The 260,373-nt window shown below is 39.6% G+C and overlaps 6 protein-coding genes across 8 annotated transcripts; 2 read left to right on the forward strand and 4 right to left on the reverse strand.

Annotated features, from left to right (window-relative positions):
- Positions 1 to 14,318: 14,318 nt before the first annotated feature.
- Positions 14,319 to 78,389, forward strand: abcc4 (ATP-binding cassette, sub-family C (CFTR/MRP), member 4). The gene is made up of 31 exons (XM_038295895.1): positions 14,319 to 14,534; positions 16,859 to 16,969; positions 26,182 to 26,302; positions 26,735 to 26,959; positions 27,069 to 27,158; positions 30,134 to 30,297; positions 32,048 to 32,173; positions 38,195 to 38,444; positions 48,738 to 48,845; positions 50,758 to 50,847; positions 51,190 to 51,381; positions 52,474 to 52,568; positions 60,328 to 60,414; positions 60,888 to 60,984; positions 62,190 to 62,393; positions 64,067 to 64,204; positions 64,278 to 64,315; positions 64,393 to 64,499; positions 64,583 to 64,729; positions 64,814 to 64,893; positions 68,572 to 68,722; positions 68,821 to 68,940; positions 69,021 to 69,131; positions 69,231 to 69,331; positions 70,265 to 70,456; positions 70,528 to 70,683; positions 73,503 to 73,592; positions 74,635 to 74,807; positions 76,675 to 76,780; positions 78,010 to 78,144; positions 78,216 to 78,389. The coding sequence occupies exons 1-31, from the start codon at positions 14,461 to 14,463 to the stop codon at positions 78,303 to 78,305; spliced, it is 3,969 nt and encodes a 1,322-aa protein (XP_038151823.1). The 5' UTR covers positions 14,319 to 14,460; the 3' UTR covers positions 78,306 to 78,389.
- Positions 70,191 to 140,930, reverse strand: LOC119790367 (multidrug resistance-associated protein 4-like). 2 transcript variants are annotated; one of them, XM_038295892.1, is made up of 32 exons: positions 140,683 to 140,930; positions 139,096 to 139,206; positions 136,495 to 136,615; positions 133,965 to 134,189; positions 133,774 to 133,863; positions 133,538 to 133,701; positions 133,290 to 133,415; positions 114,234 to 114,483; positions 113,300 to 113,407; positions 113,094 to 113,183; positions 112,813 to 113,004; positions 104,745 to 104,839; positions 104,323 to 104,409; positions 103,860 to 103,956; positions 103,526 to 103,744; positions 103,253 to 103,390; positions 100,394 to 100,431; positions 100,184 to 100,299; positions 99,957 to 100,103; positions 99,788 to 99,867; positions 94,573 to 94,723; positions 93,099 to 93,218; positions 92,851 to 92,961; positions 92,652 to 92,752; positions 91,199 to 91,390; positions 90,136 to 90,291; positions 82,884 to 82,973; positions 82,616 to 82,788; positions 82,182 to 82,287; positions 81,942 to 82,076; positions 81,734 to 81,854; positions 70,191 to 70,653 (listed from the first exon to the last, which is right to left on the reverse strand). In XM_038295892.1, the coding sequence occupies exons 1-31, from the start codon at positions 140,901 to 140,903 to the stop codon at positions 81,828 to 81,830; spliced, it is 4,077 nt and encodes a 1,358-aa protein (XP_038151820.1). In that variant the 5' UTR covers positions 140,904 to 140,930; the 3' UTR covers positions 70,191 to 70,653; positions 81,734 to 81,827. The 2 variants fall into 2 exon arrangements, with proteins under 2 accessions (XP_038151820.1, XP_038151821.1); XM_038295893.1 differs by lacking the exons at positions 139,096 to 139,206; positions 140,683 to 140,930 and adding an exon at positions 134,450 to 134,479.
- A 17,854-nt stretch (positions 140,931 to 158,784) lies between these two features.
- timmdc1 (translocase of inner mitochondrial membrane domain containing 1) lies at positions 158,785 to 171,388 on the reverse strand. Its single transcript, XM_038295874.1, has 8 exons — positions 171,188 to 171,388; positions 168,854 to 169,191; positions 166,983 to 167,148; positions 166,627 to 166,715; positions 161,603 to 161,670; positions 161,263 to 161,341; positions 159,894 to 160,004; positions 158,785 to 159,127 (listed from the first exon to the last, which is right to left on the reverse strand). Exons 2-8 carry the CDS (start codon positions 169,171 to 169,173, stop codon positions 158,980 to 158,982), a joined length of 981 nt encoding a protein of 326 aa, XP_038151802.1. The 5' UTR covers positions 169,174 to 169,191; positions 171,188 to 171,388; the 3' UTR covers positions 158,785 to 158,979.
- Positions 171,389 to 172,672: 1,284 nt separating this feature from the next.
- Positions 172,673 to 179,452, reverse strand: poglut1 (protein O-glucosyltransferase 1). Its single transcript, XM_038295877.1, has 11 exons — positions 179,305 to 179,452; positions 176,764 to 176,854; positions 176,453 to 176,596; positions 176,214 to 176,349; positions 176,013 to 176,134; positions 175,541 to 175,600; positions 175,307 to 175,406; positions 174,246 to 174,304; positions 173,992 to 174,159; positions 173,850 to 173,906; positions 172,673 to 173,768 (listed from the first exon to the last, which is right to left on the reverse strand). The coding sequence occupies exons 1-11, from the start codon at positions 179,366 to 179,368 to the stop codon at positions 173,612 to 173,614; spliced, it is 1,158 nt and encodes a 385-aa protein (XP_038151805.1). The 5' UTR covers positions 179,369 to 179,452; the 3' UTR covers positions 172,673 to 173,611.
- Positions 179,453 to 182,408: 2,956 nt separating this feature from the next.
- LOC119790358 (calsequestrin-2-like) lies at positions 182,409 to 190,068 on the forward strand. The gene is made up of 12 exons (XM_038295882.1): positions 182,409 to 182,491; positions 182,565 to 182,817; positions 183,973 to 184,057; positions 184,924 to 185,024; positions 186,569 to 186,677; positions 187,285 to 187,358; positions 188,386 to 188,516; positions 188,589 to 188,634; positions 188,718 to 188,772; positions 189,229 to 189,329; positions 189,425 to 189,499; positions 189,584 to 190,068. Coding segments are annotated over exons 1-12 (1,233 nt in total). The 5' UTR covers positions 182,409 to 182,489; the 3' UTR covers positions 189,785 to 190,068.
- An 8,134-nt stretch (positions 190,069 to 198,202) lies between these two features.
- On the reverse strand, positions 198,203 to 254,000 carry LOC119790365 (vang-like protein 1). Of its 2 annotated transcripts, none has more exons than XM_038295891.1 (9): positions 253,869 to 254,000; positions 239,376 to 239,638; positions 231,052 to 231,178; positions 215,410 to 215,841; positions 214,898 to 215,073; positions 204,319 to 204,452; positions 200,450 to 200,597; positions 198,878 to 199,112; positions 198,203 to 198,799 (listed from the first exon to the last, which is right to left on the reverse strand). In XM_038295891.1, exons 2-9 carry the CDS (start codon positions 239,444 to 239,446, stop codon positions 198,539 to 198,541), a joined length of 1,584 nt encoding a protein of 527 aa, XP_038151819.1. In that variant the 5' UTR covers positions 239,447 to 239,638; positions 253,869 to 254,000; the 3' UTR covers positions 198,203 to 198,538. The 2 variants fall into 2 exon arrangements, with proteins under 2 accessions (XP_038151819.1, XP_038151818.1); XM_038295890.1 differs by having other exon boundaries at positions 204,292 to 204,452.
- Positions 254,001 to 260,373: the final 6,373 nt, after the last annotated feature.

The following is a 260,373-nucleotide window of genomic DNA, read 5'->3' on the forward strand; positions in this document are numbered from 1 at the left end:
CTAGCCCTTCAGACGACTTTGGACACGTTTGTTCCTTGGACACTATTTGTCTGTAAGTTAATTTCATCTGTTGTCATTCTGGTATTGTGGAATATTTTGTTGGAAAGTTTACGTTTCTCAATTAGTATTTAGAGCTACATCGTTAGCTAGTTGGCTTGAGTTGAGAGTTATTTGTTTGCTGTAGCCTAGTTGTTTTCTGTATCTGTATTTGATGTATACTTTTGTGTCTTGTTATAGTTTTACAAAGAAAAGTAAAGAAAAGAAAACAAACCAGCCAAAGAGTTGCAAAATAAAACAAGAAAACTACTAAGGACTGGATTATTTTCAAGCCAAGTGTTAGCTAACTGTCTAGCTTTGTAAGAGCAACACATCGTGAGGGCAGCATAGTAAAAAGACAATTACGCAGCGGGTTCAAACTCGTCATGAGTCTACGTTCTGGCAAGAAATATACGAAGGACTACGCTAAGGACACCATGGATCGACCAAAATCGACAGAGCAAGAAACAGATGCTAATCTGCAAGCTGAGAGAAAATCACCTCTGCAAGTAAGTGACGTTGCATCGCAGTCATCCAAAAGATCATCTCGTTCTTCACAACGGTCAAGCAGGACGTCAGTATCAACTGCTTCGTCGGCAGTTAAAGCACGGGCCAAAGCTAAAGCTGCTCAGGCTCAACTGGCGTATGCTGAAAAGGAAGCTAGTGTAATTAAACAAAAGGCTGACCTTGAAGCGACTGTGTTGAAGCAGAAAGCGGACCTTGAAGCCAGTCTCCACATTCTTCAAAGCCAGAGAGTTGCTGCCGCTGCTGAGGCTGAAGCTACGGCTTATGAAGAGGAAGAGATTGAAAGCGGGGAGAAGCTAAAAGAATTACACACCACAGAAGAACCTCTCAGTCCTATTGAACAGACTAGCAACTATATCGAGCAACATGCTGAGCTATTTCGTGACACTTTGCCACCGGAACGAGGTCCAGATTCTACCGAAGCAACCATCACACGCCAAAGATACAGATATCCAAAATTAGAAAAAATTGAGTTCAAACGTGAAAAACCAAGCAAGTGGGATCAACCGCTCACACACTTGGACAGAACTCAGCAACCTCATCAATCTGACAGAGGATTTGTGCCAGAGCCACAAGGAGCACATGATCTTGCAAAGTACTTGATGAGACGTGAGTTTGTCAGTTCAGGTCTTTTAAAATTTGACGACCGTCCTGAACACTATTGGTCATGGAAAGCATCCTTTCGTGGCGCCACGCAGGACTTGAACTTGTCACCCAGAGAGGAACTGGACTTGATGGTTAAATGGCTGGGACTAGATTCATCGCAACAAGCAATGAGAATACGTTCTGTGCATGTTCTTAATCCCGCAACAGGCCTCAACATGGTGTGGCAACGTTTAGAGGAATGCTATGGAATGCCAGAGGTTATAGAAAATGCACTGTTTAAGAAATTAGAAAACTTTCCAAAGCTAACAAACAAAGACAACGACAAACTACGAGAACTTGGTGACATTCTACTTGAGCTAGAATGTGCAAAAGTAGAAGGATACTTGCCAGGCCTTACTTATCTAGACACAGCTCGTGGCGTAAATCCCATTGTGGAAAAGTTACCTCACAGCTTACAAGAAAAATGGATAACTCAAGCATCCAAGTACAAAGAGGACTATGAAGTGCCATTTCCTCCATTTTCTTTCTTCTCTCAGTTTGTTAGAAAACAGGCTAAGGTGAGAAATGACCCTAGCTTTGTGCTTACCACCTCAAACAGCTACATGTTCTCAAAGTCAGATAAGAAGACCAGGTTCAACAGCAGTTTTTCAGTGTCAACACACAAAACAGAAATTCCTTCAAAGTCTGCAGATTGCAGTACTCTTTCATCAAAGAAAAAGGTCATAGATCCAGCTCGGGAATGTCCAATTCACAAAAAGCCTCATCCACTCCAAAAGTGCAGAACCTTTAGGAACAAACCCATCGGAGAACGCAGGGCTTATCTTAAAGATAATTATATCTGCTACAGATGTTGCGGATCAACTCAGCACATGGCAAAGGATTGCAAAGCAACCATTAAATGTTTTGAGTGTCAAAGTGAGACACACATAACAGCTTTACATCCAAATACTCCCTCAGCTACAACTGAGACCTGTGGTTCTGACAAAGAGGACAGTGGCGAGCCAGGTGAAAACACACCCATCACATCAAAGTGCACAGAGGTTTGCAATAACTTAGATGGCTCACGTTCATGTGCTAAGATTTGTTTAGTTAAAGCATACCCTGTAGGAAGAGAAGACAAAGCAGTTAAAATGTATGCTGTTCTTGATGAGCAAAGCAATAAATCGCTTGCAAAGACAGAGTTTTTTGACTTGTTTGAAGTTAAAGCCAACACAGCTCCATACACATTAAAAACCTGTTCTGGAACTACAGAGACGTCTGGTAGAAGAGCTGATAACTTTGTTCTAAAGTCTATGGATGGAAAAGTTCAGATACCGCTTCCTACCTTAATTGAATGTCATATGGTGCCAGATGACAGACTGGAAATACCTTCACCCGAAGCAGCACAACATCACTCTCATCTAAAGTCAATCGCCCACAAGATTCCAGCAGTGGACCCAGATGCCCCTATCCTGCTGCTGCTAGGAAGAGATGTCATACGAGTGCATAAGGTGAGAGAACAAATAAATGGACCTCATGATGCTCCATATGCACAGCGACTTGATTTGGGTTGGGTTGTAGTGGGTGATGTTTGTGTGGGAAGTTTCCATGGATCTACAAAGGTCAGTGCCTTTAAGGCAAACGTGCTGCAGAATGGGCGCACATCCTTCCTCAGTCCATGTCCAAACAGCTTCCAAATAAGGGAAAATTATGGCACCCCACAACAACATCAGATCCATCCCCTTGCACGTGGAGACATTCAACCTATGTACTCAGAGAATCAAGAACACTCAGTATTTGAAAGATCCAAGGACGATAACAAATCAGGACTGTCCGTAAACGACAAAGCTTTTCTGAAAATTATGGATAAAGAAGTCTATCAAAATGAGGATCACAGCTGGGTAGCCCCTTTACCATTTTATTCTCCAAGACAGCTTCTTACAAGTAACCGAGAACATGCTATGAAGCGCCTTGGCTCACTCAGAAAAACTCTGGAGAAAAAGCCAGAAATGAAAGAACACTTCAAGGAGTTCATCCAAAAAATGCTTGATAAAGATCAAGCTGAACTAGCGCCGCCTTTAGAAGAAGGTAAAGAACACTGGTATCTTCCAACTTTTGGTGTCTACCACCCAAAAAAACCAGGACAGATCAGGGTGGTGTTTGACTCAAGTGCTGCATATGAAGGAGTGTCTTTGAATGATGTACTTCTGAAGGGGCCAGATTTGAACAACACTCTGATAGGAGTTCTTTTAAGGTTTCGAAGAGAACTGGTAGCTGTCACAGCAGATATACAGCAGATGTTCTACTGTTTTCTTGTCAGAGAGGATCATAGAGATTATCTCCGTTTCCTCTGGTATGAAGACAACAACCTTGACAAAAACATTGCAGAGTACAGAATGAAGGTCCACGTGTTTGGAAACACACCATCACCTGCCGTTGCTATATACTGCATGAGAAGGGCTGCTAAAAAGGGTGAGAATGAACATGGTTCTGATGCAAGACAGTTTGTGGAGAGACAGTTTTATGTTGACGATGGACTAATTTCAGTTACCACAACTGACGAAGCAGTTGACCTCCTGAAAAGAACGAAACAGATGCTTGCAGAATCCAATATAAGGCTGCACAAAGTAGCATCGAACAGCAGGCAGGTAATGGAAGCCTTACCTAAAGAAGATCGAGCAAGTGATCTAAAGGAGTTGGAGCTTGGTGCAGATCCACTCCCTCTCCAGCGCAGCCTCGGACTTTCTTGGAATTTAGAAACTGACAGCTTCACATTCCAGGTTTCAAGTGAAACAAAACCATTCTCCAAGAGAGGCATTCTGTCTACAGTAAATAGTCTCTTTGACCCCTTGGGATTTGTGGCCCCAATTATAATGCAAGGAAATGCACTTCTGCGTGAACTTTCATCACATCAAGATGAGTGGGATTCTCCACTACCTTCTGAGAAAGAAGCAGAATGGAACACATGGAAGAACTCTCTGAAAGCCCTGGAGGATCTTCACATTAGGAGGAGCTATTTCCCCATTTCACCCACATTACTGCTAAGGAAGGAGTTATGCATTTTTTCAGATGCATCTACACTCGCGATAGGAGCTGTAGCCTACATGAGAGCGGTTGACGTTGATGGAACATACCATGTTGGCTTTGTCATGGGTAAGTCCAAGCTGGCTCCAAAGCCTGCACACACTATTCCACGCCTTGAACTTTGTGCTGCTGTGTTGGCTGTACAGATGTACGAAGTCATCCAAGAAGAAATGGACATCAGTGTGGATGCAGTTACATTTTTTACAGACAGCAAGATTGTACTTGGCTACATCCATAATTCTTCAAGAAGATTTTATGTGTATGTGTCCAACAGAGTGGCAAGAATAAGGCAATCTTCTTGTCCAAACCAGTGGCATTATGTTTCCACAAATCAGAACCCTGCAGACCATGCCACCCGGTTTACTGCAGCAGAGTACTTACAACAGACCAACTGGTTTACAGGTCCCGGTTTTTTGAAATCAGATTCTGCAGAAAAGCCCCCCGAAACCAACAACTTCAATCTGGTGGAGCCTGAAACTGATGTTGAAATTAGACCCATTGTGACAGTCCTGACTACTCGCACCTCATCAGGTCAGCTAGGTTCACATCGATTTGAGCGATTCTCAGATTGGACAAGACTCTGTAACACTATTGCCAGACTCATGAGTGTCGCCGTCTCCTTTAAGAAGAATCATGAGGATGCAGAACGTGAAACAGGGAAACGTTTCGCCAAAATTCCCAGTACGGTGGAGCTTAAAAAGGCTGAAATTCTAATCATTCATGACATCCAACAAGAGGCTTTCAAAGAAGAGCTTAAATGTCTTGAGAAAGGAGCGACACTTCCTAAACAAAGCCCACTTCAGAAACTTAACCCTGTGAAAGACAGTAATGATTTGCTGAGAGTTGGAGGTCGTATTTCGTCTGCAGAGATGTCAAACGAAGAGAAACATCCACTGATCATTCCCCGAACATGCCACATTGCCACATTACTTGTGAGATTTTTTCATAAAGAGGTGGCTCACCAAGGTCGCCACATAACAGAGGGAGCTCTTCGAGCTGCTGGTTATTGGATTATTGGAGCCAAGCGTCTGGTGTCTTCTGTAATCCATAAATGTGTTATCTGCCGCAAACTACGTGGACATCTACAAAAACAGAAAATGGCAGATCTGCCCAGAGACAGACTTACACCTGAACCTCCATTCACAAATGTGGGCCTTGATATTTTTGGACCATGGACCATCAGTACACGTCGCACAAGAGGAGGAAGTGCTAATAGTAAACGGTGGGATGTCCTTTTCACCTGTATGTCAACCAGAGCTGTGCACATAGAGCTGGTGGAATCCATGTCAACAGATAGCTTTATCAATGCTCTGAGGAGGTTTTTTGCTATCCGTGGTCCTGCCAAACTTCTCCGATCCGATAGGGGAACCAACTTCGTGGGTGCATGCAGAGAACTGAACATCATCTCTAAGGAGGCAGTGATTGAATCCTATCTCCAAAGCAAAGGATGCACATGGATTTTTAACCCACCACATTCATCACACATGGGTGGTTCATGGGAGAGACTTATCGGTGTAGCCAGACGCATTCTGGATGCCTTGTTACTTCAGACAGGACACACTCATCTCACACACGAGGTTTTGAGCACTCTCATGGCTGAAGTCATGGCGATCATGAATGCCAGACCTCTGGTCCCTGTATCCAATGATCCTGAGATGCCAACAATCCTCACTCCGGCCATGTTGCTTACTCAAAAGTCAAGCACAGTATCAGCTCCTTCTGGTCAATTCAAGATGGGTGATCTCCAAGGTAAACAATGGAAACATGTCCAATGTCTTGCTGATACCTTTTGGAAGAGATGGAAACAGGAATATTTGTCCACTTTACAAGTGCGCAGAAAATGGACTCGGCTAGAGAAAAACATAAAGGTGGGAGATGTTGTCTTGCTTAAAGACAATCAAGCCCACAGGAACGATTGGCCCATTGGAATTATTGTGAAAACTTTACCAAGCAGTGACAAGATTGTACGCAGGGTAGAAGTGAAGACAACAAAAGGAGGACAAGTCAAGGTTTTCCACAGACCTGTCTCAGAAGTTATTGTTCTGCTTTCTGAAGGCCTTTGAAGATGGACTGATTGAATTTTCTGTAACTATGGTGTCAAAATCATATTTTGCCAAGCGGGGAGTGTGCTGACTCTGCCACTATGTTTGTTAAGAATTGCATGGGAAATTGTTGGTTAAAATTTGGAACTTTGCTGACATCTAGTGGACACAGTTTGCATGTGGAATTTTGGGCAGTTAAGCAGAGCTCTTCCAGCTGCACGGTTGCTGTTTTCACTAGCCCTTCAGACGACTTTGGACACGTTTGTTCCTTGGACACTATTTGTCTGTAAGTTAATTTCATCTGTTGTCATTCTGGTATTGTGGAATATTTTGTTGGAAAGTTTACGTTTCTCAATTAGTATTTAGAGCTACATCGTTAGCTAGTTGGCTTGAGTTGAGAGTTATTTGTTTGCTGTAGCCTAGTTGTTTTCTGTATCTGTATTTGATGTATAGTTTTGTGTCTTGTTATAGTTTTACAAAGAAAAGTAAAGAAAAGAAAACAAACCAGCCAAAGAGTTGCAAAATAAAACAAGAAAACTACTAAGGACTGGATTATTTTCAAGCCAAGTGTTAGCTAGCTGTCTAGCTTTGTAAGAGCAACACATCGTGAGGGCAGCATAATGATAAATTGCAACATTTAAGTATTGTGCATTTTACATCGAATGGTGTAATTATTAAGAAACTATATTAAAAAATTATATTTAGATTATATATAAATATAACATTAAATGCAATTTTAATCTTTTTATTTCATGATAAATGTATTTATGAATTGTGCATTTTGGCCCTCCATATATTTTAGGTATCACATCATTGGGGATTACACATTAAACATCCCAATGATCTTACGACCCCTTTACTTGGTGTCACTATGTGGTGTCCCAACCCCTACTTTGGGAACCCCTGGTCTAACAGGTCAGTTAATTCAAAAATGTTGTTTTGACCAAAACCTTTATTTGCTCTATAGACTCATGGTGGATTTTATATTTCAGTTTTTGAACAAAAAGATAGACAGTCTAGTGAGTTAAACATTTATATGATCCATTTTGGTTAAATAAAAGATGCACAAGAATGCAGCCCTGAGGAACCCCACAAATGATTTTTGCTTGAACACGTTTGGTAAAAACAAATGACACAAAGGACCATTGGTGTGCCATTATACAAGCTGAACCAGTTTAGTGCATTACCAGACAGCCCTGTCAAATTTGTTTAGGCTACTAATCAGAATGGGATGATCAACTGTGTCAAATGCAGCCGTGAGAAATACAAAGCCACAATTTCTAAACCCACAACAGTTGAAATTTATTTTGAATAAATGCTGTTTAGTACTGTGCTTTGGAATAAAAAACGTTTCTTTTTTTTCCTATTTCAATTACCTTTACCAGAAAAAGTAGTTTGTATTTCGGTCAGCAGTAACTTCATTTTAATGTATCTTGATCAGTGATGGGACTAACGGCGTTGAAACTAACGCCGTTACCTTGTTTTAGTAACGAGTAATCTAACTAATTACTTTGACTGTAACTATAACGCAGTTACCATTGCAGACACCCCGTTACTGCGCGTTACTCAGGTCGCACAATGAACCTTTTTTCATGATGGGACTCGTGCGCAGCTGCGTGAAGCTGACACCCCACCCACGTCAAAAAACTCTGCAAATAGACTGAATGGTTAGTGCAACGTTAGTGCAGATTTGTGCAGAAAAAAATATTGTTTGTGCTACTTTTGTTTAAGAGATATTAAAGATTATTTTTTAGGTCATCCAGAGGTGCGCGCCTTGTCATGAGAGAGGGGAGGATGAGAATGGCTGATGTATGGTGAGATTCCGTCTGTCAGTTGAATAGGTGGGTGTTTCTGCTGGTGGGTGTTAACGTACAGCACACACAGAGAGATGGAGAGTGAGGATGACTCCAGGAGCAAAACAGCGTTTTCCACATGGAAATACCGGTGTTACGTCACCGCGCAAGCGACAGGAAACGCGCATGCTCGCTAAAGGCGCGCAACAGTCGCCCTGTGCTCGCGCCACAGGAGAACTATGGAGAGCGTGAACGATCAAATGATTAACCTGACAACAGCCAGAAATGATAGCCTGTATGGAGAAAGGGAGAAATCTGGATGGATGGATGGATACTCTGCCTTCTCAACCTACTGTATTTTTTATTTTAAACATTATTTGATGGCCTTTGTGGCAGGGATGGAGATCCATATTTTATGTCACACACAGAGTATACATCTGGATAGATAGATGTTGCAGTATCTATAACAACCCAAACACACAGGATTTCAGAATTAGACATCCCCAGTTATTAATTTCATATACTCACCGGATCTGAATGTCCTGTTATAAAACTTCACATCGCGTTCCCCCCTGATGTCATTTACGTTGAGTTGCAATAAATGCTAAACTGTCTGCAGGTTCTTGTCTTTGTCGTCCACTCTATTCAGCTGGCTTTGGAAACACACGGCGAGAAGGTGGGGGCCGGGTGGTGAGGTTTACGGCGGCGAGAAACGCAAAAGTAACGCAATAGTTACTTTTACTAGTAACTAGTTACTTTTATTGTGGAGTAACTCAGTTAGTAACTCAGTTACTTTTTGGGAGAAGTAACTAGTAACTATAACTAATTACTTTTTCAAAGTAACGTGCCCAACACTGATCTTGATTTCTTTGAAAGACTTCTTTTTTTTACTGAGTTTTTTTTTTTTTTAGAAATAGGGATTTAAAAAAAGCTAATTTGGGATTTTAGGTTCTAAAGCATTTATTACATATGGTTATTCAGTTTGTTAAAATCCTTAGATCCCAAAAATGTGTCTTTGAAAAAATCTGCAAAGTCATTGCAGGGTTTGTTGGGTTAGAGTTCAGGGGAACAGGTGGACTGAGGTTTAACCTGTTAACAAAAGAACATTGATTATTTCCATTTTTGGTTTTTAATCAATAATATCTGGAAATTATGGCAGCCTCCTTCTTTTTTTTTTTTTTTTTTTACTTTTATTTACTGTATGGAGAGTTTCTTTATACAATCTTTAGTCATCCTTGACATTCTGTAGGACAAAGTATAGACTTTTAAAATCTTAAATCCTTTATTAGTGAATAAAGAACCTTTTAGATAAAACAGCAAGATTGCTGTTGAACTCATCTGAGAACCAGAGTTGATCTTCTGGCTGTTATTCTTAGCAGCCTCACTTTAGCTTCTTGAATAATCTCCTACTGTTTTTTCTCCTTTGGCCCCTTTTCCTACTCATTCCTAGCTAAACATCAACAGCAGGAAAAACGTGAGTCATAGAACTATAGCCATTCTGCTCTGTTATCGTTAGACTGTCAGTGTAATAGTTTACCTAAGTTACACGTGATTGGGTGGCCTGAGAAGTTTCTTTGAGTTCTATACTGGTAATAGGAGACTGATGGTATTGGCCTGCTGTGGAGAAAAATACTTTTCCTAATTCAAGTGGCTTTGGCGAGTCAGGGGGCCATCTTTCAAACACAGACTGCTGTTGGTTCAAAGGATATCCTCTCTCTTTGTACAGCACGCCTTGTGTCTTTCAGTAACAAATAACAGGAAAACAAAAGGCAGTTCCTCAACCATGGAAAGTTGAGGGGAAAAACTATTATCTTGATTCACTCCTCTCATATGACTGAGTCATCATGATGAAGACCTTTAGCTAGAAGGCATGACTCTTGTAACTGTAATGGGCGTGACAGAAATAAAGGAACTTGACATTGTGCCGAGTAATAATGACGTGATTAAAGCAAAAGAAATACTTGGAATTAACTTGAACATTGGCGTAATGCAGTTCTGTGGTACAGTAAAAAATTATATATATCTATATATATATCTATATATATATAGATATATATATATATATATATATCTATATATATATAGAGCAGTGCGCTTGTGTTCTGAGAAAGTTGCAAGTACCCGTTTGATCCCCACAACCTCCACTCTGGGTCTCTGAGCAAAGACCTTTAACCCTACACTATTCCCTGGGCGCAATTCCGCAGCCCACTGTTACCCAAGGGTATGGGTTTAAATACGTATATGTGTGTGTGTGTGTATATATATATATATATATATATATATATATATATATATATATATATATATAAAAAAAAAAAACTGTTTTCTCACCCCTCGTGATGTGGTATGTGTCATCCTCAAGCTCGGATCCTCTACCAGAGGCCTGGGAGTTTGAGGGTTCTGCGCAGTATCAATTAGCTGTTCCTAGGACTGCGCTCTTCTGGACAGAGACCTCTGATGTTTTACCTGGGATCTGCTGTAGCCACTCACCCAGTTTGGGGGTCACAGCCCCCAGTGCTCCAATTACCACTGGCACCACTGCTGCTCTTACAGGTGCTGGTCATAAAATTAGAATATCATGAAAAAGTAGATTGATTTCAGTAATTCCATTTAAAAAGTGAAACTTGTATATTATATTCATACATTACATACAAACTCATACACTATATTGCCAAAAGTATTTGCTCACCTGCCTTGACTCACATATGAGCTTAAGTGACATCCCGTTCCTAATCCATAGGGTTCAATATGACGTCGGTCCACCCTTTGCAGCTAGAACAGCTTCAACTCTTCTGGGACGGCTGTCCACAAGGTTTAGGAGTGTGTTTATGGGAATTTTTGACCATTCTTCCAGAAGCGCATTTGTGAGGTTGCACACTGATGTTGGACGAGAAGGCCTGGCTCTCAGTCTCCGCTCTAATTCATCCCAAAGGTGTTCTATCGGGTTGAGGTCAGGACTCTGTGCAGGCCAGTCAAGTTCATCCACACCAGACTCTGTCATCCATGTCTTTATGGACCTTGCTTTGTGCACTGGTGCACAGTCATGTTGGAAGAGGAAGGGGCCAGCTCCAAACTGTTCCCACAAAGTTGGGAGCATGGAATTGTCCAAAATGTCTTGGTATGCTGAAGCATTCAGAGTTCCTTTCACTGGAACTAAGGGGCCAAGCCCAGCTCCTGAAAAACAACCCCACACCATAATCCCCCCTCCACCAAACTTTACACTTGGCACAATGCAGTCAGACAAGTACCGTTCTCCTGGCAACCGCCAAACCCAGACCCGTCCATCAGATTGCCAGATGGAGAAGCGCGATTCGTCACTCCAGAGAACGCGTCTCCACTGCTCTAGAGTCCAGTGGCGGCGTGCTTTACACCACCGCATCCGACGCTTTGCATTGCACTTGGTGATGTATGGCTTGGATGCAGCTGCTCGACCATGGAAACCCATTCCATGAAGCTCTCTGCGCACTGTTCTTGAGCTAATCTGAAGGCCACATGAAGTTTGGAGGTCTGTAGTGATTGACTCTGCAGAAAGTTGGCGACCTCTTCGCACTATGCGCGTCAGCATCCGCTGACCCCGCTCTGTCAGTTTACGTGGCCTACCACTTCGTGGCTGAGTTGCTGTCGTTCCCAAACACTTCCATTTTCTTATAATACAGCTGACAGTTGACTGTGGAATATTTAGGAGCGAGGAAATTTCACGACTGGATTTGTTGCACAGGTGGCATCCTATCACAGTTCCACGCTGGAATTCACTGAGCTCCTGAGAGCGACCCATTCTTTCACAAATGTTTGTAAAAACAGTCTGCATGCCTAGGTGCTTGAATTTATACACCTGTGGCAATGGCAGTGATTGGAACACCTGATTCCAATAATTTGGATGGGTGAGCAAATACTTTTGGCAATATAGTGTATATTTCAGATGTTTATTTTGTTTAATTTTGATGATTACAAATGACAACAAATGAAAATCTCAAATTCATCATATCAGAAAATTAGAATATTACTGAAGACCAATAAAAACAAAGGATTTATAGAAATGTTGGCCAACTGAAAAGTATGAACATGAAAAGTATGAGCATGTACAGCACTCAGTATTTAGTTGGGCCTCCTTTGGCCTGTATTACTGCAGCAATGCGGCGTGGCATGGAGTCGATCAGTCTGTGGCACTGCTCAGGTGTTATGATAGCCCAGGTTGCTCTAATAGTGGCTTTTAGCTCTTCTGAATTGTTGGGTCTGGTGTATTGCATCTTCTTCTTCACAATACCCCATAGATTTTCTATGGGGTTAAGGTCAGGAGAGTTTGCTGGCCAATTAAGAACAGGGATACCTTGGTCCTTCAACCAGGTACTGGTAGCTTTGGCACTGTGTGCAGGTGCCAAGTCCTGTTGGAAAATGAAATCTGCATCTCCAAAAAGTTGGTCAGCTGCAGGAAGCATGAAGTGCTCTAAAACTTCCTGGTATGTGGCTGCGTTGACCCTGGACCTCAGAAAACACAATGGACCAACACCAGCAGATGACATGGCACCCCAAACCATCACTGACTGTGGAAACTTTACACTGGACTTCAAGCAACGTGGATGAAGTGCCTCTCTTCTTTTCCTCCAGACTCTGGGACCTTGATTTCCAAAGGAAATGCAAAATTTACTTTCATCAGAGAACATGACTTTGGACCACTCACCAGCAGTCCAGTCCTGTTTCTCTTTAGCCCAGGCAAGACGCTTCTGACGCTGTCTGTGGTTCAAGAGTGGCTTGACACAAGGAATGCGACAGCAGAAACCCATGTCTTTCATACGTCTGTGTGTGGTGGTTCTTGAAGCACTCACTCCAGCTGCAGTCCACTCTTTGTGAATCTCCCCCACATTTTTGAATGGGTTTTGTTTCACAATCCTCTCCAGGGTGCGGTTATCTCTCTTGCTTGTACACTTTTTTCGACCACATCTTTTCCTTCCCTTCGCCTCTCTATTAATGTGCTTGGACACTGAGCTCTGTGAACAGCCAGCCTCTTTAGCGATGACCTTTTGTGTCTTGCCCTCCTTGTGCAAGGTGTCGATGGTCGTCTTTTGGACAACTGTCAAGTCAGCAGTCTTCCCCATGATTGTGTAGCCTATAGAACTAGACTGAAAGACCATTTAAAGGCTTTTGCAGGTGGTTTGAGTTAATTAGCTGATTAGAGTGTGGCACCAGGGGCCATCAATTTTGAACCTTTTCACAATATTCTAATTTTCTGATATGATGAATTTGAGATTTTCATTTGTTGTCATTTGTAATCATCAAAATTAAACAAAATAAACATCTGAAATATATGAGTTTGTATGTAATGTATGAATATAATATACAAGTTTCACTTTTTAAATGGAATTACTGAAATCAATCTACTTTTTCATGATATCCTAATTTTATGACCAGCACCTGTACTTTCCACATCTTTTCTAGCTCCTCTTTCAGCCCTTGGTATTTCTCAAGCTTCTCGTGTTCTTTCTTCTTGATGTTGCTGTCGCTTGGGATTGCCACATCTATCACTACTGAAGTAAACTTGGTACTGATATATATATAAATAAAACTATTTTCGGGTGGTATGTGTCATCCTCAAGCTGTGTGTATGCATATACATCTTTTGTAAACCTTTAAAATTTAATTTATTATATATATATGTAACATAATTGAACGTTATTGATATGTTACATGAGTATATATATATATATATATATATATATATATATATATATATATATATATATATATATATAAAATAATTTAGCTTTATTGACACGTATATATATATATACACACACATATAAATATGTATGTCTGTGTGTATGTATATACATCTTAAACTTTTTTTAAACCTCTAGACATGTTATAACTACATACTTCATCTTATTATGTTGGGTATTCATTAATATTTTGTCCTCATTACGTAAATTCTGAAGATTTAAAAAGCTTTGTATTAAATTCTATCTATCCAGAATTGTAGCCTATAGTTCCTTCTATGTCCTATCATATAACATACTTATAAAAGTACAGTGATGTTTGTAGTTTTAACGTTAATTTGTATTATATATAATTTCTTAATTGATGTGAGACGTTTTTAATAATGTTACAAATTCATTTTAGTGCTGTTAAAAAAGTTAAAAACCCACCAGACGCTCAGCCAATAGCGTGAAAGCAAAATAATTCCTTACCAATCAGATGCTTTCAAGGCGGGGCTAATGAAGGGTTCTTTCTCTTTCTTTTATTTTTCATTACCTTGTAGGTCCGGACGTACCGGGTTTACGTAACGCACTTTCAGGGGGAGCCTACTCTCATGTAACATGCGTGTCCGACCAAGTTACGACACCTAACTGGGCACTGCAGCTTTTTAAGGAGAGGAGAAGCAGCCTGCCTCCCGGTAAACCATGGAAAAAGTCCGCAAAGATGCCAGGAAGAACCCCGCGGGGACGGCCAACGTCCTATCTAAGATCTTTTTCTGGTGAGTGTCGCCGGCGGGGGACCGGCTTCCAGCTCTGTTCACTTCGCGGGGAGTTTGAAAACGGACTGTTTGGTGGATGTGTGGCTCTGCAATGTCAGTGTGGTCACTTTACGTAAAGTTAGCTTAGGGGTACAAAGTTATGCACGCGCTGAAACAGCGCATGTTCACGTGAGGAAATAACAAATCCACACGTGGCATCAACGTTCTTTATGGTTCCTTGTGGATTCTCACGGCGCAGGTGTTTTAGATAACAGCTGATTACAAGCTGTGCTGTAAGAGGAGGCGTTTCCTATTGGCGGCTTCCTTTGTTCTCGCGTGACCTTTTGAGAAATTAATTTTTTTTTTGTTTACGTAAAACCTATCTACGGAAGAGGATTAGGGCCACTGAAAAAAAAAATGAAAAAAAGTTAACTGCTTTTTTATTCGGATTTTTTTTTTTCCTCAGGAAAAAAGTCAGATTAAAGTCAGAATCCTGAGATTAAAGTCAGAATCCTGAGATTAAAGTCAGAATCCTGAGATTAAAGTCAGAATCCTGAGATTAAAGTCAGAATTCTGAGATTAAAGTCAGAATCCTGAGTTTATAGTCAGAATCCCAAGATTAAAGTCAGAATCCCGAGATTATAGTCACAATCCTTCCTAAGAAAAATGTCAGAATCCTGATGGAAAAAGTCAGAATCCTGATGGAAAAAGTCAGAATCCTGAGAAAAATGTAAAAATTCTGAGATTAAAGTCAGAATCCCGAGTTTATAGTCAGAATCCCGAGATTAAAGTCAGAATCCCGAGATTAAAGTCAGAATCCCGAGATTATAGTTAGAATCCCGAGATTATAGTCAGAATCCTACCTAAGAAAAATGTCAGAATCCTGAGGAAAATGTAAAAATTCTGTGATTAAAATCAGAATACCAGGATTAATTACTTTTTTCACATATCAAATTGAAATAATTTCTGTACCTATCATATCTTTATTTGTCCATTTCAAAATCCATTGTAATATTACATTAATTGGTAATCGACTGATATAGGTTGTTTGTTTAAAGCCAAATGCAAATACTCATTTATTTTAACTAACCAGTGCCCATAATGCACTGCTTATTATTTTGGAGGGTAATTTTTGGAGCAGATATAGCTTTTTCTTTCATGTACATAATATCTATAAAAAAATATATATATATATAAATGTTGCACATGTTTTCATTTAAACACACAAAATGTTTACATTTTTATTTAATCTATTGAAATCTATATAGATTAAGTTTTTTAGTAAATCTTTCAAAACATTAATTTATCAAAACATTAAAAATGGATTGCAACAGAGTGAACTGCAATGAATGCGCTTAATTAGATCTCAATGCAAATCGACAGACGTATCGGCCAATTTCAATACATGAAAATATGTGCCAAAATATTGCATTTCAGTGTTTCTTGTCATCCGTTTTTGTTTTTAAAAGTCTTACCAAGGAGCACGTTGATGTAGGAAGGAAGCAGGGTTCAAACCCATGTCTTCTTAAATGCAAGACTATAAAATTACTCTCAAAGCAACAGTCACCCCTCAGGGCAGTGATCAAAATCATAAAATAAACTTCTTTTAATTTTTTTTTTTCAGAAAAAAGTGATTCGAAAATGTATTTTGTTATTTATGTAAATATTTTTACCACTTTTCTTAATTGGACATTTAATTTGGCCACTTTTTCAATAAGCTGAGTTTACAGGTAATTTAGTTTTGTACCAGATTGTTTCAAAACGTCGGATTAATTCCAGGAAATTTGTCAAAAATAAGGGTGAGGTTCTCCCCTTATTGCTTTCAATCACTTCTACCTGGCTGTATATCGTCTGACTGTTATGGATTTAGAAGTTTCAGAGCTCCAACATTTTTTTTAGTGTTTTCTATGTGGAAATTAGCGCTTCTAAAACCTTTTTTTAATGCTCATAGTTTTTTTTTGTGTGTGTCTTTGATTTGCAAATATCTACTCTAAGCTAAACAGTGAGGCAGGGACTGTGTGTGCTGGTTTATTTGCAGAGAAGCCAGAGATAAAGGGCTGCTTTGTTCATATATGGTCTCTGCTGATAATTTGCTGCATGAAAATCTCATAACTTCCGAATCAAATCCTCTGTAGTACCATGAAAATTTTGCCTCCAGCCAATCAGATTATTTTCCCTTAAATATTCAGTCATAAATCATGGTTTTTAAGTCTAATATATTTTGCATTATTATAAGTCCTTTTTTTTTATTTTTACTAAGGCACTCTGTAAAATAAAATAATCTGCCACTTGTAATCCTGAATTAATCCTCCATACTCTGCTTCTCTACTTCTTTCCACCTTCAGTTGGCTGAACCCTCTGTTCAGCATCGGCTACAAACGCAGGCTGGAGGAAGAAGACATGTACGAAGTGCTCCCTGAGGACAGGTCGGAGGTGCTGGGACAGCAGCTGCAAAGGTACAGAAATTACATCAGGCCCATTTAGATAGCACCACTTCACAACATGATTAAAAAAACGATTTGTATGCAGAATTGTGTATTAAATTGATTTGATCAGACCTTTTATGTATGTTTAAGTTTGATCTCTCTTGTTAAACAACCAGTTCAAGAAGAGTTTTTAAATACAATTGACTTAAAATCCCTCCTTCTACCATATGGACCAGTGGATATGGAGGACAGCTGATGCTTATACCAAGCATATAGTAACAGTGGGAAGGAAAGCTTCTGTAAAGTAAGAAACGATTTCAATTTCTAGCAGCCACCTGCTGTGACCACTGGAGGATTTAAGGCCAATTTATGCTTCTGACGCATAGCCTCTGCAACCGTCAAATCTGTGCGTGACCACGCCCCCGGCGCAGAGATTCTGCCACAGTCATCGCGCACCTCAAAAAAAAACCTGACTATGTCAGTGTAGTTTGCGACCGTCCGACGCAGTCCGTGCAGACCTCAAGCGGAAGTGTGCAGACAAAAAGCAGCTGTGATTGGTCCTTGGTATAACTTTCCAGCTGTCTGTGTGGTCGTCCTTCTCGATTCAGTGCCGGGGTATGCCATTTTTAAAAACCGAGTAACAACTGCGACGAAAGGGTAAATCTGTCTTTATGCCAACTCCATTAACAGAACCCGTTACTCTTCGATGTCTAGCAACTCTAGATCCATCTCTGTGACTTGTGATATCTTGCGTCCCTAGAAATTCCAGACCGACGGTGCAGAAGCATACCAGCAAAACTGGTTCGCGATCAGACCTAAGCAACGTTTGATGTGTGGTGGATGCAGAAGTGTAATCTGCCCTTTAGAGGACAGACGACACACAAGAACAACTAACCCAGGAGTACTTAATTCTAAAATAATGACACCAATAGATCATTAAATGGCTTCCCTTATGCTGTTAAAACAGAGCTTTATATATAAACTAGGGCTGCAACTAACGATTATTTTGCATGTCAGTTAATCTGTTGATTAATCGATTAATAATCGGATAGTTTTGTATAGTTTTCAAATGGTAAATTAACATTTCTACTCCATAAAGTGCAGCAGTGATCAAATGTAAATAGTCTTGGAGGGAAAAAAAGGAAAAAACATGGTGCAAAACCACATTGAAGTTCAGAGCATTAATATACATGGTATACATATGCAGTTTTTTTTTTGGTTTGGTGTCATCAGTGTGATGCAGATTTTGTGAATTAAAGGTTCCTTAAAGAAGATTTTTTTTTTTTTTAATGAAATTAAACCAGGTGAAACTAAAACTTTTCCACTTGAGGTTGTTGTGAATAACTTTTATATTCAATTCCCAGCCAGCCGGGAATTCATATTATGTGGTGATACTTTAAGATGTTTATTACCCTACACCAGGCATCCCCAAACTCGGTCCTCGAGGGCCGCTGTCCTGCAGGTTTTAGATGTTTCTCTGCTCCAGCACAGCTGATTTTAATTGATAGTTGATTAACAGGCTTTTGCTCTACTGCAATCATCATAATCAGCTGTGCTAAAGCAGGGAAACCTCTAAAACCTGCATGACAGCGGCCCTCGAGGACCGAGTTTGGGGATGCCTGCCCTACACGTTGTTTATGAACACACACACCCTACCAGCTGTGTGTTAGAACAATAGGTGAAAGAGTGATTTGAGTTTAAATCATGGTCAAACTGATAATTCTGCACATACATGGAATAAATTCACCACATCTTCTGTTAAAAATATTTTGTTTATTAACAAAAATCATTCAGCCATGTACAAAGAGGAAGGGAAAACATGGTTGAAAACTATACAGTTTTAGATGGATTTTGTTTGAAAATCAAAGTATATGATCAAATTAGCTTTTCACCAAATTAGAGCAATTGGAATGTTTTCAAACCAATTCACAATGCAAATCCATGAGGTGAATAAAACATCATTTGATTTTACGTTATTACATCCTCTTCTACTCACCAATGTTAGTTTTGAGCTGTTATGAAATACGATCACGTAAAATGACTGGCATAAAATCAAATACAAACAGCATAAAAATAAAACAACAAGCCGGGTCCCATCTAGGCGTAATCAGAGACGGTGACAAAGTGTGCTCCTGATGTCCAGTCTGCTCCGTAGCTTTGTTTTGGTCGCTGGAACCACAGAAAATCACTATTCACAAAGATAGGATGTTATAGATAGGATGAGTCTTGAACTGAATTAACCTGTGTCAAGAGGCACAGATGCACCGACTGATGTAACTGGGAGAGAATACCATAATTTTTTACATTTTTCAAAATAAAAAATCACTCAGACTCTGATCGTCGATAAATCATATATATATATATATATATATATATATATATATATATATATATATATATATATAGCAGATTTCTTAACTAAACTTTATTATTTTTTTTTTTTTACCTGGGTACAGTGAGTTTTGACAGCACCATTAACATTTGAACCACATATACACTATATTGCCAAAAGTATTTGCTCACCTGCCTTGACTCACATATGAGCTTAAGTGACATCCCGTTCCTAATCCATAGGGTTCAATATGACGTCGGTCCACCCTTTGCAGCTAGAACAGCTTCAACTCTTCTGGGAAGGCTGTCCACAAGGTTTAGGAGTGTGTTTATGGGAATTTTTGACCATTCTTCCAGAAGCGCATTTGTGAGGTCGCACACTGATGTTGGACGAGAAGGCCTGGCTCTCAGTCTCCGCTCTAATTCATCCCAAAGGTGTTCTATCGGGTTGAGGTCAGGACTCTGTGCAGGCCAGTCAAGTTCATCCACACCAGACTCTGTCATCCATGTCTTTATGGACCTTGCTTTGTGCACTGGTGCACAGTCATGTTGGAAGAGGAAGGGGCCAGCTCCAAACTGTTCCCACAAAGTTGGGAGCATGGAATTGTCCAAAATGTCTTGGTATGCTGAAGCATTCAGAGTTCCTTTCACTGGAACTAAGGGGCCAAGCCCAGCTCCTGAAAAACAACCCCACACCATAATCCCCCCTCCACCAAACTTTACACTTGGCACAATGCAGTCAGACAAGTACCGTTCTCCTGGCAACCGCCAAACCCAGACCCGTCCATCAGATTGCCAGATGGAGAAGCGCGATTCGTCACTCCAGAGAACGCGTCTCCACTGCTCTAGAGTCCAGTGGCGGCGTGCTTTACACCACCGCATCCGACGCTTTGCATTGCACTTGGTGATGTATGGCTTGGATGCAGCTGCTCGACCATGGAAACCCATTCCATGAAGCTCTCTGCGCACTGTTCTTGAGCTAATCTGAAGGCCACATGAAGTTTGGAGGTCTGTAGTGATTGACTCTGCAGAAAGTTGGCGACCTCTTCGCACTATGCGCGTCAGCATCCGCTCCGTCAGTTTACGTGGCCTACCACTTCGTGGCTGAGTTGCTGTCGTTCCCAAACACTTCCATTTTCTTATAATACAGCTGACAGTTGACTGTGGAATATTTAGGAGCGAGGAAATTTCACGACTGGATTTGTTGCACAGGTGGCATCCTATCACAGTTCCACGCTGGAATTCACTGAGCTCCTGAGAGCGACCCATTCTTTCACAAATGTTTGTAAAAACAGTCTGCATGCCTAGGTGCTTGAATTTATACACCTGTGGCCATGGAAGTGATTGGAACACCTGATTCCAATAATTTGGATGGGTGAGCAAATACTTTTGGCAATATAGTGTATATCAGCACCTATATGGTAGCACTCTGGCTTGTATTGTATTTCTATTTCTGGCTGGTTATGGTGATAATTAGTTGCCTCAAGGTTTTTTTTGCAGCAGGGTGGTATAAACCTTTGACTCAAGCTCAGTTTTTAAACCCATCTGTTCTTAAACATGAATAAAGGAGCAGCTCACAGACTCCAAAAAGGGTAAAAATTTAGCATTTTTACAAACTGCGGTTCACCTCTAAAGCGCGTATTAAATTAGCATGAAAATGTTATCTTTCACTCAGTCATTTGTTTTGTGTATCTTTTAAAAAAAAATCACTCCAGGCTGTCTTTGCAGCTCAGGCAAATTAACAGAAAATAGGCACATCATTATAATGTCGCGGATCATTGTGGGAATATCCTCAAAGTTAAACTTTCCGTTTCTCGCCTTAAGCAAATGACCAGCTTTTTTATTAGGGGTAAAATAATTTGTTCAAGGAGCTAAAAGGCAGGACAAAAAGTGATTTAGACTGGTTTAAATGCCACATGGACATTAAATAAAAAACCTTTCAGAAGAATGTATATCAAACTATATGAATGTATAGAACATGGCAGAGTTGAGACTGTCCTTTTGAAGTTTCTTGTGCCACTCAGATGGACGGTTGCATTTTTTACACACTTTGGTGTTTTTTGCTGAAGGAAGAGCGAAGCCAAAAAAACTGAACTCTGAATTTACTGATCTGGCTGCATTACTTCCCTGATTTATTGCCTTGAATTTGGATCTTAACCCCTACAAAAAAACCCCCCCTCAACTTTAGTGATTGGATCATCTATAGGGAGCTTTAAGTAGAGTCACTGCTTCTCTGCATCAGAAGGAATCACATGGGGGGGGTTTCAGACATCTGATCAGTATGCCCCCTTGCCAGCTTGTTGAGGAAGCTTTTACAGGCAGAGAAGAGATGCCCGGAAAGACCCAGAACTCCCTGGAGGCATGTTTTATCATATATGGCCTGAGAACATCTGGATCACCCAGAATGAGCTGGAGGATGTTGCTGGGGAAGGGATGCCTGGGCTTTTCTCCTGAACCGACAGCCAAATCTCTAAGCAGAAGACTATAGATTTAAATGAGAAACTGTTTCAATAAAGCCTCTTTGCCACTGAAATTAGCACATTAACGCATGTTTTTCAAACATGGGTCGACCCCCTAATAATCAACATTTGGCTCCATTCCCACTGGCAAAAAAATCTGGGTCTTACCACTCGCTGACAGCTGCGTGTCTGGTGCCACCATGTGTTAGCATTGATGATGTCACCAGAGTGACTGAAATCAGGAAATGTAAACAATGGAGAGAAACATGTAAGGAAGCCAGTGCATATTAAGTGTGCTTTTTTGTTTGACTATTTTATCTGTCCGATTCCCTCTTACCAGTGTTGCACCATGTTGATGGAATGTAAACTGGGTTGTTCCGTCTCTTTAAATCAGGTGCGGTGTGTTGACGTCCGCATGTTGCGCTCATCCATAACATGTAGGCTAATCACTGTCCCCAAGATATCCGCGGTTATATTTTTTATATTTATGTTTTTTTTTAAACAAAGCGGAGTGTGTATGATGTCATCCGCGCGCCGGACTGGAGTTTTGACAGGCAGCCCGGGCCACAGGCAGCTACGCTCTACCCCTTCTATTCGTTCGGATAGCTAATCTGTATCGTTCAATTCCATTTCGAGAGCGAGATCATCTGTGGTAGCAGCACTAGACATCTTCCAGGCATGAAATCAGGAACGTAAACATTAGAGAGAGACATGTAAGGAAGCCAGTGCAAAAAAATCTGGGTCTTACCACTCGCTGACAGCTGCGTGTCTGGTGCCACCATGTGTTAGCATTGATGATGTCACCAGAGTGACTGAAATCAGGAACGTAAACAATGGAGAGAAACATGTAAGGAAGCCAGTGCATATTAAGTGTGCTTTTTTGTTTGACTATTTTATCTGTCCGATTCCCTCTTACCAGTGTTCCACCATGTTAATGGAATGTAAACTGGGTTGTTTCGGCTCTTTAAATCAGGCGCGGTGTGTTGACGTCCGCATGTTGCGCTCAATGGTATCACGTAATTAAGCGGATCAACTTGGTTCTAATGTTCCCACAAGAATATCCAGGCGATTTTTAACGCAGGTCGCTTACCGATTCGTTTGACCCGGGTAGACAGGCGTCAGTGAGCTGATCCACTGTCACTAAAAGTTGATTGTTCCCAAGTTTAAACAGGTTCTTCAGCCAGTGGGAAAGGGTATAACTAAACAAATGATGCACAGTCATAAAAAGATAAACCGCTTATATCCTCCACAATAAGGTTTGCTTTCAGATCAGTCATCGAAATTTGCTCCAACATTTTGAGGAGCTGATGACTGTGGATGTGTTTAAACTAGGGCTGCAACTAACGATTATTTAAAAAATCGATGAATCGGGCGATTATTTTTTCGGACAAAAAATATTTTTTATATTTTATACTCTTTATTCCAAAATAAACATTTTATTCAGAACAAACAAGCACACAAGTACAGGTTGCTCATTAACTGCACTGGTGCAATATGAAAAATAAATGTTTGTGTTAAAACTACGCAAACTACATCCACAAAATATAGGGTACTTTGTTTCATAAAGTGCAAAAAAATACTTTTTTTTTTTAAAAGCCCCTAAGGGGTTCAAACAATAGGCCCCCCCCATTTCAACAAATGAGGTTTTTTTAGACTAGAAGAGTTCTGCCTTTTAAGACAGGAAAGTATAAAAGTTAAAGTTGCTACTTGAGAAAATACTGAACCATAGAGATAAAAATAGCCCTGTGATTCAAATTATAAATTGTATTTGGAATAAAAATGAGAGAACTAGGGGTGGTAAAAAACACATCCTCCAAAGACAGATATTTACATGGAAATGTGGCATATAATTAATTGACATATTACTGATCTTGCTGGATTTTATTCTGCTTTACTTCCATAAATTGCAGGATCTTTACTTTATTTTTGCCAGAAGATTTAAACTTTAAAAGCCTTGCCCTCATAATTTGCAAGTTAATTTATTTATAAAGTAAATGTAAACGCTGCTTAAGCTAATTCAAATGAAATTAAAAGTAAAATAAGTAGCCAACCTTATCACTGTCTGTAACCTACTAACACGGTAAGGAAAGCATCAGATGAGCTACCTGAGAAACTAACGTTACGTTTCCCCACTTTAAAACCAAACAAACATGGTGGTTCCGTGCCATGTTAATTTCTTTTGACAAAAGTTGCATGTTACGACTTTTTTTTTTTTTTTTAACTTTATTTTTTTATTTTTAATAACACATGAACACAGTTACAATCTTTTGTCTCTACCGACCCATAGCCACTATATTACACGAGACATCGAAAGGTGAGTCAGTGGGTGTTCTGACACATGTAATAATGCATACATGACAGCAGATTGAAATCAACAGGCAGATAACAGTAAAATAAAATAAAATGGTACATAACACTTGAATGACTCCCCTCCTGAGACAAGATAATCCACACATTCATAGTATTTTCCATCGACCCAAAGATATACGCTAATGCAAAAGGGCTATCCTGTAGCTGTGTCACTGAGTTAGTAACGGTATGACAGAGCTGCATCTTGTATTAAAAACTGTTTTTTGAAACCTTAGGGAATATGTTATTCCTTCCATCATGTAAATGTCCCAAACTTTTTGTATCCATATGTTATATGTAGGAGGCTCTGGCTTCAGCCATCTGACGTTACGACTTTTTTCACTGTACAAAGCGCAGGCTATTTTAATTATTGTGATCAATTTGCGCCGTCAATCCCGGTGCATGCGCGCTTCATTTGCAGTCTGGACGCTGAGGGTAAAAATCCTGCTGCTCTGACTGCAGCGCTAAGAGGGACTCCTGCGGGAGCGGGGGGAGGCGCCCCATGGCAGAGTAGGAATGATACATGCTTTCACGTAAGAGTCTCCAAAAGCCGCCAATGACACCGTAAAAAGTCACCAGATTTGTCTAGGGCTGGGTACCGAACTTCGGTACTTTTATGGTACCGACCGAAATGCTTCGGTTCTACAGAGTACCGAAACACGCCTCGTCTTTCGGTACCAAGTTTCGGTGATTGGCTGTAACACTTAACGTGATTGCGTCATCCAGGAAAAATACACAGGTGGTCACGCCTACAGCCAGGGTTCATGTGTATCTGTTGTGAACTGGTTGTGAGCGTCGTGGAACCCCTTTAAAATGCCCCCCAGGTCAAAAGTGCGGCTTCACTTTATTAAGACTGATGCCAATAGTGCGTAATGCAATACATCGTGCACGGAAACAATTTAAGAGCAGAAAGTTGCTCGGTGTTTGACTGCAAGAAGAGCGGACCGCAGCCGGCGCGACCATCCTCCTCTCAGCAGCCCGTGGGCAGAGCAAAGCCAGAGCGGAGTGAATAATGCGAGACACTATTGGAGAATGCTGCTTTCAAACTGGACGCAGCAGGAGCAGCAAAATCACGTCTGCTGCTTCTTTTTTGCTGCTTGTACCGGCTTCTGACGCGCGGCTGAAGAAGCTTTGCTGCTCTGGCTGCGCGGTCGAAAAGTGGCTCTGACGCGCGTTGGGCGGAGATACTCTATCCTTTATTTGCCTTGCAGCTATATTTGCTGTGATCAGTGGGAATAAAGTAGTTTCATTATGTTTTTAAGTGGGAAAATCCACCTGAAAACTTAATCAGTGCAGTCAGTTCATCCGGCCTTCCAATATTTCTGTGGGAGCCGCTCAGACCCCCCATACCAGCGGTGCGCTGTCAGTAGGATCCCATTCAACGGGCTTGTTTGTCAGACATGGTCATTTTTCTAAAGGAAAACTGCTAAGTAAAAAGGTCCTCACAATGTAACAGTGAATATTAGACACTGAATTTTTTTTTTATGTAAGAGGAAAAATGTAAATGGAAAAAACAGAGCTTAAAATAAAACTCAAGATTTGTACTTTTTTATGTTGTGTAATTTTCTTTTTTTTCTCGAATTGATATTATAAAACTGGTATCAAAAAAAGTATCGTTCAGGAACCGGTATCGAAGTGAAGGTATCGGTATTGGTACCGGAACCGAAAATTTTTGAACAATACCCAGCCCTAGATTTGTCGCTAGTCGCTTTTTTGAAAAATAGTCGCTGGAGGGGTCTGAAAAGTCGCTGAGTTGGCAACACCGCACCTGCAGCGCTGACTCGCTCTGCCATATTTTTTCTTCTTCCCCCGCTTCAGTCAAGTGGATGTGATGACGGCGGCGGCGGCGGATGACGCATTAATCGCGCGACACAACTAATCGATGATGAAATTCGTTGCCAGCGCTTTTAAAAGTCGCTTTTTATCGATTTTATCGATTCGTTGTTGCAGCCCTAGTTTAAACCTGCCATTCACATGGTGTAACTTAAGATTCCTTTCTTTTTCAGTAATGTTGGTGCAGACTAGGATGCAAGGCTGAACTTATTTTCATGTAATGACTGATGAGCCCTGATTGGATGAATTCTGGGTTCTTGTCTGTTGCAGCTATTGGGATTGGGAGGTGCAGAGAGCGACCAAAGAGATGCGGACGCCAGGACTAACCAAAGTCATCATACGGTGCTACTGGAAATCCTATGGACTGCTGGGTTTCTTTACACTTTTTGAGGTTAGAGGTCTATTTGTGAAATGTTCTGGGTTCAAAATCCAACTGGGAAATTAGTATAAAACGGTATATTTCCATCCAGTGATCTGTGATTTTTGTCTTTTAACCCATCAAGTACTTTGTCTTTTTTGTGTTTGTTTCTCCAATAAAGTTCTTGGTTTAGCCCTTCTCTTTAAGCAAGATTTCTAGAAACAAAATATCCACTTTTCAGATATTTTGTGAACATTTTATTTCATAGTCTTAAAAGAGAAAGGAGGAAAAAAAGGTCACCGAAAAACATCTCAAATGTTGTTTTTATTTTGCCATGTTTGTTGTTGAAAATCCAGAAATGCTTAGTTCTCTTTCAGAATTATTTTTCAATTGAATCTAATTGAATTTAGAAATCAGAACATACTTCTAGGTTCTCACTAATGTGTTTTCTTCCCTGGAAATTAGGAGACCATAAGAGTGACCCAGCCAGTTTTTCTGGGAAAAGTGATTGAGTACTTTGAGAACTACGATCCAGATAATAAAACGGCTTTATACGAAACTCTGGGCTATGCAGCGGGGCTTTCCATCTGCACCATTGGCCTAGCAGTGATCCATCACCTCTACTTCTACTACGTACAGAGGGCCGGCATGAAGATCAGAGTGGCCATGTGTCACATGATCTATAAAAAGGTGAGGAATAACAAAGTCAGCTGATTTAATCCAATTTGTATCCATGTCTGTCACATAACTACTATTACTTATGAACAGTTTTCATTTTCTCTCTGTTTATTTTTCTAAGGCTCTGTGTCTGAGCAGTTCAGCCATGGGAAAGACCACCACAGGCCAGATAGTCAACCTCTTGTCCAATGACGTTAACAAGTTTGATGAGGTAGGAGGCTTTTTATTTGATGGAGAAACAAAAATAATGAGTGATGCTGTATCTACTGATTCATTGGGTTTTGTAAAATTCTTCATATGACCTAAAATGTTCCACATTTTGCCAGAAATTGTAATGGATTTTATTTATATTGTTTTAAAGCAAAAACAAAATTAGCACTAAGGTTAGCCCGCAGCATAATACTGCCTTGTTATTCCTCCCACAGGAGGAATGTTTACTAAAGTTGGGAACTGTGAAGGCATTTGATGAGGGATGTCTGATTAAAGGGGGCTTTACGAATAAAGCCACAATAAACTAAATCGGTTTTCCACACAAAAAATATTGGCTCTTGAGTATATTTCTAAGAAAATGCATTAGAATTGTTGACTGTAAAATTATTAAATGTTTAAAGTTAAAAATTGCTCAATTATTTTTTGCAACAAACTGCTCTGAAAGATAAGTCTGTATGGAATTGTGTACTGATTAAAAACTGTTGAGGCACAGATGTCAGAATAAAGGAACATACCATATTTTCAGGAGTATAAGCTGCCACTTTTTTTCTACGCTTCGAACCATGCAGCTTATAAGAAGGTGCAGCTTTTCTGTGGATTTTTCCTAATAGCTAGCGGGGGAAGTCAAAGTTGGAAATGAAAACATATAAGGGGCTAATTTTCATTTAGCACAACAACATGCTAGTAGCAGGCAAAACGGATTATTATTTGCTGCATTAAAGCTGCTGAATCAATGAAGAGACTGGGCTCAGCTTCCGCAGAGCTCAAATAAAGAGCTGCTGTGAGCCAACAAACTAACATGAGCTAGTGTTCACCTTCTTTCCTACTCTAGGGGCTACATATAGAGCTCCCCCTACAGGTTTGGTGGGAGACAGTTCAGTAGATATCAGCTGTGTGGCTAGTATATGTATGTTTCCAGTTTTTTTTTTTCATATATAATTTAGTGGGCGCGCTTATAGTGAGGTGTGCTCTATAGTCTGGAAAATACGGTAGTAAAAAATAGATCTATTCAGGTAAATTTGTTAAAAAGTAAAGAAATGTGAATATTATACATTTGATGTTTTTTTTTTTTACCAGTTTTGCTCTGATATCACCGTTCAGATCACCTGCTTTGTTGGGTCTGATGTCTCTTATCCTCCTTTTGGCCGTTCTTCATTGATTCTCTGTGAGGTTCAGGATCCTGATTACTAAAAGAGGACTTCGGGTCACTGGGAAGCAACTTGGTTCTTTTTTTTATTTTTTTTTAAGCCCACATAAAAGCTCCTAGCCTATCGTGAAGGATATTCCTTTAGCTCCAGCCCATTTGTCTGAAGGCTTCAGTTATCGTTTTTCCCTAACAAACTTTTTCCTTCCACTTAATCTTCTATGAATTAGAATGTTGCGATACAACCTTTTTAATTTCCGATACAAAAATGATCTAGAACCTTTATGACCTGACCGATATGACACAATATGATATCGGCATTAATTATACACCCCTTTTAATACCCATCTTGTAGTGGGGAATGATAGAAAAGGTTTGATCAAGTGACTTTAATCAAATACTCAAATATTTTGCAAAAATGGGTATGAAAAACAGCTGGCATAAACCTTAGACAGAAGCTTTTTTTTTTTTTTTCAGCAGACATTTTAGGTGCAGGCTGATATAATCCAATAGTATTTTTTATTTTTTTTTGCCTGATATCGGACTGGGACATCCCTCCTATGAATGTGCTTGGATACAGTCCTCTGAATAGCTAGCATCTTTAACAATGACTTCCTGTACTCTTGGTCCTCAGGTGTGTTTATGCCTTTAGGCTGTAGTGACACCAAAAATTTCAGCTGTAACAAATGTCCTCTTGAAAGTTGACTCTAGGTTTATGCTAGCCTGGGTGCCATTCCGAACTTAGTCCCGCCCACAAAGTTTGAGGTCGGGAAGTTCGGTCTGGCTCTGCTCCATAGTAGCGCGAGTATGATCGCCCACCCTCTGGCGATCCAATCAAATTGTCAGGGCGGGCTTTATTTGATGATGGACAGATGATCAACAGTAACGTAATCAACCACGTGACCAAAGCGCGCTTGGGTGACAACAATAATGGCTGCCGCTGGAGAGTTGGGGTGAGTAGATTCTGCTATTAGGTCTGTTCTAGAAGATATCGACAGCAAATTAATTTTAAAAGAGGAACAGAGAAACGCGATCAGGTCTCATCTTCTTATTCTAGGCGTGCAACTGCACGCTTTGATTTTTGTGGACAACAACTACCGGTATGCCTCGCTTAACATACGTCACGCGCTCCGTTGCTCTTATTGGTTGTAGGTCTATACAATTGAGTGCAGAGGCATTTCCTGGTTCGTTCAAAACACGCCCCATAATCACAGCTCTATGGAGCAGTATCACACTCATATTCTGACTAGAATTGAGTCGGACTACGTCAGGCTAGGTTTATGCTGCCCTTTGTAAGAAACCCAAATGATCACGCTATACAAACGCAGTCTGAGGACTTAACTTTTGGAATGAGTTGCCATTTAAGCAAAGTATCAACATAAAAGGTTTATTGGCTCATAAATGCAAAGTTATGATTTTTTATTTTATCTTTTTTCTGGCTTCCTCTCCTTTTGTCAGAACTGCTGTGGATGTGTTCATCAGAGGCTGTGGTAGGTAATTTTTTTCAGGCAGGATTTACAGATCTAATTACTTTGAACACCAAATCCTGTTTGTCTCTCAGGAATGTTGTTTCGTTTTAATCGGAGGGGCAGAGCACGCTGTGAAAGCCTCGGTTTCTTGAGGGTGTTTGGTTTCTTGGCAGCGGTTGGATAGTAATTACACAGTCTCACGCTTTCATACACGATTAGATCCGGGTCTGTCGGACAGCAGGGATCACTGTTTAATGGCTGAAGGAGACACTTGCCTCGTTGAAAGGCTTTTAAGAACTTTATTGAATGTGTCTGAGTCGTTTCCAATCATTTTTAAGCCAAATGTTTTATCCTTACCTCCAGGTCACCATATTCCTGCACTTCCTGTGGGTGGGCCCCCTTCAGGCAGCTGCAGTTGTGGGTCTGCTGTGGGGTGAAATCGGCCCCTCCTGTTTGGCGGGGATGGTGGTCCTCTTGTTCCTGATGCCCACTCAAACCATGTTTGGTAAACTCTTCTCCAAGTTCAGGTAAATAACACACACAGCAGCCGGATAAGAACCTTCATCCTTAAGGTGTAGCTGTTAAATAGTTCACTTGGTTTAACCAGTTAAAACAAAACACATACTTAAGTTATTGCAACATTATGTTAAGTATTAAAATTCTGCTGTGGGATGACTTAATTATAGCTGTCTTTATTTAATTTAAACATTATGTTTCTTAAAATGTTGCAAACAGTTTTTCTGAAAAACTACCATATCGTGCTACAATCTATTATTTATGTTTTGTTTTACACTAGGGCTGAAAAAAAATGAACTGTATTAATTGTGATTAATCAGTTGTTGACCTATTTGTTGACTAATTTAGCAATGGATTAATTGTTTACTGGAGTATAGAGACCATAAAACAGCATTTAGCTGACAGAGCAACCCATTAAATCTATATCTATTCTGGTATGGAAGGCTGTTTTAACATTTAGTAAAAGCACTCTCCTCTCTGTTCCATCATTAAATAGGATTCTTCCTGGTCAAGATTACACTCCTAGTCTGAACTGTAATGAACTTTGTAATTTAAAGTTTTCCCAGCAGAAACTGAATTTTAAGAATCTAAAAAAAAACAGAATTATACTAGTAAGAATTACTTTTATATACCAAGAAATATTTATACTGTTTAAGTGACATTTATCAGCTTGACTGAATATGTATTTATATTTGAAATGCATTTCTTCAGAGTCAAAATAATACATATTATAACCAGAAACAATAGGGATATGGATATCTGAAATTCTATTTTAGACATCCAGAATTTTTATACTAGATATGAAGAATGAAATTCTGTTTGAAAAGGTTGTTTTGATGGTGAAAACATTTTTTTGTTTAGTCAAACTAGTACAAATGTCCATCCATATCCTGTTGGAACCTCAATAACATTATGGGGAAAGCTAGTCTATTGCTTGAGTGGGAGTGGATCAATTTATTCTATTTAGATTAAATCGCCTGGCAGCAGTATGAAAAGTATGTGAAGTTGGTGATGTATGAAAAGTTTGGTCTAACAGGTAGGACATCATCTCACTGGGTTCCTCCTTAGTTTGATTGTGTCTTCCATCACACAGTAAATACTGAGCGGCTTTTTGCCACTTCAGATGTTGTTGTTGATGTGAAAATGTTTTAGCCTCTGACTTTTTAAAATTTTATTTGATTAAAGTATGTCTAACTTTGATGTATTACCCCTGTTTGCTCTTTTTCTTGATGTTCTGGGGAGGATTCACTAAAACTTAGTTGCTGTAGATCAAGTTATTTAAATAACATCATAGTCTTGACTTTTTCCAGTTTTTTCCCCCACAGGACAACTTTATTATGCACAGTTTGCTCATTTGGCTGGTATGCAATAAAAGCTAAACTAAAGATAAGATAGATTCATCTTGACACACGGATGAAATATGGTGCTGATTGGACTGGACTGTAGGGATGCTTGTTTTCAGGACGAATAGAGTAGATGGAAAAATCCAGCTGAGAACCTCTTGCAAGGAACTAAAGTAACGCTTTAGTTCTTACCTGACAGAGGCCGAACTTTGATGCAAAGAATGGGCAAAAATGTTAATCTGTTAATTTCTTAAAATACCTGCAGCTGTGACTGATTTGTGTTTATAAAAAAACATGTAAAAATCATGTATTGTTTTTATTCTACCTCACATTTATGTTTTTTTTTCTACCACATGATGAAATTCAAATGAATTGGGAAAACCTTTTTAAAGTAACACAGCTTCACCTTTCTTTGTAGGAGTAAGACCGCCATTCTAACAGATAGCCGAATCCGGACGATGAACGAGGTAGTGTCAGGAATGAGGATCATCAAGATGTACGCCTGGGAGAAACCTTTTGCTGCTCTGGTCTCTGAGGTCAGAAGGTAAAAACAAAACCCACCGTCATGGACGGTCAAAGCTGGACATGTTGTTTGTGTCTATGAAGAACCAGAGGTTATGAAAACCTTTGCTGCTACCTGTTAGCCATTTACTGCTTATTTATTTACAGCAGATAATCTGTGATTTAACTCATGTCAATAGAGTTTTAGATTATAATTAATCTAACAGGATCAAGTTTGTCTGTATGACAAAGTTGGACGCTGCTCTTATCAGACAAGTTATGAGTTGAACCTGCTGATGCTGCAGCTTTGTTGGGTTTTAGGGCTTATGCAGTGTGGGAGTGTTTATTGTTTTACTGTTACTTTACGTAGAAATGTTCTTCACGTACAGTTTTTCGTTGTAGTATCCTTCTTGAAAAGTGATGATATTGCGAGTATGTTGTAAATGATTCCTAGTGTGTGAGGAAATCAATACTTTGTGAACTGATTAGATTTTTTTTTTAAACTTAAATCTTTATTTCTCCTCAAGCCTGAATCATATTTCTCTTTTCACGTCTGTCGCCATATCTAGATATCATTGATGCACCGATTGTAGTTTTCTGGCTGATCACCGTTCTTCAAAAAGCCTGAAGTGTTGATTTAGATTTTCACCAATACTGGTTTTATTGTTTTTTTCTCAATACACCAATGTTATTTCATTGAAAAACGTTGAATAATGCTATCAAAATAATATACATTTGTTTTTAACTGCACAAGGTGGTGCTCTCAGTTATAAGTGGAATGTTTAAAGCATTGAGGTTGGACGATTTTTATGACTTTATGGCTTTGTAGAGGAGGATAAGACTGATGGATAAGATTGGTTACACATCTGAGCATCTAATAATCTAGGACTGACACGATTAATGACGATTAATCTGAAATAATCAACTAATTTAGTAATCAATTAATCGTTAACTGGAGAGATTTAAAACATGCCTTCAGCTGACAGAGCTACCCACTTGGAGCAGTAATTTTATTGAAAAAAAAAAAGGTACAAACATTTTGCATTTAAGATAAAAAAAAAAGTTTTCTTCTGTCAATATGCTCTATTAAGACCTCCTAAAGGATACTTTTTAGTTTCACCTGGTTTAATTCTGTAAGAAGTCTTCTTTAAGAAACCTTTGGGTATCCGATTATTAATTGATTAATAAAAAAATACTCTACAGATAAATCAATTTGCAAAATAATCGTTAGTTGCTGCCCTAAACGAATCGCTGCTCACCTAAAATGAAGGGAACACGGGCCAATTCATTGACAACATCCCTACTAGATATAAGGGCTGTCACAATGATAAGATTTCAAACTCAATATTGAAACCCAAGAAGATATTTGATACTCTTTTTAATTTTTGATACCATTAGGATAAAAAAAACCAACAAAATACTCTTCATACCTTTCATTGTGTGCATCAACAGAATCACAGATACTGTTATCTGTGATAAGTCTGCAAATAAATATGTAAAGGTGCAAAAAAAAAAAATCTAAATTAATAGCAAAAATATGCAAAAAGAAAAACTTAAGTATTAGTATTGATAAAGTCAAATTAGTATCTGGATACAGCATATAAATATCTGTACTTTTCATAGAATCAATATTTTTGACAGCCCTCAGATATATACACACTCTGAGTCTAAATCTAAATCAAGCCAATTTATTATACTAGATTATGTGCCAAAGAGTAGATTTAGCCGTTCTGTTCTGGTTTGTTGAACCACGAATGGATTAAACGTTGGACTCCAACTGGTCTTGTGAACTCTGCTGTTTTTGCTCATTTTCAGGTGTTAAAACCTCAGGGTTACATTAGGTTTGAACACTTTGCTCAGAGTTACCACCTGAAGTGGAGAGTGCTGATTGCCTACCAACAGAAAATACAGGTGCTGGTCATAAAATTAGAATATCATGAAAAAGTAGATTGATTTCAGTAATTCCATTTAAAAAGTGAAACTTGTATATTATATTCATACATTACATACAAACTCATATATTTCAGATGTTTATTTTGTTTAATTTTGATGATTACAAATGACAACAAATGAAAATCTCAAATTCATCATATCAGAAAATTAGAATATTACTGAAGACCAATAAAAACAAAGGATTTATAGAAATGTTGGCCAACTGAAAAGTATGAACATGAAAAGTATGAGCATGTACAGCACTCAGTATTTAGTTGGGCCTCCTTTGGCCTGTATTACTGCAGCAATGCGGCGTGGCATGGAGTCGATCAGTCTGTGGCACTGCTCAGGTGTTATGATAGCCCAGGTTGCTCTAATAGTGGCTTTTAGCTCTTCTGAATTGTTGGGTCTGGTGTATTGCATCTTCTTCTTCACAATACCCCATAGATTTTCTATGGGGTTAAGGTCAGGAGAGTTTGCTGGCCAATTAAGAACAGGGATACCATGGTCCTTCAACCAGGTACTGGTAGCTTTGGCACTGTGTGCAGGTGCCAAGTCCTGTTGGAAAATGAAATCTGCATCTCCAAAAAGTTGGTCAGCTGCAGGAAGCATGAAGTGCTCTAAAACTTCCTGGTATGTGGCTGCGTTGACCCTGGACCTCAGAAAACACAATGGACCAACACCAGCAGATGACATGGCACCCCAAACCATCACTGACTGTGGAAACTTTACACTGGACTTCAAGCAACGTGGATGAAGTGCCTCTCTTCTTTTCCTCCAGACTCTGGGACCTTGATTTCCAAAGGAAATGCAAAATTTACTTTCATCAGAGAACATGACTTTGGACCACTCACCAGCAGTCCAGTCCTGTTTCTCTTTAGCCCAGGCAAGACGCTTCTGACGCTGTTTGTGGTTCAAGAGTGGCTTGACACAAGGAATGCGACAGCAGAAACCCATGTCTTTCATACGTCTGTGTGTGGTGGTTCTTGAAGCACTCACTCCAGCTGCAGTCCACTCTTTGTGAATCTCCCCCACATTTTTGAATGGGTTTTGTTTCACAATCCTCTCCAGGGTGCGGTTATCTCTCTTGCTTGTACACTTTTTTCGACCACATCTTTTCCTTCCCTTCGCCTCTCTATTAATGTGCTTGGACACTGAGCTCTGTGAACAGCCAGCCTCTTTAGCGATGACCTTTTGTCTCTTGCCCTCCTTGTGCAAGGTGTCGATGGTCGTCTTTTGGACAACTGTCAAGTCAGCAGTCTTCCCCATGATTGTGTAGCCTATAGAACTAGACTGAAAGACCATTTAAAGGCTTTTGCAGGTGGTTTGAGTTAATTAGCTGATTAGAGTGTGGCACCAGGGGCCATCAATTTTGAACCTTTTCACAATATTCTAATTTTCTGATATGATGAATTTGAGATTTTCATTTGTTGTCATTTGTAATCATCAAAATTAAACAAAATAAACATCTGAAATATATGAGTTTGTATGTAATGTATGAATATAATATACAAGTTTCACTTTTTAAATGGAATTACTGAAATCAATCTACTTTTTCATGATATTCTAATTTTATGACCAGCACCTGTATACGCTGCCCTCTCGGGAGGCAGTCTGCTTTCCTGCCTTGTCACTGATTAAGCTGGAAAACATTTCAATGTTTGTCTTGAACCTTTTATGCTGCCTTGTGCTACGTTCACACCTCATGTGCTTTGAGCAGCGAAAAGCACCTGCTGCTTCATTTTTTTTTTACATTTAACTATTTATTGGTATTTTTCACTTTCTTTACATATACAGTGTACATGAACATCATTATACATTAAACTCAACGTAACATAGAGCTTTTACTTGGGAGCTATTCATCTATTTGGCCTTTGTCCCGTCTAGTTTATTTATTTATTTTTTTAATCTTTGTCGCTGTCTTTTGTCTTGAATCTTGTCCTTTTCCTCCACTTTTCTTCCATTTGAGTTTGTTGAAGTCTTAGACGATGTGTCGGCTTTTCCATAATGTAGATTTCTTCTGTTATTCCAGTCCATTGTTCTTGACAAGGGGGGTCTGCCTGTCCATATTTCCCCGTGATAGCTTTTTTGCTAGCTATCAACAATATCTTAATCAGATACCTGTCTTTTACCTGTACTTTGATATTGTTGAAATTGCAAAGGTATAGCACTGCACTGTTCATAGGAATATCATATTCCAGTATCTTCTTTACAGTTTCATGTACATTTTTCCAAAATTTTACAATTTTAGGACAGTTCCAGAATATGTGAGAATGATCAGCATTCATTGATCCACAATTCCGCCAACACCCCATGTTTGTATCGTTATATTTATTCTTGACTTTAGGCGTGATAAAAAATTGTATAAAATTTTTCCATGTGAACTCCCTCTATATCCATGAATTGGGGGATGTCTGATGTGTTTTCCACATATCTAGCCAATCTTCACCTGAAATTGCTGCTTCATTTTTTATGCTTGTACACAGAGTAGCTGTAGTATATTTGCTGTTTTCAGCTGGTAAAAAGTAGTTTTAGTATGTTTTTAAGTCACTGGGAATCCCCTTCAGCAGCTGTGGGGTTTTTCCTTATTGTTCATGGCGACTGGAAGTAGATGGTAGCATTTTTCTAACCTGACTCCGCCAGATGGATTTGCTGGATTTGCTCCGCATATTCATCTGGAAACCTTCCGTTGAAGTAATTTTGGGAAGGGGCGAAAACACTGGTTAGCTGATTGGCCTATGTTGGTGATAGACGGGCCAAATAAACCAATCAAATCAACGAAGCATATGACGTACTAACAGAGCGACGACAAAAACACAACCACAAGCCAGGCACAAGCCAAGTGATAGATCAAACTCTTGCCAAAACCAGTCGGGAGAAGAGCAAAAACGTCTTTTCCTCTGAGAAAAGCCTCCAGAGCAGTGTTTTGCTCCTTTCAGTGAAGAAATACTCTGTAATTCCGATAAAAGTTGCTCGATAGCCACGCTAACGCTAGTTTCATCGGCTGAAGGCGCCATGTTCTTTAGACTGAACTGTCGCGCTTCTTGTTGCATCACACCTCAACCCGCCTCAAAGCCAACGCTGATTGGACGTTCGTTTGGTGAACGGCTCCAAATTTTCTTTTACGGAGAGTCTCCAGACTGATTTGCGAGTGAAACCTTGAAAGCTTGCGATATCAGGATGGTCTCACGAGGCTAGCGTTTTTCATGTACGTGGTACAAACTGCAGGCACCAGAATAATAAATGCGAACATATTTTGCTGACAGGTTTCATTATTTTATGTTCATTTAGGCGTTAATAAACTGTATTAGAGGAGGGATCATAGTGATCTGCATCAGCAGTGCTGTGTCTGGCTCCCAGATCAGCTTCTCCTATTGGTTGATGGGCGTCAACCATTGACTTTGCATGTAAAGTGGCTGCTTCTGCTGCTTGAAGCAATGCTAATATGCATTGGACGACAACTTTTTCTTGCAAATTAAGCATTGCCGGCACCATCTTTGTTGTTTTGTACACATTCTCGCGTAATTTGAAAAAGCCGCGTGATTTTCCGCTAGATGGCGTGATTCAGCTTTTGGGGAGAGAATTCTGCAGAGCAGCAGCTGGATAATTAATTTAATCTATACTATAATACACGCTAGATTAAAAATGATCAGTCAGGGATTAGGAAGATAAAAATAATAATTGTATGCGCACAGTGTAAATATTTCCATCATATGGCAATCTTCTGTACAGTGGTCATACATTAAAAAATTTTCATAAAATTTTTTTCTCTTAGACATTGGAGTGGTGCATTTAAATGTTATAGAGCTAAACATGTTAAATTAGTGAGTAGTAGTAGTTTTTTTTTAGATTTTTAACATTACAATTTATATTTTTCCAAGCACACAACAGTTTAAAGCAAAGTAAAAATTGTTTCTGGGCAAATGAAATGTGAAAACCACTTGCCCAAAGTGGTAACGTCAACCCCTGCAGGTATACCCGACTCTGAATACCCAGTACTCAATGTATATATTTTTTATTTATTATTCTATTTTCTACAAGCAAATTTGTTTAGTTTATAATCCACGGCATTGCTCTATGATCTTTCTGTCACTTCTGACCGCTGTTGATTATTTGAACTTTGTTGTTCCAGGAAGGAGATCTCCAAGATCATGAAGAGCTCCTACCTGCGAGGTCTCAACATGGCCTCTTTTTTCTGTGCTAGCAAGATCATCGTTTTCGTCACATTCACCCTCTACGTGCTGCTGGGCAACACCATCTCTGCCAGCCGCGTTTTTGTGACCGTGTCGCTGTACTCAGCGGTGCGGCTCACCGTCACGCTCTTCTTCCCCAGTGCCATCGAAAAGCTGTTCGAGAGCCGCGTCAGCATCCGGAGGATTCAGGTATAGTGCTAAAATATGAAGCATTCAAAAATGTATCAGATGATGATGAGGCGACATTGTCTGCTGCATAGATTTTCTCATGGATCGAGATCGTTTGGCTCTTTTTAGCTTAAATGCAGAGCTTGGTGCAAAATACTTATCTTTGGCCAAATCAAATCAAAATTCATATTGTTCACAAGACACGTCATCCAAGGCGTCACCCTGGATGAGCACATAGCAGCAGCAGTACATTGATTACATTGGATCAATCCTTCATTTTAAGAATGATATAGCAACAGTTTGTGTGAACAGCCATCTGCCACTAGGGCTGGGATATAAATCTGATAATCTGATCACTACTAATATAAAATACATCTCATAAAATGTTCAGTAATTCTGTGGAACTCTGATCCAGAACCACATGGTATTCTGGTCGATGTAGGCAGAGGAAAGGATCAATTAGGATTAATCGATTATTGAAATGGTCATCAACTAATTTAGTAATCTATTAATTGTTAAATGGAGTATAGAGACAATAAAAGATGCCTTTAGCGCTCAGAGCAACCCGCTTAGAGCAGTAATTATATAAAAATTGTAAAAAATATATATATTATTTTGCATTTAAGATAAAAATAAAAACATTGTTTTCGTCTGTCAATACGATATATCCAGAACTCCTAAATCAGTATTTATGACTGATCTGAAAGGGTATCGTGATACATTTGCAGCCATTCTGCTCTGTCCTTTTTGCCAAACATTAAAGGAACATAGAAGTACTTTTCACCTGAGAGAAAAGCTAAAAGCTAGCTGCAGTTGGAGCTCTGTTGGTTTCTCCATATGGAAGAGAACGAAAGTTACGACTGTAACTACGGTTCTATGAATCCCGGATGACCGCCAGAGGCGGTGCTTAAAGCACGAATGATCACTCTTGCGCATGCACAGGTCGAGAATCTTATACCAACATAGTCACGTGTGACCCCCGGTGACACCGGTGTGCCTATATAGTCACGTGACAGCGACAGCTCAGTCCCTTAATCTTCTCGCGAACACACAATGATTCCGAGGGACCGAGCGCTCTGGCGGTCATCCGGGATTCATAGAGCCGTAGTTACAGTCGTAACTTTCGTTCTATTTCATCCCTACTGACTGCCAGAGGCGGTGCTTAAAGCACGGATGACGATTACCAACAGAGTCCTGAGGAATCACACACAGAAACAACAACCCAAACATGCCCACCTCACTGGGAAGATGGCGTGCGCTGGGACAGGATCCCCTGCATTGGGTGAGGGGTGGCCAAGTTGACCCTGTAAAACCTAGCAAAGGTATTCGGGGATGACCAAGAGGCTGCTGAGCAAATAGCCTCCAGAGTGAGACCAGTCATAGCGGCCCATGACACACTGACACCCCTGGTGGAATGGCACCGTACACCAGCGGGGGGTTGGAGGCCCCGCTGAATGTACGCCTGTTCCACTACATCCACAATCCAACGCGCAAGGCGCTGTTTAGAAAGGGCCTGCTCCTTGCGGGGCCCCGCGTAGCAGACAAACAGATTATCTGCCTGTCGGAGAGAAGCTGTGAGACTGACATATGTCCTCAGTGCCCGAACAGGGCAGAGAAGCTCATCAGGCCCATCTGTATCAAGGCGAGCAAGCTGGAGGGGCACAGTGTGGCTCGCGGGTGAAGCCACTTTAGGAAGAAACGCCGCATTAGGCCAAAGAGTAACACCCGAACCAGCCGGGTTCCAACGGCAGCAGGACTCGTGAACAGACAGTGCATGTAGTTCACTCACCCGTTTCGCCGAGGCCATGGCGAGGAGAAAAGCTGTCTTCTTCGACACACACTCAAGGCTTGCCCCCGCCAATGGTTCATAGGGAGGAGAGCGCAGGGCAGCGAGGACAATAGAAAGGTCCCACACCGGCACAACAGGGCGTGTGGGAGGGTGCAAACGCCGGGCACCCCTCAAAAACAAGGAAACGTCCTTGTTACGACCCACCGTCTCCCCACTCACCACCGAATGCCAGCAAGAGATGGCAGCCACATAGACTTTTAGAGTGGATGGAGAGCGACCTTGAGAAAGCATTGCTTGAAGGAAGGTTAAAATAACAGAAACAGGACAGTGTACAGGGTCCTCACTTCTTTCCTGACACCAGCGGCTAAAAGCCTTCCACTTATGGGCGTACACCAGACGCGTGGAAGGGGCCCTGGCGTTAGTCATCGTGTGTCCGATGTCCCCGCCATACTCCGAGAAGGAAACGCCGGGCCCTGCAGTGGCCAGACCCAGAGTCGGAGGCGACTGGGATTGGGATGCAGGATCCGACCGTCCAGCTGTGACAGCAGGTCCTTCCTGCAGGGAAGAGGCATCGGAGAGCTGCAACAGAGCCTGTGCAGCATCGGAAACCAAGTCCTCCCTGGCCACCGGGGGGCCACCAGAAGGAGCTGATGTCCCTCCTGAAGGACCCTCAGGAGTGTTGGGCCTATCAGGGGAAGTGGCGGGAAGGCGTAGAGGAGTGCCCTCGGCCAGTCGTGCGACAGCGCGTCCTGACCTAGGGGACTGGCACTGTCCGACAGGGAGAACCACAGCGGGCAATGTGTCGTCTCTCGGGAAGCGAACAAATCTACGGCTGCTCTCCCGAACCTCTCCCAAATAGTTTCCACTACATCCGGGTGGAGCCTCCTCTCCCCGGGTGGTGGACGCCCCCGGGATAGGATGACGGCAGGAACATTCTGCACCCCCGGGATGTGGGTCGCCCTCAGGCTGGCAAAAAGAGGGGCTGCCCAGGTCAGAAGCTCCCGGGTCAGCCTCAGTAGCATCAAAGACCGTGTTCCCCCTTGATGGTTGATGTGAAAAACAACCGACGTGTTGTCCGACCGCACCAGGACATGCCTTCCCCGCAGGACCGGGAGGAAGTGCCGCAGCGCGCGGTGCACAGCCTCCAACTCCAGAGCGTTGATGTGGTGTCGCCTCTCTTGTGGAGACCATGTCCCCCGAGCGATCTGTCGCTGCCACAAGGCCCCCCATCCTGTGGTGGACGCGTCGGTAGAGACAACTTCCCAACGGGATGGCAGCAAACCCAGCGGAACTCCCCTTATCATGAATCCTGCCTCTCGCCACTGAGCCAGCGATACGAGGCATTGAGGGGACACCTGCAATTTCCTGTGACGGTGTGACGCACGAGAAGGATCCAGCCTCAGGCTGTTGAGCCACATCTGCAGTGGTCGCAGAGACAGCAGCCCTAGGGGCACTACAGTAGCGGCAGCTGTCAGCTTCCCCAGCAGACGGAGATAGAGAACAAAGGGGGGCGCCCAACCGGGAAGAAAGGCAGGCAGCATCTGCAGAATGCTCTCGACACGCTGAGGCGATGGGCGAGCAGTCATGGAGAGAGAGTCCATCGTGATACCGAGAAACGTTACCTGCTGAGACGGAATCAGGTTGCTCTTCTGCCAGTTCACACAAAGACCCAATAGGTCCATGTGATCGAGCAAGGTGCGCGTGTCTGCAGCAGCTTGAGCTTCTGTGGGCGCACAGACGAGCCAGTCGTCCAAATAAGGCAGGATCTTCAACCCTCTGGCCTGCAGAGGACACAAGGCCGCGGCCATGCACCGAGTGAACACACGCGGGGACAGAGAGAGGCCGAACGGGAGAACCCTGAACTGAAAATGCCTGCCCTGAAATGCAAAGCGGAGAAAACGCAAATTCTGTGGTGCAATCGGAACATGAAAATATGCGTCCTTCAAATCGACCAAGGTGAACCAGTCGCCTGGGGAAATTGCCTGAAGCACGTCCCTGATGCTCAACATGTGGAAGGGGATGGACTTCATGTAAAGATTCAAACCCCTCAGGTCCAAAATTGGGCGGGGTCCCCCAGTCTTTTTGGGAATTAAAAAATACTTCGAGTAAAAGCCCCCTGGGTCCCGCAGGGGGTTGACGGGCAAAATAGCACCCTTGGCCAGCAAGGTGTCTATTTCTTGGCTCAGAGCCTGAGCTTTTACCTGGTCGCGAATCACCGTCATCCTGACTCGACCAGGGACAGGAGGGCGGCGGCGGAACTGTAGCGTGTAACCCCGGGTAAGTGTACACACCACCCATGGATCGGACACAAGAGCGGCCCAGCAACCGAGCTGCTCCGGGGTAAAGTGTCCCACCGCCGGTCCAGTGACGTCATCTCCGAGCCCCCCTGCCCTTCGGGGGGCGGGAGGGTTGCTGAGTTGCCCGCCCAGGTTGAGGAGCGACATTAGCTCGACCCCTCGGTGGATCGTAGTGGCCATGGGCAGGCCTGGCAGCAGGCCCTGCAGCAAACCGTGGCTGCCCCAAGCAAGGTGTAGTCCGGGGAGGAAAAGCATTTGACAGGGACACAGAGGCACTCCTAGTAGGACGCTGCGCTCGTCTGCGATGCAGACCGGCCAACTGTTGCCTGGTACGCGAGGCCTCGGCCGATCGTTCCAGGGCTGCAAGTGCAGCGGAGCCAAACAACTCCCCAGGAACAACTGGAAGGCCCATCAGGGTCCTTCTACATGCCTCCGTCAGAGGAGACTGAGCCAGCCAGACCTGGCGACGTGCCTGAACAAGGGTAGACAGGACACGTCCAACCTCCCTCGACAGAAGAGCAAATGCATGGAGGGACGCATCCATCAGTCCTTGGGTAGGTGCGTCGATCGCGACGCCCTCCAAGGAAGCCGAGAGACCGAGTAATAAATGCGACAGGGAATTCCCAAGTCGCCCCAAACGAGCCCCAGAGTCATAGGCTCTACAGAGCAGATCGTCAGTGACACGGCACTGAGGACGAGGACACCTGGCATTGGCCCTCAAAGCCTCATCCGGCGCCACAATGAGGGAAGCTATGGCTGGCTCAACCGAAGGCATATGGCCCAAGCCAAGACTGGGCGCATCATGCATGGCCGCCAGTGCCCTGCCGTCAGAGGTCAGCCTCGAGAAGGCCTTAGTGTCTGTCCAACAGGCATGGAGCTCCTTCACATACTCTGCAGACGGGGGAACCATAAAGGACGCCCTAGCAGTAGGACGCCGAAAGAAAGCACTGGAAGCCGCAGGTTGGTCCTGTGGAGCATCCAGATGCAACCGGGCGAGGGCAGTTCTCAGAGCGCCCACTACAGAACCATCCTCCTCTGACTTAGAGCCAGAAGAGATATGTGAACCGGCTTCTGAGAGGAGTGAGCCGGAGTCAAATTGATCCCCAAAATCAGTGCCAGACGCTGCCAGGGAAATGGCATCATCTTCTAAAGCAGAGACTCCCGAACCAACGCTATGTCCTTGGTCAGGGTCTCCAGACATGTCAGCGCCACGCTCGCCCCTAAGGGACTCAAGCAACGCCTTCATCCCTTCTAGTTCAGAAGCGAGCTGGGCCACCTGCCCAGATATGCCCTCCGGAACCCTGGGGCTCCTCTTGCTCCTCTTCCGTGGAGGCCCCATAGCCTCAGAAGACACACGTTTCACAGGCTGGCTGGCGCTTCGAAGGACAGAACAATTAGGGCATGCCGCATCAGTCAAGGCCTCCCCGTTCGCCGTCGATAAGAGAAAAAAACTTACCAGACGAAGAAACCAAGCTGTAAATAATGAAAAGCTTGCGCAGCCTCTGGAGGGCGAGATGAGCCTCGCAGCTCCGACCAAAGTCTCGAGGCTACCAGCGACAAGCAATCAGTGTCGTACCACCTGTTCAACCCGCATGCGAGAAGATGAAAAGGGACTGAGCTGTCGCTGTCACGTGACTATATAGGCACACCGGTGTCACCGGGGGTCACACGTGACTATGTTGGTATAAGATTCTAGACCTGTGCATGCGCAAGAGTGATCATTCGTGCTTTAAGCGCCGCCTCTGGCGGTCAGTAGGGATGAAATAGAAACACGGTTCTGAGCGAGAATTAAAGTTAGAAGGTGAAAGGAAGTACATACAGTTAATCGCAGTAAAAGCTGAGCCAAAATATGCCTGAAAGGGACAGTTTCACTAACAAATGGATCTTCTATATAGCATCAGATCTCTACCATAGCAGCCAAACAGATTTACCCCTCAGAATGGCCAGATATTACTACTATGGAGAGACAAAAAGCAGAGTTTGGGGAGTTTAGGTGTGGTCATGTCAAATATAATTTAAAGAGGTCAAAACGGAGAGATGGAGATGTTTAGGTGACGAACAGATGTGGAGTTCGTTTACTCAGGCGCTCTACTCATTCAAGGTTAATCCAGAGGAAAGAAAGATGAGGAAAGGGGGGAAAAATAGCGTAAATAATAAAGAGAACTAAACTCTTTAGTATTCAGTTCTCAGGTTAAGGTTTGAAACTGCTAAGAGAGCACAAGCCCTGAAAGTCTTTTGTTAAACGGTAATTAAAAATGGAGATATTGTTTAGATGATCTCCACCATCAAAGGATGAGATGGGATCCCTTAAAGAAAACATCAGCAGGAAGTCACATCCTAGTCATGTGTGGCAGGCCTATAGGAGCATAACCATAGAGATAATAAATTCGGATATCGGCTGATCCCAATACTTTTTCAATAGCAGAGCTCTGCTGTGATTTTTATCATCACTGCTGATTTTGTTTCAAGAGGCAGCCATAAACTCCTGTCAGTGGATAAGTGTATGTATGAATGTGCACATGTACATTCATAAATTCTAAAAGGCAACTTGAGATTAATATACGGTCAGAAAAGGCAGTAATTAAAATCAGAAAATTGTTTCCAACTCTAGGGATTAAAATTTACTTCATTTAATATTAAAAAACAAATGCCTATAAAGGACTAAACTTTCCTTCTACCCAAGAGATTTTTAATTTAACTTAAACTTATTGTAGAAGTAGAACGGTACAGATATAACCCTGTGAATTGGGCCCATTTCACTAATACAGATCTAGAATTTCCTTCTACTGAAGAAAATATATTAATTTAAATGAATAATAATATAGTTAGAGATGCACAGATGTGTTACGCTGTATGAAAAATATAAAGCCTAGTCTTAAAAGTGGAAAGAGTGTCTGCTTCATGGACTAAAAGCAGAAGTTAGTTCCACAGGAGAGGAGCCTGATAAAGATCTGCTTCACATTCTGCTTTTAGAATTTCTAGAAACCTGCAGGTCGCAAGCAGAGTGCTCTGTTTAGGACATAAGGAAAACAATCAGATCTCTGAGGTCTCATGTAGCTGGATTATTTAGGGCTTTATATAAAACAAAAACAAGAATGGCTGACTTTGCTGTTCTGCTACAGTTCTGATGTAATCGCTGCTTAGTCACCGTTTCAGGTCTGATGTTCTGCTCTTTAAATGTCTTATCTTCCAGTCCAGATTTCATTGTAGTTTTTATACCCGATAAACTCATGTGGCCTCCTGACTGCTGCAGTAAAACATCCATAAAAACACCTCAGTTGGAGACAAGAGGTTGCTTTACTGTTAAATATCTGAAGTTATTACAGAGTTGGGCTTTTAACTTGGAACCTTGATTGAACATCTTCTAAGGTTCAACCTTGTTTACTTGCAAACTTTGTGGTTGTAGCAATGAATTCATTCAACCTTAGACCAGTTTTTCAAGATAATTTTTAAACGTATTGCTTTACTTTTTGTAACACTATCCCTACAGACTTCAGTGTTTATTTGATGGACAAACAGTGCAGCACATAAGTAAATTTAAAAATAAAAAATGCTGAAGTGTGGCAATCATTTGGCCTTTCCCTCGCCTCTTAACCCTCTCAGGCTCAAATTAAGTTGTAGTTGCAGGAAAAATCAGATATTTGGAGAAAATGATCATATGGGGATAGTAATATACAATTCAGACTTTTTTTTTTTTGAGAGAGACCTTCACATGCAGTGGCCGGGAGTGGTAAATTAACACTGAAGACTGAGTCTGATATGAACGTTAACTTTATTAGAATGTCACAAACAAAAAATTAACAGAACAAAATTCGGGGAAAAAAAATTCTCTCACAAAATTAGAGACATCTTTTTCTCAAACCTTTTCTCCACCAAAATCTGAAAACCTCTTGAGAAGGCTGTTTCTGTTAAATTGTTGCTCAAAATATAGGCAAACTAGTAGAAAAAGCATGTAGAATCCATTGGTACCTGTTTGGGCACACGTTGCGAATCCACAACATTGAAATCAAGATGCCTCTGGTGGAAAACCCAGAGGAGATAAAATCTACTAATTGGCATGTGTCATATCTATACCAGGGCTCGATGTTAACCGTCGCCCGATCGCCCGGGGCAAGTACTTTTTATTGTCGGGAGAGTAAAAATTTCATTGCATTTGCCCGCCGGGCAAGGGCAATGATCGCAAAAAAAAATATTTATCACTCAAAATTACTTTAAAATCACTGACATTCGCTAAAAAAACGACCCAGCTGGCGCCAGTTTTGTTGATTTGTACACATTCTCGCGTGATTTGAAAAAGCCGCGGGATTTTCCGCCAGATGGCGTGATTTTTGTCCACCTAGCGGTAATTTTGATGTAGTTACCAAAACAACAAACAAGCTAAAAGTGCTATCATATGGCAGTCTTCTGTACAGTGATGCAGGTCATACATTAAAAATTTTTCATTTAATTTCTTTTCTCTTAGACAATGTTATAGAGCTAAACATGTTAAATTGGCGACCTGTTATGTTATTATAATTGTCTTGTTGCTGCATTTATTTTGTCAGGGAAAACTAATCCTGAGGCAGTTAAAAGTCAGGAAATTCTGAAATTATGTAAGACTGTGGAAACCCTGTATAAAATAACTATGTATAATGATTCTCTAGAAAAGTCACATTATATTAATAGTATTATCTTGTATAAACATACCGTGACTCTAAAATAAGTTATTCATTTGTGACATTGATTTCTATCTTATAATTAATCTTAAATTTTTAACCTGTCAAGTTTTTTTTTTAGATTTTTATCATTACAATTTGTATTTTTCCAAGCACACAACAGTTTAAAGCAAAGTTTAGTTTGAAAAGAATGTGCAGGAAGGATTGAAAGGCATGTTAACACAGTAATGTAGGTTTGAGTTCATTATCTGACGCATGCAGATACACACCAGGAACCTGGAAACTTACTGAATTACAAAAAACATTTAAAAAAACAAACATGTTTCATTGTACAAAAATGAATATTAGGAACTATATTTATCAAAGATTATACTGGGCAAGTAAAAATTGTTTCTGGGCAAATGAAATGAGGAAGTTGGGCAAGTGGTAAAAATCCTTAACGTCAACCCCTGTATACACATTCATGATTCATCTTATGTAGTATTGATTTCAAAATAATGGAAATTGGCAGTGATACTTGCATGAAATTGGTGCATAGAAAATCTGTTTCAGTGACACCAAGGACTCAGTTTCTCTCCAGCTCACCACATGACACTGCTGACTCACTTTCAACATGGCTGTTTGTTGCAAATGCACAACTAAGTCCTTCTGTTGTACTTCTAAATAACAAAAGCTCTTAAAATATGGATGTGGAGTAATTAGCTAAGTAGCATTTAGCTGTTGCAAATCTGCAACATCTGCCTGGAGAGGGTTAATAACACACTTTATATGCTTAAGAAATGCAAATCGACCCCAGCTTAAACTCTTTTGCCTCCTCAAACAGGTTTTCTTCCAGGTCTGTTTTCCCTTTATAGATCATCTCGCTCGAACTGTAGATCTCTGCAGCTTCTCTTAGGTTCCTCTCAGGCTTCCTTCTGTTTATTCCTCTCCCTAACCTGCATGCAAAATCATTAGTTACCTTATATAAACAGTATCAATGTTAAATTTTGTTCTGTTTTAAAGCAATTTATTTTAGTTTGATTTTAGTTCTGCTTTATAATTCTCAAATTTAAGTTTGAGGCTGTAGAAGAAAATCTAAAGGCTTCTGCTAAATTAAATCAGGCTGCATAAAAGTGCTGAGTAATGTCGAGCTTAGGAGTCAAACACAAGATGCTACATATTGGAGAACGACCTTTAAACCATCTGTTGTTGGTTTTATTTTTAAAGGTTTTTCAGGCGAATCTTGAGAGCTATTATGTTTCATCGGTTCTCAGCTTGCATCAATAATGCACTGCTCTAAAAATAGATCAGTGTTTAACCTTTATCAGTGCTGGGAAAATTCAACCACAGCAGTAAGCTAAGTGAACTGGGGACTGAAACATTTGACATTGATTTTTAATGTTTATTTAAAGATTTTATGTAGAAACTGGATAAAATGTACTCGGTCTAATCCTTCAGATAAGAATTCATGGACATATATTTCTGTTCAATCCTGGTTATTAACTTCCCGTATGCAATGTAAATGTTTAAAGTATTTTTTCTTTGTTTATTTGGGTGAATTTTATCTATAATTCTTCTTTTTTCCTGTTTATAGGAGTTCTTGCTGCTGGATGAGATAAAAAAAACCAGCACTGTTCTGTCAAAGGAGGAGAAGGAGGATACTGGTGTGGAGATTAATGATCTTACCTGCTACTGGGACAAGGTTAGATTCCTAAAACTCTTCCTTGATCTGCTCTCAGTGTAGCTTAAAGCACCATAGTCAGGTAATGTGCCTATATAGGAAAAACTAGATCCCATTTTATCATGAAAAAGTAAAGTTATATACACTAAGGCTTGGTCCTTATAGTGTTTAGTCCTTTTTAATGAAGCAGTGGGTGACAAAAAACAATCACTGCGCCATCTACCTGCAGTACCAAAGAACTATTAAAGAGCCATGTGGCCACTATTAAATAGAACTGGACCGTCCTGCAATGCCTCACTGTAAAAAAACAGCTTGCTGGGGTAAAAGACCAACAGATATGAATGAAATAAGCCGATTTACAGCAGCTGTAAGGTTTAGTGAATCCTTCCCAAAGCCTCATTTAACATCAAGTGGAAAGAAACTTCATCCATCAAACCTAATCTAATTTATCTATTTGTTATAACATTGCTATCGCTTCAGTGTCTGTAAGGAAGGAGTTATTCACATCCATCAACTCTACTCAACACCTCTGAAGCTTTAACTTTCACTTCTTTAACCTCTCTAAGACAACCAGCAACCCAGTGGATGTTAAGTGTGGTAATAACTCAGAATGCAAAAAATTCCACCGGTAATATCTTACCAATATAGACATCTTGGACATCATTGGAAAGCTTAGATTCTCCACAATATAACCACCAACGCACAGATAAAACAGATATAGTAGCTTGCCAAAATGTAAACAAAGCAGCCACAGCTACATACCTTTGAAGGCGTCCATAAACCGTTTTATAAATCCAGTCTTCAATTGTTTATACTCCATTCATCCATAACAGTGCACAGATTAAAAGTAATCCAGCATATTAGTAATAAAAATATTCCATGATGAGAAAATCGTCCCTAACGTCCGGTTGTTGACATCAGAGAAGTTAGCTTGTTCTCAGCATCTTGCAAATATTTACTTTTAATACTTATTTCCTTGGTTGTTAGCCCGCGATATTTGGTATGGTTCTTTACATCGTCTTCTTATCTACAACACAAAAGTGTCTGCATATTTTTATGACGCGATTTCAGCAAGATATAAGTCCCCGAAATCTCAGCCAGTGTTGCGCGATATGACGCGTTATTATTCTCTATTATTGGTTAAAACCACGTAGGGTGTTGGGCTTTGTAGCCAAAAAATAAGCTTTCGAACGAAAGTGTGTAGTTTATTTAAAGGGGTACTGCATTATAGGCTTGTGTTAAAGAGAAAAACAGACAACAGCAGTTGGAGCCATTGTGCGCCGCTCCAAGCTGACACCAAATGTTCAAAACCCCACAGCTCAAGAATGTCTTTATTACCGCTGTTCAAAAAAAGACTTATCATTGCCGAGAATAAAACAACAGCTTTGAGTCATGTTTGAATTGATGCAGCTTGATCTGTGTTCTACTCACCCAATTTTAAACTAGAGGACGTTAGCTTTCAAATAATGTATTGCTCATGTAATTTGGGCTTACAGTTCCTAAGGTATTTGCTTTTCCATTTGGGTATGAAAAGGATTACCCAAAATGAGGTGGATGTTAGGAGGTTAAACACTGACATTCACTCTGTATTCCAGTTTTATCCCTCTTGGAATCAAATAGTATTTAGCATTATTCCCACTGAATCTTGGTCCTAGCTTAGAGTTGCTAACTGGCTAGCCTTACTAATCTGCTTCATTTTTCACCCCTTTGTGAACCTTCATTTAGTAACAAACTGAGCAAAACGAAGGCACATAACACAAAAATAAAAAGAAATACACCAGCAGGACGTTATCTTTCAGAAAAAAAACTTTGTATGCAACCAGAGTGAGCTACTAGGCGTATTTGTGAAAAATAAAGTCACATAAGTAGACTGTGCTGATTAAGATGGACTGGGATGAAGTTAGCCAATATAACAAAGTTGTTTTTCCTCCAGAATTTAGATGCTCCGACTTTGCAGAACATCTCCCTTTCCCTGGACTCTAATCGGTTGTTGGCTGTTATTGGACCAGTTGGAGCTGGAAAGGTGAGTTTTTTTTTTCTCCTTTGATTTTCAGTGCTGTAAGGAAGTATTGGCTTCCTGCTTGTTTGTCGTGGTGTGGCTGTAAATAGGCCTGGGTCAGACTATTGAAACACTATTAATTAATGATTTAAGCAATTAGATTTTCCTGTTGGACCAGGTTTGAAAAGCTTCACCCTAAATTAAAGTTTTTAGATAATCTCAGGTTGTTTTTGTTTAATATTGAATGTTTCAGTTCCTTAAAAAAGAAAGAAGTCTGTTGGTGGGAAAATACTGTCTCCCAGCACTGTAGGTAGTATAGAGTCATCATACGGCTCCTGACATGCTTGCGTTTGTATTTTCTCTCAGTCTTCGCTGTTGAGCTCAATCCTGGGTGAGCTCCCTTCAGAGAAAGGGGACCTGAGAGTCAGAGGTCAGCTGACCTACGCAGCTCAGCAGCCCTGGGTGTTTCCTGGAACCATTCGCAGCAACATCTTGTTCGGAAAAGATCTAGAACCTCAGAAGTATGAAAGAGTCATCAAAGCTTGTGCTCTGAAAAGGGTGAGGTTTATTTTTTCTATTACACTTATTCAATTCAATTCAGTTTATTTCTATAGTGCCGATTCATACCACATGTCATCTCAAGGCCCTTTACAGTTCACCTGATCATCCAGTCAAATTGATTCAAAGTTTTCTATCTAAGGAAAACCAGTTGATATCATCGGCTCTTTGACTCAAATGCAATCCCTGACACTAAGCATGCTTGTAGCGACAGTGGAGAGGAAAAACTCCCTTTTAACAGGAAGAAACCTCCAGCAGAACCAGGCTCAGTGTGAGCGTCCATCTACCGAGTCCGACTGGGTTTCAAGGAAACAGAAGCAGAGATACAAAAACTGAGACTCATTGTTTCAAATCAATGCACTTTTTTGTATATAAATTATTATTAAAGGCTTTATTTCTACTTTTAATATACTTAAAACCTTTTATTTAAATGACTTATTGAGGAGTAAAAGGAAATTATTTTAATAATTTATGTTTGCATAATAAAGTGAAAGCATTTTAATTGTTTCTTTAGAAAGCTGCCAACTTTCCCTGGATGATACATCTGTAGCTATTTGATGTGTCATGTTGTCTTTTTGATTTCGCTCAAGATAATAATATTCTAGATATTTTAGTTTCCTGTTTTTTTTTTTTTTTTTTTTTGAGTCGATTGCTTAAAACCTAAATGGCTTCAGTTTTCTATTTAAAAAAAAAAAAAAAAAAAAAAAAAAGAACGGCATGTTGAAACCAGAGCTGCTCATATGTAAAAATAACTTCATTGCTTTTTAACCTTTTAAAAGTGATACATTTAGCCCCAGACTCTTCCCACTGAAGTCTGTTGGGTTGTTAATGTTTACTATCCTGATTAATGAGTTAGCATGGATAGCCATGAAGGTCCTAAATGAATTGTATAACCTTTGACTTGCTATTTATCTACCTGTCTGTGTTTCATATGAAGGTCAGCCTTTCAGCTGCTGAGTCATTGTGTTGTAATCTGTTTCTAACTGCCAGATTAACCTGTTTACGTTCATCATCTTTACAATTTCAGACAATGTTGACAACAAGTGATATTGAAGTCCTCAGTGGTTTAATATAAGCTGCGTTTATGTGTAGGACCTGGAGCTGCTCCCAGACGGGGATCTGACTGTGATCGGGGACAGAGGGGCCACGCTCAGCGGGGGACAAAAAGCCCGAGTCAACCTGGCCAGGTCAGGCTGCAGCCATGGAAAAAAAAAAAACATTACAACCACAATATAACCGTTAATATTTTCTTGTGATTTTATGTGGTTGATCAACACAAAGTTGTGCATGATTACAGGTTAAAAGAATAGTATTCAAAATTGAAATGTCTTTGTTATGCTGGTGAAGATTCTTAGTCATCCAGGTCATAGTCATTCAAAATAGAGTAAAAAAAAAAATCTGCTGGACTTTGTTTCAAGTTTGAAGATGTTTCGCTTCCCATCCAGGAAGATTTTTCAATTCAAAATGTCAGGAATAGCGTTGAGTTTGCGGTTTTATACGGTAGTTGTACAGTAGTGAGTTGATCCCTTCCCGCTATCATCGCAACGCCAACCCCTGTACAGGAGAGCAGAAGACCTCGCCTGTTCAGCCAGGCCAACAATTCCCTTATCAACCCCCCCTTTCAGAGACTCAGGCAGGAATGGGGCATTGCAGGCTAACAAAAGAAGCCAAACGACCTCCATTCCAAAGGGGACCCGTTCGTCTGTTTCAATTTGCATGTTTTCAAAACAAAAACAAGGTTTTTATGGGCTACTGTATAAAACCTCAAACTCAACGCTATTCCTGACATTTTGAGTTAAAGAAGCTTCCTGGATGGGAATCGAAACGTCTTCAAACTTGGAAACAAAGTCCAGTGGATTGTTTTTTACGCTTTGTGTTCAGCTCCATATTTTCTGAAGAAGACAATCCAGAGCTACGGTTTTTAGAAATCCAGTCGAGTTGTTGAACTTTCGTAAGAGATCTGCACAAGTTTGGCAGATAAACGTCAAAGTCGTGCTAAATGGCGCGAGTTTGTGGCGCAGCTTTCCACTGGATCAGGAATGCGTTCAGGTCGATGTAGTCTCTTTTTATCTTTTCACAAACTTGTCTTGCATGTCATGACGGACATGGTTGTGACGTTCTTCTGGAAACTCAAGGCAAATCTACGACCAATGTCCATTCAGACTTATCCACCTGAGCTTCAGATGCCTGCAGTTCCTCCAGAGATGCTGTGGCCATCTTTACACTCAAGTTTAGTTGAATGATCACATTTGACAGGTTTACTGTAATATTACTGTTGAAATGACGGCTTGAGTCATCCTCTGAGGGATGTTAAAAGCTTTGGATAAGAGCTGCAAAATACAGCATCATAAAGAGTTTATGACAAAATTAAAACGATATGAGGAAGTCATTGAGAAAGTATAAAGTTATTTATTTGCCAAACCGTTCTGCCAAACCGTAAAACGTTCTATTTCATCCCTACTGACCGCCAGAGGGCGGTGCTGAAAGCACTGAATGTTCCCTTCGGGCATGCGCAGTTCGAGTAATTATACCAACAGAGTCACACCTGTGACACCGGATGACCACTCAGAAGCTATATAGCCTGGTGTCATCCTTTGCTCTGCTCCTTTTTTCTTCTCGCAAGCGGTTCGCTAACTTCCCCGTTGTCTGAAGCCCCTGTCTCTTGACCGGAGTTGCGGTTATTCTCCGCCCTCCCAGGGCTGCAACGGGTCGATTCTGAGGATTACGGAAGGTAAGTGAGTTGTTTGCTGGTGATGGTAGCGTCCGCGCCCCCTCTCCCGGCTCACGACTTTAGCTTTTTACCTACAGCTTTGTGCTGTTTTGTTTCGAACTGGTGACGGCAGCGTTTTCGCCCCTACTCCCAGTGTGAATAACTTCACTGCCGAAGTTATATACGGCTAACGTAGTTAGCTTCTTTAGTTTGTTGGTGTTATACCTGGTGACGGCAGCGGTTCTCGCCCCCTCTCCCAGTATCGGCTGCCTTGTGCTCGCAGCCTCTTTCGTTTCTCTGCTGTAATTGGTGACGGCTGCGTTTGCGCCCCCTCTCCCGATTTTCGATAACTTTCTGTTCTTTAAGCCTTGTCGGCCTTCGACATGGATGGCTCTCACAGCTGCATGGATTGTGGGGCTGCCCTGCAGGCAGAGGATGGCCACGACCTGTGCCCTACCTGCCTTGGACATGAGCACCTTTTGGAGGCGCTGTCTGAGAACCCCTGTATGAACTGCAGCTTTATGCCCCATGCAGTGAGGGTGGCCCGGTTGGCCCAGTTGTGCCCCCAGGAGGGCTCGGACCTTCCGCCCTCTGGGCAGGTGGTTCTCCCCAAGCGTTCTAAGCGCCGTGGTGGGACCACAGCATCTGTGCCCCTCCCCCGGAGGAAGCGGGCCAAACCTGACCAGGGCCTGTCCACAAGGGTGGAGCAGTTGTCAGCAGAGCTGGCAGAGATGAAGTCCTTGTTGCAGACACGGCAATCTGATCCCTCGCTCCCAGTGGTTGGGCTCTCTTCCCCACCAATGCCCGAGCTGGTTGTAGAGGATGACGTTATCTCTCTGGCTGCTTCCGCTTCTCATTTTAGAGATGAGGAGGAGGCAGGGTCCTCTCAAGCCTCTGAGGCTGGTTCATTTTCATCTCAGAGTGCGGTTGGAGAGGCCGGTGACGGTTCCATGCGGGAGGTCATGTCTATGGCCCTGAAGCAGCTGCAGCTGGAACTCCCACAAGGAGTGGCATCCAGCTCCGGCAGTGCCTTTTTCAGACGTGGAAGGGCTCCTACTCCTTTTTCTGTACCTCCATCAGAGGAGTACTTGAAGGAGTTACACGCCTGTTGGCGGGAACCGAGAGCGCTGTCGCGCCTCTCCTCGGATGGTCGTGTATTAGCTGCCATTCATGAGTCGGTGAAGGCCGGCCTAGACCGTATGCCAGCAATTGAACCAGCTGTTGCTTCACTGATTGTGTCACCAGATGAAGCCCTGCGTCCTGATGTCCGGTGCCCGCGGACTCGATGTCGGGTTACAGATGACCTCCTCTGTAAGGCGTACAATGCAGGAGCGCGTGCTGGCCCTGGCAATTCTCTGGCGCACCTCATGTTTGCCCTGTCTGCATCTGTTCAGGACACTGGTGGTGCAAGTGCGGCGGTTGGTTATAGTGACGCAGCGCTGCAGGCCTTCGCGCTGATGACCAGAGAGCTTGGACGGGTCATGTCTTTCCTTGTCCAAGCTCGTAGACAGGTCTGGTTGGCACAATCTCCTCTGACTGAAGCATGCCGTAGGACCCTCAGGGGTGTCCCGGTTGTACCAGGGGAGCTGTTTGGATCAGCTGCCTTGGAGGCGCTGGAACGGACTGCTCAGGCACGTCAGACTAGCCAGCAGCTTTCCGGCCTTCGCAGGAGCATACCTGCCTTTCCCCAGCGTTCGGGCCGCCCTGCCACTACCCCCAGCGTTCAGCCACGACCTCAGACTGGTGGCAGACCTGTTGGTTCCTGTCCCCATGATGTGCAGCAGAGACCGAGGAGGGACTTTCGTGAGCCAGTCTGCCGCCCTGTTAGACAGACCCGGGCCTCAAATCCTGGACGCCCTCCCCCCAGGGCCCCCAGGGGCCGTGGGGATAGAAGATGATGCCACCGGGCCAGCCGTCGAACATTCGGGCTGCTCATGCCGTAGATCCATGGGTGGTTGCCACCTTAACCAATGGCTACAGGCTCCAGTTCCGACGGCGGCCCCCCCTCTCACACCGGGTCAAGATGACTGTCATCACAGACCCGGTGAAATCTCAGGCACTAGACCAGGAGCTTTCCGCCCTCCTGGGCAAGGGGGCAATCGAGTCTGTAGATCCTCTGCGGCAACCCAGAGCTACTACTCCACATACTTCCTTGTGGCCAAGAAGACCGGCGGTTTTCGCCCCATTTTAGATCTAAGGGGACTGAATCGGTACCTGAAGGTCCTTCCCTTCCACATGCTCACCATAACAGAGGTCCTTCAGACCATTGTGGCGGGAGATTGGTTTACATCAGTAGATCTGACAGACGCCTACTTTCACGTGCCTATTGCGGCAGAACATCGCCGTTTTCTCAGGTTTGCATATCGGGGGCGCCATTGGCAATTCCGGGTGCTCCCATTCGGGCTCTCCCTTTCCCCGAGGGTGTTTACTCGATGCGTGAAAGCAGCCCTCTCTCCTCTACAGGCCTCCGGAGTCAGGATTCTGCCATACCTGGACGATTGGTTTCTTTGTGCTCCCTCTCAGGTAGCTGCCTCTCGGGATACGTCCCAGCTTCTACTTCATGTGTCACTGTTAGGCCTCAAAGTCAACTTGGCAAAGAGTTGTCTTGTTCCATCTCAGACAACCACCTTTCTTGGGATGCATCTGGACTCTGCTACCATGATGGCCCGTCCATCTGTTCACAGGGTGGACGACATACTCCAGCTTGTCCGTCGATTCAGACTGGGCAGGGAGTTTCCCTACATCATCTTCCTGCGAATGCTGGGCAAACTGACATCAGTCACTCGTGTCGTGCCCTTAGGGCTGCTCCTTCTGCGTCCTTTGCAGCGATGGCTCAACAGCTTTCGCCTAGACGCCAGGCTGCACAGGCATCGCAGGCTAATGGTGACCAGGAGCTGCCTCCATGCCCTAGCTCCTTGGCGAGACGGGACCCTTTTGTCCAGTGGTGTTTTCCTATGGGGCTAGTAGTGTGTCGAAGGGAGGTGGTCACCACGGATGCCAGCCTCATGGGCTTGGGTGCCGTGTGGCAACACAGAGCTGTTCAGGGTCTTTGGGACCCAAGGGAGCGCACCGAACACATAAATGTGCTGGAGCTGCGGGCTGTGCACATGGCCCTCAGGTGCCTTCTGCCCCACCTAGAGGGAAGGCACGTGCTGATTCGGACAGACAACACCTCTGTTGTTTATCATATAAACCACCAAGGTGGCACCAGGTCAGCACGTCTCTTGAAGGTGTCGAGGGATCTCCTGGAATGGGCGTTTCCCCGTCTGTGTACCCTGCGCGCAGCGTATCTGCCAGGACGGCAGAACCAGGTTGCGGACTCTCTATCCCGCCAGGCACCTGCTCCGAGAGAGTGGTCTCTTCACCGCGACGTAGTGCGCATAATCTGGAACCTCTTTGGGCAGGCAGAGGTAGATCTGTTCGCCACAGAGGAGTCGACCCATTGCCCCCTATGGTATTCCCTAACCGGGATGGCGGGCGCACTGGGCCAGGATGCACTGGCTCATCCATGGCCGCAGGTTCTCCTGTATGCCTTTCCACCCCTCTCACTGATTTGGCCGACTCTACGGAGGGTTCTCGAGCAGGGCCACAGAGTGTTGCTGGCAGCTCCGTTCTGGCCAGCGCGGCCGTGGTTCCCGCTGCTTTGGAGTCTGTGTCACGGTACTCCATGGCGTCTTCCAGCAAGGAGGGATCTGCTGTCTCAGTTGGGGGGACAGATATGGCACCCCAACCCTCAACGTCTCCAGCTGTGGGCATGGCCCCTGGGAGGCTGACTGGGTGTTCAGACACCGTGAGACACACCGTATTGAGTGCTAGGGCTTCCTCCACTCGGCTGCAGTATGCTAACAGATGGCGCCTCTTTTCTCAGTGGTGCTCTGCCCACAATGAGAACCCAGTTTCCTGCTCGGTGCCCACTATTTTGGAGTTCCTCCAGTCTCTCCTTGATAAGGGCCGCTCTCCTTCGACCCTTAAAGTGTATGTTGCAGCAATTTCATGTCTTCACCGAACTGTGGACAACCGTACAGTGGGGCGCCATGAACTGGTTTCACTTTTTCTGCGTGGTGCTCGTAGGTTGTGCCAGCAGCCAGCCCCACGAGCCCCAGATTGGGATCTGCCGTTGGTTCTCACAGCTCTGTGCCACCCTCCATTCGACCCTTTGGCACAAGCAGAACTCAAGTGGCTTTCCTGCAAGACTGCTTTCCTGATGGCTATCGTCTCAGCTAAGAGGGTCAGCGAGCTACATGCTCTTTCTGTCAGCCCTAGGTGTATCAGGTGGAATCCAGATGGCTCTGGTGTTACCGTGTGGCCTAATACTGCGTTTGTGCCTAAGGTGTTGTCTCCTTTTCACCGTAACCAGCCATTGCGGCTGGCTCGGTTTCAGCCTCAATCTGGTACAACTGAGAATGAGTCTGAGTTGTTGTGCCCAGTAAGAGCGTTGGAGGCATACATTGCAGCCACCGCCAATCTGAGACGCTCGGACCAGCTTTTCCTATGCTATGGGGGTCCAAGGTTAGGCTGTCCTCTTTCTAAACAGCGTCTGTCCCATTGGATTGTGAGGGTCATCTGCCACGCCTACGCTGCAGGTCACTGCTCCCTGCCAGTCGGTGTGAGAGTACATTCCACCAGGAGCGTCACCGCTTCCTGGGCTGCTTTGAGAGGGGTTCCGCCGGAAGCTATATGTGCTGCTGCTTCATGGGCTTCCCCAACCACCTTCACCAGGTTCTACAGTGTCAATGTGGCTGCCCCTCATCCCCTGGGTCAGGTCCTTTTACAAGGTTCTGCTGGGCCTCCTCTGTGAGGTATGTGCTCAGGATTCCTTGTGACATCGTTGGCATTAGTCATTCAGTGCTTTCAGCACCGCCCTCTGGCGGTCAGTAGGGATGAAATAGAACGAAAGTTACGTATGTAACTACGGTTCTATGAATCCCGGATGACCGCCAGAGCTTCTCTGTCACTCAGAATCCTTGCTTTTGCGAGAAGATTCTGTAGGAGCAGAGCAAAGGATGACACCAGGCTATATAGCTTCTGAGTGGTCATCCGGTGTCACAGGTGTGACTCTGTTGGTATAATTACTCGAACTGCGCATGCCCGAAGGGAACATTCAGTGCTTTCAGCACCGCCCTCTGGCGGTCATCCGGGATTCATAGAACCGTAGTTACATACATAACTTTCGTTTTATGTATCCTCCTGTAGGTTCCAGGATCACCACCTTGAGTTTTTTATATTAACATTATTTATCCATCCAAGACAAATTTTCAGTATTGGTGCATATTTTATAAAACTGCACCGTCCTGTATTGGGTGTTCAGGGCTCGATGTTAACCATCGCCCGATCGCCTGGGGCAAGTAGTTTTTATTGTCGGGAGAGTAAAAATTTCATTGCATTTGCCCGCCGGGCAAGTGCAATGATTGCAAAAAAAAAAAATTATTTGTCACTCAAAATAACTTTAAAATCACCGGCATTCGCTGGAGTGGTGCATTTAAATGTTATAGAGCTAAACACGTTAAATTGTTGAGTAGTAGTAGTGTAAGTTTTTAACCTGTCTAGTTTTTTTTGATTTTTAACATTACAATTTATATTTTTCCAAGCACACAACAGTTTAAAGCAAAGTTTAGTTTGAAAAGAATGTGCAGGAAGGATTGAAAAGCATGTTAACACAGTAATGTAGGCTTGAGTTCATTATCTGATGCATGCATATACACACCAGGAACCTGGAAACTTACTGAATTACAAAAAAAAACATAAAAAAACAAACATGTTTCATTGATATATATACAAAAATGAATATTAGGAAATATATTTATAAAACATTATACTGGGCAAGTAAAAATTGTTTCTGGGCAGATGAAATGTAAAAGCCACTTGCCCTTTCGGCAACTGGTAAAAATCCTTAACGTTAATTCCTGGGTGTTGTTTTATAAACGAACCCTTTATTGAAGTGTGCGTCTTTCTCCCTAAGTGGTTTGCTCCATTTCACGGCCTTCGTCACTGTTTATTCGTTCGTGTTCCAATGAAGCCTTCACAGATTATCTGCTCTTATTCTGAGCATATTTTCCTTGTAGGCTTCTTCTTACTTTGTGCCGCTTCATCACAGAAAAGGTTAATAATGTGAATTTTGCAGCTTCTGAGTGATATAATGTGATTTAATGTTGAAATGTTTCTTGTATTACTGAGACTCATCCTGAAATTAGAGAGGAGTGACATTTCTCCATTCTAAAACTATGTTTTTGTTTCAGGGCTGTATATCAGGATTCAGACATTTACCTCCTGGATGATCCTTTAAGTGCTGTGGACGCCGAGGTTGGCAGACACCTCTTTGAACAGTGAGTCCTATCCAGTCTGTTCAGCTGTTTTCCCTTTAAGCCTCCAATAATCAGGACGATGGATTCGCAGGACAATGAACTTCCCAGACGGGAAAGAGCTAGAGGAAGTCTCTGAACATGATGTAACTGTAGTGTTTGTCTTTTATTGGGTTCTTGAAGGTCTTGGCTATTGTTTAGCTAAAGTACTTAAAGCCTTTTTTATTTTTTTTGCAACTCTGACCAGAAAACAATACTTGAATGCAGCCTGTTCTGGTTAGTGAGTAAAAATATACTTATTTAATCTAAAATCGAAAGAATTTCCCCTTTGAAAGGAGTGGAAAAAAAAGATGACTGGCAAGGATGAATAAATACGTTTCCTATGCTTTAGATTAGTGCTTGAATTAAATGGTAAATATGTTGTTAGTAACCCATAAACCCATTAAGGGTTTAATCCTTTTCTTGTCTAATTATGGCTTCCTGTTTGTGTCTATCAGGTGTATCTGTGGGGCTCTGAAGGGCAAACCTCGTATCCTGGTTACCCACCAGCTGCAGTACCTGAAGGCGGCAGACGAGATTCTAGTCCTCAAAGAGGTTCGTTTGGATTTTGTTTCTTTTTTGCATATTTGCTCTCTGCATGAAACCTGTCCTGTTTGACTCCTGTTCATCTGCACCAGTTATTTGACTCTGGATTGACAGAGGAATAGATTTAAAAGCCTGGATCTGTGATGTAAAAAGAAAAGCATCTGTAAAATAAGGCTTAGGATCTGTGAGGTGATCAGGGCTTGAAGGGAAGCTTAGCAGTTTTGGAAAATAAGGTTGACATGTTTTGTTGAGAGTTTCAAAGCAGCTTTTAAATGTGAACCTTATTGACGGCTGAGATGTTTGCAAACATCTAACCTGGTTGGTAGATTTATCTGAGCTCAAACCGACCCCTGACCTTTTCCTCCCGTCTGTGGGTCAGATTTGTTTGCATGTTTTAAACTGAAAGCTTTTGAACCCACAGCCTCATTACCTCATTAAGGCCGCCTGCTGGTTAATGTTGATTATTCCTCCACTTTCCTCTTAAACCCAGCTGTGGGTGGACGGCGTCCAATAAATAGAGAAGCTTGTTTTTGGTGGTTTATCCTTAGCCTGATGTCTGGAAAAGACGCGCCTGTATCGATTACAGTTGGAGTTACAGGGCCAGGATAATATTTCATACTCTTTGTAGATTTTTCAGATTTCCATTAAAATGAATCAGTTGCCATGAAGCTATTTGCCTTCAGCAGCTGCCTGTTAGTTTATAGAGTCCATGTGGGTGTTGTTTATGCTCCATATAAATTCAGCTGGTTTTGGAGGCCTTGGCTCTCTGCTGAACTATAGTGACCCACAGAAACTATATACCAAGGAACATGGCAGACAGATAAGGATAAAAGTTGTGGATTTTAGTGCAGTAAAACACAGCCAGTAAAACACAGTGTTGGCAGCAGCATGCTGTGGTATAAAAGGAAACCCTGTCTGTCTAAAAGAGCATTTAAACAGGACCAAGGTTCCGCTTCTAGCTGGATAACAGCTAGAACCAAAGTCCCCATCAAAGTCCAGACCGAGGTTTACTTAGAATCTGTTGCAAAATATGGAAAAAGTTGTTCACAGAAGCAGATCAGCTAACATTTCTGACCCTGGATGTTTAAAGATTACAAATTCCAAAGGATCTAAAGCTTTTTTGCACCAACTTTCCTACCTGCTTTGTTTCTCATCTCCTAGATGGTTAAAGAAAAGCGTTAACATGCTGATATGTTTCCACTGTGTTTTATCAGGGTCACTTGGTGGCGAAAGGACCCTACAACGAGCTGCAGCGCTCTGGGGTGGACTTCACTTCCCTGCTAAAGAAGGAAGAGGAAGAAGATCAGCAGCAAATACCTCCTCAAGATGTTCCTGCTAGGATCAGAACTCTGTCCCAGAACTCGACTCTCTCCCATACCTCCTCGGTTCATTCGGTCAAAGATGGAGACCATTTACCGGTTTGTGGTTATAAATGTCCAGAACAAAAGGGAGAGCTGTGAGCAGCTTGTCCACATTAGCTATTGTTTAGTTACACAGAGTCCTCTAATGACTTTGGTTTCGTTTCACCATAAAACAGACTTTAAGCTTAAATGTGAGTTAGAACACAGGTTTTATGCAAATCTTAATTGGATAGAGAATTTAATCCTTTGACCTCAACTAATGTTGAGAGATAAATGTTAATTATCTGGGAGGGCGTTGTTTTCAACATGGCAGCCTCTAATTCAAAAATATATATCTTTAATTTCAGATCCTCTTTTCGTTTGGTCAGATGGTTTGAGTCATTTCTGCATGTCTCATGTTATCCACGAGACTTCCTCTAAATTTGCTCATTGAACTCTTGCTTATTTAACTTTTTTCTTTCCCTTTTTTATAATCTAAACTTTATTTTACTAGTAAGGTACAATTAAGATTAAAAAATGTATCTTTAAACAGAGTCGAGATGGATCAAATAACATCACAATTTCATTAAACTAATCAAGATACATCATCAAAACAACATTCAGTAACTATCCTGCACAAGGACGTGAGGCACGTTGAACAGGTCGCTAGTCTGTTGCAAGGCAACATGGAGACATACAACCATGCACACGCTCTGACCTAATTATTTAGCCTAACAGTCATGTTTTTGAACCGAGAGAGGAAGCCAGAGTACGGGGGGGAACCCATTCATGCACAGAGAGAACATGCAAACTACATGCTGAGAGAACCTGAAACGTTGTTGCTGCAAGGCATGATTTTTCTTTCATGTAGGGCCAATCAAACCGTACACATCGTTATTTCACTTTTTTTCCCACTCTGTTAAATATAGATTGATGATTAGTAAATAAAAATGATTAATAGTGTTCTCAATAATCGTTGGAATAACTCTTTTTGCGTCACACCGGTCAAATTTTTCTTTTAACCACCAACCAGCTTTTCTGCTCGTTTCTACAGATTTGGACGGTGGTGCTGTCATTAGCACTGCCTTCTTACAGAACGAAAGTCTGATCCTGTCTTTGGGTCTTTCTGCATGGACTTTGCCTGTTCTCATTCAGGTCTGGGTTTATCAACAGGTACTGGGGCTAGAATAAAGCATAAAAAAGTTTGAGACATCGTGGTGATGGGAAAGGAGAGAAATGTGGAAAATGAGCAGATGATTCAGACATTGCTGTATTCGTTTAGAGTGGTGTGCTGTTTTTGGGTGTGCAGCCATGTTAAGAGCAACTCCAAACATCAAAAAACAATCTACTGCACTTTGTTTCAAAAATTGAAAAGTTTCGCTTCCCATCCAGGAAGATTTTCAGTTCAGAATGTCAAGAATAGCGTTGAAACGACGCCTTGTTTTGGCTTTGAAACGTGCAAATTGAACCGGACGAACAGGTCCGCCCCTTAGGAATGGGTCGTCCTTTGGCTCCTTTGTTATCCTGCAATATATACCTGTCTATGTCTCTGAAAGGGGGGTCGTTAGAGGGAATTGCTGGCCTGGCTGAATAGGTGAGGTGTTCTGTACTCCTTTATGGGGGTGGGGGTTGCAATGAAAGCAGGAACCCTACTAGAGTTTTCATATATTATGCAGTTGACAAGTTGAGGATGGTGTAGCTGCAAAACACTGATTTTTATTTTTTTTTTTTATTGTAATGTCCCCTTGCAGGCAGAAGCAGTGCAAACGGTACCAGAGGAGACTCGAGCTCAAGGAACCATTGGACTGAAACTCTACCTGAAATACCTGCAATCTGGAGCAAACATTTTGGTTCTAATCTTTGTTTTTGTGCTTAACCTCCTGGCTCAGGTACATAAAGAAAACTTTGCTTGTTTAATTATCTCAATATAACCTGTAAATAATCAATATATTCTGTTTTTAGGTATCATATGTCATGAATGACTGGTGGCTGGCCTACTGGTAAGGATGTTTGTGACTACAGGTTTAGACGGCTACTCTTACATTTTATCTGAAATCGTCTTATTGTGACTGATCAGGGCAGGACAGCAAGACAAGCTAACCAGCAGCATCAACAGCAGCATGGCTGTAAACGGATCCAATGTGACCGAGTTGGATTTAGATTTCTACCTCGGTGTTTATGGAGGTAATCTGACTGCGCGTCCCAGCATGCTCGTTTAAAGGTTTTCCTTGCTTCTGCTGAACCTTATTTTTATTTATTTTTCCCAGGTTTAACTGCATCCACCATCCTGTTTGGGTTCATGAGAAACATCATCTTGTTTACGGTTTTGGTGAAATCTGCTCAGAGCCTCCATAACAGCATGTTTAACGCCATCCTCAGAGCTCCTGTACGCTTCTTTGACATAAACCCCATCGGTGAGCGATTCTGTCCTCGCGTTCAAAGATGACCTCATGTAGCGTTGGCTCTAGACTAAACGCTCTCATGTTTTATCGCTTCAGGAAGAGTGTTGAACAGGTTTTCCAAGGACATCGGTCAGGTGGACAACATGCTGCCTTGGACATTTACAGACTTAATTCAGGTGAGGACCGATAGCACGTTGAATAAACTAGTGAAAATCACCAGCTCTGGTTACATTTCTAGCTTCTTTTAGGTATAATGATTTGTTAAATTATTCACACCCCTTAGAACCAAGTCAGCGAAACGCATGCAAAAACCAATGGTTAAATGTTTGCAAATACTGACATATGTGCTTACATTATTCTCAATTTAAACAAGTTATTTTTTTATGGACATAACTCGCCTCAAAGCACAATGAATAAAGATATAGCAGCATGCTAAAACATAAATATGAAGAGCATATACAGGGTTCCCGCGGGTGCTTAAAAAGTCTTAAAAGGCATTGAATTCTTCAAAATAAAATTAAGGCCTTAATTGGTATTAAAATGTCTTAAATCAGTCTTTCGTAGGTCTTAATTTTTAAAACATCATAAATAGGATCATTTTTATTCCGATGTATTTTTGTAATCTAAATACAACTTTAAAATCGACAATTTTTTTTATTTAAAAAAAAATAACGACTCGCCATTATTGGTTCCGCCCCGATAGCGGAACCAATAAAGGCGTTGTTTCAGCCGGGACATTTGGGAGATGCACCATTAACTTTTTGTCTGGAAAATATGAGCAAGTGTAAATGTAACAAAATTTTGGTATCCAGCCAAGAGTTTTCTCCATGGCTAAAACCAGGGAACATACATGTATTTTGTGCAAGAAGTCATTTAAGCTCGGAACGATGGGAATTAAGGCAGTGGAGTCGCACATTCGAAGCGCGAAACACAAAGCGTCATAATCGAGTTACCGAGAAACAGCCGGTATTTCTCGGTTTTGTTCCACCCTTGTCTCTGCAACGCCTCCACTTATCACCAAATCAAACATACTAAGAAAACGATACAAAGAAAAATAGCTGCAAAAAAGACTTAGCACTGGTTATGTTGTGGCTTTAAAACTGATGTTTTGTTACCTTCTAAAACAAGGTTTGTGAATTCAGTTAATTATTAAAATATATCTGTCATTTGTGTGTTTTTAGCTTTCTTCCTTTATGGGAAGCTTTTCAAAATTCGAAAAAGTGCAGTGGTTTATGTTAAAATAAACCTTTGGGTTAAGTTGTCGCAAGCAGGTTTTTCTTGTGTTTCTTATGAACTTGGTCTTAAATTTTTATTTCAAGTGGCATTAAAAAGTCTTGAATTTAACTTGCCTTATGCTGTAGGGACCCTGATATATGACTCCCAACCTTTGAAGGACTATTGAAGCCATATTATTAGTCCAATCTTCCACTGTTTATATTCCAGTTGTCTGTAAGGATCCACAGATTAAAAGCAATCCAGCATATTTGTCATAAAAATATTCCATGATGAGAAAATCGACACCCAAAGCCTGTTTTTTACCATCAGAAAAGTTAGCTCATCAAAGCTAAAGCTACATGTCCTGCTGAGAAGGCTTCATCCCCAAACGTTTTTCCTCTGTTTGGTTTGTTTCGACTTTCCTGCCTACAAAAAAAAACCATTTCTGTTAGGATCTGACTCCAGTCTGGGAGCCAAGTACGCACAGAGTCCCGTCATTTGAAGCCTCATAAAGTATTTGATAAGAACATGTAGCCAATGAAATTACCTCTCTAACAAGGCATGGTTAATTTGAATAAAGGAGAGCATTTTGCAACCTTAGGAGCAGAACGCATACTTTGTTAAATATTTCTGATTTTGCTTATTTTTATTAAGTGCCTAAGGCAAAGAAAAAAAAAACACAATGAAAGAAGCACTGGAGCTCACTTCTCATATTCTGTATAATCTGACAATGAATCAAAACTGTCAGCTGAAATGAGTAACCGAATGAAAATGTTAGAAAAATTTAAAAAATATGCTTAAATTTTATTTTGCGGTCATCAAAATACTTCAGTGTGATTGTAGAGGTCTAATAGTCGAGTAAAAGCATTTGGCACAATTTGGAGGGTTGGAGACGCTGGTGACCTCGGAGTTAAGCGTCCCTTAACTCCGACTGTTCTACCCGGAGGTCTGACATTTCATGCACTTGTGATCAACATGATGTAGAATAAATGTAATGACACATGCCTGTTATCAGGCTTGTTACTGTTAACTAGGTTAGTAGCACTATTCTCATTTATATTTTCAGAAACTAGGTGTAAGATTTGAAATGAGATTTCAAATTCCTTATTTTTTATTTTTTTCCCATTTGGGTTTGCAAAACAGGCATTAATTAATTGAAAAAATTAAGATGTTAAACTTCTTTACCTATTCCTCTTTAATATTTATTATGATTTTTATATGATGGACCAATAAAAAAGTAGAGCACAACTGAAGTGGAAGGAAAAAGGCTTTTATCAAAAAGTATTTCTTTACCTTTCTTTCAAAATAGGTTCATTAATAAAGTAGAAGTTCGAGCTTTTAAAACATTTTTTCACACATTCAGGGATGAAAATAAATGACTAAGGCGACGTTCACACTGCAGGCCTTGATGCTCAATTCCGATTTATTTGTAAAATCTGATTTTTTTTGCGTTGTCGTTCACATTTCCAAATATATGCGACTTGTATGTGATCTTCTGTGTGAACTGCAGTCATACAACGCAAGTGTCCCGCATGCGCAGTCGAGGACGCAATGACATCACAGGCTATAGTGCTCTGTGTTTACAGAAGTAAACATGGATTGTAGTGCCGGAGCACATCTAGCGATCTTTCCCAACCATAAAAATACCATCTTTTCAAGATGGTTTAACATAAATACTGCTCTCCGTATCATCATCATCCATCACGGTTGTTGTTTTTCTTGCCGCTTCTTCATAGCAAGACCCACAATAGTGACCTTTGTCGGGCGACCTGGCCATTCCCACATAGGTCACATTTGAAAAGATCAGATTCGTATCGGATTCAGGACCACATAGCCAAGTGGCCTGGGTCGCATTGGAAAAAATCGGATCCGTGTTTTTCAGAAAGACATGAAAAGATCAGATCCAGGTCGCATATGGGTAAAAAAAATCGCATTTGGGTCACTTCAGGCTGCGGTGTGAACGTAGCCTAATTGAAGTGAAACCCTTTGCTATACTACGCTGACCAGCCAGACTAAATTTCAGTGTAAACATGGCGTATCATTCTGGAAAGAAACAGGTAGAGCCTGATTTTATAGGCAGGGAGGAAACTGGTTGAAACTAATCTGATAAAAACTGAAGGAAAAATGTCTCTTTGAAAAAGAAAAACTCTTGACAGCGGCCAGGTGTTAAATTTTTAAAGATATATCGAGCTTATTTGGAAAATAATGAAGGACAAATTGAAAACATTGCTCCACTCCAGCTACAATTTTGTCTATTATGGTTAAAGAAGAATGCTGTTGCATTATGGGTAATTATGCCATAATAAATCACCCAGTTTAATCAGTCAAACATGTTTTATCCTGGTTAAACCAGGTGATGCTTGGTTTTCCTTCCATAAGGTTGTTCTAATGCAGGAAATAAATGTTAGAAAAACTTATTTTAGCAGCTGTATTAGATAGCCATCTGTTAAAATGTCCTAGTCCAAGTCCAGACCCTAAATCCAAAATAGGACCAGTGCTGTTTTTTGTTAATCTAAACAGAGATATATGCATTACTTTCCTAGTCTGTTGCATGAAGCAGCAATAAAAAAAAAAACATTCACAGTACGTATTTCTTGACATTGATGATTTTCTTCTTTGTTCCCCTTGTCTCTGAGCAGTTGTTGCTGCAGATCGTTGGTGTGATCGCTGTAGCCGCCTCCGTGATCCCGTGGATCCTCATCCCGGTCGTCCCGCTCCTCGTGGTGTTCCTCTTCCTACGCCGTTACTTCCTGCAGACTTCCAGAGAGGTCAAGCGCCTTGAATCCACCAGTAAGTACCTCGTACTGCAACAAGGTGTTAATCCAAACATTATTTTTTTTTTTTTTTACTTTTGCATCTTTTATGACATTGTTTGTGCGTCCCTGCAGCCCGCAGTCCCGTCTTCTCCCACCTGTCGTCGTCTCTTCAGGGGCTCTGGACCATCCGGGCATTCGGAGCAGAGGAGAGGTTCCAACAAATATTCGACGCTCATCAGAATCTACACTCAGGTTGTTCTGCTCTTTCCAAACGTTGGGCTTTTTAGTGGCTTGTTGTCAGCAGAGTACTGACACTTTATGATTGTGAACAGAGGCCTTTTTCCTGTTCCTGACAACCTCTCGCTGGTTTGCCGTCCGTCTCGATGGGATGTGCTCCTTCTTCGTCACCATAACCACGTTTTTGTGCCTGTTGCTCAGAGATCGTAAGGAGGGCTTTAATCTCTACATCATCAATCTAAAGATTATCTCTTTGCCACTAGAGGGAGCCAGAGGATAACCTTTCTGTCCTGGTGTGGTTTCAGAGCTGGATGCTGGTTCTGTTGGTTTGGCTCTGAGCTACGCAGTCACCCTGATGGGAATGTTCCAGTGGGGCGTCCGGCAGAGCGCTGAGGTGGAGAACATGGTGAGACTTTGGTTATTTTTAAACCCAGTTTTATGCAGACGTTAGACATCTAATTCAAGTGCTGAACTCTTCCCTTTGGATTTTATACCGTTTCATGATCGCAAAAGAGGAATCAGACTGCTTTAATTCTGCCTCTGGAAATGGAAAATAAGATTCACACGTTAGGATCTGGTTTCTGACTAAATCCAGAATCACTCAGAAGAAACGCATCACCCCCATTTTGTGTATTAAAGGAATAGTACACCCAAAACATGATTAGCCTTCATTTTCTACTCACCCCCATGCTGAACAACACTCTGGAGTACTTTTTTGATATCTCAAATGCATCTGGAGATCTGGGAGGCTTCTTGCTGTCTGCTGACATTCAAATAATGGAGGTCTATGATGCCCGAGGCAGAAAGGTCCATAAAAGTCCACAAAAAACGTGTCAATATTCCTCATTACTGCTCGTCCAATGTATTCCAAGTGTCCTGAGTGGGTAGCGTCCATAATTTACTCGAAACGAAGTCATTTAGAATGTTTTTAGAGCATAAACAGTAGTGTATAGGATTTCCTAAAAGCGCGTTCACGACGCTACGGAAACCGCGGCAGACCAAACCAGCAGCAGACCAAACCAGACGAAAGTGACATTTATTGTGTGATTTCTTTGTTTTTTTTCTTTGTTTTGCTCAGATTTCAATAAAAAAAATAAAATAAAACTGATATAATTTAACTCGTATACATTTTAGCAGTTCATTGAATTAAGACTCAACTTTTCACTCTCTGAAAACAGTTTTATTGATATTACTTTTTCCAAATTTTATCCTGAAAAGTAAAAAAATATACATCTTGTTGACAGAATTGGCTAAAAACCTCAGGAAATAATCATGTTTGCATTTAATTTAAACTTTTTGATTATGAAGGAAGCACCTAAGCTAACATCTCTATCCACAGATGACCTCGGTGGAGAGAGTGGTGGAGTACACTGATCTAGAGAGCGAAGCACCCTGGGAAACCCAGAAGCGCCCTCCTCCTGATTGGCCGAGCAAAGGCCTCGTGACCTTTGACCGCGTCAGCTTCTCTTACAGCGATGACAGTCCCCAGGTGCTGCACAGCCTCCAGGCCATGTTCAAACCCAAAGAGAAGGTGAGATGTTTGATCTGTGAAGCTGCACGTCTTCTTTGAGGCACAGAAACTGACGTTCCTCCGTGTTTCAGGTGGGGATCGTTGGGAGAACCGGTGCGGGGAAAAGCTCTCTGGTCTCGGCTCTGTTCCGCTTGGCGGAACCTCAGGGTAAAATCTACATCGACGGGGTGGTGACCTCATACATCGGCCTCCATGACCTGCGGCAGAAGATGTCCATCATTCCTCAGGTAAACTAAAATGAAGGAGTAATAGTAACAGGAGCTCCCTGCTGCTGCTATGTTAGATGTGCATCCATAACAATCTGCTAAATGAATCAGCTCTAAATAAAAATAGCTTTGTTCTGTAGATGGAGGCAGACGTGTGTATCATTTTACCTAAAACGAACACAAACTTTTATTTATTTATCAGTATTTTATGACAAACAGAAGTGAAAAGAACAGGACGCTTTGTTTTACCAATAAAAATATCAATTTATTATCTTGGCTTACATTCAACCCCCCTTAAAAAGGATGTTTCAGGATGAGATCAAGGGCAAACAACTATTAGAGAGCATGACTGTATGGGATTCTTTTTTTAAAAAGTAGTGAAAAACATTATTTCTATCCAGAGACAGACAGGTTGGCCCCCTGTAGAAATAAACCTCAGTCAGGTCAGATGGAGAGTCTAACTTTAGCTAAATACTCTGTTGATATCAGGTTCCTATTTGGTTTACAGGAAAGTTTTTCACCCTTTTATTTTCTCTAAGTAAAGAAAACTGCAGTAAATTACATGTTGCAATTAAATAAACTAATTGAAATCACCAAACTGTTTAACGTACTTCGCATCGATTCTTTCCATTCTGATCCGATGTCTTAATCAGATTGCTTCTATTAAAATTAATTGTTTTAGCTGTTACCTGAATTGCATCCCTGTGTAGTGACGCAACATATTAATAGTAGTATTATTTTTAAATTGAGGTAATGGTAGTTAAAGGCAGTGGAAAATAAATTTTTACAAAACCGTCGTTTCCAATACATGTCATTGATCATGTCGCACCGCCACTGTGAAATAACTTATTCTAATTATCATCGGAGTTGAATTAAATGAAATAAATGAATGAAATATCATGAAATGTTCACATTTATTTAGTTACTGCTGATCACAGTGAGCTCCTCTGCTCTCGGTAGTGAAGAAAAACGGGAGATGATGATCCAGTGTTGCTAGCTTTAGTGATTTTAATCACTTTAAGAAAAAGATTACCGTAAATTCCAGACTATAGAGTGCACCTGATTACAAGCCGCACGCTCTAATTTTAGAAAGAAAATAAATTTTGTACTTTTATAAGCCGCACCGGATTTTAAGCCGCAGGTTTAACCACGTATGCGATATTTACAAATAAAGATATTAAACGTGAGAATTTTTTTAACGTTTAATCCATATGATAAAACAAACAAATACGGTACATATTACAAATGCTTTTTTTTTCTCCAAACTACCTGTAACACATTTAAATATAGGTATGTGTCCGTAACACGCAAATAACGCTGCATATACCGGTACTTTTAATTGAACAATGCACAGAACATTGCAGCCAACCAGGAAAAGTCATTAATCACTTTATTCTTCCTCCTGCGCACTAAAACCCTCAAACTCCTCTTCCTCGGTGTCTGAAAGGAACAGCTTCAGGATGCTGTCACTGACTTCAGTCTCATCCTTGTCGCTCTCACTTGAGCAATCGCGGTCCTCTTCATCCCTCAGCAGCCCAGCCTTCCGAAACCCGCCGGTGATGCTGGATGTTTTCACACGGCCCCACGCATTGAGAACCCACTGGCAGACATCAGTGAAAGATGCCTTTCGCATGCGGCCAGTTTTGGTGAAGGATTTCTCGCCACCGGTCATCACATCTGGGAATACTCATCAATTTTATTGGTCTGTTTTTCGCGCCATGAAAAAAACATGCATTAGCCGCGTTGTATTATAGGCTGCAGTGTTCAAACAGCGGGAAAAAAGTAGCAGCTTATAGTCTGGAATTTACGGTAATTATTAAATCTACTGAATTTTCTGTGTTTTCGGCAAGTTAAATGATTTAATGTAAAAGCAGCAGTCGTTCTGCTGTTACTGCCTTACAATAGCACTAGTAGCTGCTTCCTTAAACGCTGCCTCACATGCCATCATAGACCTGCTCTGTTTTTAATACATGCTTAAAGCTGCTGATGATTCCACCCTGGATTACAAACAAGCTTATAAATATAGTTTTTATCTAGAACTGTTGCCTTAAAATCTGGTGTCTTTTTGGTAAAATTAGATATTTTCAGGCAATACATTAACATGCATATATTATTTCACATATTGATGTAGTTAATTCTAATTTTGTGTCACGTATGCATGACCCACCTCTGCAGTTATTTACAAAAAAAAAACGTAGAGGAAACCTGGAATTAATGAAAATTCCTTTATTTTTCAAACACAGTGTAAATGTGAGTTTAAACATCAGTAAATTTTTTTGGATAAAACATTTCATACGTGCATTTTCCCCTACGGAGTGGATTTAAACCTTAACTTTGTGTCTGAACCTTGTATAGAAAATCTACCCCACAGTATAATACTGCCAACACCGTGTATGAGTACTAGTAGGATCGCATTATAGTGGTGCATAACAAGCAGCATTACTGAAGCTTTTATGTTTATTCCTTACCTCTTGCGCTTTACAGACTAACATGTCTGTAACATTACTTCTCAAACATTTCAGATCTCCCTAAAAAATACAGAGAATTTCACTCTTCTACATTCATTAACAGCATATATAATACAATTTTTATCTATTTATTTTATGATCTATGTATCACAATCTCCTAGGTTTACCAAGCCTACACAGATCTCCTGCAGTTTATTTAAAGTTTCAGATGAAAACAGTAGTTTTATTCCACATAACAATCGTAAACTGTGTTGGTTTATCAAATCCAAACTGTTAATAAAATATTTCAAGTGTTGGGAATGTTTTTGTGAGGATTTGCATGTGGTGGTGCCTCCATCTCTGACCGTGTCCTTTCTCTGGTTTGGTTTGCAGGACCCTGTGCTGTTTACTGGCTCCATGAGGAAGAACTTGGACCCCTTCAACCAACACACAGATGAAGAACTGTGGAACGCCCTGCAGGAGGTCGGTACCAGCATGTTCTGCCTTAAAGCTGCTTTTAAACATGACCTGCATTTTGCAGGAGGATTAATGAGGGATGTGATTGATGGAGGCATTTGCCTAAAAAATAGATTACATTTTCTAAGCCTTTAAATGTATAATCCTCCACAAAACCAAAATATTTGCTCTACATCATTTAGCCTAAAGCTAGAGTTCCCTCAGAGATGCTTCTTGTTGGAACGGATCCTGTAGGACAGGTGTAGCATTTATAAATCAGCAGGGTCCGAGGAAAGAAAATCATCAACCAGTAAAGGTCCGGAGACATTTTTAATTATAATCCGTTACTTTAAACAGAATTTAAAACTGAAATAAAATGCAGGTGTTTATGCATCCATGTTATACATTGACTTATTAGATAAAACACATAAAAAATGAAACGTTTCCATTTTAAAATCTAAATTGTTTTTGAAGTAGAGAACAATAATAATTCAGTTTGGTCTTTTTTTCTGTTTTAATGTTCGCAGTGGGGTTTATGCTGCCCTGCAAGGCTTTAAACCTGGGTTTGAATTGAGACAAAGCCGTTCTAAAGCACATATCAAGGAGCTCATTTTGAGTCTGGATCCATATTTATTTATTTTTGATTCTGTTCATGGTGGAGAATCCTGCTTCACAGCAGCAGGTTGAGCCAAACATACTCAAGATGTGCAGGGTCATCTTTGAGCACGCCATTTCACTTTTCACCACAGTTCTTCCAGCAGTCCACCTTTTTCTCTGCTCTCTCTTCCCCATCGCCCGGCTTGCCACAGGTTCGCCTGCTGTGTCTAAAAGTAGCAGCAGCAGCTCATTGGTTAATTTATAACATGTGCAGCCACGCTCCAGAAGGCTTTACCATATTGACAGGAGAAGCAGCTCAAGTGAAGTTAGACTCTGTCGTTGGACAATATGCAGTAATTTATAAATGTTTTCAATCAGGTTGGGTTAGCCAGCAGATGTCCAGACCGCGGTCCGCTAATCCGTGATCTCTGCTGTAGTAAATGACGTCTGATGTCCTGCATGTTTCCACCAGGTGCAGCTTAAGTCTGTGGTGGAGGAGCTGCCAGGGAAGCTGGAGACGGTTCTGGCCGAGTCCGGCTCCAACTTCAGCGTGGGTCAGAGGCAGCTGGTGTGTCTCGCTAGAGCCATCCTGAGGAGGAACCGCATCCTCATCATTGACGAGGCCACAGCTAACGTGGACCCCAGGTAATGCAAAACACATGGCCTTTTCTTTTCTTTGACTTCTTTTTATGTATTTTAGAATTTCCCATCATTGAAGCAATAGGTATGGATATAGATAATAAAAACCCAAACGTTACTTATTTTAATGTTTTTAATGTTAAAATGTCATGGCCAACAGTCATGATTAAGACGACTGAAAGTTATTCATGCTTCACTGGTACTAATAGGCCAAAGCTCACAGTGATTAATCCGCCCGATTCTAGAGTTCCTCCATTCAGCTATTTTTGATGGAAAACTGAGTGGAAGGAAAAACTAAACTACATTGAAGTTTCTGATCGAAAGTCACAGCACACACTAGCCGATTTACTCTACCATTTTGAAACCGTGGTGAGATCGGTCCGAGCACGGTAACGGAGATAACTGTTGAGTGTAAATGGAACACAAAACGGAACCGGACCCTTCCAGACACAACAGAACCGCGCTAAACTGGTACTAGTTCATCAGCGCGGTTTAGTTCTGGCTCAGTTCTCAGATAAAGAGTGAATGAGCAGACCGCATCATCTCCTTAAGGCTGATTTATACTTCGAAAATAGGTTGTCTGCGTAGGTGTCGCAGTGAACAAAAGACGTCCCCACCGTGACCGCTCGGCACGATTCAGTTATCAGAGGGGTAGTGTAAATGGGGCTACAAGTTCAACGCCACTACTAATGAACTTCATCACTGGAGAGAGACTCCTGTATTAATCTCTCTATCCATGAAAGGAGCTGCTGGAAGTTCAGGAAGTAGTGGCGTAGAGCGTGTAGTTGAGAGGTTTCTAACTAAGGATTAGGAAAACAGGGACTGGACTGTTTCTCAGTGGAGTAAAGTCTCCCTTCCTAAATTACAAATGACGTCTGCATCCGTTTTGAAGTCCAGCTCAAAGCTTTGGGTCATTTTCTGTTATTTCGAGTCTCCTGCCTCCTACTGGACAAAGGTTACTAATGTCCTCCATGGCAACAGAAAGTGGACGGTAGATTGATCCATGGCTGAAAAGTGTGTCCCCTTTAACCTACTCTGATAAAAAAAATGGTGTCTCCCACAGGGCTCGATGTTAACCATCGCCCGGGGCAAGTGCAATGTTCGCAAAAAAAATATATTTATCGCTCAATATTACTTTAAAATCACCGACATTCGCTCAAAACGACCAAAAAGCATTGCCGGCGCCATTTTTGTTGTTTTGTACACATTCTCGCGTGATTTTCCTCTCCTTGGGGAGAGAATTCTACAGAGCAGCAGCTGGATGATGAATTTAATCTATACTATAATACACGCTAGATTAAAAATGATCATTCAGGGATTAGGAAGATAATAATAACTGTAGCACACAGTGTAAATATTTCTATCATATGGCAGTCTTCTGTACAGTGGTCATGCATTAAAAAATGTTCATTAAATTTTTTTCTCTTAGACATTGGAGTGGTGCATTTAAATGTTATAGAGCTAAACATGTTAAATTGGTGAGTAGTAGTGTAAGTTTTTTTTTAGATTTTTAACATTACAATTTATATTTTTCCAAGCAAAGTTTAGTTTGAAAAGCATGTTAATACGGTAATGTAGGCTTGAGTTCATTATCTGACGCATGCAGATACACACCAGGAACCTGGAAACTTTAAAAAAAACTGAATTACAAAGAAACTTGTTTCATTGATTATATATACAAAAATAAATATTAGGAACTATATTTATCAAACATTATACTGGGCAAGCAAAAATCCTTAACGTCAACCCCTGTCCCATTGGATGCACCGCCTCTATGTATTTAAAAGGAAAGTATGCCATGTACATCAATGCCGTATTTTCTGTATTAAAAAGTATTTTTCTTAACCGGGATTTTATGTTCTGGTTGCTGCAGGACAGACGACCTGATCCAGAAAACCATACGGGACAAGTTCAGAGAATGCACTGTGCTCACCATCGCTCATCGCCTCAACACCATCATAGACAGCGACCGCATACTGGTGAGTCAATAAGATGACGCTGTTTTTCTTTTACATGAACAGTGCAGGATAACCACAAACAGGCTTAAAATGGAAGGCAGTTGGACTTTTGCTCAGTTTTACACCTATCCAGGAGTCTTTGTCAATTCTGTCGGCTGCACCGGAGCAAACTCTATTTGAAGCGCTGACGTACCAACCTTCTACATACATTTCAAGTCAGATGCTAATCTGATAACTTCCCTTTGTTTTGAATCTTTGGCGCTAAAGCTGCAATCACCCCCCTCTGTTCAGTGATAGCTTTTCTCTTTTCACAAAGGAAGCTATATTTGTGAAAAGAGAAAAGCCATCACTGCACAGAGGGGGAGGATTGTAGTTTCAGCTTCCAGACAAGCGTTAGCTATTTGATTAGCATCTGACTGGGAATGTGTGCAGGAGGATAGAGCTCCAACAGAATTGACTAAAACTCCTAAAGCCTCTTTTAAACATGGGTTGACATGCTAAAAATCCACATTTAGCAAGCTGCGTGGCTGGTAGACGCCTAATTGGATGCTGGCTGACATCTTGGATCAGGCAGGTGCCTTTAGATCTCAGTTTAATCACATCTAAGATAATATTACAATAATCTCTTACATGTAAAAACCAATTAAGGCCAAAACAAATTCTAAAATTACCTTACAATTAGATTACACATTTTTAAACTGAACTCAAACCAGAGGAGATATATGCAAAGTTATTCAGACTACTAGCGACAGTCCAATAGGTTCCATTTTAAGCCTGTTTGTGGTCGCCATGACCAGTTTTCTTGCTATTGTAAGACAGGAAAACAGTCAACACAAAAATAAAACACTTTTCATCAGATCACAGTTTTATACATCTTTATAAGAAACAGCTCAAACGATTGTATGTTGCAACTCCTGCTAGAAAATACTTCTTTAGACAAAAGAATAACAGTCATGCCTTTGGATTTCTATACTTAAAGATCTAGATTTTTGCAGTACAAAAAAAATACTCTAATGAAAAATAAAAAAGCAAAGACATGTTTAAATACAAAGGTTGTTGGCTTCAGGTAGACTGCTGCAGATCAGTTTATGGTTAGACAACGAAAGACCTCACAAACGCAGGAATTACCATCTGTTTAAAAGTTCTAGTAAAGCAAGAAAAGTTTAAGAACCGATTCGCTTTAAATAATTGGATCATAGACCCGACAGTGTTCATATTCTTATGTTTCGACCCTAAACACCTTTCTGCAGGTTCTGGATGCAGGCCAGATCCACGCATACGACGAGCCTTACGTCCTGCTACAAGACACTAAAGGCATCTTCTATAAAATGGTGCAGCAGACTGGAAAGCAGGAGGCGGCGGCGCTACTAGAAGCAGCCAAAAGGGTGAGTTAGAGTCTCAAGAATGGAGGTGTGGAAATAAGTTGAAGCCAAACTGACATTGAACGTGTCTCCAGGCGTACGACGGCAGGAGCCGTCCCAGCATACCGAACGGACACGCAGAAACGGCAGCTGGAAACTTGGTGATCTTTGAGACGGCTATGTGAGCGTAGAGATGCGACGCTGCTTCTATGCCAGGAGAGAACAGAGACGGGCCGGTCCGTTCTGTGGCGCTGATCCACTGCAGAGAGGCCGTCGTCTTAGTGTGACATTTAACAGCTCAGCCGGACATTTGCTGGCTATGTTCTAACGCCGGTGCCTTAAAGAAGTGACTCGAGTCTTTTTCCTCTAGTTGTTAAAGGTTAACCTGTAAGTACTGTTGCACTGACAAAGCAAACAAATCTGAACCCTGAATCTCTTGAGGTCTCAGTAAAAGTCTGTTTTTTAAACTGGTTTTTAGCTTTGTCCGTCTCTTTTATAAAAGTGCCTTAATCTAAACTCTAGATCTTTGGTTGTATGTTTAAGGTGAACCAGTCTAGTATAGTGCAGGATGTTCTGTTTACGTAAGGCCGTCCTACGCGCTCGTCCCCAGTTAGCTTTCTTTTTCTGCACATGCACAGTTTCAGAGAGCTCTCCGCACAGGCAGGAAGTTCAGACACAGTGAGCTATGCAAACAGCAACTTTTAAGACTTAAACAAGAGGGATCTTCCCCAAAATTCATGAAAATCCTCCACTATACCTTTAAACTCCATCTCTTCAGCACCAGGCAAACTGTAGGAACCATAACGGGTCATTTCTAAAAGGTGTTTGTCATAACCAGAGAAAATACTTCAACAGCAAACTAAGGAATTTAAACGTTTGGTCCCTGTACTGGCTGCAGGTTTGAACATAGAACCAGGGAATCTAATTTAAAAAAGCCTTTTACAAACAGAACATTTCACAGCTAAGCTTTTCCCTCCTTATAGGAAGTAAATCATACGGAGTGTACACAGAAAAGTCAGCATTTACTAAGCCAACAGCTAGGATTAGCACCTCTAGGCTACTTCTTAAACTTGGATTACCATGAGTTAGCTTGTAGCTCAGGGAAAAATCCAGTCTAATCGTAAAGAGATGGTTCTGGTCATCTTATGCTGATTACAGCCATGCTGGTATTATTCCACACTAATTGTGTTTTTGAAATCTAAAAAATGGCTACTCTATATTGAAAAGAATCTGCAGCACTTGTGATAATCAGTGGGTTAAACACTCTTTGGTATACGCCTTTCAATAATTCTCCGCAGGTGTATCTTCATAAGCTAGAACATGGTATCTCAAAAAGTAAAGCTTCAATTCGGAGTCTATTTGTGAAAAATTATGACCACAAAGGACTATGATAATAGTCATTTTCATTAAATTAAGAAGTGTTTTTGGCATGATGTTATTTTCTAATCTGAAATGTCACAACAGACTGAAATAAAGACTTTTTGTGTGTAATTGAATTGCTGAAATAACTTATTTAACCTTGAATATGACTGTATCTAGGTGACATCAATAATGGTATATTTGAATTAATTATAAAGGTGTTCAATATTTACCATTTTGATGATTCTGGCTTAGAGTTCAACTCAAAAAGAGCAATAGACTGACTCCAATTGTAGCTCCTGTTCTTTCACCTTTTGCAGGGTCGACGGTAAGAAAGGCGCTCTATACTACTGAATCCAGAAAGCCTTCATTAAGCAACAAACACATGAATGACGCCGATCACATTAGAATTACCAAAAAAAAAGATGTAGTTAACCTCCATGAGGTTGGCTATGCCGCCTGCAACACAAAGGATTGTGGGAAACCATATAGATCCTACAAACCTCAGGAGGTTCCAATGCTAAATTAATTGGCGAGAGGTAGCAAGATGCTTCCTCTTCCCAGCATATTTGAAATGCTGGGACCAGACTTTTTAGCTAACAATGCATACGGCTATACATTGTACGCCCTGTTTTTGGAATGTTTTGCCCTGGAAACTTTGCTCAAATGCTAAAAATTTAACTTTTGCTGCTCGACGTGCCACGTCAACCAATCAGAGAAGCGGATCTGGGAGCTGGCAGGGAGGCTGATGCAGATTGCAATGATCACTCCTCTGAAACAGTTTATTAACGTCTAAACCTGGCGGCAAAATATGTTTGCTTTTATTATCCTGGTGCCTGCAGTTTGTACCACATACCTGAAAAACGCTTACATCTACTGCCAGCCGCCACCAACAGTAGGGGTAAAACCCGAAGAGGCAACTGCTGTTGGGAATTTCCAGCACACTGCCGGTGTGTGGGGGTCTGAGTGGCTCCAACAGAGCTCCAACAAATACTCAGCACAAAAATATATTAAAACTACTTTTTATCAACTTATCGCAGCAAATGTAGCAAAGCTGCTCTCTGCCATTTAACTGCACGCCTCCTCAACGCGGGCAACCTGGGTTTGAACCTGGCCTGTGGTCCTTTTCTGTCAGCCTACTGTCGAAAAAACGAGCCACTAGTGCCGTAAAAACTCCACACAAAAAAGACGGTGCTCTGAGCAGCGTCAGAAATAAAGCAGCAGAGCCTTTTTTTGCTGCAAAAAGCGCAAGGGATGTGAACGTGGCATTACACTTTCTGATTGTTTTTATTAACCTATGAAATGTCCACCTTTATTCAAGCACACGTATTTTCAATAATCAGGACAAAAGTAGTGTTGGAACAGAGACAAAAAGCTGCGTTCCAATTCAAAATGCAGGAAATAACATGACACAGAGTCTAAATTTCACAACTTTCCAGGGGAGGATAATCCCGGACCTCCTATGCCATGCAAGGCCTAAAGTGGTGATACACCAAGGTGTACACCCTATAAAATATTCCCAGCTAACGGCCTTGTCTGGACTGAGCCATAGACTAACAAACCCTAAAAATACATTTATTTTCACAGCTTCTTAAGGTTCCTGACCTTCACTTTGTAGCCTAATAAACTAGCCCCACCCGCCAGCGACCAAAGTCATTCATCAATGCCCAAGGCCCTAGAACTGGCGGGCCAATCACAACGCAGAGATTGGTTTTGAGGGCGGGACGACAAAGTTGCACGACAACAAGGAAGATGGCAACAACTATTGAACAGTTCTCATTTGACTCAGTTTTGGAAGGATTCGACTTGGGGAGGAAGAGTCTCTACGCTCATTAATTTTTAAGAAGGACGTATTCGCCGCTTTACCGACAGGCTGCTTGTTTAAACTCCCCCACAGCTTTCTGACGCGCTTCCTACGTCACAGTCAGTTGCTCCCATTGGTCAGAACATCACAGACATGGTTTGAAAACAACTGGTTGTTCTCATCAACAATCATCCGATGCCTCATTCATCGGGACCAGACTAAATTACACATTTAATCTCTCATTGGCAAACCACTGATCTACAACTGGGAGGATTAACAAACGCATGTAATCGGATGGATTTTCATAACCTGTAAGCCAGAACCAGACTCTTAAGTTCATAAACTTATCTGTAGGATTTGACTGTAAATTGTGTTATAAATTAGCCCTATAATAATAAAACTTCTAAACATATTCCAGTTTATCAAGATACACCTGTATTTTCATGTTACCTTTAGCTACTTCTATCTCCACTGAGGTACAAATGTTATTTGTACGTTGATGACAGCCTTTTGTTTCGGGAATGTGCTCCTCCAGCCTCGGTTATCACAGCCTTGCAGTTTCATAAGCAGACTGCGGAAACATTTGGAAAACCTTTGTTAATCCAGATGAAAGACGCCTGCCCAGTGGCAGAGAGTAAAATAATAATTTCCAGCCCACCTGTCTAGCTGATTCTAGCAGAGCTTCTGCCTCGGCCTCGCCCGTCTGTTGCACCAGCTTGTAGAGAGCACCCTCTTTGTTCTGAAGCAGAGTGAAGGGTCGGTCTAATTCCTGGATGTGTCCGCTGTCAAGTACCTTCAAGGAGAACAGAAGGGAAGGTGGGTAAAATCAAGGTGTGACCAAGTCCCGTCCTAAGAAGTCGCAACTAAAGTTTCCCCATAGCGGCTTTAAAGGACTCACCAGTATGCGGTCGCTGTCTATGATGGTGTTGAGGCGATGAGCGATGGTGAGCACAGTGCAGTCTCTGAACTTGTCTCTTATGGTTTTCTGGATCAGCTCGTCTGTCCTGCAGCAAAAATGACAGTCTGTTAAGAGTGCTGACTTCTAGACCCAAAGCGTTATGTGCCAAAGAGCGTCTAATAACGGAGGTCTGCAGGGAGAAAAGTCTAGAATAAAACTCCAGGTTTGATGCTCTGAGTTAAATTTCCATTTATTAGGTCACTTTTGGTGATTTATAGTTTATTTATTGAAGTAGAAATCTGCAGCACATTTTCACTGCATGTTTGGGTGCATTACTGCACTTTAACACACAGTTCATTTTTGCACATGCTGAGTTCTGCATACATGTTTTGTACATGCAATCTTCATACACAAAGCTTCTTCCTGTGAAGTACCTGGGGTCCACGTTAGCTGTGGCCTCGTCGATGATGAGGATGCGGTTCCTCCTCAGGATGGCTCTAGCGAGACACACCAGTTGCCTCTGACCCACGCTGAAGTTGGAGCCGGACTCTGCCAGAACCGTCTCCAGCTTCCCTGGCAGCTCCTCCACCACAGACTTAAGCTGCACCTGGTGGAAACATGCAGGGATGTTAAAGAAGATCCATACCACCATTACATTATATGCTTCTGATTGGAGGGAAATAGAGAACGGGCTTTAAATACTTCTTCTAGAGCTTTCCACAGATCTTCATCAGTGTGCTGGCCGAAGGGATCAAGGTTCTTCCTCACCGTTTCAGTAAACAATACTGGATCCTTGAGATCAGTGAGAAACAAAGTTCATCAGACAGGATGACAGATCATTTGAGTTCATTCAGGGCAAATATACACTCACATAAAGACAGCATAAGAAAAATATATAATTCAAACATTGCTTAGTTGTTCACAATCAACCTCAGTTGAGTAACTTCTCATAGTAAAAGTCTCTACCAGGCACTGTTTCTATAAACTGATTTATGTTGCTGTTTCACTGTTGCACAATGCGTGGGTTAGGTCATGGACTGGTGCACTGAACGACCCGAGGAAGTCCAATGTTCACCAGCACTCATGATGCAACCATGGCAATAAGTTCACTGTAGTTCTTTAAAGCAACACATGGGCAAATCTAGTGCACTAAAAGGCTGTGATCTGCTCCAGATATCAGACAGGGGGCGCTGTTGATCAACAATTATGTTAACACACCTGAGCAGATTGTTCCTAGCTGCCAAACCACTCAAATAAAAATATCTAAAGAATACATCAACAGTGTTTTATTAATGCTTAGAAACACCTAACAATTACTCCACAAGAATTTAGATTTATTTTTTCTGACGCCTGTTTTGTTTTACCGATAACCAACTTCAATGTTCATTAGACCAGATTAAAAATAAACAACAGTTTATCTGCAAACACAGAGGTGTTGCTCCTTTTTTGAGGGGTTAGAAAAAGGAGGTAAAATGCATAAATAAAATCCTTGCATTGGTTTTAGACTATTAAAATTTCCTCCAGTCCTCTGTGTGCCTGATAAGGACAACAATGGGTCAAGCTGATTCACACTGGCTTTGAGCCGTACCTCAAAACATTTTAATATTAAGAAAAAAAAAGATTGATTGCTGCGGTCATGCAAGAAGATACTGCCACGTCTGACTTAAGCTGTATCCACTTGTTTCTCATCTGGTTCCACCGCTTTGTTCTAATCGCATACTTGGCTATAATTTTCTTCTCCAGCTTCTCCTTCCTTATCCTTATGTAAAAAGGTCACGTTTTTTTTTCGTGCCTTTGTTTAACTAGGGATGAAGAAACCTTGACCTGCTTGTGAATGATTGAATTTTTAAGTAGAGACTACAAGAGATCAACTCAGAATCATTAAGTGTCCTACTTCCTTTTGTCTTTTCTGTCCACACCTCTATTCGTCTAAAGACAGTAGAAGATGAAGGAAAGAGACCAAAGTAAAAATATAGTTAACACTTTACAATAAGGTAGACCTTTGATCAACTACTGCAGAACACTTCAAGAACTACGTGTTAACTAAATGATAAACTATGTTCAAGAACATAGAGACTTTTTTCTAGAGACTATTAATAACAGGAGTTGAAGTGCAGCTCCACGCTAGCTTTGAATGTGACGTAACACATTCCAATTGACCCAAATCTATCCTGCATGCTCCCTTTCTCCCAAAGTCCACACTTTTCTACATTCTTGTCAAAGACATACTTAGTAAGGACAAGTCCATACTCATGTTCTTCTTAAATGAGAAACGGCCATAGAATAACCAATCAAGAACTAATGGGTAGTTACCAAGGAAACCAGGGGAACTAATAGGGCACTAAATTGTAGTTTACCAGTACCTTTTAGAGGGACTACTGGTTTGTTACCAGAAAAATTAGAGGAAAAATTTTCAGTGTCTGTTGTGAGCGGGTCCAACACTGATGGTAGAACAACTAAATCAGTTGGCCCTGAACCAGCCCCCTCTATCTACTAGGGGTGTAAATCACATCCATCATGGCCAGCGGCGTAGGAAGCGGGGGGGACGGGGGGGACATGTCCCCCCCAATATAAAAGCCAGGTGGATATGTCCCCCCCAAAAAATTGTACCGCAAAATATTAGATTTTGACATTTTTTTACTAGCGTGCTTTTATTTTGAAGGCGCAGCATAGCGTTACGTCACTGTACTCCCCCTCCCCTCTCTGAACTGCTGAGTGAGAGTGAAGGGAGGGAAACAGCGATACAGAAGTCAGAAACTTGTGAAAGAGGTAAAGTGGTCTGTCGGGATGCTGCCTATTTAAAACGTCTTTGTTGTCAGTTCACTTTCATATATAGAAACTGAATCTTTTTGGTTTAGTCATCTTAGTCTTGTACGAAAGAGGATTAGGGCCACTGGAAAAAAAAAAGTTAACTGATTTTTAAATTTTTTTTTAGTTTAAGATGGGTAAAAAAGTAAGAATTCTGACAAGAAAATGTAAAATATACGTATAAAGAAATATAACAGGAAGTACTGCTAAAATATAAACTAAATGTTAAATAATGTAGATATTGGTTTAAAAAATTCTTCAGATTTGGAAATTTGGAAGGAATACATAATTTTGAAATTAATCAACAAATCTGGTAAAAAATAAATAAATAAAAAATAAAAGTTGCACTTTTTTACTTGAGGAATTTGTTGAATAACTTCATAATTATGAGTTTAACTACTTGGAGGTAATGCTACACTTCTCTGCTTCCTGTCCTGCTCATAAAAGGTAAACATTATAAACCCACCATTCATTTTCTACACTATTTGGAAAACACAACACAAATGTAATATAACAAAAGTATGTTTAAAAACAAACATGTTAGCATCAAGCCATAGCCATGTCTGTTTTAGAGACTAGCTCTCTTGTTTTAATGACCTTCTGCTCCTCCATTTATAAGGGGGACCCCTCGGGCACATCAAAAGTTGCCTAATTCTGTAATTTTTCACCAATGTGTCACTGGCCATCTCAAACAACTCACATCTTTATCAGTGAAGCTGAATGCTCCACATCTCTACCTTCATGGTGCCCATCTACATTAAGATCCAAAATTCTGAGATTAAAGTCAGAATTCTGAGAAAGAAGTCAGAATTATGAGATTAAAGTCAGAATTCTGTGAAAAAAAGTCAGAATTCTGAGAAAAAAGTCAGAATTCTGACTTTTTTCCTGTATTAAACTGAAATAAAATTTAAAAATCACTTAACTTTTTTTTTTTTTTTTTCAGTGGCCCTAATCCTCTTCCGTAGTCTTGGGCTGATCACTCATCCAATATTTAACTGCTAACTTTCTCTAGATGTTTGCCACGCTAGCCAAAATGTTATTTTTTTTTTTATATATCTCATTTCAGTACAATGCCACCACCAACTAAAAGGCTTAAACAGCAGTAGGACTTACTCAGATTTTTAAAAAAGAGAAACGTCAGTGTGAGTTACAGTCACCTTACACAACTTGTGTTGAAATTAGCCCGGTCTGGGATTTTTTATTTTTTGCATGGTTTTGATTCGCCGAAATGGACAGATGTTATACCTGCCGCGCTCCTGATCGTTAGTTAAAACCACAGGGAGAATTAATTTTAATTCTTAGCAGCGAACTGCTGCACAACCACTAATTAACCAACTAATTAACTTCTGCACCTTTATTTCCTCAAATAAACTGCTGGCTCCTCTTTTTAGACTAGAAACAGATTAACACAACATTGACAACTCTGTAGTTTTCTCTGTTCTGTACTGCAAATTGGAATTAAAGACGCCATTTCTACCAAAGGTCGGGACAGACTGGCGCACCAGCACCTCCTGACCCCACTAAGGGACAGGGTGTACAGAAAATGGAAGGATAGATGGATTTCTACCAAAGGTTTAGAATGCGTTTTTGAACCAGATGCTTCAAAGCGCCCTGTCCATAATTCTTCACCACACTGTCAGCTCCCTCTGTCAGTCAATCTATATAAATTCATTTTTGACCATTATTGCAAGTTTGACAAAATAAAACATATCAAACTTTGCACTTGTGTGGCCTACTGAATTGTTTTGATTTTCTAGTGCGTATGCGGACACTAAACATGCCAAGGGCTGAAGCCCTTGAAAGACATCTCCCTTTGCTTAATAAAAGACTCCAGTCATTTTGTTTGGTGATATGCTCACATCTTATGAACAAATGCATTATGTAAATTTTAAATGCATTATTTTTGCAAGACACATTTATAAAGGAATAAAGTAAAAGATTAAATAGCCTTTTTTTAAAGTAGCGTACTTAAGACATGTTTCTGTTGAATATTTACGAATCTCAGATTTCCAACATGTGTCCCCCCCAATTGTAAACATATTCCTACGCCCTTGATCATGGCGATTCGATTCAACATCGATTTCCCGACCCAATGATTCGATTATTTTCGATACTCAAGAATACACCACGATACGATTCAATTAATTGTTGTTGTTTTTTTTGTTTCTTTTACACCTAACAGGCTAGACAATGTTTCAAATTTGAAATAAATCAATGAAAGCTGTAATATTGTTATGCATTTTTTTTTTTTGAGAAACAACAGAAAATAACAGAAGTAGAAAAGTTGCACTCTACCTATTCCTATTAAAACCTCAAAATAATAATGCCCCTGCATTATAGATTCTGAAAGGCCTTGCATCAAAAAATACTGCACAGAATCAGTGCAATGAGTGCAATGCAATACCTCGGCTCCAGACGTCCCCGCCCCCTCCACAGACGCTCCGCTGCACCTCCCAAATTGTAGCTGACCGCAGACAGTGCGGAAATTTTGGAAAACAACTCGTGAAGTTTGACCCGCTAGAAGAGCGAGGTGCGCGAGAACGCCGAGATCCTTTTTCCACCTAGATCTCCGCTCTTTTTGGCCCTCATGTCCCTCCGTCGTCGGACTAAATTTGCCCCCACTTCCTCACCGCCTCGGATGTATCTAGACCCACAGCGTGTAGCGCAGACCACGCTTCAATATTGAGCATAAATCAAAAAGGTCTGTGTCAAGCTCACTGCAACACACTGCTGTAAGAGTATAACCAGGAAGCGCGGTAGGTAGGCAAAATAGGTTTAGCGCCACCGCAGCACGGGAGGAGAATTACGTCCAGGAGCAAATGGATAAAAATAGAACAGAGGAAAAAAACAAAACATGAATCGATTCTCTTGCTGACGTATCGATGCATCGGATCGTCGGCTAGTTGATCGATGCATCGATACAAAACGATTATTATTTACATTATTATTATCTATAAGAAAATTATTATTATCTAGTATCTTCTATTACTTTCTTCCAATTATCCACCTGCCATTCCTTCTAAATTCATTCTAAATGGTTACGCCGCTGGTGCAGCGTCTTTATCAAGGTTCATCAAGATACATAAGGCTCGCTCTGCTGCAGGTAGAGACAGCCTTCCTAAATCTTCCTTTCCTTCCTCTGCCAGGCAGCAGCTCCATCACTAACAGAACCGGTACAGTGGCTTTCACAGAAGGAAAGCACCGTATACCTCAGGAACAGCTTCCCTTGGATCGCTCTCAACCGGAAGAAAGTCTGCTCTCTGTGCAGGCGCTCGCAGCTTGTAAACAATAATGGCGCAATTTAAAAACTCAGCAGTTTCTGTCAAGGATTTGTTGTCTATCTTTGGACGGGTGCAGCTATGCAAGTGAAAAAAGTGGACAGTTCCGCCGTTGGGCTTCCACTGCATAACATTTTACGCCCAAATCTAAACATTATTCACAGGCAGAAATCTATAAATGGGGAAAAATTGCGACTGAAGCAGGTATGGAAAATCAAAACTGCCACATATTCAGTAAATTAAAAATGGTGTGATTTGTATAAGTAAATGTAAAAATTTCTAAGTTGCTTTTGATGCATGTACTAACTTTTTTTTTTTTTTTTTTTTTTACAGTGTCCTGTCTAGCAATGTGGCAATAAGAATAATTGTCTTGATGCCAAAAAGAGAGGAGATTTGCTTTCACAAGTGAAGCAGTACGGCTATCGCCACAGTGTTCCGCTTGATTTATGCATATAAATTGCTTTATTATAATTCATGCAGGGAGCATTATGGATTTTATGGACACTGCAATGTAAGTAGAACAGGAAAAGAAAAACAGAAAAAAAGGAGAAAAGATGAAAGAAAGGAGATAATGATAAAACGCAATAAAAAGATTCATGTACTAACTAAATAATTTTTTCTCACGATCTAGAAGCAAACATTTTTTAAATTAAGCGTATTTACCCTTACTTTGAGTAGGTAAATGAAATAATTTGCCAATGAAATGAGTATTTTAACTTTTATAATAGGACAATTGGATAAAATGCAGTTGAAATAAGACAATGCAGTTGTGTTTTCTTATTTTAAATGTAAATTGTCTTGTTCCATTGGCAAAATGTCTCTTTTACCTCCTCAATCCAAGAACAAATGCACTTATTTTAAGAAAAAATTACTTATCTAGGTTTCGATTTTTTCCAGTGCAGGTTGGACCCGTTCAACATGACGTCATGGGGCAGGAACCTCTGGCATGAATATAGGCTACAGGCTAATAGATGCTGAGCTGTTGGTATCAGTCTGCTCATCAAACTATGTTTTACTCAAAAAGGGTCAAATATACTTTTCAATAAAAAATTACATAATGTCTCTTTAAGAAAAGTAAAACAACAAATTAGTTCCTGATGAGGTACTCTGTTTCCTAGGTAACGAAGCAGTAGTCCCGTAATGAGGCTGGAATAAGTGTTACCCAGTAAATAGGGTTTACTACCCATTGGTTCCCTTTGACTTCTCTAGGTGCTCTATAGCAGTTAATACAATTTTGTTTACCCTATTTTAAAGTGTTACCTGTATTATATCTAAAATGTATTTTTAGCTAGGTCTCTGTTACGTTTATCTTCTACTGTTGCCCATTTGTGGGACTAATAAAGGTCCATCTTATGTCATCTTCAGCTTATTCAAGCAGAGTTTTGTAAGTGCGGGTGAGAAGGGTTCGATTATGAGTGGAGGAACAGAGAGTCCTACTCCAGAGCTTTAGAGCCTCCTGCTGTCGCCTGACTCCATCCTGCCTTCCCCATTTCCTGGTTTTATTTCTACTTAAAGTTGATGCTTCCTTAAATGTCCTTTAGCTGAGGGTAAAATATCAGCTTTCCAAAAACGATGACGGATGCTGCTACAGCTTTAATAAATCCAATAGACATTCCAGGGCATACCGGATCCATCTGTATCCAGTTAGCTGGTGTCATGTGGGTGAAACCCTGAGCCACAGCCTGCAGGGTCGAAACAGCAGGTAAAAATAACCGACCTATAACGGTTACTCAACTTGTTTTCATTTCCTTCCAGCTTTGATCTGCTCCCTATTTCCTTACAGACCCACAAGCTGCAAAGCTGCTTCAAGGTTGTAGCGGGGGGGTTTAGCGGTTGTGTGTACCGCCTGTTGGTTTCTTTCTGCTCACCTGAGGGATAATGGACATCTTCTGGCGCAGGTCATGGAGACCCATGTCAGAGGTCAAAAGGCCATCGATGTAGATCCGCCCCTGAGGTTCTGCTAGGCGGAACAGAGCAGAGATCAGGGAGCTTTTCCCAGCTCCCGTTCTTCCAACAATCCCCAACTGAAACACAAGACAAAAAGAAGAAGTATTCACTATTCCAAAACTTTTCCCTAACAAGATTCGGTGGATTTAGGCTCAGTAGCTCAGTTTCTCAGAGCAAATGCTAAACAAAAGACATGGTATCGGGAGGCATTTCTTTTGGAGCGGAGGGAAGATCGCGGCTCACAGGTTCAGTGTAACGTTAGATTGATGCAGATATATTAACATCTGCAGCTTTACCCCACATATACGACCCATATATGGAGGCCTTAAGGCTGATTTATACTTCAAAACTAGGTTGTATGCGTAGGTGTCGCAGTGAACAAAAAGACGTCCCAGCCCCCTCCGCAGACACTCTGCTGCACCTCTCCGAAATTGTAGGTGACCGCAGACAGCGTCGCAGACAGGAGGCCAGAATGTTTTGATTTTATGAACGCAGTTGCGGAAAACAACTCGTGAAGTTGAACCAGTTAGAAGAGCGAGGTGCTGGGACCATTTTTCCACCTGGATCTCTGCTCTTTTCCGCCGTCATGTCCGTCTGTTGTCACACAAACTTGCCCCCACTTCCTCTCCGCCTCGGCCGTATCTAGACCCACAGCGACCAAGCTTCCAAATTGAGCATAAATCCACAATGTCTGCGTCAAGCTCACTGCGACACACTGCTGCAGGGAGTATAACCGGCCCTTTAGTCGTCGAGTTTGAATCCGACCTGTGGTCCTTTCCCGCATGTCTCTCCCCCTCTATCATACCCTCTTTCCTGTCAGCCTACTGTCCAAAAAACGAGCCACTGGTGCTGTAAAACTCAAAAATATAAAATAATACAAAAAAAAAATCGATTTCGAATCTGTGGCATACAGCTTGGTTTGGGAGGAACCGGATGGTCACCTGAGGCTCCATCACTTTCTCAATGAGGACAGAAATGGCTCACCTTTTCACTGGGTTCGATTGTAGCACTGATGTCCTTAAGGACCAGTGAACCATCTGGAGTGTAGGAGAAATTCACTCTGTCAAAGGTCACCATCCCTTTACTGGGCCAGTCAGGAGGGGGGCGATTCTTAGTTTCCCATGGAGCTTCACTCTCCAGCTCAGTATACTCCACCACTCTCTCAACTGAAGTCATCTGGAAACAGGACAGATTTTTTCTTTTTCTTTTTTTAAATTCAGTATCAGCATAACTTTGTTGTTAAATGCCAAAAGCTTTTATGGGAGTTAGCTTTGAAGACCTCAAAGAAAGCACATTTGGTACAAAATGTTAAAAATGTTTTCTTAGTGGTAGAATGAGTCATAGTTGCATAACATAATCATTCAAAACATGTCTAATTGGCAGAGCCCAGCCTACACTGGCACAGGAGGCAGAATTGGGGCTTTGTAAATAATGAGAAACTCTTCTGACAGCCTGGGAAAGAAATAAAATACAAGAGAAAAGCTGGAAGAAAAGATCTCTTTATCAATCTTTTAATCCTTTATAAAGATGGAATACAAAAACAGTCGATTGCAGAAGAATTACATTCATTACAGTTGGAAAAGAGTATAAGCGTAAAAACCTCTACAAACAAAATAAATATACAGATTTATGGTTTGGGTGCAAGAAATGGTCTTTTATTTGAAATATCTAGCTTTAAATAGTAAAGTAAAGAATTAGCTAAAAAAAAAATGATTCATGAAACATGGCAGTGGTTGTATCATGCTGTGGGATAATTTTCCTTAGAAGAGGCTGGGAAAATAAAACCCAGTCACTCAACCTAACTTGAAACAAAGGATTCCTGATTCCAGTGGAGAATATTTCTCCAAATTTGAACCCTGAAACTCCCCTGTATGAGGATGGAGACCATGTGGAAAGATTCTACATTTCCAGTGATGGTTTATCCGACTGTTTCTGCACTGCAACTATCTGAATAACGCGTGTTAAAGCAGGGAAACCTCTAAAACATTGAGGATTGATTTAGGGCAGCCCTGATCTAATCTGACTGAGAAACAAACGGGGCAGAGACATAGTCCAAATACCTTGCAGCTGTAACTACAACTGAGAGGGCCTCCTATAGGGTACCGTCTGTTTTCCAGGAAGTGGAGGGTTATCTCACTCTACTCCACGGCTACAGACTGCATTGTGCTGGTCTAGGCTATCTGGCAACCCATAAAAACACACAGCGGTTTCAGGAATCTAAAGCCTTTAAACAGGACATCAGGATCCAGTCCCTGAGGGCTGGATCTCTCTTTTAAAACACCTGGATCAAATAATTAGGACTTCAGAGAAACTTCACTTAAAACTGAGAAGTTAATTAATCTGATTAAGGTGTGTTTGAGCAGGGTGATCTAAAAGTTGCAGGATATCGGCCCAAAGGACCTAGATTTGACATTCCAGCTCTATTTCAGTTACGTACCATGTTCTCCACCTCAGCACTTTGTCTCACAGTCCACTGAAAGTTTCCTACAAGGGTCACAGCATAGGTCAGCACCAAGCCCACCTGCCCGGCCTCCAGACCTACAAAGCGTGAGGAATAAAGATATTGTTACAGCCAGCCGTAAGATTCAGCATGAAACGCTCTGAGTGGAAATGTGAGACATTAACTAGTCACACACCGTCCCTGAAGATGATGCAGCCGAATGCCGTGATGGTGATGAATGCGGAACAAATGCTGTCGAGGCGCAGAGCAAACCATCGGGACGTCATGAGAAATAGAAACCAAGCCTCTAAAAAAAAAAAAAAATAACAGCAGGAAATCAGGACTCAAATACTGAGTCGTAATCCTGAAGGTTTATATCTCCAACATACAGAGAAAACAGACCTCTAGCTGGGAATGTTAAGGCCTTAAAATTTGATATCACACCTGAATGAAGGTCCTGGTAGGAATCAAAGGTTTTCTTTAACCGCTCCTCTGCTTTGAAGGCTCGGATGGTCCACAAACCTTGAAGAGATGACGACAGGAGGGAGAAGACGGGACTGCGAGCTGCAGGAGAAAGCCACGAGGAGATTAAATGAAGCAGAACTATTCATACAACTCTTCATGCCATTGAACCTCCATGTATTTAACTTTATGCAACATACCGAAACACATGATCAGGAAGCACAGTGAGGGTTACAACTTTAATGTTGGATCACATTCAAGAGAACTGAACACAAATGCAATAAAATACTAGAGAAATAACACAGTTTTGCTTCCCTTTCACAATAAGTACCGTAATTTTCGGACCATTTTCGTTTTTTTATGTTTAATTACCATGTGGTTCATGCACAGAGAGGATTGTCGGGAAAGAGGCAACTGTTTGGGGAAGCTCCTATTTATTAACATTTCAACACAATTTGCGTATTTGCATACGTTAACTGTTACAATTTAGTGCAATAGAAGCTCCCATTTATTAACCGGTACGTTTGTTTTCCATAATGAGGGTGTCACACAAGGTGACATTGCGCTCGCAATGTCCGTCTTTCTCGCTGTCGTTCTGTCTCGTACCACTCGCGGTAGAAGTCTGCTTCCGGAGGACCTCCGCATTCCAGCACGTGCGGCTACCATACTTGTGTGTTGAAGCAAATGTGAAGTCAACATGGTGGATGGTAAAATTCATAGATTTAGGTATTACCCTAGTGGCTGTTAGCTGTAAAAGTCCATAGATAAGCCGCAAGGTCGAAAAATGGGGAAAAAGTTGCGGCTTATAGTCCGAAAATTACGGTATTAGTATGTGCTGCAAAAAAACACCACAAAATTTTTTTTTTTATTTGGTGTAATCATTTAGTAATGAATACTCCTGCAAAGCTAAGGGATAATTCGTTATAAGGCCTCTCCGCTTTACAACCCCACTAATATAAACAGGCAGGCATCTATTTCTGGGTCAAGTTCTCATATTTTTCAAAAAGTAACAGTAATCAGACTAGGTCTGAAACAATCAAGATCTATCGATTATTTAAATAAATGTCAACTAATTTAGTAATCGATTGTTAACTGGAGTATAGAGACTGTAAAATATGCCTTTAGCTGACAGAACTACCCACCTACAGCACAAATTATATCAAAATTGGTAAAAATATATCAACATTTTGCATTTAGGATAAAAAAAACATTTTCATCTGATAGCCAACGGTTCCTTAAAGAACTTTATTAAATTAAATCAGGTGAAACTAAAACTTTTCCACTTGAGGAGCTCTGGATAGAGCATATTAACAGAATATTAATAGATTAATTGAAAAGATTGAAAATAATAGTTATAAGTCATCTAATTAAATAAATAATGATTACAAAACATGACATAAAATAATATAAAAGCAAAAACCAGAGCCCCATTTCCTCCAATACTCAGCGGACCTACTTGTTGACTCGAGCCGTTTGACATCCCGAGACGTTTGGAGGTAATAGCGCCTCAAGTAAAGGAAGAATAAGAGTAAAGGGATGACTGGGATGAGGATGAGAGGGATGACTGAGGCAGCCACTGCTACGACTCCAACGTTCTGTAGAAACAACTGAGATAAAAAAAAAAAAAAACATATAGTGAGAAACACCACATCTGACCATTTACAATCACTTTACTTTCAAAATCTTCAATTCAGTTTATTTCTATAGCGCCAATTCACAACACGTCATCTCAAGGCACTTTACAGTTCACCAGATCATCCAGTCGGATTGATTCAAAGTTTTCTATCTAAGGAAAACCAGTTGATTGCATTGATTAATTGAGTTGAATGCAATCCCTCTCACTAAGCATGCTTGTAGCGACAGTGGAGAGGAAAAACTCCCTTTTAACAGAAAGAAACCAGCAGAAGAACCAGGCTCAGTGTGAGCGGCCATCTGCCGAGGCCGACTGGGCTTCAAGGGGAACAGCCTGTTGAGTCATTTAGAAACACCTTCTTACCAAAGAGGGGTACATTTTTTTCTTCTAAGAACTGATTTTATTTTATTAGGTTAGGAAGAAACATTTAAAATGAGCCTTTACTGAAGGTGTCGATTCCTCTCCCCCCAGACATACATTGCTTTAATGATGGGTGAAATTGGACAAGATAAACTGTTAGCTAACTGGTTTTGAAAGAACGAATAAAGCGTATGGCATGTGAAAAGAAGTAGCTGAACACTTGACTAAGATGTTCATTTACGGGCTGTGAAAATGGAAGAGGAGCTGACCGAGCCGCCGACAGACACCTGAGGATCCAGGATTAGTATTCCGTTGCATCGTTTTCAACGCTTTAAAATATGTAAAATACAATCCATGGATAAAATGTCCTCATCAGTTTTATGTTGCCCTTTCGTTTAGTCTTTTTTTTATTTATAATTTATTACAGAGAGATGCTGTTTCAGACAAAAACCACACAGTCTTCCGGAGCATCTGCGGTTCTTGCGTCAGGTTCGTAAAATCTTTAGTTTCCCATGTAAGCCAGTGGAGTCAGAAGCATCTGAAATGCTGGGCACATGCAGCTAAATGCTGATTTACTCTAGTTTGTTGTCCATCTTTCAAGCATGACAAAAAAATTAGCAATTATAATAACATTTCCCAACACCAGATTCAACACCACTTACACTATGATCTGTCATTTATCCTGTATTATAACCCCACTAATATATATAAATATATCCTAACTTTCTTGTATAATCTGTATATAGTTTAAATATTTATTTATTTTACAGCCTCTTACAATTACTCTGTATATATAAACAATTTATAGTCAATACAGACATAGCTTCTGTGCACATGTAAATCTATATTTATATCCTTATAGCAGTGCTGGAATGATGCAAACTACATTTCGTTGCTTTGTACTTGTGACAGTGTAATGACAATAAAGTTGAATTCTATTATATTTCTATTATATTCTAACATTTTAATTCAAAATACTAAAGAAAAATAAATGTTGCAGTAACAGTTTTTTTTAAAAGCAATTGTTGTAGGTGTTGAAAGCTGCAAGCAGGAAGAATCTTCTAATATTAATCATCTAATACAGAAAATTCAGTCTTCAATTCCAAAGATAATTTTGTACACAATAATCTGTTAAAAGTAATGTGAAGCTTTTTATTTAAGTACTTAGAAAACAGTTGCATAGACTATTTTAGAACGTACACGTCATATATAAATTAAACGTGACTGGCAAAGCCTCTTTATTGCAAATAAAAATGTAATTATTTTAATTTAAAACAGTCTAGAAAATAGAAAATAAACCACAGCTGTTATGAGCAAGTCACTCAGTTGCCCCTATACAGCTACCTTAAGAGACTTTATGAAACATTTCTCATTTAGCATCAGAATTAAATCAGGGACATTTCTGGGAATAATTTTTGCAGGGACAGAGGTCCAAAACGAAGACGGCTGGCCACTAGCAGTAGCAGTGGTCAAGCAGAGTTAAGTAGATTTCTATGCAGTCACTTAACAGGATAAAAGGCTTATTTATATTTTAAAAAAAAGCCCATTTAAAAGGTTTTTAGCAAAATGTAGACAATAAGATGTCAGAGGAACATGTGCTTCCTTGTTAATTTTCCAGCCGCCATTTGTTATTTTGCTTGTTTTTGCTTAGAGAAGCATTAAAACATTGTGGGGAACCAGGGGAACATGGAGTGGAGTTTAGACTGATAAGGGTTCTGTTAATCGACTGGAATGGACTCTTTCAGGAAGCAAGACATACAATGCCAGTGGAGGCTTTTATAAACTGTTTTGCCAAAGTCCAGTAACAAAACATTTTAGTAGGGAATCAGCGCACTCTTACTTCCATTTGCACATGGAAAAATACATAATCCTGTTTTTATATGTTAACTTAGTTGTGTGTAAGACCTTATATATATATTTTTATATGGTTTTATGCCGACAGCTCTGCAGTAGCAGAGATAATGGTTTCGATGCAGCGACTTTCTCAATGCCAGCTCCCAAATCAACTTCCGACTGGTTGACGATCCATGTCAAGCATGTTCAGATTTTCAAACATGAGCGTCTGATGCCGAAGCTTAAAACTTCAAATGCGCTGTGCAAGACAGCTGAAATGCACCACAGGACCTCTCAACGTCCCTTAATGTGCACCCACCACAGACTCTGCATGGAAACGGGCTGCCCCTGAAGCACGAAACAAGCGTCAAAGCAGCAATAAATATCCTCTGCTTGTTTAGCTTTTCATGCACTTTAGTCTCTTTCCTGTGCTCATCCAGAGTGTTTTATCCAGCCGAATCTTCAATGTTACTACTGGGAATTAAATATAATTTACACGCTCCTTTCAAAAACTATTGACACGTTTCAATTCCGTTTATTCATACAGCACCAATTCACAGCACATGTCATCTCGAGCTAACCTGACTCCAGATGGATATGCGGAGCAAATCCATCTGGAAACCTTCCGTTGAAGTAATTTTGGGAAGGGGCGAAAATACTGGTTAGCTGATTGGCCTATGTTGGTGATAGACGGGCCAAATAAACCAATCAGATCAACGAAGCATATGACGTACTAACAGAGCGACAACAAAAACACAACCACAAGCCAGGCTACTCTTGCCGAAACCAGTCGGGAGAAGCGCAAAAACATCTTTTCCTCTGAGAAAAGCCTCCAGAGCAGTGTTTTGCTCTTCTTTCAGTGAAGAAATACTCTGTAATCCCGATAAAACTTGCTCGATAGCCACGCTAACGCTAGTTTCATCGGCTGAAGCCGCCATGTTCTTTAGACTGAACTGTCGCGCTTCTCGTTGCGTCACACCTCAACCCGCCTCAAAGCCAACGCTGATTGGACATTCGTTTTGTGAACGGCTCCGAATTTTCTTCAACAGAGAGTCTCCAGACTGATCTGTGAGTGAAACCTTGAAAGCTCGCGAGATCAGGATGGTCTCACGAGGCTAATCTCGAGCCACTTTAAAGAAACATTGGGTGTGTTCGATTCCAGAGGCTGCATCCTCCAAGGATCCGTGAAAAAAAAAAAAAAAAAAATAAGAGTTTTGGCTGTGGATTCAAACAGGTCCAGCCTTTTCCGGCAACCGTAAGATTGACACACAAACCAGCCAAAGAATGGATGCCAAACGTCTCACAATTGTTCTGTGTGCTAATTTCATTTTTGAGGATTTTTAGCAGCAACACCGTTGTCCTCACAAATATCATATTTATATTCCCCACACTGCACAGATATTATAATCTGGCCTTAAATGTCAGTCAAACCCATTTACACAGGGACAGATAAAAGCTATCAATTAAACCAAACATTATCCGCCACAGATCTGACTCAATAACCATCTAAAGCAACTATTCTCATTCATTTCAGATGGAACTATTCAGATACTTGTATTATATTAAACAGCACTTTACCTTTTTCCTCTGAGCACAGAGCAGCCAGCTTGCTTGGACTCACAAGGCTACATAAGGTATCCTTCAAAACAGGGGAAAAAGAAGGCTGCAATCGTTCCCTGCATAATGAGGGCTCTTCCACTCTGAACAGGCCCCGGTGCCGCACTCTGGCGTAATCTGTCGACGAATCTGGCCTTCAGAGAACGCAGCCAATCGGTTAGGAAAAACAACTTAATTGCATCCAGTCATCGACTGATGAGCGATGCTCATCCTGGACGATTTTCGCTTGCATTTTGTTGTCGACTCTTCAGCAATCACTCATGTCACCCCACATTTGCATCTCTTGCTTTCCAGAACAATGCACCCATATTTTCTAGCAAAGAACTTGAAACAAAAGCTTTCACAGGTGTAATTGCTAAGCGTCATCTCCTCCTTAACTTGAAATCCATAACAGCCCCTTCTAGCACACAGTGGGTTAGAGAAAGCATGTCCTTTTTAAAATCTGAGAAAATTCGTTCTTTCAAAAGGTAAATGTGAGCATGTACATTAACAAACAGCAACTGTTTCGCAACCATGTGACCTCGACCTTTTTTTTTCTATACTTGTGTTATTTCATGTTTTATTTTACTAGACCTTTCCTTTTTCTTCTATATTTCATGTTAATTATTTTTTTAGTTATTGTTGTTTCTAAAAGAAAATACAGAAAACCTAATGATGTATATACACATGTTTAATACCGAGTGTTTAAGTTAGTTTGTTTTCCCCTCTCCAAACCCATCCTTCAAATTAAGGTTATTTTTCTTTCTTTTTTTTTGTTCTGGGCTGAAAGCCGTTTCTTTAAACTAATAAGAGTACAGAAGCTTTTTTTGGGTGAGGAGTTTGAATCAGCTCAAATAATATTGTCAATAATTTTTTTAAATTTTCCTCACATAAGTTGCAGTTTTTTTTTTAGCAAAGTGTTGGTATTTTGGTTTTACGGGTTTGTCTGTTATCTAAAGCACTAAAAAGTAAACTAGAGTGTAAGTGATAAGAAAATAAAGATTATGCTGATAATTTTTTTCGAGCAATAAAAAGAAATCTAACGATTATTGATTAATATTTTATTCAGCTATTGTAAATTTAAATCTATAAAGAAATTAATATGGTGGGAAGTATAGAATGTTTTATCCTTCAAATGTAATGGTAAGTTAGACTTTATGTACAATAATCTATAGTTATTCATACTACATCTGGTATGATATAATCTGACATAATCACTCGATAGAGGAATCCAGTATCAAATTATCACCTGGTAGAAGTCCACAAATGTTATAGGCAGCATGGAGTCCATTTGGCCGATGTCTTTAGAAAATCTGTTGAGAACTCTTCCTAAAACAAAGGTGATTATTTTTAAACATGTAGAATGTGAATATTTTGGTACTTCTATTCAAACCCAGCAATACTGTAGAATCACTCACCAATAGGATTAGTGTCAAAGAAGTGAACATGAGTACGGAGGACAGCATTGAACATCTTGTTGTGCAGAATCTGGGCTGATTTCACCAAACCGTGAAAGATCAGTAAACTCCGGATAAAACCAAAGACCACAGCAGCTGCTGTGAGACCTGCAGTGAGAACAACAGGACTATGTCAAAAGGGGCGCATCAGACAGTACTGCATACGGATTGCAAACAGCGAGGTTTACCTGAATAAACGCCGAGGTAAAAGGTGAGATCCATGTCTCCATCTGTGGGAGAGGCATTAATGCCATTTTTTATGCTGACTACAGGGGCTGTAGTATTTGAAACTTCTGATCTTGCCCTGGCGGAGGAGACAAAATCAACATGTACCGGTATGTGGCAGAAAACAGAATTAACTACACTTAGAGTAAATTCCTTTAACATGTAGGGCTCACCAGTAAACCAGCCACCAGTCCTGCAGGATATATGCAACCTGAAAAGGCAAAGACCAACATGTTACATCTTCTGAATGGCATAAAAATTGTCCTCCAACGATAAAGTAATAGACAGTGTTTTTGGTCTGAGATCGTCACCCAAGAATGTCCCTCTTTCATTTTTAAGATATTGGAAAACTTTGAAATACCATCCTGGAGAGATGCTGGGAAACTAGTCCATGTATTTTTTATTTCAAGTCTGGACTATTTTAAATCTTTACCATAAGGGAATTCCACAAAATATAGTTAAAAGAGTTCTGAGAATAGTATTGGTTCCCTTCACTTGCTCCCTTAAATCCCAAATAAAATTCTCCTCGTTGATAAAGCCCGAAATAACCAACATTTATCTAACACAAGATACCTGATTGTTCCTTACGTTCCTAACAGAGTACTTTGTTCTCAATCTGAAGGTTTACTTGTGGTTCCTAGAATTTCTACAAGATTTTTTTGTAATCAGGCTCTTCCCCTAAAGTGTTCCCGCCATTTTTTAAGAGCTATTGTGCTCAGACTGCTGAGCCAATTCTACAGCTGACCTAAAGCTCTGCAGAAGATGTCTACATGTCATCACATAATTTATATTTTTGATAATGTGTTGATTCAGCCATAAGAGAGAAGAAAATTAACATTGGCAAGAAGTGATTAAAAATATTCAAAATACCTTTAAAACTAAAGATGAGATTATTTTTAAGTCCTAGTATTCAATATGGATGTTTAAACCTGAACTAAAATGAAATACAATCAATCTTAAGTTATTAAAGTAATCTTAAAGACAGTTAACAGAGGTGCTCACAGTGGATGAGTTTGTGTAAGAACTGAATGAGGGGAGGATTTGTTTGGTGCAACCGCTTCAAGAAAAAAATATGCAAAATATCCTTAACGACTCACTCGCTGAAGATTATAAACTCAGAGCAATCGGTGCTTTCATGTTTTCACCAAAGTCTCCAAAAACACAAGATATAGTTACTTTATGAGGGGAAAAAAAGAAATTCCTAGAGGGATCTGAACAAACAAAAAATATAGCCAATTACGGCTAATAACGCGGGGTTTACAGCTTCCCTCAAGTTTGCAAATAAGGAGGTAAATGTGTTTAAAAACAGATTCTGCAGCCTTTAAGCTCATAAAAAATAAAGGTATCTGCATTATTACATGGTAATTCTACATGTTGCAGCTTAACCAATGTCTGTGCTGAAATATGTTGGGGAGAAAGTCCAGTTTAATCAAAGGGCCCATAAAGAATAAGTGCATTGACCGGATTTTCAGTGTAATTGTGACTTTTTTCAGCATAATGGCCAGAAATACTGCAGTAAGCTTGAGAGAACCCTTTACAATGACACTCTATAGTTATGCTGCTATAGGCTTACCCCTTGCTCACACTGGCTCCGGTGCGGTTACCGACGGAGACCGCAACTCCCGCACACCCCCTCTCACACCGCCCTTTTGACTACGGAGCGGTGCGGCTCCGGCAACAGGTTCGGAGATTTAAACAGAAGTTAACTTGAGTTCACGTAACTTCACGCGATAACATGGCCCAAATAAGAATATTTGCGAGAGCTTGTTGCGGAGGGCTCCGGCACGCCGCAAGGATAGCTTTCTTGCTGAATTTTCTGCAGCGCCGGAGTGTCTCGGTAACTGCAGCCGGACAGCTCAGCAGCCGGTGAGAGAGGTTTACGTCTTTTTAATGACTTTGAATCACTGCGGCGCCGTACCCACCGCACCGCAACGGTAAGACCGGAGTCAGTGTGAGCCGGGGGTTAGGCAGCAGGAGGACAAAGAGACCACTTTTCATAATTCTGCTTCCTTCCTACTTCTATATGCAATTCTGCATTATTTGAAAGCTAAAATTCTAACGTTATGTTCTCCATGCTTTTTCTAGTCATAGCAGCAACATCTGGCCTGGCAGATGTAGATGGTGTAGAAGTGGTTCTTATAGTCATTTTGAATGTCTGCTTCTGTCTTCTTGAGCTCCTGTCTGCCTAGGCAGAAAGCCTCTCTCGCTAAGCCTGGTTCAGCTTAAGGTTTCATCCTCTTAAAATCGTTTTTCCTCGCCACAGTCACTGCATGCAAGCTTGGTGTAACAGATTGAGATGACATGAATTCCCACTATATAAACAAACTGACCTGAATTAATCTGCTTGTCTTGCCCACAAATTATTTTTCTCAAATTAAAACATTTACTTACTTAATCTTGAATTGTCTGAGTACCAAATTCTTTAAGCATATAGACCAATATCCAAATTTACGTCATGTTTTATTGCTACACTCCAGGCTCTTTCAGACTTAGAGTCTCTAGAATGTATAATAGTTAAATATATAAAAAATATGGAAATATACAGATTATAACAGATACTTTAAGAATGGCTAGGGTAAAAGTATATAGCAGGTAGACTGAGGAAGGGATGGACGCAAGGATAGGACTTATGGAAGGATAATTTAAATGATGCATACGTGGGCGGGGGCTTGCAAGGTTTAAAGGAGGGACACACAGATGGATGGATTTATGGACAAAAGAAACTATAGCTTTGAACATTAATGGTTTGAAGAACAACTAATGGTTGGACAAGCCAATGATTGTAGGGATTGATTCATTTGAGGACACGTGTTTAAAATGAATACATTCTGGAAAAACAAATGTTTCATTAAGATTCTTTTTTTACAAAATTGCTCACACTATTTACATATTCCAGTTGCTTGCAAAAAAAACAAAACCTGCTTATCAAATCCTTGTGCAGCAGGAGGCAGGACACACTGATCAGATTTCCCATCTGTTTGAATAAAACTTTGGATTCAAGGCTAATTTTGAATCAGCGCAGTGATGCATACCTCTGCTATAATGCTTATCAGGATAATGAAAATTAAGACCAGCGAATTACAGCCAGCAGTGAAGTACTTCAGATAAATGTGGCTGTCAACGTTCCCTTCAGCTCGACTCTCTTCAGCAAAGTTGTGAGTTGCATCAACCTGCAAAGTATGTAGATAAATGCATATGTAACACTTTGCATACATAAAAGAGTAAATCAGAGGCTTAAAAGTATATTCGCACTTTTTGAATATAAAATATTATTCAAATATTTTAATTTGTAAGAATATACCCACAGGAAGCTGGTCTGAGCAGGTACTGTCAGATGGCAAGAGGCTGCTGTGAGAACAGCGAGAACCATGGGAGAAGTTTGTCCACTGACTGTGTAAAGAGCATTTATCAGAGTCTGGTAAACCAGGACTTCGCTCCTGCTCTACGTCTCTCATCAGCAGTGAAACCACATCCAGATCAGAGCTCTGCAGCTCACTGTAGCTTCCCTGGCCTATGATGTTCCCCTGGAGACAAACAACCCCCCCAATTTTAATCAACCTAAGCAACGCAAGGGCATTTAATAGAATGAAAGAGCATACTTTCAACAATTCCATTAAAGAAAAAAAAAAGGCTGCATACCTCCCTGAGAACCAAAATTCTGTCCGCTGCCTTCAGAAACTGCAGCTGGTGTGTGACCAGGACACGACATTTGTTCTTAAGCAGCCCGCAGATGCACCTGCTCATCGACACAGACAGCCGGGGTATTGTTTATTAGGAGAGGCTTTGAGAAATAAGACAAGATGTATGAATTTCAGTTGCTGAGGAAAAAAAAAAAACACCCTAAAGGAGGATCAAGGCAGGCCTCAGCAGGATACAAATATATAACACAAACTATGATCTATTCACCCTAGGCTTTTCTTCTGTGTTCCATAACACACTGATGCAACAGTTCCATAACACACTGATGTAACACATCTCCTTTAACATAAACCAGCTGTCAGATTGAAACGGCACCAGCATCTCTTTGCTATACCATGCATCTGAAAGTGATTGTTAATACTGAAAGATCAGCCTTATGAAAATATAAATTCAAACTACTCACTGTTCAAAAAGATGCTTCCCGACTTCTGCATCTACAGCGCTTAAAGGATCATCTAGGAGATAAATGTCTGCATCCTGATACACAGCCCTGAAAAAAATAATCTAGATTAAATTATGCAATTATTAAAAATAGATAAAAATACTTAATATTTGAAACTCTTTAATGATAAAGTGTGGATTTCATGTGTTATTATGGATATATTTGATGGGAAATAGATTTAACTGTAATCTTGCAAGCCTCTGTTACAACAAACCTTATCTAATATAGAAATATAATGCAATTGTGTGACTGTGGGACACAATTGCATTAAATGACGAATTAAAAAATAGATAACGGGCAAGGCAACGTGAAAAATTAAAAAGGATTCTCTGATTTAAGTGGTAAGCTGCATGATGTAGTGGAAACTGGGACTGTGCACAAACCTTGCCAGGTTAATGCGAGCTTTCTGTCCTCCACTGAGTGTTGCTCCTCTATCCCCTATCAGCGTGAGATCTCCATCAGGAAAGAGTTCCAGGTCCTAATAAATAATCAAAAACCTCTATTAAAAATTGTATTTCAATCAGAAATATAAGGCTTCTTAAAATTATTTCCTTTCTTCACAATCAATTCCTTTTTCATGAATTACTGCCTTGACTTGGAATTGATCAGCCTGTGGTTTTGGTTAGTTTAGTCAGCTCATCTGGGTGGTTAGGTCTTGTGTATCAACATTAACACATTGTTTTTTTATTGGGCAAGTGTGCTTGTAAAACAAACAGCAACACTACGGTGACTGAACCAGCTTGTGGTACGTTTGCTAGTGATGAGCGGTACCAAAAGAAGCTGGAAAATTGAATCAGCATCTCTATAGGGCTCGTCAGCGACAGGAAGCATGAAGAGCAGTTTCACAACATGCCTGCTCCATAGACCCCATAGGGGTCACTAGAGGTGACAGATTTTTTATTGTTATCCAATCAGGGCCCGACTTTCTTGCTAGTTGCTTCAATGTACAGAGGCTCAGAGCCCAACAAGGATTTTGCATTGAGACCGATGGGCAGCGTCCTGCTGCTCTAAGGCAGAGGGGAGTCGTTGTCCAGGAGGAGCTGATTAATCTGCAACATACTCATGAAATTAAGTGCATTTTAGAGCACTTTTCATTTATTTTAATTACATTTATGGAGTTCAAAGTTTGTTCAATTCAGTTAAATATATGACTGAGTGCTGGTATCCAAATTTTTTCTTTAGAGCCATGCATCCGGCTACCCATTCATTTTCTTCTCTACACTTAAGATGTGTGCAGACCTTTTGTTTTACAACAGTAATGAACAGGGATGGTATAGTCTTTACGTTACAGGGCGCTGCTAACATATATCAGAGAGCAGGGGTATCATACTTGAGTCCTCTGACAGTACTTTTCATGCCAATTTGCATGAAAAGTACTGAAGGCAAGCTTCAGGCAAAGCTTGCAATGCTGAAAGGGGCTGCATGTTGGAGTAGCTTTGCTAGCTTGATTCTGTTAATATTTTGTGAGAGAACTTTAGCTCATCTGTTATTCTATTTTTTATTTCCTCCATGTTGAATGCTGTCAAACTGTAAAGATGCAATCAGACAGAGCGTGGTGTCCACAGCGAGGGCAGCGGATTGACCTAGTATCCCTAAGCAAACTGCACAGGGAAGGGTAGGGAAGCAGTCAGCGGGGAATCCTATGCGGTTCACTGCTCCGCTATAACCTTGTGCCAATAAGTAGAATTGAGAAGTTGTCAAACTGTGGCACAGCATGGAGAGAGAGGTGCAGCGATAACGGAAGTTAAAAAAGCTGAACTTTTCCAATAAATCGTGACTGATTATAGGCAAAGCTTTTTTTTCACCCAAAATGGAATACAGAAATAAATATTGTTAACGAAGGTGGAAATAAGGAATGCTCGCAAGAGATTTTTAGGTTTCGGCAGTACTTCCTTGTACTGGAGAGCAACAAACCAGGGTCTGTGCTGGAGGTAAGCGAGGATGACAAACAGTGCCTCTAGGGCTAAATTAAAATGGCTTTTTCTTTTAAAGCCACCGACTATCATCCAGGCACAGCTCTGGATGAACCAAACGTAACTTTTTTTTTTTTTCATTGCTTCCAGGGGCTTTTCCAAAAAATGTATAATACTCAGCAATTTATTAGTGTTCCGTGAAGTTAACCCCTTGAACCCTACGGACCCACCGGCGGGTCCAGCTGCTACATGACCTCGTAGTTTTACCAAACCCCCAGTATTGATGTAAAAAACATATTTGGCACAGTTTGGTGACATTTATGGATAAATGTGCCAAAATGGCCTCTCCGCCTAAGAAATTTCTCACTAATACCATTCTAAAATAAATATGATTCATCTGATTGAGTCCAAATTTGGTATATTTTTACACAACATTTAGATTTGAAAGTCTGTACTACTTTTTTGTGCTATAAATAATATTTTGGTAGTGTTTTGCAATGTTTATTTCAAAGAAAATTTTGGCGAGGTTCAAAAAATGCAAATTATTTTGTATTTTGTCCCTAATACTTCAGGCAGGGTCAAAGCTACAATGGTGCTGACACCAGAAAACCATTCTATGACATCTTACCTTTACAGACGTACCAAAAGTTTCTTCTTAAATCTAATAGCTTTGAGGCTATAAGTTATTTACTTTTGTGTGTTTTTGTCAGGCAGAAATTTATTTATACCCCCTTAGGGTGTAAGAGGTTAAGTTTCACCTGTGCTTTTATTGGTAAATACCGAATAAACCTTGACAGGAAATACCATGGGGTTGCCAGGGGTAACAACATGTCCAAGCTGAAGGGTCTGGGAGGCTGGTGATTTACTAAATGTCAAAAAAATTATTCCACCCACTTATTAAGGCAATTATACCCACTGTTATAGTTAATGCCAGCACAGAAATTAAATATGTTATACAATAACTTTATATTCTGAAACAAGCGCAGCACTTAAGTCTGTTGGGATGGTGAAATTGTCTACAGAATTAAAAATGATTCTATTTTAAAAACCAAATCGACACAAATGACAGTTTCGCCTACACATATCAAGGATTGTGTCATCCAGGGCATGTTATTATGAAGATTTGTCGCTACAGCCCAGATATTGACCTTTTGGCAATGGCTTTTCAGCCATATTTGTCCAAAGAGTTTACCAGTGTTCTGTTGGTAACTGTTTACATTCCAGGCTCTGCCATTGCAGGCACTATGTCTGATGCAATCCGTTCCTCAGAGTAAGAAAACTTTGGAATCCTCTTGGGAAATCAGATAAAAATCTTGTTTTTCTTTGCTTAAAGTACAAGAGACAATCTGGATAAAAAAGAACTGTCAGAAGGTTGTCAAATGAAGCTGAAGAAGCCTGCAAGGTTGTTTTGAAGCTACAGACTGGGATACACTGTGTCAACCACATGGAGCCAATGCAATGACTGATTGTGTTACCAACTAGATAAACTTCTGTGTAGATAACACCATCCCAACCAGGACAGTGAAATGCTTACCAACTTATAAACCATGAATCACAAGTGATCTGAAGGTACTGCTTAACAAGAAAAAAATAAGCATTTAGGAAAATAGAGAGGGAATTATTGAGGAGTAAACAGAAGCAACTTAAGGTCAAGATAAAAGGAATCAAGAGGCACACAAGGAGAGGCTGGGAAGCAAACTCCAGCAGAAGGGTATAGAAGATGTGTGATCAGGATCACAGGCTTCAAGCAGAGCGAAAATCAGACAGAAGAAAGCCTCCACAGGGCCAATGAAATTAATAAATCTCTCAACAGGTTCAGTTCAAGGACGACCTAAGCATCATTTTCTCCTGCCCACAATCAAACGGACATCTTGCCCACCTTTTATCCAGAGTTTGCCTGTTACACCTTAAATGTTTCCTCTTCCACATCTTTCATTGACCCACCTGCTTCTACAATTGTATTCTCTGCCAAATCGGAAAATGGTGCTGCTCCCTAAACATTTGATCTGTCTATAAGTCAAATGAAGAGGGAACTGGAGAGACTGAAGTCACCGATGGTGTCCCAGAGTCCTAAAGCCCTGTTCAGAACATCTCTCATGGATTCTATAGCACCTCTTCAACCTTAGCCTGGCCCATAAAAATGTTACTGTGATGTGGAAGACTTCCTTCTTACAGTACCAAAGACATCTCAGCCAACAGTCCTCAGTGACTATAGACCTGTTGCCCAGGCATCCGACATCAAGAAGGTCCTATAGAGACTTCTGTTGGTTCCCCTCAACAAACAAACAAGCAGCAATCAGAAGTTGATGATGCCATCATACACCTGCTTCAACAAACCCACTGTCATTTAGACGAGACGGAAATCACTGTGAGGATATTGTTCTTTGTTTTGTTTTTTCCCAGTGCATTTAAAACGATTCAGTCTGACTTTGTGAGAAACTCCAAAAGACTGACATGAAGGAATCAACACGCCTGGATCAAAGACTACCTGACAAACAGAACGCAGTTTGTTAGACTGAAGGGGTCAGCTGTCTAATCTAGTAGTCAGCCGCACAGGAGCACCACAGGGGACATTACTGTTACTATTTCTTTTTACTCTGTACACCTCTGACTTCTAGTGGAAGACAGTCTGATCATCTGCAGAAATACTCAATGACTCCGTCGCCATTGGGTGCATCAAAGATCGACGAGAAGCTGAGTACAAAGAGCTAGTGAACCACTTTGTGAAAGGGCGTGGTACCAATCATTTGATCCTGTATTTTAACAAAACAAGGGAGATGATTGTAGATTTCAGAAGAAACGGGAACAAGTTGAATCCTGTTCACATCATGGGAGAAGTAGTTGAGGTGTTTGATGAGTATAAATTCCTTGGTGTTGACCAGGACAACAAACAAGACTGAAGACACTATTGTGAAGCCATAGACAAGAAGGGAAGAGCAGACTGTACTTTTTAAGAACGCTTAGTTAGGTCCTCTGGCGTTTTCAGCAAGATGCTACAGATGCTCCATAAATCTTTTAACCCATTTAGGCCTAAAACGCCTGGAAAAAACACCTTAAAAACCTATGGCCGATTTTAAAAAATACCCCTAAAACCTGAAGTTTTTCTGTAAATTCAGCAACTGTGTCAACGCCTAGTAAATTATTGATATCTCAGCTTCTGTAGCAGATAGAACTCAAAATATATTTTATCTTTGAAATTCTTCCAAAAAAAAAAAGTGAAAAGCAGTAATAAAAAAATAAAAAATTCAACCTTTATTTTTTCCATATGTGATCATGTCTTCATTGAGAATGTGCAATATAAAACGTTTTTAAAATAAAGAACAAACATTACATAAATAACTATCTGATGATTACTTATTAACAGTATTATTATGCATAATAATGCATATGTCTGTGTTATAAATTGCATACAACTTACCTCCAGATGGCCACAAATCTGTCCCGGGACATATTTTGGGGGAACTGCGTCCTGAAGAGAGGTTTACTCTGTCGCCAATAATCTCTTCGTACTGGCAACACAAGAAGTCCCATGCCCATACACAGCCCAATAAATGTCTTCATCTCCGTCACAGTCACGGGTGACCACTTTGCCATCTTTGCTCTTGTTGGAGTTTGGTTTGTTTGGTCACTGTACCTATTCGTCTCGGTAACAAGATGCATCCAAAGTTCTTCATTAAAAATATGCTCAAATGCCTGCAGCGGTGTGGTGTCTGCAGGCAAATCAACTTTCACTCCAGGTGTGCGGTTGAAAACACTCCGTGCATTGCGGTGGTAGTTCGATTGGTTCAGCGCGTTCAAAGTCATCATTTTCATCTATACCGTCATCAAAGCCGACACACTCCTCAAAATCACTGCCTTCCGACATCTCTTCTCTGTCAAACTCCTCCATGTTTGCTTGAAAAAAACTTCTTTCTTCTTGCTTGACTTATATGCTCTCCCGGCGTCAATGGTAGAATTACGCAACAGCGCCCCCGGCTTGAATGGTAGAAATGCGGTAATGCTTTCCCGGCCTAAATGGGTTAACTAAGGTATGATCTCTTCTGCCATCATCTGCTGTGTAGCATTAAAAAAAACACGATATAAAAAAGCTTTACAAGCTAATAATAAAGGTTGGTTCTGTTCTAGGAACTACTTTAGAAGCTCTGGAGATTATTTTACCAAGGAGAATTCTTCATAAAGTGAAGAAAATTAAGGACAACAGTGAGCATCCCCCTCAGAAGATTTTTAAACAACAACAGTGTCTTCAGTCAGAGGCCTCTCCAGAGCTGGTGAATGAAAGCCCATTACAGAAGATCCTACCTGCGTACAAGTATAAACACCTATAACAACTCTATGATAATTTAGGTTTGGGATTAATATTCTTGAATGGCAATTTATTTGAATTAGTGTTGTCCAAAGTGCTGATAGTAATAAAGAGGGCAGGGAGAAGTAGTTGAATGCTTCTTATTGATAGTTCATTTAGGTTGGGGAACTCCTAATGGTCTTTTTGGAGTTATATGGTTTCCCTAAATCCTTTGCATGACCGCATTCATAGGCACAGCCCACCTTATGGAATTTAATAAAAGCATATTATTTCACGCGTTTAACTCTGTGTGACACATGCTAATGTGCATATCTTCAGATTTTATAATGGAGAACTTTAGCTGTTCGCTAAATTTATTTAACTTTTATTTTTTTGTAGTTCATTTTGTAGTTTTGTTGTTCCCTTTGGCAGTAGTCCCAAGTTCACTAGCATCATCAATGTGTGTGTTTGTTAAGTAATGACGTCCGTAGTGCTGAAGGCTGTTTAGATTCAGCAGAGGAGTCCAAAGTTCCCTTCCTAGCCTGGATAGAATTCTTACTGTTCACCTCGCACAAGGTGAAGGGATAGGAAGTAAGAACAAGAGCTAGTAGCAAACATTTGAAACATCTCAACGCAGCCAAGGAGTTCTTTTCCATAATTAAAATTTTTTTTGTGGTAGAAGATTTAAATGTTCTGATTTTAGCCTAGGCCCACTACTTATAAAGCTCCACCACATTTTTTTATGGTTTTCTGACAGTGCTACCATTATCCATGTAGCTGGTGCGCCCTTTCTTTCTACTTAACTTTCTATGAACATGCCCTGCTACAGTGTGCTGAACCAGCTTTCTTTTGAGGTTACCTTTTGTGGCTTACCCTCCATGTAAAGGGTGACAATAGCTGTTTTCTGGCCAACATGATTGTGTCCCCGACTGACCCCCCCCAACAGAAAACCACTCAAAGACTAGCGAAACCTTTGACGGTATGTTGAGCTATGAAGTGATGAGCGGGTGAAACCACGATGTAAAGCACAGGTGTCAAACTGGTTCCAGAAAGGGCCGTGTGGCTGCAGGTTTTCTTTCCAACCAAGCTATGGCACACCAGCCTCCATTCATCTCATCAAGTCATCATGTTAAGACTGGACTCACTTGATGAGATGAATGGAGTCTGGTGTGCCATAGCTTGGTTGGAAAGAAAACCTGCAGCCACACGGCCCTTTCTGGAACCAGTTTGACATCCCTGATGTAAAGGATAAGAAATAAAAGCTTGAAAGTTTATAAAACAAGTTTCACTTTCTGAGATAAGTGACACAAAATGTTAATGATGTTCTAATATTTTGAAATTATTGTTGAAAATGCAGCAAATATAATTAGCCTCATCAAGTGTGTAGTCAGTATCTTTCCTTACAGACAGATTAAGACAAGCCTTATTTCACCACAAAAAAAATCAAGCGGAACGTTTAGCTCATTTGGTAAATGATCAATTAGCTCTCTGAAGGAAAAGCTATTACTCAGCAGTCATGAAATATGTGCAGGTTGACAGTCTTATAAGGTCTAAAGATTAAAAATACAAACATTTTGAGAGAAATTGGAGGAACAGCTTAAAAGCATGAAATTTTTGTTTTATCCACTCTTAGACATCATCCCTGTATAAGGAGTTTAGGCTTATCAGAAACTTTCCTAAATTACAGCCAATACACTAAAGAAAATCACAGAAAAGGTGCAGTTTGGCTGCAGATAATCCCTTCCTGATGATTTTATTAAAAATTGGATTAAAAACCTTTTAAAAATGGAAAAGCTCACTAAGGCTAGAACAATCAATCAGATTAATGGTAGTTAACTAATTAACAACTGAATGGTTATCTTCGTAGTAGACAGATTAGAAAATAATGCAAATTGCTGAAAGAATAACCTACATAAAACAGTGATTAAGATAAAACTCTACATTTTCCAGTTAAGATAAAAAGAAATCTTATATAATCACATATAAATGTAAGCATTTATAATAATTCTAAAAAGCACAATGAAGGATTTGTTTCTAAATTCCAAACTTAATTTAGAAACAATTTACCAAATGTAACGTAATAAAAGAAATTTAATACAATCCATAATAGATTACTAGAATAATCTTGCTGGAGCTCCAAAGTATATTCTGTTCCACCTAAAAGTGAACTTCTAAACCTCCCTGAAGCCTCCTCTGGAGGACAGGAACACCTGAGCTACAGTGATGTATTGGTGGAGCGTTGGAGCTACATCTCACCTTCTTCAGAGCACAGGCTCTGAGGACTCCGTCATACTTTTTTCGATTTAGCGGTCTCCCAAACAGGATGTTGCTGCGGATGGTCCCAGGGAACACCCAGGGCTGTTGGGATGCATACGTCAGCGGACCTTCGATGGTCAACACGCCCGTGTCATGCGGCAGCTCTCCCAAGATGGCACTCAACAGGGATGACTGGTGGCAACAAAGTTATGAACAAGATAAGGGGGTTCAAAGAGGAACAGTTTGTGCAGCTAACAGCTCAAACAACCTGGTTTACCGACCTTTCCAGCCCCCACAGGTCCAACAACAGCCAGAAGTTGATTTGATTTTACTGTGAACGAAATGTTCTGCAAAGACGGTGAGTCCACGCTCTGGTAAAATAACAATAGATAGAAAAGATCAACCTTCTTCTCCACGACAGCTTTTATCCATAATATGAAATGCACAAAACCCTCATGGGATACATCCTGTGTTCTGAATCATTTACCTTATCCCAGTAGCAGGTGAGCTTCTCAATCTCTAGAGAGTTTTCCTTCATTTCCTCCAGGTGCAGTCCAAAGGTTTTTCTCTCAACTTCTTCTAACATGAGGAAATTCTAGGAGGAAGTTAATAAACACAGAAGCTTTTTTAGCAATAACCAAACCCAGAACACGTGCTCTTGTGCAGCCTTACAAGTTTTCCAACAGTTATTAACTCCATTGATTTTTGAAAGACCCAAGATTTTTCATTTGAATTGTTACCCGATCAAAGATGTAATTTTGACAAAGCAGATGTTCTTCTAATGTCAGACTGTTAAAGTCAGCATGAATATAGTGTAGCCCATTTGCCTGGTAGATATTGCGTCTAAAATGTTGACATGTAAACTGCATTCCTTTTTAAAAATTCAACTCAATATACGTCTTGATCTTACGGAAGAGGATTAGGGCCACTGAAAAATAAAGTTAACTGATTTTTAAATTTTATTTCAGTTTAATATGGGGATTCTGACTTTAATCTCAGAATTTAGGATCTTAATGTAGATGGGCCAGTTACACATTGGTGGAAAATGACGGAATTAGGCAACTTTTTACGTGCCCAATGGGTCCCCTCATTAATGGAGGAGCAGAAGGTCATTAAAACAAGAGAGCTAGTCTCTAAAACAGACATGGCTAAGGCTTGATGCTAACATGTTTGTTATCTGTCAGAATTCTGGGAAAAAAGTCAGAATTCTGACTTTTTTCCCAAATATAAACTGAAATAAAATGTAAAAATCAGTTGACTTTTGTTTTTTCCAGTGGCCCTAATCCTTTTCCGTATGATCTCCATATACCTTCTAATTATTCCAAAAAATCTTGTTACATAAGGTTGCTTTAACCATACTGAAATTATTAAATGAGATCTCAGCCTTTAAAATTTTTTTTTTTTAGTTCTTTACTATTTACCTTTATCCTATGAATGCTCACAACAGTCTCGGACAACTTTTCAATGGCCAGAGGGAAGAAGAGCGTGACTGTGAGCTTAATGGTACCATAAAGAGACACGGTGACAAACACGCTGCTGGCTGTGATGGTGTTCCCCAACAGAGCGTAGACGGTGAAGGTGATAAAAACTGTGATCTTGCTACTGGCGAAGAAAGAAGCCATGTTGAGTCCACGTAGGTAGGAACTCTTCAATACCTGTTGGATTTCATTCCTGGAAATATTGGACGAAAAGTGAGTGAGCTAGACGTGAAGGCTAAAAGAAGCACAGTTTTACTCGGATAAAAACATTCTGTCAGATAACGATGTTAACTATTTGAAAGTCACAGAGGTAGTCATTTTATAGGAAAACGAGGAAAACCAAGATTTTTTTTCTTCGTTGTTTAAAGTGATCAACCCTTCCTTGTCAGGATTTTGTTTTTTTTTTTGTTTTTTTTGTTTTGTTTAAAGGGAAAAAAACAACCTGAAAAATCCCCAGAAATACACATGTGGATAAAACTGTTGGTAGCCCTAGTTTAATACAAAAAACCTTACAAAGGTAAAAGAATTAAATCTGATAAAGGCAATAATTAGCAAATTATGGCACAACAAGAAAAGAAAGGTAATAACATGACCAAAGGGACCTGTTAAATTAAGGTGTCAGCTTTTTAATCAGTCTATGGGCCTATATATATAGGGCTAAAGGTAGTCAGTGTGCTGTTTGGTAAAATGGTGTGTACCACACTCAACCTGGATCAGAGGAAGCAAAGAAAAGAGTTGTCTCAAGAAATTAGTGACTACATTTTTCTGTGACTGGACAGATTCAGAAATCTAAGATGCCTGGGACTGTATGCAACCTCCCTGGATGTGGCTTTGGAAAGAAAATAAGAAAATAAGGAGAAGGATGATATGAATGGTGTCAAAAGAGCCCAGACTCTAAAGAAATAAAAAGTGAACTTCAAGCTCAAGAAACATCAGTGTCAGATGGCACCATCTGTAGTTGTTTAAGCCAAAGTGGATTTGATAGGAGACAACCACGGCGGACACCATTGTTTGAAGAAATTAATAAAAAAGCCAGATGAATCTGCTAAGCTACATGTGACAAGCCACAGAGTTTCTGGGAGAATGTCCTATGAAAAGACAAGACAATTGTTTTTATACCTAGACAAAATGTATCCAGAGTGAAAAATGAAGCATATCAAGTAAAGACCACTGACCCTTCTTTGAAACCTGTTGGAGGCTGTTATGTTTTGGGACAGCTTTGCCTTATCTGGCACAGAGTGTCTGATTCCCTGCAAGTTACGAAAACAATAGTCTTGAGTATAAAAACTTAAGACTATCAAGGGAATTTAGAGAGAAATGTGATGCTCAATGTCAGAAAGCTTGGTCTCAGTTGCATGTCATAGGTCTCACAACAGAATAAAAACCTTAAAGACAGCTAAAAACACCCAGTAATTGCTAAGCGAGAAACATTGGAATATTCTAAAGTGGCCTTCAATGAGCCCTAACCTAAATCTTATTGAGTTTCTTTGTAAGAAGCTGAAACATGACGTGTGGAAATGGCATCCTTCAAACCTGAGACAATTGGCGCAGTTTGCTCAAATTATAATGGACCAAAATACCTGACTGCCTTAAAGGGTTATGCAACAAAATATCAAGATTAGGGTACCATCATTTCTGTCCAGACCTGTTTCAATTGTTTTGTTTTTTATAATTTTGTTGAAGCATTGTTAAAAAGCAATATATGACTTTTATTTCGTTCATTTTAATTAAATGTTTTTTTTATTATAATTTTTGTCAATTACAGGTCCACCATCTACTATTTCCTTCCTCAACCAACGTTGGTTGTCTCTTTCCTTCTGATATATATGGGTTTTATATTTTATGTTCTTTGACAATCATACAAGTTTTGTATCACAAATGAAGCACTCTTATTACCTAGGCACTCTCATTATCTAAGTTTCTGTTTCCTTGAGAGCATGATATAACTTGTTTTGGTACTCACGAGCCCTCTGTGCCATGCTCTGACCATGATGTAATAATGTTTTTGGTTTCGGCTGTCCACGAGCCCTGGGTGGGTTCGGGGGGTGCCCGTTCCATTTTTTGGTTTCTGGAATCATGCGCTCCAGGCGTGAGAGGGAGCGATCAGTTTTCCTGATTGGGTGAAAGATTTTCCTTTGAAGTTTGGCATAAATGACGTATGGCGTTTGGCACTGGAAGGGTCTGCTAGGGTTGCGTACGGACGCCTAGAGGTGCGGGTTGCTGCCCTGCCGGGATCGACTGGCCCTCCGATCCTTGTGTCACGGTAGGGGGACAATATAAATTGTATTGAGACACTATAATTTGTATTCAGCACCGTGCCTTGATTGATGTGCTTGCTTTGCTGTGTTCTGTGGCGGAATAAAAGGACACATTTTACTCTAGCAGACACAGTGTGTGTGTTCTGTGTGTGCATCTTTATTACAGACTCATCCCGATCCTGCCTAAATTTCATAATACACCTTCCTTTAGGCATTTTACTCATTCTGAAGGGAGCATCCATCCCTTCTCTCTGCCTGTCTACTACAACCAAGCTCTGGTTGGAAGCCATTAGGACTTATCAACCATAACAGAAGGCATCTCAAACTTAAAGACTGTGTAAAGAGAATTCCCCAATTTTCTTCTAGCACATAAATGTTAAATGTTTTGTTCTGCATGTGGACAACGTCTCCATGATTGCACTGTGGCACCAGAATTAAATGTGGGATTAAAATTTCCTGGGTTAAAGCGTTTTATGAGTATGTCTAAGAGTGCAGCCTTGTGTTGTCATGCAGCTGCCTTCAGAATAGACCCGTCCCCCCAGTACCCAAGAAAATAGAAATATTTATTTAAATGCAAATAGAAAGACCACTTTTGCATTGTCGCCAACTCAGAGCCTATAGCTAGCATCTTTTCAGACCCCTCTAGCGTCTTTTTTTTTTTTAAGCGATTAGCGACAAATAAGCTGTTTTTTTTATGTCTTGTTGGAGACTTGAAGATGTCAGTACACATCAGTACACATGCACTGATCGCTCTGAAACAAAGGGAGTCAGACGCACCGCCTGCAGCCTATGTCTGCAGACACAGAGCAGAGCAACTCTCATATTTTTCCCCATTTAATTTGAGTCACACATGCTCAAAGCTTCCACCAATCCCCTATGATAAAAATCAGAATGTAAATATAATATTTAGTCTACTGTAGACATGGTTTTAACGTTGCTATTGGACACGTAATCACTTATTTAAATTCGGATGGATGATTAATAGAATAGATTTCTGTGGTGTGACAAACCGAGAACACATTTATTCAACCATACAGCCTTTAAGCAGTCTGTACAGAGCTCAGTTGTTCCTGTGCTGGTGAAGATTCTCAGTCATCCAGGTCATAGTCATTCCAAAAAAGTTAAAAAACAATCCACTGGACTTTGTTTCCAAGTATGAAGACGTTTCGCTTCCCATCCAGGAAGCTTTTTCCAATTCCAAATGTCAGAAATAGCGTTGAGTTCGAGGCTTTATAGAGTGGACCAAAAACAAAGCCTAGTTTTGGCTTAGAAAGCAGGGTCCTCCCCTTAGGAATGGTGTTCGTTTGGTTTCTTTGTTAGCCTGTAATACCATATACCTGTGTATGTCTCTGAGTTGTTCCTGTACATAATGTTTCATGAATACTTTTCATGCCACCTAGTATCTACAGTCTTCTTTGGTCCAATGAGATGTGGCAACAAAAACCTCTATTGCTCTAGAAGTTTCTGTTCTTGCACAGACGTGTTAACTTACAATCTATAATGCCCATTATAGGTAATTTAAATTATCTGTGGCACATATTGTTACATATAATAAAAAACACTGATTTCATTACATCAAAAACGTACTGTACAAGCTTCAATGAAATACAGTGAACTCCCTGGAATTCATTTGAGCTTTGTAACAGGTTTCGGCCATCAGAAGATGCTTTTACACAGTGTTGATAAAGGGATGGACATGGTCAGCAACATACAGCTTGGCCCACTGGCTTTCAACAATACTCTATTGTTTGAAAGGGCCCCAGAGTATGTAAAGAAAATATATCACCAGCAGCAGCCTGAACTGCCCATACAAAGCAAGATGTATAGTTAGCTTACATGTCAGGTGCTTCAATTTCTGGCCCTGTCTGAGTTTTGGTTCATAGTGTAGGACCAGGTAATGAAAATTCACGACGGAAGTTGATTAACTTAGAAGCAAATGAAATAATACCCTGAAGGGAATTATTTCATTTGTTACCAGATCAAGGGACATTTCTGACCAAGCAGTTTCCACTGTTTGGGTAAAAAAAAAAAAGAAGAAGAAGAAAAAAAAACACTGAAGCAAAAATCTAAAAAGAGATAAGTTGCTTAAGTAAAGCAGTCAAGATACCTTCAAGCTGAGGCATTTCAACACATGCCCTGGAGTTGGAATTAATGTTTTGGAAATGATTTGACAGTTTTTCTGCTAAGCAAGTGATGAAGCCAGGATATTGGAGTGCTTTTTTTATCCCTTCTTCCCTCAAGCAAGAACACCGTGGCCTTCAGTCTCACAAGCAGAAGATACAAATTACATTTTATCACTAAGCTTAATGGTGCCACTGAATAAATACAATCCCATTCTACATTAGAGCAGTTGCTGGAGTTTCCATACCTATAATTTTTCTTGCTGTAAGCGTAAGCTTATTTAAATAAGCATTTCAGCCTACAGCTGTGCACACTTGTCCAGAAAACCACAAAAAAATCTGAACCATGGTCTTATTTATATTAATCCCAAAGCAGCTTAAGCTCAGTCAGGTGTGAGGAAGAAGCCCTATTTTAATTTTCTGTCACATCAATTTTAACCACACAGCTGTACATCCATGATTTGCTCCATTCAATGTTTCTGAGGCATGGCTCAGACAACGGACCCCCAAAGAGGCTACAACAAAGTCAGAATTTAGTTTTTACAACTATTATGTTAGAAATGCTTATGTTATTCTTCAGGACTGCGTTACCATTTTCAGGCACGCCACAGACGCCATTAGCCCTGTTAGCAGCAATACTGGCTGGTGAACTTCTATCTGTTTTTCTCAATCAAAAGCTGGTTTTAATGTCGATGTGTGGAGCATAATCAGAGCACAGGGTTCATCCTTCAAATCTAGAGATATACTGTATAAAAATTTCCCTGTATGAGCTCCAAAAATCTTTGAGGGCTTCTAAGAGGAGTTATACCCAGAAACTTGAGCTGCTACAGGGAAAACATGAGAAGCACGTGCCAGGGAATTAGGTCAATGACTAACTACAGAATAACTGAGGTCCAAGACGCTGTCCTTCTAGACAACTTCAACAGGTTCCACACCAGATTTGACCAGAACAACAGATACATATGTTTAAATGCCTCCTTAATCCAAAAGCGGCTGAAGTACAGGTGACATACACAGCTCCTTAGAGGCCATGCAGCCTTAATGACAAAGTCCTGAAGGCCTGTGCAGAGCAGCTGGCCGTGGTGTACTTACAGAAAGTCGAAATATTTCTGTCATAAAAAAACAAAAAAAAAAAAAACTCTCCCTGGCACCATAAAGTCTTCTGTGTTTAGACTTTCACCAGTCAAACGGCAGTGCTCTGAAAATGGCAGATTTTCACGCGATTGGCCAATAAAGGCAACTGTCCAGTCATTATAAAGGCAGGACGTTGTGTTTTTGTTTCTGTGCGTGTTCCATGTTTGTTACGGTCTGAGCGCCCAAAACGGGAGGATAAACCAACCCGACAACAGAGGTGAGACTGCATTCTGGAGATCAGACAGGAGAAGCGGGAAACCAGTGCAAGAACACTGGCACAGATGGTGATAGCTCAGGGGGAGAGTGGAGGAGCACAGCGGTAGATTGGAGAAATCTGCTGGGCAAATGGAGCTCTGAGGAGGGGCCACAGCAGGCTGGAAGGAGGACAGCAGTATATCAGGAAAGTCTGCCAAGGAGACCGAAGGTGTGAGCAGGGGAGAGAAGGCGGTAGCTGACCCAAACAGTCCTTCTAGGGCAGGCACGTGCAGAGGGGGGGGCTAAGGGGTCTTGAGCACCTGCCCCTTTTGCTCCATGATCCCAATGTGCCCTTTTGGTCCCTTTTTTTTTTTTTTTTTTTTTTGAAAATTGAAAATTGAAATTATTATTATCTTTTTTTTTTGGCAAGAAAAACAATACAATAAGCCCTCCGGTCACATTGTTACCTTTGACCTTTTGCCGGTGACGACGCACTTGCCTCTCGCACAGTCAGATAAGGTGGCTAACTGCGGAGCTAAAGGTAGCGAATATTCCACATTACACTGTGGCCGCTGCTCATTTGGCCCTAAGCAAGATCAACCATGATCGGACGGATGGCTATGTCTTCAGTCTGCACCGCCTCTCCAATGTCAACCTGAATAGACATGTAAGTGAAACCAAATGAGCCCCATGGATGATGCAGTATTGTTTGATCTAAAACACTGTTTACTCTGTGCTTTTAGTCTTTTACATTGAAAATTATGTTTTTTAATTCACAAAAAACTGTTCTGTAATGATTACAGAACAGTTTTTTGTGAATTAAAAAACATAATTTTTGGTGAAAATACTGGAGTAGGCTTCCTACTTGTCAGACAACGGAAAACTTTGAACGTTGTATAATTTCTCTACTTTAGCAAAGAGTAGCGGTTTAAACGGAGGAAAGTATAGGACGCGGCGCACCTTTCTCTGAAGAACTACTGAGCGGGAGGAGACAGCCAGGTGAGGAAAAGCTGTTCTTATCTATCGATTCAGTATTTTTATAATACAGACATTAGGTTGTTGTTCTTGTGCTATGAGCTAGCTGCTAGCTAAGGACTTTGCTAGCAAAGCAAGATAACTAAAAAGCTTCCCTGTGTCGTTAATGATAGTAGGACATTCTTCAGTATTACTTATGCAATAGGGGCACATCGCCCGTCAAAAACCTATCATCTCCATAATGGATTTATGTCTGATTTTCTTATTTCCTTTGCTGCATGATGTACATTGCATTTAATCTAGCGTTAGGTAAATGTATCTTAAAGGAGAACTCATCCAGAACTACCATGATAGATATATGATAGATACAATGTATGAAGCTGGTGAAAACAAAACTGTGCAGCTTATGCAAGGAGGATCGGTTGTCAGACCTTCTTTTGTTGGCAATCGAGAAGGATGTGCCATTCATTCACAGTGAGGTTATTAACATTTTTAAAGACATGGCTAACAGAAAACTGCTGCTGTGAACAAAAGAGAACAAAAATAGCAAAAATGCTTAAAAGTTGGAAATTTGTTTTTAAACAGTTAAATCACCATGACGGAAAATACGTTTTTGGATCATAATATTGGATTTAGTTTGGGGGAAAAAGAAAGGCAAGAGACTGAAATAAATAAGACATTGACCTTCACTCAACACAGAAAAGATGAGACAATGAGGAAAAAAAGAAAAGAGAAACTGACAAGAAAAAACGAAGAGGAAAGATTGAAGAAAATGTATATAGGTACTTACAAAATACACTAAGACACAAACAGAGTAGGCTTTTCTCATGGTGACATGCATTAATAAAATGTTTGTTTTGTTCTTTTTTTTCTGCAGTTCTACGTTAAAGTTTGATGCAGCAGCTTTGAATGGACCGTCTCCATCTCCACTGTCAGTACAGCAAACCAGGCAGACATTCTTTTTATAGATTACAGTACACTAAAAGGTTGCATTGTGCCCTTGTATGCATTTTTAACAGTTTAATTCTGTAAAGACAAAATATGTCTGGTGGTCCAGTTCTGATTTACATCTTTGGCTAAATTGCAGGTTTGAATATTGTAATACTTTCCTATAACAAAATAGACCTGCAGAAAGAAATTACTAATAAAATATTTTACATATGCATAGTTCTATGTTCTATGTAGAGATTTCCCTTAGCTTTGATTGTATGTCTCACAATTTTGTAATTTATCATTGTTCATTAAACTCTGAAAGCTATGTGACTTTGTTAATATTCTGTCCTAAAATGCGATAAGATGTGCCCTTTTTTTTTTTGAGCACCTGCCCCTTTAGTGGTCTCTGCACGGCCCTGTTCTAGGGTACTTCCACTAACGCTTTAAGAGCATTCCTAGTTCATCCTTTGTCAACATTATTCTACTTCCTTTCACTTCCACTAAAACAGTAGTCAATTCATGATATTTTCTCATCTCCTAATTTTTATACTTAATAATACAATGTTATACACATGGTACAAAAGTATTGAAGAATTTAGAGGCGGTCCCCAGTAATGGAACAGACTGTGTCCCTGCCTGTGCTCTTTGAACATCTAAAACGCCAGAGTCTCTCGGGTCAAGTCAATCTAACATGTTAGATACCTTTGATTTGAGGTCGGACTAGTAAAACCAGATCACTCTCAACACACCACACACAGCAGGATTATCCCATAACATTATCTTAAGTGCAATCATGATAATCGGGGACTCTCGGAGGAGAAATATCAGGAAAACAACGACTATCTTGCCCTGTGAACTGGGATCAATGTCTAAAGAAAAGACAACCTTATTCTCATCACAGAATAAACGAAATACAAATATATATACCATTTACACTACCCTTGAAAAACAGATCCATGCCGAGAATGGTCCGAGCTCGGATCAGTTAACCAGGCCGAGCTTGGATCTGACGACCATTTATACATCAGGCTATCTCGGTTCCTCGACTCCTCGCCTCCTAGTGACGATCTGCGGTATTACTGCCAGTATTGAAGGAGGAAATCAAGCAGTTGGTGGTGGTAATGCACCAAAAGTTGTTTGCCAACCACCATAAAACACAAGAAGAAGAAGACAAGGAAGGAGGGAATCAAGCAAATCAAAATGTTGCGTGGAGATGATTTCGACTGTTGTTTATAGTTGTTCTTCTTCTTCTGTTTTGTGTTGGTTGGCAAGCAACTTCCGGAGGGGCATTACTGCCAACTACTGGAATGGAGTGTGAATCGGGATGTTGAGACGGAGATGACGCGTTCTGCTCATGCTCTCTTGTTATCGGAGACCGAGCCAGGGAAAACCCGAGCCGTGCCCACCTCTGGAACTGGTCTGCAGTTAGCGTGGTCCGGTTGTGTCTAGCTCGGTTCAGTTCAGTTTGCTTTCCATTTACACACGATAAGTTATCTCAGTTACTGAGCTCGGACCGGTCTCGGCACGGTTTTTCAAGGGCAGTGTAAATGGGGTAAAAATGACACAAACTAAATTAACATATCTGTTAGATAATCTCTCCCAACACATGTGGGAGAGATTATTTAACAGAGATGACCCAGGGAGCGCTATCACAGATCCTTCCTAACAGCAGATGTAAGACCACAATCTCAATAAGTTGTCAGATTCATAATGATTTTTGTACAGCATCTGTTTCAGTAGGTTAAATAACTTGTTGCTTTTATTTCTGCACATCTCTTATGTTGCTACTATTTCAAAATAACCATTACAGTAAAAATGTCCAAAGCTGTTAATTTATTATTTATTCTCCAGAGTATTCATATTGTAAAAACACTGTACAATACAATATTCTATTTGTTTATTTTCATACACTTTTCTAAGGTCCACATTGTGTGACCACTTTGCTATAACCTTTTGCTGCTGTAACACCAAAATTTCCCCATTGTAGGACAATAAAGGGATTTTCTATTCTATTTTCTATTCTATTATAGCCACCTCAACATCTAGGATGCTCAGGGAGATGGGGTTGCGAGGGAAAACCCACAGGCAGGCAATCAAGGATCTCTCCAAGGCCGCTGAAAAGGGGAGCCAGTGGCTGTGGACCAGGAGGAAGGACCTGGGCTGGGGCTCCAGCGTGTGATGGTTGATGGGAGTGAACCTGGGACGCTGGGATTCACTGCTGAACCCTCTGGAGATGTCGTGGGCCTATCAGCGAAACACCCAAGAAGGAGAGTGCCCACTTGAGAACCCAAGGGTGTCTCGTCAGTGCCTTAGGTATCTATTAGGATAACAACATCTTGTGCTACTCAACAGATCTATTCCATTAAAAAAAAGTTGGGGGAAAGGAAAAACTGAAGTAGGAAAACTGCACCAGCAATGAGGATAAATATATTTGGATTTGGAAACAAATGACAGATCTAAAGGGTGATCAATAGCGCTGATTTTTATAGGATAAAAAAAAAATACAAACAACTTAATTACAAGCTTCTCTTCCCATGGTGACAATATGTTTTATCTATGACAACAAGAATAGGAGAAACTGTTACAAAAAAAATTAGGATTGCTCTACTGGAGAATAATCAATAGCATGAAGTAATCTTATATCACAATTGTGATTCAAAAACCCATCCAGGACCTTTTGTTAAAGAGCAAAATCTCCTCTAGTGAGCAAGATATGATCTGGTTAAATGATTGGATACATGGTAACTGATTAGCTATTAGAAATACTTTGTCCTTAAGAGAAAAAGAACTTGCCGCTGTGATAAGAGACATCCTTAGCCAATGTCTCACAAGATCTAAAAGGTCAACTAACTAACTAACTAACTAACTACTAGTAAAACTGGTGTTTCTCTTAGGCGGAGACAAACATTTTAGCTTTGCTTCCAACAAACAAATTCAATGACTGCTGTATGGTTATACACACTTATGTTAAAATACCGTTTTTCTGGACTATAGTTTTCATAATTTAAACATTGGCGTTAACTTATAAAAACATCGGAGAAGGGCTTAACAAAAATGGCACCGAAAAGTAGAATCAAATTATGCAGATTGAAAGCCGCAAGTAGAAAAATATGCAACTGAAAACGGTAATTGAGCAGCAGAAAGAAAGCCTGGAGTTAGCAGAGTTGTTTAAAAGTGACACCAAGAATGAAGATTTTATTGGATTTAGTCATTTGGAGTGACAGGCATGGTTTGATAACTTGTTAGCATGTTATTTATGTTATAGTCATCTGAATAACTCTTAATATGTTAACATACCAAGCACGTTGTCAGTTTGTTGTTTATGCGTCATGTAACGTAAGCATACCGTACAATTATCCAGCCCGTTGTTGCCTCTATTCTATTTTTATTTTAAATTGCCTTTCAAGATGACATGTCTTTTCTTGGTGCTGGATTTTATCAAATAAATTTCCCCAAAAATGCGAATTATACTCCAGTGTGACTAATATATATATCTTTTCCTTCTTTATTATGCATTTCATGGCTGGTGCAACTTGTACTCCAGGGCATCTTATAATCCAGAAAATGCGGTATATATACAGTACAGACCAAAAGTTTGGACACACCTCCTCATTCAAAGAATTTTTTTTTTTCATGACTATGAAAATTTAAGATTCACACTGAAGGCATCAAAACTATTCCACACATGTGGAATTATATACTTAACAAAAAAGAGGGAAGCAACTGAAACTAGGTCTTCAAAGTAGCCACTTTTTGCTTTGATTACTGCTTTGCACACTCTTGGCATTCTCTGGATGAACTTCCAGAGGTCATCATCTGAAATGGTCTTCCAACAGTCTTGTAGGAGTTCCCAGAGATGCTTAGCACTTGTTGGTCCTTTTTGCTTTCACTCTGCGGTCCAGCTCGCCTCCAACCAATCTCCACTGGGTTCAGATCCGGTGATTATGGAGGACAGGTCATCCGGTGTGGCACCCTGTTACTCTCAGTCTAGATCAATTAGCCCTTACACAGCATGGAGGTGTGTTTGGGGTCATCGTCCTGTTGAAAGATAAATGGTCGAACTAAACGAAAACCGGATGGAATAGATTGCTGCTACAAGATGCTGTGGTAGCCATGCTGGTTCAGTATGCCTTCAATTTTGAATAAATCCCCAACAGTGTCACCAGCAAAGCACCCCCACACCATCACACCTCCTCCTCCATGCTTCACGGTGGGAACCAGGCATGTAGAGTCCATCCTTTCACCGTTTCTGCGTCGCACAAAGACACGATGGTTGGAAACAAGGATCTCAAATTTGGACTCATCAGACCAAAGCACAGATTTCCGCTGCTCTAATGTCCATTCCTCATGTTCTTTAGCCCAAGCAAGTCTCTTCTGCGTGTTTCCTGTCCTTAGCAGTGATTTCCTAGCAGCTATTTTACCATGAAGGCCTGATTCACACAGTCTCCTCTTAACAGTTGTTCTAGAGATGTGTCTGCTGCTAGAAATCTGTGTGGCATTGACCTGCTCTCTAATCTGCGATTTCTGAGGCTGGTGACTCGGATTAACTTATCCTCCGCAGCAGAGGTGACTCTTGGTCTTCCTTTCTAGGGGCGGTCCTCATGTTTTTGCGACTGCACTTGGGGACACTTTCAAAGTTTTGCCAATTTTTCGGACTGACTGAACTTCATTTCTTAAAGTAATGATGATTTTTCTTTACTTAGCTGCTTTTTTTAGACAAATTCTAACAGTAGGACTATCAGCTGTGTGTCCACCTGACTTCTGCACAACACAACTGATGCTCCCAACCCCATTTATAAGGCAAGAAATCCCACCCATTAAACCCAACAGGGGACACGTGATCAGAAAACCATTTCAGGTGACGACCTCTGGAAGCTCATCCAGAGAAAGCAAAGTGTGTGCGAAGCAGTAATCAAAGCAAAAGGTAAGACATATGAGAAAATAAGACATATTTTCAGTTGTTTCACATTTTTTGTTAAGTATATAATTCCACATGGGTTAATTCATAGTTTTGATGCCTTCAGTGTGAATCTACAATTTTCATAATAATGAAAATAAAGAAAACTCTTTGAAAAGGCATGTCTAAACTTTTGGTCTGTACAGTAAATAATAATTTAAAATGACTAAGGAAGCTATTGGTTTAAATCCCTGATTTCAAAGTTGTATGTCACAGGAGATTGATGTGTAATCTTAGATCCCTGTGTTAATGTGTTACTGTATTCATCCTTTTTATCAGAGCAACCTCCCACACAAGGATAAGAAGTATTTAATTGGATTAAAACCAAGTAGAAAACTCAATCTAAGGCATCTCTAAGCAGCAGCTGTAACTTTGACTCGAGTGATTTGCAAAAGATGGATACTAGCTCAATTTTCAGAGACACTTAGCAGTCAAAAGGGGTCATAACTTCACAAGCCCGAAGGCAGAGAGAGGAAGCCTAATTGTTTTTCTGCAGACTGATAACAGGAATCACAATGTCAGCAGCTATAGTAGGGCATTCTAGGTAATCAGAGTGTCATAAGAGGAAAATCATCTGTTAATCATTACCTCTAGCCAGAAGCCGAGCAGATATAGGTCAAATGTGAAGGAAGGTGTTCTGGTCGGACTTGACCTACATTACCCACCTTGACATACAGGCAACGACACAGCAGAAAAAACCTGTGCAGCAACAGCAACAACAAAAGCATACCTTTTCCTCCAGTTTGTAAATTACTTTGTGTTTGTTCAAACCACACAATCAGATTTTATAACAACATGATCCTGCCTGTCAGCAGACATGTTTGCAACGGATCAACAGCTGCCCCAATTTTTCACGAAGTAGATAACAAGATAACAAGCTATTCTTTTTTGCCACAGTTTGCTTACAAAAAAAGAAACAAATGCTTGCTTTGCTTATTTAGGAAGGCGTGTGGTAAACATAGTGCATAAAAGGCCCTGTGGTTCAGAAATATTAATATATATCCTAACTCAGGGGTTGACGTTAAGGATTTTTACCACTTTCACATTTCATTTGCCCAGAAACCATTTTTACTTGCTCAGTATAATGTTTGATAAATATAGTTCCTAATATTCATTTTTGTATATATATATATATATATATATATATATATATATATATATATATATATATATATATATATATATATATATATATATATATATATATATATATATATATATATATATATATATATCTCAATGAAACATGTTTGTTTTTTAAACGTTTTTTTTGTGATTCAGTAAGTTTCCAGGTTCCTGGTGTGTATATGCATGCGTCAGATAATGAACTCAAGCCTACATTACCATGTTAACATGCTTTTCAATCCTTCCTGCACATTCTTTTCAAACTAAACTTTGCTTTAAACTGTTGTGTGCTTGGAAAAATATAAATTGTAATGTTAAAAATCTTTAAAAAAAACTTGACAGGTTAAAAACTTACACTACTACTACTCACCAATTTAACATGTTTAGCTCTATAACATTTAAATGCACCACTCCAATGTGTAAGAGAAAAAATTTGTATGAACATTTTTTAATGTATGACCACTGTAGAGAAGATTGCCATATGATAGAAATATTTACACTGTGCGCATACAGTTATTATTATTATCTTCCTAATCCCTGACTGATCATTTTTAATCTAGCGTGTATTATAGTATAGATTAAATTCATCATCCAGCTGCTGCTCTGCAGAATTCTCTCCCCAAGAGCTGAATCACGCCATCTAGCGGAAAATCACGCGGCTTTTTCAAATTACGCGAGAATGTGTACAAAACAACAAAGATGGCGCCGGAAAGGCTTGTGGGTCGTTTTCAGCGAATGTTGGTGATTTTAAAGTAATTTTGAGTGATAAATATTTTTTTTTGCGATCACTGCACTTGCCCGGCGGGCAAATGCAATGGAATTTGTACTCTCCCAACAATAAAAACTACTTGCCCCGGGAGATTGTTAACATCGAGCCCTGTAACTATATAAATGATGAAAAGATTCTTCGAGTGGCCCATTTAGAATAGCCCTCTGAAACCGATCCTTGCTGATTTCGGACCAAGCTTGGATCAGTTAACTGGGCCGAGCTTGGTTCTTACCATCATTTAAATATCATACTAACACAGTTCCTTGCCTCCTATCAGCGTTCTATGATACCACAGCTGTCAAGGGGGGGATTATGCAAACAAAAAATGGAGGTGTCCATAACATTCAGGAACTTATATGCCTGCCCAAATTTCAATATGATCATGTTCCCGGGCTGCAACGCGCTCATTTTAATCTCATTTATTGTTAATAGGCTGAGAAGAAGTTTGTGTTGTGAACAGGTGAAGAGATCTGTCAATTACAAAGCCAGAGACGCTGGAAAACCCGCAAAATGAGTCAGCTGTGAATAGGCGATGATGTGGTCTGCTCATGCGCTCGTTATCAGAGAACTGAGCCACAACTGAACAGTGCCGAGCCCTACTGTTGAACTAGTACGAGATTTGGTGCTGTTCAGTTATGCCTGGCATCGTCCACTTCAGTTGCGTTACATTTACACTCAACATCTATCTTGGTTACCCGTCTCAGACCGTTCCCAGCATTGTTTCAAAACGGTAGTTGGCCTCTGCAGATGGCAGCTCACACCGAGTCTGGTTCTGCTGGAGGTTTCTTTCTGTTAATAAGGAGTTTTTACTCTCCAATGTCTCTACAAGCATGCTTGGTGTGAGGGATTGCCTTCGAGCCAATGAGTCGATGCAATCAACTGATTTTCCTTTGATAGAAAACTTTGAATCAATTTGACTGGATGATCTGGTGAACTGTAAAGTGCCTTGAGATGACGTGCGTTGTGAATTGGTGCTATAGAAATAAATTGAATTGAAATTAGTGTAAATGGGGCTATACTCCCATCTCCCTGTACACCAACAGCTGCTTCTCCAGTCATCAGTCTATCAAGCTCCTGAAGTTCGCGGACGACACCACTCTCATCGGGCTGATCTCCGATGGTGACGAGTCCGCCTACAGGTGGGAGGCTGACCAACTGGTGACCTGGTGCAGGGAGAACAACCTGGAGCTCAACGCTCTAAAAACAGTGGAGTTGGTTGTGGACTTCAGAAAGAGCGCAGCCTCCGGTTACCCCCATCACCCTCTGTGACTCAGCCATTGACACTGTGGAGTCTTTCCGCTTCCTGGGAACTAGGAACATCGACTCCCTCACCAAAAAAGCCCAGCAGAAGATGTACTTCCTGCGGCAGCCAACCTGCCCAGGACAATGATGGTGCAGTTATACTCCTCCATCATTGAGTCCATCCTCACTTCCTCCATCACCATCTGGTACGCTGGTGCCACCGCTAAGGACAAGAGCAGACTGCAGCGTGTCATCCGGTCTGCAGAGAAGGTGATTGGCTGCAACCTCCCATCTCTCCAGGAGCTGCACGCCTCCAGGACTCTGAGGCATGCAGGGAAGATTGTGGCTGATCCCTCGCATCCCAGTCACAGACTATTTCAATCACTTCCCTCTGGCAGGAGGCTGCGGTCTATCAGGACCAGAACCTCCCTTCACAAAAACAGTTTTTTCCCCATCTGCTACCGGTCTTATCAACAAGGCCAAGAGCCGCCCGTGACACTGGACAATGTTTCTCTCCCCCATTCAGGATTTCTGCGTTACATTAACGCACAGTCTACCGTTTGTATATAGCTTCTGTGTATATATATATATATATATATATATATATATATATATATATATATAAATATATTCTATCTTATTTTGCTTTTTGTCTGCACCAACAACACCAAGTCAAATTCCTTGTAAGTGCAAACCTACTTGGCAATAAACTTGATTCTGATTCTGATCTCCTTGTTAAACTGCTATATTCTCTCAGCAGCTTTTGCAACTGCAAAAGGTTTCTGACAACTTTCCTAAAAGCCGTTGTAACTGTGTGAAACTATGAGGGCTGGGATTGACAGCACATTAACACTAGCAGTGTGGGGAATTAAAGCAGGGTTTTGTGGAGGCATCAATTATAGAATCAGGACAGATCGAGTGGAAAGTTGGTTTTACAGACAACTGCTACAGTTTCAGAAAAAAGCAGGATTGCAAGAAATGATTATGAAATTGCACCCAAGTGCTAAATACATTGATGTATAGTGTTAACTTGCAAAAAAAAAAAAAAAAAGGCAATTTTGGGGTGAGTCATCCTTCAATGTTGAGCTGTCAGTTGTTGCAAATAAATAACATCACTAACTGGAAAATTGAGCCTGTTATCTTTACCTTAAGGTTTGGTAACAAGGAAAAAAATTGCTAACTAAATGCTTCAGGTAAAGTTGTGCTTCCGTAAGTCGAATGTAAAACTGTCCCGTGATCTTAGGGTGCATTCACAACTGAATGTTATGTCCAAGGTGATTACTGCGAGCACCACAGAGAGTACATCAAAAGCACAGTGGCTTCCCTTCAGATCCCATGAACAAAAAAGGCGCAGATTGACCTGCGTGAAGATGGCGCCCAAACTCAGCAAGACTGTATGTTAGTGCTACTTTAGCGTAGGTTTGTACAGTTAAATTATCATTTGTGGTACTTTTGTTACAGAGATATTAAAGACTATTTTATAAGTGCTACTTAAGTGGAAAAACACAGTTAAAACTGTCGTTTGTGCTGCTTTGATGCATGTTTAATTTCATTCTTATTTGAAACGCAACATTACAGAGTGCTGCTAAATTTTTCTGTGAATAACTTTTGAATCAGCTGGGCAAGATCATAAATTCAAGGAAAAGCCCCGGAAGCAAAGAAAAAGCATATAGTTTGGTACATCAAGAGCTGCATCCAAATGACGGTCAGATTTGGCCGTACTTCCTTGCATCGAGCTGGGCAGAGAGCAGCAGTGCCGCTGCTTGAGAACAAACACCTCAGCTCTGTCAAACAGCCTACTGAGGGAGCTTAGCAGTGACTGCTCTCACTGGTTGGAATTCACTGATGCCCATTCACGGCTCTTACCTGCACAGTTTGCATATAGATGTTGCTGCTAAAGGGCTGGTTACACTACCCACAGCAGTGTGTCGCAATGAGCTTGACGCAGACATTTTTGAGTTATGCTCAGTATTGAAGCGTAGTCTGCGCTATACGCTGTGGGTCTAGATACGGCCGAAGCGGTGAGGAAGTGGGGGTGAGTTTGTCTGACAACAGAGGGACATGAGGGCGAAAAACAGCGGCGATCCAGGTGGAAAAAGGGTCCCAGCGTTCTCACGCACCTCGCTCTTCTAGCCGATCCAACTTCACGAGTTGTTTTCCGCAATATCGGTCATAAAAACAAAACGAGCCACCCTCCTGTCTGCGGCACTGTCTGTGAAAACCTACAATTTGGGAGAGGTGCAGCAGAGTGTCTGCAGAGGGGACAGGGATGTCTTCTTGTTCACTGCAACACCTACGCAGACAACCTAGTTTCGAAGTATAAATCAGCCTTAAGGCTGCAGACATGTTTGGTGTGAATGCACCCTGAGCTACCAGTGCAGCCTAGTCTCCTGAAACAGCAACCATAGAATAGGGGCAGATCCTAAGCGGTAAGTTGGTGTCACAGACTTTTTCAGACAAAAGCGGCATTGCAAGAAACAGCTATAACTGTTAAATACATCTATGCATACAGTTTACAATTTACTTTATTTTGGTTTACTGAAAAAACTCAATTTTGGGGTGAGTTGTCCTTTAAGTTGATTTGTCAGTTTTTGCTAAAAAAATGTAACTTCATTGATTTGACAATTTTTCCTTTTGTCTTTGCTAATAAGGCAAAAATGCCTCATCGAATGCTTCAGGTAATGTTGTGCTTCACTATGTCCCCAGTTAAATTGTCTTTGCAAGAGCTTTGAGTCACAGTGATGTCAGCTGAGGCTGTTGCCTGTTCGCTAACTAAAGCTAGAGCCACTGATTCAAAAAGCTTATTTTTTTACTTTTTAATTATTATCTAAATGTTTTAAACTTTTCTATTCAGGGATGAGGCAAATTCTTTCTGCCTCAGTTTGGTTCCTTATGGCTTTATTTTAATTTTGTTTTAGTGACCTCATCTGTTTAAGAGAAATACATGAAGGTTACATTATAAAGCACAAATGAGCACAAATGAGTGTCATTTAATTTCAAATAAAACTCTAGAGTACCTTTAAATACATAATACTCAAAGTGAAATATAACAAAATATTTCAAATATATCTCATGAAATAAATAAATCAAAACCCCTTAAGTAAGGCTAATTTATATCAATTTGTTATCAAAGATTATAAATATGGAAGTTTTAAGTCATTCAGATCAGGGTTTTTCATTGAAAAAAAAAAAAGAGGTTAAACTAATAAAATTTGTTTTATATCTGCCCGAGGGGAATCAAAACGTCTTTGAAATGTGCTACTCATAGCAAATTAAAAAGTTCCTCCTCACCTTCTGACATCAGTGATCAGAGCTGACAGCGGTTTCTCCCAGGCGTACATCTTAATTATTCTGATGCCAGATACTACTTCATTCATGATACGGATTCTGCTGTCTGTAAGGACAGCCGTCTTGCTCCTGCAAAACAACAAGCTCTTGAGTTTCCGGAGGGAAAAAAAATGTTTTACGCAATCTGCATAATAATAAAAAATAATTGTAAATGACACAGATAGTCACAAAACGAGGCTTCCGTTTCTCACCTGAAGACACCAAAAAGCTTCCCAAACCATGTCTGCACAGGCATTAAGAGGGCGATAGCAGCCACTCCCGTCAGACAGGAAGGGCCGATTTCATACCAGAGGAAGATGATGATGACCGAAGCTTGCAGAGGTCCGATCCACAGGTAATGCAAATTCAGCATAATCTACAAACACAGTAAATCCTGATGACCTTGCATAGAGTTCATATGGCTAAATTTAGATTAGCATTAGCTTACCTCATCAAAACGATTGACATCGTTTGAAAGGAGGTTCACTATTTGCCCTGTGGTTGTCCTTCCCATTGACTCATTGCTGAGACGAAGAGCCTGCAAAGACAAATATACCATTCTAATGTTAACACACAGCAACCATTAACACTTCCTATGACGTTTTTTTAGGTTTCAAACCCTCCAACTGTTTGACCGACCTTCTTAAAGATCATATGACACATGGCCACTCGAACCCTCATCCCAATTCTGATCACTTGGTAGTAGTAAAGATGTTGGAGGATGGTCAGCCCGAAGGTGGAGATGGACATGGCAGCCGCATAACCATACGCCATGTAAAGACCGACACGATCCTCTTGGTTATAGTTCTCAAAGAACTCGATTATTTTCCCCAGAAGAAGAGGCTGGACAACTTTAATGGCTTCCTTTAAGACAAAGACAGTTCTTGATAAGAAATCACCTTGCCACCTTTCAGGTTTAACATATTTGAAAAGATCCTTTTCTTTTCAATATTAACAATTAAAGCATTTTCCATCACTTTCTCCAAACGTATTTTATATACAGTACCAGAGCTATAAAAACATTTTTCTTTTCCTTTTAATCTTTAATGTTACAGATTAAAAGATTTAATTTTAAAGAAATCTAAGCACTAATACAAAGAATGCTAAATAAATGAATGACTCACAAGTAGAATCCTGGCGCATCAGCAGATAAGCTAAGAAAAGGTGGAGATAAAATCCAGGTTTTCACATCCTTTTGTTAATAAAACTAAATGTAAACTAAATAGCAAACACTCTTTGCTATAAAGCATATTAGGTATTAGTCATAAGAAATAAAAAGAAAAACGTAAAGATGAAACCTGAGGTTCAGACTTGCTTTACTGACGTTTCCTGTTCTCTTTCAGAAGGTGTTTTTCAAATAGTTTTATTGCTATTGTGGCCTGCTTAGTTTAAAAATACAACCCTGAGATAAAACCTGATCGTTTTCAATATTTAAAATATCATTAAATTAGCAAAAAATTATTCAACCTGCAGGAGCATTGACTCTCTCTAACCTGAGTTCACTTTAAAAAGCCTCAAATCTCGTGACTGACCCCTTGTGGAGAAAAAATAGGCTGTGAATCCAGGAGGAAGTTTGGTATTTCTTTTATTTTTCAACAATTTTCTGCACTCTGAATAATAGCCACATCAGATTTCTAAGCTACATTTTCTCATTTTTCTTCTTCAGGAGTTAATAGGCGATCTAACAACGAATCCTATAAAACCGTCAGCTCACACTGGAGTTTACAAGCGGCTGGCAGAGCTATAAAAGAATACGTGATGCATGGGATGGGAAGCTTAAAGTAATGGTTTTAAGAGAGCTGTGTAGTAATATTTCACATTCCACCTACATCGTTCTTTGACTGCCATGCATTATAGTTAATCCTAGCTGTCCTCCCATACCACATATTTTAAACATAATCTGCCTTCACTCTTAAAATGGCTTGAAAGGTATTTTGACTGGGAGGCAGTGAAAATAATAAAGCATGCGTGGGAAATGTTCAGTTCTGATCGACTCTCTCCGGGAGATGAAAGTTGAAAAAAAGGGAATTACATTCCATCTTTAAAGGTCCTAATTTACATTGGAGATTAGGGGGGTATAATTAACCTAAAACCTTTTAGAAGAATCTATAGTCAAGGTAACCCGTAAGTAGTTATTTAAATTATTTAGTTATTATCAGCAAATGTTCCTCCTTTTAAGTAAGGTCTCTGTCAAATCGACTTGGTCAATGGGTCAATGAAAGGGGAAAAGAGGAGCGAAATAGTTCATCTTGGTCAGTAGGGCTGAAAAATAAAGTGTATGCAGAATAAAATTGTATAAAGTTGTTTTTGTTTTTTTTGGATGGTGGTAATCCCCTTTAAGAGAGTTTGCTCCAAAATAGAAGTATAGGAGTTGCAATTGCAGCCAGGTGCATGCATGGAAGCTAAATGCAAGCACCTTTCCACCCAACCATGCAGTCCCACTGCAATGGACTCTGGACAAAGAACATTCAAGGCCATGAAAACAATGAACCCCTTCAGCCAAACATGTATATGAGATGCAACCTGTGATTCGTGTGCAAAGAGGATCATTTTTTGTTTTTGGACATGGATGTTTGGTTGCTTTCTGTACAGAAAATTATGCTAAATCTATAACTTTAATACCGACTTATGGAAACAACAATGGAAGAAAATATCCAACAACTGAGAAAAAATTATTATAAACCTTCCCATGTGTTGCAACCCCTCAAAGTTACTACTAAAGCAGCACAATAAATAAACCAGGAACTTACTAAAGCACCAAAATATCAAACTTTACGGGCTTCCATAGCTTCTTAAAAATCAAGGTTCATGATTAAAACATATGATTGGAAGACAGAGTTCAGAGAGAAGTGGACTTTTGGAAGCAGTACCTCCTGCTGCATCTGCTTTATATTCAAATGTGGCGGTACTGTGATGGTCAGGTATTGCTTTAATGTTTCTGTATATTTACACAAGCTATCCTTCTTTGATCATAAAGTTGATCGCAGACATTTCAGTGAGATATGTGGAGTCGTCATAAAGCTTTAAACCAAACAAAGGTGACACCACAGAGCACACGACATGTGAATGTTTCTTCAAACCTCTTATCAGCATGCAAACTAATAAAATACAATATTTTTTTAACTATAATTATGTTAATTAGATTAAATGAATATAAAGAAGAACATACCATTGAAAATACATACAGCCCGGCCAATGCATAAGATTTCCCATAGGCTTTAATGAGAACCCTGGCCAGCTTTGGATCCCGGGGTTCCTTTGTAGCTTTTTTTACCTCTTGGGCCCAAAATCTGGAGAATCAAAGAAATTTATATGTATTTTACTTAAAATAAACATCTTAAACATTAGCATTTCATGTTTTTTTAGAGAGCTTAAGTTAATAAGAGTGTAAATTAATAGCTTCTTTCTCTTGGATCCAGTTCCTGGCCGAGATGTTGCTGCAGAAAACAGTAAACCAGGCAAACCTTTAGTCAGACAGACTACAGCTAAAATGATATCCTTTCGATGGGGATGTTTACATTGTAACTAAGGTATTTGTTTGCAGTTCCTGTAAGAATACATCAATCAGTGAGAGGTCTGGACTTTGACTGGACCATTGTAAAAAAGGATTATTTCGTTTTATTGCAATGGATACTCTGTTCTGATATAATTAAATTAAAAGCAGAAACATGAAAGGTTTTGTACAGGATCTGACTTGCAGAATTTGATTAAACCCTCCATGTAAAAAATAAATGGTACATAAATTAGAATTGAGACTTTGCAAAACAGTTATTTGGCTACTTCAGCAAAAATTATCTGAAATGAATTGAATGAAAAAATCCAACGTGATCCTGTTTATCTATGTGAATATTCTTTTTTTCACAGTAAAATGATTCATTCTGGTAGCAAATGTGAACAATTCTATAGATGACAAGGAAAAGTTTAAAACTTTTACATCATTGGAATTGGAATCAAGAAGAAAATAAACTGGTAAAAATGTATATACCCATAAATTTATCTGATCGCACGTTATATCAGTTTCTAAATCTATCAGTCAGCTGCTCTACTGATTTCCTACATTAAGGCCAGTTGGCCAGGAGAGACGAAGAAACTTCCCATTTAAAAAAAAAAAATGCTGCATTGATTGGTGTTTTAACATAGATTGACACAATAAGCTTCTTGTTTAACTCTCACATAGTGGATAAACGATTCACCTCCCAGGCCATAACTTCGTATTTAACAGACTCCCATTATATAAAAAAAAGATCACTTCAGGAAGCATGACATTTCTTTCCCAAACATAACAGAGCTCAGACTTAAGGCGAACTGAAAATTTTTGGTGCAAGCTGGAGAAGTCGGATTTTTCACTTCAATATGCTAGCAAAAAATAATCCAAATTCTCTGACCGGGAATTAATGCTATAACTTTCTATGTTGTAAATTTATTCAATTGATTCCACGAGAAAAGCTTTGCAATAATCAAACCTGCAGGGTATACGATTAAAAACACTGTACCATGGTAATGGTGGGTGCTGTATATATCAACTGTTGGGAATAACATGCTTTTTGAGTAGTGCAAACACAAGTCAACAACAGGCATTAAAATCAATTATGAGTGATAAAATCTAATTTATCACTGCATGAGCAAATAACGATGTTCCTAAATCATGCCGTCTGCTCGACAACAGAACCAGCGGATTTATAGAGGTTTCTTTACGATCACATCTTTTGTCCAACGTTACAAACACCATCATAGACAGCAGAGATGGTCATTAAAAAGTGAAGGAAATATTGCACGTTTGTTCTAAAGTTAATGAGGATGAATAGTTGGAAAGTATTTAAAGAGCCTCCAAAGAGGCCCACGGCAACACTGAAAGAGCTGTAGAAATTCCAGCCAAGAGCTGGTTGTGTTCATGTGACAACCATCTTTGCTATGCTCTATTTACTTTAATTTGTACAGTTGCAAAGGAAATCTTTCTCAAAAGAAAACCATCCAGGCTTGGCTTTAAATCCCCAAAATTTGCAATGGGTTTATAAGAACTGCCTATGATGCTGGAGGCGGGTTGATGGTATGGGACTGTTTGGAAAATTATCTTTATTTCTTTCTGCAAAACAGGATCACCAAAAAAAAAAGTCACAATAACAGTGGGTGTGCTGTGTGGCATTACGCTGAGGTTATTTTGTTCACCCAATGGTAAAAGTGCTGCTTAACACATCAGCCCGTAAACCACTAAAGGTAGAACCTGAAAAACTGACTTAATCCTACATACTTAAAAAATAACTACTAATGCAAGACAAAACTGTAAAGTAGGATAGTTTCGCCATCATTCATGCAGTAGCATCTGTTTGAAAGGCTGCAATTTTGCACAATCCTTTTGCACTAACGTTCCAACTTGTGGTGACAAATTTTGGTGGCGTTCCAGTTTTAATATTATGAGGAAAATTAAACGCTAAGTCATTTAAGGTGTGGCCATGTTGATTGACCTCCAAGGAATCAGAATGATGTAACACAAACAACAATGTTCTTTCAGGATGCATTGGATTAAAGTGTGCACACTTGAAGCTACACTACCACAGTATTTCATAAGGAGTTCTCCTTCTGATCTCAAGGGAGCAACGGGGGCAAAGGCTGGCAGGTTATATGGCATCAGGGAAGCTGGAATTAACCTTCCATCTGGATCAACCTGAGTGAAGCAGCAGCTGAGATCCCTGCTCTCTAGTCCCACTTAATTACAATCATGTAAAATGCCTGCAACCATAAGCAGATAAAACCTCATAGTAAACTGGTTTACCTTTGAAGTTCCTCTCCCAGGCTTTCGGAGCGATCCTCTGGCAGAACGCTGTACATGTCGTTCTCATTAAGCCGCCGCTTTTGGCCCATGTGCAGCAGTGGGGTCAGCCAGCTGAATCAGAATCACTAATGCAGTTAGAACAGTGCATATCAATCCACTACAATAGAAGCTACTCTAATATAATTATAGCCTTTATTAATTTAAAGGGTCTTTGTGTGAAATATGTCAAGTCGATGTGCATATTTTAATGTGCATGCATTAAATATAGCATATATTGTATTCCAAGCCTTCTAACAAGGATCTTTATAACGTCACATTGAGGCGTTTATTAGATACCTATCTCTTTAACATTTGTTCCGAAACAAAAGGCCTAATTTTAAACTCATCTGACCAGATTATATCCTTAAGATCCCATTAGCATGACCAAACTACACCTCTTTATGATTGTCATGATAAGACAGAGGGATTTTCTCTGACATTCCACCCAAACAACTGGTTGCCATGGCGATATGTCTAATGATTGCTGTGGAGATTGGATATAGGTAAAATATAACTCTTTGCTGAGGTTCTGTAACAGCCGGAGTAGGGACTTTACCTTCAGCCTAGTGGCCTGTGACCATGCAGCTCAGAAAAAGAGGCATAGTTTACTTATAAACGTTTCTAAACTGATTAAAAAAAAAAAAAAAGGGGGTCATCAGTTATTATTGACCTTTGTCTAAAGCAAATGCAGATTATCCAGCAAGAAAATGATCAAGAGAACACTGATTATACTTTTGATGGTAAAAAGATTTTGGAGGGATGTTATTAATCAGGTTATTAAGGGAATGTCTTTAAAAAAGTTATCAAAAATACTTTACAGACTGCTTCATATGATCACATGCAACGCAAAGAGATTTTCCCAAGAATGCAAAAAACAAAACAGAAAATTAAAGTGAATATGTTCAAAGAAAACTATTCTGCACACAAGTATTTAATCAGAATATACAGATTTCTCTTAAAAAGGCAACATAAGGCAGATTTGTCTTTTTTTATAATTAAAATTACTTACTGTGACTAAAAAAAGCTCTAAGAGGACATATTTTCACAGCATTAAAGCTATCAAACATGCATAACTAAAATTATGCAGAAAACTCTACAGCTATGATTTGTCTTTATTAAATTCAAACACTTTTTTGGAAAAGTGCATGCATTAAAAAAGCGACACATTAGTGAGCTTTAGAACAAAAATTAGAGTCAATCCTTGTGGTTTGTATGCAGAACAGAGTGTTCTCTTCCTTTTTTTCATTTACATGAACTTTAGAAGTTAAAGCGTATGAGGCAGGTGGGAACAGCCTACAATCATATAAAGGGAGACTGCAAAAAAAAAAAAATAATATATATATATATACTAATTTTTGAATATATATTTCTGTAATGTATATAGATATATATACAGGTGGGAAACCTGAACTAAAAAGGACTGCTGTAACGCTCGACTGCAAAAATAAACAAACATGTTTTGTTTATTTTCAGCGCTCAGTTTAATCCAGGCGCTCATTGGACAGACGCGCACTGCTTCGCTGCCCGCTCTGCTTTATCAACACTTACCATAGAAATAGCCGTGAAAACAAGTTGGCAGTCGCCAGCGGATTGGTCCTGCCTCCCTTCTCCCTGATCTCCATGCTCCGGCCGCTCCTGTCAGCTCCTGGCTGCGAATCGATGACAGGCGGACGGACGCAGGACAGGCGGAGGCTCCACAGATAGGCTCTGGAGCTCCGGACGGCTTCTTCTCGTTTAAAATACAGCTCCTGTGTTTGGTGTTTACACATTTCTTGTCACGTGACGCGACTTCAGCCAATGGCGGCCACACATCGGATGACATGAATAATAATCGAGGGCATTGGGGCTTCTATTGCGCGAGCGGTGTGCAGGGGCGGAGCTAGATGGGGGGCCAGGGGTGGCCCCTAATATTTTTTTCCCCACATAATACTGACATTGGCTACGTTTACATGGACACAACTAATCGGATTGAAGGCCTGATCAGATCAAAAATGTTTCATGTAAACATGTCAGACTGAAGATTCTAATCCGATTCGGTCCAATAGATTCCAGTAGGTCCAGTAGATTTTGTGTTATATGGCGTAAAGAGACAATGCAAGCCAGTCTTCAGTTAAATCATAGATTATTATTCTAATAAAAACTTAGTAAATAAACAATTTTTGTAGATATTAATACTTGTAAATATCAATTTACAGTAGGTACGTAATGACAATGGAAAAGATGTTCGACCCAGAACTCAAACATGAAAGAATTTTATCCACTATACCTTTTTCTAGATGGATGTTTAAATATATGTGTCTACTTGTTAGCAAAGGCTGTAGGAAAGTATAGTTTGTCTTTATTTGGAAAATATGGATGCTGTGGTTGTTCATGTTCCTGTTGGATCAGTATAGATTGACTCTAAGGTTCTGGCGCCGATCCCCTTTCGGCCACCCTCCTGTGTTCATTGGTTATTGCCTTGCCACCCTTATTAAAATGTTCTGGCTACGCTTCTTCACTGTAAATGGGTAATAAATGCTCTTGATTTGTTTTTTTTTTTTGGGCTTATGTTTACAAAAATTACAGCATAAATGGAGCATGGCATTGAGGTTGTCAACCTCTGTTTCTTCTTAGTTGGTCAGGAAGTTCAGGTTTGGCAGCCTTCGGCGTGTCTCCATGCTTATTTCCAGAGTTTCCCCATAGAGTTTAGGTACGGCTGTCATAGACGCAACCTTCAGCCAATGACGGTTACACATCCAATCACATGAATAATAATCGAGGGCATTAGGGCTTCTATTGCACGAGCATAGAATGGAATATTCAAACCATCTTAATTTTTCATATATTAACATTTACTTGACAACAAAGAAACTGTGGTTAATTATGCACAGAAATATACTGAAATTAAAGATAAGTACAGAATTCCTGCTCTTTTCAGAACTAGATTTTGTGTTATTTGGGGTACAGTCATCTAGGAGTCTTCAGTGAAATCATGGATAAATAACCATTTTAATAAAAACGTATTAAATAATCAATTTATGTAGGTATTTTTACTTGTAAATATATATTTTTTGCAGAATGGTTATTGATAAAAATAAGTAATGACAATGGAAAAGATGTTTGCCCCAGAACTTAAACCTGAAAGATTTGTATCCACTATATATGTGTCTATTTGTTAGCAAAGGCCTCAGAAAAGGACAGTTTGTCTTGATTTAGAAAATATGGATGTTGTGCTCATTAATTTTCCTGTTGAACAGTCTAGCTTAACCCTGAGGTTCTCTCCCCTATCCGCTTTCGGCCACCCATCAACGCACATTGTTATTGCCTGGCCAACCTTATAAAAAATTTCTGGCTACGCCTCTGCCTGTGTGTGAATGGCCTTCTGGGAGGACCGTGTGCTACCAGAAATAACCAGCTGTTTCATTCTGAGCACAAACCGCTGCGTGATCCTATTCTACAAACAGGGCCTGCAGGAAGTCTATGACAGCCAGATCTAAACTCTATCTGCAGAGGAAGATAGGGAAACACCGGAAATAAGAATGCAGACAAGCTGAAGGCTGCCAAACCTGAACTTCCTGACCAAGAAGAACCAAAGGTTGACAACCTCAATGCCATGCTCCATTTATGCTGTAAATCTTGTAAACATAAGCCCAAAAAACACATTTATTACCCATTTATTATCTGCAGGTAAGCCAGAAATCATTGTAAAACAAGAAATAAAGGCTTAAAACATGTGTAATACATCTATAAAGTTCACTTTTTAAAAACGTATGACAAAAAATTACTTATCATAATGATTTTAAAGCATTTCCTGCTTCCTTCTGCTGACAAGGCCAAAAACAGAGAGCCGTAAACTGACAGCAATTAACAGCTGACATAAGGGAAATGTACTGAAATCAACTATTCAGTTATGAAGCATGAACCACTAAAGGGCAGATTAAGGCCAATTTATACTCTGACACATAGCGTCTGCAACCGTCAAATCTGTCTCTGTGCGCAAACACGCCCCCCCCCCCCCCCCCCCCCCCCCCCGACTACACTGACTACACCACAATCCTGACTACACGTCTGATGGTCGCAATGCAATGGGTTTATAAGAACTGCCTATGACCGCGCAGACAAAAAGCAGCTGTTATTGGTTCTTGGTATGTCTTTCCGGCTGTCTGTGTGGTCGTCCTTCTTGATTCGGTGACGGAGTGCGCCAAAACTGAGTAATAAAAACAATGGATACTCTTTATCCATCTCTTTGATGCGATATCTTCCAGATGTGCCATTGTTGTTTTGGAAAATAAAAACTCACGCTGGCCCCGTCGAGGAAGTTCTCGTGACCATCCACCAAAGTTCGCGAGTTCTCGAATAGGCTCCCCCTAGCGCTTTGGTAGGAAACTCCCTACAAATTCCACACCGACGTTGCAGAAGCATACCAGCAACACTGGTTCGCGACCAGACGCAAGTAACATTTAATGTGAGTGGTTGCAGAAGTATAATCCGCCCGTTAAACTTCTGCAACCGGACATCTTGCTAATATTTACTTCTATTACTTATTTCCTCGGTTGCTAGCCCGCAATATTTGGTATAGTTCTTTACATTGTCTTCTTATCTACAACACACAAGTGTCTGCATATTTTTATGATGCGATCTGAGCGATATAGTCCCCAAAATCAGCCAGTGACGCGCGATATGATTTACGACATACTCTCTGGTGTTATTGGTTAAGACCACTTGGGGTGATGGGCTTTGTAACCAATGAAATAAGGTTTCAAATGAGCCCAAATGTGTGTAGTTCATTTAAGAGGGGTACCGCATTACAGGCTTGTGTTAGAAACACAATGGCTCCACCAGCAGGTGGAGCCATTGATCGCAGCTCCAAGCTGACACCAAAAGTTCAAAACCCCACAGCTCTGGAACTGTTATAGCCAGAGGTCTGAAATGTTCTACATTTGTGTTTGACATGATGTAGATCAAATTTAAAATAATGAGACCTGCCTTTTCTGAAGCATGTCTTTATTACTGCTGTTCAAAAAAGACCTATCGATCATTTCAGAGAATTAAAAAAACAACTTTGAGTCATGTTTGAACTGATGCAGTTTGGTCTGCGTTCTACTCAACCAATTGGGAAAAAAAAACTAGAGGGTATTAGCTTTCAAATAATGCATTGCACATGTAATTTGGGCTTATAGTTCCTAAGTTATTTGCTTTTCTATTTGGGTATGCAAAATAGGCAGAGATTACCCAAAATAAGGGTGGATTTTAAGAGGTTAGACTATCGTTTGTTGTATCCACTTCCAAAAGCAGACTCTGTCAAGTAAATTCACCAAAGGCTGCCTTCTTTGCCTGACTTTCCGCAAACAACAAAATATCACAATGATTAAAAAAACATTACTTCCTAAATGTTACGGGCACCGCCATGTTGGTTTGCTAGAGAGCATTAGTACTGTAGATCGTCACTAGAAGGCGAAGAATTGTGCTAGCAGTGTGTAAATGGTCGTAAGGAACTAAACTAGTAGGCACGGATAATTGATCCAAGCTAAGCATGGATCAGTTTTCAGTAATAATAATGTAAATAGGGTAAATGAGAGCAGGGGCACAGTTATACATGTGGGAGGTGAAAGCCAGGTGGCAAACAGAGATTTCTGGTGATTACTAAACCAGGAAAATGCATGGCATCAGGTGGAATTATTAAAAGCAAAACTGAAGAAGTTGACTATTTTAAGTCAAAGGACAGCAGAAGGGAATCGCTTTCATTTTTGCCTGTAAACATTACAATATAACATACTGCAACATTAGAACAAAAGGTGTCTTATGAAAGTAAATTCAAGCTGCAGCTGATAAAATATATTTTCTAACTCTGATTTTTAGTTTTCAATTTTTCCTATTTAATTGGGGTCATCAGGTGCTCCTTTTATTCACACTATTGAAATCAGGAGAGTTTTAATGTCATTAGACATTAAAAAACTAGATTAGACCACGGAAGAAAATAATTAAGTATTTCATGCTGTAGTCAAAGTTAGGAGGCTTGAAAAAATACATGGGGGACCTCCATAAGTTCTATTTCTGGGTTCTGAAAAAGAAAGCTGGGAATGCAGTATCATATGACTGCAGAGAGTAAGGGACCCAGGTCACACTGCGGTTGAGGGAGCTGACTATAGAAATCAGTATCAAGCCATAATCTAGAAACTGGTGAGTATTATGGCGTTTTATCAATTTGCAGTAAAATTTCTCCTACAGACAGTGCAAAAAGACGCAGAAGTAAAACAGGGTCAGACCTGACAGCAATCTCCTAGTATCTTTTCTAAGCCAATTTTTAAAAATACTTATGTGCCCTTGTTCTCCTGCAGTCTAGAGTTGTTCAGCTCCTTTTTGTAAAGGCCATGAAAGATGAGTAGATTTGTTTATTTAAACTGAGGCAGGTTGTTCCCTTTGCAAAGCTTTTAAAGCCTAGTTTCTGGCACAGCGGCAAATATTTGATTCTTCTACAGTATGGCCAGGACATTCAGTAATACACGCAAACACCTTGTAAACATTCAGAAATTTGAATCATCTTTATGTTTTTTTTTATAACTCATTTAGCACGTCAATCTCAAACCTAATTATTTGCATTTAATTTGTCTTTTTAATTTGAATTGGTTTATAGAGGCCTGCGGTGAACAGTTTAACAAGATTTAAAAAATTATTACATCAAACCTCACCTCAGTCTATCATGTTGTTGCCCACAGCAAGAACATTGCAGCTGATAAACTGTTGCTGATTAGACGGGATGTTAACTTGTAAAGGCGTCAGCCAATATTATGTGTTCGTTGAATGAGGTATTAGTTTATATAGCAGAGGTGCTTTGAGATCGCATGAAGCACATGCATTGCACATTTTCTATTTATTTTGAAATTGTTTGATCTGTTAATTGTTTATTTTATATATAAAATATACATATATAATAAAAATAATATAAATATTTACATATATTTTATATATAAATTGAGACTTAACATTTGTTAGAAGTTGGCTACTTTTATGTAAATATCGGCTTAAAAATTCCCCCACCAAAAAAAAAAAAAAAAAAAAAAAAAAAAGAGGATATTTCCAGAATTTAGAAAAATTGTTGTGATAATCAGCATTGGCCTTAAGAGAAGAACCTGTATCAGTTAATCTCCACATTTATAGACTATAGAAGAGTAAATCACACAACTGTTATAAAAAAAACATTTCAAGGGACAGTCGACATACTTGAAAACCAAGTTATTATTCTTTTTTTTTAAATATATATAAAAAAAAAGCACATAAGCTATTGTTTATCTGCAGAAATGTCACAGGAACAAAAACGCCCTCCCGATCAAAATCTTAAGACCTGCTGCAAAAGTTTAGCAGTGTTGGATCTTAAGACTTTCCTACATAGAGCTTCCAAGTGAGAAAAGTAATGGTAACCAGAAACCAAAATTATTTAGGAGAAGATTTATTGAAAGCAACAAAAAAAGCTATTTATTAAAAGATCTAACATCAAAGCCAAAAATTATGATTCAATTCAATTCAGTTTATTTCTATAGCGCCAATTCACAACACATGTCAACTCAAGGCACTTTACAGTTCACCAGATCATACAGTCAAATGATTCTTAGGATTTGGTTTGCTAATGAAAAGCTTATTTCTGCTCATTTGTTGTTTTCGATAAACTGCTTGTTTAAAATTTTTGGTCTATTGTTCGGTTTCTTTTTTTTATTTTAATGGTCGAACAACCTTCTTAATATCCAAGAGTAAAAAATGCTAATCTATTCAAATTTTCAAGCTAATTTTAAGGGATTGTTGATTGATTTAGGAGTGTATTAAAGACATTTAAACCATGCTTTGCTCTGATCCACTAATATCGATTTTGGTAAAATAGCGACTTCCGACTGTATTTTCCTCTGCATTTTGTGCGACCATTGTTTTCTATCACTGCCTCAAGTATCTCGGCGATGGGAGTTCATTAGGGCACCACAGGTTGCCACTAGAATGTTCTTCCACCACTGTATAAGACATGATAGGTGAATTGGCTGGGGGATTTTGGAGACCTTCTGCTCCTCCATGTTCTGTTTTAGGATGCTAGGAGATGCATAATAGAGTTTAGCTCTGAGTGCATGCTTGACCAATCTAGTATCTTTACCCTTAGTTCATTTAGGAAGACAGGGTTGATGTCGGAAGCGTATTTTGGGCCGTTCTCGTGTTCTTTTCCATGGTTCCCTTAATGAAAAGAAGCTCAGACTGCAGACTAATGGGCTCATTATGCTTGATGCGTGATCATTCTGCGTGGAAAATGAGCCGCCCGTCACAGGTCACAGCGCCTGCAGCATTTATACTCTGTGCCACGAGGAAGTAGAAAATAAAGCCGTTTACAAACTTATCAAAGCTTCTTCATGCCGTTCGAGAGTGACAGTCATTTCTTTCCTGGAGTAAGATTATCCAGGAAAATATCTTCATTCTTGGTCCATGAAAAGCTATGTTATACAGTACTGGGAGGGTTGTATACATTTTTGTGAGATATTGGGCGTTAGACAAAGCTTTGGCACCTATACTGAAAAAATTAATGCAACCGCCTTTGGCATTTACTTAATCATATTTAGTTACTTTAACACAATTGTTTCATGTTAGCAGGGTAGGACATAAAACAATTGTGTTAAAATAACTAAATATGATTAAGTAAATGCCAAAAACGGCTGCGTTATTTTTTCAGTATACTGTACACAAGTTATGACTCATCTATGGCCTTGGCTCACAATGCAGCAGTCATTGCTTTTGCTGAACTCAGGGAGGAAATTCCACCTAGAACTCCAAATATTATAGCTGCTAAAAGGCCTCAGAGGAAAGAGAAAGACTATATGCAAGAAACAGCATAGTAATTTGAAGAAAAAGTCTTGAATTTCTTAATTTCTTAAACTGATTTGCTAGTTGGTTTTATAGGAACATCTCACTGCTCTTTCTTATAACTGGTTTGTTAAATGTTATTGTAGATAAGTACAAACTCCTCTATAATTTTCACACAGTAAAGTTACACATTTCAACAGCTGGCTGCTTTTTTAGAAAATATAGACTGCAACCAGTAAAAAAAAAAAAAAGAACCTGCATTAACCCACTCAAACATTTTTATAATCTTAAACATAATGGAAAATGGGGTTTAAACTGATAGTGGTATTGGAGAAAAGTAATTCTTTATACATTTTCTTGCCCATTATAATTTTTAAAACTTCAATGGAATTGTTCGTTTAGTGAATCCCATTAAAGATGGATTATTTTAATTTATTCTACAAACCGGAATACTTATTTTTAAAATTTACTATACTGACTAGCTCAAGATCGTGGTCATAAAACACATTTATTTTCAATTCAGACAAGGCAAACTGCTCCCTTAGTATACAATCAGCAAAGATTAATAAAATCTTGTAAATTGGTGCTTGATCTAGTCACACATATTTGCCTGCTAGACAAAGACAACCTCTGAAGATACTGGTTTACAATGATATAAACCTTTCCAAGAATAACTTAACACTGTGCACATTTCCAAAAAACTGCCAAGATTGATTGGAGCACATTCAAGGGAACTGTTATGAAATACAAAGGACTGTGGGTGTGTATGTGATGTGACTTGTCAAATTTAAATTCCTGGAGTCTATGCTCTGTCAGAGCAAGTCATTCCATTTTACATGATCCTTATAGAAAGGAAGGGTGGGGAAGCTTAATTTCTCTTCCTTCTTAATAAGTACAATGCATACTTTACCTAAAGAACATAATTTAAAGGGACAGTTAAGACCCTTGTTTGTAGTCATTTACCAGTAGAAAAATGTCATTTTAAAGGGCTCATGGGAACCTAGCAGTGGCAGAAAGTTATCTTATTTAATATTCCATTCCCTGAATGGCTGAGGCGCAGCAATGTGCTGTAAGGTAGATTTGTGGGTTATTCCAAATAAAATAAGTTACAGATACTTTGCACAAAATTATTTCTGTTGTTTATTTCTCATAGAGCTTTTCTGAGTTTTTCTTTTTCTAAATTAAGTGTTAAATTATTTTGTAAATATAGACAAGGATTGACCAAATATAGTCTTAAATGACATTTTCTTTGTTAGCATTATTCAAAATGTTCATTGACCTACTCACTCTTGTAAACAAGCTCAAGCCAAGCAATATATGTTTAACAGTGTTTCTTACCCAGATTAAGGTATTAAGGCACCTCATGTTTAACCTTATTCTCACAAAGTCCCTCTGAAAAGTCAATTTCATGACAAAATACTTGTTTCAGTGGTTAAAGGGTTAAAGCTCAAGGCTAAACATTTGTTCTAATTGATATTACATAAGAATTTAACTGGGGTCTATGTACTTTAATTGAAGTATTTAGATTCAATCTGGGTAAGGTGAAACATCTTTAACCAATTATGACAGGTGTTGCAAATGCAAATAAGCATTTATAGGTATATACAGGTGCTGGTCATAAAATTAGAATATCATGAAAAAGTAGATTGATTTCAGTAATTCCATTTAAAAAGTGAAACTTGTATATTATATTCATACATTACATACAAACTCATATATTTCAGATGTTTATTTTGTTTAATTTTGATGATTACAAATGACAACAAATGAAAATCTCAAATTCATCATATCAGAAAATTAGAATATTACTGAAGACCAATAAAAACAAAGGATTTATAGAAATGCTGGCCAACTGAAAAGTATGAACATGAAAAGTATGAGCATGTACAGCACTCAGTATTTAGTTGGGCCTCCTTTGGCCTGTATTACTGCAGCAATGCGGCGTGGCATGGAGTCGATCAGTCTGTGGCACTGCTCAGGTGTTATGATAGCCCAGGTTGCTCTAATAGTGGCTTTTAGCTCTTCTGAATTGTTGGGTCTGGTGTATTGCATCTTCTTCTTCACAATACCCCATAGATTTTCTATGGGGTTAAGGTAAGGAGAGTTTGCTGGCCAATTAAGAACAGGGATACCATGGTCCTTCAACCAGGTACTGGTAGCTTTGGCACTGTGTGCAGGTGCCAAGTCCTGTTGGAAAATGAAATCTGCATCTCCAAAAAGTTGGTCAGCTGCAGGAAGCATGAAGTGCTCTAAAACTTCCTGGTATGTGGCTGCGTTGACCCTGGACCTCAGAAAACACAATGGACCAACACCAGCAGATGACATGGCACCCCAAACCATCACTGACTGTGGAAACTTTACACTGGACTTCAAGCAACGTGGATGAAGTGCCTCTCTTCTTTTCCTCCAGACTCTGGCACCTTGATTTCCAAAGGAAATGCAAAATTTACTTTCATCAGAGAACATGACTTTGGACCACTCACCAGCAGTCCAGTCCTGTTTCTCTTTAGACGCTTCTGACGCTGTCTGTGGTTCAAGAGTGGCTTGACACAAGGAATGCGACAGCAGAAACCCATGTCTTTCATACGTCTGTGTGTGGTGGTTCTTGAAGCACTCACTCCAGCTGCAGTCCACTCTTTGTGAATCTCCCCCACATTTTTGAAGGGGTTTTGTTTCACAATCCTCTCCAGGGTGCGGTTATCTCTCTTGCTTGTACACTTTTTTCGACCACATCTTTTCCTTCCCTTCGCCTCTCTATTAATGTGCTTGGACACTGAGCTCTGTGAACAGCCAGCCTCTTTAGCGATGACCTTTTGTGTCTTGCCCTCCTTGTGCAAGGTGTCGATGGTCGTCTTTTGGACAACTGTCAAGTCAGCAGTCTTCCCCATGATTGTGTAGCCTATAGAACTAGACTGAAAGACCATTTAAAGGCTTTTGCAGGTGGTTTGAGTTAATTAGCTGATTAGAGTGTGGCACCAGGGGCCATCAATTTTGAACCTTTTCACAATATTCTAATTTTCTGATATGATGAATTTGAGATTTTCATTTGTTGTCATTTGTAATCATCAAAATTAAACAAAATAAACATCTGAAATATATGAGTTTGTATGTAATGTATGAATATAATATACAAGTTTCACTTTTTAAATGGAATTTCTGAAATCAATCTACTTTTTCATGATATTCTAATTTTATGACCAGCACCTGTAGATTCATAGAACACAGGTTGGTTTACATGGCAACATGTGTTACATCATCTCATTTTATCGATGTATTTAACTTTAACTACGTACATCTGAAAGAAGCAGAATTTAGCAGTTTTTTTCTCTTCTGGCTTCAAAATGCTACAGCACTGTAGAAAGTATAATAAATTAGCTTCAAATTCTCAAAAAGGTATCTACATAGCTAAAGATTAATATATCTTAGACATGTTTCATGATGACGTTGTTTTTTTTCACCGTTTTTCCCTGTTACGTTATTACGGGTCGTGTTCATAAAATGGCATGAAGGATGGGTCTTTAACATCTAACATCTGCACTTTTAAGCCAACTGAAGATCAAAAGATGGGCAGTGGTAAATTACACAGCCAACACCATTAAAATGCTCCCAATTGTAACTTCATGTACTGTCTATGAAAATAAATCACTCGAAGGTTTGTGCTTATCCAAACTGGGCTTTTGTTAGGTCGGCCAAACAAACAAAAACAAAAAAACTAGTGTGAAGAGAAACACTCTAAAAAACAATGGAAACAAATAGAGATGCAATAACATCGTTTTTCCATAACTGTCAAGGAATTCTGAGAAACTCTGGAGAATTTTCTCTGAACACAACAAAGCAGCGAATTTCAAACCCAACTCAGACAAAAACTGGCTAATCCCAAAGACAAAACACACAAAGCCGAGTGGCATTGTTTATGTGCTGCAGCCCAGGGAGGATTATTCCAACTCCTAAAATGGAGAAACCAAACAACAACTTCACATCTGCATGTGGCAGCACAGAGGAGCCAGTAGCTCTGGATTCATTTGACTGTAAACTTGGACCTCAAGAGCAAAGGATACACCTTTGAGAACCACAATATTCAATTTTAGGACAGAGAAGACAGATGGTTTGAAATGAAGCTAAAGAAAACCATATTTCTTAAAAAAAAAACAGAAAAAGACATCCTAAACAGAAAAGGAGAATTAAAGTTTCAGCTTCCAAGCATCTACAGTTCAGTTCTGAAACTCATTCAGAAAAAGTTACACAAGGCAAACTTATAGTTCAATTGGCCTACACGCAACTGATAGACAAAAAAAAAGACAAACAACCAATGAAGTGGGTGGGTCCTTGTTTTGCTTCAGACTTGGAAAGCTGTTTGAAGGACTGGCCTCCAGGTGCTTAAAAACATCATTGTTCCAGCTACAGATTGCTCTGGTTTTACCCTGTTATGCTTGCCACGTTAAAAAGCAAACTGACATTTCAGTTCCATGCTTAAACACATATTTTCCTTGTCTTTAGGCCAGATACAAAGAATACTAGATTTGGAAGAGGGAATACTTTGTTTTTACCATAACTCCAGGCAAGAAATGAACCAAACAAATGCTTAACATCAACCCTTTATCCAAGATCTGAGCCTAAATAATAGGACTGTTAGCATAAAGGGTAACACCCTGTGTTTTTTTTTAAATATAGTTGTAGAATAACGGACATCTTGTGAAAATAGAAATAAAGGCCCCCCTTCTAATAAGATGACACAATTGAAAGGAATGAATAAGAATGCATTGCACTGAAAAAAGTATGCAAAATCCTGGAAAGGATTTTTTTTTTTTCCTCCTTCTCCTGACTCTGTATACTAAGATTGCGCAAACTTTGACAGACAACTTATATGCTGGAACATGAGCAAGAATAATTAATGGTTTGGGAAGTGGCTCAGTTAATATGCAAATACAAAAAGCAGGAATCAAAACATTTGGAAGTTGTTATATATCACAGAACCATCAGTAACCATCCCTTCAGTATTGGAGGTGCTTAGCTCATTTGGTGTTTTCTCTGGGTATAGGATTAATTGGGGTAGAAGTGAGCTTTTACTAATACGTTTGGGAGATCAGGAGTGGCTCAAACAGCTTCCTGCGCAGGTAGTCAAGGACAGCTTAACTTAACTAGGAGTGATAATTACCAAGAACTACAGCAGCCTCTATAAGGCCAATTCTCACGCATTACTAAGAAAACTGGAGCACAACATTCAGTTTTGGAGAACGCTACCAATTTCCCTTTTGGGAAGAGTCAATGCCATTAAAATGATCTTTCTCCATCAGATACTTTACCATTTTCAAACCTACCTATATTTTTTTACTAATTCTTTCTTTAGAAAATAGACTCCATCATTCTTCCTATTATATGGAAAGCACACAGAATTAAAAAGAAGAAGAAATCTGTCCTCTCTGTTGCAAATAGCAGCCTTCATCCTCTCCACTTTGGATGGAGCTTTCAATGTGTGGAGGGAGTCTGGTATGAGAAGCATTGGGAAGCACTTGTACATTAAGGGCTCTTTTGCCTTTTTTCAACAACTCCAGGAGAAATTTAAATAGCCAAAGAACCATTTCTTAAGATATCTCCAGATTAGGAACTATGTTAAAACACACCTCCCTGACTTTGAAGCGGTAACACTAAATGCTTTGGAGATCTCAAGATTTTTGCCAGGTCACACTCCATGATTTCTCAACTGTATGATGCATTGCTGAGCATGGGTTCACCCAAAACGAACGCCCTAAAAGACAAGTGGGAAACGGAATTTGGAACTCAATTACCTCAGTTTGTGTAGGAGGAACACCTTGAACACATACATAACTGTTCCATTAACACCCGACACTGTTTGATACAATTTAAAATTTTACATAGGCTACATTGCTCCAAGGTCAGAAGCATTAAATATTCCCAGACATATCTCCATTGTGCGAGACATGTGAATGTGTAGAGGCACCCTAATCACACAGTTACGCCCTATGTCATAAACTGCAAAAATATTGGGGTGACATATTTAATTTCCCCATCTAGGATTCCGGAAATCCAGATAATCCCAGATCCTGTTTTGATCATTCTGGGAATATCTGATCAGCTCTTAAAGCTTACTGTAGCCCAACAGCTTCTCCTGTCCTATGGTGTTTTACATTGGAAGGAAAAAGAAGGTAGCCTCGTGAGAACATCCTGATCTCGCGAGCTTTCAAGGTTTCACTCGCAGATCAGTCTGGAGACTCTCCGTAAAAGAAAATTTGGAGCCGTACGCCAAACGAATGTCCAATCAGCGTTGGCTTTGAGACGGGTTGAGGTGTGACGCAACGAGAAGCGCAACAGTTCAGTCTAAAGAAGGTGGACATTTTGAAGGCAGACAAACAGGTCGTGGAGGGTCAGAATACTAGCTGATAGACAGCTGTTCAAATAGTTATTTACAGCTGTATTATACAAATACTTAACAAAAATCATATATATAAGATTTTTGGATTATTGTATTTTTTAGACGATGTCTCCCACAGCAGACATGCACCTACAATGACAAATTCAGACCCCTCCATGATTTCTAAGTGAGAGAACTAAAAATAGCAGCATGTTCAAATATTTATTTTCCTCACTGTACTTTCTAAGTCAAGTAACCACTGGATTGTCAATAATCCCCTCCTAACACGCCCTTAGCTTCTGTCAATTCTCTACAACAAATAGTTGCCAGCTAAGGTGTGGCATTATAGAACAATTAGTAAAAAGTAGATGATGTGTATTCACAACGTGGCGTTCTCAAGCAAGTACCTAATACTTAATTCAACTTTCCTCAAAATACAAAAACGTTACTAATACTTCAACTTTTTCACTAAAATCTTTATATTATTAACATTTTACCAAACTACTAAGTAAATCATGATGATAACAAATGACTAATGCAAGCAGAACTTTAAAGTCAACATGTTAAAAACCACTTTAAAAAGATTTGCTTAATGTGAAATTAACCTTTTGGGAACCTGAGTCATTATTTTGGGCCAAGTAGCCCTGAAAGTCACTGCTAGAACAAGATGGACGACTAAGATGGCGGCTTAAAATTGACAGATTCACACAGCAGCTGTTTATGGTGCCAGATCAAGAAATTGCAGCTTAGCTTAAAGGAAATCCATGTTCGAACAACCTATTTGTGCATAAAAAGGTTTCACCATAAAGACCAAATAACAGGAACCCAGTGGTTGAGGGTGTAATTATGCCCTTTTCTTATATTTTAAGTAATTTTTGAGCGTTTCATTTCTGAATTACAGTTTTTTTTTTATTCACTAAATATTATCTTTCTTTGCCATGTGATATCAAGGTATGGATTCTTAATACACTAATGAAACAAGACAGATATAGGTAAAATCAATAAGATCAGCCTAATATGAAAAGCGTTTAATTCAAAGATTTTCAGAGCCTGTAGGAGAGAAACTGGCCCACAGCATCACAGTTTCTTTTCTGTAATTTGCAATTGATAAGATGCATTCCCATTTAGTGATGCTTTATACCAGGGTTATGAGGAGAGTTTCTAAATTTGCTTAACTGGTCTGATACAAGCAAATAGCACAGTTACAATAAACTACTTTTGTAATAATGAGATTAAACAAAAAAAAAAAGTTTTTCTTGGAATTACTTTAAATTTTGTTTGCATGTAACCAGCACCTAGCAGGTGTCAGATAATATAAAACACCTTTTTCCTTAAAATTTGAAAACCTCATGAAGTTTAGAAGTGGCTGGTTGCATGTCAGTTATGCTTCCTAGATATATTACAACTTCACACTTTCAAATCAGGGATGTCAATTAATTTCCTCACTGGCAGAGAAATACAATCTTTAACCAAAAGATAAGCCAACCCATTTAAAACTGCTTTAGAGCAGCTAGTGTTGGAAAACTTGTGAAAAGAGGCAACTTTTAATTTTATTTAACATCTACTATTGGAAATTTGTCATTCAATAAAACTTTCTCTTATTGCGTTTTTGAAAGATCACTAAAGCGATGAGACGTACGAACAAAAACATGTAAAAAAAAAATAAAATAAACATATTAGTCGTTCATTAGTTTGGTTCTCCTTAACCTGCCTAAGAGTTGTGCTTTTGCTTTTGAGTCCTTAAGAGTCAACTGTTCCGTCTAACACATTTGGTTTACAATTTTTAGCCAATTCTATTTTGTTGGTAAAAGTAAACAAAAGTTCCCGTAAATATTTAGTTTCCCTTAGCACCTTTTGTTTCTTTCAAGTATACAGAAACCCGCATGTCTCGGGTGTATCACTGCCCAGAAATCTGACAAGGACATTTTTTTCCTTCACATTTAAGTTCAACATACGGTTTTATTTAATTAATTCTCATTCAAATTTACATTTTTTTTCATTTTCTTGTCTAAAAATTGTTCTTAGAAAAAAACGCCACATTCATTCTTTATTCTCTTATTTTATCTGAGGCTGATGTTTTTGAAAAATAGAGCACAATTTCCACCAATTTTGCTGGTGCTTCAACACTATCTGCTCAGGTAACTGTGCTATTGTGTTCTTGAAATTAAATGGGACTTCCTGGTTAAATGAATAAAGTGCATTTCTTGTATCTAAATTTAATACATGTTAAGGGTACGGTGACCAGGGAGGTGCAAACCAACATTACAAAATCTAAAAAACTTTTACAAGAACCAAAACAAATGATCATTTCAGAAAAAAAATTTACACTTAAATTTTTTTTTTTACAAGTTTTGAAACATGTTAAAGTTTTTTAAAAATGTATATTTGTTTTCTGAAATGATCATTTGTTTTGGAACTTGTAAAAGTTTTTAGATTTTGTAATGTCGCTTTGCACCTCCTGGCCACCGTATAAGGGTCATTAACGAAGGTCTAAAGAGCCGCAGGATGCAGAACCCTAGGTTAAACCAATGCATTTTACAGTTACATAAAATCTACACTAGAGGGCGATAATGATCAATTTATAAATTAGTTTCTTGCTCTGATGCTTTAGCAGTCACTACATTTATGCTACAGTTTAAATGTATCCCTCCAAAGTAAAAAAAAAATAAGACTTAAAGAAACACTGTATATTCAACTATAGTTAATGCCTCAGAGTAACAGAAACTTTATAAACAATCATAATCGTAAGTGACAGACGAGGGACATGATACTGTTTCCATTGAATAGATGTATATGAACAAACAATGTCTTAAGGATTAACCTCAACATCTGTATCTCAGTTTGCACATCTGCACATCAGCTATCGCTGCTGCATTATGAGCCACAGTTGTTGATGTGCCGCATACGTTTCTCTACACTAGGGGGGCTGAAGCTTTGTTTGACCTAGTTGCTAAAAATCCCACGAGAGAAAAAAAAACTCCAGAAACATGTTTACAGATGTTTTAAAAATAGAAATGTATGAAAAGGAAAAGAGGAAACGCACGTAGTCCAGAAAAAATATTAAACACTTCAGGTAAAGTTGTGCATTGTTTAGAGGCATGGCATAGAGAGGTGAGGTTTCCAATCACAATAAAACAACAAAAACATTTAACGGATTTCACTTAGTTGTGCTAAAAAACTCAAATCTAATGAGAAAAGGAGCCTTTTGTTTCACCTGGACTTTATCAGCGTCTTAACCTCTTAACATCCACCTCATTTCGCCTTTTTTTCATACCCAAATGGAAAAGCAAATAACTTAGGAACTGTAAGCCCAAATTACATGTGCAATGCATTATTTGAAAGCTAACACCCTCTAGTTTCGTAATATATAAAATAAAATTGGTTGACTAGAACACATACCAACCTGCATCAGTTCAAACATAACTCAAATTCAAACAAAACTCATTCTCAGAAATAATAGATCTTCTTTGAACAGCAGTAATATATACATGCTTGACAAAAGGCAGGTTTTATTGTATTATATTTGTTCTATATCATGTCAACCACAAACGCAGAAAATTTCAGACCTCTAGCTATAACAGTTGGGCTGTTGGGCTTTGAACTTTTGGTGTCAGCTCAATGGCTCCACCTGCTGGTAAAAAAAAATTACCGGTGGAATTTTATGCATTCTGAATTATTACCCCCACTTTCTTTGAAGCATCTTTGAGGGAAAAACACATCAGAAGTCAATCACAACAAAGACAAGTTTGCCATTTTGCACTTGATGGTTAACAGAAAAATGTTTATTATAAAAATAAAATTTAAATAAATTCCCATCTTGATGTAGTTACCAAAGTGCTACAGTCATGGGGGAAGTTCAAAGTTATGTTTTAAGCTGAAAAGGAGTACTGGAGAAGCACAGAATGGTTGGTCCTTGAAGATCAATGTCAAGTTTCCAGTCACTGATGATCTTGGAAATTCTCTGCTTGCGTTGATCCTTTGGTTCCTTTTCATCAAAACAAGGTGAGTCCAGTTGTCTCCTTTCTTCTGTCCTTTTTCAATTCATCCCATTTAAAATGTACACTTTCTAAGCAACGCAGCTAGATGGAGCTTTAGCTTCTGAATTATTTCTCTACCAGTTCTTTGCATCTGGAGATGCTGAAGCCTCCACAGGACTCTTGCAGCATTCCCAAATAAATCACTTTATATCAATATATAAATACATTTGAGTATTTTTGAATTTCAAATGTTGAAAGCAAAGGTTTGGTTAATTAATTTAGCCCGTAAACAAGTTCATAAACAATTCTTTACGTTTAAAAATGTGTTTTTTATGATATTTGGGCAGTTCCTAAATCAGTATTTTAAAGCAAAGACATTTAGCTTGACGTTTATTAGCGACCGTTATAAAGAAAAAAAACTAATATTTAGAAACCCAAATGTAATTTAAGACATTTATTAATTCCAATGATTGATTGTTTTACATACCAGAGGTTTGGATGTAAATTGGATTTTAAAATCCTTCTAATCCTCATTTGTTGCTGTAACCTTCCCTATATCTAACAGCAAGTAGAAGCAGCGTTTGGCATCTTCCAATCCTGAGTCCAGGCAAAAATATTGCCTTTTAATGAGTTATGTCCCACCTTCAACGTATGGAAAAAACACCATGACACGTGATCCAGCTGCAGTCAGTGGCTGTGGTTTTGGTCCGGATCGTCATTTTGGGATAAACGGAGCAGCTCCTCAATCCTCTCCACGTCTTTGGTGGCTTCTTCTGGCCGAGCAGTGACGTTCAAGCTGTCAATCAGCTCATCAGTCATCTGCAAACGGGCCGTCCTTATCAGAAAAAGGAAGAACAAAACACTATTCTTAGTCCAACATCTTATTTGTGTTATAAAAATTTAAACCAAATAGTTTTTTTCTCTACTTTTTACATTTTATTTTGGTTTTTGCTCCATGTGGCGTTTTCAGTCAATCTTCTAAGCAAGTAATTCCCTAATTCTGGGTTGAGACTAGAGATCGCTACATACAGATTTTATGAGGCCAATTCGCGTTATTTTGACAGTCTAATTCCTGATATGTGCTGCCAATTTTTGGGCCGATTCATTAGGCTGATATTGCTTTTTCTTTCTTCATTTACATTTTAAAAAATGACACCATAATAAGAAATGTAAGATGAGTCTCAATTTAAACAAAACAAAACAAAAAAAGATTTATTTAAAAATGAAAAAAAACAAAACAATAATCAATACAAATGGAGGGAGAGGCAATGCATGCACTTTATGTGATCTCAAGGCATGGCTGCCAAATTAAATAATGAATAGTTAAAGGGATCCACGTATTTTTCTGATAACAATTGTGGTTTTTAACCAACCAATATGGGATATTGAGATCCGCCGCAGTAATTAAATTAAAACATTTACATTAAAGTGTTAATAGATATAAATGCATCACCTAAAAAGTGACAAAACCACTACTTCAAATGATGATGCTGTTTGTAACATTACCCCACCCATGACTGATTGGTTGTGTAGAAATATTTGAAAAACGCTCCAACAGTTCAGGTCATGAGTCGAATCTGGTAGCAGGTACTTTTTCTTACCATTCTGCTAGCTTGAGCTCGTAGAGCTCTCGGCGCTCTCGCCGCCTCCGTTCTCTGAAGGTTTCTCCAGTCAGAGACTGCAAGCCGACGACCACGGCCCCTACAGGAACCCTGTGGAGACATTTCAGCAGAAAAATAAGCCTTGTGTAAAAGATGCTGTGAATTTAACCTCTCAACATCCACCTTATATTGGGAAATTCTCACCTATTTTGCATTCCCAAATGGAAAAGCAAATAACTTAGAAACTAAAAACCCAAATTAAATGTGCAATACATTATTTGAAAGCTAACACCCTCTAGTTTCTGAATATATAAATGAAAATTGGGTGAGTAGAACACAGACCAAGCTGCATCAGTTCAAACATGACTCAAAGTTGTTTTTTTTTGTCTCGAAAATCTTTTTTTGAACAGGAGTAATGAAGAAATGCTTCAAAAAAGGCAGGTAACCACAAGAAAAGAGGTTACTGCCTGCAAAATAAACAAAATCAAAACTTAAGGGCTCTGCTGCAGCACTGCTAAAGATCTACTATGCTGATTATTTCTTCTTAAAATCATAAATATTAATCATAATCTATTAAGACAAGACTTTCTTATATGAAGCTGAAAATTTCAGGTTTCACCCAAAGAGTTCATTCTAGTTAAATAAAACTAACCGCTGATTCCTTCCACTTTTTGTTTTTTGGAACCATCGCCCAGAGATCTGGAGCGTGATGCGTTAGCTTCACTGTCCTGCACCGTTTCCATCTCACCTCCTTCAGCCCAGACTGGCTGGAGCTGTTTGCACACAAACGTCCAGGTGGCTGCCCGTCAGCCACATAGAGAGGGGGACGCTGCAGTTCAGAGCCAACAAGCGATGACTACAAACAATCCATTCCTCTATTGTGCCAATAAAGTCGTTATGCCCTCTATTAGCCCAGTGAGCTCAACAACAACAGATGAGGACAGATGATTAAGACTCCAAATTTAAATCAGAAGAGGAGAGTTTAGGAGGCAGAAGTTATGGTCATGGTGTCCACGTTGAGAGGCAGCTGATGCTTTGGCTGGCCTTTTCAACTCCAGTGCCCAAAAAACATGGCCAACTGCGGTGCACATGAGTCCCTCTGGCACAGTGAACAGACTTGGGAGCAGGATGGAGGGGTGGGCAAAGGTACAGCTGGGCAGCAGAGGGTAGCTGGGAGGGGCGCAGCTGGCTGCCAGAGCTCCCACTACTCTCACAAGCATGAGTGAACATACAAGACTCAAACATAAGGATGTAAGTAGAAGTAAACATTAAAGGTTTGTGTGGAGCCACATTTTGCACATTTACAGACGGATCTTCACCTGTTCCTTTAAATGGGGCTGTGCAGAGGAAAATGAGAGGCCAACCTTACCCCAGCACCGCTCCGATGATGCTTCCAGCCAGCAGCCCTCTCAGGCCCAGGTTCAGCCGGTAAAGGCCTACAGTGACAGCTGCTCACATAGACAGTTTATCATCAATCAGAGCTCAATGCACTGGAATAAACACAAGAAATAAGATTTCCACAAGGCTAAAGATGGGTTTAATTTCTACAGGTTTTATCAACATAATTTGCTTTAATATTAAGTAATTTCTCCCAATTCCGGAATAGATCAAGTTAGCATGTTAACATGTTGTTCTTTCAGTATTTTTTGACTATAAAGATCAAAGTAATCTTCACGCTCCCTGAGCCAATTGGAGCTCAGACTACTCACCTCCAGCTGCGACATAATTACTGAGGGCATCTTTGTCTCTGTAGACGGACAGGCCAGTGCTCACAGAGCTAAAAGACAAAGGAAAAACAGACACACTTAAATGAGGGTTGACTTATTATTTTTCAGCACAGCATTATCTTTCTAAAATATTCACAACTTTTGAATTTTTCTACATTAAAAAAATAAAAATAAAAACATTATTTGAAAAAGCTGCGTGATTTTCCGCCAGATGGCGTGATTTTTGTCCACCTAGCGGTAATTTGGATGTAGTTACCAAAACGACAAACGGCTGCATTTATTTTGTTAGGGAAAACTAATCCTGAGGCAGTTAAAAGTCAGGAAATTCTGAAATGATGTCAGACTGTGGAAACCCTGTATAAAATAATTATGTATAATGATTCTCTAGAAAAGTCACATTATATTAATACTGTTATCTTGTATAAACATACTGTGACTCTAAAATAAAAGTTATTCATTTGTGACATTGACTTCCGTCTTGTGATTTATTATTATTTTAACCGGTCAAGTTTTTTTTAGATTTTTTAACATTACAATTTATATTTTTCCAAGCACACAAGAGTTTAAAGCAAAGGTTAGTTTGAAAAGAATGTGCAGGAAGGATTGAAAAGCATGTTAACACTATTAACACATTATCTGACGCATGCAGATACACACCAGGAACCTGTAAACTTACTGAAATACAAAAAACATAAAAAAAAAAACATGTTTTATTGATATATATATATACAAAAAGGAATATTAGGAACTATATTTATCAAATATTATACTGGGCAAGTAAAAATTGTTTCTGGGTAAATGAAATGTGAAAGTCACTTGCCCTTTGGGCAACTGGTAAAAATCTTTAACGTCAACCCCTGAAAACGTTGGACAATTTTACAGAGGTCACTTGATGTCATACCATTTATTGTTGACTTTTCTTCTACGTTTTATTTATATCACTTTACCAATGCTTTTTTAAGATTTGCAATAAAAAACATTGTAATAATAGAATTTATGATTTATGCTGATATTGCCTTGGGCAAATATCGGTATGGGTCAGTTCTGAAAGCTGCAATATTGGTACCGATCAGAAATGAAAAGGTTGCAGCGGGATATACCTAGTAATAATACTGAAAGGCGTCGAGTTGGGCACACTGACTCATGCCCTATGGTTATGCCCTAAGGTTCAAACATTTTGGAAAAGGGTTCACAAAATTATTACAGAGGTCATTGGAGTGGATTTTGACTTCTGCCCCAGTCTTTACATATTAGGTAACCCTAAACCCTTGACAGATATTGAAAAACCCCTAGCTCAGGGGTCTGCAACCTGCGGCTCCAGAGCCACATATGGCTCTTTGGACCCTCTCCAGCGGCTCTTAATAGTGGCTAAAATGTATATAAAGAGCTAAATAATTTACTTTAATATATACCGGTATCAATAGCTTTAGTGTTTTTTATAAGATGGAAAAGAATGAGATTAAAAGAACCAGAAATATGTTTTAAGTAGGGATGCAGGATATAACCGGCCCCCTATTGGTATCTGCCTTAAAACTGATTATCGGACATCGGCCACCCCACCAATATTTAACCTGATATTCGATCAGCTTTCTAAAGTTTCTAAAGTCTAAAAAAAAAAATAATAATAAAATGCTACTTCTTCCTCAAAAACGTCTTTTTTACAGACTTAATAACTACTACACTGCAAAAAACTAAATCTTGATAAGTCATTTTTTTCTTAAAATAAGTGCATTTGTTCTTGAATTGAGGAGATAAAAGAGACATTTTGCCATTGAAACAAGACAATTTAGATTTAAAATAAGAAAACACATTTGCATTCTCTTATTTAAAGTGAATATTATCTAATTACCTTATTTTAAGAGTAAAAATAATCATTCCATTGGCAAACTATCTCATTTACCTACTCAAATCAAGGGTAAATACACTTAATGTAAGAAAGTTTTACTTATTTCTAGATCATTTTTCCAGTGTAAAGACGAGGGGAAAATATTGATTGATTAAAATATCCCAATATCTTCATATGCTGATATATTGCCATTTAAAAACACCATATCAATCTCTTTTACTAATGAAATGTTGCTATATGTCATCGTTATGCTACGAAATCCCCCGAAAATTCACCAAATGTTGCCATATTTTTATATGTTGATATATTGACGCGGTATCGATCTATTTTACTAACAAAATCTCACAAGAATTTGCAAAATATCACGAGAGTTTGTAACAGAACGATGAAATTTCACCAGATTTTGAAAGTAAAATAGATCGATACCGTGTTTTTAAAAATTTATTTTATTTATTTATTTTTTTAATTAATTTATTTTTTTTTTATATATATTTTTTATTTATTTATTTTTTTACTTTTTTTTATTTATTTTTTTAATAATAAATAAAAAATAAATAAATAAATAAAAATTAATTTGATATCAGCATATGAAAATATATTTGAGTATATTATTTTTCAAAGTGTCAGAAATGGATAACAAAACTGCTATTTTCAATGACTACTTATTTTTGTCCAGCTTTAACATCGGTATCGATATGGGTTATTGGCTACATGAGTTTTAAAATATCGGCATATCGGATATCGGCCAAAATCCCAATATCGTGCATCCCTAATTAGCTTGTAAATTATATTTTTTAACATTAAAAATAAATGAATTTTTGATTGTTTGAGATGGCAAAAACTAATTTCCTATATAAGATTAAAAGAAAAAAAGGTTTTCTAGTAAAAGTCATGTTATATTTTGCGGCTCTACACAACTTTTACGTGGTCGAACTCTGGTCAAAACGGCTCTTTGAATATGAAAGGTTGCAGACCCCTGCCCTAGCTAATTGGATTCAGACAAGTATAATGATAGGTAAACAGATGATAATGAGAAAGTGGAAAGATGCAGAGGGCCCAGTATTTCAGGAATGGATGACAGAGCTAGGCAGAGTAGCTGCTTTTGAAAAGATATCCTTTAGATTAACAAACGATATTGATAGATATAATGAGAAATGGGGTCTGTTTTTAGGTCTATACTCATTTCAGGGTAGCTAAGATTTGAAATCTGAATGCAGTGATCATTATGACTTGGGTTGGTGTATGGAAATAAAGATTGTGCTGGACTGGGCTCATCTCAAGATATGGTCACTGAAAGACTACCTGGGGATTGAGAATTTTAGAGGGGACAATGGGATGTATAGCATTGTGGTGGTTACCTCTGTTTAAGATATGGAGCAAGGATTGAGCTCAACTGTCTTGGAAGTTGGTAGTTTTTTTTTTTGTTCTTGTTGTTATATTGTTTGTTATTTTTTACTCTATGTTCTGTCATATGATCGTGTATTCAGTTTCACCCTGTTTTGTTTACTCCTCTCTTAAATGTTTTGTAAAAAATTGGGCCTAAAAAACAATAAAAGTTTAATCATAAAAAAAAAAAAAAATACTGAAAGGCGTCAACTTTTCATATTGAAACGTTTTTGATGAGCCTCCATTAAAACCTGCTGAACAATCAATCAACAGAGTACGATTTTGCTCCTCCTTCATTTATTAGCCTGATTTGCCTCCAACAGTCAGGGGCTGAGATGCAGACAGAAAGTGAAACATTGGTAAACTGCTAATGTTGCCAACGCTGAACGCCTATTCATATTGATCACCAAGTGTTTTTCTTCTCGAGAAAAACTTGTCTGGTTAAGCATTTACTTTTTTTCTTTGCATATGCAAGTTACCAGGTTACGACTCCGTTAAAAGACGCTAAAGGTGCTAAAACTGCTCGCTGTGATCAGGCTCACCGATTATGAAGCTGTAAAAAGTGTCCCTTTGTGTTGCATGTAGAAAATCCTCTATTAATAAACAGGTGTCTTCAACTATCTCAGTTCCTGTCTAAGTGTTTATTGGTTTTAATGAGAGCTTAATAATATACATCCAATATGGTGAAAGTTTTTCCATCAGTCATTCACATAAAATCCCAAATAAACACTAATGTTTGAAGGTGAAATGTGAAAATACAGTTAAATATTGTTCAATGAAATTAAAGGAGAAGTTCGGTTTCTTACACTTTAAGCCCATTTTCTGTAGTGTCCAGGATGAAATCGAATGATCGACACCAAAAGTTTGACAATTGCTCCTGTCTCTGCTTTTTGGCTCATTTAGAATCCACCCCTGGCTGCTTTAGAATGGCTTGCATAGAGCATGTCCGATAATGTCCTTAAAACAACCTTAAACGTTCTTTTTTTAAAATATGCTACTCACCGGGTCGTCAGCGCTGTTCAATGACGTTCCAAAAAAAGTTTCGTAAAGAAAAAACGTTCCTGTAGTGTTTTATTTAGCATTTTGTAAATCCCATTGAGTTCTGTTGGAATAGTCAATATTCCCCTGCCACCGGAAACGGAAATGGGGCCTGTTTACGCAGTTGTAGTCTTTTCGCTTCACTCTGTGTACTCCGACGTCGAGGTGCTAACATCTCTGTTAAACACTTTAAAAAACTCTGAAAATGGAATACGAAAGGTGGATTCTTGATTCTCGACGTCGGAGTACACAGAGTGAAGCGAAAAGACTACAACTGTGTAAACAGACCCCATTTCCGTTTCCGGTGGCAGGGGAATATTGACTATTCCAACAGAACTCAATGGGATTTACAAAATGCTAAATAAAACACTACAGGAACGTTTTTTCTTTACGAAACTTTTTTTGGAACGTCATTGAACAGCGCTGACGACCCGGTGAGTAGCATATTTAAAAAAAAGAACGTTTAAGGTCGTTTTAAGGACATTATCGGACATGCTCTATGCAAGCCATTCTAAAGCAGCCAGGGGGTGATTCTATATGAGCCAAAAAGCAGAGACAGGACCAATTGTCAAACTTTTGGTGTCGATCATTCGATTTCATCCTGGACACTACAGAAAATGGGCTTAAAGTGTAAAAAACCGAACTTCTCCTTTAACCTATTAAGCCTTTAAAATAATGTTGGTGTAAAACAATGAATTCCCTTAAATTCTTAGAATAGTTAAGCTCTTCTGCTCACCTGAACAAAGTGACTATCAGAGACACCCTCCAGCTCCATCTCCATCCGTACCGCAAGAAACCTCGGATGGCGGCATTGTGAGCTGAGCGCTAAAGGTTGGAAAGAAGGAAGAATTTAGAGGATTATGTTTCTTGACCCATTTTTTTTTTTCACAAATCATCTAAAAAGAGGCTCAACTTTAATTTTCTGCCTAAATTAGTGGGACTTAGGATAACACAAAAGAATTAATAGATTTTGATATTAAAACAATGTTGATGTGATAAAAACTTCACATCTGGTCCCTAAAAGCATGTTTAAATTTAATAAACAGAACAGATAGTCAGGATCATTCACACTTGGATGAGAATTTCACCTACCACTGCTTCCACGCGACTCGTGTACACCTCCGCCTGGCTGATCTGGATATACCTCTGCCTAGCAAAGCGTGCAGCAGGCAGGCCGCCGTACACAAAGCCTGTGATCGCGCCCAGGACGCCACATTTGATCACCGTGATGAGCTCCTCTGGGTGTTTCAGAGTCTCACTAGGACAAAAAAAATTAATAAATAAAAACATACCGGTATACATAATCTTTAGAGATATTTTAGGTTTCCTGACTATTGTACCACACAATTGACATTATTTACATTAATCCAACCTCTCTTTGTTCATTTGAACGACACTGCCACAGTAAGTAGTCTGTATAGTGCTGGGTTCTTTCCAGAAATTAGGCTTTTATGTGTTTTTCACCTTTTTAGATCCTTTAATCCATCTTGGACAAAAAAAAATCACGTCAAAAGCAGGACTCTGGAAAACCTGACTAGATAATTAGGAGGCAAATCAGCCAATTGGATTCTGGTGTGCTGAAGCAGAGGTATCTCAAAGGTGTGTATGGAAAAAAAAAAGGTAGGCAAGGAGTAAATTTAGGAAGTAAATTGGGATGGATGAATTGAAAGTTGGAAAAATCAGAGGAAAAAAGGAAGGACAAAGCTGGTCAGATAGAAAGGATAGTAAGCCAAAAGGTGGGAATAGCAATAAGAGCACAAGGGCTGGTATGACTACATCTACAATCCCTTCCTTTTCAGGCATTAATAATTGCCGAGTAACAGGGCTGGCAGCATAAAGCTGAGAAGACACACGGTGGTGCAGAAAATAATGGATTTTTACAAAGTTCTAATCCAGAATAAGCCTTTAACCATTTTGCCAAAAATCCTAATTACTATTATTTCAAACACAATTTTGCTTTTTTGATTTTCCTTTTCAATAACCGCAAACATGCAGAAGTTTCACTTCAGTGTTTCATCGTTTTCAATAACCTTGAAACCTTTCTTTTCCAGAGTTAATTGTCCAGGACTACGGTTACTACTGTGTACAGAAGCGTTCAATTTAACTCTCAGGCAGACTAGCTTCAACATTGCAGAAACTGAACATGTGCTTTCTGTTTTTCACCTGTTTGAGGCCCGTTTCATTTGAGAAGTTATTTTAAGATCACACTGGAAATTCCGATTGGTCAGCTGCAGCCAATGTAAATAACTTAACATAATTTATTCCCCTTTACATTAAAGCCATATTTGAGCTTTAATTGGCAATGTTCTGAAGAAAAAAAAATCCCTTATTTTAAACTGGTCCAAACAATTTAGTTTTTATTGAGTATATTTCTTTTACTCAAGTCAATAGGATATTAGCAGCACTACATTTCCCTGCAACCAGCTGCTTGCCTCTATAAAAGTCGTAACTAATACACCATCACTCCGGTCTCCCACTTTCAAACTTCAGAAGTTTCAGATGTTCAGAAAATGCAATAAAATACCCATTATTCCATCCTCATATGGGTCTGGGCCTTTATCATAGAGCAGAAGTATGAAAGTATATAATTTATTAGGCCGTCTCTAAAACTGTAGCTGGAGGCAAACCTACTTTAAGCGTATTATCTCTATCTTAAGGGCAGGAGAGACAAATGTCTATTGTTCTTACTTTTATAATATGTGACCAAAATTGAGTTCCTCTGCAATTTGAAAGTTTCAATTTGTAAAATCTTGATTACATTAATTCCCCACCCTAATTCAGCACAAATCTTTGACTTTTCTGTATGTCATCAAAAAGTTTGGTTAAAGAAAAAAATTAAATATCATTAATATGTCTCAATCTAAACATATTAAACAACTGAACCAAGAAAAAACTAAATAAATGTGTTTTGATGATTCTGGTGAAAAAACGACTAAAGGTTATATAAGAAAGCAGACACCAACTCTCTATCAAAGAGGTCCTTGATGCGCTCCCATCCAGTGTCAGGAAATTCTGGCTTGCAAATGTTCTTTGGCAGAGTGCTGGGTTGAGGCACGGCTGCAGGAGCAGGACTAGTGGTGGAAGAGGAGGAGGAGGAGGGCATCTGCCCGGCAGCCACATCAGCTGCATCAACCCTGGGGAGCAGGAAGCAGAAGAAACGAGGCATGGCAGTCTGGATGAGGCCCTGCAGCGGACCCGTGCTCATCACCCTCCCTCGGGGGCTGGAATCTGCCTGTCGTCTGTGCAGAGCGAGGCTTTTCCTCTGCTGCTCTGGATGAATCATGCTTCAGCTGGCGGTGGGCTGTAACACAGAGGCAGAAAGGCACGGTTATGGGCTGAGATGCAGTTTTCAACTGAAAAAAAAAAAAATCACCTTGAGGCAAACAAAACCATAAGAGAGTTAGAGAACACAAGTTGCCACACTACGTAGCTATTAAATACTGCTGCAGTATGAATAAATAAATTAAAAAAAAACACAGGAGAGAGACTCGCAGAGCCTGGAGCAAAACAAAAAATAAAAGCGACTTACAAATATGTTTGAAAATCAAAACCCATGTCTTTGCAATATTTTGCAAAGGCTTAGGCTCACCTTAAATTTTAAAAACCTCTCATCCTAAAAGTAGAATTAAAAATGAACTGGGGTAAACTGAGGAGGTATTGTGGGATTGTAATTAGCCCCCAACAGGAGAGCTGACTGAGCCAGTTAGAACCATAACGATGCATGTCCGCTAATTTACTCCAGTGGATCATCATTCTGATACCTGATGGCTCTGAGCGGGTTTTTATTGCCTTCCTCAGACCCACGCTTTAACAGGCTGAAGCTCCAGAGAGGCACAGAATGCAACAAGCTACACAACGCTTATATTATGCATGATATAGAAAGAAAACCTCACAAGAAGGAGAAAAATTGAAGCTGAAGTGCAGCAGCTTTAGTGTGACGTGGGGGGCCAGGGATGTGGAATGACATTGATGAAGCAATTTAAGATTTCCCATCTTAACATATATTTAAAAAGTATTTCAAGCAAAAAGTACTGGTAATCTACACACAGTACAGTACCTTATATCGTGGCCGATGGCTCCCATTATTGTTTAGATCTTTACATTTTTGTTGAACTGTGCAACGACTAAATGCAGAATTGTTAACCTTACAATATATTAATCTCAGTGCTCCTCACCACTAGTTAGAACCTAAGAAGCCTCTTGGATGAGAGGCGAAAGGTCTTCTAGAAAACTTCATGTCCTTTTGCCTTAACTGAACTTTTCAAGAATTACTCAATTAAGTGTTTTCTATTTACTATGTTATCTATCCTTTATAAAGTGATCTAGTTTGATGGAATTTTTACTATAATAAAAATTGTATGGAAGTCTGTAACTTTTGACAGTATGAGGATTCAGGGTGGCGATTTTGTGTTTTTGTTTCTGCAAAGTAGTTTGTTTTGCCATCTATATTTAATCGTGTTTTGTTTCCTTGTATGTCTGGGTCCCTGATTATAAGCAGTATAGCTTCTTGATGACTTAAAGTTATTTTATTTTTACTTACAGAAGCATAAAAATATAGTTAAATTGTCTGATAGATTTTTATCTATTATCTATTTTATCTTATCTATTTATTGGAAAATAATCCTGTGGAGATAGATCACAGCTGCAAATCTACCAGGTCTGAACTGATTTCATGTAGAGTTAAAAAAAACATAAAAAACAAAAAAAACCTCGTGGTTACTTTGGCGGAGATGCAAAGGCACACAGCTCATGTGGGATAATCCATTAACAGGCCAACATTAAGGCCTGCTGCAGCTCATAGAAAGAAAGATTGATGCAAAACACTTAAAACTAAGAGGTTGGTTAGCTTTTATCATCATATGACAAATGTTCATAAGTCACCTTTCCTTATTTTTATTAAAAATGTAAATAACATATAATTCTTAATTGGCGCTAAGCTATCCTATTAAATCTTAACTGCATTGGACTTTATATTTAGGGTCAATAGGTATAAAATATTTAATTGTAATTACATTTAAACGGAAAATTAAATCGACTTACTCTTGTACAAGTATTACGGTTCTGTATTTCTAAATGATGTACCGTAATACTGAAAGGCTCGCGCATTAGCCGTTGTAATTAAGCTAAAGCCCAACACCTGCGACAGGTCACCTGCTAACTCGGTTACTGTGGGGGGAAAAAAGCCCCTTTATAGCAACTCTTCAGCTCTATTTAAGTCTTTAAAGGAAAATAAATGATTTAATTAGTTACTTTTATAATTAACTTACATAGTATCCACGACTGAGGTGTTTAATTACCTGTGTTAGCTTCCCATTAGCTTCTAATAAACAGCTGCGAAGGAATACTGGAGCCACAAAGAGTTGGTCTTGTTACGGGAATACATCCAGAAAAAAAGTCTTTTTTTCTCGTTGTCCTTCAACTGGTCATTCTGCAGCGACTTTCTCTCAACACAACTACCACAGCACTGTAACACAACCCCTGACCCCGGATCAGACGAGTAGAGATGCAACAGTGAACGCTAGCGCCCCCTACTGGATGGAGGACAGTTTTGATAAAACACTAATAAAAAAAAGTTTTTATGCAGATTTCCAGTCATGGTTATGTCCATGTATGTTTAGATAACTGGATTGCAAAATACAAGACATTAAAAGGAGAACAAGTAGAAATTTGATTTTCATTTTAAAATAAAAAATAATTTAATTAATTAAAGTTTTATTATGGTAAAAACAGTGACATAAATATCACTGTTTTCTAGTAAATATTTTCTGTCACGCTTAATCCCAGTTGGGGATGCGAGGGGTGCTGGTGCCCATCTCCAGCTGCCTATGGGCGAGAGGCGGGGGTCAGGTCACCAGTCCATCACAGATACAAACAATCATTCACATTCACTCACACCTAAGGAGAATTTAGAGAAGCCAATTAACCTAACAGTCATGTTTTCGGACTGTGGGAGGAAGCCGGAGTACCCGGAGAGAACCAACGCATGCTCAGGGAGACATGCAAACTCCATGCAGAAAGACCCTGGGCCGGGAATCAAACCCGGAACCCAGTGAGCAGCCACATTAGCAAAACATCTAGGACTAAAATAAATATGCCATGAAAAGGTTTGAAAAGGCGCTTTAACTTTGCCTCTTTTTAATCTTTTTTTTTTTTTATAGCTACTGTGAAAACATACATATTTAACTATCCCATATGATCTCATTGATTGCCTTAACATAAAAAGAAAAATGTAAACATGTAAAAGTTGAAGGCTCTGCTACCTGCTACAAATCTATAAACTGGACAAGAGTGGTAAAAAGTAAATGTGAGAATCTATTTTTATGCTACATAAATAACAATTTTTCCAAAAAATAACACAAGAGATTAAAAAGTGTTTGCTTCTATATAATATATATAATAATAAATCATGCATTGTTGGAAAAATTGGTTTACTTAAAGGTTAAGAGAGCAGGAAGTTAGCTTAGGAGTTAATGTGAGCCACTCTGTAGGTTTTACTGTCATCCAGTAGATCCCGGTCAGAACCAAGAGGCATTTAAAGAATTTTTCATTATAACACAAAGAATCTGAAAGTAACCTTTAAAAGATGCTCCATATCGTTTTAATTCTGCAATCAGTTTTGTGCAGCAATTCTTATTTTTAAAGCAGGAGCTATGGAATGTATATCCATCTGAATATTGACCAAAAGTTAAGAGAACTTGGGTCCCAAACTGGTTCTCAAGTCGAACAACACAGTATTTGAATTAGTTCACATTAAGAGCAAAAAAAAAAAAAAAATCAAGTAATTTCCAAGTTGAAACTTCTTTTTTTATTATTTTCTTAAAATTTACTATGATAAAAGGAACTAACTGTGACACAACCAACATTGTTAAAACAATGATCATAACTTCTTTGGTCAAATCAAGTCCCAAATGAGCCACAATAACACGTTCAAATCAAAGAAAAACAAGCATGTATATAGTTGACAGGACGGTGCGAATACTACAACATATTCTTTATAATCCTTCTTAAGTGATGTGATCAATCACCTATAAACACCAACCCTGACACCTATTTTAGCCACAAAAAAAAAGTTTTGAAATGTGTTAAACCCTTTAGCATTAAACAGATCTATATGAAAACTATTATGTTTTTTTTCTTGGAGCTGGTATAAGAGAAACTGTATCTTCAAGTCCTAGTGATGGGTCCAGCACCACTGATGTGTTGGTGCATGCATCGAGCCCATAGAGCAAAACTATCAAGTGCTAAAAACATCAAAAAGATTTAGATACATTTTCACAGCATGGAATAAAACTTAAGTCTGCTAGAAATTGTTGTTTCAGGCTAATAAACTCCATTATTTCACTGACATGATGGTATAATGGAGGTATAATCCTGGTCAAAGGTAAGAGAAAGATGGATGGTGCTAAATAAAGAGTAATACTTATTAAAAACCGGTTGAATACTGCAAAAGACTTCAGATTGTGGCAGATTAAAGGACGATAAATACCCTGTCTCCTTTCAGTTACGGCTAGTTTATTGGTTTCTCTAGATGATCTAGGTCTTTAGTGGCTGTTTAAAATATACTTTTGAAAATAGCCTGGAAACATAATTTTTGTTAATTTTTCCTCCCAAAACTGGAAAACAACCAGTAAAAAAAAAAAAAGAGATTGAACTTGTATCGTGGTAATACATTCATTCATTATTGCTTGTCCTTCACAATAGTTGCTCTGATCCTGCAGAGTTCAAAGCTCTGTTTTCACAGGTTTCTGTACAATCTGTTTGTAGCTGCTCTTTCTTCCTGGTTTATAGGTGAGGAGCTGGCTGAACTCTGTCAGGAGTCTCTCCCAGTAGCAGGAAATATCTTCCATTTGAAGGTGTTTGAGGATGAATTCCTGACCCCTGTGGAGAGAGAAGAGGCAGAGGAGTTAGCATAAGGCTTTGGATTTTAGCCACTTCTAGATCTGATAATAAACCGGCTACCTGGAGGCGATCTCCTTTGCAATAGCATCATTTTCTTTGGCAAACTGCAGCAGCTCCCTGATGACGCACAATGTGACTTTAACCATAAAGTGGTTTTTACTAAATTTTTGGTTGTTTTCTGGTTATGAATGGAATAAAGTACCTGACATCAGACAAGTCCTGCTTGACTGGGATGTAGTGGACCCAGGGTTTGAGCTGAGGGTAGAAGAACTCCTGCCATTCGTCCCCCACATGAAAGACGAGCGAGCCACAGAGGAAGAGATGTTTGAAGCGAAAGCTTGCAGCCACACCCCGGAAGTTGAATAAATATCTAAAAAGGGAACAATCCAATGTATGTAACAATGAATAACCTGAAACTTTAAATTAAAATGCTTACACTTACAAAAAGATGCTTACTTGTATTTACAGTGATCGGCCAGAGGGATTTCTTTAGCTGGAGGTCGACCGAGTGTGTCCTAAATTAAAGGGAATTAAAGGAATGAAGAGAGTGATCTTAAAGGAATAGTACACCCAAAACATGATTAGCCTTCATTTTCTACTCACCCCCATGCTGAACAAAACTCTGGAGTACTTTTTTTGATATCTCAAATGCATCTGGAGATCTGGGAGGCTTCTTGCTGTCTGCTGACATTCAAATAATGGAGGTCTATGGCGCCCGAGGCAGAAAGGTCCATAAAAGTCCACAAAAAACGTGTCAATATTCCTCCATACTGCTTGTCCAATGTATTCCAAGTGTCCTGAGAGGGTAGCATCCAGAATTTACTCGAAACAAAGTCATTTAGAATGTTTTTAGAGCCTAAACAGTAGTGTATAGGATTTCCTGAAAGCGCGTTCACGATGCTACGGAAACCGCGGCAGACCAAACCAGATGAAAGTGCGCATTCAGCTCGGCAAAGAACTCATGCTCTTCCTCAACACTGAAGTCCTCAGACATTTTTCTTTCGTTGTTTCTTTCTTTGCACAGGTAAACAGCACATTTCTTCTTCTACGCTTGCATTATTGGCAGAGCAGACGCTGAATGCGCACTTTCATCTGGTAGCGTCATGAACTCGCAGGTGCGCGCTTTCAGGAAATCCTATACACTACTGTTTATGTTCTAAAAACATTCTAAATGACTTTGTTTCGAGTAAATTCTGGATGCTACCCACTCAGGACACTTGGAATACATTGGACGAGCAGTATGGAGGAATATTGACACGTTTTTTGTGGACTTTTATGGACCTTTCTGCCTCGGGCGCCATAGACCTCCATTATTTGAATGTCAGCAGACAGCAAGAAGCCTCCCAGATCTCCAGATGCATTTGAGATATCAAAAAAGTACTCCAGAGTGTTGTTCAGCATGGGGGTGAGTAGAAAATGAAGGCTAATCATGTTTTGGGTGTACTATTCCTTTAAAGGAATGAAGAGAGTGATCTTAATGCAGAGGGGTGGGGCTCTGGTGTGGCTTCATGTCTTACCTTCTCAGACTTCCAGGCCTGGTTCTTGGTGTACTCTGCATCAACCAGATCGGGAGCCTCTCTGGACAGAAGGATAAGCGGGTCACGCTCAGGGCTGGTTCTGCGGAAAGAAAAAGCAAAACATAGGACTTTCTTTAGAAAATCTAGCAAACAAATGCATTTTTTTATTCAGTATATGTTTTTATTTGACAGTCAGTCTGAGACGATGTGAAACACAACCGTCACATGACCTACCTAGAGCCTCTGAAGAACCCTTTGGTCTCTTTCTTCTTCCATGGCCACTGAGCTGCAGATCTAATGATGATAATAAACATAATGTTACATAAAACCAGACAATTCATACTGATGTTTAAAAGTGCAACCAGAAAAGAGAAATCGTAAGCATAAGATGCACCGTTTAGCTTTCATTTAAACCTGAACTATTGCTCTAAATTTAACTTTTCTGTTAGATGTCTATGAGAAGAAAACATATTACTAACCCCAAATTGGGATATAACACAAATAAAATCTTAACTTATGGAGTAAAGACATTTTTTTGTTGCTCTTTTTAAAAACTAAAAATATAATTTAGTCATTTGTATTTGAACTCCTGTTTTTACACCAAAAAATGTCTTTAAAATGAACTGTACGGTTACTTTTTATGTTTTTCTTGCCAAATCTCTTTCCATGTACGTCATCGTTCTAAATAAAAGGTATTAAATCCTACTTTTTCAGTTCATCTCTCATCAGATCCCATCTCCCCAGTCCAGTTGGGTATATGGGCCACACGGCTGGCCCGCCTTCCCAAAACGTCCACGCTGGGTACATGATGTCTTGATATTCCGCCGTCTATGAATAGAAATCACATCTTAAACGAACAAATAAATAAGTGACTTCAAACATTGACAAACATCGCAGAGATGCTGACCTTACTGAACGAGAAGACGGGTAGAATCGGTTGCACCCAGCTGGGGACCTGAGGGTAGTCCCTCACATTTACCACCATCTCCAAGTCAGGTAGCCTGTCGATGATCTCCAGAATGAAATGTTCCACTCCGCTGCACCTGAAGAGCATTAAAAGTTTATACACTTTATATCATTATGGCATTTTAAAACAGTTACTTTAACATGAATGCTAATAAACACATACTAGATGAGTTAATCTACCTGGCAGGGAACATGCAGCTATGCTCTCGGTACAGCTTGTGTCCAATGATCTGGTAGTGGGTGCCCACCCCCTTCTGGACAGTAGCTGCCATGACATCCTGAGAAATTCCCCTTTGAAAGAGCTTCAAATCATGATGGAGGACGCTGAGATGGAAGTCAGGAGAAAAGTTATGTCACCAATCCACCTTTCGTTTCAAATATAACTCATTGCTTTTTTTGCTATCAGTTTGTTGGACATGGATAACGTTATATTTTCCTTTCAAATATGATTGAGGAGAAGAGATGTTGATGCAGGCTGACACATCACTCACCTCAGGTGACAGCTGCAGTTGACAGGGCTGCAGGGCGTGTATCCTTTAACAGCTTCAGACACCTTTTCTCTAATTTTCTTCCAGTCTTTGCCTAGAGCAAATAGAGCACAGAGATTTAAGGCCATCGTTATCCATCCATCCTCGGCATGATGCTACCACCACAGTGTTTTAATGAGAAATCATAAGTTCATGGCGATAAATCTGAATGTAGAGCTTTTCACAGCTTCATTTGTACCAATGTGATGAAAAAATACCAGTGAAAATGTCTCCCTTGTGAAATTATTTGTTGCAAACTCCAATCAGGGCTTAGAGTAGCCAATATCTTTAAATCTCTTTCCTGTAAAATATCCGAAACCCAGATTACCAAAGTTTCACAGTGAAGGGCTTCATGAGTCATAAAAATAAAATAAAGCCAAAAACAATCACAAAGAGATCAAAGCCTCCCCAGAATTCAGTTTTTGGTTCAGATTTAAGTGCTGCAAACTTTTATCCAAACCTTGGTGTGCGATTTTGGACAGGAAACACTGTCAGGGTTCGATCAAAAGGCTCTGAGGATAAGTTCAGCTATAAGGTTGGAGGTTTTTAGAAGATTTAACTGAAACTAAGTGACAACATTTTGAATTTTTATAGCACAGTAAATGTTACTGAATAACAAATTATCCATAGTTATGTTATATATATATATCATTTTCTATATTCTGATGATTTTAGAGAATTGATGTAAAAAAGAATGGGCCCTACTAAAATACTTGCATCTCAAATATACTTTTAAACTGTTTGTTTAAACTATTTGTTTAATTATTCTCTGCAGTTTAAGGGGAACTAAAGAGTTATTACTGTATTGCTGGCACTGATACAGGGACCAGAGCAATCGATCCCATGCAAACTACACTGTGTATGAATATTTGTTAATAGGCTAAAGATTAAAAAGCTTCATTCACTATGTTATTATTTTTCTTACAATTGACAAAACAGCTAAACCATTCAGACCTTCTAGGAGGCTGTAGATTTATTAAAAACTCACCATGACAGGAGACAGCACTTCTCTGGATGTTTCATTTGGAAAATGTGATGGAAATTAAGTTTTTAAACATATTCAATTGAGCAAAATAAGGATAAAATAATAAGATAAGTATTAATATAATGTTCTTTATGAATCCTGGATAACTGAGTTTTTCTACACATCCTCTCTGAATGTTGTTGGTCTTTTCTTGGGTGGCAGATCTTTTGAAAAATAAAATGTAATGGTTCTTTTTTTTGTGGAGCTTCTATGTGTTTGAGAGGCAAACCTGAACTCAAGTACTAGATTGCTTAAAATCTTCAATAATTTACAAAAAGAATTAACCTAGTGCAGATAAAATAAGATAAAAATGAAAATGACATCGCTCGTAACAACTGTCTTTGCTAAATATCTGGCACAGTGACCAGGTGGGAATAAAGACTGGATATGAACCTGGCATGTCCTTGTGTGTTAGCACTAAGGTTGTATTAAAAAGACTGGATTTTGACCACAGTTGTTTTTCTATACATAAACACCTTTGTTTATAGATGTTGGAGATCGGCCTGTTTTTCCAGCGTAGTCCTGTTTCTCTGACTGGATGGATGCACTCTATTCATCCTCTGACATGGGAGTTGGCTCAAAGCTCGTCTGCCTGGCTGCGTGTCTCCTGGACGGGGCCGCCTTTTACAGCTGCTTTTTGTATCTCTGCTTCTGTCTCCTTGAACCCCAGATGGCCGCTCATATTGAGCCTGGTTCTGCAGGTTTCTTCCTGTTAAAAGGGAGTTTTTCCTCTCCACTTTCGCTACAAGCATGCTTAGTGTGAGGGATTGCCTTTGAGTCAATGAGTTGATGCAATCAACTGGTTTTCCTTAGATAGAAAACTTTTAATCAATTTGACTGGATGATCTGGTGAACTGTAAAGTGCCTTGAGATGACGTGTTGTGAATTGGTGCTATAGACATAAACTGAATAGAAAATAAGTGGAACAGAATTGAGTTTTAATGTCTGTCATTTTTGAGTGAGAAATTGGGAATATGGAGTGAGAGTGAAGACACTGAGATGGGTGAGAGTTAACAGCCCTCTAACTGTAATTATTCTACATGTAAAAAGAGAGCTTTATGGTCTTTTAAACCCAGACAAGGTTATTTCTTTACTTCATTAACTGTTATTGACTGCCACATTTTGATTGGCTGCTCTTTTCATTTTCTAAAATGAACCCAGGCTGTTTGAAGTGTGATTTAATGCAGATATAAACGACAAGAACTGATATACAAAATATATTTTAAACCCCCCTACAACAGTAATTATTACGAGAAAACAATAAAGCTACATTACATTATATTACTGCAGCAAACATGCCAGCAAAGTTGTTCTCCCTGTTAGCTTGACTGAGCTAGCCCCGGATGCTAACTGATCGAGGACTCTGTCATCAAAAGTTATCGCGAGGGCCCCGCAGCGAGATTTATAAATGAGACCGTACAACCCTTCAGACTACCTTAAAAGCTACGTTTAAACGCATCTGTGTTTTAAATGCGTCTTACCAGCCGAACCGAAGCCACAAACTAGAAGGAGCAGAAGAAAGCCCCAAAGAAACCAACGCTCCATTTTCCCGCTATCTTTCTGCTCTGTCCAAGGAGAACAAAAACTAACGCGATCTGCGCTCTGTTATTTCTGCCTGAGTACAGTCACTATGGTAACGAGCACCGGAAGGAGGGAAGTGTTTGTTCTTCTTTTTTTATGGCGGTTGGCAAGAAACTTATTGATGTGCATTACCGCCATCTAATGGAATGGAGTGTGGATCGGGATGCTATATATAAATTCTCCCACAAAACAAATAAATAAATAAAACAAAATTATAATAATTAAGAAATCTTATATTCTTTATACCAATTTCGTTTTCTAAAGGTAATTCATTAAATAAAAATGAAACATTTAGAAGTAGAAAGTTTGTCCAAAATATCCTTTATATTTAATTGCAATTTTTTTTCTTTTAATCAAATAACTAATTCCCTTCTCTCAACAGAATATTTAGACTAGACTAAAAAACATGTTTTACTGTCTCTTCTTGAAAATAAAAATCACAATTTCCTGTTGGATGTTTTCCCATTTTAAATAATTTATTATTTAACCTTGTATGATCAAAACGTAATGTGTATATAATGGTTTCCTCCTTTCTATTTCTTCTTGTTCTCCTCATTGTACAAACTTTTCTTTGAATATTGTAAAGCCACCTTCCAGTTCTATTCGCTTCCCACTGCCATCTTTCCTTAAACTTTTGTTTAATAATAGATTTAATTTTACTTTACTAAATGGTATCATTATATCCGTCCTGGTCGTGGAACGCTGGACCAGCTCTACACCCTCAGCAGGGTCCTGGAGGGTGCATGGGAATTCGCCCAACCAGTCTACATGTGCTTTGTGGACTTGGAGAAGGCGTTCGACCGTGTCCCTCGGGGGGCCCTGTGGGGGGTTCTCCGGGAGTACGGGGTGCCGGGCCCTTTGATACGGGCTGTCAGGTCCCTGTATGACCGGTGTCAGAGTCTGGTCCGCATTGCCGGCAGTAAGTCGGGCTCGTTTCCAGTGAGAGTTGGACTCCGCCAGGGCTGCCCTTTGTCACCGATTCTGTTCATTACCTTCATGGACAGAATTTCTAGGCGCAGCCAAGGTGTTGAGGGGATCCGTTTTGGTGGCCTTAGGATTGCGTCTCTGCTTTTTGCAGATGATGTGGTCATGTTGGCTTCATCAAGTCGTGATCTGCAGCTCTCGCTGGATCGGTTCGCAGCCGAGTGTGAAGCGGCCGGGATGGGGATCAGTGCCTCCAAATCCGAGGCCATGGTCTTGAGCCGGAAAAGGGTAGAGTGCCTTCTCCGGGTCAGGGGGGGGGTGTCCTGCCCCAAGTGGAGGAGTTTAAGTATCTTGGGATCTTGTTCACGAATGAGGGAAGAAGGGAGCGGGAGATCGACAGGCGGATTGGTGCAGCGTCTGCCGTGAAGCGGGCACTGTACCGGTCCGTCGTGGTGAAGAGAGAGCTGAGTCAAAAAGCGAAGCTCTCGATTTACCGGTCGATCTACGTTCCTACCCTCATCTATGGTCATGAACTCTGGGTCATGACCGAAAGAACGAGATCGCGGATACAAGCGGCCGAAATGGGTTTCCTCCGTAGGGTGGCTGGGCTCTCCCTTAGAGATAGGGTGAGAAGCTCGGTCATCCGGGAGGGACTCGGAGTAGAGCCGCTGCTCCTCCACGTCGAGAGGAGCCAGTTGAGGTGGCTTGGGCATCTGTTTAGGATGCCTCCTGGACGCCTCCCTGGTGAGGTGTTCCGGGCACGTCCCACCGGGGGGAGGCCCCGGGGAAGACCCAGGACACGCTGGAGAGACTATGTTTCTCGGCTGGCCTGGGAACGCCTTGGGGTTCCTCCTGAAGAGCTGGAAGAAGTGGCTGGGGAGAGGGAAGTCTGGGCCTCCCTTCTTAAGCTGCTGCCCCCGCGACCCGACCCCGGATAAGCGGAGGAAGATGGATGGATGGATGGATGGATCATTATATCAATGTAACTATTTTTTGTAGCCTGTTTTGTATATTTGTCTGCCAACTCACTTCCTTTTACTCCTATATGTGACAGTATCCATGTAAAAATAACTTAAACCCATTGCCTGAATTCTATAAATTAAAAATTGAATCTCTTATATTATATTATATTATACATAATCTCTTTATTTTGAATATAATTATGAACTTGAATCAGAACATATTATACTTCTTACAGGATGAACTTCCTCAATCCATCCTAAAGCCAAAATGATTCCCATCATCTCTCCTGCATAAACTGATACTCCATCAGTAATTCTTTTACATTTTTTAAATACTGAATTCTGGAACAATGAATGACACCCCACTATTGCTATTTGAAATTTTTGAAGCGTTTTGGAAGCATTAAAGAGACAGACCTACATTACTGGTTGGCATGTGTTTCGGAGAGAGGGCAGTAAAGACTACGGACTGGGGTCTTTAATCCTTAATTATAATATTTCAATTCAATTTAGTTTATTTCTATAGCGCCAATTCACAACACATGTCACCTCAAGACACTTTAAAGTTCGACAGATCATCCAGTCAAATTGATTCAAAGTTTTCTATCTAAGGAAAACCAGTTGATTGCATCGACTCATTGACTGGAAAGCAATCCCTCACACTAAGCATGCTTGTAGCGACAGTGGAGAGGAAAAACTCCCTTTTAACAGGAAGAAACCTCCAGCAGAACCAGGCTCAGTGTGAGCGGCCATCTGCTGAGGCCGACTGGGGTTCAAGGAGACAGAACCAGCATATGATAATAAAATATACATTTAACATTTAAAATCTATATTTAAAAAAAGAAGCTTCCCCACAACATACTTATTCTGACATTTCCATTCCCCCTGTGGCTCCTCCAAGGTAACAATGGTTTATCTGACCACAGCATGTCCCCTATTGGCTTAAGCCAGACTAGATTTTATGAATTTGTAAAACAAGGTGGGAACGGCATATTGCAATTTCTAAAGAAAATAATATCAATACATTTTCCCATTTTTGAAATGAATGGGCTCTGTCCAATGAGTTTCTCAGTGAGGAAAAGGAAAGGAGGAGGAATTAAATCCTCCAGAGATCCAGATTGTATGAAGACGGAGGGGAGGAGATTAAAGACAAAAGGAGAAGAAGAGCCGCTAAAGAAGAGCTAGAGACAGAAATAAAAATGTAAATAAGTAAATTATTTTTATTTCATGTTTGCCAGGCCCGGAACACTGCATTCACCTTTCCCTCTCCACAGGGGAGCAGCGATGCAGCACATCTGGCTGGCCGTTCTTTCCAGCCTCAGCCTCCGACTGGTCCTCCAGTGCAGAACTGAGGAAGGACTGGAGTTCCCCAACTTTGATGGCAAAGACAGGGTGCTGGACATTAACGAGCGCAACTTCAAGAAGGCCCTGAAGAGGTACGACCTGCTGTGCCTATTCTACCATGAACCGGTGCCGGCCAACAAGGGCCTGCAGAAGCGGTTCCAGATGACAGAGCTGGTGCTGGAGGTGAGGGGAAAGTGGGCGCTGCAAGTAAAGCTGATGTTCTTTCTATGCTGCAAAAAATAGTAAAGTCTTAGTAAAAATAAACTTTATCTCTTTTTTGTCTGCATACAGTCGGTTTTAATGTAAGATAACAAGTGGATTCTGTTTGTTTGACTGACTTACAATAAATTTTACCTGGACAAACTTCCAGAGTGGAAAGTAAAGACTTTAAACTCATTATGTTCTCTCTCCTTTTCTCCAAGCTTTCACACATTCAGGACGGATCTAGGTCATTTTATTTAACCTCAGTTTGTTCTCAGACCAATCTGCTGATGTCTAAAATAACTTTAAAAACCTACCTTTGTCATTTCTAGATGAAATATAAGAGAATTATCTGCTCAGAAACTATTATTAATATGAAACCTCTTTTTTCCTTGCTAGGCAAATGTGTAGCAAGCAACTTTTTAATCAAGCTTTCCAAACAATGTGAGGTGGTTGTTACTAATTTATATATAAGGCTAAGATGTTTTATTTTATTTCCCCCTAATCAACACTGGAGAAATAAAGTATATTTACCCTAATTTGAGTAGGTAGATAAGATAAGTTGCCAAAGGAATGAAGATTTATAATCTTAATATAAGATAATTAGATAATATTCACTTGAAATAAGTTTAAGTTTAAATTGTCTTGATCCATTGGCAAAATGTGTCTTTTATCTCCTCAATCCGAGAATAAATGCGCTTATTTTAAGAAAAGAAAAAATGTAGTTATTTGAGAAATGATTTTTCTGTTTGATTGATTATCTCAGTTAGATGTGAAAAAAAAGAAAAAAGGAAGAACTCTTCATATTCAAAAAACTGGATGACCTTCTAAACTTGAGAGAACCATGACATTTTATCTATCCTAATGGAAAAAGCCAGGTCACCAGCTTATGCTGCTGCAGCAACAGCTACAGTAGAACAGATGGATATAATTGTGTTCAATATTGTCCTCTGTAATGATGCTAACTCCAGTTTCTCTGCCTTATGAGTGGCAGCCATATTGGTGAGAAAAACAAGATCCCATTCTCCACCATTCTGCCCAACGATTGATTGAGGTCACAGCTCCTCGGTTGCAGATAATTATGGCCATATTAAGAAATGAATCTGTTATTCTTTTCTTTTTGTTTTGATTCACCAGCTCACAGCTCAAGTCCTGGAGAACAAAGACATTGGTTTTGGAATGGTGGACTCCCAGAGGGATGTCAAAGTAGCAAAAAAACTGGGTATGACTTCGTAACAGGTCATGATGTCTCCTCTATTCTTTAACAGCGATGGTATTAAAAGGTTGGAGTGTGTTAACCCTCTCAGGCTCAAATTAAGTTGTAGTTGCAGGAAAAATCTGATATTTTTTAGAAAATGATCATATGGGCTAGTAATATACAATTCAGACTTTGTTTTTTAGAGAGACCTTCACGTGCAATGAATTCGGCGATGTTGCAGATTTGCAACATTGGCCCGGAGTCTTAAATTAACACTGAAGACTGAATCTGATATGAACGTTAACTTTATTTGACTAACTTTTTCTCAAACTTTTTCTCCACCGACATCTCAAAACCTCTTGAGAAGGCCGTTTCTGTTAAACTGTTGCTCAAAATATAGGCAAACTAGTAGATAAAGCATGTAGCATCCATTGGTACCTGTTTGGGCACACGTTGCAAATCCACAACATTGAAATCGAGATGCCTCTGGTGAAAAACCCAGAGGAGATAAAATCTACTAATTGGCATGTTTCATATCTATACACATTCATGATTCATCTTATGTAGTATTGATTTTAAAATAATGGAAATTGGTAGTGATACTAACATGAAATTGGTGCTTAGAAAATCTGTTCCAGTGACACCAAGGACTCAGCCATGTTGAAAGTGAGTCAGCAGGGTCATGTGGTGAGCTGGAGAGAAACTGTTTGTTGCAAATGCACAACTAAGTCCTTCTGTTGTACTTCTGAGTAACAAAAGCTCTTAATATATGGATGTGGAGTAATTAGCTAAGTAGCATTTAGCTGTTGCAAATCTGCAACATCTGCCTGGAGAGGGCTAAGATGTCCATCATGGAGTGTTGGGCAGTCATTTCTTCTCCTTCCCACCAGGTCTGGAAGAGGTGGGAAGTGTGTATGTGTTCAAGGACGATCGTGTCATTGAGTTCGATGGGGAGCTCTCAGCAGACACCTTGGTGGAATTTCTCTTAGACGTAAGTGCCCAAAGTTATTATATAAGGTCCTCTGTAGCTATGAATAGGTCCAAAATCTCAGCTGCCTTAAAATTCTCAGTGTCCTGATTAAAGAGCAATTCTAACAAGACGTCAAAGCAGGGTATAAATGAACTTACAGCTACGTCAAACACTGACATGGATGTGAAGCAGCTAATTGCTGTATGTTTGCTATCGAACCGCCATTTATAACAGCAAGCTGAAAAGGAATACAGACAATTGCATGCAGATAAAGCATAAACTACACCACTTTAACCATATAATGGAACAAGTTATACACCAGAATCTAAAAATGTGGCATTCAAGAAAACTTTGTCATAATCGTCCAATTCAGTCCGAGGCTAAGCCTTAGTCTTAACCTCAAATATTAATGTTTTATTCTTGGATTTTTTTTTATAGATTAACAGTAACTCTGAAGGATGAGATTAATTCAATTCAGTTTATTTAACCCTTTATAGGGCAAGTTACCGTTTTTGATCACTTGCATACCCCTTAGAAATGAAGCCCCCCACTTTTGTTATTTTTCTTAATATATTCGGGCAAGTTGGCGTTTCTTGTTACCGTACATTGACATTAATTTTTGCCATCAAATTATCCATATTTTTTTTAATGTTACAAAGGTAATAAGGTAATGGTCTAAAAATTAGTGAAAATGTCTTAAAATAAGTCTATTTATCCTTAATTTGAGTAGGTAAATAAGAAAATCTCCCAGTGGAAGGAGCATTTTTATCCATTACATCAGATTATTTGATATTATGCACTTGAAATAGGAGACTGCATTTTTTTTCCTTATTTTAAATGTGAATTTTCTTATTCCATTTGCAAAGTGTCAATTCAAGAAAAAATGCACTTATTTTAAGAAAAAAATTACGTACTTAGATTTCAAGTTTTTGCAGTGCGCTCTTTGCTTGAAAGTTAGATATTTAAAGTCTTTCACTGAGTGCCCTATAAAGGGTTATATAGCGGCAATTCACAACACGCGTCATCTCAAGGCACTTTACAGTTCAATCTGATTGTGCAGTCTAATTTAATGCCTGCTATAAGAATGCTACAAGCATGTGGAGACAGTGGAGAGGAAAAACTCCCAGATCAGGAGGGGATGGGTTTCAAGAACTGCCAAAGTCTTTAAGTGGGACCAAGTTCTTTACTTGTTCAACCTCCTTTCAACTGACTAGCAGCCCTGTCCCACAGGATGATGCTGCCACCCTCATATTTCACCCATGTGATCGTGTATTCAGATTATATCAGGTCTACATTGGTAGTCAAATTAATTGAAAAAACATCAGTTTTTGTCTTGAGGAAAATCTAATTAACAGGCTTTAAACTGTAATGGTTAGTTCAAAGATGACACTCATAGGGTCATATTTGAGTGCTTGGTGCTTGGAGTGAACACACATTCCAGGACATCAAATCTTTGACACATTTTTTCAAACTTATTTATTTTATTTTTTTTTTTACAGTGAGCTGACCTTAAGTAAAGATGATTTCCAGAGCTTGGATGGACTCAAATTCATAACATCTTTCAGGTTCTGGAGGATCCAGTGGAGATCATCAATAACGCCATGGAGCTGCGAGCCTTTGAGAGAATGGAGGAGGACATCCGGCTCATTGGCTACTTCAAAGGAGAGGATTCATGTTAGTTTTCTTAAACTATATGACAATTCAAAAACTAAAATTTGTTCATTCATAATGTATTTAAGGAGAACCGTTAAAGGGCTAAAAGTCCCTCCTTGATGTCCCTGTGAGCTCCTTAGATGCTAATGGGGTCTGCAGGCTAATGGCGCTACTCGCCGTAAAGCCTGTTAAGGAGAAACCTGATTCCAGACACTCTTGCTTCGTCTCAGGAGACACTTTATATAGCTCCCAGCTCTCCATGTAATAGGTCAAACTGCAATTATAGTTCCAACAAAAAAATAGAAAGACAAAGTGAGGCAGGGGACATGCTGGCACAGATTTTCATTATGAATCCCATATCCGTCCACAGATAGGATGGTCCTTAGCTCTGACCTCATTGGTAGAGGAGCCAGGAGCTCTTTACAAGCGTATCAAACTGTATTAAAAGAGACTTGGTTACTTTAAAACGACTGTAAAAACCACAATGCTGGAAAATTGAACAGTGAATGGGTTTAACTGCTTTTTTACCTCATCGCACAACAAAGAAGCATCTTGTCTTGTTTTGATGAAACTTGACAGCTTGCCTCAGTTCTCGGCTAAATAACTCTCCTCTGTCTTGTTTTGTCAGACTACAAAGCTTTTCAGGAAGCTTCAGAAAGATTTCAACCTTATATCAAGTTCTTTGCAACATTTGACAAATCCGTAAGTAAGAAATGCATCGTTTCATATTTAACACTGTTTGTTCTATAGATTTGTTCTAACAATCCCTTTCCTTCTATTCAATCCACTAAAATTCAGTTTATTTATATAGCGCCAATTCACAACAAATATCATCTCAAGGTACTTTACAGTTCACCAGATCATCCAGTCAAATTGATTTAAAGTTTTCTATCCAAGGAAAACCAGTTGATTGCATCAACTCATTGACTCAAATGCAATCCCTCACACTGAGCATGCTTGTAGCGACAGTGGAGAGGAAAAACCCCCTTTAACGGGGAGAAACCTCCAGCAGAACCAGGCTCAATTAATCCATACATATTATGTTTGGAAAACATAAAAGCTTATTTTAACAATTGTACACATGATCTATGAGGGTAAAAATGCAGTTTAATTTAAAAAATATATACTTCTTTATACACAGAAATGTACTACTACTTGTAGCAAAAACCATGGTTATTTATCATGTTTGTTGAGAAATCTAAAGGGTGTATAAATGGTAAACAGGGTAAGTTTTGTGTCTGCTTAATACAGCAATCTGTCATTAGTTGATAGATTTAGAAATGTACAAAATGACTGCTTTATTTCTTTCATACAGAGGATAAAATTTTTTTTACCTAATGCTGTTAAAACATGAAAGATGTTTGCTGGGTAGGGCATGGCTAGGCTACCCGCTAACAGATAACTTTTGGTTCTAGAGACTTTAGAGACCACAAACGATTGACTCATGGGTACACTTACTAATGATTCACTATATTTTAGTGTCAATACCCTTTTCGAAGTTATCATTTTAAACCTTGCAAAGCCTTTTGAGTGTTTTCCCAGAAGATTTAAAGTAGCTCCATCCAAGTTAATAACCTGTTTTCTCTATCAGCTTTAATCGATTCCTGTTTAGGTATTACATTATTAAGATTTTTTTTTACAAGTTTGTCTCAGAAACAGATCATTAAAGCATTATAAGTAAGTTATTTACTTTATTACGCAGACATCTAGGTGTTTTATGTTATTTTAGGTTGCCAAACATCTCTCCCTTAAAATGAATGAAGTCAATTTCTACGAGCCGTTTATGGAGGAGCCGGCCATCTTGCCTGGAAGACCTCTGACAGAGATGGACATAGTTGAGTTTGTCAACCAACACCGAAGGTATGTTCATGTATTTAGCTTATTGCATATGCAGGTATTTTAGATGGGATTTATGCAGTGCTATCGCTACAGGGCTACACTGAGGAAGCTCCGGGCGGAGAATATGTTCGAGACATGGGTGAGAAACACTTAAAGCTGACTGAAACCTTTGAAACTTCAATTAATAATTATTATTCTAATTGTTTTTGTTCGCTTCTTTAGGAGGATGACATGGATGGAATACATATTGTTGCTTTTGCTGAAGAGGAAGATCCAGGTCCATGGCTACCAATTGATTAATTTTTAGTTCCTAATTCTACAGGCTATGGAAAAACTATTTACCTACTGCAGATTTATTCGGTTTTTCTTGGTTTGCCATAGAGGTTAGATCAACGAGCCATTTTTAACCAAAGTAAATACCGTACAAAATGTAGCTTGAAAACAACGACAGGCCATGCTCTGCGTAGGAAAAATTAAATAATCAGCAATGATTAAGAATGTAGAATAACAAGATGATTAGCCCCTGCAGTTCTCATTATTGGCACACCTGTAAAATGAAGAAATAATTTAAATTGCACCTAGAGGATAAAATGCACCGATCTATTGAAATACAAACAAAATTCCTTCGTAGTTAAGTTTTTTTTTTTAGATTTTTTTTGTTCAAATTTGTATTATTTTGAAAACTGTATATTTAATTGACTTGGCTCATCTTTATTTCTAATATTGCACACAGATGGCTATGAGTTCCTGGAGATCCTGAAAGACGTGGCCAGAGACAACACCAACAATCCAGAGCTCAGTATCATCTGGATTGATCCTGATGATTTCCCTCTGGTTCTGCCTCATTTCAAGTCTTCTTTCCACAATAAAAACCTCTTTGACAAAAAACTATAGTATAGTAAAATAAACTAGATTTTTTGTCCATACAGCTGACCACTTACTGGGAAACAACGTTCAAGCTGGATCTGTTCAGACCCCAGATTGGTGTGGTCAACGTCACGGATGTAAGTGAGGTTCAGGTCAGCAGGTCGTCCAGCAACAACCAGGCCCTGGTTTTTAGTGAGCTGATTTGCTGAACTGTCTTCTAGGCGGACAGCGTTTGGTTGGACATGTCAAACGACGAGGACCTACCCACGGCGGAGGAACTGGAGGACTGGATTGAGGATGTCCTGTCAGGGAGGGTGAACACGGAGGACGACGACGAATTCGCATACGACCAGGAAGACGAGCACTATGTTTTAGAAGAAGATGAAAGTCCTGAGCCGGATGAGGACGACGGGGATGATTAGATCATTTTGAATGATTGAAGAAGGACGAAACAGATTGTAATCTTAGGAGAAAAGTGAGACAAGCGTGATATTCCCAAGGGGATGTTTGTGGCCTAATTTAGCCTGTTCTGTAAAGCTGTAATTCTGTTATACAAAAAGGAAGGTGTCCTTTAATTGGTTCCTCTTTTCAAGGGAAAATTGGTGCAACAAAAGAAAATGGGACCAGGGAACATGTAGGATTAGATCCTGAAACTTAAATCTATCAATGTATTAAGTGTGTTCAAGTAAGCAAATGGTAAAATAAAGAAACTAATAGTTAAATAGCCTTCTGTTGTTCCTCTCCACCTAAAAACGGTTTGATCGCATAGGGGATTTATATGACAGGGCAAAAACCTTTTATAATGTCACTTTTTAACCCCACAGCATCATGTTTCTGCCACTATGCTTCACAATGAGCACAGCATGTTATCACTAGAAAAAAATCGAAATCTAGATGAGTCATTTTTTCTTAAAATAAGTGAATTTGTTCTTGAATTGAGGAGGTAAAAGAGACATTTGCCAATGGAACAAGACTACTTACACTTAAAATAAGAAAACACAATTGCATTGACTTATTTCAAGTGCCTTTTATCTAAATATCTCATTTTAAGAGTAAAAATACTAATTCCATTGGCAAATGATCTCATTTGCCTACTCAAATTAAGGTTAAATACACTTAATTTAGGAACTTTTTACTTATTTCTAGGTCGTTTTTCCAGTGTGATTCTCTTACATTAAAGTCAGGGCTTTCTAAAAGTTTTTTTTTTCTTAATTAACCCTTAATGTGTGTAAATTAATCTAAGTTTATATCCTGATGTCCCAGAAAAGTTCAGGGGACTGTTGGAGAACTTTAGCAACAAATAGCATAACGGAAAACAAGGAACACAACAAACAGGCTGCAAAGAAGTAGTGGAGCAAGTTGAAAGCAAAAAACAAATTTAAGACTATAGCAAAAAGTTTAGTGATGACAATCTTAAGAGAAAACCTGCCAGTGACTAAAATAAAATACTTTAGATCAAGAAAACAACCTCAAACATGCAGCCAGAACTAAGCTGGTATAACGGCCTAGTCAAAGTCCAGATTAAATATCTGTGGAAAGAGTATATAAAGTCATCATTAGATGATGAGGGGCTAATTTAATTATATGCCACACTTTTCAGATTTGTATCAATAAAATTTCTTTATAACTACAGATTTTTTCTCCCCCTATGTAAATGCCACATTTTGTTTGTCCAGTGCATCAAATCCTAAATATTTTTGGATTTGTTTATTAACAAAATACAAAAAACCTCACATAGATTATCCCTGACTGATGCAACATATATCCCCTCGCCACTCAGGGAGCATTTTCATGTTGAATTATTCAAACATTGGTAAATAATTCAGTGATATGATGCCCCATAATGGTAGTGGACACCTGGACATTAAGGCTGGGGGTGCGTAGGCTCAGAGATGGCCCCCTGGGGCCCAGAAAACTTCATCATTAGTGGTGAGGAAAAAATGATGATGCCACACATGAATAAATGATAGAAGGCGATGTTAGGATGTTATTCATCCGGAGCTGGATGTGGAATAAACAGGATGTTTGTTTCAACCTGTGGGGTTAACACCTTCATCCAACTGGTCCACATTGACTGCTGTGTTTGTGTGGGAGCATTTAAATGTGACCCGAGGCAAGTAAACATGTCGCACTCTCTCCTGAGGAAAAGGAAGTCGAAGCGCTCTAAGTGTTTTGATGTCCTGCAAGGCTCTTCAGGTCACAGATTCTCCATGGGTGTCACCTGGGATGAGGTTTCGTTTCTCGGGACAAGATGGGAGAAAATCTAAACCTCACGGTTTAAGACGGGGAATTCAAAACTGCAGGAAAACAAAACATCGTAAGATGTGTTAAGCTGCTGATTTCCACTCAGCATTAAAGCTGGTAGGTTTTTCTCTTTCCATTCAATAAACACATAACCAGGATCATTAGGGTACAAATATAGGGACAGAAATGAAGGGAAGGAAACGTCCAATTTAGATGCAAATGCTCTCCATTTCCTCCCCTGCCTGTCCTGCTCGGGTAAGGGCCGGACGCCGGGGTAGGGATGGATGAGTTTGGACAGGCCGCCTCATGTCCGCCCCCTCGGCTTGCGGAATGAGGTTTTTTTCATTTTCAGGGCTCGACACAGACGCTGACATTCATTTAGCTGCAAGACCGACAGCCACGCAGCTCTGACCAGCTGCTGGTGAGCCAATTACCTCTGAGCTCCATGACAACGATAAAGCCACAAAAAAAGCATATATTTGGTGCAGACATGTCACACAGCAGAGTGGGACACTTAATGCACAATGACAGAGAGGAGTGTTAGAGCGTCTGCAACCAGGCAGGAAGTAAACCCATATGGAGAACCTGATTAGTTAAACAATGGCCTATCTAAGAGGACTGTAGAAGGTGATTAAATGCATACAACCTGGATAAAAAGTGACTTCTTCTATTAATGCTGATGGATCAGTTAGATTGATCTGCATTAAAAGATAAATAAGAAAAAGGGTTTATAATTATATTAATAAATGAGTCTAAAAAGTGCGGTGATACCTCTAAAGGGGCATTCCCACAGCATAACAGCGCCACCACCATGTTTACAGTAGGGAGTTTTTTAAGGGTGACGTGCTTTATTATTTTTCAGATTCAAAACACCTTAATCATGCTACATTTTAGCATGTAGACCAAAATATAGCGTGCATGTCCTCTGATTACACCGTATTTTGTTTAGTCATCAGAAACATCAGGTTAGATGTTTTAGATTTTCACTCAGGAAAAAGAAAAACAAACATCATCCGTTATAAAAGACAAATAAAAAGACATTGAGGCTTTAACATGTAACTAACCCTAACCCTGCTGGAAAAAATATAAATTTTTCTGTTCCTTATTAGTTTTCCATGAAAAACAGGTAAAGTATTAAGATATTTCATCTACTGCTCAAACTGGAAATATGGAAACGTCTGGACCCGTTTAGAAGTTGCTCCAGAAATTGATTTATCTTAAAAAAGAAACAAAAAAGTGTTTCAGTGACACTGAAATGTCAACTAAATCTTCTGTTAAGGAAATTATTCCCTTTCACCGCGGAAAAACAAAACAAATACCTAAATTAAAGGCTGTATTTTCTGAGATTGTGTTATTCCAATAAAATTTTATAGAAGGGAATCAGGGAGAAGGTTTCATGTTGATACTTTAAAGGAAAAGTCCGGTCATATTCAGAATACAAACTTCTGAAAGTACTTTAATATGAAATTACATACTGTTCAATAAATAAATGTTTTTAATTATGAGTAATTTCATTTGAATGTGTTTTACTGGAGACATCCATGTTTGTTAAAGCACACTACTGTGACGTCACGGTGCGGTATCGGCTGTTGAGCAAGTCCCAATGCTGTATCTGGTGTTTGTCACAACGAGCTATTATTATATTACGTGTTTTTTCTCTGGCCAGAAGTTCAATGGAAAATCGTCCCTCTTCAAGTTGGCAATCCAACAACCAACCTATCAGTGATGGATCAAGAAATGGAACAGGTGAAATAACTAATTTTTTTTCACTTTTACCCGATGTATTACAAAATCCAACTGCCATGCGCAAGATTTAACTATAACATGGTGAATTTTAATTGTAAAGTCCTATCAAAATCTAAAATAATTGTTAAAATAGTCGTTTATTGCAGATGTGTCTAGTAGCTCCCATTGATTTTGCTTGTAAAGCGGGGAGACGTCACTGCTGGAAGATGTCAGGAGTGAGGTGTTACTATATTTGGGAAAAAAATGGCTGGTCCCGGACACTCAGTGATTTTTTTTTTTTTTGATATACTCTAATAATCCCAGAGGGAAATTACTTCTCTGCATTTAACCCATCCCCTTGGGGAGCAGTGAGCTGCCATTGTGAGGCGCCCGGGGAGCAGTGTGAGGTTAAGGGTCTTGCTCAGGGACCCAGAGTGGCAGTCTGTGGGAGTGGGGGATCGAACTCACAATGCAATGAAAACTGTTTTCATTTTTTAACTGATAAACGCTAAATTCATTAAATCACTGCATTAGTTTTAGGTATAGATAACGAACCATTGATTATTCCTTGCTAACCAGACTTTTCCTTTAAGATAAAGAAACCGAACAATCCACTATTTCTGAGGCGTTGCTGTGAGTTCATGCAATCACCTTGAGAGTTCAACTCTGTTTTTCGACATATTTTTCATTGTTCGATCACCATAAAGAGGGAAAAACTAAATGTAGAGTGGATGACATCAGTTAATTGAGTGGGGAGGTGGTGATTTCTCTTTTTGTCAGGCAAACAGATTTCTTCATCACTGCGAGAGATTTAGCTCTGCAGACCTTTTTTTGTCAGCTTTCACACCATGTCTTTTTAATTACTATTAGTCTCATGGTCTTCCATATATGGACAAAAATACTTTAACATTCTACACTTGCAAGTTCATATCTGCACACTGCAAAAACGATCTAGAAATAAGTTAAAATGTCTTAAATTAAGTGTATTTAACATTCATTTCAGCGGGTAAAGAAGATTATTTGCTAATGGAATAAGTATTTTTACTCTTAAAGTAATATAATTAGATAATATGCACATGAAATAAGACAATGCAATTGTTTTTATTTTATTTTAAATATAAACTGTCTTGTTCCATTGGCAAAGTGTTTCATTTACCTGCTCACTTAAAAAAAGCCCTTATTTTTAAGAAAAAACTACTTTTATTTCAATTTTTTTGCAGCGCAATCAACATGTGTAGAAGGTTAATGATGGAATATCCTAATCATTTGGTTGTACCTCATTATTTTTGCTCTGCTAAGTTTAAGCTGTTTCTGAGTAAAAAGTACTGCATTGTGCACATTTACCAACAAAACAGAAACAACTTATAAAGACTGAATGAATCGCCAATATAATGGAGGCTGTGTTGACACTTATAGCAGGAAATATGTTTGTGAAATGCAAGAGCATTTTCCTCTCTATATAAAACCAGCAGTTATCTGCTTAAGTCATTAACAGGTTTGTCTTGACTCCTAAATATAACAATTAGAAAGAGGAACTATGACTAAGAATTACCGGAGGAAGTTCTATGTGCCTTGAAAGTTAAACAAAGGCCTTTTTTTTCACAGCTGATAGTGTTATTTACATATAGTTTAGCAAAATGCGAGCGCAGAGATGGGCCACATTTCCCAAAGCAGTGTTAGCAGCAATGCAGAGTAAATTCAGGGTTATTTCCTGTATATCATGGCTTCTATATTTTCAGTAAGCGAAGAAGCTAAAGTGCCTTGCAAAAGTATTCAACCCCCTTGAACTTTTCAACCTTTTGCCACATTTCAGGCTTTAAATATAAAATTGTAATTCTTTGCGAAAAATCAACAAGTGAGAGGGTATTCCTAAACAAGTATCTGTTTTAATTGAGACATCAGATTTAAATATTTATTAGCACTAAAGCTTGATGTAGGAGCGTTTTCATGTTACTATTATTTGTACAGTATGAAATACTGGCATTGCAAAGATGGCCGCCTACACATGAAATATTTTGGAGATTACATGATTAATTGTTCTGTTAAGGTGTGTTCACACCAAACGATCATTGTCCTTTGCAGGTCTGAGATGAAATCAAACATTTCCTTTTGACTTTGATTAAATAACGAGCATCTTTAAGGTTTTTCCAGTAAGATCAGAACTGTGATATCAATAAAAAGGCCTTAAATTCCTTCCACTAAAGAATTGTGAGCTTCTTTGCATTTCTATCCCCTAAAATCTCTATGTTTAATGGCTGAAAGTTCTATTTATTTGGGTTAAACGCTTCACTTTTCCCCCCTTATTTCAAATAGATAAAGAAAACTCTTATAAACAGTGATGGTTGTGTTTTATTTATACTGAAGAAATGCTAACGCATTTTGTTTTTCCAATTCATAATTATTCCAAATAAAAAGAACATTAAAAACAATCCACTGGACTTTGTTTCCAAGTTTGAATCAATTCAAATGTCAGTAATTTGGAGGTTTAAAGCGTTGAGTTTGATTGATAAACATTTGAAAGTGAACTAAATGTCTTTATCTGGGAACCTCATGTCTGATATTGCAGGTGAAAATGTCTTGTGATCAGATTTTCTCGTCCATTTTAGTTCTTTATAACGTATTGGCTATAAGACATAAGTTACTGTGCTTTCCTTTCTCTTCTCCAGTATTCAGCGGGCCGCCCTGGCCATCATAGAGCACTACTACTGTGACTTCCCCATCCATAACCCAGCTCTGCTTTCTGCCTCCAAGTCCAGAGCTGCCAAGCACCTGGCGGGCCTCAAGGTCTACAACGTGGATGGTGAGTTCCCAGCAGCCCCCGCTGAGGATGAGTGGGATGCTCTGTGTTGTCTGTAGCTTCTTTAGTTTCTAGAGGTAAAAAAGCATCAAAATGTAACCATCACCTGCAGCGTTAAACACCAGGAAACCAAATATACAATCCTGAAATTCTCCACCAGCTTGCAGGATTTTGACTCAAACATCTAAATAACCAGAATGATCACATTGGTTTTACAAACGTTCATAGAAAAGTGTTTTATTTGCATTGATATGACCTTTTTTTTCTTTTTTTTTTTTACAAATACTAATGTGCAACTGAAAAAAAAAAAAAGATGTGAAAATTCACAGTCATTGTGAGGCTGTCCATTAAAATCCAGACCGTGGACGGAGGACTGTAACCAGGCAACAGTGGGACAGATGGTGAGGACGACGTCGGGAGGCGAAAAGGCAGGCCGTGTGAACTGAACTGGCACAAACACGTGTTTCACCACAGAAAGACATTGTAAAAACAGGAGGCACTGTCATGTTGGGATCATAGGAAGTTAAACTATTAGTTAAAACAGGGTAAGTTGGTTCAGGTTCTAAACACCTGTGGCAGGCCTTTTAGTTTTCAACAGGAGGGATTTAAACTGCTTTTTATATAAGCCATCGGCACCAATATACAGTTTACCCACCAGGGGGCAGTACAGGATACAGCCAGCCATGACAATGAAACATGACTTTAGTGAGATTTCTCACTTTTGTGGAGTGCAACAGGCACAGAGAGACAAACAGGTGAGATTTTAGCTTATTTAGGAATATTTTGGGGTTTAACATGCAAACCTAGTTAGTGTGTGGATGATTACGAGAAAACGAATCCATCCAAGTCCTCCATGAAGGCGCCGACCTCGAGGGATTGGATGTTTACCAGACGCCAGCCGTGAGACGAGGCAATAAAAGCAAAAACCAGTCTGTCCAGTTAGGAGGTTCCACCCAACAGCTCAGACTGCTGATCCACCTCTGCTGCTCCAATATAAAGAAGTTATAAGGAGCCCTGAGAGATGACATCACACTTTAAACTCAAAAGGATTCAATATTTGCTGAGTGAACACTTTCCAAACTCCTCATGGTTGTCAAAATTAATTTTTTGTGTTTTTGCAATTAAAAATCTGAAAAGTGTGGCATGCATCTGTGACATCTAGTGCAAAAAAAAAACAAAAAAACAACCCCCTGCACATAAAACCATACGCATGCGCTAGACTGGCCAAAAATTTGGAAAAAATATCAATCTCTAGAGGCAGTAAGACAATCTAAAACTCCAGGACCTAATATAAAAACATGCCACACTTTTCAGATTCCTGTTTGTCGATCTATTATACAAAACACTGAGAAACAGGCAGTGAACATTTTTCCATTTCTCCTTGATGATAAAATGTGTGAAAAGCATCAGGATCTATGGAGGATAGAATCAGAAACCTGTTGCTTGGAAGGGAAAAGCAGATGAAGTCTGGAGCAATCAGTAGTTTTTATTTCAGAACTTGCAGCTCTGTCTCGTCATGTCAGGCAGATGAGGCAGACACAAAAGCCCTGAGAGGATCACCGAACCTTTGTGGAGGAGTCAATGTCTTTGAGCACGTGTCCGTATCCGTGAGTCTCTCACCGTCCAGCCTGTTTACACGGCCTGCTGCTGCTAAAGGTCGTCCCCTCTCCAACGCACCTGGAGAGCAAATCTCGCAGCATGTTTTGTGGATGAGCGAAAAAGATCTTTTTAAAATCCGTTTAGAAAAAACCAATGAAAATATTCCACATACTCCTCTGTGCAGCGGCTGGGGAGCTTTCTGAAACTTTGAGGTGAAGTCGGCCTTTATTCCAGTCTTGTTTGGCTTAAGCTTCTCAACCAGCCGACACGCATGCCTACAGAACCTTTCAAAAGTGTTAAAAACTTTTTCACATTTTATCACAAACTCTTATATTAGATGGGATTTTATGTGATAAACCAACAGAGGTGGAAAATCATAAAGATGAATACAAATCTTTAAAATGTGGAGAGCCTTTTTATTCAGCTCCCCTTTGTTACTTTATACATCTTGTATGATTTTCCTTCTATCATATGACTCACATAAAATCCCAGTAAAGGTGTCAATATTGCAACTATTTAGTGTAAAAATGTGAAAAAGTTAACTTTTGAAGGAAAGGTACACTCATGCATACAGTATTGTGCACAACCTAATTGGTCGATCAAACCCGTGAGCAAAATCCTGCAACATTTCTTCTTTTCACCAAGTTGAACATTAAAATATCTTAAATTTCAAATGTGTGATATATAAATTCATTTATATATATATATTAAAAAATGAAAAGTACATATAAAAACTTCAAACCCTAGATAGCAACATTTGAAAGCAATGTGACATGGTGAGGAATAAAAAAAACAAACAACTGTTGCCGTCCTACACTGAGGTTTCAGACTGTAGTCGCAGGACAAACTTGTGAGATTTGGGGTCGATGTATTCCTCTGACATCTGGATGTAGGGGATCTTTTTGGTCGTCACCACCAGGCTGAAGTCCACACACTTGAGCACGAAGACGCTCCCGTCCTTCAGGCCGCTGGTGACCGACGCCTCGCTGATCAGCGTCCACCGGCGGTCCAGCCAGTGGTCCTTCCCGTACTGCAGGGTGGGTCCTGGCGTCAGGTAGCTCTCCAGGAACGCCTGAGGGGAAAGAGTGTGGAGCAGGAGTGAGTATCCAGATGTCTGACTGTGCTGGGGCATGTGCTGCTTAGGGCAGACCTTGGGCGTCATGTTGTTGGTGATGCAGAAGGCCAGGTGCTGCTGGATGCTCTCCATGCTGTGGCAGTGCTGCTGCTTGGTGGTCCTCAGGTACTTCTGCAGGGCACGCGCCATGGAGGGGAAGATTGCTTGAGCTGCCTCTCTGGGGTCCATTACGTCCCCTGGAGCCTTCTTGGGCTCCTCCTCCTGCATACGCTTGATGTGGGTGAAAGCTTCCTCTACTGCTACTACCAATCTGGGGAAAAGCAGAGCAGGCTAATTCAATGTAATGCATGCTCATTCAAAAAAAAAAAAAAAAATGGGGAGGTTTTATTTCCTGTTTTAGCACTAGACAATCTTTAAATTGACCTTTAGTTGAAAGACTAGCTGAAAAAGGCGAAGCACAGATAAGAAACTGTTATTTTTCATATTTCTGCAAATTGAATTAAATGTATCCAAGTTATGTTAGCTTTTAAAATAGAGATAAAGTTGTTGAAAATGGAGGATCAATCCTGATGTGGAAAATAGTGTGTATGCAGCACATGCTTTTATTTTATTCTGAAAACCGACACACCTTCATGCTCATGGAAAGTACAGTGTTTGCAGGGTTAGATAGTTAACAGCATGATAAAGCAACCCGACTAACTGCACTACCTGCTGCTAACTGAACTACTCTAACCCGTCTAAGCTGATTAGCAATTTTATCAAAAATAAAAAGTCCTCTCTCCTAAGTTAGCTTATCTTCATTGGCTTCCTGTTAAATACAGAATAGAATTTCAAATCGTCCTTCTCCCACATAAAGGCTTAAATCGCCAAGCTCCATCTTAAAAGTGCAGAGATAATTATATATATAAAAATAATAATTTGTCAAATTTAAAATGTATCTAGTTTGTTGCAATTAGTTTCTCAATAATTTACATTTCAAATCATTATTTTGCCAACGATTTATAATCATAAGTCATTTATTTATATCTTTATGTATTATTGTATGGCAGGATTTGTCCTCCAAAATTGAAGAAAAAATTAAAAGCATTCGAACAATAATTGCGCAAATTGCAATTACAACAAAAACATTTTTAAAAATGGAGACACTGTTTTTACACATCAATGAGGTGGTTTTTCGGTCATATAGAAATTGTTAAATTTCGCAAAACTGCAATGGAAACTATTTTTTGCTTCCCACAAGTCGCATTATCTGTAACTAAACCTAAATGCCTTGTAAAAAGACAAAGTAGAAGAGTAGTTGGAGGAAGATGAGCCACTAGAGCCATGGCTGAATTATGGGTATATTTCATGTTTTTATATCCACCTCTGCAACGGTGTTTCCAAATGCTATTGCATGAACATAAACACATGCAACTTTTATTGTATATCTTATCTACTAGAAATACCATAATTACGGGACTTTGCACCTTCGAATTTAGCAGGGACTATATAATTTTGCGCAGATTTGTAATGGAAACGTAGCTACCGATAACAGCGTTGATAAAATGATTAGACCTCTAATATAGATTTTTCTTCCTAGATTTTACGTTATTGGTAGATAAAGGCTTTGGTGGCCAATCACAGCTTCTCCAGGGTCGGTCGACTCACCGTGCCCTGCGTTTGCGGACACGCCTCTCATGCTCCGCCTCCTCATAGTAGAGCTCGTTGTGGCTGGTGTCGCGTCGCCTCGCTGCGGCAGCGATCATGGCTCTGGACTGGGACTGGGCAATTCCCGCAGCAGCGGGGTTCCCTGGACCTGGAATCAGCAGAATCTGGTCACACTTGATCTCAAAAGCGAAGCAAAGACGGTGAGGGGTGAAGACAGTGTGCAATGTGAGGGATTTCTTTTTCGCAGCTGCAATTTCAAAACCTATGAGATGATGGTTAGAGCATCTATTCTTAGGAAACAAAATTAGGGTTGCGCCGATGCCATTTTCGATACCTGGCTGTGCAGTATACCAATACAATACCGACAGCATCTATATGAAATTGATGTGTGTGTGTATACGACCTATCCTCTTTATCTAATCTCCCCTGGATGTTATGGCGAAAGGGCACAGAAGAACTGCTCCCCCACCTCCTCTACCCTCCAACATCTGTGGATGCATTCAGAACTGTTGATAAACTTCCATCTCATCAAGGACATTGCCTGTGGTCAGCATTTAAAGACATATTGAAACAAAATGACTTCATGTGACTCCGCCTCTGATATGACCCTCTGCTGAATTGTCTGTCTCGTGTTTCTATGTGCTTTTCTTGTGCCCACACCTGAATGTATGTGATGTATTGTGATGAACGGTTTGTCCTGAAACTGAAATCTCGATTGCAATGTAAATTGTAGTTGACAATAAAGATTGATTGATTGATATGAAGAACTGCACACTACTTCGATGTAAAATAAGTGCCATCATGGCTGTGTCAAGCTGCTGCCTATCTTTGAGAATCCAGTAGAACTTTTTATCGCCTACCTGGAATGGGTGACATTAGTTAAATAATGTTTGGCTCTCAAAATGGTATCAGTGCCCTATTTGTTGGTACTCGCCGATACCACCATTTTAGTGCTGGATCCGGGCCCCGCCCAATACTGGCATTGGAGCAACACTAAACAAAACCCAAACTTTCAACTTGGACCATGACGATGATGATGTGGGTAAAGGCAAACTCAGGCTGTGAATTATTAATGCAGGGTAGGGGATCAAGCAAAAACAGAATATTGAATGGACAAAAAGGTGTGTGTGGGAGGCCAGGATATCACCGCGCTATGTGTATGTATAGTGGCAGGGAAATCTAATGCTAACAGTGAGAAAAATGTACATCATGAAGTTTCTCTGAGGTTGTCCAGCATGCAACATTTGAAATTTCGCACATTTCAAACATTTTCACAGTTAAACAACCAAAAAATCTACTTCTTATCTTAAATAACAAGTAAAGTTGATTTAAACGACACAAAAACATACTATTGGGCCATAAACCATGATCATAATTTTGTAAATTGAGGACCAATGTCCATGTTTCATCTTAACGGTTAAGTAGAGGGTGCAGTTCTGCTACACAACGCTGTTGCCCTTACAAAGATTCTGCAAACCTTTCGCCAACTCACTCTACAAGACACCTCCCACAGAGGCGTGCCTTTTAGTTTTGACTAGTCCTAATTCTAATTAAAGATATCTCAAATGCCACCATAATTCATGATATCTTAAATGTATTTAAGGATAGGAGATATGCAGTTTTGACTAGTGAAAACTCAATTATAGATACCTTAAAAGCAAATAATGACTAGACAAAACAAATTTAAAGATATCTTGAATTGTAATTTTGAATATTCGAAATTCCTATCCTCGTCAAAATGTGTCATGATCTTTTTATTGGGCTTCCAGGAGGATCATTTCTAAAAAAAAATTCCTTACTGTCAGTTTAATCCACAGGAGGAAAGGTAAATCAGCTCCATTTACTGTTATTTTCAGCGCCCCTACATGTGAATTACTGATGTGTGATGCTTTAAATGATGAATCCAGTGTGGTAATTTGAGATATCTTGAAAGGAATTTTGACTAATCAAAATGCAATTTAAGATATCTTGAATTATTGTTCTTCCTAATCAGAATGTAAATACAGATATCTTAAATTACCATTCCAGATAGTCAAAATGTATTTCAAGATATCTGGAACATAATTATGGATGGTCAGACAAAACCGAATTTATGTTAAAATGGCTTGCCATACTTACAGTCTAAATACACAATTTCAGACGCATTATTGATGTCTTAGAGGGAGATCTAGCAAAATAGCAGGGATTCTGAAAAAGGTGACTACATAAGAAGCAGACGGATAACGATTAACCATCTCTTCTAAAGGATGGGAACAGATCAGCAAACAACACTGGATGACCTCCAGAGGGGGATCAGTTGGATGAATGCTGTTAAGGAAACTAAGTTTCACTTAGTAAAAAAACCTTTGGCTATCCGATTATTAATCGATTAATCGAAAAAATAATACACTGATTGCAGCCCTAGTAATCAGACGAGCTTTCTATGTTGAAGACCACAACCTTCAACCTACTAAATACAACATTAATGAAACGTACACGGCCTGATGATTTCAGCTTGATCCCTAATCATCCACCTCAACACATTCAACCCTGTATCAATATTAATATGCATAAGAAGCTAAAATCATTTATCACATGTGCAGCTGCAGAACGAAAGAGAAAGACCAGAAAGAGAAGGAGACTTTGATGAGTCTCTGAGCAGCTGTTGCAGTAGAAAAATGAAGAATGTTGATACTGCAGGGAGAAACGACACAACTGTCTGTGATCCTGTGGTCCTACTGACACTTTAAATATAGGCAACAAATGCTAGGTGGAAAAAAAGAGACAAGCAAGTCTAGTTAGCACACTTGATTAAATCTTAAGAACACTTAAGGGACATCGTTAATCCAATAGAGGGGTTGTGTTACATTCCTACCAGCTGACACAAGGATGAAAGCTCTCTGTTGACCTGTGGCATGCAGAGTGAGGAGTGCCGAGTGTTTAATTTAGCAAGTGTTTTTAAGAGCAGTGGATCAGTTAGCAACAGGAACGTCCTAGTATACTCACTGTCCAAAAGGTAGGCTTTTAGTCTATCTATAAGAGGTTAGCATCAGAGAAACATAAGGAGAAATGAACGTTAGCAGAAAAGTAAAAAATCAGATTCCCACCTGGAGAGAGTCCTCTGTGATGGATATCAAATCAGCCTGCTAGGATTTCATCACATTGCGGCGCCTTAGCTACAAATCACCCGACTGTTGACAATATTCCAATTATACTGCATTAAGAGATCAATTTCTGCCTTCCAGGCAATCATTTGTTTTAGTGCATTCCAGCAAGTGAAGGAAAATCCACCTGCAGAAGCTTGAAGACGTTTTAAAAAGAGGAAAACGTTCCTGTTTCGAGCTAATGCAAAATTCTTTAACATTGTTAAGGTAAAAAAAAAGGGCTTGATAAAGAAGAGCTGCGGAATATGTTTGTGTAGAAGAAAGATTAAAAGTCGGCTGATTTTTATACTTACGGAAGTGTTTGAAAATAGATAGAAAAAATGTATTGAAAGACAAATATTTTATTTTATGCCTTAAAACCCCTAGGCTGTGAGAGAGTGAGGGAAAGCAGGACTAATAGAGTCTGAAAGATCTGCTTTCTCAACGATATATAGATGGAGAGTTTTGCTTCTCATCATATAGATTTCAGACAAATCATGACAACTGAAATATTGATGACTCTTTAATTAGCTTTAGCATTTAGTATTGTTAGCGTCATGCTACAGATGTTTTAAAGCTTCAGACCGATATGATTACAGGTGTTTTCAGCTCTAATTTTTATTAAATGACAGGAAAAGGTCCCTTAGGAACTAAAGGTGTAGCTCTGAGGCTAACATAAAATGACAAGAAGCTAGAGACAACACAGAGCATCCCACTCACCCTCAGCGGGGCCTGCTGGGAACTCACCATCCACGTTGTAGACCTTGAGGCCCGCCAGGTGCTTGGCAGCTCTGGACTTGGAGGCAGAAAGCAGAGCTGGGTTATGGATGGGGAAGTCACAGTAGTAGTGCTCTATGATGGCCAGGGCGGCCCGCTGAATACTGGAGGGGACAAAGGAAAGCAGAGTCAGTCATGTCCTATAACTAATAAGTTATAAAGAACTAAAATGGACGAGAAAAAATCTGATCACAAGACATTTTCAGCTTCAATATCAGACATGAGAAACACAGATAAAGACGAAAATGTGCTTATATTACTACTTCTTCAAAATGAAAAACACAACCATCAGTATTGATTAGAGTTTTGTTTACATATTTGAAATGAGGGGGGGGAAAGGCACGAGTTTAACCCAAATAATTAGAACCCTTAGCCTTTAGAAAAAGAGATGGGAAAGGTTTGTCAGGCCTTTTTATTTATATCACAATTCTGCCTTAATGGAAAAACGCTAAAGACGCTCGTTATTTAAAGAAAGTGAAAAGGAGTAATGTTTGAATTTTATCTCAGACCCGCAAAGCACAATGACCCTTTCCTTTCTCTTTACACACACGCACTGTGTCCCTATTACCCTATTAGTTACTACAGGAAAAAGCGGCATTTTCCTTTACATTTTGCAGTTGGGTATATTTCTTTATTTATTAATGTTACGATATATATGATTGGCTGAACATATGACATAAAACATTGTGAATGAAGGTAGAGTAAAGCAAGGTACTTCTGAAGACCCTCAAAAGGAAATCAAGATAGTGGAGGAACTTGACGCTTGTTTATGTACAATACTAAACCAGGTAGATCATTTCTTCAAAGAGGTTGAAACAAATCAACGTGTCTTCCGAGGTTTGGACACAAATAGAGTTACAATGGAGGACCGTACGGAAAGACAACGAACCTTTAAAGATGCTCAAAATAATAATATGATTGAAGAACTTGGCTTCTGTTTAGATAACATACTAAACAGCTTAGTTAATTCCTCTGAGGAAGATGGTAAAACAAATTCTTTGGTCGACCCAGAATTTGACCTAAATGGAGTTGCAATGGAAGGCCAGAGTGTAAATCAAGGAATATTTGAAGGTAATGAAACTGAAATGACCGCGGGAGAACTTGACTTCTGTTTAGACTAAATAGCAGACAGTAAATATAATTTCTCATTCATATAAATTAAATAGTCTACCCAGATACTGCCCTAAATCAAGTCAGAAATGAGTACAAAGCTAAAACTCTAAAAACAGACTGATAAACTGAAAACAATAAACACAAAAACCAAAAACATTCCTAAAGAACAAAAAACACCCCAACCATAACCCCCCCCCCCCAAAAAAAAAACAAACAAAAAAAAAAACAAAGAAACAAAAACACAAAAAAAAAAAAAAAAAAAAAAAAAGCATCATGGAGCACATACTTTTTCACTTCAACTTTTACCAAAGCGTTTTTAAACTGCAGTATTTATACTTCTAATTAAGTAACACGTGTACTTTTGACACCACTGTGTCCTTATGACAGTGTAATGACAATCAAAGCAATAACAATAAAATAAAAAGAATTGGGGTCCGTTTCACAAGCAGGTTTAGTAGAAAAACCTTTAGTTTTCTAAACCTGAAAACAGGGAAACTCTGAGCTTCCAGGTTCACCAAGAGAGTTCACCTCTGGTTTAGTTACTGTATAACATTCTCCCCAGAGCTAACCTGGTCGGGAGCAGGTTTTGTTCAGTAAACTCAGAAGGTCCTGTCTTTCTGCTCTCCTTGGAGCATCCACTGCAGGAGTGAGGAAAGCTGTTAATGGCGGGAGAAGGAGAGACCAGCAGCGGTGTCTCTTCCTCACCTAGGTCGGATATAAATAAAAATTTTAAACATAGCTTTTTTTCCCCAATTATGTTTTCTAATGGTTGATTTGCTAAGGTTGCAGGTATGAGCCTTCAACTATTAAAAGGTTAAAAATAGTAACGTCCATATATATGGAAAAGCATCAGTAATTACAAAGACATGGTGTGAAAGAACTTCAAACTACAAACTGATCAATGAGTGGTCGCTGCAGTGCAGAATCTGTGGCAGTGAGTGATGTAAAAAGGTTTTTCGCCAGGCAAAAACAAACAAAAAATACCCTCTCCACTTAATTAAGTCATGTCATGTACCCCAGCTTCTGGTTTCTCGCTCAAGCTTTGTGGCGCTCGATCATTGAACTAATCATTGTCTAAAAACAAAAGAGTAAAACTCTGTAGATGAACGTATGACCACACAGCAACACTTCAATTCTCATTCATTTCTATGGGATTTTTGCCATTGCCTTCTATTACCCTGTTTTTTCTATGGCGGGCCCCAAAGAATGATTTGGACAGATACTAAAGAACATCATGTTTGTGATACGTTAAAAACAGGAGATGCAAAGGAATCACCAGAATCAACAAAGAAAATGGCTTCAGACATCTCTAACTGCCCCCCTTAAGGGAGGCAATCAAACGGGAAATAAAAGTATAATGGCAAACAATTGCACACAGCAAATTATTCTTTATATCTCTCACCTTTGTACATTTATTTAAATGTGACCAACATAGTACCATCAGAGGGGACATGAGAAAGGCAGCTGCAGCTTGGATCAGGAATCTTTGCACGCCAAGGCTTGCCTTTCATAGCCTGCACTATTAAACCGACTGTACACAAGCAGGCTGTTTTCACATGTTTTATTCCATAAATCATCTACTCTTTATAATAAGCAACCTCCGTGTTCCAGGAAGCAGCTTCCATGCTTCTATTATTCAAGTCAAAGTGCGAAAGTTCACAGTTAAACATACGGCCGGCGAGACAATAGAGGTTTACATCAGATCCCAGTCAGTCCAGATCTAAACCCATTTCTTCATAGATGCCATCCATCCAATCTGACTGGTTTTCTGTCTTGACTCCAGATAAAACAGCAGCAATATGTGGTTCCACCACAATACTGAGTCTAATGCTACATTCAGACCGCAAGCAGCAAGAGCATCAAAAACGTGCATGCTGCTTCATTTTTGATGCTTGTACAAGTTAAGTTCTGACGCGCGGCTGAAGCATCTTTGCTGCTTCAGCTGTGCAATAGAAAGTGGGTCTGATGTGCACTGGGTGGAGCTACACTATCCTTTTTTTGCTTGTAACAATGGCAGCTATATATGCTGTGATCAGTGGGTAAAAAGCAGTTTTAATATGTTTTTCAGTGAGAAAATCCACCTGAAAACTTAATCAGTGCAGTCAGTTCATCCAGATTACCATCCTGCCTTCAAATATTATTTCTGTTTCAGAGTCGCTCAGACCCCCATCAGTAGGAATCCCATTCAACAGCAGCCTATGGCCCAGTCGTCTCTTCGCAGTTTGCCGTGGCGGCTTGAAGGCGGTTTTCATTTACGTAATCCAAACTGCAGGCACCAGAATAATAAAAGCTAACATGTTTTGCCGGCAGATTTCAGCATTTTAAGTTAATAATCTGTTTCAGAGGAGTGATCATAGTGATCTGTATCATCAGCAATGTGTCTGTCTCCCTGCCAGCTCCCAGATCAGCTTCTCTGATTGGTTGATGTGGCGCGTCGAGCAGCAAAAGTTAAAATTTTCCAACTCCAGCAGCCTCTGCACAGACGCGCTGCGGGACGTTTTGCTGCGCCTTGATGCGCGTCAACCATTGACTTTACATGTAAACTAGCCGCTCCTGCTGCCTTTGCTGCTTTAGGTGTGAACGTAGCATTACGATGCTGGAAGCAAAGCATTACCTACTTTACTCTTTACAGACATGCACTACTTTTGGTGGCTTTTTCTCATTAAAAACTCAATGGAACAAGAATATCCTTTTGTACCCTCTTGAACTTTCAATCCTCCGTTCTTGTGTGTTTAAGCACAGGAAATACTTTCCCACCCTTTCCAAACGGAAATGAGATAATCCTGCTCTGCTTGATTTGCAAACCTGCACTTCGCTCTGAATGTAAACATAAAAATATGCATCAAACATAAGGGTTTAGTCGACTGCTTTAATCCAGTTTTGACACCATGACCTGCATTAGTCTGACAAGAGGGCAGCAGATGTTGGCAGCTGTTAACAAACACATATTACAACTTAACAGCTTAACACAGCCTCTCTTTCATTCTGTTGCAAAGATAGAAAGCGCACACGGAGGAGCCTGCTGTGTCCAGCCTTTTGTCCACATGGAAAGCTAACCTAATATATGACAGCAGACACTAGCCTGCAGCATGCGCTTCTTGTTATCCCAGATGAGGACAACAGCGTGACCCCTGATAAACTGGTGGAAGCTCTTTATCCACATTCTGTCCTCTCTTTGCCGCCACTTATGGCCCAGAACAAATACTACATTAAGTGATGGCTCATTTACTGCATTCGGCATTAAAAACTCACCGGATCCTTCCCCTTTGCCGACAGTCACATGTACAGAAACAGTAACAGTATAATAACACCAAAATTGTAAAAATCATATAAACAGTTGTCATTTTAGAAAGATAAAACTTCTCAAGTGGTTGAGTTTTAGCTTCGCCTGCTTTAACTTTACCATAAAATCTACTTTAAAGCATCTTTTGCTATGAGATTAATAATCAATCAATTGAAAAAAATTATATTCGAAAGATTTTTAAATGATCAAAACAATCACTAGTTGCAGTATTAGTTTATATATTAGCAATAAATGCTATATTCATTACTAGGGCTGGGTATTTTTGCCAAAGTCCTGAATCGATTCGATTTTGATTCATACGGTTCTAAATCGATTAATTCCGATTCGATCTGTTTTTACAATAATGAAAGTGGTTCAACTGTGTTTCAAAATATTCATGTATTTTGTTTTTTCGTGTCATATTAAAAACTAAGTGCAAACTTGTAAATCAGACAGTTTAAACATGAGATGTGAACAAAACTGTCTCAAAAGTGCAAACTTGTTTGTGAAAAGTGAAAAAGTGAAGCCTCACTCGAGCAAGCAGACGTGACACAGCAGACATGCATGAGCTGCATTATCTCAATGCATAAACCATATTTGCAGCGTTGTCTGTAAAAACTACAGGATGTTTGCTGGTCAGCCCCCATTTGTTAATGTCTTCAGTTAACCTATTGGCTATATTTGCAGCTGTCTGGCTTAAAGTCATCTTGAGAGCATCTTTTCTGCTTATTTGAATGTCAACATCATGCGGGTTGCTATAAAATGAATCCATCTCATTCCCTAGACATCGATTTTGCAAAAATGCAAAGGAATCGATTCAAAATCGATTAAATCGATTTTTTTTACCCGGCCCTATTTATTACTATAATACTTTTGATATTTAAGCTGAGAGAAAAAAAAACTGTGAAAAAAACAGAGGTGGCAGTATTATGAAGTGAGGATGGCTTCATTCAAGTTTACCAAACATCCAAGACTTCTAACCCCTTGCTCACACTGGCTCGGAGACCGCAACTCCCGCACACCCCCTCTCACACCGCCCTTCTGACTACGGTGCGGTGCGGCTCTGCGGCTCCGGCAACAGGTCCGGAGATTTAACAGAAGTTCACTTGAGTTCACGTAACTTCACGCGATAACGCGGCCCAAATAAGGATATTTGCGAGAGCTTGTTGCGGAGGGCTCCGGCACGCCGCAAGGATAGCTTTCTTGCGGAATTTTCTGCAGCGCCGGAGTGTCTCGGTAACCGCAGCCGGACAGCTCAGCAGCCGGTGAGAGAGGTTTACGTCTTTTTAATGACTTGGAATCACTGCGGCGCGGCACCCACCGCACCGCAACGGTAAGACCGGAGTCAGTGTGAGCCGGGGGTAAGTCATGTCCTTTCATTTAAAAATATTCTAAATAAGGACAACCTGAAATAACATTAAGGGGTGGGGGGGTGGGGTTGGAGATGAGATGAGATCAAACTGACAGACAGGAGTTTATAAAGAGGGAATAACGGAGAAAGGGAGGGCACTGGACGGAAACTAGGAAGAATGGAATAAAAGAAGGGAAACTTAGGAAGGAAAGACAAAAAGTAGCAAGTACGGACTTTAAAAATACAAGATAGGAAGCAAGGATGGAAAGAAACAAAGAAGGATACAAGAAATCATGAAATGAAGGTCGGTAGGAAACACAAAGAAGTTCACAATGAAGGGAGGAAGGGAGGTCTTAGAGAGACAATAAGGTAGGATAAGAAGGAGAGAAAAAGGATTCTAGGCAACAGGATACAGAGAATAAGTTTAACAATAATGAATCAATTTGACTTTATGATCTGGCAAAATGTAAAGTGCCTTGAGATGATGTGCTGTAATTGGCGCTATATAAATAAACTGAATTGAATTGAAAATAATCTGAAATTACCAAGTATTTTTCCAGCGTTAATAATCTATTTTAGCTCTGTTTCCTTCCTCAGAGCAGGCTGTGTATTACCTCTTTTTAATAGGCGAGGCTTAACTGGTTTGGGTTAAAAAAGTGAGGGGAATGGAAAGGGGAATGTTTCAGCCTTCTGTCAAGTGACAATGAAACCGAGGCTCCAGCTCATCATAAACATTTAGTCAGCTTCTGAAAACAGACTAGCTTAGCTAACATGCTAAAGCACTCTGTTCTCATATGGGGTTCACTGTGCACGAGTCAAACAAGCTGCATGAACGTGCAGCGTGCCGACGCTCACCATACTCATGCATGAGTCAGTCAGAGCAGATGCTGTCCTGCCGTCTGCAGGGAGCCCTAATTAGGCGTGTTTACAGTCACAGACGGAAAACAGAGCGCAGACAGGCCTGCTGTCGGCCCGAGTATGACTGATTGTCAGTGGAGCAAACGAAGGTAAACAACTACAAATCAGCCAGCTAACAGTCCAACCGCACTGCTGCACACAAACTGTCTGACATGTTTCTATCAAAGCAGATCCATGGCAGATTAAAAGCATCTCTAAAACAGTTAGAAAACCAAACCAATTGAGACCGTTTAACCTATAAACTGCAACATTCAACAGGTATGAATACTTTTCAAACAAACTGTACATTGAATAATCAGACATAGAAGTCACCAATCATTCAGAGTTATAAAGCTTTGAATTCCAGATCAAATAGAAGATGAGGTCTATATCTCCCGGTATAAAAAGAAGCTCCAGCTATAAATCCTTCAGCTTTAATGGGAAGCCATGAGCGATAGCGTGTGAGAAACTGGGAGCTGCCTGTTGAAGCCAGGCAGCGACAGCAGGGCTGCTGCTTTCAGCTAAAAATGGGATCTTCCTGTTTTTCCTGTACAGCTGATAAAGACACATTATGAGGTCTATTATGAGCGCTTCTCTCCTAAACACAAAGTTTCACCTTCCTCCAGCCTGACAAACATTGAACGTCTTCAACATTACTATCACATTAACTATTAAAGCCTTGTTTTCTATTCAGTCTCCAGTGTCTTCTCCTCTCTTTGCAGCACTTTCCTTTCTGAAATCTCCCCCTCACGCTGCTTTCTTTCTCCTGGCAGGTCTCACCACCATATCAGAGCTTTTTTTCAGTGAAATATTTTTTTTTCCTGGTTTCCTCAGTCTCCCTGCCTTTTCCGATTTTAACTGGGGCTTTACTTTATTGAAGCTTTCCTCCCGTTATGGACCACATAAACCATCTCGTTTCCTGCTCTTTGACTTGTCATGTCCCAGTTTTTGGATCTCTCTAACTCCTCTTCCTCAGTGTCGTTCTTTAAAGCTTCCCGTCTTCTAGAAGCCTTTGTTTTCTTTCTGCAGCCCTTCTCACTGAAAGGGGGTCGCCATCTCACCTTCCCCTCTGTTGTGCTAGTTGGTCTTTACGCCGGACGTGCAAAATGTTTTCGATATCTGGGCAAATTTCAAGGTGAGCAAAAGCAGACGAGAGGCGGGGGATTGTGGCGAACAGCAGTAGAGCGGAGAGGTAGGACCACAAAAGGCCATGAGGAGAACCGAGGGACATCAGAGATGCTCGCCAGGGAAACAGAGAAAGAGGCAGTTAGAGGTTAACTGCTGGAGGTGGAAGGAGCGCCGCTGAGGATCAGCGGGAGCCTGCGGGCAGAAAGAATGGTGGAGCGCAGGCTGGTGTCTACGCTGGACATAAGACCAACAGTCCTTCTAGGGCTAAATTAAAATAGCTTTTTTGCTGTAGTTAACTATACACAATATTTACAGAACGTATGGCTAGTACACACTTTACATAAAAAATAATGGTCTAATAATTCACCTTTGTAAAGAACATTTAACTATTCGGGGTGTTGATGAGCTGTTTAGTGCATTCCGTACTCAGGAATGGTGTTCTGCATCTATGCGTGATAGCAACCAAAAATATCATAATTGATATCAAGCCCTGATGCAGCGCTGGGATGTTTTAAAATTGCTGACACAGTCTAACAAAATAAAGGCATAATTTTTCTAACTCGAAAACCTTGGATTCTTACTGTTCAGGTACGTTACCGGCTGTTTGTCAAAGCAGGGGGCTCGGTGACGGTATGGACACTGCTACACATCAGCTAGAGACGGCGAACGGTTCACACAAACTCAGGTCCAAAACATGAACTATACCTTCAAGGCAAGTACTTAGAGCTAAGATCAAAAGTTTGCTTAGACTTATGTTAAATGAACATTGAACAAATTAATCAGAAAAAGGCTAACTTAACTCAAGAAAAAAATCAAATAAGAGTTCCTTTGAATGGTATAATGTTACACCCCCTACTAATAAAAGTAAGACAGATCTATATGAGATTTTAATAGAACTGTTTTTTCAGTCCTTATAGAAGGTTTTAATCAACGACCAGATCAAGGGTGAATTTACACCAGAGAGGTCCTTTGATCCCGTTTTTCATTTGGTCTCGTTTTTATTCAAACTGTACTTTTTGCATATGGACTCAGGTGGGATCACTGACTACAGCCGGACAGAGCTGAGACCAGGAAACAAAGGAAAACTACTGGTGTCCTGGAATTCTGCATGCACCTCCACTCTTTTGCATATTTATGCTGTTATTTATGCAAAACCAATGTGTCCTAGAACAGCTCATTCTGTATAAATACAGAGACTTGTTAATTTAAAAGAGTCTCTCCAGGGTTCCTACAGCGTAAGGCAAGTTAAATTCAAGACTTTTTAAGACTTTTTAATGCCACTTGAAATAAAAATTTAAGACCAAACTCACAAGAAACACAAGAAAAACTTGCTTGCGACAACTTAACCCAAAGGTTTATTTTAACATAAACCACTGCACTAATGTTTCAAATTTTGAAAAGCTTCCCATACAGAAAGAAAGCTAAAAACACACAAATGACAGATATATTTAACAATTATTTAACTGAATTCATTGTTTTAGAAGGTAACAAAACAAATCAGTTTTAAAGCCACAACAGAACCAGTGCTAAGTCTTTTTTGCAGCTATTTTTCTTTGTATCGTTTTCTTAGTATGTTTGATTTGGTGATAAGTGGAGGCGTTGCAGAGACAAGGGTGGAACTAAACTGAGAAATACCAGCTGTTTCTCGGTAATGCGATTTTGACGCTTTGTGTTTCGTGCTTCGCATGTGCGACTCCACTGCCTTAATTTCCATCGTTCTGAGCTTGAATCGCTTCTTGCACAAAATCCACTGTGCCTCGTGTATGTTCCCTGGTTTTAGCCATGGAGAACACTCTTGGCTGGTTGGTAACATTTACACCTCCTCATATTTTCCAGACAAAAAGTTAATGCCGCATCTCCCAAATGTCCCGGCCGCAGCAACGCTTTAATTGGTTCTGCTATCGGGACCGACCAATAATGGCGAGCCGTTATTTTTTTTAAATAAAAAAAAAAAGTAAATTTTAATGTTTTATTCAGATTACAAAAAAAAATCGTAATAAAAATGATCCTATTTATGATGTTTTAAAAATTAAGACTGACGAAAGACTGATTTAAGACATTTTAATACCAATTAAGGCCTTAGTTTTATTTTGAAGAATTCAATGCCTTTTAAGACTTTTAAAGGACCCGCGGGAACCCTGCTCTCAATCCAACTGAGATCCACATCTTGCTGACAGCAGTGTTGCTAACCAACCGACTGCACACCAGGTATGATTTTGATACTCTGTTTATGGTTCTACGGTGGCTTGATAGGTTCAAAGGGAGGTATCCTCTGCATTTGGGTCGGTTTGTATTCATACATAAAGAGAACTGCGACAGTCCGTTTAGGAGTGAAACCAACTCAAAAAGCGGGTTTTAGTTCTGTACAAGAGTCTTTATTCACACCTGAAAAAGAGGTCCAGGTCAATGGGAGGGGGGGGGGCTTTGGTTGGTTTAAAGCGGGCCACATTATAAGGTGTGAATACACCATATCTAAATGAAGTAATCTAGATGTAGACCCTTTCAAAACCTTTATTTTGTGTTTTTGTTTCAAACAGCTTAATAGAGACCTGCACGGTTTTATTTATCATGTCTGATTGCAGATGTGATGTCCTGACGTAATGAGTAATTTCGTTGACTACTTTTTCCATCTCTTTTACACAGGCACCAGGCTGGTTTGGATATTTTTCATGTCAAAATTAACGAAATCATTTAAAAGCAGATATTTTTCCCCCCCTTAGGTTATCTTATAGGACAAAAAAAGTGAAGAGCAAGAAATCTGCATGTGTTCTCCTTACCTGAGCTGTCCGAGGTTGTAGTGCCTCGTCTCTCCATCCGTGGAGCGCGTGACGCACACGGAGAAGCATGGCTGGAGCTGCCGGAGCTCCAGAAGGACGACCGCCAGATAGTGGATGAAGAGCAGCGCGTCCACCAGGGACACCGCGTATTGTACAATGCCCTGGTAGTTATCGTCCTACATGAAGAAAGACGGATCGTTTTACCCCTTAAGCTTTTAAACATTTAGTCCTAACTAATTTATTACTTTCATAAACCCAGAGGGAATAATCTGGAGGTTTATATACATGCAAGGCTAGATGTAGTACATTCAAACATTAGAGACGATTTCAAAGGACTAGAAGCCTTTTAGACTGTCTTTTTTTTCCTCAAGCTATCAGAAACATGAAAAAACTGGGATTTTAAAACAGGATTCAAACAGTAAACACATCCCTGTAGGAGCCAGAAATCTGTGCGTTTAAAAAAATGTATTTCCATGACAAATAACTTTAATATTGCGGAATCTTTCACATACTTGTGAGTCGAGTATCCGGACACTGTAAAAGAGCCAGTAGGAGACGACGAAGAGGAATACCAGCACAGCAAGTAGGATCCGGAAAACAAAGACGCGCGGGAGGCCCGCCCGCGCCGGTCTGAAGAAGAGCGCCCAAACGGCGAGCAGCAGGATGAGCAGCTTGAAGGCCACGGAGATGAAGAGGCCCTCGCAGGCCGTCCCGCAGCTCTTCAGCTTCTCTGGCCAAAGGATGTGAGGCAACACAAGGAAGGCCAGCGGCGTGAAGAACACCAACAGGCCTAGGATCACAGCGATGGTCCGGGTGACGTAGCGGCGGCAGTCGAGACCAACGCTGTCCTCGAGGTCTTTGGTGATGCGGACGATGTCCTCCTGGGAGAGGCTGTGCTCTGAGGTGCCTGTGATGGCGGTGGTCGTCTCTCCCCAGTTGTCATCCTGAAAATATAAACAAACCAGAAACTGAAGTAAAATATGGATTTACTTTAACTGAAGGGAAAGAGTTAAACTGGTTTTTAGACCTTTCAGGTAATTTTCATTTTTAAGGATGTATTTAGAAAAAGATTGTTGACTGAGAAGACACCAATCTTAGATTTTAAAGAGAAAAGAAACTCAAGGTGTTCATTTATTTATCAGCGAATTGTTTTAAATCAACCCAGGAGGCGCAGAGATTCAGGAAGATATAATGAAGTCAAATCCGTTTTCAATGCATATCAAGATATGTCTGTCTTTAGAAATGGATGAAAAACAGAGATTAAGATTAATGCAGATAAAAATAAAAACAATACCAGATTTATTCCTACCAAATCCAATGAATAGATTTTGTTCTCCTTCAAGTCTCATAATAAAAATTATATACATTACCCTTTTAAAACTAGCCTTTATTTCAATCATCCCCTTTGGGAGGTGACCTTAATTGAAAAGGCAGCATAATCCAAACTGAAAGTAAAACAATGTTTCACAACAAAAAATGAAAAAGTATAGCAAGGTAAATGTTTGCAGCTAGTGGTGTTACACACTTAGCTAGTTTATCAGTTATAAGGACACATCTCACAACATAAAGTGATGAATTGAGGTCACTATGAGCTATGGAAGCCCAAGAGGAAATTAGTGGGGGGAAAAAATCTAATTAATCGATTCAGCCATAAGCTAAATTTATTCTATAAAGGTTTTGTGCTGTGAAGAAAACTGGATTTAGAAATCTTAGTTTTCTCTTGATAATATAAGAGTAAAGGCAATAATCTACCTGCTGTAGAATATAAACAAACAAACTGCCGTTTTTGTAATTTAAGCTAGAATATATGTAAGCTAATGCTAAAGAGCTGAGATGGGAAATCTATAATCTAAACCACATGTTATCCAAGGAATTAACTTTAAAAGAGTAAATAGGTCTGAAATTGAACTAATGCTGCTAATTAAATCCAATGTATAAACTGGTTATCAGCTAAAATTACCATCCCAAAAAAAAGCAGGAATTACGGAGCTTTCCATTACACTGTGTTAATACTACGCTAGAATTCAAAAACAGGTTGGCAGAAAACAAGTTAATTTTGGGATCGGCAATTTCAGCAAATTCAACCCAAGACCGGGCCAGGTAATGTTTAAACCCGGCAGCTACAACCTAGAATCTAAAACCCTCCGTCTTTATCTTTAATATTTAACTTTATGACAGAAAATATGACAGATTCAAAACGCTATGGGTTATTTTGATGCATTAAAAGAATAACTCCTATTTTCTCTAGAGAGAATATAAAAGACTGACTAGGATTGCAGAGATGTGTCAGAATAAATCACAAGTCTTCTGGAACAATATATTTTGGACAGATGGGATCAAATTAAACCAAACATCATTCAGCAATGTGATGCCATCTGTCCCGCAGCTTTGCCTAAATGGAGGCGGTAACCCGCCACAGCAGCAAATCTACAAGAAAATGGTTAAAAATGGGTCAAGGAGCCAGTCAGAACTTAGGTGTAAAACTGAAACCTAATTAGTGGGACAAAACATTCAGAAAGTCATTATGAATCAATATGAAGGACAGATTAATTCATAATAAAAAATAACCCCTAAGAGATATTGCTGCCAAAATTGTTTTCCTTTATTCCTGAATCAATTAATGAGTTTCAGAATATGACTAAAATGTTTAAAAGATATTTACCCCAAAGCCTGAAGCCAAGATGCTTTAAAGTGACTTTTTTTGTCAGGTTTATTTAACCTTCATTGCTTTTTACTGAGACCTTCTGGAAAAAAACATGATGTTCGACAGCTTCCAAGTTTATCAGAAAGAGGGAAACAGGGAGAGGGGAAGTGGAAAAAGTAAACTAAAGTGAGCTGCCAAGTATGCTATTCAGTGACGTCTGGGTCTGACTGACGGACGATGAGCGTCAGCAGAGCGGTTAAAAACACAGAGATAAGGACTCTTTACATAGCAATCATAACAGTGATTATGTGGCTCAGCTAAAACCGAACAATAAAGCAAAAGAAAAAAAAAAACAGAAAGTCGAATCTGAAAAGGAAGATGCAGAATATAACAACATTAAAGAAGCAAAGAAGTCACTCTTAAACTCAACTTTAACCTCTCCTTAATCCTCTTTAAAAGATTCAAACTGTGGTACATGTTCTGTACCTATTTAAAGTAATTTAAAGGACAGGCAGAGAAACAGATGTTTGCTTTCAATTACAGAGCAGTTTTCAAAAGATCTAAGGTGTTTAATATTTCATTGAAGTAAAGTAGAGCTCTGCAACAACACAGTGCAGTTAGTTCACCAGAAAACAGTTTCTGGGAGCAAACAGAGAACCAAACATGGAGGTAGTGGACTGAGTGAAGCTACACAATCTACATTATCACCATTTAATAAGTATAACCTTGCAGGTAAGAACACAAATCAAATACATTAGAGACTTGGTTTGACATAAATGAAAGCACAGAATCAATAGGTTGTAAACTATGTACGTAGTGTGATTAAATCCTGGAACATAACAAAAAACAGTTGTTTTTTGTTAGCATATTATCACTGAATCCCAAAGTTCTGACCCTACTTGTGTCTAGGGGTGAGGATTGGCTTGGGTGTTGTGATACGATATGTGTGAGACGATATGTTAAAACTTGGTCAACTCCAGTCGGAAATGGATTGCATCTTGCACTGCCTACACTACTCTTAAAACAATTCAGATTGTTTTCATGTGTTGTTCCAAGATGGTGGAATGATCGACCAAGCAATACAAGGACAGCAGTGTCCCTGTCGATCTTCAGGAAAAAGTCCCACCACTTCAAAGAGCATCTCCTATCCTTACCTCTTACCCATACATTTTCCTCTAGAGAAGTTCTTGTCCTATTATTATAACTGTAACATTAGCCGTTTCTCAATATGTGTATTGTGCGTTCTCATGTGCTCGTGAAATGTCATCATCCTCAGCCCTAGTACTGTTCCAATTCACAAGAACAGAAGACCGAGAACAGACAAACTCCCCGGATGTTGTTTCTCGCCCCTCCCTATTTACCGAGTAAGCATGAGAGCAGACTTGTCCGTAGCTTTCAATGGAGGGTTCAAAGAGCTCAGAGTATTAACTTAAAAGGTCTCTTTTCTGTTGCTGTTATTTAATAAAAGCACATTTTAGGACCATTTGAGGCGAGAATATTATACTTTAAAGCTTCACTATATGGTCCATTTACCGATTTAATGCATAATTTAAAAAAATAATTCCAAAGCTGAGAGGACCGCGGCAACCAGCAGACCTCTAAAGCTAACGGCAGCCAGGGCTAACGGCAGCTCGTCTGCAGCAGCCCTCTCTCGGCATAGTCGTGTGTGAAGGACCGCTGGCTCTGATGGCGATTTTTTTAGTTTTATTTGGCAAAACGTTCATTTGATTTGTGTTTATCTGACTGTGGTAATTATTATTCCCCCACTTGAAGAAAGTAATAATTTATTATTATCTAGAGACTAATAACAGTAGGTGAAATGCAGCTCTAGATTAGCCGGGCATGTCATGACATCACGCGTACGCTTCTGTTCTAATTGACCCATATTTATGCTGCGTGCTCCCCAAGTCCAGACTTTCCTGTGTTCTTCTCAAGAACATACTTGACGAGGACACGAGTCCGTACGGCCATTATTATATTATCTACTTTGTAAGTCGCTTTGTAGGCATCTGCTAAATGCCTTCACATGAACATAGCGATAATTGGGTCACGATACGATATTACCATGATATTGCAATATCACTATATATTGCAATATTTTTCCCCGCTATTAAAATGAAATGCATAGATAAACAAAAAAACAAAAACAACAAGTGCTGTATATGTTCATCAGATGATATTGACCATTTAGTTATTTTGGGTTTAAGTCAATCCACGTCTTCCCCTGTGCCTCAAATAAAGATATGGCATGGCGCCGCAAAGCAAAGGGATGCCATGGCGCCATCTACCAGATTACCAGAGTAAAATCGATATCGATAAAGAAAATCACTTAAATGTAGGCAAAACCAACTAATTTGGTTGTTGAATATGGTTATGGTAAATTTATATGATGAATAGATTCGTATAAAAAGCTTTACTGCGATCGAGTAGTGCTTATTTATTTTTTCCTGGTCTTATTTGTCTCAGACATGTCAGTTTACAGGATTAAATCTTTCCTGTCTTTAGAACTGAAGTTAAAAAAGACAGAAGAGACAATATAAACTAAAAACTGCTTATTTTTAGAATAAATGCGTAAGAAATAAGAAGCAAAGATAAGAATGGCGTTCCATATATAGCATTCAGAGCTGTTGACACGTCGGCTCTTCACTGGTCGGTGTGGTTTTCAGCGAGGTCTCTCTGATGAGGTCCACCTCAGATTCGTGTGACCTTTGACCCTGAGGTTGTAAATCTCATATCCTCTGTCCACATCTCTCCAGGGAGAGACGTGTTCAAGCCGACCCGAGCTCAGGAGGACCCAACCGGCCTCTGGAATGCAGGAGCGGAGTTCAAAGTGTCAGAGTTCAAAAGGAGCCACATTCCTGGGGGGTGGTGGGGTCTGAACCACATTAAAAACCTGAACATACAGGCAGTTTATAGGAAATCTAACACAAAAGAAAGGGGAATGCAGCTTAAATACATAGAGGAGCTCATTGAGTTATCTCTCATTGAAATGTAGAGGGTCTGTTTGGAGAGGAAGCAAAGCCTCCTTGTTAATAATGAGAGAAGAGGTTTGGAGAGCCCTCAGCCACTGAGATGAGAGCAGCAGGTTGTTGATCATCTGAAGACAACTAGAAGAGGCCAAATGTTTTTGTTTTAACCTCATTTTAGCACAAATATGGAGTTTCTACCCCTGTAGTCTTAAAATATATATAACCAGAAACCTTAAATTGATTTTAAGGGAATTTATGGAGCATTAAAATAAGAAGCAGGGCTGCTCAGTGTCGCAGTGGGTAGCACTGCTGCCTTGCAGCAAGAAGGTTCTGGGTTCGATTCCCGGCCCAGGGTCTTTCTGCATGGAGTTTGCATGTTCTCCCTGAGCATGAGTGGGTTCTCTCCAGGTACTCCGGCTTCCTCCCACAGTCCAAAAACATGACTGTTAGGTTAATTGGCTTCTCTAAATTGTCCTTAGGTGTGAGTGTGTGCATGAATGGTTGTTTGTCCTGTGTGTCTCTGTGTTGCCCTGCGATGGACAGGTGACCTGTCCAGGATACCGCCTCTCGCCCATTGACTGCTGGAGATGCCCCAGCACCCCTCGCGACCCCACTTGGGATAAGGGTGTCAGATGATGGATGGATGGATGCAACTACTAGTTAAGCCCCATTACTCTAATGCCCATCAACAAAATCATAAATTTCTTTCTTTTGAGGTTATCTCTTTAGCTATCGGTTCTGATAAGCAGAACAGTCCAACATCAAGCCAGGATCAAACCAAGAGCTTGCTGACAGCAAAAACGGTGTAAATTTTGCTGCAGTTGATTCCTTTATACAAGTGTTAGGGGAAAATCCACAGGAACTTTGGATTTATAAAACTATTTGCTTTCTTGCTTTCAAGAATAACTTTAGATCTGTGTTGTATAATAATAAAACAGCATCTAAATTAAATCATTTAAGTTTGTGTGTAATAATGGATGTTTATTCATGACTCAGTTCAACGCTGATTTAGAAAGACATTTTAAATGCATTTGATTAAATGGATTTAAAACTTGCAATCTAGTTGTGATTGGTGTTCCTCAAATTAATGCATTTCATTTGTCATGTTGACAGCTTCTGTTAACCCTCTCATCACATCCACCTGCTAAAATTAGTGGAGTTTGTGCATGTTAGATAGGAAATACATGCATCCTTTCAAGAAGCCAAAAAACAAATGAAAGAAAATGAAAAAGCAGTTTAAGAAATGTTTAAAAACTAAGGAAAATCTCTGGCTTCGCTTTGCAACCAAGACTAAAAATAGTAAGTGACCCACATTTTGTCATGGGATTACCTGATAACCACAGGCTAATCTGATTCCAGCTCTGGTACCGTTCATCATTTTGAGTAATAAATGTTAAATAATAAATGAAACAGCAGAAACAACGAGTGGAGAACAAACGAAAAAGGATCAAGAGGACGACTGGGGTGTTGGATAACTAGATGGCAATTAAAGGAAGGAAAGCAAGTGATTCAGAAACATTCTGGACAGACGCTGCAGCGTGGAACCTGAACTCCCCCTATCTCACCTTCTGCTGTGGACTGCTGGTCAGCTTTCTGAATAACTGCTACTGCTATAAGAAAAGCAAATATTGCTGTTTGGAAAAATACTTTCAGTGGTGAAAAGCACACGCTGGTAACACAGCATCATAATGAGGCTGTTCTGGAGACTTAGTGAGCTCAAATAGCTTCTCTTTTGTACAAACGGAGCGATACAGACATTTCTGTTTAAACTTACATCAGAATCCGTCTTACTGTGCTTAGTGACAAGATAAGGATGAATCCAGCAAATTTAGCAGTGGCTGAACGAAACCAATCTCATAAAGTTATTAATATCATTTTAATTGATTTCAGTACAGTTTATTAAAATAGAGTGAATTCAAGAAGGTTAAATAAAAGGATAATTATCATTTTGTTAACAGCAATCATTTCTTAAGGATTAATTTTCCCCCAATGACTATTTAGACATCCTTAAAATAAAGGTATTTTAGGGCTCAAAACAGAGCTGTATTATAACATGGTAAGCTATGTTACAATACAGTTTTCAAGTTTCTTATAACATAAATACACAACAAAACAATGCTGTTACAATGTGAATGCACTTAGTGCATAGAATCTGTTGTAATGAGCTAGTTTTCTTAAGCTAGAAGAACAGCTTCTTATTTCTGTGCTGTTTTTCTCAGATTATCTTTAAACGTGAAGCGGTTAATGATGGTGTCTCCAAATCCCAAAAAAATCTTTGTAGCTGATTAAAATTGCAGGACCTGGAACTTATAAATCACTACAGAGGCAGAGAAACAAATGGCATCAAACAGGCAAGCAAGCAGAACGACCATCTATGGTCAAACTTGGGTGAATCCCGTCCGTCACGTTCAACAAAGCGAGATAAACTGCTCTGATGAAGCTGTGTGCAAAGAGTGCCAGAGCTGAGGGGATAAGATCTAAAATGTGCCACAAAGGTTCTTAGTCTGATCAAAATCCTGCAGATTTGAAGCGTTAAACGCATTTAAACTGATTAAAATCACTTCTGTGTCAAACATTTCTGCTACATTGAGAAGCTAAAACCAAAACAGCAGTATTTCAAACATCAGCTCTGTGTGCTTGTTGGAAAAATGTCAGTTTATAGGATTAAATCTTATTGTTTTGGGCAACGTCTCTGCCAGATGTGTAAAGTTGGCAGAGACGCATTTGATCAGATTAATGAAATGCTGTATGCTGCACCAAACCTAAAGGTTTAAGGACGACGCAGATATATAGATCATATTGACATGAGTCTAACGGATCCCTGTAAGCTGTTGCAGATGTTTTGAAGCCAATATCTTTGAATCTTCCTCCATTTATATGATAAAAATCGAAACAAAAGGATAACAAATGTTACACAAGCTTCAATTTAAACAAAATGCATCAACAAATCAAACAAAGCATTAACAATGGATGGAAAATGGAGGGAGCAGCAATGCAAGTACTCCACAATTTCAAGCAATGGCTGCTGAATGCACTAATAATTCGGGGAATGCATGCATGCAAGAAAAAGACACTAAAATATGTCCAGAATATCATAACATGCTGATGTATCTTTATTCTAAATACACTAAAGCTGTGGTGAAACATGGAGGTGGTAACTTTATGGTGTGAGGATGCTCTTATTCTGCAGAAACAGGGAAGTTTATCCTACAGTTAAGACCTAAAATGGATTCGGAATAAAAAATGCATACTATCAGATGTTTACCATCTAAACAAAACTTGTGGTTTAATGTGCAAAACTGGTAGAAATACACCTTAATACACCATCTGCATTGGTATAGGACACAAAATTATGATAATAGAGGCTGTTATGTAAAGAAATCTAAAAAAAAATAAAAGGTTTACTGTGTCAGAGCAGTTTAAGTCAGGAGATTTTTCCCCCCGCTTTCTCCAGCAGGGTATAAATACCAGCTATTGTTTCTGAGAGTAAATGAAGCGTTCATTAAAGGTCTGTTTTCTGTTGTTCTGCTCTAAGTGGAAGGCAATACGTGCTCTCCACTTTCTCCTGGGAGGGCGGCAAGGTGCTCATGCTTGTTTCTGAAAAGAATATAGCAACATGCATTCTCTGGGGAGGCTCCTCACAGCAGTTTAAACACAGAGTGGATGATGTGTGTGGCTGCCAGGAACTTGTCAGGACAAGGAAGGAAACAAGGAAAAAAAAAACAACTTAATGACTGTCAAGATAGACAATGTAGAACAGAAGGCTGAGCAGAACTATAAAAGAGGGAAACGGGATATTTACAGTCTATTTAAACAAAACTGATCTTTACAATTCTCTGTTAAATGTAACCTGCCAATGCAGTTCAGAAGAGCGATGCGATTGAGCAACTTTGAATCCAAAAGCTCAGCAGAGAAACGTACCGTTCAAAGTTTACGCCCGATTTCACCTGCATCCCAGATCCGCAGATGATTTCATTAGGAGCTAAAACGACGGGACACATTTAAAGCCGACATCTGGTGTTTACACTGAATTAACAGCCAGTCGCTACAGCTCTAATGTGTGGAGTCGGTAATCGTGTTAACCAGACCGACTTCTCCATCCTACCTGGCTTGTTTTGGAGTCTGGTCCACAGCTGGTCGCAGGAGGCGAATTCCTAAGTGACTCTGCTTCTATGGTGCTGATGAGCACCTCTTTTACGTCCTGTACGGCCTCGCAGATCTCCAGCACTTGCAGGACCTCGTCCCCCTCCTCCATTACCGATGGTGACAGCATCCAAAATAATCCAAACCCGATTTCTGCTTTAATCACACAAAGGTCCAGTAGATACTAAGCCTGAGCGTCGTTTCCCCTGATTCCATCTCGGAGTGTCATTTTGACAGGCTATGACCTCACTGACTGTCCACCCCCCTCGCCTTATCCGTCTTTATATAGAAAGCTCTCCCATCATGCCTCAGGAGGTATTGTATGGGACTGTGCGCTCACTTGGCGAATAATGTGAGGGGGCTTTTGTGAAGAAGACACGGAGCGAGGGAGAGGAGAGGAGAGGAGAGGAGAGGAGAGGAGAGGAGAGGAGAGGAGAGGAGAGGAGAGGAGAGGAGAGGAGAGGAGAGGAGAGGAGAGGAGAGGAGAGGAGAGGAGAGGAGAGATTACCCCCATCAAGGTGCTGCTGTTCACTACCTGGCAAGGCATTTTTCTAACTCCAGCTCGTTCTCACCCTTTTACACCCCCATCCACTCCTCTGTCCTCGTCTCTCTCCTCAGCATCACTCTCCATTTATTGCTTCTGACCCAGTGAGCAAACGCTCACATGCATGGTCACGTGTGTTCTTTAGAGCCAGGTCAGGTCATAATCTATAGCGCTTGCATTATAAGCAATTTATAAAACCTAAAAAATCTAACAGGAGTTTCTTAGATTCCAAATTATTTTTCTCATACAAGTCCATTCCAGAGGGATGGACTCGTAGGAGCAATTCCAGCAACCCAACAACCGCAGAGACCTGGATGGATTCCACAGGATAGTTTGTCCCTTATAAACACGTTATAATAAAAAATGGAGGTAGAAATGTACGAAAGGAAAGGTTGGGGTAAGAAATGGCAAATGGTCCAAAGGCATGGAAATCCTGTTAGATAAACTGAAATTATTTACCAACTCTACACCATGCTGTTACCTGGACCTAAGCTTACTAAACAGCGACACGAGTGCATCCCATGTATCCCATACAGCTACCAAAGACGGCAACTTAACGGCAACAATGTCTCACGCACTCACCAGAAAAAAGGGATCCCAAACATGGACGCAAGCTCTCTGCCTCTTCAAAGTCTTCGACATATCTGCTTCTTCTTATACTGAAGCTGCGGAGCTACCTGTACGGCTGTCTGCCAAAGAATGCCAAAAAGCTGCGTTGCTTGTATCATAGGGTCCGTGTGCCACGTTCAGCTCTAGTTGGCAAACAGCTGAGATCACAGAGCAGCTGAGGTCAATTAGCTGCAATGAGCTAAGCTGCAGGGACTGTGAAGAGGATGGAGAGGGTGGAAAAATCAGGGATGAAGAGGGTATGTCAATCAAGTTTTTTACCAAATGCAAGAAAAGTAACGAAAACATGTTCAGGCCAAAATAACATTTCAGACAATGAGCAGATTTGTTGACTCTCGCAATGTCGGGAATTGAGAGACATAAATCCAGCACTAATTATCTGATCCAACAGCCACCCAAACACCCAATAACAGCATGTTAAATTGACGTCTTTACCAACAGGTAGCACCTGTATCAGGTTAACAGCAGAAAGCCAGTACTCACTTCCATTCTAACATCCTAACAGCTGCACCAAGCAAAGCTGGACTAGAAGCAGACGACTGCTCCTGCGCAGGTTGTCCTACACCTTCTCTTTAGAGATTCCTTTTTTCTTTTAACTCTCATTCATTAGCATAAAGCTCGGGGCCTTGGAGTGGTTGGAGAAACCTGTCGGAACAGCTCTGATCGAGCATAGCCACTTTCTTTTAGATGGTTTTATTCAGACAAGGCCAGATCCGTTTTGTTTCACTACGGTTTATGTTTTTGTTGCTTATTCTAAAACCTGAAAACCATTTCTATAAAGTAGGTTTCTTAAATAATATATAAGTTCTAAGTCTTCTCTGGATAATTTGGGTTTTGTGGTTATCTAATAGGATCAAGGACAAAAAAACTCCTCCTTCTAAGTAATAAAAATTCCAGACTTAATTCTGATTAGAAATCTGCAGCTAAACTTGGATAATGATTTTAAAGATGGTTTCATCTGACTTTGGCTGAGGGAATCAGCAAAGAAGAAAGAGCAGAAACTATAGGGTCCTTGCGGATGACAGAATAGCCATTATAGCTGCTTAAGATGCACTTTGAGGGTCTGTTTTGATTTAACACGTCTGTTGCAGCAATGAAACTTCAGGATGTCAATGAACTGGAGAACAAAGAGTCCTAAAGAAGGCTGCTAGAGACTGGTCATGTCATGGTTGCAGGAAGTCCTACAGTACCAACAGAAAGATGCTTCATAAAGCACCAGAGATGCTCGGTATGAAAATGTTGAGTAATTTGGGGACTGCAGTAGCCATTGGAAGTGGGATTTTGTGATTCATTTAATAGTAATTCATATTGTTGAGGTAATTTAATTAATATTTTTTAAATCCTCTACTGCTAACAAATGCAAAAGAGGGTTGCAACACTTCTTTCACCTGCATGTTCCTCAGTATCCAGAGAGCCCTACCGTTAAAGTTTGAAATAATATACAGGAACATCCAATCCAACACTCCTGGTGCCAAACTCTGTCCATTAGTGCGTCTTCAGACACATCCTCATGAAACCCCTCCCCCTCTGTAAAAACCCCTGCGGTGAAACATTACAGACAGCCATGAGAAAGCTCTCAGTGGGATTGTGAGGACATCCCTGCCTTCAGCAACGCCGTGCTTCGTCAGCCAAGACTCTGATTAAGTCCCAGCAGTGGAGTAATGAGAGCGGCTACGCTCAGTAAGACGCTGACATCAGTCTGACGCAGGCAGGCAGGCAAAAAAAAGAGAAACATTCACATTCTGGAGCATATGCGAGACCCAGACCACGGCGGATTTGTCCTGAAGCTCACTCTGGGTAGATTTGGAGCGCCTGATTACTCCAGCTAAAGCAAACCCTTTCTACTCTGGTGCTGCAGACTGATGCATGAATAAGACATGAAGCGCTAAATACCAAGGATAGATGCGCTGAGCGGTGAAATAAGACATAGCATGCAGGCAAGAACGTACATCAGGAGAATTTACTACTGGAGATTGGCAGAGGGGAAAGTCAGCCAAGTAGGCTGGTTAATCTCCTGTTTTCTCAGCAGCTCCTTCAGCTGAGTACTTGATGAAAGAAGCTGCTGCAGAACGTTTTGGAGAGAGTGTGGGAACTTACTACAAAGACTCATCTAAAAATAGGTTAAACATTCTTAAAATAAGGGTATCTGCCCATAATTTGATCAGGTTAATAAAATGATTTGCGAAAGCAGTTTTCCCCTAAAATAAGATAGATATCATGCATTTGAAATAAGATAGAGGCATTTAACTTATTCCATTGGCAAATTATTTCCTTTAGCTGCTCAAATCAAAAGAAAACAACTTCTAGTTTCATTTTTGCTATAGATTGGGGATAATGAGTTGTTGTTTACAAAATTCTTCCGAGGGGGGGAAAAATAAAAAAATACTTCCTTAAGTTCAAATCTATGGTTACCTATTTATCACAAAAACACTGCCCTCTTAATGACCTGATAATGTTGACAGAATGGCGTCCAAAATTTTGATTTAAATCTAACATCGGCCAATAATGTTTTAACACAAATTCAAGAGCAAACCTGTTCTCTGCTTTGATGCTGCAATAACAAAAAAGCAAAACATTGAGTAGCCCTGGCTGAAACAACACTCTTCCGTACAGGTGTTGTTACCGAGGGAAGAATCATATCAATTTTTATTAATCACTGGGGGGGCTGACTAATAGGATCCATTAGGAAGGATGTTAGCCATCTTTCAACAATCCAGGAATTATCAGGAAGCCTGATAGAAATGCAGAAGATTGGTTCTGTTTGGCAAAAGCAGACGTCCGTTAAGGAACATGTAGGGTTTGTAAATGTTTAGTCTTTCAGGTTATAGTTGTCGCTTGGGTCTGGTCACGAACCAGTTTTGCTGGTATGCTTCTGCACTGTTGGTCTAGAATTTCTGGGGACGCACAGCAGTTTCCGCCAAAGCGCAAGAGGGAGCCTAATCAAGTACTCGCGAGAACATTGGCGGATGGTCACGAGAACTTCGGAGGCGCCGGCGGGAGTGTTTATCTTCCAAAACAACAATGGGGCGTCTGCTAGATATCTCGGTCACGGAGATGCATCTAGACTTGCTAGACATCGAAGAGGAACAGGTTCTGTTAATGGAGTTGGCAAAAAAGACCGATTAACCTTTCGTTGTAGTTGTCCATTGTAGTTGTTTATCGGTTTTTAAAAATGGCGCACCCTGGCATCGAATCGAGAAGGACGACCGCACAGACAGCCGGAAAGGCATTCCACGGACCAATCGAAGCTGCTTTTTGTCTGCGCACTTCCGCTTGAGGTGTGAATGGCTTTGCGACCATCCGACGCGTAGTAAGGATTTTTTTGAGGTGTGCGAACCTCTGTGCGGGGGCGTGGTCGCGCACAGACAGATTTGACGGTTGCAGAGGCTATGCGTTAGAAGCATAAATTGGCCTAAAGCCCTATTATGGAGCTACTTTGACCTGGCATCAACCTACTAGTGCAGAAACCTTTCGTGTCAATGTTAGAGTCTTAACCAGAAGTAAATATTGATTTAGTTTGGAACATTTAAAAAAATAAAACAATCATGTATATAAAATTTTCCACTTTTATTCTGCATCACTCTGACAGGAAATGTATTGTTTAATGAAAACATTGTTGATAAGATCTTTAAGTAAATACTATGTCTGCAGACTTATTAAACAAAATTAAATTGTACATACAAGATAGATACTCTAATCCGATAGAGCACAATTCCCAAAATTAACACACATAAAATTATCTCATATTTATCAAAAAGTCCTGTGAGAGTCCGTCTCCAGACACCGTAACACTCATATCAATAGCTCATCTCAATGACTAGAAAGCAGATGTCTGAGCAGAGATGATTCAGTCATTCAAATCTCTTCCCCATGACTCAGCAAATATTACACTTTCTATAAACAATGTGCAGTGAACGACAGAGCTTATAAGGTAGGGTTGCTTCGTTTTGGGGAAGAAATAAATGGATAAATCAAGATAACTCAAGGTATCTTTGAAAAAGCATTTAAGCCCTATATTTAGGATTAGTAAGTCCAATAAGTACAGAAAGTGTGGGGATAAATTCTGATGACCAAAGGGAAAGATTTCCGTTCAGTGCTGACGCAGTGAAGTCCAAACAATGTTAAGGTCTGAAGCTGTGTTTGTTTTGGCCAGTCAGTCTTCCAGTATGGCGCCAAGTCAGAGAAAAGTTTACAAAAACCTTCACATCAGGAGGTGTTTAAAGAGAATGAGGCAATTATCGCCAAACAGCCACAACAGCATCAGTGTAACTGATCTAAAATACAGACTAAGAGGATTATTAGTCAGTTGCTACAGAACTGGGTCAGTTTAACCTCTGATAATTCAAAGGGAAATTGCCTTCTGGCTCAATTCTGACTTCTATCAGTTGATTCCTTAAACATCATAGCTACCTAATTTTAGCCTAAAAGGCCTCAAATGAGTGATTTGAGGGTCAAAAAAGGACAAACAGCCAGACTGTCTGCAGCAGTTTCTCTTATTAGACTGTTTGTACTGGTGAAACCTTTTGGTTCACGTCCTAACATGCCATCTGATGTCAAACCAGCCCAGCTGAGGCGTTGCTATCTGATCCACCTGTCAGGTATATCTCTGCTATCTTTTGTCTCAGTCCAAGCAACACAATCAAATGTCTTGCCTGCATTTAAAGCTGAAATATGAGTTGGTAGTTTATAAATGCCTGTTTATAGAAGACAGCAAGACTCAGACATTCAACACTGTGACTTAATCCATCACATAATCCATAGTTTGATCCTGTGCTTGCAAGCATCAGACGTCAACATGATTTCGGAGTTTCACTATTAGACTGAGTGCAAAAGCTGTAGCTGCAGTTTTAGCTTGGCCTGGTCCATTTGAGAGGGGGTTACCGGGTCCACGTTCTCGCCTGACATTAGTTTGACCCAGTCGCTGCAAACAAACTGGGAATGCTGTGTCTACAAACAGGATCAAGCTGAGCTCTTCTACCAACTGGGGCAACTTTCTGCAACCGCATCCCGTTTGCCTGTTTCTGGCTTCCTGTTGGGTTTACCAGAAAGTGGACCGGCCCTCCCCCCCCAACGTACCAGATGGCCCGTCGCTGCCCAGGCTGATAAACACAACTATCCTTCCACCTCGTTAACTGACAAAGCTCCTTAAATCCTTCCTGGATCATTCCAGCAGTCATCCAGGCTGAAAGCAGCGTACAGAAGCTTTCTGGGGCAGATCGTTACGTACCTGAACCTGCTCGCCCCGCACGGAGGAGTCGCCCAGCAGCGGCTCGGCGGGCGGCGAGTTGATTGTGACCGACTTTTCAGAGCGGCTGTCTTTGCTGCGTGACTTGTGTCGGTCTCGGCTTCGCTCTCTGGAAGACAGAAAGAAAAGAAAAAAAAGAATTAAGGTTTTCCTCATCAGCTCCATCCCTCCTCTCGTTTTGCTCCATCCGTGTGACCTGCGACATATGAGCTCCATTAGCTTGACTGACCTCCGGCCTTTACAGCCCTAATCGTTTGTAGAGCGTAAACGGCAGGTAACCTGAATATAGATCCCCCTCCCAATGTGGCATGACTCCCACTCACTGGTTCCACTACAGACTAAAGCCTTGCTAATCCCTCATTGGTTTCCCTTCCCTGCAGGCTTTAAGGTAAAGCAGGCTATAGAGCAGAAAACACTCAGCCAGGGCAATTCTTTCAAAAGCATTAATGCTTCTCCTCTATTATAACCACAAATGGAAAACGTTCTGGGATGATATGCGATTTACCAACACAACAATCAAAGAAATTATTTCAGTCCAAATAATTTGAATCCATTCATTGAACTGGGAAGCTTAAGGCACTAATTGAAACTTACAGATAAAAACAAACGGCCCTAAAGAGGAGCAGTAAAAGTCCTACGATCTGGAGGAAAATAAAAAAATCACTTGACAGGGCAACTAGTTAACTGTGTGCCACAACTGTTAAAGAGTAAACAGACTTTTTGTTGATGGAAAAAAGCAATAGGCACAACACAGAAAATGTTTATAGAAATGTTCTCTGATGAGATGTCAGACATTGTGTACAAAACATTTTCTGGTAAATAGCGTTTCTACAACTCTTGTCCACCATCTTGTTTCTGAATGCAGCGTGGTTTGTTAAGAGGTCGATTAAGTGGTGATCCTGATCTTTCATGTTGAGTCGATGTATGGGAAGCCTTGGTGAATTTGTCTTTTAAGCTGAGAGTGTTTGTTCGTATGGCAAGATGTTGAGTTTCAAAAACTTAATGACTTTTAGTAGTGTGGCTTACATAACAAATAAAAAAAGCATGAAATAAATTTATCTTTCTCTTTCCTTTTTGTATCTTAAAAAAACTAGGAAAATTAAGACAATAAAATAAAAAGGAAATTAAAATAATTTTAACTTCCCTTTTAATCCTCCAGAAAATGGGAAGATGAAACTGAAAGGAAAGAAAAGAACCAAAAACCTCTTTAAAAAAAAGAGAGGGAACTAAAAGAAACAAAGAAAGAACAATTTCAGCGTTTTTACCACTGATATCTACCTGGAGCTTGAAATTAAAATATTCTCATCTTGATGCTTTAACAGAAATAGTTTATATATGTCAAATCAACAAAAAAAAAAGACAAAAAAATTCACAGTGAATCATCAGAAAAGTGAGTGCACCCATTTTGACTAGATAGGTGACTGGATATTAATATTAGACGATCTTGAGTAAAGCTTATTTATCTCCATCTAACTTCAAATCAGCACAAATTATTTCTAATTCAATTCGAATCAAAAATGATTTATTAATCCCAAAGGGAAATTAAATGTTGCAGTATCTTATAGGCTTTTATTAGGGTTTTTTTTTTTTTTTTCAAGAAGTTGAGTCTAATCAGGTCTTGATACTTGTAAGCAGGTAGGCTCTTCTGTAGCGGTCTATTATGCACCAGATCTGGAGAAGCCTCTTACTGAAGACACTTAAAAATAAAAAGAAGATGGTCATTGTTGTCAATAATGTTCTTCACTTTATGAAAAAAAAAAGAAAATTGTGAAAAAATCTCCAGAAGTTCTAGAGAAGTTCGTAGAACAGAGCTGATCTTCATTAGCTTGTTGACCTTTTTTAAGTAATTAGCTCTGATGCTCTTACAAAGCAGATGACAGCAAAAAAGATCAAAGTCTCCACAACAGATTTATAGAAAATATGCAGCATCTTGCTGCAAAAGCAGAAGGACTAATCTTAAAAAGAACAATCTGCTCAGTCCCTTGAAAGAAGACAAAAAATAAAAAGGAAATTAAAACCATTTTATCTCCCCTTTTAACCCTGCCAGGAAGGGAAAATGAAATTGAAAGGAAGGAAAAAAAAACAAAAAGAAAGGAAATTAAACTGTCATTTACTTTTCCCCACTTTAAAATAAGGAAAGAGAACTAAAAGAAATGTAAGTTTTATTATTCTTTTTTCCTCCTAGAAAAGGACTAAACGGGGCAGGTAAAATAAAAAATAGAAACAAAAGAAGGAATCTACACAACAATCTACATGGAGCTTGAAATTAAGATAGAAAATATGTAGCATCTTGCTGCAAAAGCTGAAGGACTAATCTTAAAAAGAACAATCTGCTCAGTCCCTTGAATGAAGACAAAAAATAAAAAGGAAATTAAAACCATTTTATCTCCCCTTTTATCCCTGCCAGGAAGGGAAAATGAAATTAAAAGAAAGTAAAAGAACCAAAAGAAAGGAAATTAAACTGTCTTTTACTTTTCCCCACTTTAAAAAAAGGAAAGAGAACTAAAAGAAATGTAAGTTTTATTATTCTTTTTTCCTCCTAGAAAAGGACTAAACGGGGCAGGTAAAATAAAAAATAGAAACGAAAGAAGGAATCTACACAACAATCTACATGGAGCATGAAATTAAAATAGAAAATAGAAAATATGTAGCATCTTGCTGCAAAAGCTGGAGGACTAATCTTAAAAAGAACAATCTGCTCTGTCCCTTCTTGCATATGGCTTCACATTTAAGTCTCCAGTCTACACTCACCGGCCACTTTATTAGGTACCCCATGCTAGTAACGGGTTGGACCCCCTTTTGCCTTCAGAACTGCCTCAATTCTTGGTGGCATAGATTCAACAAGGTGCTGGAAGCATTCCTCAGGGAGTTTGGTCCATATTGACATGATGGCATCACACAGTTGCCGCAGATTTGTCGGCTGCACATCCATGATGCAAATCTCCCGTTCCACCACATCCCAAAGATGCTCTATTGGATTGAGATCTGGTGACTGTGGAGACCATTTGAGTACAGTGAACTCATTGCCATGTTCAAGAAACCAGTCTGAGATGATTCCAGCTTTATCGCATGGCGCATTATCCTGCTGAAAGTAGCCATCAGAAGTTGGGTACATTGTGGTCATAAAGGGATGGACATGGTCAGGAACAATACTCAGGTTGGCTGTGGCGTTGCAACAATGCTCAATTGGTAGCAAGGGGCCCAAAGAGTGCCAAGAAAATATTCCCCACACCATGACACCACCACCACCAGCCTGAACCGTTGATACAAGGCAGGATGGATCCATGCTTTCATGTTGTAGACGCCAAATTCTGACCCTACCATCCGAATGTCGCAGCAGAAATCGAGACTCATCAGACCAGGCAACGTTTTTCCAATCTTCTATTGTCCAATTTGATGAGCTTGTGCAAATTGTAGCCTCAGTTTCCTGTTCTTAGCTGAAAGGAGTGGCACCCGGTGTGGTCTTCTGCTGTTGTAGCCCATCTGCCTCAAAGTTCGACGTACTGTGCGTTCAGAGATGCTCTTCTGCCCACCTTGGTTGTAACGGGTGGTTATTTGAGTCACTGTTGCCCTTCTATCAGCTCGAACCAGTCTGGCCATTCTCCTCTGACCTCTGGCATCAACAAGGCATTTCCGCCCACAGAACTGCCGCTCACTGGATGTTTTTTCTTTTTCGGACCATTCTCTGTAAACCCTAGAGATGGTTGTGCGTGAAAATCCCAGTAGATCAGCAGTTTCTGAAATACTCAGACCAGCCCTTCTGGCACCAACAATCATGCCACGTTCAAAGTCACTCAAATCACCTTTCTTCCCCATACTGATGCTCGGTTTGAACTGCAGGAGATTGTCTTGACCATGTCTACATGCCTAAATGCACTGAGTTGCCGCCATGTGATTAGCTGCTTAGAAATTAGATGTTAACGAGCAGTTGGACAGGTGTACCTAATAAAGTGGCCGGTGAGTGTAGTTTGTAGTCCAAGTGAAAAAAAGATATTTACTGCTCAACCCCCTCCACTTCTTCTCCCATGATGTTAGTAGGATTCAACTTGTTCTTTTTATTCTAAAATCTACCAATATTGTTTTATTCCCATTCAGAATCAGTTGATCAGTTGACCTTTAGAAGTACGATTCAATTTTGGGAGGAAATGGTCTTAGATTAGAATACCCTGAAACTGTCTGCTAAAAATCAGTTTAGGTAGCCCAGAAAACAAATCTACACTCATAACTTTAGACTTTTTCAGGCAGATAAAATCCTGTCATGGTTAAATAAGATCTGCTGCCTGTAAACAACAACTATCTGAGGCAGCTCAGAGGATATCCTGCCTGCAGGGGGTGGACTGAAGGGAAACCCAGTGAATGACAGCAGTAGAAACAACAGTTTAACAGAGCTGCTTTGGATGTGACTACAGGGTGTTACCAGCCTGCTTTCCGCCTCCGTACCTCTGCTTCCTTTTGAATATGCTTCTGATTCCCCACAGAAAATCCCAGCTGCTGTTATAAGCGCACGCAGAAAGAGAAAGCCCAATTTGAATAGCCTGCAGCGGCCTGCTTCACTCAGACTGACATGTTCTTATCATATAAATCCAGGAGATTAGGAGGCTGATGAAAGCCTTTAAGTATATTTTACCACTATCCTTATTACTCCAAATATTATTACAACCACTCTAAACACGGTGGAGATGGTTATTCTAGAGGGAGCCATCATCATTCAAACGCTTGCACTCGTTATGCTTATTAATTGAAAGTGGAGCGATGCAGAAGAAGCTGGGAGGAGAAGCTGCAGTGATCCTACTTCAAAGTCTTTATGAAAATCAGGAGAATATAAGGAAGAAGCAGCATCTACAGAGGAGACACAGGGAGGGGGAAAAAAGACGGCTGTTAAGGCGAATAAAAACTGGCAGTTGAGAAAAATCGATGTTTAACTGTGGTGATAATTCTATAAATTAACTACCGATCTACTGGAAATACACCTACTTTATAACATATTAATAGCCCAAGATAACAACACCCCTCTTTCCCAGAGACTCATTGGCATGCAGCTGGCTGGCTGGGGCCTCCACCTCCATGCTGAGTAAGGATTTGATTAATGGAATCTGACTTTCCAAGTGGGTCTCTGAAACGAGTCTTGCTTCTTGGAAAGGTTAGTAGGGAGGCCTTTGTGAAAGCTGGCAGGCTGGAGCAGAATCCTGTCCTGGAAGCTCTTGGAAGTATCATTTCCGCCACAATCTGAGGCTGACTGATCACATTCAGCAGCTGACGCACAGAGGAGGACAGAACAGAGGCTCCTGAAGGAGCGCGGCCAACCAGGATGGCACGCCAGACTCCCTGTGGACCAAACTGTCCCTTTTTTTGACCCCCATTCTTCTTCTCTGGCACTGCAACCTAGACACAAGTGAGCTAGATTGGGAGCTCAACACATTAAACACTTAATTTTTATTGTTTATTTGAACCAACAAAAGCAGAAGGAGGAGGTCAGCATGTATGACGACCTTTATAGGAATCGAAAAAGGTTTTTGTAGATTTTTTGTACTAAGTGTCTGTGTGGTATTACATCTCCAGATGAAAAACTGCTCAGTCTCACATCAGTACCGAATGCTGCTCTGTAAATTAGACTTATTAGACTAATGAAATGTAAACATTTTCCACATGAGAGGCTGTTAATGTGAGATGTTTGCTACTACAAATTATTATTGAAGGAGTGAGAGGATTTGGAGGCGTTTAAAATACTAAAAAAACACCCGAATTAGCTTCATACCATTTAGTAACTCTTAAATAAATTATGAAATATATACATTTATTGATGAGGTGCTGGCAATTTTGCAGGTCAAAGCAGCTCCTGCCTGTATTTATGTTTTAAGAGTGAAGCATTGGGCTAATTAGACAGCAGTGATCCGTAACGCATCCATCCACCGCATGGCAAAGAGATTCCCTTCAGGAGACCATTAAAAGGAAACAATTTCCCTTTTTATGTGTGAAATCAGGGCCCAGCCGGTGGTTTTGGTAGAAAGAGAAGGGGGCGGAGCCTGGCTGTGGAGGCCATATGTTGCTTTTCCAACTTTCTGTCAGCGAGGCTGTTCAAGCTCCCTAATCCAAGATAGAGGAAGACTAACTTCTGCTGAGATAAAATTCAGCTCTTGGGGAATCCGACTGACACGCCTCCTTACTCTGATGGTTGGGAGTGTCAGAGGGAGGAACATGAGCAGTGGGTCAGATGAGAGGCTCATAAAATGGCAACAGGTGGCAGCAAGAGTCAGAGAGAACCCAGAGAGATATATGACAGCCAGCGCATCTGCAGAGCCATCAGTCAGTGAGACCTCTTCACCCCCCATGACACATCCATTTGGTTTCTGGTGGACTAACGTTCCGACGTGAGCTTTGAGATGAGAAAACGCTGGCTGGGAAGACAGAGAGAAGAGAGAACTGGAGATACAGAGGAGGGACTCTTCTTCAGACAGCGTTTATCTCATGTGGCTCAGTTATAGACAACTAAAATGTCTCTGGAGATACCGTGAACTTGTTGGATTTCCCATGTAGGTCCATTTGAGCAGACTGACATTTTTTCGTTTGTTTTTTGTCTAAGAGAAATGTTGGATTGGATTTCTGGTTTTGTCTGAAAACAATGGAAGGCAAAAGAGACTGAATAAAAGGAGAGGACACTAGGTAGGAATGGAATAAGGTAACAAGGAAACACAGCAACAAGTAAGGACACTAGGAAAGAAGGGAACAAGGCAACAAGGAAAATAGGGAACAAGGCAACAAGAAAGGGCATTAGGAAAGAAGGGAAAATGAAACAAGAAGGGAAACTAGGACAGAAGGAAAGAAGGTAAAAAGGAAAGAAGGGAACAAGGCAACAAGAAAGGACATTAGGAAAGAAGGGAACATAAAACAAGATAGGACACTAGGAAAGAAGGGAACATGAAACAAGAAAGGAAACTAGGAAAGAAGGGAAAATGAAACAAGAAGGGAAACTAGGACAGAAGGAAAGAAGGTAACAAGGAAAGAAGGGAACAAGGCAACAAGAAAGGACATTAGGAAAGAAGGGAACATAAAACAAGATAGGACACTAGGAAAGAAGGGAACATGAAACAAGAAAGGAAACTAGGAAAGAAGGGAACATGAAACAAGAAAGGAAACTAGGAATTAAGGGAACATGAAACAAGAAAGGAAACTAGGAAATAAGGGAGCAAGGCAAAAAGAAAAGACATTAGGAAATAAGGGAGCAAGGCAAAAAGAAAAGACATTAGGAAAGAAGGGAACATGAAAGGACACTAGGAAAGAAGGGAACATGAAACAAGGAGGGAAACTAGGCAAGAAGGAAAGAAGGTAACAAGGAAAGAAGGGAACAAGGCAACAAGAAAGGAAATTAGTAAAGAAGGGAACATAAAACAAGAAAGGGCCTTAGGAAAGAAGGAAAGGTGACACAAGAAAGGAAACTAGGAAAGAAGGGAACGTGAAACAAGAAAGGAAACTAGGAAAGAAGGGAGCAAGGCAAAAAGAAAGGACATTAGGAAAGAAGGGAACATGAAAGGACACTAGGAAAGAAGGGAACATGAAACAAGTAGGGAAACGAGGAAAGAAGGAAAGAAGATAACAAGGAAAGAAGGGAACAAGGCAACAAGAAAGGACATTAGGAAAGAAGGGAACATGAAACAAGGAAAGAAGGGGACAAGGCAACAAGAAAGGACATTAGGAGGGGAACACAAAACAAGAAATGACACAGGAAAGAAGGGAACACGGTAACAAGGAAAGAAGGAAACCAGACAACAAGAAAGGATACTAGAAAGGAAGGATACAAGGCAACTAGAAAAGACATTAGCAAAGAAGGAAACAAGGGGGATAACACAAGGAAAAAGGAAAACTAGGTTAGAAGCAAGGACACTAAGAAAAGCAGATAGATGTTAAGAACATTTGGATAAAGAGTACTAGGAAGCAAAGGAAGTTAGTTAATAAAAAAGAAAGGATACACCTTTTAGACTATGTGATGGGAATAATCTGGAAATATGAAGATTTTTAAACATAAATTTCTCCAGACAGCAGAGGAACCACAGTGGTGGCATTATAAGAATGAAATATAGAGCAGCTTTCATGTCACAAACAGCAATATGGGTGAAGACATTTTTTTTTTCAGTGATGAATTTTCCCTTGTCAACATCATATTACTGACAGAGCAGCGTTGGGACTCATAAATTAAATATCTTTCTTCAACATCTTAGACTTTGTGTACATGGTTTAAAACACAATCTAAAACAGTCAAGTGGCAGCAGAGGCATAAAGATAAATAATTAAGGAGCAGGATTTGGTCTTACCCATGCCTATGTGATCCCCGGGAGCGCCCAGAGTGATGGGAATAGCCAGAATAGGTGGACTCCGTATCCATGGCAATGCAGGCTCCAGGCAACAGAGAGGCAGCTCCGCTCGACCGCTGGCAGCCCCGGTGGAATCCGGCGCGCTCGTCTCGTTAGTCTCCGAGGCGATCGATCGGCCCGTTCAAGAGGCGGGCTGCGGTGGTGAGCTGTTGGCGGTCAGGCTTGAAAGCGACCCTGCGGGCGCTCGGTAAGAAAACATCAACCTGCAGAGAGAAAAAAAACAAAACAAAAAACTAAGGATGGGGAAATTTAAATTCAAAAGGTGGAACGTCTGAGAATCCTGCCGCCATGCATCCGTCAGACACTCGAGGAGAAAAGGAGGCAATAGAGTCTGATGGGGAGTAAAGATAAAATCAAGCATTCATCTCACATTCTTTTTCATCACGCCTATTTATTCCCCTCGTGTAAAAAACGCTCGGATGTGCCCTTTTTGTTCTGCAGCTGCATTACCATCAGCTTTTCCAGCTCTGAACCTGCATGGTGACAGCACTTTTACAGGCAGCTCTGAAAAGGATCCACTCCAGCTGAACATAAAAAGAGAAGTTGTTCTCATTCCCCTCCAACTGGCAACTGTTGATCTGAGTTTCTCACATAGAAAAACTACTCAAGCATAATAACCAAGCAGGATGGAGTTTGGTTAAGTTAAAAACCTGTAATTTACACACAAATGTGTTGAAAAATATTCTTTTTTTGGATGACACCAATTCTATTTCTTTTTTAAAGCAATACTTCAACTAAAGGAAAGCAGGTGCTCAAGCTCTGCTTGAGTCTAGGTTTGATTCCAACAGAATATGCAATAGTGTTGCACTGATACCAGTATCGGGCGGGGCCCCGATCCAGCACTAAAATGGTGGTATCTGTATCGGCAAGTGCCGACAAATAGGGCACCGATAATATTTTGGGAGCCAAGTTCATTCAACTGTTATCATCCATTCCAGGTAGGCAATAAAAAGTTCTACTGGATTCACTTTGTATTAGTTTTTTTCCTGCTTCACAAAAGGTAGGCAGCAGCTTGATAAAGCCATGATGGCAATTATTTTACATCCAAGTAGTATGCAGTTCTTCATATATACACACACATCAATTTCAAACAGATGGTATCAGTATGGTATGGGCCAATACTGCACAGCAGGGTATCGGGGCCAAAAAATGGCATCGGCGCAACACTAATATACAAGGAATTACAAGATTATCGCATTTTACAGAGCTACTAACCGGTTTGGGAAAACTTAGATGAAACTAATGTTGTTACGAGACAAAAAAATAGGCAGAGTAAATATAAAAAGTAGTTTTACATGAAAAAAAAAAATAGTTATAAAACCTGGCCTGATGTAAAAAAAAAAAAAAAAAAAAAAAAGATTCTTTTTTTGGTTGGTTGGTTCATATTCATAAGCCAAACCCAGACCTGATTATTGTCACCCCACTGGAATCAACAAATCATTTAATCAAACCCGTAGAAGTAGAAGTAGGCTAAAAGACAGAAAGGTATTGGGACTTTTTCCCTCAAACCAGTGCTTTAGCTTGTTTTAGCCCTTAGTTTTTTGTCTTTGCATTAAGACAAAGTTTACAAACTCAGTTTCTTAACATCCTCAATCTGGTACATTTAACAAGAACAGGTTAGAGACAAATACATTCACATCAATTAAAGGCTTTCAGGGGTCATGATGTCATTTCAAAGGAATAATAATTAGCCAGTGACTTGATAATCAAATTTACTGCAATAGTGCAGAAATTACTAATCCAGGAAGCAACAAAGGAACCTAGAAAAAATATCTGAAGCATTCCCGAGCTAATTTGTTAAATTGTAGTCAAAATGCATCATTCAGCAACAGGAAAAGAGAGTATTCGGGGGGAAAATGAAATAAATGAGAGAGATACAAGCTCAAAACCAATGCAGACCAAAGGACAAAGTTATTAAATTTCCCAAATAGAATCTAATACATGGATGTTAAACTCAACTCCTTAAACTTTTAGATATTCATCTTTCCAAAATCATCTTAACCAAATGGCTGAAATGCTTTTTTAGTTAAAGTCAAACCCTCCAGATTCCTGGAGGGTTTGACTTTAAACCCTCCAGATGTGACTTTGAACCTTAAACAGATGTGAGGACCAACAATATGGAGAGCGATTTCATTTAAAATCAAATAAATAAATAAACACTGCAATTGATAAATTGTTAATATTCCATTAAATAATTAAGTATCCCTATGAAATAACAAAAATATGTAAAAAATGATTCTTATCATATTTCAAAATGTTTTACTTATTAAAAGATTTATTAATTAGGTAATTGTTTTATTTGATTAGTTATGTATTTAATATTTATTTATTTCATAATGGAGTATTGTTATGCGACACAGAAAAATATTCCTTTATTTTATAAAGCTACTATATGAGCAATGATTCGATGCAATCAGCTGTTTTTTTTTCTTAGATAGAAAACTTTGAATCAATTTGACTGGATGATCTGGTGAACTGTAAAGGGCCTTGAGGTGACGTGTTGTGAATTGGCGCTATAGAAATAAACTGAATTGAACTGAGTGGTTTAGAGACATGTCTAAAAGGCGTAGGACTGGAGTCTGACACGTGATGAATACTGATGAGATGCTAGTTTGATCCTAAGGGAGAACGTCCGGCCATCCGTTTGTGACTCTAGGTTCAAGATCACTTGGTAATAAAGTAGAAAATGACCCAAAGAACAACAGGAATGTTTAGTAGGAGATCAAATTGAAAACTTGGACTTGTTCCACATTGTTTTAAACTACAACAAGGTCAGAATCCCCAGTGGGTAATTAGAGCACAGGCTTTGGTGCAATAAAAGGAAGTGGGTAAACATTATTTTTTTTTTTTTGAATCACTAAGTAAGGCATGAGAGCTCAGAAAAGGTTTTTGAGAGGCTGGGTTGGCTCAGGGTCAAATCTAACAAGATATTTGTGAGGGATGGCAAAACATGAGTCACAGCTACCCTGAGGCAGGCTTTGATGTAGTGAGGCTGCAGGGACGCGCATAATCACAACCGCACATTGATCTGAGGTAGCTTAAAAACATAAACAACAACACACCTTCCTTCAGCTGCATCTTCACTGGCTTTATCATTCCAGCCCAAAAATCTCCACGATTAGTCCAAAGGAAAAGTCAAATGCTTTGTTAAGCAGGAGCAATGCTTTAAGATCGTGGCGCAAAGAGTTTCTGATATTTGAGTCACTCTGCTCTACGGGTCTGGGAGCGTGCATTGCTTTCATGGTTGTCACAGGCTCCTGAATGGGCTTTGCGGGTTGTGTAACTGCATACTTGGATTCTCATACTTGTAAATCATTTTAACGGCCTGGATCATCCTCACACGTCGGAAGAAATATTTAAAAATCCATCCCAACTGGTTTTTAACGGTCTTCTTTAGACCACTAAGTAAAACTCAGGGCGGTGTGATCCTCCTCTCCAGCTTTAAGTCTTTTTAGATGGACTGATATGATTGATGGTCTGTGTGAGACTGTTCTGCGCCTACAAGTTGTGCTCTATGGAGTTTGAATCATTCAAATAATCTCTGCTAATAAAGCTACAAATACTGGAGCTACATCCCATATGGACACCTGATTTAATTCTCTTAAAAGCAAGAAGACACCAGTAAATAGGGAATTAATGAGGTTATGGGGTAAAATTTCAGATAGATTACCTAGAAATTCTGAATTTCCTAAACTGACCTCAGGTTCTGCAAAGAACTTTCGCTCTAAATGCAACAGGATACGCCAGAGATCTCACATGGAAACATTCGAGTTTCAGGAGATGAAAGAGGAATGCCATGCGCTGGAAGGGAAGGGAGAGCCCCTACAGCCATCCAGGACCCCCTGCTGCTCTGTCTAGAAGAGCATCACTGACTTTATTCAGGTGGATCAGAGGAAAAGGAGATGGACTCAAATGTATGCAGCTGTTTTTTTGAAACATATTGAGATTTCTTTTCAATGATTACCCACTGCTTGGTTAAGTTCCAGTGATACTTTTCCAGAAGTCTGCACAAACTTGTAGAGGTAAACGTTTACCCGTCACACTCACAGAAATGAAAGAAAATACTTCCATCTTAAGAGATAAAAACCGCAGACCCCCGGGCTGTCTGCTGTCAGCGACCGTAAGCACACAGTCCTACAAAGCTTCACTTTTCACTCTTCGTCCAATAAAAGCAGCAGGCGGTGTTCGATTATCAGCTGGAGTGCTGTCTTTGGCACATTGTTGTGTAGCTTTAATCAAACAGCCTGAGTCTAGCTGCCTTTATTGTTGCAGCAACAGAAAAGAAGCAAATTCTCTGGAGCCGCAGGTTTAAGACCCCTGCTCTAGGTCCGGTTTTAAACAAGCCTAACAGAGAAAAGCGCTATATTGAGCAGCTCTAGTCTTCACAACAGGTTTAAATGTTCTCCCGATAGTAATCTGCCAGTTTTAACTTAAACAGTTCTTATTGTTTAAAAAAATCTTTATTTTCCCTGAACTGAAATAAACCTGGAGCTCTTATTTTGAAAGGCTCAGGCTGTAATCACTCTGGAATGAGGCTCTGATTTCATGTAAAAATGCTTGCTTATATATCAGAGAGTTTCTTGCAGCAATGCACCTTTTTTATGTGCTTCTGCAACACGGTACAACCGAAACCTTTTAACTCCTAAAAAACATAGCCTTGTTTCTTCTGATAAAAATCTAACTCTGACTACATAAACTCCCTCCAAAAATCCTTGTTATTTCAGATTTGCCTGCGAGCGCTCTGGACTGAGCTGATTAGGACTAATTTATGGGACTGACCTTTCTGAAGTTGTTCCGCGAGTAAAAAAAAAAACTCCGGGAGGCCCATGGCTCAATCACACCCCGCCGGACTTACTGACCCTCACTCCCTGAATGCAGCCGTGAACTTTGTTTAAGGAGGCTGTGTCAGAGATGAAGACAAGTCTGAGGTGGTCCTGTGACCAAGAGCTACTGAACCACAGAGGCTGACCTGGTCCTGAACCTATCCGGGCTCTCTGAGCGTGTAGGAGTCAAAGGAAGGACAAGAGGAGCTCCTCCATCTCTCTGGTTCACAGCAGCATATTAGGCATCTAATGAACCAGATGAGAGTCTTTCATCCATTGGACTCTATTGCATGTGGAAAGAAAAAAAAAACTTTCAATAAGCTTTAATTACATAACACCAACTAGCAGTATTTTTATGGTGGAAAGTGTTTGGACTTTTGATACGTTTATGTGGTAAATCTGAGTAATCAGAGAAGAAATAAACCACTGAGAAATGGCAACTGTTTCCTGCAAATGGAAACTATGAAGCCAATTAGAGAGTATGTATATGTGGAAGGCATTAAAATAAAATTACTGCTCCTCTTGGTTCGCAGCATAAAGACACTACAGATAACCAGCAAGTAGAAACATTAGAAACACCGCCTCATTTAGCCCAACTGTATTCATATTTGGCATTGAGGTGATGAATTGGCAACAATTTGGCGATATCACAACACGTGTCAGGTTAAAATTTGTCATGATATGGTCATAAGTGTGATGTATTGTGATTTTTATAATAATGCAGCTGTGGAAAACCTCACGAGATATGCTGCCGCCGGTGCAGAGCAGCTGAATCATAAGCTCTTGTGTGGTTTGCTGCCAACTAGTGGCTGGAGGTTTAAGAGACAAAAACATGTAGGGCTGAAACAAATAATCGGATTAATCTTGATTAATTGATTATTGAAATAATCCTAAACTAATTCAGGAATCGATTGGTCGTGTAGAGAATGTAAATCTTGATATTAAAAGAAAATGTTTTCCTCTGTAAATAGTCTCCATTAAGAACTCCTCAAGTGGAAACATTATAACTTCACCTGGTTTAATTTCATAAAAAAATCGTTGGCTATCTGATTATTAATCGATTCATCGAAAAAATTATTGACAGATTAATCGATTTGCAAAATAATTACAAGGATAAATGTCTATAAATGTAGATATTTAAGATCCATTCAGTCATATTTTGGATCAATACAAATATTGTCTATTGAATTATTGCAATATTTGATAGAATCCATTTTTTCTCAGATCCATCTTTGGCATAAAAGTTAAGGGTTCTAAACTTGAGACTTACGTCTAGCATCACTAAATTATTTAAACCATCACATTTGTTTCTGCACACACAGCTTAAAGTTGTAGGGAAGCGACAGTTCCAACCGTTGCATTTCCGAATTCTCCTGAGTGGTGCACGACTTTACACGAGTGAATAAAGTGAATGTGATTGGTCGTTTATCAAGAGGGCTGGGTTGTTGTGGCTGAAGGTTTGCAAGCAAGTTTGATTGGTGTCTTGGAAGCATCTTGCTAACTAGTTAGCAACTTAGTGCTAGTAGGTTCCCAATGGGAAATTCCATTTGGACCAAGTAGCACTTAGCAACGACACTGTCAAGGAACACTATGGACAGCGGAAACATGCAAGAGGATGAGAGTTTTGTGTCGAAGGTCGTGGATGAGTATCCTCCGTCATCCAATTTTTATTTAGAGGAGGAAAGCAGGGACGAAGATGTTGTGGAAGAGGACGCCAGGGCGGCAGAAGCTGGGTTTGGTGTAGAAGGCTTACAGACGTACATGTTTGAGCCCTTGCCTCGCAACGCTGCCAGTTCTGTTAGCTCTACGCCTGCTGAAGACACAGACGCCCATCCCCCTGAACACTGGGACAGAACTCAAAAAGTACTTTATTCTTATTTCAAACGTTGCGTATATTAGCTGAGACATATGAATCAAGATGCTATGAACAAAAAAAATGTGATTGACAGATGACCATTGATATTATGATTGGCCGAATTTAGGTGTGTGGTGCTTAAATTCTTTAACCATACACTCTGCAAATCTACCCATCCGGTAGCTTAAAATGCGTTAAAGCAAAGTTTTTGCAGGGGAAAAAAAAACAAGAAGTTTCTCTAATCACAATTGTAATTGCAATGCATAACAAACTATGAGTAAAGCGCATTAGAGGTGGACCAATGCAGGTTTTTTTGAGGTTGACGCCGATTATCTTGACATCACCCTAACAGATCCTCGATATGTGCTGCACATTTTTTCAAACCAAAATGTACTTTTCTTCCTCTATTATATGGTCAAAATGAAACAAGCCCCAATTTAAACTGAGTAGAAATGTTTACTGACAAATCAAACAAAATTAGAAATGGAAAGCATTGGAGGGAGCAGCAATGCATGCGACTTATACAGTCTCAAAGCATAGCTACCGAATGCACTAATGAGTCAGTGAACGCATTGAGGCACCAACATCAACCAAAAATATCAGTCACCCAATATATCAGTAAATCTCTAAATGCAGAGGTGTAATTATATTCTCAGCAGAAACCTGAGGCTTGTTAGGCATGATGTGAAGATGGATGGAGCTTTTTCTTTAATTTTTTTCCATTAAGGCATTGAGAAATTCTGTAGTGTAAAATCCCAAACAAAACAGAATGAGTACTTTTTCTAGGCGTTAATTAAAGGTGATGACACTTTGCTCGAACATGCTTGATCAAGCTCGGCTTAATAACCCGGCCGCGATATGAGAAAAGACTCCCAGCATGCAGTTCCTCTGCCCGACTCGGTGACAGCTCCTTTCACCCCCCGCCCCCATAACCGCAACACCCTTATAGCGCTGCCTCTATTATGGCAGCGATAACGCATCCCCTCACGCTGTAACAGGACACAACCAGCACAAGCAAACTGATGCCTTCACTTATGCATAAGGGGGGGTTAACTCAGCAGTGGTAGCCGTCACAAGACACGCCAGGACAAGTCACTGTGGAAGTCCTGATCTGGTCACATGCTTTACGGGACTGTCCATGACTCCTGAGCAATGAAGGACGGCAATTCTGCGGAATTCAATCAACATTCTCCAGTCTCACCTCATTAGGAGGCAGGGAGGAAACAATGGCGGGCTCTACTGTGGGCCGCTGAACTATCTGAATCCACATCCTACCAGTCACCCCTGTTCCTTATCACACACCTGCGCTGCTGTGTGGACGGGAAATGTTAATTACAGATCGCTATCAACCCCCCGTCTGCAGCCAGGAGAAACTCTGTGACAGCGACTCCCTCCAAACCCCATGCTCCGCTCACAGTTGGCCTCTACCTGTTGCATTTTTCAGCTGTTACTAGGCAACCGCTGTGCAGCGATCCTTGCTCAGAGGTCGGATGTTGTTGACGGTATGCAGTGCACTGCTGGTTGTTATAGGTAGGGGATTTTTTTCCCCCCATTTTGCCATCAGGTATTTGTTATTACTGCCTATGAATGAAATTTAGTCCTTTGGGGATTTGGTTGGATTATGAAGCAATTAGGAACACTAAATGTGCATACATATGGTTGAAATTCAGGCGATGGCATCGGATTTAAGCCCAGACTATAACTAGTCCAATTCCCATCCTCATTTTCTTTATTTGTCATTCAGATATTTATCTTTTGATGTAATTAGCAGGATTTTTCCTCTTTCTTTAGATCAAGCCAGATTGTTCTTTTATTATCTTTCTGTCTTTACGTGTATTGAGAGACTCCACTCTAAAACATTGGTAAATCAAGGATAAGGCAAAAGATATGTTCTGATTGATTAGGAACCTCTTTGGGAAATAAATAATTTCAAAACAGGATTTTTTTCATTTACAGATTAAAACTGTCAAAGGGGGAAACATACTTTTTTAAAGCATTGCATGACATCAAAGATGGTAAATTAAGATTAATTTAGAGCAGGGGTTTCTAACTCATATAAAATGACTGCTTTCCGCTGTCAGAATAAAACTTTTTCATTGCTCTGTTTAATGATATTACTTTTAATGACGTTACTGTCATTTACTTCAGGTTAGGAAAAACAAACTTTAACTATTAAACCAAATATCAATCTTTTAAAGTCAAACAGTATAAAAAGATATTAGGAAAATTACATTTTAATACTTTGTCATATTCAATAGAGAACAAAACTGTAGCAGATTATTTTGAGCTGCTAAGAACGCGTTTGATCAGTATAACAAAACAAATCCTACATTCAGCCTACGTTGATCAGACAGCCTCGATTTCCAGAGACAGTCCCTATTTTCAGGGTTTATACAGGAATGAGTAACTCTATTTAATGCTTTTTAATGCTCTAACAAATAATGTTAATGCCACCAACATTCCAGCCACTTTTGTTTAAATTTGCATTTTCCCATTCTGTAGCTTTTTCTGCGCCTCGATCAACCAGAAGCAGTTCCCCGCAAACTCGCGGAACCAGTTATATCTGATATATCGGACAAAACTGTTTTTATAAATATATATTTTTTCTAAATAAAGCATTTTAAATGGCAGGATAATCACATTTAATTACTTTTAATGCCAATTAAGGCCTTAATTAAAAAAAATTATAATTGAGTGACTTTTAGTGATTTTTAATGACCTGCGGAAACCCTGATGCTACGTTCACACCTAAAGCAGCAAAGGCAGCAGAAGCCGCTAGTTCACATGCAAAGTCAATGGTTGACGCGCATCAAGGAGCAGCAAAACGTCCCGCAGCGCGTTTTGAGCAGCTGAAGCATCGTGTTGTGAGCCTCTGACCATCTAATATGCTGAACGAGCTGCAAACAAACTGCATACGCACTGCAAACGCAGCAGCTGCCGGAGTTGGTAAAGTTTTAACTTTTGCTGCTCGATTGGTGCTGCTGATTGGTTGGTGCAATGTCAACCAATCAGAGAAGCTGATCTGGGAGCTGACAGGGAGACAGACGCAGCACTGCTGATGCAGACCACAATGATCACTCCTCTGAAATAAATTATTAATGCCTAAATTAACTTAAAATGCTGAAACCTGCCTGCAAAACATGTTCGCTTTTATTATCCAGTGGCTGCAGTTTGGATTATGTACATGAAAACCGCTTTCCAGCCACCGCTGCAAACCGCGCCAGAGGCTGCTGTTGAATGGGATTCCTACCGACGGCGCACCTCCGGTATATGGGGTCTGAGCGGCTCTGACAGAAATAATATTTGAAGGCAGGATGGTAATCTAAATGAACTGACTGCACTGATTAAGTTTTCAAGTGGATTTTCCCATTTAAAAACATATTAAAACTACTTTAATACTACTGTATCACAGCAAATATAGCTGCCAAGCAAAAACAGGATAGGGTAGCTCCGCCCAACGCGCATCAGACCCATATTTCCACCGCGCAGCTGAAGCGGCTTTGCTGCTCCTGCTCCGCGTCAGAACTAAACTTGCACAAGCTTCACAAATGAAGCAGCAGATGCCTTTTTGCTGCTCCTGCTGCTTTTGGTGTGAACGTAGCATTAGCTTGTACAAACATCAAAAATGAAGCAGCACATGCTTTTTTGTCGCTCTTGCTCCTTGCGGTGTGAACGTAGCATGAGAATACGGACTACAGCTGGCATGAGGAAACACAATGATCAAAAACTCCTTGTAAGGCGCTAATCTGGTCTGTGGTTCTCCAGGGATCAACATGGGTTCGCTTAAAGATGTTTTCAGAAATGACTGGTGACCTTTATTCAGCAGATAGTTTATTTAAGTAGAGTTATAAGTTGTTTGACTGTTTTAACACTTGATTTTTGTTGTTTAAATATTGATAAATATGTAAAAATGAAAGCATCCATGTCCCCATTTCCAACTTAATTTTCATGATATGTATATGAAATGAGCCCAGATTAGATTGCAGAAATCTGGTTACCTTAATTCGACCACATTTGATGCATTAAAACATGGGTAAACACACTAAAAATGATGGTAAGTATGTGGAATGAACACATTTAACTAAATAATTCTTAAACTTCGAATGATTTTTTATCCTGTGATGTTTTTTTTTTTTGGCTTTATCTGATCCAAGTCTCTGCTTTGTGACGTGATACGCTTTTTCAGACTTTAAACGGCCAAATGAATCGCAGTGGCGGGCCAGCTTTAGCCCGAGGGCCTTCATTTTGACACATGTGATTTAGTAACATGGTAAATTTGGTATCGAGGAGGAACACTTGTTGCCTCAGGCCTCCTGTGACATCACCACATTTTCAGGGACAGTAAATTGGATCTTAACCCTTTATAGGGCAAGATACCGTTTTTGATCATTTGCATACCCCTTACAAATGGAGTCCCCCCGTCCCTCAGTGAGGTCTAGAAGAACAAGATCTATATCCAGCCATTCAGCAAAGATACAGCTACATGGCTGTACATCTTATTTTAGGATTTGACCAACTGTGTACCTACTGTGAATTAAGTTGGAAAAAAAGGTAAAAAGCTAATTGAAAACATAAAAAGTAAAGTTAATAAGCCTCATTAACAACTATATTTAGGTTTATAAACTAAAAAGTAATATATTCGGGCAAGTTGAGTTTCTTGTTATTACATTGACATTAATTTATGCCATCAAAATATCCATATCTTTTAATGTTACAAAGGAAATAAGGTCTTGTCTTTAGAGGCGTAGCCACAAAATTTTTATAATGGTGGCCAGGCAATAACCAGTGAACACTGAAGGGTGGCCAAAAGTGGATCGGCACCAGAACCTTGGGGTCAATCTATACTGATCCAACAGGAACATGAACAACCACAGCATCCATATTTTCCAAATAAAGACTAACTATACTTTCCTACAGCCTTTGCTAACAAATAGATGCATATATTTAAACATCCATTCTTTTAGATATAAGGTAAAGTGAATAAAATTCTTTCAGGTTTGAGTTCCAGGTTGAACATCTTTTCCATTGTCATTACCTACTTTTATCAATAATCATTTTGCATCAAATTGATATTTAAAAATACTAACATCTACAAAAATTGTTTATTAGTAAGTTTTTATTAGAATAGTTATTTATCTATTATTTAACTGAAGACTGACTTGCATTTTCTCTTTAGCCCCTTTAACACAAAATCTAGTTCTGAAAAGAGCATGAGTTCTGTATTCATCATCTTTAATGTTAGTATATTGATTTGCATAAACAACCACAGTGTTTTTGTTGTCAAGTAATTGTTAATCTATGACAAATTAAAATGTTTTGAATATTGAGAATATTACTGCTGCTACTGTCAGTATTATGGGGGGAAAAATGGTAGAGGTGGGCCAATGATCAGAGGTGTCAAGTAACAAAGCACAAATACTTTGTTACAGTACTAAACTTTTTAGGTATCTATACTTTACTCCATTACTTATTTTTCTTCCTACTTCTGACTTCTACTCATTACATTTTCACACAAGTATCTGTACTTTCTATTCCTTACATTTTTAAAACAAACGTTACTCGTTACTCTTGGCTTTGGTTTAATTTCATTATAAATATTTATTTCACATCATGTGCGCCATCCAATGCAGATCATTGGCGCCATCCACATCTAGTGAAAACTAGTGTAATTGGATGAGTTATATAACGCAAACACTCATTGGTTAGCTAAAGGAAATCATAAGAAGCAAGCAGGTGTTCTTCAAACTGCAAATGTGAATTGTCTATGCCATGCTACAATGTAGGATTCAGAAAAAGATGTTGAAATGTCTGAAAGGTCGTACAGGCGGGAGCGTATCTGGAGATGGAGACGGAGACCAACTTGGCCCTATCTCAAAGAACTTTTCAAAATAATTGAAAAATTGAGCTTTCAATTCATATAGTGGCATCTGGCTGTTTTTAAAAGGTTACTTTATACTTTTATACTTTAAGTAGTTTTTGGAGCACATACTTTCTCAGTTTTACTTGAGTAAAGAGGTCAAGTTGATACTTCAACTTTTACCAGAGTGTTTTAAACTAGGGATGCACGATATTGGGATTGTGGCCGATATCCGATATGCCGATATTTTAAAACTCATGTAGCCGATAACCGATATCGATACCAATGTTAAAACTGGACAAAAATAAGTAGTCATTGAAAATAGCAGTTTTGTTATCCATTTCTGACACTTTGAAAAATAATATACTCAAATATATTTTCATATGCTGATATCAAATTGATTTTTAAAAACGCGGTATCGATCTATTTTACTTTCAAAATCTCGTCAAATTTCATCTGTTACAAACTCTCGTGATATTTTGCAAATTCTTGTGATTTTGTTAGTAAAATAGATTGATACCGCGTCAATATATTAACATATCAAAATATGGCAAAATTTTGTGAATTTTCGGGGGATTTCGTAGCATAACAATGACATATAGCAATATTTCATTAGTAAAAGAGATTGATATGGTGTTTTTAAATTTAATGTATCAATATTTTTTCCCTCGTCTTTAGAAGTTTTTAAGTGTAAAAAAGAAGTTTTTGAGGAAAAAGAAGTAGTATTTTTTATTTTTTTTTAGACTTTAGAAACTCAGAAGCTGATCAAATATCGGGTTAAATATCGGTGGGGTGGCCAATGTCCGATATTCAGTTTTAAGGCCGATACCGATAGGGGGCCGATTATATCGTGCAACCCTATTTTAAACTGCAGTATTTATACTTCTACTTAAGTAACAAAAGTGTGTACTTTTGACACCACTGCCAATGATTGGGTAAGGGTGGCCATGGCCACCCCCGCCCCCCCTCTAGCCTCGCCCCTGCTTGTCCTGGATGTTGGCCTGAAATTTTGATTTTCAAAGTATTTCACTGAGTGCCCTATAAAGGGTTAATTTAATAAAGTTTTGAGTTATAAAGTTAAAGGGGAGTTTTCCGTAGGTTTGGTTCATTTTACAGAGGAAAATGTGCTTCCATATTGGCAGGGTTACCCGCCTTTCACCCCCACCTGTGACCCGGTAGCAGCGAACCTGTCAGCAGGAAACTCCGTGGTTTCACAATGGCCTCCGGTGCCCCTCCGCCTCCCCCACCGTCACTTTCCTTGTGACGGTTCTGTGACATTTTTTATTTATTTATTGTCCTTTCAAGAATAAAAAAAACTATATTAATAGAACAAATTCGTGTTCAAATTGTCATTTAACGTTTTTTTTCCGAGGAGGTCCACATCGCCGGCGTCAACCGCCGCAGGTTACAGTTAACTGCCGAGTTGCGGTGCACCGGCCGGGGTAATGCGGATCCATTCAACCGTGGACAACAGCCCTGTTGACTCCCGTCCTAGTCTCTCAGTACTGGGACTTTCAGCTTAATTTAGAAGCTTAAATATAGCTTAAATCTACTCAAATGTTAGCAAGAAGCCCGAAAATGTAGGGAAATGTGAATATTTTCCGAAAGTGTGTGCGCTCGGATCCAGTTTTTACGGCACGAAGTTGAAATCATTCTTTCATACAGGTAGAAACGCACACACTAAGGGCGTGTTCCCATGTCTGCCCCTCAAATAAGCTTAAATACGGCCAATTTCATCTGTTAGCACAATCAGCTAAGCGAGCTAACCCATTTTTACAGGCGTCGGAATTAAAGCAGGACAATTCTAACATAGAAGGCTGAGCTTCACACGCAAGTGAGTCCGCACCTCTGCAGAGCACGCATGACAGTAAACCAGCTGTTATGGAAACATAACTCACCCTTTATCGGCTGCGATATCTTATCATTGCGTTTGTAGATCATTTATCCAGAGATTGTTAAAAAAAAAAAAAAAAAAAAAAAAAAATAGTTCGCGGTGAGGTACAGTAGGAAGCAGCCAGTGAGGAGGAATCACCCTGGCAGTGAGGAATGTCAGAGGGGGCAGAGCTTCACGGGAAAACACAGGGGAGGTGTAGTACCTAAGGGTGGCACTAGGGGCGCTGGAAAAACTGTCTAGAAATAAGTAAAAATCATCTCTCACCCATGTCAATGTCTTCACACACTCTCACTCCATATTCACATTTTCTCACACAAAAAAATACAGACATTAAAACTCAACTCTTTTCCACTTATTTTCAATTCAATTCAGTTTATTTTTATTGCGCCAATTCCCAAGACGTCATCTCAAGGCACTTTACAGCTCATCAGATCATCCAGTCAAATTGATTCAAAGTTTTCTATCTTAGGAAAACCAGTATATTGCATCATTGACTCGAATGCAATCCCTCACACTAAGCATGCTTGTAGCAACAGTGGAGAGGAAAAACTCCCTTTTAACAGGAAGAAACCTCCAGCAGGACCAGGCTCAGTGTGAGCGGCCATCTGGGGTTCAAGGAGGCAGAAGCAGAGAAACAAAAAGCAGCTGTAAAAGGCGGCCCCGTTCAGGAGACACACAGCCAGGCAGGCAAGCTCCGAGCCAAATCCCATGTCAGAGGATGAAGATAGCACAGTCAGAGAAACAGGACTACACTGGAAAAACAGGCCAATTTCAAACATCTATAAACAAGGGTGTTTATGTATAGAACTACCACTGTGATCAAAATCCAGTCTTTTTAATACAACCTTAGTGCTAAATACACAATGACATGCCAGGTTCATATCCAGTCTTTATTCCCACCTGTTCACTGTGCCAGATATTGAACAAAGACAGTTGTTACGAGGGATGTCATTTTAATTTTTATCTTATCTGCACTAGGATAATTCTCTTTGTAAATTATTGAAGATTTTAAGCAATCTAGTACTTGAGTTAAGGTTTGCCTCTTAAACCCAAAGAAGCTCCACAAAAAGAAAAAGAACCATTACATTTTATTTTTCCAAAGTTCCGCCACCCAAGAAAAGACCAACAACATTCAGAGAGGATGTGCAGAACAGCTCAGTTATCCTGGATTCATAAAGGGAGAACCACAGGAATGTTCTCGTTTTATTATTACTTATCTTATTAATGTATCCTTATTTTGGTCAATTGAATATGTTTAAAAACTTAATTTCCATCACATTTTCTAAATGAAACATCCAGAGAAGTGCTGTCTGCTGTCACGGTGAGTTTTTATAAAATCTACAGCCTCCTAGAAAGTCTGAATCGTTTTGCTTTTTTGTCAATTGTAAAAAAAATTATAATAAAATAACAGTGAATGAAGCTTTTTAATCTTTAGCCTATTAACAAATATTCATACACAGTGTAGTTTGCATGGGATTCGACTGCACTGGTTCCTGTATTAGTGCCACTAATAACTTATTAGTTCCCCATAGTTTATTTTACTTAAACTGCAGAGAATGATTAATAAACAAAGTTGTGAAATTCTTAGTTTACTTTAAGATGCAATCATTTTAGTAGGGCCCATTCTTCTTTACTTAAATTCTATAAAAATAACCAGAATAAAGAAAATTATATATATTAGGAGAAAAATGTTCCACATTACTACAGATCATCGATTATTATCCAGCAACATTTACTGTGCTATAAAAATCCCACATTCTGACACTTTGTTTCGGTTAAATCCTCTGAAAACCTCCAACCTTATAGCTGCTCTTATCCTCAGAGCCTTTTGATGGAATCCTGACAGGGTTTCCTGTCCAAACCATTTCAAAATCTCACCCCAAGGTTTGGTGAAAAGTTGGCAGCCCTGAAAATGTCTTAAATTAAGTGTATTTACCCTTAATTTGATTAGGTAAATGAAATTATTTGCCAATCAAATTAGTATTTTTACTCTTAAAATGAGATATTTAGATAAAATGCACTTGAAATAAGACAAACCAATTGTGTTTACTTAGTTTAAATTTAAATAGTCTTGTTCCACCAAACAAAAAATGCACTTATTTTAAGAAGAAAATTGACATTTTCAGTGCAAGCATTTAAAACTGCCTTTTAAAAAAAGCATTTCAGGTGTTTAAACCTTTAAAGGGCAAGTTAGTATTTTTGATCCCTTCCATACCCCTTACAAATGGAGTAAGCCAGCCATTCAGCATAGATACTGCTACATGGCTGTACATCTTATTTTAGGATCTGACCAATGAGATTAGTCCCTGAATAATATATTACCTACTGTAAATTAAGTTGAAAAAAAGTTACAACTCAAGAAAAAAATGGTAAAAAGCTAAACCTAGTTAACAATTATATATAGGTTTATAAACTAAAAAATATAAGTGCAAAAATCAGCATTAATGCTTCTAAGGTTCTGTCGTACCAAAAAATGTGTTTCTTTCACTGAAAGAGTGTTTTTCATTCATTTCTTATAGAAGCACTTTTTTTATTTTTCTTAACATATTCAGGTAAGTTGGCGTTTCTTTGTTATTACGTTGACATTAATTTTTTGCCATCAAAATATCCATATTTTGTGAATGTTACAAAGCTGACAAGGCCTTGTCCTGGATTCCAATAACACTATAGGCTTGAAATTCTGATTTTTAAAGTATTTCACTGAGTGCCCTATAACGGGTTAAGGTTATTTACAGTTAGTAACCTTACAAACTAGTGTAATGTTATATAACCAGTAGAATACTTTTAATTACTATGGATAAAAGTGTGGCTTGTATTTTGTTTTCAGGTGCTTTAATCTTAAACGCATTTATAAATACATGCTGGACACATGCTGCTCTCCTTTATTTTGTTCTCCTTACCTTTTTTTATTTTCATCTGTGAAATAGTCTGCCTGGATGACTGAGCATGATCAGTATTTTAATTCAGTACATGCTGAAGGAGCGTGATAGACGTCCTGAACTAAACTGACCCAATGATACCGCTGCAGGAGCTGCAGAGATAAACTGCTCAATTGGAAGAATCCATTCACGGGACGCTCCACAAATCTAGCTTTGATGTTTAAGTAATCCGGTTTAATGGTTACAACCACATATGAACTAAGAAACAAAGAGCTAAGCTAAAGTTTAGGACTGTGTTCACACTAAAAGAGGGCCTCCAGATCCAGTTTGCCTGCAACTGAGGTTGGGCCGGGTCAGGTTGGTCCATCTCTCACACCAACATGTTTCTGTGTTGCCATTAGTCAGGACTCTGAAAAATATTTTATAGTGAAAGTAAGAAAAAGAGTGGAGGTTCACTTTGGTGAATGACAGCCTTAAGCATGCAGCTGTGTCTTTAGTCCTGCAACTATTGGATATGTCTCTACCTTAACACACCTGAATGAAATAATTAGGTCTTTAGCAGAACTCTAGAAAAGCTACCTTCAATTAAAGGGTGATAAAGCCATTTGATTCAGGTGTGCTGGACCAGTTGCAGGATACTGCCCCTCAGGGACTCGAGTTTGACAGCCCTGATTTATATTAAATCAAATGAACATTTTAGAACAGCCTAGTTAAAGTTCAGACCTCAGTCCAAATGAGAATGTGTGAAAAATGCCACAAAATGCTCTCGAACATTAACAAGCGTGAGCTATTTAGCGAAGAATGTTAAAATGTATGTTAAATGAGCGAACGTTTGCCATTGTGCCTTTTTATTAAAGCTTATTTATACTTCTAAAATTTAGACTTCTAGAAAAGCTGCAAAAGTTTGCACAAATAAAATATAATATCACCATAAAAAGGATCTTTTTTCTTTTTCCTTCCCATTGACAATCTTCTACTGCTTCTTTTAGTCTGCAGCCATAGAAGTCCCAGACTGTGGCAGGCTTCCAGGGAATGTAATCAGATTGTACAAAAGGCCCATTTTCTCATCCCTGCAACAGGTAATGTTTATGTCACAGTCTGTGAGGCGGAATAAGGTAAACAGTCGACACTCGGTTCACGGCAGCAAAACAAAGGTTGGACGGATAACAATCTGACTTGGACTCGGTGGGTGAAAGAGACACAATGTAGCCAGCGAGGCCCTCAGACAGCCTCTTATGAGAAAGAGTAAACAAATCCTCAATATTATTTCCCTTTACAGTATGAAAGTAAAAGTACTGAGTAATATCCTGCTGTGAATTAGCGTTTTGTGTCATTCAGTTGAGTAGAAAAAAATAAAATCTTGTTTGAAAACGGTCATTTACAAGATGATATATGATAGAAATTTTAAAACATTCACATGCAGTGGATTAGGAGGCTGTCTTTTTTCTGTTTGCCATGACTGGATTAACAATTTGGACGGAGGATGGGGTTTTGATTTGGACAGGACAAGAATTCTGTTTGCTTTGGGTTATTTTCCTTTTATCCTTCATGACCCAGTTTAGTCGGGACTGTAAGTCTACTCACTCAGGCTACGGATCCATTTGCTCAGCAGAGAAAAATGTGGTCTCTAATTCTTATAATGCACAAAGCATTAAGGATCGTTTAGTGAATTTGATTTGGCAGAGTCAGCATCTGACAAATTTTAACTCAGGCTAACTTGCAGAAACAGGAAAAAAGAAGCAAAATAAAAGGAAATTAGGGAGAAATCAACATTTGCAGAAAAAAAAACAAAGTATATTCTACATGTAATGTAAGAAATTTTCCTAAATTTCCCTATGATTGATTTTTTTTAGATTATCAAACAGAAGCTTTAAGAAGTGAGAAGATTCAACCTGCCAATTACTAGTTCTGTATCTTAGCATTCTTTTTTCTTTATTATTGGTAATAACTGCTTGTATATTGAATGTAAGTTTTCTAAACTCTAATAAGGCAAAGATTTAAACCATAAACCTACAATCACCATGCTTTGCAGATAGTATTATGCTTTACTTGAAAGCAAGTTGATGTTTGCTTTAATCAAACAAACAAAGCATTTCCAATAACTGTATATATTATCTACTTTATAGAGCATTTTCCTTTTTATAATTAGAAAATAGAGCATTTCTTAGTTCCTTTTGGAATTAGTTTATCTAGCTTAGTTATTTAAGATATAAAGGATAATGATTATTTGTAATCTTCACTATTAAGTCAATGCTTCGGGCTTAAGTTTTTCATCTGCCAAGCAAAAGAGTGATGCTGTGGGCTTCTGCATTGGGTCGCCTAGAAAAGGTGAGAATCAGCATAACAACCACAATAATTTGATTACATTATGGTGAAAAATAATGTTTAACCCGATATAGATCACTTCTGTTTTGTAATTTGCAATTTTTTTTTTAAATAAAAATCCCCTGAACAGAACCCAACTGACTACATGAAGTATGCTAAAAGTTAATGCACATAAATGAGCATAATAAAGATTGTAAATAGAATAGAGTTTTATGTCAAGTTTGGAATTTACTAACTTATATCCTGCAAGTTTTTTCCCCCTATTTGAAAAGATAGACCTTAAACTTGCAGTAAAGTATTGACTTAACCTATTTATTTTTCTGTTTGAATGTATCCTAAAAAAAGAGTGAAAAAATACACCGCCATCATCTGACATTTCCTAATTTCCCACATATCCCTATTATTTTGTTTTTGTCATGAAATAAAGCAATCAGCCTATTTATTCCCTATCTTATACACAATGCACCAGATGCCTCCAGCAATTACATGCCTGTATAAAAATCAATTTTTGTCCTCCTTTGAACTGCATCTTCACTATTACACACACACATACACACACACTTTGTTATATCTCATTTGCTGCAGAGCATAGTGGAGGTCATGACTGGAACATGACCCCTGAGCTTCCATGTTTATATCCCCAAGAGGACTTATTTTATGAAGAATGAGGGGTTAGAGATTGACTTGCAGTATAAAATCTAATTTTGAGGGCATTACATTTTTGTCATCATGTAAATTGAGTGTTAAACAATGGTCAAATGTTTAAATAAAGATTCCGATCAGAAAAGAAAAAAAGAATTGGTGTAAAGCTAGATCACATTTTTTCAAGTTAGTCTTTGTAAGCTTGATTTTTTTAAATATATATTTAAGGAATTATTCTAGATTAGGACATTTAAATTGTATTATCCTATTGTTTTTGAGCAGTTCATTTGTATGTGCCTTTTTGCTTAAGTTTAGTGACAAAATAGATTTAAATAACCAAATGTCTAAACGTTAAGTAGTTTAAATAGTTAGAATATAAATTAAACTCTTACTTTAACTCTTGAACATGTTGAATCTCTATAGTTATGCTGCTATAGGCTTAGACTTCTGGAGGACATAGGGACCCCTATTTCATCATTCTGCTTTTTGTATCTTCTATTCTGTCTCCTTCAACCCCAGTCGGCCTCGGCAGATGGCCGCTCACTCTGAGCCTGGATCTGCTGAAGGTTTCTTCCTGTTAAAAGGGAGTTTTTCCTCTCCACTGTCGCTACAAGCATGCTTAGTGTGAGGGATTGCTGAAGAGTCAATGAGTCGATGCAATCA

Source organism: Cyprinodon tularosa, unplaced genomic scaffold (assembly GCF_016077235.1).
Source record: "Cyprinodon tularosa strain WSP-4 unplaced genomic scaffold, ASM1607723v1 ctg362, whole genome shotgun sequence".
Lineage (NCBI taxonomy): Eukaryota > Metazoa > Chordata > Actinopteri > Cyprinodontiformes > Cyprinodontidae > Cyprinodon > Cyprinodon tularosa.

What these genes read in the sequence shown, in the direction of transcription:
- timmdc1 (XM_038295874.1), bottom strand. Translation starts at nt 169,173, where the DNA reads ATGATTCATCCAGAGCAGCAGAGGAAAAGCCTCGCTCTGCACAGACGA. An exon ending in AAGGACCTCTTTGATAGAGA is followed by an intron (nt 167,149 to 168,853) that starts GTTGGTGTCTGC and finishes TTTTTGTCCTAG; the next exon opens with TGAGACTCTGAAACACCCAG. An exon ending in GAGCTCAAGCTAGCAGAATG is followed by an intron (nt 159,128 to 159,893) that starts GTAAGAAAAAGT and finishes TTTTCTGATAAG; the next exon opens with GACGGCCCGTTTGCAGATGA.
- LOC119790367 (XM_038295892.1), bottom strand. Translation starts at nt 140,903, where the DNA reads ATGTGTAAACACCAAACACAGGAGCTGTATTTTAAACGAGAAGAAGCC. An exon ending in TTTTCACGGCTATTTCTATG is followed by an intron (nt 139,207 to 140,682) that starts GTAAGTGTTGAT and finishes ATTCTGATTCAG; the next exon opens with CTGGCTGACCCCACTGCTGC. An exon ending in CTGATCACTGATGTCAGAAG is followed by an intron (nt 114,484 to 133,289) that starts GTGAGGAGGAAC and finishes CAATATTTCCAG; the next exon opens with GAATGAAATCCAACAGGTAT.
- LOC119790365 (XM_038295890.1), bottom strand. Translation starts at nt 239,446, where the DNA reads ATGGATACGGAGTCCACCTATTCTGGCTATTCCCATCACTCTGGGCGC. An exon ending in TCCGGATACTCGACTCACAA is followed by an intron (nt 215,074 to 215,409) that starts GTATGTGAAAGA and finishes TTCTTCATGTAG; the next exon opens with GACGATAACTACCAGGGCAT. An exon ending in GTCCGCAAACGCAGGGCACG is followed by an intron (nt 199,113 to 200,449) that starts GTGAGTCGACCG and finishes GCTTTTCCCCAG; the next exon opens with ATTGGTAGTAGCAGTAGAGG.
- LOC119790358 (XM_038295882.1), top strand. An exon ending in TGGTGGAATTTCTCTTAGAC is followed by an intron (nt 185,025 to 186,568) that starts GTAAGTGCCCAA and finishes AACATCTTTCAG; the next exon opens with GTTCTGGAGGATCCAGTGGA. An exon ending in TTTGTCAACCAACACCGAAG is followed by an intron (nt 188,517 to 188,588) that starts GTATGTTCATGT and finishes CTATCGCTACAG; the next exon opens with GGCTACACTGAGGAAGCTCC.
- abcc4 (XM_038295895.1), top strand. Translation starts at nt 14,461, where the DNA reads ATGGAAAAAGTCCGCAAAGATGCCAGGAAGAACCCCGCGGGGACGGCC. An exon ending in CATTTACAGACTTAATTCAG is followed by an intron (nt 64,894 to 68,571) that starts GTGAGGACCGAT and finishes GTCTCTGAGCAG; the next exon opens with TTGTTGCTGCAGATCGTTGG. An exon ending in TGTGGAACGCCCTGCAGGAG is followed by an intron (nt 73,593 to 74,634) that starts GTCGGTACCAGC and finishes TGTTTCCACCAG; the next exon opens with GTGCAGCTTAAGTCTGTGGT.
- poglut1 (XM_038295877.1), bottom strand. Translation starts at nt 179,368, where the DNA reads ATGGAGCGTTGGTTTCTTTGGGGCTTTCTTCTGCTCCTTCTAGTTTGT. An exon ending in ATGAGAGATGAACTGAAAAA is followed by an intron (nt 175,601 to 176,012) that starts GTAGGATTTAAT and finishes TATCATCATTAG; the next exon opens with ATCTGCAGCTCAGTGGCCAT. An exon ending in GCCGATCACTGTAAATACAA is followed by an intron (nt 174,160 to 174,245) that starts GTAAGCATCTTT and finishes TTCCCTTTTTAG; the next exon opens with ATATTTATTCAACTTCCGGG.